The sequence below is a fragment of the Lycorma delicatula genome, chromosome 5 (genome assembly GCF_047948215.1).
Source record: "Lycorma delicatula isolate Av1 chromosome 5, ASM4794821v1, whole genome shotgun sequence".
NCBI classification, from domain to species: domain Eukaryota; kingdom Metazoa; phylum Arthropoda; class Insecta; order Hemiptera; family Fulgoridae; genus Lycorma; species Lycorma delicatula.
The window spans coordinates 100,435,641-100,708,012 of record NC_134459.1 but is presented as its reverse complement, the minus strand read 5'-3'; the positions used below and the strand labels follow the sequence as shown (position 1 = coordinate 100,708,012).

The 272,372-nt window shown below is 30.0% G+C and overlaps 3 protein-coding genes and 1 non-coding gene across 5 annotated transcripts; 2 read left to right on the top strand and 2 right to left on the bottom strand.

The window, feature by feature from the left end:
• Positions 1-8,419: 8,419 nt before the first annotated feature.
• On the top strand, positions 8,420-29,654 carry ProRS-m (prolyl-tRNA synthetase 2-like protein, mitochondrial). The gene is made up of 7 exons (XM_075366760.1): positions 8,420-8,666; positions 12,720-12,900; positions 13,010-13,083; positions 14,929-15,190; positions 17,647-17,834; positions 27,123-27,338; positions 29,274-29,654. The coding sequence occupies exons 1-7, from the start codon at positions 8,538-8,540 to the stop codon at positions 29,595-29,597; spliced, it is 1,374 nt and encodes a 457-aa protein (XP_075222875.1). The 5' UTR covers positions 8,420-8,537; the 3' UTR covers positions 29,598-29,654.
• A 31,421-nt stretch (positions 29,655-61,075) lies between these two features.
• Positions 61,076-256,964, top strand: Brf (Brf RNA polymerase III subunit). Its single transcript, XM_075366757.1, has 14 exons — positions 61,076-61,215; positions 61,573-61,786; positions 72,645-72,732; positions 75,749-75,885; positions 78,733-78,837; positions 226,025-226,174; positions 233,065-233,158; positions 236,039-236,171; positions 240,047-240,341; positions 243,304-243,528; positions 246,090-246,197; positions 251,892-252,060; positions 253,349-253,455; positions 256,552-256,964. Exons 2-14 carry the CDS (start codon positions 61,573-61,575, stop codon positions 256,740-256,742), a joined length of 2,016 nt encoding a protein of 671 aa, XP_075222872.1. The 5' UTR covers positions 61,076-61,215; the 3' UTR covers positions 256,743-256,964.
• Positions 99,657-197,855, bottom strand: lute (BTB/POZ domain containing protein 3 lute). Of its 2 annotated transcripts, none has more exons than XM_075366758.1 (6): positions 197,629-197,855; positions 117,988-118,269; positions 117,093-117,240; positions 114,542-114,758; positions 103,218-103,583; positions 99,657-102,595 (listed from the first exon to the last, which is right to left on the bottom strand). In XM_075366758.1, the coding sequence occupies exons 1-6, from the start codon at positions 197,765-197,767 to the stop codon at positions 102,119-102,121; spliced, it is 1,629 nt and encodes a 542-aa protein (XP_075222873.1). In that variant the 5' UTR covers positions 197,768-197,855; the 3' UTR covers positions 99,657-102,118. The 2 variants fall into 2 exon arrangements, with proteins under 2 accessions (XP_075222873.1, XP_075222874.1); XM_075366759.1 differs by lacking the exon at positions 197,629-197,855 and adding an exon at positions 120,900-121,190.
• Positions 121,946-122,033, bottom strand: TRNASTOP-UCA (transfer RNA opal suppressor (anticodon UCA)). The gene has a single exon. It is a non-coding gene; the product is annotated as a tRNA-Sec (tRNA).
• Positions 256,965-272,372: the final 15,408 nt, after the last annotated feature.

The window sequence follows — 272,372 nt, the reverse complement described above, 5'->3', positions numbered from 1 at the left end:
TGTTGAATAATCGGGAGATTAAGCAAAATCATTCAGGGAATATAATTCTCCTAGATTCCAATCAAAAAATTTAGTTATCTTTTTTTAGAATTTTTTACTTCACTCTAGGGCCAATTAGTAGAGCTTCATTTATTAAATGTTTCTATTAAATATTGATCATTTTTCAATTAGGGTTTTAATCTAATCTATTGAGATTCTATCCACTTCCATTGCTTGTTAGACCAATTCTTCATGTAGTAAATTATCAGTTGACTATTATATTTTATCGATCAATTTGTAATGGAACTTTGTTTTCACTGGTCCAGTGAAAATTGCATACAGCCATTGCCCTGGTATAGATAGGCTATTGCTTTTGTTTAAGATGTATGATTTTTTAAGTTAAAAACTTATAGAGTCTAGATTCAATCTTTCTGTGAATGATGCACTCATCTTTCTGAAATCATAAACTTTCTTTCATTGTTCTTACAAAGACGATGTAGGTTTACAGTTTAAACGCACAATACTAGAAGTAATGAAAATAAGCAGACAGAACTACTATAATATTATGAGATAAGGTTATCATAAAAGTTCATGAGCAAATCCCAAATAAATGAAACAAAATAAGGTTGATGGTAGCACCATGAAACTTACAAAGTGAAAAATTAACTGATAATAGGTTGCTTCAAAGTGCTTTAATGGCAGACAAATTATAAGAATCCAGGTTGTTGTGTTGTTCATGCAATAAGAAGGGTTGAAGACAATACTACAAAAAAACAATATTCAAAGAAGAGTGGAAAAGGTACTCCTCCTCACATGATATACTAAAATTGAGAGAGTTGGAGAAGTACTAAAAACATGCCCAGAGTTCTGAAGGTCCTCTGCTTACGGGGCTCTAACTTGGGAGAAATAGAATATAAATATGTATTTGTTTATTCAGTACAGTGCATTAAAAATTGGATTCCCTGCAATATAGAAAATGTGTTTATTAAAACCTGCAGTCTACTTCTGTTTTTATTTTGCTATAATACAATTTTATTATAGCATTTATTGTAGCCGTTTACCTGTCCCCTCACAATAGAATTGCTGTTATAAACTGAGGAGAGGTATGATCAAAGGAGATTATTTTGAAAACTGTTATCAAATCCCTTATTAATTTAATTATAATATTTCATTATAAAATTACAGTAATATAACAAACATTACATCATGTGCATAGTTTTATTTTACTGACACAGTATATTGTTAATGTTTAATGTTTTTATTTATGCGCAATTTAAGAAAATGAATTCATCATGACTGAGGATACAGGATCCCATTAAAGTACTATCATAATAAAATTAAGATAAGAAATACCTTATTTCAATATTCTGTAATAGGTGATTTATGTTTGTAGGATTTAAAATATAATTTAACAGTACAGACGAATAAAATGAATCATAAAAATATTAATTTCAATAAAATATATACATGTAACAGTAATATGCCAAATGAACAAAATAACTCTTAACTAATATGCTTTTTAACCACATTCTAAATACATGTCTTTCTAACCCAAAAAGCCTCCAGTAACAAACAACTAAACTGACACCAAAGTATCAGTTCAGTTGTGACATCAAAGTGGTAATACAGCAGGATATTACCTATCATATTACCACAAAGTGGTAAACAGCAGGACCAGTTACTGAAGATGGCCATGAAAATGACTGAAAGACTGAAAATTAAATTAAAAAAGGCATTCTAAAAATAAATTCAGTATGATATTTAATTTAAAATGAATAGTTTTTGTATAGCAAAGTTCCCATTAGATCTTTAGAGTGTCTATATCAAGATTGCTGCATTGTAATGTACACATGCTGGTATCAGTTTTATTCAAGAAACTGCACTTAACAAAAAAAAATGCTTATGTTCATTCTATCTACTATTTTAAAGACCATGCAACATCCTTCTAATAGGCATCTACAATAAATGAAAATTAAAGAATATCAAAATTATGTAGTATACATTTTTCTTTTTTAACTGGAAAGCCATTTATTTGATAAAAAAAAATTTATCAGGATGTAAGATATACAATATAGTCTCTATAAAATGTTCTTTGAATCTATTGCAGATTCCTCTGCAAGAAATAGTAACTCATAATACTTATAGTTTTCAGACAATTATATCATTTGCTGCATTATATCATAGTTAAGCAAAGATTTAGAAATCAACTCTTTGACTGCAAAGCATACCCAGGCATTGATAGGGACCACAATTTAGTGTTAATGAAATGTACATTGGGGTTTAATAATCTGAAGAAAATGTGCCAGATGAATTGGTGGAATTTAGAGAAGTTTTAGGAAGAGGAGGTAAAGAAGATTTTTGAGAACATCACAAGAGGTCTGAGTAAAAAAGATAAGGTAGAAAATATAGAAGAATGGGAGAATGTTAAAAAGGAAATTCTTAAATCAGCAGAAGCAGACTTAAGCAGAACAAAGAGAACTGGTAGACAACCTTGGATATCAGAGGATATATTGCAACTGATGGATAAACTTAGTAAGTATAAGAATGCTAGTGATGAAGATGGTAAAAGAAACTATTGATAATTAAGAAATACTATAAACAGGAAATGCAAATTAGTGAAAGAAGAGAGGATTAAAGAAAAGTGTTCAGAAGTGGAAAGAGAAATGGTCATTGGTAAAATAGGCAGAGCATACAGGAAAGTTAAGAATTGTGTGGTAAATAAGTTCATATCTAAAATGTGTTAAATAAAGATAGTACATTGATTTATAATACAAAAGAAAAGTCAATAGGTGGGTGGAATGTATTGAGGAGTTATACAGAAGAAATGAATTGGGAACTGGTGTTATAGAGGAAGAAGAGGAAGTCGAAGAGGATAAAAAGGGAGAAACAATACTGAGATCTGAATTTAATAGACCATTAATCGATCTGAATGACAGTAAGGCACCTGGGATAGACAGGATACCTGCAAAATTACTGCACAGTGCAGATGAGGAAGCAATAGATAGATTATATAAACTGGTATGTAATATTTATGAAAAAGGGGAAGTTCTGTCAGACTTCAAAAAGAGTGTTATTTTAATGATAACAAAGAAAGCAGGAGCAGATAAATGTGAAGAATACAGAACAATTAGCTTAACTATTCATGCATTAAAAATCTTAACTAGAATTTTGTACAGAAGAATTGAAAGGAGAGTGGAAGAAGTGTTAGTAGATCAATTTGATTTCAGGTAAAGTGGTCAAGGGAAGCAATATTAGTGCTCAGATTAATAGTAGAAGGAAGTTTAAAGAAAAACAAACCAATATACATGACATTTATACACTTAGAAAAGACACTTGATAATGTAGACTGGAATATAATGTTCAGCATTTTAAAAAATTGAGGTTTCAAGTTTCTCAAAAGAGAAATGGTCATTGGTAAAATAGGCAGAGCATACAGGAAAGTTAAGAATTGTGTGGTAAATAAGTTCATATCTAAAATGTGTTAAATAAAGATAGTACATTGATTTATAATACAAAAGAAAAGTCAATAGGTGGGTGGAATGTATTGAGGAGTTATACAGAAGAAATGAATTGGGAACTGGTGTTATAGAGGAAGAAGAGGAAGTCGAAGAGGATAAAAAGGGAGAAACAATACTGAGATCTGAATTTAATAGACCATTAATCGATCTGAATGACAGTAAGGCACCTGGGATAGACAGGATACCTGCAAAATTACTGCACAGTGCAGATGAGGAAGCAATAGATAGATTATATAAACTGGTATGTAATATTCATGAAAAAGGGGAAGTTCTGTCAGACTTCAAAAAGAGTGTTTGTACAGAAGAATTGAAAGGAGAGTGGAGGAAGTGTTAGTAGATCAATTTGATTTCAGGTAAAGTGGTCAAGGGAAGCAATATTAGTGCTCAGATTAATAGTAGAAGGAAGTTTAAAGAAAAACAAACCAATATACATGACATTTATACACTTAGAAAAGACACTTGATAATGTAGACTGGAATATAATGTTCAGCATTTTAAAAAATTGAGGTTTCAAGTATAGAGATAGAAGAACAATTGCTAACATTTCAGAAACCAAATAATTTAAGAGCATAAGAAAGAAGCCATAATTAAAAAGGGAGTCGTACAAGGATTTCCCTATCACAGTTACTTTTTAATCTTTACGTAGAACTAGCAGTTAATAATGGTAAAGAACAATTTAGATCCAAAGTAACAGTGCAAAGTGAAAAGATAAAGATGCTATGATTTGCTGATGATATAGTAATTCTGGCTGAGAGTAAAAAAGATTTAAAAAAAACAATGAGTGACATGGATGAAGTCCTATGCAAGAACTACAGCATGAAAATAAACAAGAACAAAACGAAAGTAATGAAATTTAGTAAAAATAATGTAGATGGACCAGTGAATATAAAAATAGGAAGAGAAAAATTTATGGAGGTAGAAAAATTTTTTTATTTAGGAAGCAGAGTTACTAAAGATGGATGAAGCAGGAGCAATATAAAATGCTGAAGAGCACAGACGAAATGAGCTTTCAGTCATAAATATAATTTGCTTATATCAAAAATTAATTTAAATGTCAGGAAAGTATATATTTAAGTATATACATTTTTGAAAGTATATAGACTCAGGTTTCATTTCTTCCTTTTTTATTTGTAAAAATATTTTTTTTTTCTTTTTTCTTACTCTATAAATTTTCACTTTCTTTTACTCTTTATAAATTCTCACCTTTTTTGTTACTCTTATTAAAAGAATTTGTATAATGCTGTCTTGTTAGTCAGTCTTGTTCCATCCTTCAAAAACTCAACATCTGTTTATTACAAATGTTTAATTAATTAATTCAATAATGTTATATATATGAATTACAAGTTCAAAGATTATAATAAAAATAATTTATATTACAAACAAAATAAAGACTTGAATGAACCAGCAAATAATAAATATTTAGAATAATTAAGCCTAACCAAGGTATTGAACCAAAGCGACATATTATTCAACAATGTTTGGAGCATAGCTTTTTATGGAAGTGCAACTTAGATGATCGGAGTATCTGAGAAGAAAAGATTAGCAGCTTTTGAAATGTGGTGCTATAGGAGAATTTAAAAATCAGATGGGTGGAAAAAGTGACAAATGAAGAGATGTTGTGGAAAATTGATGAAGAAAGAAGCATTTGGAAAAATATAGCTAAAAGAAGAGACAGACTTATAGGCCACATATTAAGGCATCCTGGAATAGTCGCTTTTATATTAGAGGGTCAGGTAGAAGGAAAAGATTGTGTAGACAGGCAACATTTGAAATATGTAAAACAAATTGTTAGGGATGTAGGATATATAGGGTATACCTTTTTCTTTTTCTGTTTAGCCTCTGGAACCACCGTAAGGTATTACTTCAGAGGATGAATGAGGATGATATGTATGAATGTAAATGAAGTGTAGTCTTGTACAATCTCAGATCAACCATTACTGAGATGTGTGGATAATTGAAATCCAACCACCAAGGAACAGCGAGCGGTGTCCATGATTTAGTATTCAAATCTGAATAAAAGTAACTGCCTTTACTAGGATTTGAACCTTAGAACTATACTGAAATGAAGCATAGTTCTAGATAGGGAATTTTAGAGCTGCATCAAACCAGTCAAATGACTGAAGACAAAAAAAGTTTTCAGAGTGAATATAATACATGCTATTATAAGTATGACATAGATGACTGTATTAAAATGTTAATTTTATATTTTTTCAGGACAACTGCACATTTTTCTGATTATTTTTTTTAATACTAAACTTGCAATCCGTTATTTTTATCACACCCTCAGCAATCTTGGCCACTAAGTTCCAATTGCTTTTAAAAATAATGAAAATATTTTAATAAATCATTTTCAGTCTCTAAGATCACTTTTAGTTTTTAAATCAAATTTTTTAGTGACATTTAATTAAAGATTGAAATATTGTGAAAAAAATATGTTGATTTAAAATATTGCTGCACACTCAATGACCCAAATTTCAAGCAAAGAATTAAACATAACTATATATAAAATTATTTATAATGACTATCATAGAGTAAGTGACTGCCATGAACAACTTGCATAATGAGCTAACTTCTACTTCAAGGGTAGACCTAGATTACCTTATCCAGTTAACTATTAGAGTAAATCTCAGATATTAACCTCTTTCCTGGCTTGTTATAAATAAATCAAACTTCTGAAAAAAAAAAAACTCTTGTGCAAACATAGTCTATTGTACAAACATTTAATAGTAATGAGAAATAAATTAATTCAAAACATGTTTAAATATTTGCATAACATTACTTATCCATTCAAGGTTGTCTAAAACTTAACTAATGACATAAAAAAATGTTGTGGTGTGTACGCCTATTAAATTACATTTACACAATTTTTTACAGAGGTTAATAATAATTACACTGGTCAACATGATTTTTTTCTCACAAGTACCAATAGATGTACTAAATGCAGTTTTTTATCCTGTTTTCAGATATGTATTCAGAATTTCTCCATCACCCAAAGTTTTTTTGTTATTTTAATTTTTTTAAATAATTTAAAACATCTTTTCATCTATTTGTCCATTGTCAATATGATGGAACCAAATGAGCTAACTCAAAGGGTAGGGTTGCTACTGTTGTGTAGGTTCAGATGTGCATAGACATGTGCAAACATGATCTAGTGTAGCATGCACTCATCAGAATGATGCCAGTTGTGAGATAATAGTGAACCAGTAAACATGCCATTGTGAGTGCTTTGTGCTTCTGAATTATTGTATATTACTTATTTACAACTTTATTTCTTTTAATTAGTCGTTAGTTACAAAATGCCTAGTTTGTTTAAATCATCCTAACAATTTTTGTTATGTATGTGGTGAAGTGACGCTCAAGTCCCAAAGGACTTAATGGAGTAAGTACCTTACTCCATTAGTAAAAAAGCATTGTGAACTTTATTTTGGGTGTAAGGTCGGGTACCAAACAAGGGCCTGGGCCCCACATATCTGTTGTTTATCATGTTCTAGGCTTCTCATTGCAAATAAAAATGGCACACACCACATGCCATTTGCTACCCCCATGATTTGGAGGGAATCCTAAGATCAATCTTCTGATTGTTATTTCTGCTTAACAAACATTAAAATGATTACATCAAAATCAAAATATAAAATATGTACCCTAACTTGCAATCTGCAATGAGACCAATTCCACACCGCGAAGAATTGCCAATATCAAAGCCTCCAGAACATGTGACATTAGATGAAGAGCGCTCAGCGTCTGATGGAAGTAAGGAAGAAAAAGAAACAAATTCTGATATACAACTTTTAAACAAAGCAGTTCTTCTGAGCCTCATTTACTGACAAAAATATAGCAGAAAATTGTCATTTCTTACTTTCTAGGTGAGACAAATGTTTGAATATTGCAGAAAGTATTAAAATATTTGAAATTATAAATGCCTGTCTCTTGGAAACTTTGATGATTGGGAAAAACCGATATCATATTTGAATTCAGGAAAAAAAATACTGTCAGAATCACATATTTTTCTTACTGAGACAAAAAAAATTCTTTTTTGTTCCCCAGGGATTATTAATAAATCATTATATTTAAATTAAAAAAAGTTAAAAAAAAAGATAAATTAATTAAAGAAGTTAAAAAAATTTGTTTACAATCACAGGTTAATAATTATTAATAAATCAATATATTTAAATTAAAAGAAAAAAGTAAATGAAATCGGATTCGAACCAATGTGCCTTCCCCTTGTAAGACCAGATATTTCATTAATTAGAATTTTATTTGGCTATAACTCTGGAACTAATGAAAATAAATACCACTTATGATATATTATTGTAAAGCTCTCAATGAGGGCTTATTACTGCAGTTAAGAAAAAAATCTAAAACCCATTTGTTTTTGGATTTTGGGCTTTTTGGACCCTTTTGGTCAGTCAATTGCAATCAAAATGGGAGGTGCACAACTAGATGTTACAACAGTCCAAAATCCAAAATTTCAGCATCCTACGGCTAATGTCCTACGTTTTATATCCAACATCCTACGTTTTTGAGTTACGCGATATATACGTACTTACAGAGTCACGCCGAAACTAGTCAAAATGGATTCAGGTATGATCAAAATGGATATTTCCGTTGAAATCTGAAATTTTTCGTGATTACAATAATTCCTTAACTTCGTACAAGGAAGTAAAAATCTGAGATATATATTACGAATCACTACACGAAGTTTACTATGTTAATTATTTGAATTGCCCGCCACATTTATTATTACACATACAGTATGGGAAACATTGATTTAAACTTTATCCAATATTAGCTGATATTCTGAGCAATAAATTACAGTTAACCAATTAAAATAATAATCTTATGTAGATTATTATTATTATTATATAAGTAATCAGTTAATTAAGCAATAGTGTCCTATAGTTTTATGTCGGTTAGCTTGAATTAGCAGCTGATATCCATACTGTGAACACACCGGCTCTTAGGTTATAAGTTCGAGGTTTGTTTGAATAGAAGTTAGTGAACTTGTATTATATTTTATACGTTGAAATTAATTTCGTTGCAATGAGGTTGACAGCAGTTTTAAAGTCTAAAGATATTCATACAGTTAGCAAACTGTTTCAACCATTTATCAACTCTCCAGCGAAATTAAAGTCGAGTACACCTACTAAAGCTTCTTCTCGTAGTCAGAAGGTTGGTACCGTATTGCTGTTCTTTTTGTTTTCGTAACGACCGGTTTAGTACTGTTTGCGTATGGAATAGTTTACTTAAAAATAATGTAATTTGATCTTGAAATTACGTCGGTTGGAACTGAGTAATAATCATTTATTTTCATAAAATTAATCATTTTGTTCCATGTCCAGTTCACAATCAAATTTTTAATGGGATTAATTAAAAGTAATGGTATTAGAGAAATATTGTTAGTTAATAAACTAATAATTGTGATTATCTTGTATAAGTTTAAACTAAATAAATTTTCTTGATAAAGCACTTCTAATCTACCTGGACATATAGTTGTATATTATATTGTTTGATTCAAAAGGGAAAAACTAACTGACATTTGCCGTTTTCGGAGAAAATTATGATAAAAAGGTTTATAGAATGTTTGCATTATTTAAATTTACCAAAATATATTTAATAAATTTTAAAATGCAGCAGAGAGATGTGATTCTTTTTAAACTAAATTATCATTGGTACTGCAGTTTGAACCACAGGCATGAAAAATTATGCCTGTGTAGTATGCTATATTTACATATTTGGATAAGTCAGTTACTTTTATTGCTTTCTCAAGTACATAGTATATTGAAATGTCTAAATATAGTTTTTCTTATAATCCTTCAAAATTATGTGAAAATTTGTAAATAAATTTATGCTAAAGCTATTCACAGTGCTAAAAGATTTTATTATGACAATGTAATATCTAATGCAAGCAGTAAATCTAAACTGTCTATTATAATTCAATAAAATAAATTTATGATGTTTACTATGTCACCAGTTATCAGAAGTGAAAGTGGATTTCAAAGTGAATTAATTTCATCAAAAATATGAAAGGACTTTGCTTTTATCTCATTTCCTATTCATTTAAATAGGGATTTAATAACTTTTTCCCGGCATTTCAAATAATAATAATATTGATAACATTTTGAACAAAACCATATGTTAATGAATCAGTATCTTTTCCACCGAAATAAAAATTTCAAATTTGATTTTACATATAAAAAGTACAAATTCCATAATATGATAAAATCCTATCAGTGTTTTAAAAGAAGTCAGATTATTGACCCTCTTATTAAAAAATCTTTTTTAATAAGAGAGTATTTCTTAATTGCATTAAGGCTTTTGTTGTTTTTTCTCTCCCTAAAGGTTCACCACTTAATGTACACAATTATAGGCCAGTGTCATATCTGCATCTGAAAAAAGTATGAAAAATAGGCATTTAATCTCTTGAAAAGTGTATAATTTGCATAATGTATTGTGAAACCTTCATCATGATTTTAGGAAAAAATTGTCTATTAATAGCCATTTCCAAGTTTTTTGAAAATATTTTACTCTGATAGGCTAACAAAAGATTTCATTTCAATCTTTTGCAATCTCAGTAAAGTTTTTAATTTGGTTCCTCATTTTTTATTGATAAAAAAACTTAATTGCCAGTCTGTCAGTGTGGGCTGCTTACAATTGGATAAAATTATACCTTACTAATCATAAACAGGTATTTGAAATTTAATCTTTTGTTAAGAATACACATGTAAAATATAGGTCCTCAGTTCAAGTTGGGGAATGCTGAACGCCTTGGTAAGTATTCTCAGCCCCTTGCTTTACTTTTGTTTATTAATGTTCTGCCTCAAAATTGTGAATTATTCATTTACCTTCTTTGAAGACGAAGAGCTGTATCTCTGCCTCAAGATAATTATTTTAAAGGTCTTGAAAATTCACCATTAGCATTTCAAAAAATGATTCACGAGCTGAATTGTAACCATCAGCTTTATGGATAAAGTCTTGTGCTTTCAGTTAGACATAACATTGCTAATAATATATATAGAATTCCCATTAGGATCTATCCATTTGAAGTGACCCAAGGTGGTTGCTTGACCAATTCAAAAAAAATTTAAACTTACCCACTTGTTTCCTACATGTCTAAGGATGTTAAGACTATATTTTTTATTTATTTTTTACTTAAGCAGCTTACTGTGGTGGCCATTTTTGTTACACTGCGCCCACCTATTTTTATGATTGTAAGGGTTTACGGAAAAAATCATACTAAAAAACTATTGGTCCTGGAAGGATAAAACAAAAAGCAATTTAATTATATTTTCTCGGTAAAGAATTGATCCAGTGGCTTATTTACCTAGCTATTCTTTCTATGAGAAAATTACCAATAAAGTTGGAACATGAAAAATGGTGAAATTTCACTTTTGGTAATTTTTTTTAAATAGGCAGGGATGGCATACACAGTTACAATTATTTTTTTTATATGTAGGTAAGATTAGTACTTATCCCTAAATTTTTATGAATCTTTGAAAACTAATTTTCTAAAAAAATTAAAATTTTGGCTTCAAATAACTCTATGGGGCTGGTGATAAAAATCTCAAATTTGCACAACTTACAGTGTTTTTGTAGATGTTTATGGAAAATAATAATGTTTCTTGTGTATTGTACTAATAAAAAATTTATAATCTCTCAAAAATCATGAAAAACCTGTTAAAGACGATACATTTTGACTTACTAAATCAGTGCTACAAGGGAGTTTGTTTTCTTCTTGGCACTTTAATATTTTTATACTTATTACTGTAGTTGAAATAGACTTGTTTGAACCTTTCAACTGCAATGTTCATGTTTAACAGGCGCTTGAAGTCATCTCCAATCGTCAGGAAAATTCATGTTGCAACATGCTCATTTATGCTTGTTGCATCATTGAGCTTTGTAATTACAAACTGGTCAGTGTGACATTAGTCAGTGACCTGTTCACATCTGTACTGAGTGTCTAAAACTTCATCCTGTGTTTGGAAGTGTTTATTAAATAAATAAATAAGCTTTACTATCATATTTTATATCGTAAGTTTTAATATCTTATTTGAACATTTTTAAATTAGTTAAATTTTTACATTACTTTCAAGTAATTTCACATAAAAGAATGGTGTATGCCATCCTTGCCTTTTGAAAAAAATTACCAAAAATGAAATTTCACTGTTTTTCATGTTCAACTTTATTGGTAATTTTCTCATAGAAAGAAGAGAGATAAGTAAAGAAACTACTGGACGAATCTTTTACAGTCAGAAAATGTAATTAAATTGCGTTTTGTTCCAGGACCAATAGTTTTTTAGTTATGATATTTTTCCGTAAACAAATATTACAAACTTTTTACAAAAATAGGTGTGCGCACTGTAACAAAAATGGCCACCACAGTAAACTGCTTAAGTAAAAAATAAAAAAATAAATACTTTTAAGGTCTGTAAACATATAGGACAAGTGGGTAAGTTTCAGTTTTTTTTTAATTGGTCAAGCAACCAGCTTGTATTTTTTGGATCACTTCAAATGGTTTGGATTGACCCTATTACAATTTAAAATTTTAATTTTATTGACCAATAATTTTGCATTTCTTTTGACATTTTATTACATAAAATAGAATCTTAACTAATCAAACTGTGCTTAATATTTGTTTTAAAGTAATTTTAAAGTTAGTATTATATAATTTGTAATTCTTATAAAGCAATTATTTGATTGTATTTGTTACACTAAAAATGAAAATATTAAACAAATATACACTTTTACATAATACAACATAAAATTATTTATTAAATTATGTATATTACTTATAGCAGCTGTTTACTGGTAATTTGTTACAGGAACTTAAGTTAAATGAAACATTACTTATTACATGATGTAATTTTCCCTGGAAATATTTCATTATTGTATTTGATAAAGCTACTAGAGTATTATAAGTCATGTGCAAATTTATTTCTGTACACACTGATCCAGTTGTTAGGCAAATATAGAACAGGTAGAACTAATGCTATGATTTAAATTCACTAAAAGGGATATATTCACAAGCCTTGTTAGCTGACACTTGACATAATTTCTAATTACTACCGACTAATAAACCTAGTGATTAAAAAACAGCTTACCTAAACACAAACACATCCTCATAAGCTGAAAAATTCTGTACAGTTGCATTGGCTACTTAAGCAATAACATTTTTACAAGTTTCGTGCATAGCTCTAATTTTCTATTTATTTATTATTTTTGTAGCTTATGCTCACAGCAGGGATTATTCATCAAGCACATAATGGACTTCATCATCTTTTACCACTTGGAATGAGAGCACTTAGAAAATTAATTTCAGTGGTTGAAAAATGTATGGATAACGATTTGAATGCTCAGAATATTTTAGTCCCTTCAGTGACATCTAGTGATTTATGGAACCTTACAGGTTGGGCTCTTTATTTATTCAATCTTTAAATTATTTTAAAATATTTAATTATATTTTATCCCATCCTTTATTTTGGTATTTATTTTGTACGTTTTTTTTTATATTTTAGGTCGAATAGAATTAGCTGGGCCTGAATTGTTTAAATTTAATGACAGACATAACAAGGAGTTCATTTTGGCACCAGTAAGTCTGCTATGTTTATTAATGTCATGCTTTGTTATTTATTGTTGTTGTACATTATTCATATTCAGATCTTTAATGAATACTAACTATGGTAATTGCTTACAGGAGTAAAAAAATTTACCTTACATTTTTATCGTGTGAAGGTTTTTTTTTGTTAGTCAAAATTCTAGTGAAGTTTTTAATAGACTTAAGTTTTTATTAGACCATCAGTTTTTAAAAGATGAACAAAATTGAGATTCTTAATTTTTCATTTATATGTTTGGTATTGTTGATTTGACTGGATTGAACAATCAACTAATTTACTGTAAGTAAATAATATATCCAAAATATGTTACTAGTTATACTTTCCAGTGGATCTACTTTGTACATATATGAGGACTGTAAATAAAATAATGAGACTAGTATTTTTTGGCAGCCAAAGTGACAACACTATAAAATTACTTGTAAACATTGGGTATATGAACAGCTGATTTATATTAGGTATTAATTTTTTTGGTCAGTCTATTTTTCCCACGTGAGACGTGAACAAACTTCGTGAAACAAGTTTTTGTTGTGCGTTACAAAAATGAGTGATACTGATTATGAGCAATGTTGTGCAATTAAGTTTTGTGTTAAACTCTGTGAGAATGCTACAGAAACTCTTTAAAAATTGAAAAGGGTGTGTGGAGATGACGCTCCGTCATGACCCAAACTTTTAGGTGGTTTAAAGCATATTCAGGTGGCCAAGAATAAGTTGCGAACGATCCATTCTCTGGAAGAGTTAAAGTCAAAAAGTGATGAAAATTTTGAGTGAATCAGAGACTTAATATGGTACGACTGGCGATTAACAGTATGATTGCAGAACAATTGAATTTCAACCATACCCCAGTTCATCAAATTTTTACAAACTAATTGGACATGAAAAAAGTTTGTGCAAAATTGGTCCCAAAAAACCTCATTGTTGAACAGAAAAACAACAAGGTGGAAGTGTGTCAATCTTCTAGGGCGAATTGAAACTGATCCTGATTTTCTAATAATTGTTATTACTGGTAATAAATCTTGGATATTTGAGTACGACCTAGAAACAAAATGCCAGAGCAAGGAGTGGCACACTTCAAACTCACCACATCCCAAAAACACAAAAATGAACAAATCGAAACCATGCTAATTTGTTTCTTCAGTAGTAATGGCATTGTCCATTAGGAGTTTTTGCCTACAGGACAGACTGTAAATTAATATATTTACGGAGAAGTTCTTCAAAGACTAGAAAAGAGTTGCCCGTGTGAGACCAATCATCAAAGACAACTGGATGCTGCATCATGACAATGCACCTTGTCCCACTGCACTCTCACTCTTAATGAGTTTTTGGCAAAGAAAAACATTCCTGTAATTCCTCAACCATCTTATTCACCTGATTGAGTCTCTGCAGCTTTGTCCTGATACCGACTTAAAAAAAATTTAACTGACCATCTGAAGGATATTCTGGTTTCTGAGTTCCAACACTGCTATGAAGAGTGGGAAAACCGTTTGAAGTGTTGTGTGGCTTCCCTAGGGAATTATTTTGAAGGTGATAATTACATGGATTACAGGTAATCCATGTATAATTGGATTGTAAATAAAAAGTTTTTTGTCAGTCTCATTACTTTATTTGCAGACTTCGTATGTCAGACACTACAGAATTGATTTTATGACATCTTTAATCCATATATCTTATTGATCGATTTATAATATTCATTTGTTTTCCATCATTATGAAAGGACATTTAAATTTTTTTGCATGAAAGTGAGGAGCAGGCTTTGTTAGACCATAACTTTACTCTTGGCATAAATAATTATTTTTATCTTTTTTTTTTTTAACTTGTTTTAGACGCATGAAGAATCAGTTGCTAACTTAATTGCTACAATTCCATTAGTGTCGCATCGTAATTTGCCATTACTACTTTATCAGATATCAAATAAATATAGAGATGAAATGAGACCTAGATTTGGGTTGATAAGAAGTAAGGAATTTTTAATGAAAGATTTATATTCTTTTGACAAAAATAATCAGTCTGCTATTGAAACTTATAGTAAAGTATCTAAAACATATGAAAACATTTTAAATCAAATAGGAGTCAGTTACTGTAAAGGCAAGTACATGCTCAACTACTTTTGTTCTTTAGATTAAGTTTTTAGATACTATTGAAATCATTAACCTTTCTTAACTTATGAGATTTTTGATGATTCTCTTAAAAAAGAAGTTGAGATTGTCATTTTCCAGACAAGAGTCTGGAAATCAGAAGTCGTAGGATTGTTCTGGAATTTCCATTGGTTGTGATCAATACAATTTCTGTTACTTGGGTATACCTGTATCTTTTGTTTAGTTCTGATTCTAACTTGGGAAAGAAATCCCTTCAAAGTGATGATTTCACCGTTAAGTTAAAAGTCTACTAAATAGTACTGGCCAAATTTCTGAATAAATTTGGCCAGTAGTATTCACTATCAGTTGGTGACACATTATTAGGTAATTGATATAATGAGATCAGTAGACTACTGTTTGCATTTCGTGAGTGAACTTTCTCTGAATTCTACTTCTGACAATTAGTTGAATTAATGGCTCTAATGCCATGGTAGGTTACCAGCACAGCTTTCTCATCTAATCAAAACGTTACATGCTGGTTAAGTATGTAAGTCTTTGAAGTAATTAAAAGAAAGTGAACAGTTAGTTATATAAGAAATATATTTGTTAAAAGACTCATTGTGTTCTGGGTCTGAATGTGACTTGAATGCAGTCTTTAGAGATTGTCTATTTACATTAAATTTGTCTGTCTTTTTTTTTTGTTTTAGAAATTCTTCCTAAATTCTGTCCCTATACATGATGTCTATTCTCAGAATGATCATAATTTTTTTAATATGTCAGGTCCTGAATCCTCTGGTCTAAAAATAATTGGTATGTTATGTTAAGAATTTCTACCTAAAAATATTGTTTCTCAATAATAAAACTGAAGAAGTTGAATGTTGTTTTTTGCTAAATATAATGATTTTCCTTTTTTTTTGAGACTGGCTAACCAATAATTACAGTTTCATAGATATGGGGAATTTAATGCTTACTGAATCTTTTTGTAGAACTGTTAAAAAAAACAGTGTACTTTCAATTTTTGTCACTTCTTTAGAGTGCTCCACAGAGAGTAGTCAAGCACATTCAGATTTGGAAACTATGTGAGGACCAATTGATTTCTGTTCACTGCTAAGTGTTTCAAACTTCATGAAAAAATGCAAATGTGTTCCATCATATTGAGAAAATATTTACAGCCTTTTTTTTTTAAGAATTATGACTTCAGAATTGCCATTAAAAATCCATCAGGATGAACTTGAAAAATAACAAAGGGTCCAATTAATAGGTTCCTGTTATAACAACATATCGTTACAAAAAATAAATTTGGAAATGTTACCTTCTATGGATTTTCATAAAAAAAAAGTATGATTGTTCCTTATATTATTTTCTCCATATTAGTAAAAATAGGTTACTGAATTTATAATACTTTGCTTTCATGGAACCAATTGCAAAAATCTAACCTTATCTGACAATCACTTAGTTCAATATGTACAATTTGCAAATGGAAAAGAATAGATTCAGTTTCCTTATTCTAATACTCCATTATCCTAATTCTAATTATTCATTCTTATTCTAATACTTTGTATACCTGTGCAAGGTAAAGGTTATGTGCAGCTGAATTAATTGAGCTGCACAAAACTATTCAAATAAAGCATTGCTTTATTTGAATATTTTCTTGTTCAGAAATAAGTTCTAAAAGGTATCAGCTTAAGCACCTATTGAAAGTTGGATTATGAAAGATGTAATACAAAAGATGTATTACAGAATTCAGTCAATTATGAAAAATTTATATGCTACTCTGTGTATTGCAAATTAAATTATTTGTTGAACGGCTATTTATTAACATTTAATTTTGGTATTACAGGTACTATTAACTGTATTCTATTATTAATTATACTGAATTATTACCATCTGTAAATTAGTATTATTATTGTTATAGGTTTAAAAGACATTAATGCTTTCTTTGTTTTAATAACAAATTCACTATATTTGTTAATGTTAAAAAATGTTTAGCATTGATTGTTAACAATTAACATTTGTTTAAAATCACTGTTGTTAATATTTCAATGTTTACTTTTTAGTAAACATTGTATTTCATAATTCTATTTATATTAGTTTTCTCAAAATTGAATGCTCTATATTTTTACTGATAATTTTCTAATGTTTTTTTAATTGTTATATAACAAAGTTAATTTACTCCAAACAAAAAAAAAAAAATGTTTTTGACCAGTGGTTTTTTGATAGTTGTTTATTGAGTTTTATAAAAAAATATGTATTCAACTCGTAATGTATATTCAGCTTCAAGATCCAGGGTTCGAAGTCAGATTGCCAGATTGCATTTAAAACTACAAAATTTTTCCTATAATTAATATTCACTAAAATGCAGTATGGCATTAATTTACATTTATAGAAATTTGAGAAAAATATTTTGGCAACCATAATAGGAAAAAAATCTGTCTGTATTATTTGTAATAATATTCTTATTTTCAGTTGCTGGTGATCTCGGTTTAATGGGTGGTACATTCTCACATGAATATCACTATCTTGCTGATATTGGTGATGATACATTGCTTGTATGCAATAGTTGTAATTCTAGTTGGAATAGCAAGCTTCATAGTGAAAATAATATTTGCCATAATTGTGGTTCTTCTGATTTAAAACTGTATAAAGGAATTGAGGTAACAGTAATGTAATAGTTTTTTTCTTCATTGTTTATGTATTTGTATTCATATTTGTCTACAAGAATATACATATATACATTTTATTATTAACAAATAAACCTTTTAAATAAGATGAATTATGTTCCCTAAGCTCTCTTCACAGTTGTCGTCAGTTTTGATATTATTAATACTTCCATTAAAACAATAATTCTATTTAAAAAAAAGATAGAATGGCAAAGAAACAATTGCAACTGATTGGTCACTGAATGGATTTTGTAAAATGAACCCACTTTTCTCATCAATGAGAATTCACAAAAATTTGATGTATGGCTCATTTTAAACCTTTCCCTTTATTTAATTACTTAACTATTGTATAATGTGTAATATCCATAATAAAAATGATCAAGCTACTTTCCAGCTGACTGATTTGTACTACATTTTTCATGTCAGTTGATTTTGAGACTGTTAAATCAAGCAAATTGTGACAAAAAAATTTCCTTTAGGGGAGACATTCTCAATTATTTTTATTAGCAAAATTTCTGCCTTGTTTTATAAAGAGTTAAAGAGGTGTTTAAAAAAAAGGTTGTTGTTTTGTTTTCCAAAGCACTACCAAAAAGTTTAAACATACAAACTGGGAGGAATCCTACAAAAATGTTTTCTCATTTCGTATCATTTCACTGTTTCACCCTTTAATATACTGAGTAAGACCTCTTTAGTATACTGAGAAGAAAAAAGTTCCATAAAAGATCTGACAGATGGAATCAAAAATTTGATGAGTGATCAGACATAGCAAAAATGTAGTACATTTTGTCTTAAATTATTCTGGCTTATCTTTTTCCATGAGTTGTTTAGTCATTGCAAGTAGGAAAATAACATGCCAAACTATTTCAGTGATGACAAGATGGTACCAGATTTTGGTTAACCACTAATTTATTGCTAGGAGTTACATATGCCAGTTTGAAAATACCACTTTCAAATTGTTTAGTGGAGACTATGATAGGAAAGTAACTTTTTCATCTGCTTTTTTTTGTGGGTTAACTTTATTTTATGGGAGAAATCTCAATTCAGACTGGCTAATTTTTGGTATGGTTATAATTTATACGTTGAAAAATAGAAGACTTTACTGCCCAAAACTAGCATTAAAATGTGGTGGAAATACGATGACTATAAGTAAACGCAAAGTGGACATATTTTTATGTAGCAAAAATTAATTGTTGATGAGTGAATTGTTAATATGTTTTTATGATGAAAACATAAATGAAATAATAATTAGATGGAGTTTATGGATACGATATTGTTAATTTACTTATACGCTTTTTGGTGGGCAGATAGAACAAGATTACTGATAGTCAAGGAAATGAAAGGCAGACTGGCACAACATCTCATATCAGTTCAGTTTCAGGTTAAAAGTTACAACATTTCATTAAATTTTTAATATTAACACACATATAGACTATCATGTTATAAGATCTCCTTTATTTTAAAATAATGGTTTTACTAATTTTTACTTGTGTAATATGCAACAGCAATTAAAACAAGGTAAAATTGAAATGAAGATCACACCATATATGATTTTTCTCTGTCAAAAATGTTATCAGGTAAATGTATAGCTGTTCACGATGTTGCTGCTTACATCGTGGTCTACCAGTTTAGTGAAAACTAATGTGATTGAAGTATGCTCAAGATTCACATAGAAATTATAATAAATCATCATAAAGATAGATTTTTCTGGATATACAGTCAAATAAAAAGAAGGTAATAACAGACATTAAATTAGTGAGGATATTCTGTAAAAAAATATTGATCTATAAAAAAAAAACAATTGATCTGTATATTATTGAAACAGAACCCAAGAATTTGATATGATGAAATTTCTGATGAAAGAGATCCTTGTAAGAAGTATTAAGTCTTAGATGGACTTAATTTCAAAAGCTTGATATGCAAATACACGCATGTAAGATGTAATTACAAGAATTTATTTTTGTAATGTATTGTGAATATGAAAAATGTTACTTGAAAAATTTTGCTGAATTTTTAAGCTAACATAATAATAAACTTTTAGGATAAATAAAAAATTAAAATTTTTAGTATTGATACTAAAAAACAATGCAGATGATAAATGTCATGAGACAGATTGATAAAGATTAATTATAAAGGAACGTTAACATAGAGCCAAGCAGAGAAGCAAAGAGTGTAAGAAGGAGAATGGAGAGCCAGTGAACAAAATAATGAAATCAGAGAGCTGAAGAATGCAAACAATGCATACCTGTTTAATAGAGAACAGCATGAAAAGATTGAGACAGGATATTGCTCCTAATATTATTCCATTACCAAATAACTTGTGGAAAATGTAGGTAATTCTAAACAGAATTATAATTATTATCAAATAAAATTACATAATTAACTATATATTATTATTACTAATATTAATTAAATATTGTTAATTATATAATTATTGTCACAGGGAAGAATGAATGACATCAAACATCAGTTATTTAATAGAGGTATGCAAATACTTCATTGCTGGGTTGATGATATTCCTCATCCAGTTAATATTGGTAATGAGTTGTAACAAAGGTGCTGAAAACATCATCAGCATTGTATGCTAGAAGAAGTTCTATACGACTGTTAAAAACACTATGGAATTACTGTGAATGACAGTTATTTTATACAAATGATAGACACAATTTTAAATGAGAAAAATGATCCTTACAGACTGGTGATGGAAAATTGTATCACACTGAGTGGTTTGAGTATGTTACACTGCTGCTATTAATTTATACAGAGAAATAAAAATAAAAAAAAAACATTTACCATAAAATTTGTTATATTTCATCAAGTTTTATTGCAGTTATATTTATCAAGTATTAATTAATGTTGTTACTAATAACTTCAATTTGTCAATTACAGCAAATACCAGTGAAAGGACTTCATAGGAATTTGTTTTTAATTCTGCTCTTTTACATTTTTTAATCCCTGTATACAAGCACTTAAATATGTAAGGTAGAAAAGTAAAATGTGATCAGTTAGACCTTTATGAATTTTATATATATATATATATTTCTTCTGTGCGTGTGTATGTCACTGAACTCCTCCTAAACGGCTGGACTGATTTTGATGAAATTTTGTGTGTGTGATTAAGTTGATTCGAGAATGGTTTAGATTCACAATTTGATCCGATAGAAAATGTTTTTTTAATTTATTTATTTATTTATGTGTTGTTGATCTTGCGATGGTTAAGGTTCACAATTAAATCCGGTAGGCAGCGCTGCGATCACGTTAAGGAATTTTGTTTAATTTTAGGCATATCAGTCAGAACCGGTAGTTGGTGGTGCGATTGGATTCTAGGAAATTTTTTTATTTTGTTGCTTTTTCCCATATCAGTTACTTGCGTCGTAGCTTAATGTTGTTATTACATTAAAATTCGTATTTTTAACAGTCTACTGTGTTTAGAGAGTAGTTTGAATTAAATCCGATAGGTAGTGCTGTTGTTTTGGCATTTGGATTTATTTACCTTCTGACTTTTATAAAGTGAAAGGTTAAATTTTGTGAAGTTCCTAATGTTCATTGTTTTTAAGGTTTTATGAAACTTTCAATTGTGTTCATTTAATTTGTATGTATACTCAAATCTAGCAATAGCGAAGCATTGCTGAGTTTGTAGAATTGCGCACTTATTGAGAATATTATTTATTTAAATAACGTTTTAAAGTGTAATTAAAAAATATACATTGTGCAAATTTGTAAGATGCAGTATTGACGTGAGTATTTTACATGATTTTTCATGAATTTTAATGATGTATATACCTGCATTCAATAACAATCAACTTAACCTACAAATTTAAATTGTCAGTTCTCATTTGATTCTATGCAACTTATGAAGTATTGAACGGCTCTTTGAAAATAAAAATGTCAGTTTGTAAAATAAATTATAACATTTATAAAATTAAAATACAATTTACGTATAATAATTATAGTTTAAAGTATATTTAAAAAATTGAAGTTATAATTTTTGTAGCTGATTAATTTTATAAAAAATTTTCTAAAATTGTTTTTAGTTTACAATTATCTAAAATTTGGTTAAATAGATGTTAAAATAAAGAATGATAAAAATTTCGACTAAAATTTTAACAACTTTTTTTACAGTGTTTTAATTGATTGATTAAGCTATCACAAAATTATTAAATTAAAAAAAAAATGCAGGAGGTACTTTTTTAAAATGATCTTAAGTGAAAATTAGAAGTAACGTGGTTGAAAATTTAGGCACTTAGGTATTAACGCCACCGCAGCAGCTTTATTTAAAAACAAAGTAGTCAATCGGATTTCGGTGGAAAATGAACAGTCTCTTTATTAATTTTAATAAATGGTTATTTATATCTATTTATTTTATAAATATAATTTAACCAAACTTAACCTACGCTCCTACCTTGACTAATTAATACCGTAATTTTTTGAGTATTTATTTAATAAATTCAGTAATTACTGCAATTATTTATTATTTAAATAATCAAAACACATCTGTTAATTAGTCAAGGTTAGCGAGCGTAGGTTAAGTTTGGTTAAATTATATTTATAAAATAAATAATTATAAATAACCATTATTAAAATTAATAAAGAGACTGTTTTGAATCTATGTTAAACTCTATATTGGCTCATTTTCCACTGAAATCCGATTGACTACTTTGTTTTTAAATAAAGCTGTAGCTGTGGTGGTGTTAATACATAAGTACCAAAATTTATTAATTACACTAATTATTAATTTTACGACGTTTCAATTTTCGTCAGATATCTCAATATTTAGTGAAAATAAATATTAACCTACTACACATAATTAATGAAATTTCGTCCACATTCCTGCTAATTTTAACTTAAATAACTTACTTATATTTATGTGTTGTGCATTTATTACAGAACAATGCCACGTCAGGACAACATCTGTCGGGTCTGCTAGTATATATATATATAATTTCACAAATTAATGTCAGCAGATGTCTCTTTATTTCTTCAGATTCTCTCTATCTTTCCTCTGTCAGTTTTTTGTTTGGCAAAACACAAAATAATGTGTTTTGTTAATACATCAGATTAATATGTATTTTGCAAATCTAAAAGTTGTGTTTTTTTATACATATAAATTAAAATGAAAATGAAACTTTTTCTGTGAAACACAAAAAAAGATACTATATCCTAAAAAGGAATTAATTGATTTGTTTATCTAATATAAGAAAGAAAAATAAATTTGGGTAGTCTTCGCCATTTTGTGTAGTGGTTGTAGAAGATTAAGCTTTGAAAGTACTTAATAAGTTATTTAAAATTACAGTGTTAAGCCATTCACTTTTCAAAATTATTTCTAAATAGTTTTTGGTTATCTCAAAAACATGTTGACTAAAAGGTTGAAATTTAATTTAAAATTTAACACAAATGTTTAGGTGTGTCCTGTGTATATATACATAGTATATATATATATATATATATCTGTTTTCCCTTAATCTTTTTAGGCAAATATTGATATAATTCTATTTTTGTTATCCTTGATATAGTCTATGTCCATTCCTGGTGCAGCTGGGTCACCATTGATTTAAATGATTGTGATTCACCTTTTGTTGGATTCGACCTCATTTCTGAGAAAGGGAAAAAATAAGAGAAATAAAGTTTTTAATGTATTAAAATTGGTCTGTGATTTGTTGCTTATGGTTTTTTTAGATCAGTTCTCAAGAGGGTGAGGTTGAAGTGATCACAGTTTTTTGATGACACTGTGTTGAATTGTGTTTAATAATTGTAATGTCAAAGTAGGTCTCAAGACATGCCTAACAATTTTGAAAGTAATTTTCAGTCTGTAGTAAAATTATTGTACATTTTAATTGTCAAGGTTTTAAGGTTAAATTTAGTGATAATAAGGAGTTTTGCTTGGATTACAAGCCTGATGTGTTGTGTTTAAATGAACACTTTATAAGCTATGCCAAAAAAGTGTTATATATTCCACAACTATATGTATTTACTAGATCCTTCTGTCAGAAGGAATATGTAAAGGATGGCTGTTCTATTCTGCTTAAGGCTCAATTGAAGTTTAATATTATTGACTTGCTGATGATATAGTAATTCTAGCTGAGAGTAAAAAGAATTTAGAAGAAACAATGAACGGCATGGATGAAGTCCTACGCAAGAAATTCCGCATGAAAATAAACAAGAACAAAATGAAAGTAATGAAATGTAGTAGAAATAATGAAGATGGACCACTGAATGTGAAAATAGAAGAGAAAAGATTATGGAGGAGAAGAATTTTGTTATTTGGGAAGTAGAATTACTAAAGATGGACAAAGCAGGAGTGACATAAAATGCCGAATAGCATAGGCAAAACAAGCTTTCAGTCAGAAATATAATTTGTTTACATAAAAAATTAATTTAAATGTCAGGAAAAGATTTTTGAAAGTGTATGTTTGGAGCGTCACTTTTTATAGAAGTGAAACTTGGACGATCGGAGTACCTGAGAAGAAAAGATTAGAAGCTTTTGAAATGTGGTGCTATAGGAGAATATTAAAAATCAGGTGGGTGGATAAAGTGACAAATGAAGAGGTGTTGCGGCAAATTGATGAAGAAAGAAGCATTTGAAAAAATGTAGTTAAAAGAAGAGACAGACTTATAGGCCACATATTAAGGCATCCTGGAATAGTCGTTTTTATATTAGAGGGTCAGGTAGAAGGAAAAGATTGTGTAGACAGGCAACATTTGGAATATGTAAAACAAATTGTTAGGGATGTGGGATATAGGGGGTATACTGAAATGAAACGACAAGCACTAGATAGAGAATCATGGAGTGCTGCATCAAACCAGTCAAATGACTGAAGACAAAAAAAAATTATTGTCGGGTGATTTATGCATTGATAAAGATTTTGAAATATGTGGAATTTATCTTTTGTGTGAAAATATCATTGGAATTCCAATTTATTGTTCTCCTGCCGGAGGTCTTGATGTTTTTCATTTTCAGCTCAAGTTGTGTTTGGATGATCTTTTAAAAAATAGGCCTTATGCTGATGTTGTCTTATGTACAGGTCATAATATTAATTTCAATGACTCTACCTGGGATACTAGACTTATGTGCAACTTGCTCAGGTCCTTTTAACTTATTTTATACGAACCTTGCTCCCTTTAGAGGGAAGTCTTGCCTTCATTACATTATTACTATATCCCTTAAATCTAGTTAAGTGTACTGTAACTGTAATCACTTGCTTTTTCTGATCAGGATATCATATTTTTCCATCTTATCACAAATTGTAGTTAAAAAATGTTTTGAGCTGTCGGCGCCTAGTCATATATCTGGTGGTTCAGCATTCTGTTATTTATATTCAGAGAGTAAGGTCGCTTATTCCTGCTAACTATGAGCCAGGTAAACTGAACTTCTTTTCTGCCACTGGATGCTGAAATGACTTGCATGTCTTTTCTCAGTTTTTTCTGGAGCAGAGTAATTCTTTTTTTTTCAAAAAAAAAATGTTTTGGCTAATAAAAAGAAGACTGTTTAATGGCAAGTTAAGGGTAATCAAGGACAAAATTATGTTTTATTTTAATCTCTATAAAAGTATGCAGTCTGTTTGTTTTAAAAATAATTCTTTGCGATTGAAAAACCTGCAAAGCAAACCAAAAAATATCCAAGAAAATTGCATATGAAATTTTATATCTCTGTAACAAATGTAGTTATTACATAACAAATATAAAACTGCACGGCAAATGATAAAGAATGAATGTAATTCTGCTAAAGTTAATAAAATTGAGATTAGTACTGAAGAGTTCAATCACTATTGCATTGGTCACATTAACATGATTGCTTCTGAGTATGAAGGTTATGTTAATGGTAATGATAATATATTGGCTATTCAGTGGTTGAGGTTGGGTAGAGGGAGGTAATTCATGAGTATGACTGGGAGCCTGTAAGTGAAGCTGATGTACATCAAGTCTACATGAGCTTCACTTATGAGGTTTACAAACTCCAGGTCCTCCAATTATTATAATAATCACTTCATTATGACAATAATTTTTTTCTATTGTTATTCCTCTGACTATGGTAATTAACTTACGTTTCACTTTAGGTGTTTTCCCAAGTCCATTAAAATTAAGTAAAGTTATTATATCTATACATAAGGGTGGATTAGAACTGAACCAGGCATCACCATAGTAGTCTTATTCCTGTTTTTTGTGGTCATTGAAAGCTTGATGAATGAACAGCTGCGTAGGTGCTTTTTTTGAATATGAGCTTTTATCGCCTAATTAGTTTGGTTTCTCCTAAGTGTACAACTCAAGCTCTGAAATATATTGCACAATTGCAATATGTATTTGAAAATAAAAATATGGAATTCCTTACATGTTGTGATCTGTTAAAAGCATTTGACATTATTTCCCATAAACTGCTTCTTGAAAAGTTATCTGCTTGTGGTATATCCAAACAAACATGTATTATGGTTTCTTCAGTCATATTTAACAAAAAGAAAACAAGTCTTATATATTAATGAGAATTTATCTGAAGCTGTGGAAATTATGCATGGTGTCTCACATTGCTAAATTTTCAGCCCCCTTTCTGTTTTTTATCATGATAATGATCTTCCTCTGTATTTCAAATCACATGTTTAATTTGTGTGCAATAAGCTCCCCAGAGTTTTGTTTGTTTTAAGGAAGTTGAGATTTTGTATTTCAAGAGACTGTTTGCGTATGATATATTTTTTGGAGCCACTTGACATATGGTTTTCTTGTCTGGGGGGTCAGTTAAGTCATGTTTCTGATATGTTAATGTATCAGTATAAGACAATGAGAATTAACCACCTAATGGACACTTTAAGCCACTGTTTGTAAAACTATCAATTTTAACTGTTTATAATCTTCATATTTTGTTGGAGGTTAAATGTAATTTGAGCAATTTTGATCAGAGATTAAATGTATATGAGTGTAACGAAAATTAAACATGATATTAATGTTATAGCTATACTAATTTAAAGAATAGCTGATCTATAAGGGATATTAGATTTTTAATATGCTTTTTAAGCATGCGAAGGAACCTTCTTTGAAAAGATTTAAATTAAAGTTATTTGACTGGTTTGTAATGAACCCTTTTTATTCCTTTAATAAGTGCCTTGAGGGTGGATTTGATGTTGACTTAAGTTGATGTGGATTTTTTTGACTAGATACTTTTCTGTTGTAACTAAATGGTGTATCAGTCATTGAATAAATAATTATTATTTCTCACTCTTGATGTGATCTGAATAAAGTATATATTAATTTATTCAATGAATTTTTTTTACAACAATTGATAGATTTTTGTTTTGTTAGGTTGGTCACACATTCCTTTTGGGTACCAGATATTCCAGTATTCTGAAAGCAAAATATAGTAGTGATTCTCAAAAACATGAAGACTTAGTTATGGGAAGTTATGGATTAGGTTTAACACGAATTTTGGCTGCTGCAGTTGAAGTGCTCTCAACAGAAAATGAAATACGATGGCCAACTGAGTTAGCTCCATACTCTGTGCTCATCATTACACCTAAGGTATTTTAAATTTTGTTGTAGGTTTTTTATATAATTTAATATATTATTATTAGAAAGGTTTGGTGGTATTTTTGGAGGTTAAAAGCAGATAACACCAACTTGTAAGCTTTTTTAGATGATGATTTCTATTTTTCATTAACCTGTTTTCTCACTATCATGGTGTTCTGATTCTGGTTTAATTCTTCCATATAATTGAAATGTGTTGAATTTTTCAGTATTATTTTGTCATTTTTTTTTTTTTGTTATCCACGTTATTTTTTTCTCTCTTTTCTACATATTTACTTATAGCATAACTTTAAAAAAAATATATGTGTCAATTTTTCTAAAAGTTTTTTTATGTTCCTTTTTTAACCTCTATTTAGGAATATTAAGCAATAATCCCTTTCACACCATGGAAGATCTAATAGAATTTAAGGTACATTCAAGAACAGAATTTGTTAAAAAGAGCGTTAAGAAAAGGGATGGCCTTAAGTAAGAACAAGCTACTTACGATGGTATAGCATGATAGTGGATGATATACCATCTTGTCCGCGGCAATACATGTTTCTTATTCTTTTTATTGTTTAGTTATATCTAATAAATAAAACCTTGGATGTTGCTGGAAATAAAACAAACATCCTTTCTTAAATTGTTATATTTCATATAATTTATATTTACATTAACATTACAGTTTATTTCCTATGACTTAAATTTAATTTTTCCTTCATCCTTTTACCAAAACTAAGTCTACTTGAAACCCAACCATTACTTTAAGGATACTCTGTACATTCTGTAAATACATCATTATTGTATTTGGTAACTGTTATAATTTGTTATTGAAATGGAAAAATATTTTATTTAACTTCCTTCAGTGAAATACATGGAAATATCTGTGACAACCTTGCATTTTGCCAACAGTTTTTCCACATTAATTAAAATTTATATTTCATTGACTTTTCATAACTTAAAAAATACAAAAATACTTTTCCTACTAATAATTAAACTCCAATATTTTAATGTTGTTTGTTTATTACTGTCATTTTTATCATTATTATTACTGTTGATAATCCTCTGTAAGATTCCCCCTACTTCTGTTGTTAATATTTTAACACATTACTATACTTTGAATTCACATTCGTATAATGAAATTAGATAAAAGAAATGTTTTAATATTTATATTGTTTTGGTGTATTCTATTGATTCAGTTTATTAATAATTAATTTTATGTTATATAAGTCAATTTATTAATATATTTTGATTATTTATTTATCTTATGTACAAATTTTATACATCTTGGAAAGTTGTTGTTTTCAAGGTTTTGATTCCTATCATCTGAAAATCTCTTGTAATTATGGTTTCTCCTTTATTGGTATTGCTGCTGGTACTACTATAATATATATTTTATATATATATATTGTATATATAATATAAAATAAAAATTGAAGTTGCTTCATCCATCACACCAGATTTTCTTTACTGTGTATGGCGAGAGGTTGAATAACTGCTGGGCAACTAAAGGAGTGCTTACAGAAATCTACTGAACAGGTTACATTTTTGGAAACTTTCTTCTCATTTACATTTACATCTCAAACTTGCATTTGACTTACATTTCATCTCTCAATCATGCTTTATTCAAAAACTAAGTCTATCTGAAACCTGACCATTACTTTAAGGACGTACTGTATGTTCTGTAACGACATCATTAATGGATTTGATGACTTATATTGTGTTATTACAATCTAAAATGTTTTCATAGACTTTTAAATTTAACTTCCTTCAGTGAAGTATATGGAAATATCTGTGACAACTTTAAATTTTGCAAACAATCTTTTCCATATCCAACTGAAAGAGTGGATACTTTATGTTTTGAATTCATACATATATATATATCTTATGAATTGATAATGTATAACAGCACTAGACTTTTATTGTTAATTTTCTTTTTTGGTTTTTTAGGAAGGCAGCAATGAGGCATTAGTGACAAATGATTTATTTAAATATTTACTTAATTCTCTCCAGTCGATTGACAGTCTTGCAAATGATATCTTGTGGGATGATAGAAATCATTTAACTATCGGTAGACGTCTTAATGAAGCAAGACTTACAGGTTATCCTAATATAGTTGTTATTGGTAAATCAGCACTTGAACAGCTACCATTGCTTGAGTATCATGATTTACAAAAGAACCTAAAGGTTAATATCACAACAGATGAACTGTTAGATAGGCTTAGAAATAAAAACTATAATATATGTGATAAAAAAATGGTCAGTGTTTCATAAGATTTTTATTTTTATTATAATATTGTAAAAAACTAAAAATAAAATTGTTTTTTTATATTTATGGTTTACTTTTTTTAAGTAAATAGTGCAACCAAATCCAGATTCTTAATCACAATGATGTAAATATCTTCTTTATTATTAAAAACTACATTGGCATTCCATATTTTTTATTGAAGATAGAGAGAGATCTTTTACTTAATGAATCATCAGATGTATCATCAAATTGAAGTGTTCTATAAAGCAGAAATTCTTAAAGGAAATGTGGTTTTGGTAAGACACAGTAAATTACGTCAGTTTTTGAGAATGTAGTATGTTAATTGATAAAGTTATAACATAGAAGCAAAAAGAGTTGGTTGACATTGATGGAAATTGTGAATAACAAAGAATGGAATTTGTTTTTGATGGAAATATATACACGTTACCAGATGAGGTTTGGTAACAGATTATCTCTGTAACTGAAACAAATCCAACAATGTTTGTTTTAGGTTAAACAAATGTAATAAAACAGTGAGAGAGATTATGTAAAAAAAGATTACACAATGTACTGAAACAATCGAAAACGTCACATTTGAAAGAAGTTAAGCAATCAATAATATGTGAAACCAATTTTTGGGCCCACAATTTTAAATTTTTTTCATTTAAAAATTGTGTGCCTCAAAATTGAGTTCATATATTTTAAATGTCTATAAAAGATCAGTGTAATATATAATACTTTTGTTTTTAAATTTGCTATTTTTTTTATTTCCGATTTTCCTGATGTTGAAGTACATCAGGAAAATGATGTACTTATTATGTACATTAAAACTTATTCTTATGTTTTTAATTTTATAGTATTAAAGAAAACCAAGTGATTGAATAGTAACTATAATAAACAGCCTTTTATATATATATATATACATACATACTTTTTTTTGTCTTCATTCATTTGTCTGGTTTGATGCAGCTTTCCAAGACTTCCTATCTAGTGCCAGTTGTTGTATCATGTCTGTATACCCCCTACATCTTATATCCGCAAAAATTTCTTTTACATATTCCAAACATTGCCTGCCTGCACAATTTTTTCATTCTAGCTGTCCCTCCAATATCAAAGTGATTATTCCAGGGTGCCTTAAGATGTGGCCTACAAGTCTTTTCTTCTTTTAACTATATTTTTCCAAATGCTTCTTTATTCATCAATTTGCCGCAACACCTCTTCATTTGTCACGTTATCCACCCATCTGATTTTTAACATTCTTCTATAGCACCACATTTCAAAAGCTTCTAATCTTTACTTCTCAGGTATCTGATGTCCAAGTTTCACTTCCATATAAAGCTACACTCCAAACATTGTCGAATAATATGCCGCGCCTTGGTTCAATACCTCGGGATAGGTTTAATTATTCTAAATATTCATTATTCGCTAGTTCATTCAAATAAATACTTTCTGTCTCCCCTCTGTCACTCTTTCTGTCTTTATCTCTCTCCCTCTCCCTCTCCCTCTCCCTCTCCCTCTCACTCTCCCTCTCCCTCTCTCCCCTTTATTTTTTAACTCATCGCAATCCTGCCAGAATCATCGCCGCGCCTCCGTTTGTTCTAGAGGAGCTTGTGCGACTACAGCCAATTGTAAAGCACGAAATCACCGATCTATCTGCACATGCCCTGCTGTGAGTCGACAAATATTATTGAAATTATTTCATAAAGGATTCTAAATACGTCAGTGTCTTATACTAACGGCATATTGTCGCACATCTTGCCTTCTTTAGCTTGATATACAACACTACAGTACTACTATATTAAACGGTTAGCAAATAGCCGAGTTAGGGAGAAAATCGATGTTGTAATTTTACGTCTGTTTTCATGTCCTCCACTTTACGCTCAGTTCAATTAATTGTTTTTATTTACAGTCGATTCTAGTACGTATCAAATTAAGTAATAATTTACTCGCGTAATAATTACGACATAAAATTACAACCTCGATTTTCTCCCGTAACTAGACTATTTGTTACCAGATTTAAAAAAATGCAATGTCATTTTGTTCAAAATAAAAGACGTAATATCTTAGCAAAGATAAAACTAACGTTTACGGAGATATAACGGATTGAAAAATAAACATGGCCGCTGTTTTGTAATTTACGAAGTTATTTAATTCCTGATTTTAAAACTTTATTACCGAGACGCTTACCAAATATTAATCTGATTCCTATATCCGAACTCGAGATATACATTTTTATATAAAAATAACAAAATGGCGGACAGGGGCAGAACGAAGAAGAAATTGCCATTCGTAAGGATATCTTTTGTTTAGTTTTACAAGTAGAATCCGAAAAAGTATTGCCAGTCTAGTATTTTAGAAACACTCTGTCTACACATACGTAATCATGCCTGTTAAAAATTAAAGATATCTTAAAGTTGATTTTTTGGTTAATCGTATTAAAGAATTTTTTAAATATTTTCGTTGAAGGACTTTTAATTTTTAAATACCTGCTATTTCTACATCTCATAATACATTTAAAAATTAAAGCTCTCTGGAAGTTGATTTAATATTTAAATACCGCGTAACTATGTTTTCTTCTTTATTTAAATACCTTGATTTCGTTTTTTTATTTATTAATTTTTTTAGTTCAATTCTTTTAAAAAGATTTTTTAATTTTTATAATTGTTTTTATTATTATAAACATCTATAGTTTAATCTGTGCTGTCGTAGTAAACAGCATTTGTATGTGGGTCTGTGCGTCCCGCTTATCTTACCCGAAAACACCGATCGCTAGCGGAAAATCCCGATTCGTTAGTACATGTCTCGTGGTGCCAGCTGTATACTTGTTATATTATTATATATATCGATAAATATGCAGTATATCGATATATATGTACATATATATATACCGGACTCTTGGAAAAATTTAGTACTGTTTTACCGGACTCTTGGAAAAATTTAGTACTGTTTTACCAGATCCGAATTTTCGAAAGATTATTGCAAATATCTCGAAAATGGTCGGTCCTAGCGCCGTGAAAAATTTTCTCAACCCAACTCGACGCAATCCCATCTGCTCCCAGCGGTTTCCGTCAGATGATAATATTTTCAAGTGCCCCCGGGGTGCCGTTCGGAAATTGGGGAGGGGGTGCCACCGTAATATCTCGGCAACCGCTGGTCTGATTTTTACGATTCAAACGGCGTTATTATCAGCAGGTCGAGCGCTAACTGTTTAATTCATCGGGTACACTCTTGATCGACCGGATCTTGGTCATCCGTAAATTCATTTGTTTAGCCCTATGTTTTGATCGCACTCATCCGACGTAATACGTACAGATCCGATGTTTCACTAAATACCCTCAAATCTGTGCGCTAGCGATTACCGGTCCGCAGGGCCTACCTGCGGAGGGCGTGCCACAGGCACGCCTCTGCAGCTAGTATATTCGTTAAATTGGGGCGATGGGAGCGAAGAAGAAATATAATCACCGAATCCTTCGTAAAATTAAAAACGTGTAAATATAATTCGAAAAAAAGCGTGTACGGGCGCAGAAAGAAATGGGGTTCACCAAAGTTAAAAAAATCTGCATTACGGTGGGTTTTTAATTTTTTCCGCCGTATTGAATTAAACTTAATTTTTTAAATAGGAAGGTTGACGTATGTTACATGATTTCAGTTTAAAATTTTACGAGAAAAACAACGGTGAAAGCCGTTTTTCTGTTAACGCCTTCGTTATCGAGTTTTAAGCGTTTATACATAGCTAATCTGATATGCTCTGAAACAGTTCAGGGTGTATTATTTTAGTTTTTTGTTCAACGTGTGGAAAATCTGATATGCTCTGATACAGTTCAGGGTGTATTATTTTAGATTTTTGATCAGCACATAACAAATCTGATATGCTCTGAAACAGTTCAGGGTGTATTATTTTAAATTTTTGCTTAACAGATAGCAAATCTGATATGCTCTGAAACAGTTCAGGGTATATTATTTTAGATTTTTGATCAGCACTTAACAAATCTTATATGCTCTGAAACAATTCAGTGTGTATTATTTTAGATTTTTGTTCAACATGTGCCAAATCTGATATGCTCTTACACAGTTCAGGGTATATTATTTCAAATTTTACCTTAACGGATAGGAAATTCGATGTGCTCTTGCACAGATCAGGGTGTATTATTCACATCTTAGCTTATCAGGTACCAAGTATGTTACACAATTATTTTTAATTATAGTTCTTGACTACTTATTGAAATTGTAAATATCTATGTTGTATGCAATGAATAGTATTCGCGAGTGCCAGGTACATAAATCTATCGTACCGCGTCAACCGCGTCGCGAACGTATTTCATCATCCCGATATCGTTCATCGGGTTTCGGTTGGGGGGTGCTATGCATATAAATGTATCTATATATTGGGGTGTGATATATAATGTTAGAATATTTTATTCATAATATTTATAATTATTCTATGTTTATTATGTTTCTTTGTCTTTTCAGTTCTTCACTTCGCTACCAATGGCTGAAGTCCTCCTTATAATTCAATTTAAATTCATAAAAAATTAAATTTTATTATTTAAATTTATATTTTAATTTTAATTTTAATCACATAAAAATTCCTTTGTGTAGTTAAATTGCTTTATAAAATTTTATTTGAAATATTAATGAGTGGGTGTTTTAAATTTCCTTTTTCATAAATTATTTAAATTTTATTCATTTCATTGACAAAATTAATCATTTAATAAAGTTCAAGAAATTTAAAAAATAAGTAAATAGAGGCATTTTTTTAATTAAATCTGGTTCACGTAGGATACAATATATATTTATTGGTATATTTTTTTTATATTTATTATATAGGCTTTTTCTTAAATTTTTTTGGTAGTTGTTAATCAAATCGAAGGTTAGAGCATATTTATATCTAATTACAGTTATAAAAATTTTCTTTTTTTCTTTTATTTGAAATATTTTAAATTTTGAATACCACTTTGCATCCCCCAATCAGCGTTCAGCCACCTGCTTCAAAGAAGATGCCTGCTTGCATGTTAGTTTAATTTTTTCAAACCAGGGTCAGCTGATTTTAGAGGTGCCATAATAAATTATTTCACTTTATTTGCTTATTTTTTTATTAAAAAAATTAACTTAGTTGCAAAATTTACCATTTTTTTGTGGTAAACACCTTAGTAGAATGATTATTTGAAAAAAATCCATCTAGTATAACAGTAATCCAAATTACTTCAAAATTTAATAATTTTTATATGTAATATATTTGCCTTGCATATTAAAAAGGCGTGTACTGATTCTGGTTTTTAGTGTGTAATTATTTTATTTCTCATATTTTGAAATTGTGGGGGGAAATAAGTGATTTGTGTAAATAAAGTGCAAAGTGTAAAGTGTAAATCAAGATCAAAGTGTGAAATTCACGTTATCTTCCTCACTACAAAAATTTACAAACTATAAATAAAAATGAGACTAGAAATAATACAGATTACCTGATTACATTCCACATTTCATCAACTCTTCACTTCATGCTGCATCCTATTTCTTCAGACTACCAGATCGGCCGATTCTTTCAGCTGCTTGATGGATTTGATCTTAGGATTAGCCGTGGCGATAAATGTATAGCTGTGTTGCCAAATGGTAAAATATTAAGGTACTACTTATTCTTTACTACACCATATAATTTCATGATAATACTAGTATTTATTAAGACTCCATCCGTTTATGTAATGTTTAGCTTCAGTTAGAGCAACCAAGTAATGGAGATACTCACTCAGTGAATTCAACCAGCCATTATCACTTGCCTTGTAACAGGGGCCAAGGTCAGGGCATTAGCCCACTGTGGCTAGTCTAGTGGTTAACTCGTCATTGCAAGTCAAATGATTTCAAAGTCGAGAGTTCTAAGGTTCAAATCCTAGTAAAGACTTTTAAATGGATTTGAATACTAGATTGTGCATATTAGTGTTCTTTCATGGTAGGGTTTCAATTAACCACACATTTCAGGAATAGTCAATGTGAGACTGAACTAAACTACACTTAATTTGCATTCACACATTTCATCTTCTGAAGTAATACCTTATGGTGGTTCCAGAGGCTAAACAGAAAAAGAGAGGGTTAGGCCATTAGTTTAGACTCCAGTTAACATCATTGATACGTAACTTTCTCTTTTGATACTGCAGTTACTTTTATTTCTAAATTTTTTTTAAATTTTAGATAGACCTGGCATTAAATGTCATGCGAAACACAGAAATTTTGTGTGGCAAATTACAACATAAATGCAATAAAGGAAACAACAGTATAATAAAGAAAAGAAACTTAATTGCGATACATATCAAGAAATGCCAGTATCTGGTCAATGCCTAATTTGTCTCTGATAAATATTTTATTTGAAATATAAACCACCAAAACATAGTAATTAGATATGTTAAACTTGCCATATTAATTTCCACAGACTATTTTTTGCAGTACCTTGCATTTCCAGTATATACTAAATTCAATTTTTAGTACATTAAAAGTTATTCGTTTTAATGATATCTCTTTTTTATGATAAATTATAATGTTATCTATTGTGAAATTTTAAATGATATTATGAACATAAATAGGGAATACAATGTACCCTATTCTACAAGTACAACGTATACCAAAATGGAACGACTAGCACTAGATGGGAATCTTGGAGAGCTCCATCAAAAACCAGTCAAATGACTGAAGACAAAAAAAAAATGAACATAAATGTACTTGTGAAAATATTTATAATTTACATAAAAATAATACAAATAAATTAAAAAGAATAAGGTAGAATTTAATAGCAAGTGAAGGTGTAAGATACTGCACAAACCGGTTATTGGAAATAAATAAGGTAAGTATAAATAATCTAATTACTGTGTTTAGGTGGTTTATATTTCATATAATGTTAAATTTTATATATATATATTTATATTTATATATATATATTTATATAAATTTTTATGAATTTTGTTAGTTACAGCAATGAAACTTCATAAGCTTATTATGTACATTTCTTGGCTTACGATATTTCAAGACTGTTATTCATATTTTTAACTTTTCTAAAAGTAATTTGAGTATTTAAGTATATCAGTTAACAGTACATCATTTGATTTTTTTTCATCATTGTTAATAAAATTGAAATGCAATATATAATTTTACTAAGTTATTCTTTTTGTAGACGACAATTATTCTTTTATAATGTAAAGAATAGCCATGAAAAGCAACTGATTTTGTTTGATTTCATAAAATCATAAAATGTAAAATAAATGAAATAAGAATCAAATTATTGTCGTGACAGTCATCTTTTCACTTAGATACCCCCAAACTTTTAATTATAATAAAAATGAATTTTATGTATGTTTACAGATAGAGAATGGGTTTTGATAGATGAAACAAAGCAATATCTTCATTTAATGTATTATTTTAATAGAAAATATACTGTGTAAAAATTTAGAAGTGGGTTCACAAGTTTTTCTTTTTTGACAATGGAAATTCTGTTTAGTCCTTTATTGTTTTGCTTGCTTTGGCAATGAATCTCTTGCCTGAAGGTGGTTTGAAAATTTAATGAAACCATGCTTGCACTTCTTTGTCAAAATATGTACAAATCTACTTTATAAGTATATTCTACAAATTAATTATTAAACTATTAATTTCAAATAAAAAAAGGATATATATGTATACATACATGTAATGGTGTTTTTATATTGATATTGCTTTAACCGGTTACAATTACTTTGACATCTTATGATAATATTGAACAGGCTTTCTTTAAGTTATTATAATAAGCAGAACGTAATTACCTATAACAGCGAATATGATACGTTTCTTATAATTTTCTATTGTAATGTACAAAATTTATAAGTAATTGTTACGTTTATTTTTAACTACGAATTGATATCGTGGCAGTTGATCATCGATACGGTGCAGGCACCTTGGAATGGTTGGATAGATAGATAAAATAGAACTAATTGATACGTATTAATATTTATTTTATCGCATTATGAAGTGAAGTGCATTATGACAAAAGTTGTTTGTCGTTCATGGAGATTGAAATGTATATTTGTAACTAAAATATAACAAAATTACTGTTTTTTGTTGGTTTTATTGTATATTTTTGTATGGTATTTTAATACATTAAAAGCGTTAATCAAATTTAAATTTAAAAAAATATATTAAAAAATTGCCATTTGTACATAAATAATAAAAAGTTTGTATTAAATAAATATGATTATGAATGTAAAATGTATAATATCACAATTATTTAACGTGGTAAACAATTAAGTTATGTAATACTCTGTATTACGGAAAAGCATTATGGAAAAGTTAAAATAATATTTTGATATGCGTTTTTTAAATAAAAATAAGTAATGTAATTTTAAATGTAGTTGTAAATGTAAAAATGTGTATTAATACATTTCACATTAATTTGTATTATATTTATTATTGTATACGTTTAGTATTTTGAAAGACATTTCTCTCTCCATACTTAGTCCCTATTCTCTTTTGTGTGAACGATTAGATATTCTTCATGATTTTCGTTTTTATAAATGATATCTTTGGGTCTCCTTTTTGGAGTCCTGTAACCTTTACTATTTGCGCTACTGTGTCTTCCTTCAATTCAGCTTAAAGAGAGGTGGTCAGCAAAATTTAGGCATCTTTTTTGACGTTTCGGTTCTTGTATCTCATTTTCGCACTCAAATCATCCATCTCACAAAAGATTTTCTTTATTTTGTTCAAATCAATTTAAATAGGATCGGTGATAGTTCATCATCATGCCTCAACCCTTTTTTGACTAGGAAAGTTTTCCGTAAATTTAAATTTAGAGAATGCGTTTGCGGAAGCGAGTTTAATGAGTTTCAAATTTTTCTAGTTAACCTGTATTCTCTCAAAATTTGAAAAACGTCTCTCCGTCTACAAAATCATACGCTTTTTGAAATTTTGTGAAAGATATTAAGATAGGTTTGTTTCTGGATACGTAATATTTTAGAATCGATTTCATACTCTGTATTTGTTCTGAATATGATCGTCCTTTTTTTAAATCCTCCTTGACCCTATATATGATCTATTTAGGGTTCTAATCTATTCTATAACATTTTCACAGTAATTTATAAGTCACCGGCAACAATGAAATACTTCGATAGTTGTCGACAGCCGTCTCGCAGGTAGAAATTATAAATTATATAGCTTATTTTTATTATAATGAAATACTTTTACAAATTGAAGTCACGGTTATAAGTTACTAACTTACTCTATAATTTTATGTAATTTTAATTCATAATAATGTCAGTTTTAATGTGATTAACACGTAATATCTGTAAAAAAATTCTATTATGTAAAAAAAAAATTAAAATTTTCACAGCTTTTGTTTAATTAAATATTGTGATTGTATTGTGATATTAAATTGTATTTTAAGCTAGACAGAACAATTTTAATTAGTAGTGTTTATGCAACAAAATTATTTTTTCTAATATTTTATTCGTTATATTTTCTGTTACTCACTTAATTGACATGTTTAATTATTTTTAAATTTGCCGTTACATTCACTATTCTTTTTTAAATGTATCGTGCAGTTTAAACCTTATTATTTTAATTATGAAATTATACCCGTTTTATGTTTATTATTAAATTGTAAAATATTATTAATGTAACCTTTTGTAAAGGATATTATTTTTTTTTTTTATAAATGAAAAAGAACGGCTTCACAATATCAAAATTTCCTTTTTTCTCCCTTATTCTATTTAAGCATCCCCGGGACAAGCAGAACTGCCGTTAAGCAGTACATCTAGGATGCCCTGGCAGTTGACTGCCCCTCTATAAATTGTGCTGTAGGACTTAACCCATCGGGGTCTCCCCGCGACATAGGAAAACTTTGAATAAAAAAATTATTAAAAATTTTAATTAATTTAATTAATTTCTGTTGTTTAAAATTATTAGTAGAATTTCTGTCGCGAAATGAATTTTATTTTGTACTTGGGAGTGATGTTAAGACACTCTAGCGGATTTTCGATCGATTATCGGGTTGGTCTAGTGGTTAACGCGTCTTCCCAAATCAGCTGATTTAGAAGTCGAGAGTTACAGCGTTCAAGTCCTAGTAAAACCAGTTATTTTTACACGGATTTGAATACTACTAGATCGTGGATACCGGTGTTCTTTGGTGGGGTTGGGTTTCAATTAACTACACATCTCAAGAATGGTCGAACTGAGAATGAACAAGACTACACTTCATTAGTGTACTCATACATATCATCCTCTGAAGAATTATCTAAACGGTAGTTACCGGAGGCTAAACAGGAAAAAGGAAAAAGAAAGAGGATTTTCGATCGTAAACTGGCGCACAATATAAACATATTGTATGTAAGATGGTAGGCTGGTATACGTTACGGATTCTACGTGTAAAAGTGAACAGAAAGTATGCTATGGAAAAATTTTGATCTCCTCTTTGTTTTTCCTTCTCTTCGACATTTTATATATATTAATGACAATTTATATACGAAAATCGGATTTAGAAGTCAGCAATAATATTTTTTATACAAATTTTTAACAACATTGTTTAATAAATAAAATATTTCATCGTATTAATTATTTATTTAATGGCGGATTATTTTATTTATTTTAGTATTTCACTGTATTAATGTTAAAGACTACCACGTCAATTTTTATCATATTCCGTGTTTTTCACAAAATGTTAAGCATTTTATTAGAACAAAATGACACCTTAGTTTTGGAAAATCGGTTGACAAATAACCAACTTATCACAGAAAATGTATGCCTATTTTCTGCCAGATATCATCTCCTTCTGTATTAAATCGGGTTCTTTATTATTGTGTATGCTGTTTATTGATTTAATTATTTTAATTTATTACTAAATAAATATTCTACCAGTTGTACGCTCCAGTTTCAATGAGTTATAAGGTTACAGTTCAATATTAAATTAAACCAGTAACTGGTATAGAGCTGTTCAACATACATTACAGTGTATCAACATTGCATGTTCTCTGTTCTGCAGGGTCATATTCTCAGCTATGTATGGAAAAAATCTACGGGCAAGACACATCTCTGTCATGCAGGAAATATTGAGTATGAACTATCGCAGGTGTGTTCACTCAGCAGGGTACATGGTGAAATCAAAATATTCGAGACAGCATCTCAGAAGCAGGCACAAAAATATCTGAAGGTTGTCCGCAGGGTAGTGTTTTAGGACCCCCGATCTGGATTGTTGAATTCGATTCTTTGATGCAGTTGAGGTTACCCGGTGGATGCCGTGTCATCGCGTACACTGATGATGGGCGTTTGCCGGTTAAAGAGGAATGAGATCAAATTCAGGGCCGCCCAGGCTTGCAAGATACTCCATTTATGGTGTTTGCAACAAAAGATGGTGTTTACCCCAGAGAAAACAACGATAATGTTGCTCAAGAGCAGACTAGCTGCTTCATGACGACGTCATGTATAAATGACAGGTTATCGCATTAGGTATGTCCTGCTGCAGAAGTATCTACGTATTATCCTTGATGAGAATCTTCGATTCAAGGAGCACTTTGAATATGCTGCCAAAAAGGTTTATTCTGCCTTCTTCGGTGTTCGGAGAGTTGTTACCCTGAACGGGTGCTTAAATTCAGAACCATGTGCGCTCTATATAATGCTGTTGTATAAGAAGCTGTAATGATGTATGCTGCACCTGTCTGGGCTCATCGAATGAGGTGCATTTATTTTCTGAGTCGTTTACATAATGTTAATGTAATATATTTTTTGTTTTTATTTTTATTTATTTTGTGTAGGGGTGTGATGATAATGAGTATGCCATGTTTTGTTATACTGTGATGTCTTCAGGTAACATTACTGTATTATTTGGTCTGTGGATCAAACTTCTAAAAGCTGACAGTTTATGTTTTGGTTGTACGGTTTGAATAGTTGAAGAGTACCTACCATCATCTTATATTTTGAAAGTGTCTTTTTCTGGTTAATTTTTTTTATTTTGTTCTATGCAGTAAAGTTTAATTTGTGCCAATTTTTTGTGCGTGACTTTTCAGACTATAAGATTTGATCTGTGCAGGTACACGAACTTTGCATCTGTTCTTGGTATAATTCAAGAATTAAACATTTTTGAACATCGTGAATCCCACCAATCTACCTATATTAATATCTTAAAGGGAGATGTTTCTTTACATTGTTTCATTCTTTTCAAAGTGAAGGGCACGGGACTAATTCGGTTCCTGTTTACATCTAAATCTAACTACATGGTCATCAAACCAACAAGTTTAATAATAACCTTTAAGTTGTTAACCTGTTCTATGATGCTGCAGGACTCAGGTTCAACAACTACTTTTAATCGGTTCTGAATATAAAAAGAGCAGTTGGTTTCCAGCACTGAAAATGTTAAAAGACTATCTATCAGCCCAAGACTGAGTAAGAGCAGCTGTAAAACTACAGTATCAAGTCTACAGATTGTTGAGGGATTATGAGATTTCACAAAAACAAAATTTGGCTTGGCTTCTGAAATAAAGGATTTCATGTATTTTGTGAATTCTATACATTCGAGGCCCTAAGGAAAAAATCATTCTTCATTAGTAGTTTAGAAAGACCCAAACGCCAGTAAATCTGAATTTTTTTTTAAATAGGAAACTAAACTGTAAGAAAACTAAGAGATGAAAGTGTGTAAATTTTTTGTCATTCTTACCAGTAATAAAATAATAAAAAAAAAAATGTAATAATGGTAGGTACAATTTAATGAATAACAGTAAACTAAAAAATTGAATAGTAATGTTCATAAAAATATTTAACACCCGTGTAACTTGAACGGGTCTGGCCATTTGGACCTTTGTTTACTTAAAGGTGCCCAAATACTTAAGATTCTTTGTTTACTTAAAAAAAACTACTTTAATCAAACAAATTTTTAGAAATATAAAAAGTTCATCTAATTTGATCCTAATATCACCTTTTAAAAATCATTTCACCGTTTATGTTTTAAAGTAAATCTGTAGTACACTGCTGCACAATGCAAACCTCCGTGGCTTAGGGTTATCATCGATAGTTTTTATTTAAACGGTTCTAGGTTTGAATCCTGGTTTAACCAGACCGTTCCAAAGTTTTTAGATGTCCAGTGGTGCTGCAGGTGCGGTCACAGGGCTAAGTTCTGTAGTTATCCTGCTGTCTGTGCTCATTGTGGTGACGAGGGTCAGCAAAAGCCAGAGGGTCCGACTTGTGCTAATTGCAAGCGTGTTCGGAAGGAGTCCAAGCGCTCTGTGAATAGTAAAGAATGTGTTTTTTATCAGAGGACTGTTACTAGGTACTTGAATTCTTTAGCGTTGACTGGTTAAATTCGGCCAGTTAAATGCACAGGATGCTTACAATGTTCAGATTGAGCTCAATAAAGATGCTCTTTGTAGAGGGTTGGATGTTGTTTTATTGCAGTTGTCTCCGGAGAACTGCCAGGTTTCTCCGCTTCGAAGTGATTCTACTGCGGTTCCGATATTTAGAATTTAAAAGGTGAAGGTATTATAATAAAAAGAAACGATGTAAAATAAAACATTTAAGTTTTAAAAATCTAAAAATCATCTACAATAAAATCAGTTATTAATTTACATATCTTTTTCCTTTTTTTGTTGAATTGTAACATCAAATTGCAATACGAGTATGAGACTTGTACTACCTAAAAATAAAATTAAAAACAATTTTACTATTATTATTAAAACTATTTAATTAGCTTATAACTTTGTCATTATTTTATTCTCTTATTCATTATTGTCATTATTTTATGCTTTTGTCTCTTCTTCGACTATTGAATTTCTACTCTTGCTACTTGTAATAAACATTGGTATCTTTGCAATCAAATTAAAGTGAAAAACCCGGCAGAAAGGGAGAGAGTATAAATAAAACTATAGAGTGCGTGCGTAAAGTAATTAGGACAAATCAATTGTTTTTTTTAATTTTCATTTTTACTGCCAGTGGTTGACTTGAAACCGGCTTTAAATGCTTTAAGACGAGCAAAATGCTAGTCTGTTTAAATTTAAAAGTATTAATAAAGCATTTATAAGCATTAAATGCTTTAACCTTAAATGCTTCTGACGAGTTTTAACCGCTTTATACGAGTAATTTTATGATTTTTGCGAATTTTTACTGCTTTTTGTTTTAAATTGTTTGTGACCGGTCAAAATGGAAATATCCGGTTTTTACCGAATCTTGACGAATTGACCGCTAAGGACCCCAGAAAACCGATAAATGGCATCGAAATTTCCACCAAAAAATGTGCGTACGTGTATGTACGCATGTATGTTGGCGTGTAAATCGCCTTCTATCTCCAGAACAACTTGACCGATTTTCAATAAACGTTACGATTTTATTTCTATAGTAGCGACATTGATGCTATTAAATTTTTCAATTCAAAAGGTCTGAGTTGGGATACAGGGAGAAAAACAAAATCGTCTCCAGGTTTTGCATAATGAAGGTTTATATATATATCTTGATAATTGTGTGAATATTAATAAAGTAAATAACCTTTTAATTAACAATTATTTTCTAAATTTCACCCCACCCGTAAAAATTATTTTAATTTTGAAGAATTACAGAAGGCAGTACAAGGGGTGATTTTCGTTGCATCTTTTATTTTTTTGTGAACAATTCTTTGCTAAATAGTACCCCTACTCCAAAAAATAGTAATAATTTTGAAACGTTGTAGAATGCAGTACAGCGAGTCTTTTTCGTTGCAATTCTTTCTATTAGCGTCTCGTTGAATCCATAAATTTTTTCCCCATCAAAGTGGGGTCTTAAACCAGCCCCCCCCCCCAACCACTACAAACCCGACATTCCACTTACTGGCCGGACTACTGCTCAGTCGACGCTATGTTGTGACGTCACAGGTTACGGCTAGTATTAAATATAATAATATTTGTAAATATTATTAAGTGTAAAAATTTATTTAAAGTGGTCGCTAGTACCGCCACACCCGCGCGAATGAAATACGGTATGTGCGCGCGCTTTGGTTAGAATCATTGAATGAAATAAACGAAAAAATATTATATTTAAATAAAATGATAAATATTTTTAATTAAGTTGTTGTGTAAGCCGTGCATCAGAAAAAAACCGCGTGACGGGAAAGTCCTAAAACTGTGTTGTCGGTTTTTTTCTATCAGACTACCGTTTATTTAATCCACCTCAGATCAAGAACTGAAGAACCCAATTATGTGGATCTCAATATTAAGCCAAATTTTGTTTTTTCTCTAGGCGTAAAGAAGCTTGTACGATGATAGAACAACCGTATTGAAAAGCAAAGGGATCGTGTCGTAAAATTATTTTATTTACTCGAATTCTATTTATATTTATTTCAAATCTAATTTTGAAAAATCATTTCCTTATCCTCATTTCACTTTCAAACGAATAGATCTAATTCTGCTACAAGTGAAAATTAATTTGTTAATATTTAAGTACAAGTTACCTTCAGTAAAAAATTGAAATCCAATACATATAAACCGGTCGGCTGTAATTTCAATGGTTCTTGCGCACCAACTAATAACATTTTGATGCCGTATTTAAACCGATACGATCTTGGGTTTGGAAGCTAGTGCATTCCGTAGATTTTCACTTAGAAAAAAAAATAATTTTACACATAAAAAGTGCTAAGTACTACGCGTTCACATTCAATAATATGTCTAGAATTATTTTACCTTTTTTACTAGATATTGTCCCATAATGAAAATCGCTCCATAACAGCCAACTGATGTTACATATGCGATCACATATTTTCCTTTGCCAGACATTTCATTGTCCTGAAAAAGAATATATTTTAAAATATAAATATTAAAAAATAAATCTTCATATATTTATCAAATGTTAAAATAAACGCGTTTAAATTTTTATTTAAAATTCTGATCGCTGTCCCTTAGCGATCTCATATCGGAAATAGATGAACGTACAAAATTATCAACTTGCAGTTCGCCTACGCATCTGCACGCGCGCTTCTCCCCACCAACCCGGCCGACCGCGGAACCCTTCCGTCATTTGCAGGCGGCTGTTTATGTAATTCATCGGTGCTGAAAAATCTATTCTATCGCGAACCTCTACCAGGAACGACCGAGAAGAAGAAGATGGTAAAAAATCTCACTATATACATTCTTCTTTGAAGAATGAAGTATTAGCTAACGTTAAAAGATATGCCGATTTTATTATTGCTCTAGAATTATAAAACGTACGATCTGATAATTTCATTTTAAAATGCCGACCGCGGTTTAAGATGAGATTCTATGAAAAAAGATTCCGTAGATACTTTATCCAAATTTACGCAAATGTGAATTCGCTTGAAGCGATGCAACTTCTTGCAAACAAGTATGAATTTATCGTCGTCCAATTTCTAACATCAAAATTGGATTACAATACTTCAAGATTACGGAAGGCGAAATTGCCAAATGAAAGATTTCCCACCTTCAAAGATTTTATCGAATTTCTTAATTAGAGATGACAACTTCTCGAAAGTATTAATGCGTTCACTTCAAACAGGCAAGTGAATACAGGTGACGAAACCAAGGACAGCGTTATAATAATTCAACCAAACGCTTTACTGTAAATCCTAATAATGAATAAAATGCCAGTGTTGTTTATTCAACATTTAATTCCAAGCGATGTTTTTTGTAAGTCAAAGCATCATTTACAACAATGTAAAAAATTCTTAGATTTGTCCATCGATGAACGCAAAAACGTTTTAGGGCATTTTTTTTTTTTTTAAATAAAGGCCATTGTACCAAAAAAGTAACACTCGTTCACATGGAAAAAATTAATGATTCTAATTTACATATCAATAAGCTTGAAAGTAATACGTATTGTTCGTTTAATAACCAGGCAAACGAAAACACATTTTTATTAAGAACCACAGGTAACACCGATGACGAATTTAGTAATCGTCATTTTGGTAGCCAGGTAAATTTTTGCGCATATAAATTTTCCCGAAATTTAGAAATTAAACTCGTTAAAAATAATCTCCCCGTTTCAGGCATAAATAACTCATTACCTCAATCCAAATACAGTGTTGCACTTATATTACGGTCTCGATATAAGAGCAATGTGCTGTTTTATCTGATATATCAGGTAGCCTTCCATCAACTACGTTTGACATCTAATCTTAATCTTCCTCGTAATATATTTCTAGCAGATCCCATATTCAACATAATAAAAACGTTAAAATACTGATTGCAGCTCAAGTCTATTTGAGTCTTATCTTACCAGGGAAATTCTTTCGAAATTCCAGATATCTATTCTCAGCTTCCTGAGAATATTCAGGAAACTAAATTAGGATATATACTTAGCAGTCGCTTTCCTAATAACGTTAAGGACAACAATACTGTCGCATCTTTTCCTGTTCGTAACGCTAGTAAAGATATCTCGACTATACTCGAGAATTTCTGGAAAATTGAAGAAGTCAATAGTGATTCTTCAGTTAATGAAACCTCTACATGTGAAAAACATTTTCAATCCAGCACTGCTCGAAATAATCAAGGCAAATATGTAGGTCGTTAACCACGCAAAGATTTAACTAGGTCATTCTTTTTTTAACGCTAAAATGTCAAGTCGTGAATTGAATAAGTCAGAACAGTTAATGTAATTAATAATATAAATAAAGATATATATTGGGAGTTAAGGATTTACTTAAAGAAAATTAATGTTAATAACTTGTGAAAACGATTTTTAGCGAAAAATCAGAAGAAATTTTGTTATATAGTAAAAATGAAAAGAAGTCCATTCTTTAAAAAGCAATGAGAATAACCGTAGTATTAATATAAAATTGTAATAAAAAATATTTTCTAATGATAACTCAGTAAAAAGGATCGATAGTAACTGTAAATTAAATGAACTGCAAAATCCAAATCCGTCGTGTAGTAGTGTAAAAATTTTGCCATTTCACACAGTAAAAATAATAATATATTACCAACGTACGAGGTCTACAAATAAAGTAATGAGACTAGGTTTTTTGGCACCCAAAGTGGTAACACTGTAAAGTTACTAGTAAACATATGGTTATATGAACAGCTGACTTATATTAGGTATTAATATTTTTAGTATTGTTGCCACGTGAGACGTAAACAAACTTTTCGTGAAACGAGTTTTTGTTGTGCGTTACAAAAATGAGCGATACTAATTATGAAAAACGTTGTACGATCAAGTTTTGTGTTAAACTCGGCGAGAATGCTACTGAAATTTTTTCAAAATTGAAACGGGCGTATGGAGATGATGGTCTTTTACAAGCCCAAGTTTTTAAGTGGTTTAAATTATTTTCAGGTGGCCGGGAACAAATGCGGACGATCCACGCTCTGGAAGACCATAACGTCAAAAAGTGATGACAGTGTTGAGGAAATCAGATATTTGATACTGAAAACCGGCGATTAACTGTCAGAATGATTGCAGAACAATTGAATTTCAACTTTACCACAGTCCATCAGATTTTGACAAACAAATTGAACGTGAAAAAAGTTTGTGCAAAATTGGTCCCAAAAAACCTTACTGTCGAACAAAAACACAACAGGGTGGAAGTGTGCCGCGATGTTCTAGGGCGAATTGAAACCGATCCTGATTTTCAAAAAACATGTTATTCTTAATGATTAATCTTGGATATTTGAGTACAACCCAGTAAAATAAAACGCCTGAGCAAGGAGTGGCACACTTCCAACTTACCACGTCCCAAAAAAGCAAAAAATTAGCAAATGAAAACCGTGCTAATCTGTTTCTTCGATAGTAATGACGTTGTCCGTAAGGAGTTTTTGCCTACAGAACAGACAGTAAATCACTATATGTTTACCGAGAAATTTTTGAAAGACTGCGGAAAAGAGTTGCCCGCATGAGATTAGCCATCAGACAACTGGATGCTGCGTCATGACAACACCTTGTCACACTGTACTCTCAATTGATGAGTTTTTGGCAAAGAAAAAAATTCCTGTAGTTTCTCAACCGCTTTATTCACCTGACTTGAGTCCCTGCGACCTTTTCCTATTCCCGACTTTAAAAAAACACCTCAAAGGACACCATTTTGGAACGGTAGAAAACATTTTTAAAAATGTAACCGACCGTCTGAAGGATATTCCGGTTTCTGAGTTCCAGCACTGTTACGAAGAGCGGGAAACCCGTTTGAAGCGTTGCGTGGCTTCCCAAGGGAACTATTTCGAAGGTGATGGAGTCCATGAATAATTGGATCGTAAATAAAAAGTTTTTTTGGAAGCGGTCTCATTAATTTATTTACAGACCTACCGAAGTCTTTCATGGATATCGATTTAATGGAAATAATGATTATAACAAAATAAAACAAACAAAATTGGATTCGTTAACACCATCTTCTTGTCAGAGTAGTACCCGTACGGATTCTGATTTAGATACGGATACAAATATATCTACCGAAACTAGCTCAAGTAGTTCAGTTAAGATTTAGATACTACGAGGACATACAAAAAGTAGGATGATTATGTTAGACACAAAGAGTATAAAAACACAGAAAGAGGATAAAAAAGGATACAGATGTATGCATTGTAAAAAAGTATTTGATAATAGAAATAGATTAAGTCAGCGCATTACAGTACGTCGTGCTACATATACCTATCGTTTGCAAATTCTGTACAAAGAAATTTCTTTTAGGAAAAGAATTACGTAACCATTACTGTTTTTAGAGAAGCTCTATGAACCATTTTATTTATAAATTTAAAAATCCTTGTTCAAAAATTATGTACGCTTACAATACGCGTATTTGTAATAGTAATACCACATTTGAATTAGAAATGAATTAGATATTAGTAGAGTAATTTAAACCCAACCGAGGTATTAAAGCTAATATTCGACATTTTTGGTCCTTCGGCCGCGGATATCATTTGAAAATTTTGAAGAATCATCATTTGGCCTTTCAGAACCGTGGATATAATCTAAAATTTCAAGAATATTAATACTCGACAAATTACTGCAATAAAGGGATCGCAACAATTAAATCTACATTGTCATTTACGTAATATTTTAAAAATTTTATTATTATATGTAATTTACATATCGATATCATCGATTAGTTTCACATTTAATTTAGTTTGTTAATATTTCACATTGTTAATTTAAATTATTTAATACTATTATGGAATCGGAACAATAATAAGACAAAGAGGGTCAGTAAAGGCCTCTATAGCGAGAATTCTCATTTTTACTGACAGATTTGATAGTTCACAAGATGATAGAATTGACTTACAGATTAAGTTAAGGAATCTTCTTAATTTGTAAGGCAAATATGACATCATTCGATCAAAACTTTAAATGGAATTTTATGATGATGATGATTTATCTTTTGATCGTAAATAAGTCGATACTAATAATGATAAAAAATCATCTAATAAAGAAATCAATTCAAACACAATATTACGCGTACTATTCGACATTTAATATTATTATTATTGTTATTCGACATTTTTGGTAATCCGGCCCGGGGACCAAAAATGTCGAATAATTTATACCACCTTGGTTTAATACCTCGTTTGGGTTTAAATTATTCGCTGGTTCACTGAAATTTAAAAGTCTTTGTTTTGATTATATCCGAAGTTATACTTATTCTAATATTCTAACTTCACATACGTAACGTTGTTATAAATGAATTATACATGACTGTTAAATACGTGTTGAGTCTCTGATGGCTGATGCTAGATACTGCTACTATTTGTCTCATTTACGCAATTCTTCGATCTGAGGGAGTTATTATACGAGTTTAGTAAAATACTGAGGTTTAAAAATTATTTAAAATTCAGTTAGAAGTACTTTATCGAATAATTTTTAAATAATAGTAATATTTACAACCTTAAAAAAAAGAAATGTAAAATATAAATACGTGTACTTGTTCAAATAATTTTCAATAACCTGTTGAGAATTGCGAAGTAGTTGTTATGTTTAGTATTTTATCGTGGTTTCCCTTAATCCATCCATGTAAATGCTGAGATAGTATGTGGTTTTTTCCATGGAGTGCATATTTATCCATTCCTAATGTGATCTACGTCATTTATTACTGTTTAATGAACAGAATATTAATTTTACGTGTAGAAGAAACGTAAAGATATGTTACTACAAAAATATATAATTAAAATGACTGAATTCAGTGATTTTTTTTTACAAAATTGCTGTTATTTGTAAAAAAAATGAGGTGATCTCTTTTCGTAATCGTAATGCTATTGTCATGTGTTTAAACACACTTGTACATAAAAAATTAACTAAAAATTTATTGCGACTTTATCAAAATGTTATACTTGAATTTTTATTTTACTAATAAGTTTTTTTTTTAATTACTATAATTACCTGAAACGTACAAAATAGTACGACACTGAAATGGAAGCATGCCGGTTAATTATATAACAACAAGGTAACTTTCATTGAATTATGTACATCTTTAACTTTGCTGAAAAAAATAAAATTAAAATAAAATTTTCCAATTAAAGATACACCCACGATGAAGTTGTAAAATCTCTGCCTTCGTCTATAGATCCGACCGGCGAGCCAACTTGTCATGTCGCAATGTCAATGGAAAGACTTACTAATGCCGCAGTCATATATTTATATTTTTTATACGCAGAACGTTTCGTTAAACCGATTACTGTTTTACAATTATTTGGCATAAAAATGAAATCGTGCGACAATAATGAATTCATGGAAAGTGTTACCGTGTCTTCAAATATTGCTTGCCTGTATTTTGAATCGTTCCGATATACATAAATACTGACAATACTACAAAATAATGAATTTTTTTGTCTTCAGTCATTTGACTGGTTTGATGCAGCTCTCTGGTTTGATGCAGTACTAGTCGTTTCATTTCGGTATACCCCCTACATCCTACATCCCTAACAATTTGTTTTACATATTCCAAACGTTGCCCGCCTGCACAATTTTTTCCTTCTACTTGTCCCTGCAATATTATAGCGACTATTCCAGGATGCCTTAATATGTAGCCTATAAGTCTGTCTCTTTTTTTGACTATATTTTTCCAAATGCTTCTTTCTTCTTCAATTTGCCGCATCACCTCTTCGTTTGTCACTTTATGCACCCACCTGATTTTTAACATTCTCCTATAGCACCGCATTTCAAAAGTTTCTAATCTTTTCTTCTCAGATACTCCGATCGTCCAAGTTTCACTTCCGTATAAAGCGACGCTCCAAACATATACTTTCTTGATCTATTTTCGAAAAAATTTTGTGGCTCTTTAAAAACATTGAAATAAAACTTTGTGGTTCTTTAAAATCTTTGAAATTTTGTAAATTGTAATTTTTGACTCTTCCGACTCAAAAGGTTGCCGACCCCTGATCTAGACCAAACAAAAATATGTACGAGGTGCAACAATAAAGTAATGAGACAAATGTGAAAAAAAAAGTTGTATACCGTTTTAGTCATGTTTAGTGTTGTCTCCTTCAAAGTAGTCCCCCTCTGATTGCACAGACTTATTCCAGCGCTTCTGCCATTGATGGTAACATTTCTAGAACTCATCTTCTGTAATATCCTCCATGATCCTCGTCACAGCTTTTTGGACATTTTGTGTTGTTTGAAAATGGTGTCCCTTGACCGTCATTTTGACTCTTGGAAATAGAAAAAAGTCGCACGGAGCGATATCTGGTGAATAAGGAGGCTGTGGTAGTACTGAAATTTGTTTTGAGGTTAAAAATTGCTGTACTGACAGAGCAGTATGGGATGGCGCATTATCGTGATGCAGAATCCAATTATCAGCAATGTTGGCACGGACACGAACAACTCGTTTACGAAGTCTTTCTAAAATTTCTTTGTAGAAATATTGGTTAACTGTTTGTCCAGGAGGCACCCACTCTTTTAGAACAATTCCCTTGGAATCGAAGAACCACACAAGCATGCATTTCACTTTTGACTTTGACATGCGACCTTTTTTTGGTCTGGGTGATCCCTTTGAGCACCATTGCGAACTTTGGCGTTTTGTCTCTGGATCGTATTGAAAAAGCCAACCTTCATCACCAGTGATAACACGGCTCAACAAATCTGGATTGATTTCCGTTTGCTCTAACAGATCGGCTGCCAAATTTTTCCGTGTTTCTCGCTATTGTTGTGTGAGATTTTTGGGGACCATTTTTGCACAAATCTTTCTCGTACCAAGATCTTCAGTTAATATTAGACGAACCATTTCTCGACTGATGTTGAGTTCTTCTGCAATCTTTTTCACGGATAATCTTCGATCAGATCATACGATTTCACGCACCCTGGTCAAGTTGACATCTGTCCGTGAGGTTGATGATCGTCCACTGCGGTCTTCATCTTCAACATTCGTTCTGCCTTCACTAAAAATGTTATGCCACCGAAAAACTTGAGCTCTAGACATAATCTCCTCTCCGAAAGCCTTCTGAAGCTTACCATAAGTTGTCGCGTTTTCATCCGATTTAACGCAAAAAGAAATGGCATACCGTTGCGCAATATTTTGCGGTTTCATTTCTGTGACGAGAGACACAAACACGTGTTCACTTATTACAGCACAACTTACGACTGAGCAGTTACATCAGTGTGCCGCTTGGACTAGAAGAGTAGTTTATAGACCAAGGTAAAAGATGGTGTGCCTACGCAAGCTGCAGGATTGCCACATCTTGCAAAGTAAAATCAGTCTCATTACTTTATTGTCGCACCTCGTATATACACATATATAATTGTGCGTTTATATAAGTTTGTGTGTTGCACTGTTTTTGTTCTTATATTTCAGAAAGACTTTGTTAAAATTTGGCTAAAATATTTCTATATACGAGGCACTTATCTTTTTTCAAAATTTGTTGAGGTGGGATATCGTGAAAACCCCGATTTACATTTTTCATAAAGGTATTTTACAGAAAACTTTATTAAAGCAACTTTGTTAACTTCAATGCGTATATGAATAATATCAACAATATTTTTTCAAAAAAACGAACTCCCATCTCTTAAAAATGAAATGTATATTTTGTATTATTTCGTTCTATTTCGATTCAAATAGTTTTCAGATTTTTCTTGAAAGTTTATTCTTCATATAAGCAATCTGTCGAGAATTTTTTTAAAATTATTGATCCTGGACTTAAAATGCTGAAAATCTTTTTGAAAATTTTCTTTTTCTTATTTTAACCTTTATTGAAGGGGATGTTAGAGTTATCTTGAGTAGAGAAATCTCTACTCAAGAAAATTTGTTAAACTTAACCAATATGTGAACATTATTAGAAAAAATGTGATGTGGACACCACATGACTTCCTTGTACGCCCATTAAATCTATATATATAAAAATGTTAAGTTCGTTTGTGTACGCTTCAAAAACTCAAAATGTTTGTACAGTTTTTTAATAAATAAGAGGCTAATAAATCAGATGCAAATGTAAACAAAGGAAAACCAATCAGATCAATGCAAGATGGCCGCTGTCAAACACTACGACCAATCACAAAGAGCCCGTATGGCCGTTGCCAATGTAAACAAAGACACAACTAATTAAGTAACAAATTTCTTTGAATTATATTTACCAGCTAAAACATCTGTATTTTATTAAAAAAAAAACAAAAAAAACACCAAAACAAAAAGAAAAGCCACCAAGAAGGATGACTACAGTAAATAAATTAAAACACCCAACTTTCATATAGCCCAGATAGACTTAAGACTATGCAAACAAAAAAAGTCGAAATAACCAAATACACAGAAAATAATATCTCTACATAATGATCAAAAAATCCTTTGTTAGGTTATTTTTTTACATATATATGACCAAACAATCGTTTTTTGGTCATTTAGCGTTCTTTGCTAGGTAAAAGCAAAGAACAAAATTCATAAATAGTAGCACTGAAACCATACAACTAAGTATTTGTTTTTTCTAACCTCCAAAACCACCGTTATGCATTGCTTCAGATGATGGTATGAATGATTTATAGCGTATGAAAATGCCATGCCTGACCGGGATTCCAACTCGGAACCACCGAATTAAAGTCCGTGACGTTACCACTCGCGGCAAACATATTCGTTTGAAGCCGAATAAAAACACGACTTACCAATGTGGCGTTGTGTGTCAAACCAATTTTAAACGGACTATAATTACTTTTAATACGCGAAACCCTTTGCAATGATTGAACATTAACTTAAACCTCTTCAAAAATGATTCCTTTTGAACTAAGCCACATTTTGATATCATTGTTTTTCTATAACACGGCTGGAATTCTTTTTGTTTAATGATAAGAAGCGTTGTCGAAGACAATAACAGAATTCTCTTCCAAAGGATATAATACACCGCTAAACTATTTCTAAATAATTCAAATTCGTGTAATTTTTTTACGAATCGCGTTTTTATCAAAATCTCACCTTTTTCTCAATTGACCTGCGGGGTTTTGTTTTCTTTGGAGACCGTAATTCATTAGTAGATTCATACTCGAGAATCACGTTGTACATTGAAGCAGCACAATTTCTACTTACGTTAGCAGTTTATTAACATCTGAAATCAACGCCGTTTGATTATCCTGTAATTTGTAAGCATTACTCTGCTTTTGTAAGCATTTAAAATGATGTGTTTTTTTCGCAGCCCACAAATCTTTATATATAAAAATGTTAAGTTTGTTTGTGTACGCTTCAAAAACTCAAAATGTTCTGCACCGATTGAGCTCAAATTTTAGCACGATATATAACCCGCATCAAAGATTGTTTTTATCTATTTTCGCATCAGTCACATATCCGCGACCGCGAGAAAACAGTTTTTTTAACGGTCAGCTGTGTACCAGTGACCGCGCCCACTGCCGGAAGCGAGGGGAACACTCGCCATACTAGCTAACGACAACCGCAGTCACATGTGAAACAATACCTGTTCCCAATTACATTGTTTATTAACAAAAAAAAAAAACGTATCCAATTGCATCTGATTCAGATTATTATACAATCTGAATTAAATATTCACTTTAATCTAGGTACTTTTGTGTGATTGAGCTGCGCCTTTCACCAAGCTCTGAATTTATTAGAAAACGACCAACAGTGGTCGTTATAACAGCGGTTATGTATTAATCACGCGTGCAACACTGCACATCCAAACCAAATTAGCGCATTATTCGCAATTATATTGACCGCTTGCTTCCCTTCATCTACCACAGAGTTATGGGAAAGATATCGATCGCATATGACTGAGGATATTTTGCATAGAGTACGCCTAGAAAGTACCAATATGACCATGGAATTTACAGAAGGCATTTACAACAAAGCATTGATAAATATTGAAGATATTTATCAAGTGCTTAGCTATTGCAAATAAAGTTCTTAGTCAATTGGGAATGCCAGCACCCACCCGAGCTGCGATTGCTTCATTTGATGTGGATTTACGCCGTGAACAGAGTTACAACATTGGTGATCTTCAGTCATATGTCCAATCAAACATTCCCAAATTAACGCGTGAACAGAAAGGCATTTATGATCGCATAATGCAAATGATAAATGACGGAGTTGGGGGGACCTTCTTCTTGGATGCGCCAGGAGGAACTGGGAAAACATTTCTCATTAGATTGATTCTATCAACGATTCGATAAAAAAATGACAATTATTCTGTTGCGGAATATTAATTAGCCAAAACTCTACAACGGCAAGCGACTTGCAGTGAAGAAATTGATGAATAACGTAGTGGAAGCAATTATTTTAACGGGGCCTTTCAAAGGTGAAGATGTCCTCATTCCTCGAATAGCCGTGATCCCGACCGATACACCAATTTAATTTAAAAGATTGCAATTCCCAATTCGATTGGCATTTGCAATCACAATCAATAAAGCTCAAGGTCAATCTTTAGAATTGTGTGGTTTAAATTTAGATGCGGATTGCTTCTCACATGGACAACTGTATGTTGCGTGTTCCCGAGTCGGCAAACCAGATAGCCTTTATATCTACGCAGCCAGTGGAAAAATAAAAAATATTGTATATCCACAAGTATTGCAGAATTAAACTTCTATGAAACGTATGCTTTGTTTTGTTTCTCATTTCTCATCCATGCAACCACAATGTGCCACATTGAAGCGTGGCGGGTAGAGCTAGTTACATATATTTTTAATTTGTATTAAATTTTTTTTTGTATTGAATTATGTATTGTAATTTTTTTATAATCGGACGTTAATAATTGTTAATAAATCAATATATTTAAATTTAAAAAAAAAAGTTCAAAAGAAAGGAAATGAAGTCGGATTCGAACCGATGTGCCTTCCCCTTGTAAGAACCAAATATTTCATTATTCATTAATTCATTATTCAACGAATTTTTATTATTAACATTTTATCGGGTTATAACTCTGGAACCGATGGAAATAAGTACCACTTATGATATATTGTTGAAAAGCTCTCAATGAGGGCTTATTACTCCAGTTAGAGAAAGAGAAAGAGAAAGTCCAAAATCCAAATATTTTGGATTCTGGGCTTTTTAGGAGACTTTTTCCAGCCGATAGCAATCAAAAGGGGAGGTGCACAACTATATGTTACAACAGTCCTAAATCCAAAATTTCATCATCCAAGGGCTAATCGTTTTTAGTTATGCGGGATATACGCATAACGTCTGTACGCGTGACGTCTGTACGTACGTTCAGACGTCACGCTGAAACTAGTCAAAATGGATTCAAGGATGGACAAAATGGATATTTCCGTTGAAATTTGCAAACCGAAATTTTTCGGGATTACAATAGTACGAAGTAAATATATTTCTTAAAATTTACTACTGTCTGGTCGAATACAGCTAGAATAATTGCATTAAAAGGAAAGTACGCTGATCATGTAGAAAATCCAATAACGGGGTTTTTTTGCAAATATTTACGTTTTAGGACCAAATTTGGTCTTTGGTCATGTAGACAACATTCAATATATATATATATATATATATATATTTGTTGCTTTTGGCCTTGCACCTTGTAATTGACTAAGCCGACTTTCCTTAAATTATTTCTTCAAATATTTCTAAACAACGGTCAATCGAGCGAAATCGACTCGTGTGACATTCGCGATGAGAAGAGGTGACTAGATGAAGGTCACCTAATTTGTAAAAATTGACAAACAATCCAATTATTGCAGAAAATTAACTCAGCAGTAGGCTTGTGCACTGTGATGCAAGCTGATAATTTTTATTACTTTACTATTATTATTTATTATTAATAATTTTTATTACATTCAGTGGAGGAAACAAAAATAGGCAAAAAATAATCAGCCTTCATACCAATGTGCAAACATACTGCTGGGTTAATTGTCTGCAATAACTCAATAGTTTGTCAACAGATCTTTACAAATTAGGTGTCATTTTGCTCAAAATAAAATACTTAATAAATTGTACACTTAATAAGGTAAAATTTCATCAAACAAGTAATTACAAAGATATTAAATAATTAAGTTGGCCGCCATTTTGACACTTTTGAGGGTGACATTTTCAAAATTTTTTATTTTGTAGAATAAGACACTAGTCTTAGGTTTACTAAATTTAATTAAAGTAGGTGTATCCATTCCGAAGAAATAATTTTTTTGTTGAAAATCACAAAATGGCATCCAGAAGGCAATCACAGCAAAGTAGGACTTATGTCGATATGAACTTTTCTAATCATTTTCTTATCCTAAATCAGTACCTGAAGTTTGAGCAATACATCCTGGAACACTCTCTATAGTAGTCGCCTTCAGCAGCATTGTAATTATTCAACTCAGATGTAGAATACTCTCCAGTTTTATTTCATAGGCATTCAACCATTAACTATTTCTATACATTAAAAAGGGTACTGGCTTTTTGTGATATATTTGCCTGATATGATTAAAATTGAATGGTACAGACCACTCAAAAGTCTTCCACATGAAGTAAACAGATCAAACCCCAGCTAGACTAGTATTTTAATGGACGGTTACTCAGTACTATCTCTTGTTTGGTTCTAATTAGCATCCATCTTGGTCTTTTAATCTAGAGTTGCAAACTACCTCCACAGGTACCCTCAGTACATGAAGGATACAGCTGCTTACAGGCCACAAATTAAGATAGCGGCATTTTATACTTGGAGATGCCAAGAATATCATATGAATCAGTCAGTGTGATAAATTATTATTTAGAATATCTAAATATTGATTTTTTTTTCTCGTGAAGCATCATCAGCTTGTGAGTTCATAAATCAATGACTATAAATTCTAACAAACTGTAGCTGTAGATGAACTTTTGAAATCAACCTTTCTTGTTTTATTTTTACAGTCATGGGACCAGTTTGCAGCTTTTGGTTGGAGGTAATTTAAGCTTATACCATCAGCAATGGTGTCTGTTTTACTGTGAAATAAATTTCATATTTTGACATGTTCTTAGATTTATTTTTCATATCTTCTCATCAAACAAAACACAGAATAATAATCACACTTTTTTGGAAAAGTTAAGAAAGGATTATTATCCAGCCTCTGATATTTCAATATATTAATTAATATAGAAAGTATTGTTTTTTATTTGATTGTAAGCTTCTAAAAAAAAAACAAGGATCTCATATAAAGAAAATTTCAGATAAAGAATTCAGATAAAGAAAATTTCTGTAAGTATTATAATATATAAGATTAGTTACAACTGATGTTTTAGTAAAAAAAAATTAGTTAAGATTAAACTGAACCAAACAATGGGGAATATTCAAAGTTTAAAAAGAAAATTGCTTTTATTTTTCAATACTCTTTCTTGTTTGTGTACCACTCAAATAAACAAGTGGTTCATGAATCAGAAACATGTGAATAGTAATGTAAATTAACTCTATACGTCTTCAATCCATTTTTGCCAACCAAGAAATAAAAAAAGAAATATAAAATATGGCAACTTTGATTTTTGTTTTCAAAATTATTAATTTAATTTAAGTTGAGCAGCAATTATTACTGAACCTTCCAAATAGCAAGTATATATAAATTGATTTGTAAGAATAATAATTAAAAGTTACGAAAATTTATTAACAGTGGAAAAAGTTCATTGTTAAATAGTGCTATTGGTCCAATATCTAATAGCTTTTTAGTTGTAAATTTATTAAAATATTTTTTATATTGCATTTCTTCTGTGTGTATCATGTTTCAGTACCAAAAGTATCATTTAGTTTTGGATATCTTTTGTAAATGCTTTTTCAGCATTTTCGATTTATGAATTTCAACAACCATTAGGTATAGCTTTCATTATATGATTTATAATAATAACTCATTCATAGCAATTAAACATTTTACAATTTTTTTCATTACAGACAGGTTCTGGTGATTGTTCATAATTCTAATACAGTTTAAAGATTATAAATACATTGGCCTAAATTTTGTATTTGATAAAAATATGAATTAAGTTTTTGTTGTTAATTTCATAGTAACTGCTTGAAAACAATTATTAAAATCTAAATTTTGTAGTAATCTATTAAAAAAAAAAAAAAACAACAAATAAAAATTAAAAATATATACTTTTTTTACACATATAATGCTTTTATAGTAAATTATTAAAAGAAAGAATTAAATAAAATGTGAGTTCAAATGACTAAAAAAAAAAAAATATTTAAAGAAAAAATTGTTGGTGCTAAGTGTTTAGGCCACAAGAGTGTGCCTTAAACATCTATCACATTTCTACAGTTTTTTCTGAAGTTATTGCATCACTTTCAAAAGACATCAAGATTAAAATTGAGTGGTACAGACAATTAGTTTTACCATATGAAGTAAACAGATCAAAGAGTGGAAGTAGATAGCACAAGCATGTTGTTAACTTCCAGCCTTGTTTAATATGTTTGTTAAAAGATATAATTAAAAATAATCAAGACGTAGCAGCGGAGGAGAGCCGATTAAAACAATGCTAGCAGGATCAGGGAAAAAGTAAAGATAACCTAAAAGAAACTGGGAGCTATTACAAATTCAAAAGTTTGGGAATGGAGATGGACATGACACAAGCGACCTACCACAAAGCAAATAATTACTAGCTCATTAGATATAGTTCATCAAAGCGAAAATTCTATAATAAAAGTCGTGCAGTCACTAACTGAGATGAATTGAGTGTGTAACCACACAAGTAAAATTAAATTTTTGCGGTCCCCCCTCCCCAAAGATTAATTTCAATAATAAATTGAAGAGGACGTTATTCATAAATCAGTTAAATTATTTCCACCATTAATATCTGATGGTCGTTTGAAAGTGAAAAACAAATACTTCTTGTTTGAGTTGTCATGAAGTCGTAGGTGTTCTATGAAATCACTATTTGGATGAAATTTTAATTTAAAAAGACTATATATTTTCTTTACAACTACGAGAATGGGACAAGGAATTTATACATATCTGACTAAAATTAATTTTTGTAATAAAATATTTAACATGACAGATGTATTAGGTTTTGATATCGATCCATGATGCGATTTATATACACTACTTTTGTGAAGTGACAGAATTTAGCGTAGGTCATATGCAAATCTGTTTCGTATTTAAGTACGGTAAAACTATTTAAAAAAGTATTTAAACGTATAGCAGTCGGTAATAAAAGATAAGAGAGTAAAATAAACATAAATATCTAATAATTTTAATTGTACAGGCCCAGTACTTACATTATTCATGTTTATTTGGTATCACTGAGCCATCCAGGCGATCAACCTGTTTAAATGATTCCTTAACCTCTTTGACAGTGAAGCAGAAACTATGTGTCGGGAGGGAGTACTCATAAAAGAATCAATTAGATGTTAATTTGAACTTATTAACGATTGAAACCATTCCATATTTAAAGTAAATATATAATTTATTTTTTAGCTGTGCGACTGAGATTGATTGTGAATGTTAACGAGTGCGTGATTGATTACATTCCTTAACCTATAATATTGTTTTTTTGCCGTTCAATTAAATTAAAATTTGTTGATTTCCTAAATTATATTTTTTTAGTAATAATTTTTCCAGTAATATTTTGGATCATAGTTGTTTTCTTCTCCGATACCTTTTTTAGTGTTTTATACAATCCTCTTTATGGCATTTAATGATCGTAAAAAGTAACATGCACCGAATATGGTTCGTATTTATCATTTGAAATGTGATCTACAACGGTTATTATTTAAAAAAATGTGTATAATTTATTAATTTTTTGTTTAGATGACTGGAAACAAATGTAAAAGCTGTGGTTCAGCAGAACTTGAAGTAGATCCAGCAAGAGGTGATACCGTCTGTACAAATTGTGGTACTGTACTGGAAGATAGTGTTATTGTATCAGAAGTACAGTTTGAAGAAAATGCTCATGGAGGTAGTACTGCATTAGGACAGTTTGTTTCTTCAGATTCAAAAGGAGGTTGTCGAGGATTTGGTAGTAGTAAGTAACTGTGTTTTTTCTTGACACATAGGCTATTGTATAATTATATTTAAAAGTAAGCGATTGCATGTATTTGAGGGCCAAGTATACAAGTCAGTAAGTTCATTAATTGATTAATATATCTAATATGTCAGTATTCTACTTAAAAAATTAAACATTTTTATAACTTTCAAAAGTATATGGCAAGTTAAAAACTGTAATTATTCTATAACAGTGTTTTTTAACAAATTGCTGTCATAATTTAACGCAGTTCTGCAGTTTTTATTATTATGATCATATTATATCGTCATTTATGTGTAAGTTTACACGGAAAGTTATACGCACTTAACTTGCAGTTTAATAATATTACAAAATTTAATAGAATACTATCTAAATTTATTGTTTAATATTAATTAATTGTAACAGATTTTTTAAGGAAAGCCTATAAAGGATGTTGAAATGACTTCCTACAGTTATACAGTTATGAAAACATTTCGATTTGTTTTGAGTATTCCGTTTTAATTCAAAACATTTTCAAAAATGTTATTGTGTCACTATTTTTGATTTTGATGATATTTGGTATATAACTGTCCACGTTGTAGTGGTCAGAAAATCTTTTTTATAAAAAAAATAATTTTCTTGAGTAAGAAAATAGACTATTTCCTAACTCTCTAACAGGTAAAAACAACCATTTTCATCACTTTTTCCATGAGCTGTAGCATTCACATTTAAAATTGTACAGAGAGTCAAAAAGAGCTTTTTGGAAAGTGTAAAGGTAGAACTTTATTTTAGTGTACCCAAAATTCATTTTGTTACATAACAAAATCTTGTAATGTTTATTGAAGTTAACGTTTACAAAATTTTTTTTCAAATTTTGGGCCCTAAATAAATGAAGGGCTGCTTAGGGTAACAAGCCTTTTTTTGTACCTTTTAACTCTTAGGTATTAGTAGTACTTATAAAAAAAAATTGAACTGTTACTGTGTCCTTCATTAAAAAAATGGCCACCAAATCATAAGATTTCTAAAGTGTCTCATTTTTGGGGCCCCAAAACCACAAGTGGGACAGGTGATAAGAATCTGAAATGTTTACAGCAGTAAGTACTTTTTATGTACTAAAACCATATAAAATTTATTTTGTTACTCAAAGGGGTTGACAAGTAATGAAGCCATCAAAACTGCTAAAATACTGTTCCTTTTAACCATAAACAATCCAAAAAATTCACAGCATGTATTTTTTCAGATAATAATGCTGGCTTACTATACATTATATTTTGATATGACTATAATGAGATATCTTATATTCTAGATATTTTGTTACTTAAAGTAGTTACTTACAAAGTACAACTTAAAGTTGTTACTTTAAGTACGAGTCATACTTTAAGTATGACTCGTATTTTTAACACAAAAGTGAATAGACATGCATGGACATGAAGTTTTGCCTAATCCTGAATGTTAACATTGTAGAAGGCTCAGTTACTGTTTTGATTTCAATGTGATATGTTGTATTGTTAATACTGTGGTTAGGTAATGTACACTTGTTTATAAAGTAATTTTATTAGCAGTGAACTTTGTTTTATGCGATATCTTATTTTTAATTTTATTAATTAGAGAAATTTCTATTTTAGCTGTAAAGAAACTGGAATAAGACAAAATGAGGTGCAATTGGTAGTTTTATAATTTACACTAACTATATTGTTATTGTAACAACCCTTGCATTTTATAAAAACGTATTATGGAGTGTTCAGTTAGCATTCAGACTGAAACATGAAACAGTATGTCACAAATTGACTTACAATAGATCTTCAGTATTGCACAATATTTTAGAGTTTACCAAACAGCAAATAACATTGATGGTATCTTTAAGAAGTGAATGTATTGAAACAAAAGAAATCTATACTTTTTATAAAACTGAATATTTAGATAAATATTTTCATATTAATGGGAAAAGTTGCTCTGACCCATTTAGCTGTCACACTAAACCGATTAAGAAATCTCTTTGAAAACTATCTTTGACACTTTCGACAAGCAATCCAAATTTAAAATTAATTTCAGGCAGAGCACTGTGTACAAAATGCTTAAACAATATACAAAAGCCACAAGATGATACAGAAAGTGAACTGGAATGTTAAGATTCCACCTCAATGTGTTATTTAATCAGTTAGTCAGTGAATAAAGCTTGTTCAGCACTTGGCATTTTCCCCGTTAAGGTTCAAAAATTGTTGAGCAGTGCAAGGGAACCAATTTAAAAAAATAAAGTTACAGAAATAGCTGAGTCTGTTACCAGTAAATTAAACGATTCCTTTGATTTAAATATTTGTACAGAAGAAACCAGTTTAGTACCACAAAATTATGCTGATTTATTTAGGGAATATGAAGAATTAATCATTAAAATAAAGGATATGTGAAAACAGTTACATCAACTTACGAAAAAACGAATATTTTAAGTTTCTTACCAAGCAGCTGAAGCATTCAAAAAATTCAAAATGAGTTTAGTGTTAGTCTGTATTTAGCCTGTCAATCCAAACAGTTAGTTAAAACAAGTGGAATTTTGCCATAAATCGGCAAAAAAGAAACCCAGTCTTGTAATGATGAAAATGTTATTAAATGTGTCCAAGATTTTTACCAGAATGATGAGCACAGCTGAATGATGCCAGACAAGAAGCATTGTGTCTGTAAGACCAGCTGACTGGAAGAAAATGAATATTCAAAAAATGCTTATCTTATGTAACTTAAAAGAATTGTACACAGGCTTCAAAGAAAAACATAATTTAAATGTTCTGGCAGGTACTCACTCTGTGTGTGTGTGTGTGTGTGTGTGTGTGTGTTGCCCACCAAAATGTAAAACTCATGTTATCTGTTCTAAAAATTAAATTTGATTATAAAATTCTCCTTTCAACCACAATATGTTTTATAGAAAATTTAAACGTGCATGCTGTCACAGTGTGAAAAATGCCCAGGCATTAATGAAGTGCTCAGCTTACTGCAAGAGATTTGGGATGATTTTTATTCTAAAATTATCTTCAAACAGCGGGTTTCTGTTGGCCATTGTGAACTAACTACTTAAATTCTTCCATTTCAAGAGTACTTAGATAAACTTACAGAAAATTTAAATAATCTAAAAGGAATCATTTTGTTGCAAAGAAACAAGCTAATTTCCTCAACATTAAGAAGGAAAACTTGTTGGAGGATGAATGTATTGTAATAGGAGACTTCTCTCAAAATGTTCTTTTGTGATATAGGATAAAGTCCAGTCATTTCATTGATCAAAAACATATGCCACAGTACACCCATTTCTCATACATTTTAAAAGAGAAGGGAAATTACAAAGCCAAGGCTTTGTAGGCTTTGATTAGTGAGTACTTGAAGCACAATACTGCATCCTTCTTCTGCTTCCCAAAGCAAGTTATAAATAAAGTAAAAAAACACTGTTACCACAAGTTAAACAATTTTTTTATTTTTCTGATGGCTCATCAGCCCAGTATAAAAACAGAAAAAATTCATAAATTTATGCTATCAAGAAGATTTTGAATCGAGCTGAATGGCATTTTTTTGCCTCATACCATGGAAAAGGACCATATGATGGTATTGGTGGAACTGTAAAAAAGAATGTGACTAAAGCAAGCCTTCAAAGGATAGTTAACAATCAAATTGTTACACCTTCTGAAATGTACAATTATTGCAAAAACAATATTAAAAATATACTTTTCTGGTCTAAAAAAGATGTTCAAGAGATTGAAGAACACCTCAGTTCTCATTATCAGGTAATCATAACAGTTCCAGAAACAAGAACCGTTCAGTTATGTTCTAACAAGTGAGAAATGTATTCTGAAAGTCTGAGCGATCTCTGACTCAGAAACATATACATTAGTATCGGTACACAAGGACATTAGTGTTTCTGATTGCTTTATAGGTTTACCAAAGCCAAATTGTAAAAATTATGTCTGCTGTTTATACTATGGCAAGTGGTGGCTAGGCAAAGTTAAAGAGAGTAAAATAAGGTAAAAGTGAATTGAGCAACTTGTTAATGTATTTTGAATTGTTTATCATTTTGTAATTAGTATTTATCGTTCTGTAATTGATCATTTTGTAACTGACTCTTAATTATCAACTTATTCATTCTAATGAGTTTAGTAGTAATTTTTATAATCAGAAAAAATGCATAACATCAGTATTTTTAGACAGATTGTTTACGGTTAGAAGAAACAGTGTTTTTAGCAGTTTTGTTGGCTTCGTTACTCATCAACCCCTTTGAATAACAAAATTTTATATGGTTTTTCCACATGTGATTTTTGGGCCCCAAAAATGAGACATTTCAAAAATCTTCGGATTTGGCAGCCACTTTTTTTTAATGAAGGACACTCAGTAACAGTCCAGTTTTTTTTTTATAAGTACTATTAATACCTAAGAGTTAAAAGGTAAAAAACGTGCCTGTTACCCTTAGCCCTTCATTATTTATTTAGGGTCCAAAATTTGAAAAAAACGAAAATATGTAAACGTAACTTCAATAAACATTACAAGATTCGGTTATGTAACAAAATGAATTTTGAGTACACTAAGATAAAGTTCCTTCTTGACGCTTTCCAAAAAGCTCTTTTTGACCTTCAGTACAATGTAAATAAGAATGCTACAGCTTATGAAAAAAGTGGTGAAAATGGTTGTTTTTCCTGTTGGCGAGTTAGAAAACAGTTTATTATTCAAGAAAAGTATTTTTTTTAAATAAAAAAAAAAAAATTTTTGACCACTACAAGGTGGGTAGTTATGATAAAATCAAAAATAGTTATGCTCTGGTCATTTGTTGAATTAAAATGCAATACCCCTTGAGACATTTAACTAGCTATAAATATGAAATGCTATATATGAATTATAGTTATATTTTAATTCTTTAAGCTCTGTTATATTTTAATGTGACACACACTTTATTTGCTGCTTTCTACCAGAACTAATCCAGTTAATTCAGTCAAATTTATTGATTGAGAAAACATTAAGCATCTGAGATGATCTGTTCTCAAAACATATCACACATTAGCGTCATTACCTTATAATTTATGTGTTGTATAACAACTTTTTGAAGCCAAGAAGGTTAAGAGATATGCATTTGTGAGAGTTGACCGATGAATTTTGTTAATATCTCAGAATAATGATGGTCATTCTTAAACAACCCCTTTCTTTAAAGAATAATGGATTGAAAGTAATATTATTTCTGAAAAGTCACATCACAGAAGTTTGCCCTAGGACGGCTTATGAAAGGAATTCTGAAGATTTCCTGATGGCGACTCCAGAATCAGTAGCATATATTAGTTTGTTAAATCTTTGTAATTTTGACTGTAATTGGTGTTATGTTTTGGTGCTAAATAAACAAATAAATCTGAAAAGTCCAATCCAAATTTTCAGTAGAGTTTAATATATAGACTGTCAGGATTCTTTTATAACCACAGTTTTATGTGATATTAGAATTTGTAAACCCATCTAAGTAATACATTTTTATGGAGTTTAGTTTTGATTTTTGTACTGACATATTTTTTTTTAAAGGAACGCTTACATTTTGTCAGACTGCTTTACACTAAGAAGAACCTTAACATTCAATTGAACTTTCCGTGCTTCTTTTGAGCTTGATTCTTCAGGAAGCTTCAATTGGGATGATTAGATTTTTTTTCGATATCATAACCACCCATGTTTCATTAACTGGTATATGTTTGAGTTTTTCTTAGTTAACAGTGATGTTGGCTAACAATTTTTCTTCAATATTGCTTTTGTTGACCATTCAGCAGTTTTGAAACGAATTTTGGTGTTACTCAATTAGTATTAGATTATTGTTCACAAAGTCGTTTATTTTGTCATTATTTTCATTGGTTGTTGATGTATTAGGAAATCCAACATTTTTGCTGTCTTCATGGCCTTATATGTACCAAAAATCCTTGATATTGATATCATCCTTCTCTACACATCTTTACAACTTCACTGCACTATTACTTTAATTAATATGTAATATATTTAATTATTCAACTGCAAAATTTGATCTATGCATCTAATTGGCTGAAAATATTGATACATTATAGACAGTGGGTCATGATGTGGAAAAAAGATGAACTTCATCAACTGTGCATAAAATTAAAATATTCTCTGTATTTTTTGATCAGAATTCATGTTATGAAGTTTATTTACCTGATCTATATCTCACTTTGAACTAATGTGCTAGTTGTAAAAAAATATAAATTTACCATTCTTAATGATTTGCAATGTGTTTAATGTTTGTAACTTCATAAATATTTGTTTCACTGTGACTAGTTGATCAAATCTGCTTTTCAAAATCTACACCTTGCTTCATGACCTTCATTATTTCTATTATAACTGAGTTTGATTTAATGCTTGTATAGTATCGTAGTCCATCATTTAAGAGTTAGTTGTCAAGTGTACAACACAAAAAAGAAAAATATTTTATCAAAATGCATCCTGGCAGCAAAAAATTAGTTAATAAATTTAAAAACTCTTACCCTGTTACTGTTTTAGCAATAACAAATCGTAATACACACAATCAACTGTAAGCAGCACAGGAGAGAAATAACTAAGTTTGGTCAAATAGGCTAGGTGAGGAAGGTTTGACCTTCAACTACTGATCAAAGATTTACAAAAGTACTGTAGTAATTTTTTTCATCCGGTAGTTATTATTTTTCAAGTTTATGAAGTATGAAGTTATTAATTTCTAAAATTTACATGTGGGCTTCTTTTGTGTGAAATTTTTAGTGCGATTTGAATAACGATTTCTATTTTTATCATTTGTAAGCTTAAATGTGTTCTTGGAAATATTTTTTTAATTACTTCCTGTCAAATTTCTACATAGATTTTTTTTGCTGTTTTTCCAACACATTTTATTCTATATACATGTACTTATAAATGTTACTGTCATTAGATTTATTTTTATTAATCGTTTTATTTTATTTTCATGTGTAGTTTTACTTAGTATGTAAGTGTGCAAACTATTTCATTAATGTTGCAAATATATTGAACTTTAGACACTTGTGAGTGTACAGAAATTATTATACTGATTTCCAAAGTTGTATTAATGTAATAATTGTAAAATTTATTTCATATTTGTAAAGTTAATGAAACTAGGGTCATTGTGTCAGTATTAGAGTTTTTATTTTAACTTTATTATACTTTAAGTGATATTAATTGTTATTATCATTTACCATTAATAAATGTCAACAGGACTGGGGAAATACATTCACCATTGTATAATTTTGGATCTATAGGAATCACTTTATTTAACACAGCATTAGCTATTACTATTTTATCTTTCTTTACAATTTAATTTCCAGAATGCTATTCCCAGAGACATTCCACCTATTGTGGAACTGTAGGTTGTAATAATTTTTTTATTGTTTTTATTTTATATTCTACTACCTTTCTGGAACTCTCCAGCAGCCTACAATATGTCAGACTGGTGCAGATAGTGGTTTTTTTCTAGATGGTTGCTTTCTCATATAGGAGGTTGATTGCTTAAGCTCTGGCCAAACTAATTATATTTTAATGTTAATGATGTTTTGATACTGTCCTTGCCTGTGTACCTTATTGTTATTGAATTCTAATTAACACTATATCCCAGTCTGGTGATCTGTAGGTGTATTAAGCAAGATAAAGGATACAACTGCCTAGAGGCCCAAAACAAATGCTACACTGGAGATTTTCTGAACATTATGTGAATTGTTGAATAAATAAATTATTTTTTTAGAATGTACAGAATATTATATATGTAAAAATCTAATGGTGTCTTTAAATCTTTTATTATTTCACACAAGAAATATTGTATCAATTGGCCTGAAATTTTGCATGAATATAGTTTTTATACCTTGAAGGACTATAGGGCTATTGTTGTTATGAAGTATTGTACAGTTTCAAGATAGTGGTCATTTAATGGCTTGCAGTAACAACCACATTATATTCCTTCCCTTCCTTTTTCCTGTTTAGCCTGCAGGAATTAACGTCTGGTATTATTCAGAGGATGAATGAGGATGATATGTATGAGTGTAAGTGAAGTGTAGTCTTGTACAGTCTCAGGTCAACCATTCCTGAGATGTTGAGATGTGTGGTTAATTGAAACCCAATCACCAAAGAACACCGGTATCCACGATCTAGTATTCAAATCCGTGTAAAAATAACTGGCTTTACTAGGACTTGAACACTGTAACTCTCGACTTCCAAATCAGCTGATTTGGGAAGACGCGTTAACCACTAGACCAATTCGGTGGGTCGGATTATATTCCTTGCCGATATTCAACCTTCCAAACCGTTGGTCAAATCAAATTCAAAGGCTGTTTGCAGGATTTTAAATTAAAATAACTACAAAAAAGTTTTTTTGTCTTTTTCAATATCTCCTTCAGTTATCAAAAAAAGTAGTTTTAAAGGTGCGAATGTGTAAGTTATATATTCCTTTAGACTTCTTTTTCCTTTTCATGTGCCTACAGTTTCCACTTAAAGTTGCTTTTTCGATGTCAGTAAGTTACAAGGGTAGATGCTTCAAGTGCATGGTGAAGTCGGTGCTTCTTCGATGAACAGCTGTATGTGGCTTTCTCTAGTCTCCTGTAGGAACCATCTGTATATATACACTCAATAGAGAAATGTAAATGTTGTACACAATTCCATTCTTAAGATTATATTCATAAACATAATATATATGTTCATAAACTATTCTACAAGAAAAGTTAAACACATAAAATAAAAAAATGAGAAACGAAGTACAGTCACCTCCTCGTGGTGTTTGTCAGTTAATGCTAAGAATTGTGAAAAAATGTTTTTACCCTTATAAAGTATGGGTAACTATGGGTACTATTTTATTTTTAAGATGGGGGCTAACTATTCTGAATCCTGCATACTTCATTCAACAAACTTTTTTCTGAAGAAATTATATTGATAGTTTTTATAAATTGGAGAGACTTTAATTGTTATTAGTAATATTCTCACAAGCTTGAGAATAATAAATACTGGGTTCAAGGGGTTCTGCCCCTAGTTTGACAGAAAGGGTGAGCAAAGTGATTCCTGACTGACTAGTTTAAAATATAAATACAAAAAGCAATATTAAATTAATATTTGAATATACTGCATATATAGAATATGAGAGAATCAGTTCTCAGCCTGATGTTGAAAACACAGGATTTTTCAGAAACCTTTTTTTAATATTTCAACATACCTTGCAATTACCTTGCAGTTTGATACATATAGACCAACTTTCCAGCTTTTTAATACCCTCAACTTTTTAATAAAGTATTGGTTCAAACATTGCAAATTAAGCTGTTGTCTCAGTTCTGACCTCATCGTTTAAAGTGAATTTTCTTCCATAGAGTCATTCTTCTGGTTGGGATGATGAGAATAATAGCTGGGAACCAAATCTTTTCGCACTTCAAAGAGTAGATCTAGATTCCAGAGTTTTGTAGCAACAACCCGAGATGTGGGCAGGCATATTATCATGGTGAATGAGCACTTTTTGGCCAGATGTGGACATTTAGCTTGAATAGGTCAAGTCACATGAAAACAGTTCTGTTGTCTGGTTTAATTAGAGTTGGTTGGCATTGTTATTTTTTAAGAATAAGGATATTGTTAATAAAAGATTGCAAATTCATGAAAATAAACACAAGATAAGCACTATTACTAAAGTATTTTATATACATTAGATACCATTTTATTTCCTGAATTTACTCTTTATCTAAAATAAATTTTTTTTTCAAAAAGATGAAGCTATGAGCAACATGATGTATTTCTTCTTAAGGCAGTTTTGTAGAACTTTTCACTAACCAAGTTATTTGTTAATGTACATAGATACATCATGTAACCAGCCAGGTTGAATGACCAACCTTACATCATTTATTTTTTTTCTTTGGTGGAATATTTGAAGACCCATTTATTCAGTGCAACAGCAGCAATATGTTATTCAAAAGTTGAATCCAGCTAAAAGTTAACAAAATTTCTATGAAATTATGCAGAGCATGGTGGGTAAATTATGTAACAAAGTTACTGAGCATTTGTAAAAGAATGGTGGTCATCTGATGGATCATATTTAAAAATATATATTATATTTAAATAATTTGTTCATATATTTAAAAGTTAAATACGTGGAAGAAATTTACATAATTTTTCAAATCATCTGTTTTTTCATTGAAATGTTCTGTTTTACTAGAATTTAGTATAAATAAAAAAATGAATAATTTTGAAAATGTTATTAAAAAAAATAATTTGGGTTTAATACTTTGTTTAAGTAATCTAAAAGGCATCATTTTGGTGCAAAGAAACAAGCTAATTTTTTAAAGAAAATTGTTACTTAATTTGATAGTAATTTACAATACTAGAATTAAAAATAAATAAAAACAATATTTAATCGAATTGCACGTAAAGTGGAAGACATGAAAACAGACACAAAATTACATCAATTTTCTGCCATAACTCGGCTATTTGTTCACCAATTTTAAAATGTAAATGTCATTTTATTCAAAATAAAGGGCTTAATATTTTAGCAAATAACATAAATTTTGATAAAACTAATATTTATGGAGATATAACAGATTGAGAAATAAACGTAGCTGCCACTTTGTAATTTATAAAGGTATTTAATTCCTGATTGTTTTCTAATTTTAAAACTTTATTACCAAGACGCTTACCAAATATTAATGTGATTCCTCTATCCAAACTTGAGATATAAATTTTTATATAAAAATAACAAAATGGCTGACAGGGGGAGAACAAAGGAGAAATCGCCATTTTCCCTAAGGATATTTTGTGTGTATGTGTGTGATAAAAATGATGTTGCCTTATTAATATGTTGTTTATCTGCTCTATTAAGATTTTTTCCAAATTATCCGTGTTATAATTTTGTAAATTTTATTTATTTCAGATTTTCACTCAGGACTTACCAGAGAATCAAGGGAAATAACATTACTGAATGCTAAACGTGGGATTTCAAATTTGTGCCAGCAACTTAGGTAAATAATAATAATAGTAGTAATTTTATAATATACAAGATTATAATATAAGATTTAGAAACAGATATTATTTGATATTTTTACTACTCATCTGATTAAACATATTACTCATATGATTTCAAATATATATGAATATACTTGTTCATTGCAATCACATTTTTATATTAGTTTCTGCTGAATTCCAGACAATGTATGAACTGAGAAGAGATAGTAGTGGTGGAAAAGAGAAAATCTTGGGAGGAATTTATGCAGAGATTTGAAATGGAAGTGAATGGAAATAAAAAGATGTCTGGCATACAAACCTGTCGATTGTTGAGGGATAATAATTAAACTGTGTTTCGTACTATTAAAACATTTAATATAACAAATTAAAGATCAATTTTTGCAATTTATAGTGAATTACTTACATAGATTTTTTTTTATTTGAATATTATGTCGTCCAAATGTTTTCCATTACTCCTCACATTCTAAAATTTGACATTGCTCGTTCAATCATTCTTGTGGAACTGCTTCAGTTTCTCATTGAATGGCCTCCTTGAGTTCTGCAATTGACTGTGGTTGACTACTGAAGACATTTATGTTTGAGATACCCCCACAGAAAACAATCACAAACAGCCAGATCAGGTTAACGCGCTGGCCAAGGAATGTCGCCAAATCGGGAAATCAAACGTCCAGGAAAGGTTTCTCACAGAACATCCATTGCGATTCTTGCTGTATGGGCGGTGGCACCATCCTTTTGAAACCAAATTTCATGTCCTTGAAAGTCATTCAGTTTCGGTCGCAGAAATTCATTCAAGATGTTTATGTATCAATAAGATGTTACTGTTACTCTGCGATTTAACTCCTCAAAAAAATATAGGCCAATTATGCCGAACTTTGAAACCGCACACCACACTGTAACATATTGACTGTGAAGTGGTTTTTCAAGAATTTGCCGTGGATTATGCGAAGCCCAATAACGGTAATTTTGTTTATTCACAAATCCTAATAGATGAAAAAGTGCATCGTCACTTAAAAGAATAATGGCATCCTGATGGATATTTTCGAGGATGACCTCGCAAGCTGCTTTGCGAGACGCCCAATCATTTGCATTAAGTTACTGCACTAACATCATCTTATACGGATGGAATTTCAGGTCGGCATGAAGAATTCATCATGCACTTCAATCAGCAATGGCTAGCGTAGCAGCATGTCTCGCTGCTGAACGTTGTGGAGACCGCGTAACAGCTAACCTTACAGCGCTAATGTTTTCAGGCGTTCTCACAGTCCATTTTCGTCCTGTTGGTTTAATTTTTAAAGCAGATGATGTGTTCCTAAAATTCTTCACCCACAACAATATCGTATTCCTGCTAGGAACAGATGCGTGTCGATTTAAATTGAAATGACTGTGAAATAAACGCTGTGGTATAATAAGTCATTATTTTTAAAATAGGCTTCAATCACAAATGCTCATTGTTCACCTGACCACGACATACTGGTTACTGAAATAGCATGAATAGACCTGTCGATGTACAACACTCCCACCTTGTCATTGACAGTGGTGCCAACATAACAATTACTACAAAATCGTCAGATTTGTATGCAGGACCCTGTATGATGGTTTGGGCACTTCAGGAGAATGACTGAAGTCAGAATCCCAAAACAAATGGAAGAGATGCAAGGTATAAGAAAATGTCCAAGAGGAAGACCACATGGAAGATAGAGAGGTGGTAGGTAATTGGGAGGAAATAGAGAGAGAATGGTAACCCTGACAAGACGGAGAGTGCTAGCAAGGCTTAATCAATACCCAAACCCATAAACTGAACAGGAATCAGATATATATATATATATATATATATATATATATTTATAAAATTGCGCACGCACATGAAGTGAATTAAACTCAGCTGACCTTTGTTGTAAGTACTTTGTAAGATCGTTTGAAAACTGCAGCTGAATGAGTGGTTGGAAATTTTCAAAAGTAACACTTCAAAGAAATTGTCAGTCCATCACTTTGATAAAGTCAACTAACTCATGAATTTCTAATTCTGTTTGATGTAGTGGTGTTCCAACATAAACACTAACTGGTTTGTAATAGTCCATGTTTTCTATCAGAGTATACATGATAGAGAATAATGGCAGTATTCTCTGCAATGATGTGGCTAAATAGATAAGTCTTTTTATGATAATATGGTAAATTCATTTCTGAATTACAGTGAATCTCTGTCTATTTCTTATTGTTTCTAATCTTAACGTTTTACTAAACAAGTCCTTTATATTCCTCTTTTGGACGAATTAGTTTGGTTGAATGTAATTTTTTCCAGTAATTATTGTATTCCATTTGATGACTGATAGTAATAAACACTTTTGTTGTTCACCATTTAAGATTAAAAATATTTTTATACATGTAAGTGTTTGTGGCTTGTTTTATAAACATCTCCAATTTCTGTGAAGTTATTATGACTGATTATGTTTTGCATACTGTTTGCATGTGTCTCCTATATTTGTGGTTTAAACTGTATCTAGTCTGCTTGCATTCAATAATGCAGTCATTCATTATAGTTCAGTTGTAAACTCTTAGAAACTGTGTTTATAGTGTGGATTTAGTTATGTAATTTTAGTATTTTGTTTGTAGTTTTGTAAGCAACCTTCTCTTCTGAAAATGTTAGCAATTTAAATTCACAAAAAATTGCTAACATTTTCAGAGAGAGAGAGAGAGAGAGAGATTCTGTGTTGTTTTCCAAACTATAAATCTAATAAATGATTTAAAAATTGCATTCTAGCTGCCACTAAGAAAATCTTTGTAAGAATAAAATAATTTTATTAAAATTAATATGCTTGTGCACACACACACACACACATACACACTACATGTGAATGTGAAGAAATATCAATAAAAATTTTTGTAGATTAATTATCTATTAAATTAAATTTTTATTAAAATTGTATAATGAATCAGTTAATTGATCTTGTATTTCCTTTTCTGATTTTGTTATTTAAAGCAGATATATTTACTTTGTAATGATTTTTTTCCCAGGTTGAACCAGCATTGTATAGACACTGCGTATAATTTCTACAAACTGGCTTTAACCCGTCAGTTAACTAGAGGGAGAAAGAATCCACATGTTTTAGCAGCGTGTGTATATATTACATGTAGGATTGAAGGGACACCTCGTATCCTTTTGTACAAAAAATTGTCATTATTGATTTACTTTAATGTTAATTAATTAATTTTATCTATTTATTCATTTTATCTAATTATTTATTGTAAATATATATACTCTCTCTCTCTCTCTCTCTTTCTCTATGTATGTAGATATATATACATGAGGTCTGTTCAGAAAATAAGCGAACTTTGTTTTTTCAATCTTTATTATTAATTTTACAGATTTATTGGTCCATTCCCCTTCAAAGTACGCCCCTCTCCTTTGTTCACCCACTTTTCCCAGCGGTGTTTCCACTTCACGAAGCAGTTCTGGATAGCTTCATTTGAAATGACCTTTAAGGTCCATGATGAATTTGCTTTAATGTCAGCAGTAGTCTTAAAATGTTCCTTTCATCACTGATTTTAATTTCGGAAAGAAGGAAAAATTGCAAGAAGCCAGGTCTGGTGAGTAGGAAGGCTGAGGGAGGACAGTCATCTGATTTTTGGTACAAAACTGACAAATTGACAAAGCTAAGTGTGTGGGCGTATTGTGGTGAAGGAATCATGTATTATCTTACCAAAACTTTGTCTCTTTTTGTGGATTTTTTCACATAACTGTTGTAAAATGCCTTGATAGTATACATGGTTCACTGTTTCACCTTGAGGCAAGAATTCAAAATGCGCAATTCCATTAAAATCGAAAAAAAAAAAACACAGAGTTTCACTTTGATATTGGTTCGAGACTGACATGCTTTCTTGGGGCATGAGATCCTTTGCCAATCTATTGTGATGATTGAACTTTTGTCTCAGAGTCGTAGCCATGAACCCAGCTTTCATCTCCCATTATGATCTTTTGCATGAATGTTTTATCATCATTGGCTTGTTCCAGAAGTTGCTGACAAATGTTCACTTGATGTTCTTTTTGCTGTTCAGTCATCAAATGAGGAACGAACTTAGCTGCAACTCGCTGTATATTCAATTTTTCAGTCAAAATGACATGACATGATCCAGTTGAGATGCTAACTTCTTCTGTAAGTTTTCTGACAGTCAATTGGTGATTTGCATCAGATTGTTGATTTTCTGAATGTGGTTGTCATCTTCAGTTGACTTGCAACAACTTTTAAATTGTGAAAACCTTTCATAACATTGCATACGAGTCAGAGCATCATCTCCATAAGCTTTTGTCAAAAGATGAAACGTTTCTGTGAAAGTTTTTCCCAGTTTCATGTAAAATTTTACATTGTTCGTTGACTCTTGAAAATCGCACATTAGAAAAATCACTACTAACACTTAAACACATTGCATTCAAGTAACAATAATGTGAAAACTAAACAAGATATCAACAATCCAAGAATATGAGGACATGATATGGTTACAGAGGAATTTATATGGAATACATTGCTGCCAACCACACATCACTAAATTTTTCCATTGGTGTATAATTAAAAATGTTCAGTTATTTTCTGAATAAACCTTGCATATGTATATATATATATATATATATATATATATATATATATATATGCGTATTTATATATCACATATAGGTTACACATTAATGAGACTTACTAATATACAGTAAAATATATCTATTTGTAATTTTTTTAAATAATTTGTATATGCATGTTAGTTGTCATATAAAAAAGGTTGTTGGCAACCTGATACGAAATAAAAGTTACTTGCTTCTGAAACTGCCATAACCATTCCCAAGAAAACAAGGATAGTCACGAGTGAAGTAATTTCCCTTACTTAATCAAACATATATTGGTATGTTAAGTCCAAGGAAATCCCAGAGAGTTTAGCTATATAAGTGATGCCCTCACTTTGTATGATCAGTCTCCACAAGGGTATGATTAGTGAACATCGCTATTCTTAGGGAAAGCAACTCACTTTAGTGTCACTTATATATGTAGGCATCCATAGCCAAACTTGTACAGGTTGTATAAAGTAAGAAATAAAAAAATCCCTTCCATCAAGAAACGATGTATAATATTTATTTATTCACTCTAATCAACAAGAAAATAATTCATAAAATTTATAGCTTAATTTATGATAAATGCATCAGTAAGATTTATAGAAGAAAAGTTGACGATTTTATTGAATGAGTTGTAATTTCAATAGCTTAACAATTTTTTCAACTGCAGTTATGTTGTTAAAATATTCACTACATATTTAAATCTGTTTATTGTATGATAAATTATTGTAAAATGTTCTCTTTTGTTCAGTTAAACATATTAAGCGTAAAATAGGGAGAAATATACATTACACTACTAGGAGAAATATACACTACTAGGGTAGTAGGGAGAAATAGAAATTACATGATATTGCACTAAATCCGGCTTAGATAACTATTATAATAAGGGATGGTTGTAGTTTATAGTCTATGTTAAATCAGATTGCACAGACTGAAGTGTTGTAAATTGAGGTTTTTCCATTATTTTTACAAGTGTTGGCACGCAATGTCTGTTTTCTGAAAGAAAGGTTGTATTTTATGATTTTGCAGTGTAAATTATATTTTTTGAAAATATCTTGTTATCAGTTCCATTGTCTACTGTTACATAATTTATTTGACTAATTTTTTAAAATGTCAAAAACCTTAAATGTATATATATAACTTCTAGCAAATAACTTCTTATAGAAAAATAATGAAAAAACTCGCCACTTAAATCTCAAATTTTTCTGTTTGTTTTCTTGTCTACTTTTTTTAATAATATTCATACTTTACTTATGTAAAACAGCTTTTATAAAAACATACAATTACTGTTGTCTCTTAACTGTTGCTGCCTCACAGTTTTAGTTTAGTATATTACATACTTTTTTTTTTAATTATGTATTATTTATTACATTGCTGATTTCCTTTAACATAAAAAATTCAGATTTGCTTATTGACTTCAGTGAAGTACTTCAGATCAATGCATTTGAATTGGGGAAAACATATTTAAGACTGTCACAGGCTCTCTGTATTAAAATACCTTCAATGGGTAAGTTTTTATATGTATATTTTCTATTTAAATTGAACAGATAATAATTTTCTATTTAATTACTATATACAGGAAAGTATGTTAATTGGATCAAATTTGAATGTTGGAGTTTTTGTAAATTTTGATATTACATGTCCTTCCTCTAATAAAAAAAAAACACAATTTTAGCATTGAAAAATTCAGGAAGCATGAAAATATGTTGGCCTATTTTTTGCTAGATATCTGAAAATAGGATGGATCAATGTGGATGAAATTTGGTATGATTATTTCTGTATTTAGGACACTGATGCAATTTAATTTTGGTCACATGCATCAAGGGAACGAGGAAATACAGACCTTAGTATCCTATAACTCAAAACTTTTACTGAAAGGGTAGGTAAATTTTTTTTTGTACTAATTAGATGATACCTTAGTACATCAGCTTGGTTATTTCAGCTTTGGTTTATTTTAATAAATTAATTTGTTTTGCTTTTTTTTTTGTCAGCTATTATTTTGATTGTTAATCTTCAGACAGGATTAACTGATCTTTATGAAAGTTTGTATGATAATTTATGAATATGCATCATAAGTACCATTTAATTTTGATTACGATTAGTCAAAGCGATGAGAAATATGGTCATCATGTGTGCCATGTCAGAAAGTTTTAGTCATAAAATAATTTCTTTACATAATTCTTTATTTGCACACTTATATACTTTAATATTTTCCACCTCCTAATTACAAGTCTGCTAAGGGTAAAGCCCTCAGTAGCCAGTTTACATAATTTAATTGGCCAAGCCTGGAAAGTTAATGCAGTTATTTTCAGGGTTTTAAGATTTCTTTTGAAACTTTTATTATAGAACGCATCTTCTTTTATGGTATTTTTTTTTTTAATTTTTGTCAATATTAGAATTTTTTATAAATATAAAAGTTTAATAATTTTAGCTATAATAATTTTGATTAGTTTGGTCCTTATTAAATTTGTTTTTAAAATTTAATTTTTAGGTATTAGTATTACCTAGTAGTAGAGTAGAATTTTTTATGTTTTTTTTAGGTAATAGTAATTAATTTATTAATAGTAATTTTTTAGGTAATATTTTAGGTAAATTAAAAATTTAGCAGTAAAACAAAAGAATTAATATCCATTTTGCCAATGAATTGTGTGGTTTTATAGGTACCTCCATCATTAATTCTTTTGCAAAGCTATTGTGTTATGTAAAAAATTAAAAGTTACTAAATCTGTACTACTTTGTAAAATTCTTCCATGCGATTGAATTATATTTATTGGTATATAAAAGAACAACGTAACCAATGTAGTAAGCTTTATTAGACCTCCATTAATTTAAAATTCTATAATCTCTTTCTAACATAAAATAAAGGGATATTTTTTAATGGTTATCATATTGGCACACTGTTTATAGTTTATAACAAGAACTGATAAATATAATTCAATTGCATAGAAGAATTTAACAAACTGTTACAGCTATTTTAACTTAAAATTTTTATTTTTGACATATGTGTAATTTTAATTTAAATTGAAGTGGGTTTTTCCCCAAAATAATCATAATAGAGGGGGTGGAGTTACTATTAAAAATGTATTGTTTATTGTTTGAAAAATATATAACCAGTAAACTAATAATATCTAATATATACCTTTTACTTTACTGGTTTGGTGTTTTCATTAATTTGAATATTATATGTTTGTTTTATAATAAACCCTTTCCAAGCTTACAAGGAGGTGGTTATGGCTCACCGAGCAGCACCTTGGTACCACTTGGTGTAGCTTATACTGTAAATAATTAAAATAAATATTATATCACTTTACTGACCAGAGTTGGTTAGAGAATATATATCATTTTTATTATTGATGAATTTTTGAAAACTTTTCTTTATAAAATATATTGATGTAGTTAAAATCTGTTATCATATTAAATGATTAATATTATATATATATATATATATATATATATATATATATATATATATATATATATATATATATATACTTATCAACATTTGTTAATCTGTTTAACTACTTTGATGAATTTAATTTACAATAAATGTCGATGAAATTTTTTTTCACAATATTTTATATTCGCTAGGATTGTTATAATTGATTTTAGTGCTATATTATGCCCTTCCTCACATTGTCACTCTAACATTCCCAGTTGTTTCATTTCAGAGTACCTCCATTCTCACTCTTTTTTAGAATGCTAAAAGTAGTTTTGAGAATGGAGGTACTCCAAAATGCAACAGCTACAAATATTAGTGTCAATGCTAAGAAGGGCAGAAAAACCACTCAAATCAAATACCTATGAACTTTCAGTAGTTAAAAAGTTTTATTTCACTTGACCAAAGTCATCAAGTTTTCCTTTGATGATTTGATCTTATGATGATACTTTTCTTATGCATAGTTTAGATAGATTGGAATTTGGAATTTCTTTATTTTATTTTTCCAAGGCTTGTCACCAGAGATCCCATATTGATAGGAAACTAACATTTTTATCATACTCATCTAGAATTGCCAGTAGTTTTAGTTGAAACATACTTGATTTTTATCACTTTCAACAAAAAGAAATTATACCATTATTATATTTGGTTAAATTGTTTTAAAACAGTTTTATAACTTATTAGTTTTCATCTGTTAATAATCCTGATCCCCATAGGAGAAGACACCTGCCTTGTGATGAGCCCAATTCCCATACCTCCCCCTCTGTTCCTAGCCCTTTTAGATTCTGTTTTGGTTGTTTTTTAGACCCTCTGAACCTGATAATTTATTACAATCATCAGTTTGGCCTATGTCAGGAGCCACTGATGCATACCCATCTGGTTGGTCTAGTGGTTACGCGTCTTCCCAAATCAGCTGATTTGGGAAGTCGAGAGTTACAGCGTTCAAGTCCTAGTAAAGCCAGTTATTTTTACACGGATTTGAATACTAGATCGTGGATACTGGTGTTCTTTGGTGGTTGGGTTTCAATTAACCATACATCTCAGGAATGGTCTAACTGAGAATGTACAAGACTACACTTCATTTACACTCATACATATCATCCTCATTCATCCTCTGAAGAATTATCTAAATGGTAGTTACCGGAGGCTAAACAGGAAAAAAGAGAGGAGCCACTGATGCAAATGCCTTGGGAGACATTTCCAATACTGTATTTACACAATTTACTGTTGCCTTTGTATGGCTTTTTACAACCTCAACATCTACTATAACTTACATCCCTCAACTGTCAAATTAACCAATTTCATGGAAGTGCAATCCCCTGTGCCTTCCTGTTAACATCAAAGGTTTCACACAAAAATTCCCATAACTAAACATTCCATATCTAACTTCAGTTAGACTATGCACTGAAATTATTATTTGATTGGGTTTTTAAACATCAGAAATACTATTCTCATTCTAAGTGTTGATCAGAACAATGAAAATTTTGTCCTACAATTCAACTCTCAAATTCTCAATTTATTAAAAAAAATTTGTACGTACGATAAACTTCTAATGAAAACATACCCTATCTCTCGCTGCTGATCTGCTTTTGACAGCGAGGTCAATGCCTACATGCTCCCACACTGCAATTCCACCTCAGAGTTCTCAACACATCCATTCTCATCATAACAGCGAATATCTCGGCTAACTGGGCCTTGAGGCCAAAACACCTATCTTGGCGAAGTAAGCATCCAGGTGGGCCCCTAGCCATCTGGGTTCCTACTCTATCTATACATCCATAACAACATCAACAAACCCCCTCAGCCATCCTCTGCAGGACTAAGAATCTCAGGAAGCCAGCAACTATGTTCAATTCCATTTCGGCTTAAAGGGAAGCCAATTAACTTGCAGAGCAAAACCAGAATTGATCCTCGCAAGATCTCTTAACTACTTTGGTACATAGTTTGCATCTGTTAATATCGGCTAATTAATACCTCTTTACATATTAGAGAGAATACCATTTAAAAGTAAATTATAAAAATATTTAATTAAATGCTATGATAAAATGTACATCATTGTAAATATATAGAAATTAAAAAGTGATTAAAATTGTAAAAATAATAGTAGTAATTTTTTTTTAACATTCAGCCAACTGAATGGATTCTCTCCATTACTGACTTGTTTTGTGCTAATCTTTTAATCTAATATGTTTTTTATATCCTTAATTAATGTTTCTTATGTTTCAATCTTTGGCTTTTCTGCAGTTTTTACCATCTACATATTTCTCCATCACCAGATTAACTGAACTTGATTAATGTAATGAACATGGCCCAGAACCCAGTTCATCTGCAAGTTCATTCTGGAACAAACTTGTCATTTCTCCTATTTTTCTTAACGCTTCTTCATTTCAAATTTTACCAACCCCCTAATTTTTCTCTTAACTCACATTTCGAAGTCCTATTTTCTTTTCCTTTATATTTTTCTTATTGTCCCTAAAGTACCATAAAGCTCCTCATATATGTGTTCAAGGATCTCTTTCCAATTCTTAGATGTATATTTGATACCTTATCTTTGCAACTTGCCATTGGTGTTTGTATTTCCTTTTTCCATCTTCTCATTTTACTGTTTAATTTTGAAAATTCTCTCATTTTTGGCTTATGGTGCTATCTTAACATTTCATTATTGATTACCTTCGTTTCTGCCCATTCCATTACATGAAATCATAAGATAATTTAAAATAAAAAGTGGGTTGGTTAAAGCTAAGCACAGTAGATATTAGTGATGTGAAATGGAAAGACAAATGATTTCTGGTTAGAGAGTTGTATTATATTTAACACAAAGTCAAAAAATGGTATGTGGGAGTGAGCAAAAAAAAAAGAATAAATAGGGAAAAGAATATGTTAACTGTAAGCAACATAGCAAAAGAATTATTTTAGGGTAGATTCCATGTTCAACCCTATTATGGTATTGCAAGTACATAGGCAACCTCTAACAAAAAATGAAAAGATAAAACAAAAAAATGAAAAACATATGAACAAATCAATGATGTAATCAAATTTGTAAAAGGAGATGATAATTCAATAGCATTGGGAGTCCCTGATACTTCCTTTGTATTTTTAGGAGAAAGATAGGAAGGAAAAGCAGTTTGAGACTATAATCTTAGTTGAAAAAAATAATAACAAGCCTTAGAATTATCCACTAAATGATTGCAATTAAATTGAACTTAAAAATTTTACTGTAGCAGTTCAAAAAAATCTGGATGGATTTTTAACAACCTAACGTTAAATATGGATAAAACCATTACATCTGGTTAGATGTAACATTGCTAATCATGTAGATAGAATTCCCATTGGTTATAAAAATAGTATTCCTGTTGTACATAAATATAAATTTCCGGGTGTTTTATTAGATAAAAATTCTTACTATATAAATGTTGAGACATTCACATTGTTGTTACCTTGTAGCTATGGGTTATAACAATAATACTATTTCCTGCATTAATAATTTATTATTATAATTTTCCATTTTTATGTTTTACTGGTTATCATTACTGCCAATTAACTGTTCTATGATTCTGCAGAATCTTATTTAAATCTAGTTGGAGCTATAATTACTTTTAACTGAATTTCAATGCCCTTGTAGTTAATGTATTTGAGTTACAGTGAACAGCACTGTACTGTAAGAGTTACAGTTAACAGTCTCAGTTGTACTAAGACTGAATACAATGAACAATCATCCTGTAATTCAGTTTAATTTAACTGAGTAATTGGATTCTGAAAAGTACAATACCAAAATGAAATAACAAAATAAAATAAATAATAATGTATTAATAAAATATTACTAATAAAGATATTCTTCTAAACTTTTTTATATTAAATTATTATTTTTAAATATCAATTAAAAAAAGTAAATAAAACTTTAAAAATAAGGCTAATGACAATGATCTTAACCTTTTTTCTTTATTTATTATTATCTCGTATAAACAGATTTATTATTGGTTGTTTTTTTTTTAATTACTAATTATGTAGTATTCCAATGATATGCTTACTAATAGCTATATCATTATTTTATTTTTATCACTGTTAGACAAAAATATATATGGTAATTTAATTTTATAGCTAAAAAACTTATCTTTTAAACAGATTTTTTATTATGTTTGCTTCTATATACTCGTACAAATATTTGTTCAGTAATAAAAATGTCCCTTATTAGAATTTAATCCTTTTAATATTAATTTTATTGCCATTTATATTTTCGAATGCTTAGACTGTATAAAAGTTTTTTAATAGTTTTATTTATAGAGATGAATTATCACACTATTATTAGGTGGAATAATGCATTAAATATTTAATAATTAAATAAAATCTGTTAGTCTCTACAATGGTTTAACTAAATGTTTTTCAATTTTTTTTTTTTTTTGAACTGGTAATAGTAAAATATTAATCTATGTCTTATCTTGGATTATGCTGAAATAATTATCCAGTTAAGTTTAAATATTGTTTAAAGATACTTATTATATTCATTAAGCGTAATCTCTTTTTTTAATTATTTATGTGTGGGTGTAGTATGATGTCCATACGCAGCCATTCACTTATTAATAACATTTTTATTTTTAGTTCATGTTTATCACAGTAAATAGTTTTATGACAACAATATAATGTTCTTTCCAGACATGAAATAATTTAAAAAACAAAGGAGTTTATACATTATACAGGCTGTAATTTTATAATTGAATCAGAAATATTTTGTTTTTACTATCTTGCACATAGTTTATTGAAAGATTTCTTTTATTTATGTCTTCAGTCATTTGACTGGTTTGATGCAGCTCTCCAAGATACCCTATCTAGTGATAGTTGTTTCATTTCAGTATACCCCCTACATCCCACATCCCTAACAATTTGTTTTACATATTCCAAAGGTTGCCTGCCTGCGCAATTTTTTCCTTCTACCTGTCCCTCCAGTATTAAAGCAACTATTCCAGGATATTTCTTCTTTTAACTATATTTTTCCAAATGCTTCTTTCTTCATTGATTTGCCACAGCACCTCATAATTTGTCACTTTATCCACCCATTTGATTTTTAACATTCTCCTGTAGCACCACATTTCAAAAGCTTCTAATCTTTTCTTTTCAGGTACTTTAATCGTCCAAGTTTCACTTCCATATAAAGCTACGCTCCAAACATATATTTTAAAACATGTTTTCCTGATGTTTAAATTAATTTTTGATGTAAGCAATTTATATTTCTGACTGAAAGCTCGTTTTGCTGCGCTATTCGGCATTTTATATCGCTCCTGCTTCATCCATCTTTAGTAATTCTACTTCCCAAATAATAAAATTCTTCTACTTCCATAAACTTTTCTTTTCCTATTTTTACATTTACTGGTCCATCTTCATAATTTCTACTACATTTCATCATTTTTTTTTTTGTTTTTGTTTATTTCCATGTGGTAACCCGTGTGTAGGACTTCATCCATGCCATTCATTGTTCCTTCTAAATCCTTTTTAGTCTCAGCTAGAATTACTATATCAGCAGCAAATCATACAATCTTTATCTTTTCACCTTGTACTATTACTCAGGATCTAAATTGTTCTTTAATATCATTAACTGCTAATTCTATGTAAAGATCCTGATGTGAAGTAATATCCTTGTCGGACTCCCTTTCTTACACGGCTTCTTTCTTATGTTCTTCAATTATTACTGTTGCTGTTTGGTTCCTGTAAATGTTAGCAATTGTTCTTCTATCTCTGTATTTGAACCCTAATTTTTTTAAAATGCTGAACATTTTATTCCAGTTTATGTTATCAAATGCCTTTTCTAGGTCTATAAATGCCAAGTATGTTGGTTTGTTTTTCTTTAATCTTCCTTCTACTATTAATCTGAGGCCTAAAATTGCTTCCGTTGTCCCTATACTTTTCTTGAAACCAAATTGGTCTTCTCCTAACACTTCTTCCACTCTCCTCTCAATTCTTCTGTATAGAATTCTAGTTAAGATTTTTGATGCATGACTAGTTAAACTAATTGTTCTGTATTCTTCACATTTATCTGCTCCTGCTTTCTTTGGTATCATGACTATAACACTTTTTTTGAAGTCTGATGGAACTTCCCCTTTTTCATAAATATTACACACCAGTTTGTATAATCTATCAATCACTTCTTCACCTACACTGCGTAGTAATTCTAAGAAATTCCGTCTATTCCAGGAGCCTTTCTGCCATTCAAATCTTTTAATGCTCTCTTAAATTCAGATCTCAGTATTTTTTCTCTCATTTTATCCTCTCCAACTTCCTCTTCTTCCTCTATAACACTATTTTCTAATTCATTTCCTCCGTATAATTCTTCAATATATTCCACCCACCTATCGAATTTACCTTTTGTATTATAAATCGGTGTACCATCTTTGTTTAACACATTATTAGATTTTAATTTATGTACCCCAAAATTTTCCTTAACTTTCCTGTATGGTCTGTCTAGTTTACCAATAATCATTTCTCTTTCCACTTCTGAACACTTTTCTTTTATCCACTCTTCTTGCTACTTTGCACTTCCTGTTTATAGCATTTCTTAATTTTTGATAGTTCCTTTTACTTTCTTCATCACTAGCGTTCTTATATTTTCTACGTTCATCCATCAGCTGCAATATATCGTCTGAAATCCAAGGTTTTGCACCAGTTTTCTTTGTTCCACCTAAGTTCGCTTCTGCTGATTTACAAATTTCCTTTTTAACATTCTCCCATTCTCCTTCTACATTTTCTGCCTTGTCTTTTTTACTCAGACCTCTTGCGATATCCTCCTCAAAAATCTTCTTTATCTCCTCTTCCTCAAGCATCTCTAAATTCCACTGATTCATCTGACACCTTTTCTTCAGGTTTTTAAACCCCAATCTACATTTCATTATCACTAAATTATGGTCGCTATCAATGTCTGCTCCACGGTAAGTTTTGCAGTTGACAAGTTGATTTCTAAATCTTTGCTTAACCATGATATAATCTATCTGATACCTTGCAGTATCACCTGGCTTTTCCATGTGTATATTCTTCTATTATGATTTTTAAACTGGGTGTTAGCAATTACTAAATTATACTTTATGCAAAACTCTATAAATCGGTCCCCTCTTTCGTTTTTTTTCCCAGCCCATATTCACCCACTATATTTCCTTCCTTGCCTTTTCCAATGCTTGCATTCCAATCTCCAACTATTATTAAATTTTCATCTCCTTTTACGTGTTTAATTGCTTCATCAATCTCTTCGTATACACACTCTACCTCATCATCATCATGGGCGCTTGTAGGCATATAGACGTTAACAATCGTCGGTTTAGGTTTTGATTTTATCCTTATTACAATGATTTTATCACTATGCATTTTGAAATACTCTACTCTCTTCCCTATCTTCTTGTTCATTACGATACCTATTCCTGCCTGCCCATTATTTGAAACTGAGTTAATTATTCTAAAATCACCTGACCAAAAGTCGTTTTCCTCTTCCCACTAAACCTCACTAATTCCTACTACTACATCTACATTTATCCTATCCATTTCCCTTTTTAAATTTGCTGATATACCAACATTTTTAGACTTCTAACATTCCACACTCTGACTCATAGGATGTTATTATTTAATTTTCTGGTGACCCCTTCCTTAGTAGTCCCTACCTGGAGTTCCGTTCGGGGAACTAGTTTACCTTCAAAATATTTTACCAAGGAAGGCGCCTCCATCATTGTTATATGAAAATGCAGAGAACTACTTTTTTTTTTAAAAAAAGCAGCTGTAGTTTTCCATTGCTTTCAGCTGCGCTCTACCAGAGGATTGAGTGATGTTGATATGTCATTTAAATCGTCCTGACCTATGCCCTTAATAACTACTGAAAGAGCAGCTGCCCTCTTTCAGGAATCAAATTAAAAAGTAATCAAATTAAGAAATAAAAACCTTCTAAGTAACAAAATAAATCATTCAATTGAAAAAAAATTATATTTTTAATAACGTTATACAAAATTTTTATTAATTAAATTTAAAAAGTGTATGTAGACTACAGTACCAAGAAGAATTAACACTTTTTTGATATTTATAATAATAATAAAGTTTCTTTACAAGCAAGCAAGATTTGTTACTATTATTTATTAGACTATACTTTTACTTCTGAGTGAGATATTTATAAAATGTTATTTTAAATGGTAATATACATTTATCCTTGGGCAGCTATCAGCTTGGCCATACTTTCTGTTTTCAGCTACTGCTAAAATTCATATTACTACAGGCAATGAGTTGTGGAAGTGTTACTTAATTATTTTACTTCTATATTGGCATAGAGATATTTTATTTATTTAATTGAGAGTTATTTGTCCAAGAGTTAGTTCCATTTACATTTTACAATTTTCATGTATTCTCATGTAATCCATCAAGAAAAATTCATTTTTTAATTTTTTATTAAGTACAGACGTGAAGTATCAAAGTATTATAATGTTATATACACTATTGTACTGTAATGTTATAGATCCTGTTGTCAATGTCATAAGATTAGCAATTTATTTAGTATATCTGCGTAGTCATATACTAAGCAGAGAGGATTGGGCCATATAACAAATTTCAAAATATTATTGATTACATATATAGTAATATATGAATTTATTATGTGATAAATTCATATATTACATTACAGAGCCTCTCTCTTATTAACTATACAAAAAAATTGTAATAAGGCCACATAAGTCCTCTCTAATAAATGAAATTGAATATTTAATACAATTTTTAATAGTGACCAATTGATAATTTACAAAAATTGAAGCAACACAGTACAAGACTTCTCTAATAAAGTAAAATGAAAATTAGTATAGTAAATACTGAAATTTAAAAAAAAAATAATTTTACAAAATAAAATGAAATACCATGTGGCTTAGAAAGATTATCTTTGTTATGTTAAAATTATCTACTTTTCCGATCAGTTGTGATAATTGATCAGGATCATAGTTCACATAAAAATCACATTGGTGACTTGACTCAAAATATATCCTGTATGCAAAAGTTTAAAGTAAAATGATTTCAAATTACCTCTTTACAGAAAATGTGTGATGCAATAAAAAAAGATAGGTTTTAAAACAAAAATGTACCCTATTATCCTTTTAAAGTAGTTTCGTTGGGCAGCAGTATATACTTGTACTTATCTTACTCATAGAATGTTCTAAGGACGTCTTGTTGCTTAGGCATTAAACATTTTCTACAATAAACTGGAATTCCTATATGACCCCAGATCTTCCATCTTTGAGAAATCGAAGTGTTAGAAGGGGCCAAATCTCATGAGCACAGCACTTAGAGTATGGAGCATGGATCAAGTTGTCGCAGTCAAAATACTTGTGAATTTTGTGAGCTATTGAGACAATTGTGACAAAATATTCAATTGCCTTTGCACCACTATTCAGATTATTTGTACTGAATTTCCTTCCTAAGACATCTCAGAATATTACAGTAGATTTCTAGATACTACAGTATATTTCAGTATTAACAATCTAACTCTCAAGGATGAACACCTGTGAATTGAAGGAAACACTGATCATGCTCTTGATTTGTCTTTTCTTATTAGGTCATAAGTACCCCTCAAAATATGTTGTTCAGCTCATTATTTCATTACTACAGATCTACTGGACCATTTCAAAGGTTATCATGGACTTCTTGAGTTTCATGTTATCTCTTTATTCTCCCTTGAAATCCATAGTGACAAATGCAGATGTACCCATGAATGTGATCATAAAAAAATACGTTAACATTACCTAATGTGTACAGAATGATGCCGTGTGTCATGGTGACAGTTAATATACATACATAGCCATGCCGCGGTCTGAAAATTTTTTTAGGACTAGTCTTGGGATTTTTATTACTGCTTAATAATTAGTTGTGCAATAGCATATCAATCCTACCAAAATATAGATAACATTCAGTCATAAAAGTGACATTTCACTTTGTTCACCATAGAGAATGAGTGTATAGTGAATAAAATTATTCTCTGAAAAAAAAAAAATCACCGTCTTAATGCATGTTGTTCCCCAGATTTTGACACACAGAGGTTACTCTGTGTGTCGAAATGGTGGTACCTAGCCAAAGTCAGTCTCAAAATTATTATGATAATAATAATAATATTATTATTTTTATCATAAAAAGTCAGTCTGTTAACTACATAAGACATTTTGATACCAAATTATAAAAATCAGTTTTATTTGCTTAGGTTTCTTATGGAAACAATCTAATTCAGATGTCAACACACACATATTATAAAATAAAATTATTTTTTTGTGTGATGAAATTAAATGAAAACTAAAGGACATGCACTCTGTTAACAATACAAGTAGGGTATATATATATTTTTTTTTCTGTATTATTTACTGTTATAAGGAAAAATTTCAAATTTTCACTTAACATAATATATTATAAATGAGTTAAACATTTTTTTTAGAAATTTTGTAATTTTTTTTTAGAATTCTAAAATTGATTAGTACATATGTTTTGAATTTTACGAAGTAGCACGTAAGTACACAAAATAATCTCATTAACACTGATCTTGTATTCATGTTTTTTGACACAACTAAGGATTATTGAGTCAAATTTACATATGTTCAGTGAACTGTTTTCTGAACCTATTCTATTACATTCTTGAGATGTTTGTTAACCAAACGATAAGTACCTACTGCGTGAAGTTTATAAATGCAGTATACTTCCTTCTCCTTTTTTAAAATCTGTTTAAAAATAAGTAGAAAAAGAACCTCATCTTATAAATTAAATTATTAAATACCAATAAACATTTACATCTCATTAATTCTTTATATTTATCTTTAGGAGATCCTATCAATTAAAAAATCTTATAACCATTTTTGACTAGAGAATATTGCCTGATAAATTACGTAGTTTTCTTCTTTTTAATTTTTATTTTGTGTCAATGTTCATTTGATGGTGTTATACTGCTTTCCAATCATTTAAGTTATGTTAGTCTTTTAATGTAGCCTGTTTTTCATCTTATTCAGTTTTTATATCTACCCTCCCTCTCTCTGTTAATAAATTAATTGAATCTGGATGTTGTAAATATGTGGCCATCTGACTAATTTGTCTTCTTACAAAATTCCACCACAAATTCTTCTTCTCTTATTAAGAAATCAGAAGGTGAATGAATACTTTCTGATTTCTTTATCTCATACTTAATCAACCTGTCTAATTTTCAACATCTTCCAACAACATCAGATTTCAAAATTCGTTCCATTCAGTATTTCTTATTATTCATATTTTGTTGCTAAAAGACACTATGTTATGATAAATAAATAAAAAATGTTCCAATTCTTTAATCCATACTTGATATTAGCAAACGTTTTTTCTGTTCTTGTACTAGTCTGTGTTTGATGCCACTTTCTCCATTTTTTGTAATTTTACGATCTAATTATGTTATGGATCCCTATTTTATTTAATTCTTCAATTACTAACACATAAATTTAATCTTTATAAGACTAACAAAAAATCTTTTTAATATTTCTTCTTAATAATTTTTTTAAATAATATTTTTGGGCTTATCAATACAAATAGAGTTATGTAGAATAAATTAAAATGGTATGTGCTGAATAGGTTCAATGCATGGTAGTATAAAACCGTCACAAAAGCAGTAGAAATAAATTATAATCTCACTAATTGAACTTTTTTATTTTAAATCTTTTTATAATAAACTATTTTCTACATTAGTTAATATTTAATTATAAAAATTATATATTTTAATTAGTATCTATTGAATACTATATAACAATAGATATTATAAAAGAAACATCAATTTTTTTAAAATGTGATCTCTGTAATAATTTTAATCTTTTTAATTATTAATGTTATTAAAATATATATTTACAGATGTTAAAAGAAAAAATGGTTCTGACATTAAAAAAAGTAATAATTCAATATCAGGTTTTATATTTTATAATTACTTTTCTACTTTTTGAAAATGTGTGTAAATGAAGTTTCGTAAAACTTATTAATGTTTGTTTTACTGGAATCTATTATTATTTAATTTAAACATTTTTCTGCACATATTAATACAAGGGTGGATCAAATATAAATGAGACTTTTCATTTTGAGCACGTAAGTTTGGAGAGAGCGGGTAGCCGCATCTAGAATGCATTATTGAGGATATCATGAGTGGGGAGATCAGGCGGTGTCCAGTTCAGACCAGTTTGGCAGTAGTGCTCGCGATGTCAGAACAGCAGGTGCATCCTTCCACTGCATAACGCATTATCATTAAATTTCTTGTTCATGAAGGCATAAAACAAGTGGAAATTCTCCAAAAATTGATTATACAGTTTGGATATTAAACACTGTCAAGGGCTTGCCTGGCATAAGGAGTTCAATAAAGAACACTAACAAGTTGAAAGTGAGGAACATGATCGCCATCCTCAGACTAGCATTACAGAGGAGAACATTCACACGATTCCTTATTGAATGTGATCAATTTCCGACAATTTCTGAAATTGCATCACAGATTGAAATAAGTTATGTAAGCTGTCAGTCATGATAAAAACCAGGGGTTCTGTAAAGTGTGTGCGGTGTGTCCTTTTAGACACACAAAAAAGGTGTGACCCTTTTTACAGCAGAACACAAGTTGAGACATTTGCAGGTTTGTCAGGAGCTTTCAACACAGTTTTCAGAAGAAGAAAATGCATTTTTGAATTAAATCATCACCTGCAATGGAACTTGAGTTTATCATTACACGCCTAAACCCACCAAAATGGCGTGGCAGAGAAAGGGGGAGGAGGCAGCCCCTGTGAATTCCAAGACTAGGCTGTCAGCAGGCAAGGTGCTTGCAACTGCTTTTTTTGACAGGTGAGACATTTTTCACATTGATTTCTTACACAAGTGTCGCACAATAAATGCTACTTATTACTGTGAGCTTTTGAATGAGGTTGCTTATCATTCCAAAAGACCTGACCAACTGATTCGAGATGTTATTCTCCTCGATGAGTACACTCAGCCCCATACTGCAGCTCTAACTTGCAGATAATTGGAGGCAATGAGATGTACTCCACTTGACCATCCTCCTTATAGCCCTGCCCAAACGCCCTGCAATTTTCATCTCTTTAGCCTGGTTAAAGAAGCACTAGGAGGACGATTCCAAGATGATGCAACAATGGTGAGCCTTTGTGCACAATTGGCTCATGACAGAACTCTCTTCATTTTACGATGCATGGATCAAAAACCTCTCAAGCCGCTGAGGAAAATGCATTTGCAGAGCAGGAGATTACGTTGAAAAATGATGTATGCATATGGATATTTGATTACTTCATAAAACTTTTTAAAAAAATAGTCTCATTTATACTTAATACGCCTTCGTAAAAGAATATTATTTTTTTACAATCAACTTTTATTACCATCTGTACATGTTAAAAGTATAGGCTGTATAAGGAAACTTAAAAAAAAAACTAAAAAAAATTATGTAATGCAATATCTGTTTTTTTTAATGTAAATGTGATTCTGAATTGTGGGATCACTGAAACAAAATTATTTGTACATTGTCCTATAGTTGCTTGAATAAAATAATTTACAACTCTCACAGTGCATAACATAGCTCTCATGGGTAATAAATAAAAAAAAGAAGAAAATAATTAATTTGAATCTTTCAATCTGGATTTATCTATTAAAAGCTGCAATATTTTTTAAAAAATGTCTGTTAATACACTATTTACTAATAAAAATATTCTCAGTTAGCTTGTTCATACCCAAACCATTCATTGCAAAATTTCACTTATAAAATAATGTTTAATCATGAAAATGATTTTTTTTTTTTTTTTTATTAAATTTACTATTTTTTTATTGATACAGCCTGTTTAAAAAACAAACTGAATTTGGATTATTTATGAAAAATTACTGTTTAGTGTTTTATTCATTAATTAAAAAATTTATCATATTTTTTTAAGATAATTTATTGGAATTTATTCATTTATTTTTAATGAATATTTTCAGAAAGATTTTTTGCATTAGAATATTTTTAGAAAAAATATTTAACTGCATTTTGTTTATCTTTTTTTTCTTTTAGTAAAATAAGTAGTTTTTTTAGGGGGATTCCCTACTGAAAATCATGAAAATATCAAAATTTTTGATTTTTTTTGTATAATTATTTGTTACTACTCTCTTATACACTGAATAGAAACCAAGAGAAATGTTTTAGAATAATTATTAAAGGTTATAATAATACAGGTAACCCGTACTGATTTTTTCATCAATTTATTTTTTTTAATTTTATACAAAAATTAAAAAAAAATGGTTATCATTCTTGTTATATTTACTTTTTGTCTTTTTCAACATCTTTATTATGATGTATTTTACAAAAAGATAAAATTTTTTTCTTTCCTAATTTGTATATGTTGCAGACTGTTCAACTAGTCAACAATAAGCTATCCAATTAGATAGCAATTGTGATATCACTGCAGCCCAATTAGATGAGGATTATATTTATGATAAGTCTAAATGAGAATCAGGATGTAGACCAAAGACCTTTTGTAGAAGGTATATAATACTCCCAACTGAATTTGCTTTGTATGACAGTTATTGCCCACAAGTAAACATTGATTCTGATCCACCAGTATATACTTTAGTGGATTTGAATCAAATGTCCAAATTTACTTCTACATTTTCATGTAAGGAATGTTGGTAGGGAATCAACTTTTAACATGTCAGGTTATATAACTTAAAATGAATTGACTAGAAAAGCTTTTGGAGTAAACCAAATTGTGGTGCAGATTTTTACATCAATGGGAAAGGGGCACAGAACATTAGAAACTCACATACATGGAAAAATAAAACAGAATTCACTGATTCAAAACCATAGTATGGTATGAAACCCACAAATATAAATGTGATAGTAACAGTGGCTTCTCTCCTGCCATGGAGATAGTGGTGGCTGAAAGAATCTGGTCACGATCGGAAGAGTTTGAGTTTCATTATACAAGAGTGTCGGATGGTGATGATAAAATACACTTACATTTGAACTCTCCAAAAATATGGTGATACTGAAATACAGAAAGTTGAATGCCTGAATCATATAGAAAAAAGACTGGGAACATGCCAAAGGAAAATTGAAAAAGATAGTGCAGGAACCAATGCTCCGATGGGAAGAAGATTGCATGGAAATTTGACAGAAACAGTCATAAAAAAGTAACTGCCTACTATCGCAACATATTCAAAAAAAAAAAAACATTGGCAATGTTGATGACGTGAAAAAGGCAGTATTGTCACTCTTATGTCATGGTCATCTACTGATGAACGACCAAATCATGGAAAATATCCTACAGGAGAAGATTCTTGGTGTTTCTTCAAAAATAATATTGAGAAATGAAAACCCTTAATCACATAAAGATTAAAAACTCCTCTAACAGAGAAAGTTGTAATTAGAATTCTATCTTTTCATCAAAGACTAGCATCAGATTCTATACTAAAGAGATGCATGACTGATAAAACGCAAAACGCCAATAAAGCATAATGTCATCTGGACCAAGCGTCAAAAAAACTGTATTCACTTCAAAGTAAGGTTAGAAACTGGTTTACATGAAGCTGTATGTGAATACAATACTGGATTTAAAAAAAAAACACTTTTCATAAAGCTGCTGGCATGAGTCCTGGGGTGAGTTCAGCCAAAATAGCACAACAATTTGATAAAATATTATGATTATTAAAGTTCATAAGTGTTCAAAATGTGAAACCTACCGAAAAAAACCAAAAGTTGCTCAGCTGCAAGAGTAAGAAAGAAGAAAAGAACAAGAAGAAAGGCTGTTATATGGAGCAGGAACATTTTAAAAACATACACTAAAATTGGATTATATATATGAATAAAGTTCAGAATTTATGAAAAATTTAATTAGGATTTCCATATAAGACATATTCATATAACATGTAACATAGTAATTTATAAAACAATGTTTTATCACGTGTAGATGCAAGTCAGGAAGTGGAAGTATAAGTTGTTAGCAATAAATAAAAAAATAAGTGATTTAGTATTGACCAACAATAAAAAAGTGAAACTTTGATATCATTTTCCGAAGATTGAATTTTTTACTTTTTCAAAGGTAAAATTTGATATCTCAGAGATTTATGATATGCTTTGAAACTTTGCACACATGTTTATAACATTATAATGAATGTTTTCTGGTATAATGGAGGTTCTGCTCCTTTTTAGACATGAGGAGTCATTGTTTATATTAGAATTATTTAGTTGATTTTTTTTATTTATTGTATTACTTGATGAAGGAGAAAGTTATAATGTTAGACATCCCAATTTTTTAGTACTTTTAATGGCTTTAAAATTAGCCCAAATTCATAAAATTCTGTTCGGTAGTTTTTAAGATATATCCATTATTCGATTTTTATGAGATTTTCCCCTCAAAAAAATAAGAAAGCAAAAAGAATAAAAACAGAGTTAAAATTTAGGGAGTTCCCATATCTTAAAAGGCATTAAAAAAGAAATTGGAGAGAAATAAAAAAGTAAGGATTTCAGTCAGGGAATCCCCTTAACAGAGAAAAAAAATGTTCATAAAAATTCTTTGAAAAATTAGTCTTGAGATGGTACCAACAAAAATATATATTGATAAAAGCATTATTATTTAAAGGTGTGAGGACAAATTATTAATCTTTTGCTTTGTGAATATTAAAAATAAATAAAATATATATAATATCTATTTAAATTGACTAAAGTTTTAAGCACACTTTAATCCAATAACTCCCTCCCTCTATCAAACAGATTCCAAGTTTCTTACTTTATCTGTTATTATTACCAGTACGTTTAAGGACATTTATAAATATTTGAATAATTTTAGTTTTTAAAAAATTCTTAGGTTATTCTTTTATATTTTATTTTCGTTAATTAGCATCATAAAAAACCTCAAAATAATTTACAGTGAAACTTCCTTATTTGTACATATACTAGTCATGATAATATTTTTTATGGTTTACTTGTATCAGCAAACTATGTTTTCCAGATTTTTAGATATAATTTATTGCAACAATAAAATTTATAATTTGCTAATATGATATGAGTTGAATATTCATAGGAGGCAATATTTTTATTACGATTAGGATTATAAATATCTTAAAACAGACATTTAAAAAATTAAAATTTTAACTATTTGATTATTAACATGTTAATTATGTTTTAATTTTATAGTATTTACAGATTTTGTTTTATATTACAACCATGAAATGTAATATTAGTGTTTTATTAACCTTTAGAAGGTGTCTTTTTATATTTAAACAATTTTCTTGAATGTGCTCGTTTTGATTATAAAACACTTTGTGTTTCTCTTCAGTCATCAGTCATTTCTGTTGTTGACCGGATTAGAATTCCTGGTAACTTACACATGCTCATAATCATTTTTGCAGAATGCTGTTGTTATTTCATTGTTAAAACCTGTACATTATCATCCAATTTACTGAAATCAATCTGCACTTTAAAAGTTTTGTCGTACTTTTATGTTGCATCCTACCCATATCACATTTAATTATAACTCTGATGCAGGTAAATTATTATCTTTTTAAATCTGGGTTATTCCTTTTAATTTAGTAGGTTGATGATAAAAGCTATATCATACATTTCATTTTAAATCAACAAAATTTAAAAATTTCTAATTAAGTAATTTCTATAAATATTAAATTTCTCATGATGCATGCAATACATAAAAACAAAAACAAAAGAATATGTTTTTTTCATAAACATACTTATTAAAAATTAATCATAATAATGTGTAATGATTATTTTCAAAAAATCTAAGTTGTCAGCTAAAGTTGTCATTGTAATTTAGAAATAAATAAAAAATTGTTATCACAATCCATACAACAACTTTCTTATAAAGACAAAAATCAAATCAAAACAAAGATCATAACAATTTGAAAGCAGTATTATGTTGACAGCCAATATTACTAATAATAGCATTTATTCAATTTATATTCAGAATTGTTTATTTCTATTGAGAAGTAAATACTGAAAGTATTTTTCGTTTGTAAAACAGTTATTACTTTGCAATTTTACCTAAAAAGCAATAAGTAGACTACTGTAGAGGCAGTAAATCTAGATAATACAACTTCTAATTCTGTGAGATAGCTATTATAATAATAATAATAATTAGTATGCTAAAAAAAAAAAATAATTGCAAAATTGTAATAAATTACAATTAAACAATTTTTATTGACACTACAGAAATGGCCAAGTGAGGTGGTTATTGTTTGACTACCTTTTAATTAATTTTTTGTGTAAACATTTATTTCCTTCTTCAATTATTTTTGTTATAATAATTAAAAAGTAGATACTGTAAGTGATATAAGCTATGTGTAATCTTCAGTGTACAGTTGTTCATGAGAAAATCATTTTTAGCAACCAATCTGAACAATGAAGATGAAATAACGATAAAATTTCATACAATTCCCATTTATCTTTCTCTTTAGTCACATAACAGGCAATATGATCTGAACTTGATATTATAAATATGAATGGAGGATCACATTCTTCTCTAAATGCAGTGCATGTGCAGATGTAGATGTTTTTATAAGGCAATCTACCATAACATTACAATAACATTTATTATATACATGTATAACAATATATTAATACTATAATTTTTAGTATAATTTAGGACATTGTAGCAATTTTGATTATGTTCAACATTTTAGAAATAAACTATTATTGTTTAATAGAAATAAACTATTATTGTTTAATTATATAAATATTGTGATCAATACTTCAGTGATTATTGGTGTACAATATTTCATATAAAAGCTTATGCTTTTGCATAAATATAACCTGTCTGATCAAAAATCTGAAGTTGAATTTCATAAATAATGGAATAAAAATATACGTACATGTAATAAAAAGTCAACCTGAATTTAGAATAAAAATTAATAAATAACTACATGTGTTTCTTTTTATAAATAAATTTATTACTTGACTATCGACAATAATTTTTATAGCTGCCTTTTTATTAAAAAAAAATTATTCTTTTAATTTTGCTATTAAAAAAAAAATAATCGTAAACCTTAAGGTAAGCTACTTATTTTAAATATTAAAATAACTTATGTACTTATTTTTAATATTACAATTAAATCTAACAATACTTCTTCACAAACCATTAATGACTTTTAAGAGGAACTTTACTTTTTCCAGAAATGTAAATTATATTATATTCACACAATGAAACCTCTTTTTAAGACTACAACCCATCTTTTATGCAATTAATAATGGTACTATTATTATTAACTTTCAAAATTACCATCTTCTGGATGAAAACATTTGTAAATGATTTAGTTAGGAAGACAAACGTATACTTCTTAAGTATTCACTTAAAAATGTTTATCTAGTGCATTTTTCTGTTTATTAATAAAGTAAACCTTGTTTTATATCAAAATTTGTTCTTGAATAGCAAACCGTACAAAAAAATATTACCAGTGTGATAACAGATTGAAGAAAAATTTTAGATTTCATAACTGTAATTCTCATTTTTAAGTTATCAATACTAAACTTAGATAACTGAATGAAATAAATAATGAATAAATAATAAATAATGAATCTCTCAGCACTTATTCAAAGATTGTTTTCAAAATAAAAATGAATGTTAAATATACCACAATAAAAATTAATTACAACTACCATTTAAATTGGTAATATTTATATAAAATTATTTAGTTGTTACAAAATATGGAAGATATGAAAAACAAGACTAGCTCAGTAGTAAAGGAAGTGTCTTACAGAAAACAAACCTGGTTATTTAAAAACATAAGATTCTGTAATTGGAAGTTGTTTATAAAAATAACTAAAGGAAATATAGCAACAAAATATAACAGTAAAAGAGCTAAAAAGAAAATGAAGATTTTGTTTTATAAAATGCATTACAAAAAGCAAGAATTACATGGGCCATATTTTCAGCCTTTGGAAAAGGAGTGTTGAGGGTAAAAAACATGTAGGGAAGTCAGAGAAGTATATGGAAGGTAAAGTAGTTATGAGCAAGAATTACATGGGCCATATTTTCAGCCTATGGAAAAGGAGTGTTGAGGGTAAAAAACATGTAGGGAAGTCAGAGAAGTATATGGAAGGTAAACTAGTTATGGATGAACTCCAGTTGCATAAAATATATATGTATTTTGAGTGAATTTCTGATTTATTGATAACCATATTTAGAGACTGGCATCTAAATGACCACTTTTTCTAGAACCGCAAGTGATCTTTATAAAGAGATTTCACAGAATGTAAATTGATATTGTATAATGAAATATTTAAAAATTAATTTCTTGTAATCAATTTTTAAAATAAAACTTAAACCTAATGCTACAGAGTATACAATAACAAACTGATGTAAAAATTGAACTACATATTTAAATAATTATACAGCTACACTATTGTATCAAGTTTTTTTTTTATAATTTCAGCTGCTAGCTAAAATCTAAAAAATTAAAAACATTAGATTAGTCTATCTTTAATTTTTTCTATCTAAAAATAATTGCAAATAAAAAAATATTTATTTACATACAAAACTTGTGCTTAGTCATATATAAATACAATATCTGTAATGATACATGCAACAAAAATAATTTTTTTGATAACAACAAAACAATCTGTCCATATTCAGTAAGTTAAAAAACAAAATAATTAAAATATAAAAAATTACATTTTTTTTTTTAATTTAACATAATTTGTATATAAACTATTCAATATACAATCAAATTAATAATACAATGTAAAAAAAATTAATTAATGGAAAAGAAATAACAATCATTTACAGCTGCCCGTAACTTACTAGTATATAAAAGAAATCTACCATAGAAGTGCCTATTATATTATTAATCTATTAAATAGGAATATTGAGCATTTTATTAACTTTTTTTAAATAAAATGCTACTTATTTATCATTGATCAGAAATTAAAAAAAATATATATTGAAAATTTTAAAGAACTGAATTTAAAAGTAATCTAAAAACAGAAATTGAGTAGCATAAATTTGCAATAGTATATTTTTTAAATAGAATGTTATAAGTATAATAATATAATATTGAGTCCTAAATATGCTACTACTAATTTTTTTAAAAATTACATTATAATATACCCTGACTGGTTAAAAACTAAATTTTTTTTATATTTTATAAGCAGTATTGAATCTACAAAATAAATAACATTATTTATTGTAATATAATGTCATACAGTATGCATATAATGTTTTAATAAAATAGTTTTCAACTATCTCTAATTATTATAACAATAAATGTCTTTATGTTCAAGCATAAAATATAACGAAATAAAAATATATGTGTTCTAGAATAAAATTCTTAACTCTGCTTTCTTTCTTTAGTAATCTTTAATAATAATACTTTTCTTATTGACAAAAAAAAATTAATGTTCTTCAACTGCAGGTGTAGTAGGACCATAGAATATTAATTCTGGTATTTGTCCGCCTTGAACACCAGTACCATTTGTGCTTTCTGTTGAACATTGGAACTGGAATGTGACACAGCCGACAGTGACTTCACTCATACCTTCCTGTCCAAAATAACTTAATTCTACTCCATCAAGTATAGCAGAAGCGGTATAGAATGACTCTGGTTCAATTTGTATAGGATGTTCAAAATAAACATGGAATGTGTTACTGGATCCGTCGGAAAAGAATTTTGTATTATTTTCAGCCAGAACACGACCTTGACGTTTAAGCTCTATTTTAACGGTATAATCAGCAGCACCATTTGAAGAACCGTATAAACCGAAACCGACCATAAATATACGTTTATCCACGCTGAATTGTATACTGTCACATCTTCCACGATACCTCCATTGATTACTTCTATATGCACATGACTGAAAACGATGGCACACCTGTAATGAAAAAGATATAGATAACTCCTGTCAAATTACATTACCTTTAACACATTTGAGCTCCAAGATATAAAAATGTGTATGTGTTAGGAAACATGAGATGACATACTACTGGAACTTCATTAACACAAGTACACATTTGTTGAGATCAATAACTTTCTTAGTTTCTCTTCTCTGTTCCTTCCACTACAAATTTTAATTAAATTGTAAATTATCAAAGTTTGTTTATATAGTTTAATCTTACGTTATCCTTTACTATTCAATCAATCAAAAATTTAACTTGAATATATATATTAATACGTTTTTTCTTAACTCTTTATAATTACACTCAAATTTAATAATATTTTATAAGAAATAAATTAAAATTGTACTCTCATCAATGTTAAAAATGTTAAATTCATTAGATCTAAGGTAATTCATGCACATGACAGGAAAAGAAAAACTACATATTACAAATAAATATTTAATGATAAAACTTGTTAATATTTTAATTTATTACACCAAAATATATTAAAATTTGTATTCATTAGATAGATTTGTAAATAAAAGGGATAAAACCCCTAGTTTTGATAACAAAGTAAATTAATATGAGTATAAAAAAAATAAATTATTTTCAACATACCTGTGGCTTTAAACCTGCACGAGCTTTGACAGGGTAACTTAAAATTGGTTTTTTATGTGCAGTAAAGTGTAAAAATATATTAATAGTCTCTTCTTGAGTTAGTATTCCAAGTTGGGCAGCACCATTCGCAAATTCATCTAAGCTCATCGTAGGTATTCTAACAAGATATAATGCTGATCCCAATACTTGTCTTTTATTTTGCGGTGTCGGTTCTATATCTCTGCGTGTACATTCAGCTGCTGCCCAGTTTAATGCTGCTTCAAATAAGTGCATCTCTTTACAGTTTAATGTCTCTCTACCTAACACACTTTCCAGTGTATTTAAATCTATATCAACAAATCCTTCTGAATGAAGTGCCATTTCAGCCTGTTAACAAAGAGAAAAGTAAATGTTTTTACATCACATAAATTTTAATGCAGCCAATCTAGATTAGAAAAAGTAATTATTTAATAGCAGGCACTGTATCTGTATTAATGTACTGTTTGATTCAATGTGATTTATCAAATATATGACTGCCAAAAAAGTGCTTAAAATTTGAATAAATTTAAAAAAGTACACATTTTTAATTATAGCAAAAAAATTGTTGAAATACTATCAGATAAAACACTAAAATATTAGTTGATGTATGATAGTCATACATATGTGTATATATATATATACACACACACACAAACAAAATATTGGGTAAAAATATATAACAAAGTATTGTATACACATATAATATATGTAAATTATGCATATATGTGTTGATAAATTATTTAAATTTTTCAAAAAGATATATTATAAACAAAGAATTCTTTTTTCATAATTTCTGAGATAATTTTTTACAATTACAGCTAATCACATTTTATTTATTCTGCATTTTCACATTCACTATTGTCGCACTGAAAAAACTTTCTTCCACTTTTATTTATTGTATTTTCCCTAACGTACGTTAAACGGTTTTAGTAGATTTTTAAGGACAGATTCTCTTTGGACAAATCCACTACATAACTAACACAGAAGTTTATTTCTGTGAATTGTAGCTAGTCTACCAAGTTTTTTTTTGTTTTTGAATCAAATTACATAAAATAAATAAAAAAACTGGCATTTGAGAAATAAAAAAAAAACCAGTATTGATTAAAAATCTTCTAACCCTCAGGATTATAGTGGTTTTTTCTAGTTGTGAGAAAAATACCAGAGCCCACCCAATAGTGATAGTGGAATTTTTTTGTGAACCAATTTTTCTCTTTTATCAATATCCTAACAACTTAAGATGTGTAATTTTCATTGCATATTCTTACATAAGTATAACATGCTTTAAATAAAACTATTTTGTAATTATTAGATTATTTTAAGTAGGAAAACTGTTAAAAACAGTAAAAATTAATATATTTGTTTACACTTGGACCGTTATTAATGAATTATACTTCTTGTATTTATTGATTTTTGCAACTTTACATGTCCCTAGGGCTGCAGTGTCCTTGAGGTTTGTACAGGAGGTGTTACCACCTACTGCATAAAAAATTCATATTTTACCCTGTTAGTGTTGTTCCGAGGATTTTCTATATTAAATTTCATTTTCATGTGCTATTTAATAACCTCATATTAGTCTGAAAACAATATGTGCTGTCTACAGATTTATCCACATCAGAAAATAACTTGACAACTGAACTCTCATTTTGAGTACTCTGTTGAAACTCATAAAGTACAATGAACTTCTGTGATATAATATCAGCCTTGAATTTTTTCAATAGCTTTATTAATGTCAATCCTGTTAGAATGTTCAATATTTTAATTCTGTTAAGACTCCATCTGATATCACTTTGTAGCTTAGATCCAGCCTCCTTCAAAATCTCCAGCATCTATGTTCCTCACTTTTCAATATTTACAGAAAGAAAATTTACGGTATACTTTACAGATATTTTGGTAACCAAATAAACTCTTACAAACCAATCTTAATTTTATAACACCAGCAGTAAAATAACTTTTTAAATTAAAATAAAAATAGTTCTAATCATAAATACATCCAAAGCAATCCAGTTAACATCAAACTACATGAAATTAAGTAATATTTGATTTTTTTTAATGTGACATTACAAATTTTCAACTTCAACTACATTACATTCAGTTAAGAATTTCATGCAATATATTATAAATAAAAGTTATTTTACAAGAATAAATAAACATTTACTGTTATATTCATTGAATAGAAATTTTAACGCACAGAAAATATTTATAAATATATTATTAATGCATAAATAACTTCTTTTCTTTAATTTTGAAAATAAAATTAAAACTTAATTACCACAAACATTTTTTAAAGATAAAGATGTAGTTTTAATATCATCAGAGTTAACCTATTAATGATTGCTTTTAATAATTGATTATTTAGATTTTTTAAATCGGAATATTAAGTTATGATCGAATGAAATTTAAAGTACAAGTAAAATGAAAACCCAATCAGTATTGCATAGTGAATATTTATGAAATCCTTATTCATAAAATTATGCTAATTTGAGCACTTTTAGCATTTATCTTTATACAAATTAAATTTGTTTATTAATCCTTTGAATTATTTTTATTTACTTTTTGTTAATAGACTATTGTGATCGAGTTCACAGATTAATTGTATTGATAAATTTGTTAATATAAATGAGTTATTCAAATTTAAAAAATGGGCTTGATTAATATGATTATAAAATTCAGTGTAAGAAAAGTTGAACAAAGTTGAAGGTTAATATAAAAACAACGATTTTTCCTCTATGCAGATAACTCTGTTATCGTAGGTTATTATTGTTCAAATAAAACTAATAACTAAATTAAGAAATTATTTGAGAAAATTACATAAAATTTGCCAAATTATTGATGATTAATTATTTTATAAAGAAACATGGACTTGGGGGAATGAAATAAGAAAAATATTAGTTATAATAAATAAGTAAAAATATTAGTTTGATTGTGGTAAATGTAAAGACAGAAAATGGTCAACAGAAAAAATAATTTAGAAATGTTTTTAATAAAATTAAAGAAAGATATTACATTCCAAAATGGAAAGAAAAGCCAGTTGGATAGGGACACATGCATAGAAAAAATTAAAAAATGCTAGGAAGAGTAGAAGAAATGGTAACTAATTTGAATTCAGGAAATGTTAAGAGGATGTGAAGACAGAAAGTTATAAAATAGAAAAGTTATAAAATAAGTTCCAATTAGGCCTCTCCTAAGAAAAATTTGCCATTGATGATAATGATGACTTATAGAGAAGCATGAAAAATGTATATTGAAATGGCAAATAAATTTAAAATATTTTTTTAAAAATAATAATTTTAAGGAATTAAGAAAATTAATATTCTTTTTGCATTTAAAATGGTTTTAGTGGCATTCAATTTAAACTAGTAGGTATTTTAAAATAATTTTTAGATGTTTATAGAGATTTATAATCGTCATTGAGAAGATTGTTGTGAATTTAATGGATAAAAAAAATTTATTTTTGTGATCAGAGATATTTTAATTAGACTCAGATTAACTAACATACATAAATTATATAACTGCAGGTAACACTCAAAGCACTACCGAAGTATAAAAATATGTATATATACATATATTAACTACGAAAACACAAAAGAAGTAAGGGAAAGTGATTGAAACCGACCCACCTCTTTTGAACACTAGATGTGTAGGTAGATAGATAGATAGATAGAGATAGAGAGCATTTTGAGCTACACGGATCCAGACAATGCGAGCAAGAGATGAAAGAGTACAAGAATCATCTCACTGGATCTAAAGTCTTCTCACTTTCCCTTAATTCTTATAATGTGCTTCTTTTCATCCTGTTTTTCTATACAAAATAAATTTACAAAAAAGGTTCCTTTTTTTGGTAGAATTTAAGATTACCAAGAAGTTTTGATACATTCTTATAACATGTAACCGATCAATTTAATTACAGTATGAAATAATTTTAATAGAATGTTAAAAAGTAGTACACATTTTAAAAAGTTTTTATTAAAATCCATTGCTTCATGTTAACAAAGCATGAAGCAATGGATTTGTTATGTTATTTCTTTACATTCATCAAGCATACAAAGCTGTTTTTATTGAGACATAATTTAACTTATTTTTTTAAATGTTGAGTGTTCTTTATTATCTTTTTAACATTAAAGGAGGAATAAAGATTATCCTGGAAGGTGACAGAATTACATAAAACTGAGTGTTGAAATTTTCTTAATTAGATATAAATTTATAGTAACTGTTCTCAACTACAGTAACAGCAACAAGCTCAAAAGAGTTAGTTGTCTAGATAGTAGAAAAAATAAATGAGCATTTTCTATAATATAAAATTTATTGACAAACTTTAAATTCATGAGCTGGTAATTGAGAACAGAATAAACAATTCACTCAATCCTCAGAAATTACTATTGCAACAAGTCTCTAGTCAAAATATTAAGATTTTCTTTGTTAAAAAAATGTATAGATTTATATTAACTAAAATAAATTCTTCATACTCAGGTATACCACTATAGAACCATAAATCAAAACAAAAGCTTACATTTTTTAAAAAATTCTTCAAGCACACTTTTTCAATGGTAAAAAAAAAATTCATTTGTAAATGCTTCAGAAGCCAACAAAAATGTCTACAAATGCTGCAGTTTGCTTCATCACAATTTTACTACTTTTTTAAAGCAGTTATTTTGATAAATTCTTATATACTATTAAGTTAATTTGAATGTTAAATATTTAAAATACAATCAAAGTATTTCTGAACATTCACTTTAATATACAGATAAGATATTTTCAAAAATACACATCAAAGTATGATTTTTTTTGTTATTTTCAAGATTTATTGTCTCTGATTTACTTTATATTTCAATACGTGCCTATCTTATACCAGACTACCACTTTATCAAGTGAAATTCTTTTTCTTGTTTCTTTTTTTGAATTTCTTTAATTTTATATTCCTTGAAACACTTTCATTTCTTTTCTAATATTTTAAAATATTTGCAGTTTGATTTGTATTTTGTCTTATACTTTTTTTAACTGCCCCACTTCCACAGTGAATTAAAAATGAAGCTTTTTTCAAATAAAAAGTATTTATAAACTGGATGATTTATATATATATATATATTATATATATAAAATAAAATATATATATAAAAATATATATTATATTATATATTATATATATATATAAAGATGATATATATATTATATATATAAAGTTTTCTAGTAAGTAAAATATATTGATTTTAAGTTTATATTATGCTGGTTATTTGAAAGTTTAAAATCTTCAAAATGATTACCATCAGCACTAATGCATTGATAAGCACAACAGTAGAGCAAAATGCATTGTATTAAAACTTATGTTTTTACCAGAGTAGCAGCACAAGCCCTTTTATGGTCTTCATTGTTATTTGTTGGTCTATTATGTGTTCTTTAGAGTACTCCATAATTAAAGTTTGTTTCTGTCAAGTTGGAACATGAAGGTGGATACTCTATACTGCTTTGGCCTATTATCCCCCCAGGGAAGATGAAATAGAGAAAATTTCTGAACCTGATTTGGAAACATGGTGATGAAAATAATATTCTTTAAGTCAAAAACCATAATTAATGGTGGTTTATTATTATGTCCTTGCAACATTGTTCAGTACAAAGATGCTGTGATATTTTCTTTAAAGACAAATAACTATCATTCCTCTGGAAAGTAATCCTTGCCATAAATATTCTACATGGATTTTGCTTATCTTTCACACATGCATTTTTGTTGGCCCAGTATGCAGTTATGTTGATTAATAGTACCATTAACTTTAAAATGGTATAATCCGACTAAATAATTTTGTCATAAACATTCCTTCACAATGTAACAAACCATTCTCAGTATCGCAGCCACCTGTTTGGATTATGATATTTAATGCATGGATCTATTTGAGAACATAGAGTTTCCATTTTTCATGTCACAAAATGTAATGAAGACTAGATTTAGTCATCTCATGAAAAAACTGTTTTATAATATTCAAAGATTGTGTTCATGTCAGTGAACATCCCACTGACTATCCCAACACTTTCATGGTTTGTTTGATGCTATTAGTCTTCCACTATGCTCCTTATTTATATTTTGTAAATTTCTATTTGCCTCAAACTTATTACATATTATTGAAAGATGATACTGGGTTTCTAAATTCAGTTGTTTAATGTCCATCTAATTATAATTCACTTTCTCTATTTTCTAGTAATACTTATGGAAACCATTTATTTTGCTCCAATGATAAACACGACTCCACTATTTTTTTATTTATATTTGTGTTGTATTGCTTTCTGGTACAAAAACAAAACAATCAAATGAATAGGTTACAATTATTTATTAATTCATAATTTATAATTATTTTATTAAGATGCTCTGTGTATATAAAGAAATAGTTATTAATAACATGTAATCATTTCTCAACTTAACATTTGATAGCAGAAACATTAATCTACAAATAACAGCTTAATTTGATTGCTAGTGATTCAGTTGGTAATTGGTATAGAATATTACTGTTTTCTTTATGAAATGTTATTACAGATATAGAATACATTCCAATTATACTGTAGTACTGAATATGGAAATTATAGATTCTTATTTACTTAGAATCTGCCATTTCTTCCTGAATATTTATTTCTTCAAGCCATCTAGTAATCTTCGAACAGTTTACAGTCAGATATTGCAATCTTTAATAAGCAGCTACCTACCTATTTTCTTATTTTTAAGAATTCCCAAAACAAGGTTTCTCTTTTCCTGATTCAGTCATTTACTTCATTTCCAACTACATTAACTTTTAACACTTCCTGGGTGACATATCCATTTTAACATTTTCGTGAAAATATTCTTCTAATTGTATAATGAACTAAATAAACCTGTGATGAAGAACAACTTTGATGTCAGTAGAGATTTTATCTGTAGGCAAAGGAAATCCTACAGATTTTGTCAGTACTATACATCATTCATTATAAATTAAGTTATTTTTTTGTTATAAAATAAATCTTATACACTAAAAGGATTATGTTAAAAACCTTTAAATGAAAAGAATTGACTACAAAACATCCATTATATATATTTAAAATACAATTTTAAAATGTATACAAAATGAAATTAGAAAAAATTAAACATTTAATTGATTATTTACATATCATACTCGTTAAATATAATTTTAATTACTATGTAAAACCTAATTTTAAAATAAATTCAGTCTTTTATACTTAAATTTAATTAAAATATTGATACAGTATTAAAAATTAATTACGTAAAATTTATTTACTTTTTTTTTTTATGAAAAGAATTTGTATAAAGTAAACAATCTGATAATCAAAATTCAAGTTAATATCTACTCTCATCAAAATATGTAGCCTTGTCAAATTTTATGAAAATAAAAATTCTTTAATAATTGTACGATAGAAAAAAATTAATAAAATAAAAATATACTATGAAAAAATATTTACATAAACTAACATTTGAACACAAATGCATACACATGTATGTAGCTCACATTAAATTTTAAGTAAACAACGACTGATTTTTTTTTAACTATCTATAATTATTAACACATAATGAACATTGATGTATTTTTGCAGACAACATTCAACACAATATATATTATTCCACATATAGATCAATACTTTATTTTTAAACATTCAAAAGCGGCAGTGTTTTAATTAAATACATATAGGCTATAAGCTATATAATACTGAGCAATAAAAAATTATACTTTGTACAACATTAACAAATTAATTAATGTTTCATGAGCAATTGTACACAAAACCATAGAAAATTCATTGATAAATTTTAAATCCACAAGCCGTTAATTCAAATAATCCTTAAAAGTAAATGTAGCAGTCTGGTTAACAACTTTCCACTATTAAAGAACTGTCTTTTGTTCGTCATTTTTTAGAGCGCAGTTTAAAATGAATCCAGTTTCTTTTTTAATAATAAAAAAATACACTATAAATGAAGTATCTAATAACAATTTTCTGGTGATTAGATATGTCATTTGTTTATATCATCTGCTGAATTCTTTTTTCCAATTAGAGGATTGACCGACTGCTACAGTCAATCTTCTAATGTATGGATGGGAAGAGCGTGCGGGGAAATTCAAACCAGTTTTGATTAAATTTGGTGTTTACAGAAACAATTTTATTGAACGTGGCTTTACTACTGAAACTTTAAACTTCACCCCCTTGTTCTAGGAATCATCAGATTGTAAGGCAAGGCTGTTTATTTCTTATACAGAATCCAGATTAGAATTAATGAACAACTTTATTTCACAATAAAGTTTATAGGTCACAAATTTATTCTTAAAAATATTTTTAAATTCAAAATTATTGATGTATTAAAAATTTACAGATAATAAAAATAAATTTTTCTAATGACAAGAGTTCTCAAATCTATATATTCTATTCAACATTTATGTTCTGCTTACTCACATCGATCAAGAATGAAATGTACATAATATTCTTAATAAATTTTATATTAAATAATGTTTGTTTTCCAAACAATTTTTTTAGGAAACTGTAGGAAAAAAATTGTAGAAACCATAACTGGAAGAAAGTAGTTTTTGAGATTATTAAGCCATTGCAATCTTTTTTTTTTAATTTCAAGCAAGACCTAATGCAATAAACTCCTTTCATTCTAACTAAATACAGTAAGTAATATTACAACACTAAGATAAATATTACGTCTTTACCTTACCGGCTTTAGGGTTAAAAACTTAATTTTTTTTTCAGAGGATAATTTATTTTATTAAGGAGAATATTTTTTAAATATTTATTTTATACACCACTTGCTAAACTATCAAGGTATAAAATTATTTTGAAAGAAGTGTTGATGAATTTTGGGGCAGTTTGACTGCAAGCTTCTATAAGAACTAAACTACAAGAATAACATTTCCAATCATTTTATTTTCAAAATCTCAACAAAAAAAAAGTTTATAATAAATTAAAAAACTGCTTTTTAAAAAAAAATCAAAAAATACATGGAACTATGCTTATAGAATATCGTTTCAGATCTATTGTGCAGTTATTTATTAGTACCGACAATGAAAAGATTTTCTGAAAACACAATTCCACACAGATAAATAAATATATACATATATATATTAGTTTTTAAAATGAATGTTGTCATATTAATCAATTTTTTTCGCCAAACACAAAATCGCCTAAGTAAAGCTAAACTTCAATAATTCTTTTCTAAATTATAAACTCTATTATACTCCGCAAAATATTGAAAGACTAAAACATAATATGGCACCAAAACACTAAAAGTTACATTATCTAATTATTTATAAAATCTAAAAAGCAAACTAAACTAAAAATAGCTTTATAAAAATAGATTAATATAATTTACTTGTTAATTAACTAAGAAGAAGAAAAATAGTAATAAACAAATTTTAATTTGCATTATTTAGCAAATTATAATTTCCTATTAAGTTGTGAAAAATAATTACAGAAAAATATGACCTTAATTTAATTTAAGTACTACACTACTAATTACCAAAAAAATCAGGAAAAACAAAAACATTCTGATACCACAACATTTAAATAAAAGTAATTAAGCCAATATGAAAAAAATTATATACACACACTCACTCACTCTCTCTCTCACTCACTCACTCGAAAAAAATGATGTACACTCTCTCTCTCTCTCTCTCTCTCTCACTCTCTCTCTCTCACTCACTCACTCACTAATAACACAAAAGAACCCTTCTGCTGTGAACATATTTTCCCTATTCTCCTAGTATACTTCAGTTAAATAATATAACTAACCTATGAATATCCCTGAAATAAACTAATTAATATAAAATATGAATACATAGAATGGCACTGATATGAGAATTATAAAAAAAACTTTTAATATAAAAGCTACCCTTTTTCATTCTATTTTCAACGATAATATAACAGTATAGGAATTTTTATAAAATTATATAGTACACAAGATTACAAAAAAAATAACATTATAAATAAAAATATTTTAATATAATAATTGTTTAAGCTGAAGATTAGTAACTGATCACATAGATACAACAAATAATATTAGATATTGTCAACAGAACATTACTAAATTACACAGCAAAAGGGTTATTAAGTATTTAAATATTTTTGTTAGTATACATAATAATAAAGCTATTAGCAAATTGGTACTTAACAGCCTTCAAAATTGTGCTTGCATAAGTTATATTATATTTCATGCAGTTATGATATTTCAAGTACATAAAAAATACGATATGTATTGTAATAAAAACATTATCTGTACATAAAAATAAAATTAAGAATTAGCAATTAATGAGAATATACATTTTTTCTAATTATCCACATCTTAATAAATTAAACTGATGATTTGATATGCAAGTTGAATAACAACAATATATTTTATACTATCAGCTGAAAACAAAATTTTAAGTAAAAATTAATGCTAAGTATCTTTTTAGTAATTTTAAGTAAATAATTATCTTACTAATTTAAATGATCAAAAATAATATGTATTTATTTTAATTGGAAAGATTAAGTGATTTAGTCATAGATTAAATAATGCCACTCCTACTCATTTTAGGAATTAATGTTACCTAGCAAATCATTTTTTAAACTAGATTTAAATAATTCATATTTTTTCATCACAAAAGTAATATCACTCGCTAATTTTTTTCATAATACTGATAATACATAGATAAATTAACTTAATACCAAAATGTACTATTTACAATAGACAAAAATGTTATTTTAATTTTGGGATTATACTGCCTAACAACTGGCTGTGAGCTAAATTACAGGAGTCAATTTTATTTTCTAGTTATTTTTAAAACAGTATCATTAACATAAACACCTTAGTCAAAAGTGAATCTTAATAAGGATAATGCAGCATTACACAACATGTAACATCAGCTGATCATGATACTAACTATTCTGTCAATAACAAAAAGAAAGATAAAATTATTGTATAGAGCAATATAAAGAAAAAAAAAATGATTGATTGATTGATAGCAGAAAAACTACCATGCAGTCATATAAAAAAATTCAAGCAACAGCTTATAGACACACTTTTATGCATACATTTTTCACTTGGGTATATAATTTTTAATACTGGTTACAAAAGAATTTTTACCAAATATTTAAAAAAAAAAATATTGAAAGTTAAATGCAATGATTGTGCGTTTCAGTTTCAATTTACTATAACAGCCTTTTACAAGCTTATTCAACAATAATTTATAAAATTATGGGAGGAGTTGATGTAATGACTGATGTGTGATGGTCGATTTTTTACACTGCAACCGTAATGGAATTAAATCCATACTCGCTAAAGTAACTCTTCGTTGAGATAGACATACCTGAGCATCAATAACTTCCCAACACCGTTGCATTAAATTTGGTTCTTCAAATAGTCTCGACTGGCTTAGAAGTAGGCATGCATTTTTTGCTGTTAAACTTGTCTCTAAATAGTTAACACATGCTCTTGCTAAATGAGGTACTATATATTTTTTTGCCACATATAATGTAGCTAAAACTGTATCTGCCTCTAGCTGTATTTCATCACAGTAAAGATACCTAGAATAGAAAAAAAATCTTTCAAAATTTCTTTGTAATAATGTATTAATAAAGAAAATTAACCTAAAACATTTAATATGCACTATTAAGTATTATTTCAGTAATGAAGTCACTCCATTTCACTAATAAAGCTACATTTATGGAGTAATTTGTATTTAATAACTAAGCCTGAAAAATAATATTTGTGTTTTTATATTGCATACAATATATTTTTAATATGGAAGGTTGAATCAATATTCAACCTTCCATATTAAAAATGTTTTTCATTTGTCTGGGAATTAATTATTTTTTGTTATAGTCTCTCATTTATGCTGCTTGGTAATATAATTATTTTCTATTGAATTGATCTTATAGAATAGATGAATTCACAATTTAGATGACAATCTCGCACCTATATTATCATGAACGTTCTTTTGCCTTAGTTTTATTATGTTTTTAATGAATATTTCTGAGGAAATCATTCGGCAAATAATTCAATAAATTAAGAATAAAATAATTCTTGATTTATTTTCTATTACTGAAGTATTAAACAGAGTTTCCTTTGGACAACAAACATTAAAAAAGTTTTATTTCATAAAAGAAAGAAATTTTTCATTCATCTAAAAATGTACTCCAAGCGTGACTTCACATAAGTGATATATTCTACACTACTGGTTCAAACAATACTCACTACTCTTTTTGGCTGAATAAACAGTTCTTTATGTGCATCTGGTAGAGAATCATTCTCTTAATCCCATCACATTCAACTACTTTTAGTTTATATATTGATTTAAACATAAGAAGTTGTTTATTATGGCTCTCAAGTATTATTTTCTGTGCTACAGTTTATAGATTATATTTTGTTGAACTAATTTTTTTTTTAATTTTAATAAAAAATTAAGTTTGTTTAATGAGATAAGTTATGACTGCTGTTTTGTTTATCTGAAATTTTTTATAGCTTTTATTAGCAGGTGGAATATTAAAATTAGGTGGTTACCTCAATTTTAAAATCAACCAATGAATTGTGTAACAATGTAAATATTAAAGTGTCAGTATTTTAGCAAAAATAACAACCAGCAGAGTAAATACATGCATGAAAACATGACCATACTGAAGGGTTAAGGTGCAATGAATTATATCTTGTGGGAATTAATATCTTAATACAAATAACTAGTAGTTATAATCTATATTGCTAAATTGCCACATAAAAATATTTGTACACCCAAGCCCCTCATACAAATTTGGCTTAGCTAAATTTGTTCTTAATACAAAACATATATCCACACAATACACTTTAAGAAATGTTTTCCACCAAGAAATGTTTTAACCAACATTTCTTGGTAATTTTAGTGAAAAAAATGTAATATTCATAATTTGGTTAAAAAATGGAGTTAATTCTACAACTTTTTTTTTGTCTTATACATAAAGCATTAGTATGAAGTTTTACTTCTGAGAGGAAATGGAATAATTGTGTACCCTGAATGATTGCATTGTGTATTCCTGCACAATTTCATCTTTGTAATTCTAGCTAGGTATTATGTAGCTGTTGTTTGTTATTATTGGAAACATGTAACTAACTCTCTTGTGGTTTGATGACCATCAACTTAAATTTATTTTTTTGGCCTGTAATTATTTAAAATAGAAAAATAAAATATAAAGTGAATAAAAATAGATAATTTTGTAAGAAATAAATTTATTACTAGATTTATAAACAACTTGAAGTATTTAAGACGATAAACCAGAACATACCAGCCATAATTGTACACAATTATAATTTTCAAGAATCGTTTTTTAATCAATTTTTCCATAAATAAAATCATATAAATTAGTGGTTATTTGAATAGTGAACATTCTTCCAAATATACATTCCACAGAATATATATATTGTGTAATTTATGTGATGTATATATATATTGTATAAGATGCACTAGAGTAAGTAAAAGTTGTTCCTATTTCTGTAACTCTTCAACCAATTATTTCATATAACAAAGATCTTATCATGTGCACAAATGTCATTCGTAATTTTTTTTTAAATGCCAGTTATCTAAAATTTTGATAAACCATTTATTGTACAAAATTAATATTAAATACTTACATTCATTCAGTGCTTTAAAATCTGTATCAGAATATTTTCAAAGTAATTCAACAAGTAGTTTAACAAAGTTAAACTAATCTGTTTAATCATTTGGAATTTATCATTAAACAAACACAATTACATTAAATGATGAGATTATAAAATACAAATGTACTCTTTTAGCCAAGTCAACTATGATTTACAGTGAAGAAAACCTTAAAAGCATGCGATAAATATAAATTATAATTCTAATGTTTTAAATTTGAGAAATGCACACTTACTTAAGTAAAGTAAGAAAAGCTGATGGTTCAACATCAGGCACTTCTATCTCTTCTTTATTTTCAGCTAATCCACCATAAAACATCGCATAAAATACTGAACTACCAGTTGCAAGCACATATTTGTGTGCAGGAATTGTTTGGGTATGACCTGCAATAATAAAAAAAGATTAGAATTTGTACAAGAAAAATGTCATTTACTATATATGACTGTATGATAGTTAACTATTTGTTATATTATTACACTACGTATAAAATTTCTGTGTAGACAAGTTTTAAGTTTTTCTCAATAATTTAATATCACTAATTTGAATTCATAGACGTTTCCAATAATACAAAATGTCTATGTACATACTAACATGAGTATGCATCATACACTGACCTAACATATAAATATTTTAACCAGCTCTCCTTTTTACGTTTAAGTTAAAGCAAGGCAAAACAAACTGGTTAACACTGTGTATGAATTTAAGTATTAATTATTTACAGGGAAGTTTAAAATGAAAATAAGTACAAATAAAATCAATGAGGTTAAGAGAAGAGAGTAATGATGAGTTAAATAAAGGAATATATTTCAGAACTTTCGGCATATTTAGGTAATACAATTATGAAAGATAGATGACATGAAAATATCAAAAGCGGGAACAAACTAGTACAACTTTTATTAGAAAAGATCTCCTTATATAAAACATTTAAAGGTCTTTAGAATGATTTTTCTTGTAATATTACAATAAGCACACCTCAGTTGTAAGGCAATGTGTTACAATAACTAGGTCTGGTCAGTTGATACTAGAACTATAAGAAAAGATTAGAATATCTGTAACAAATAATTTATGTCATTAACACTATTACATAACAAAAAGGATTATACTAACAACTACTAATGATGATTCTGTACCTGGACTTCCTACAACAAATCTTACATCAGCCATTAGTTCATTATTAAACATAGCTGCATTTCGTTCTCTGACTGTAGATTTTGTTGCTTGCCAATTTGGATCTAACGTAATCTGACTTGAACATGTTAAATTAAAACTAGTGGTGGTACTATTTATCAAGTTGGGGGACGCAAGCGGTGAACTTGGTGCACTTGCTGGTTGTGTAATTTGCATGCTTTCTCGTTGAGATACACTATGTGGTGGTGACGTTGACAGACCTCCACCATTGTTTATAGTCTCCACTGAAATCATAGAAATAAAAAATTTTAATATTGAAATAATTAAGCATTAAATAGCTTGTACATAAACTTACAACAGACATATTTATAATTATATTAAAAAATTAATTTCTGAACATTTATGAGAGAATAAAAACAGCATTAATCGCATTATATTATTAAAACTATATAATTGTAAACTAAGTAATGTAAAGTTTTACAAATTTATATAAAGATTAAGGACTGTTCTTCAAATTATTTTTTTCATTAATATGAAAAAAACCAATAGATAAAAATTACTTATATATTAATCTACCTATCAATCCATAAATACAAAGTTTATTCATCATCACCATAGTTTTATGCTTCCAGTCCTCATTTATTCTGTATAATGCAGAAAAGAAAAATGTTACAATTTATTTCACTTAGCACATCAAAAAACTGAATTCAGAAAGATATGTAATAAATGGAATAAAAAAATTTAAACAAATGAATTTCCTAAAATCCAATTTCTCTCTATTTTCAATTATTCACAAAGGTGGTATTATTACAGACAGCACTTAATTTCCTGTTCATAATCTCTCACAATATTAAAAATTACTAGCAATTTATATTACGAAACTAAAATACTGATTAAGATTACTTATCACATTCTAGGAATGTTTAGCTAGAAATGTGAAACGGTAACAAGATCAATAACTCCATTATTTCTCCTTAACAAAACAATAATTGGTCTAATGTTAATTTCTTGGAGTTCTCACATTAATATTCCCACTCACCCATGACTATATAAAGAGCATAGACCGGATGAGAGGGAGTCAGTCTATTTTAAAAGTGTAATAATAATGCAATATATTTAACAAAGATGTGTATTTACATAAAATACTAACAGAGAAATAATCAGGCATGAGGCATAAAATAAATTATGCATGGACATTATTTATATATGACATCTAGTCTTCAGTAGTTTATATTAACAATTTATTGGCTTTAAATGATTTTAGTTTGTTCAACATTACCATTATTGCAAGATTCCATGAGCAACTTGTATTTTTTTAGTATTAAATTAAGAGAAAGAGAATAATAATCATTTTACCAAAAAGTGGCCAGGAGCAAAAACAATCATATGTATATCAAACTAATGTTTTATATATGCATAGTTTCCTTGATAAAATGGAAATCTGCTCCAGTTCAATATTTTATTAAAAGTTTATTACTAAAAATTTAGGTAATGGTTAGTAAAGCAATTTAAGGAAATAAAACTTTTCCCCTATCAGCAAAAATTATCTAATAATTAGTTAATAAAAATTTTATTAGATTTGTATTGAAAAACACATGTTATGAAAATGCATATACTGCATTTTATTTGTAACTTCAAAAATTGCCTTTCATTTACTAATTATGTTACGAATACATGAGAATTTCTATTTAAAATTATAATTACCTATATGAGAACATTAAACATTTTAATTTTGCAAAATCTGTAACTGGGATTTGACTTTTTATAGAGCAAACATGATTTGTGATATTTTTTTACAAGATTTCATTGAAATTTTAAGGTATGGATTAGTTTTGATTAAGCCAAACTAAACTAGTTACAAGTAGGCTGTGCTAGATCTAAATGGTGATTATGATAATTACATTCAATCATAACTATTATGTTTTATTAACCGTTAGTTACCACAACTACTAGATTTATTGTCAACTGATCAGTCTTTTTATTATGATTTTCATAAATTATCATCTAGTGTTATTTGTCAGGATTTTTAATTAATATCAAATGTACTTTATTCGATAAATATTTATCACTTTGTTGACCAATTTTCAATAATAATGCTAATAAATTTTGCAAATAAAGAATAACTTATAAATTGATTATAAAATGAAATTAAAGATTAGAAAACAATTACCATGTTAGCACAATAAAAATTATTTATTTTGCGCCAAAACTGAAATAGTAAAATATTAACTCAATTTATGGAACACATATTTCTTGTGAGATATAACAACAAAAAAATTAATATAACAACTGTTTACCTGAAAATTATGCATCATTAATTTAGTCAGTGTAATTTTTGCATTTGAACACAAAAAAGACATAACTTAAATTTTTCACGTACTTCATATTTCAAAATGATTATTAAATAGGCCTGCTGCAAACTGGTTGATATAGATAAAGAAGTGTATATGTGTCTTTTTGTTTATTTAGATCAATTATAATTAGTATAATTAAATGTAAATTCTCAGAAAAATAAACTTCTTTAATTTTATCTCATTATATTAAAAATATTTTCTGCAAATGTATTCTCCCGAAGTTCAAAACATTTAGGTTATGTCATAACATTGTAAACATTTAGTCAATACTTAATTTTAAAATATGAATTGTTAATATATCAGTTGTTATGTTATATTAAATTGTCAGTTACAGCTGCTTAAATATTTAAACTATTGAATGAGAAGACTAAAATGTTTTTGCTTAATAAGCAACACATTAGCAGTTTACTTTTGTATTTATACTATATAACTTTCCTGTTATTAAAATCTTCTGGAGATTGTTTAAACATTATATTTTAGTCAGCAGCTATTAAATATTGATATGTTTTAAAGAACAGATATAAAATTGTGTACAGCTAATTCTGTTTGTAACTTCTTACCATTGACCCACTGATTGGTCTGCGAAACCGATAAATCCGCTATCCTTTTAGTAGGTTTTTGTGAAATTTTAGAATAAAGATTTGACATTGCCATTTTAAAAAAGTTAACTATGAAAATATATTTACATCAATAAGATAAATCACTGTACAATTAAATTAGTATAATCTTAATTTACAAATCGTTCGGACGCCATTGCGCACAAATACAACACCGAGCTTCTGCTACTATACAAGCTTTCTGTTGGCACTGTTTACGATATATGTTGCCAACCTTGTAACTAAAAACTGTTTAACTGGAATTATTTTTTCCCATAACAGTTCATTTCTTTGTTTTGACGTTCCTGTAGCGTTTTGTTTACTTTATTATAAGAAATTATTTGTATTTTACTCCTTAGGATCGTTACATGTTGTAATTGTATAATAATTTAGGCCTTTGAAAGCGTACTAATGTTTTCTTCTTATACATTTAACAAATCGCAATAGTTTTTTTTTTTTTTTTATACAAGTTGTTTACTGATTATTATATTAATATTATAATATTCTGAATAATATTTTTGTTTCAGTCTTTTATTATAAGTTTCTTTTTTATAGGTTTATTAATTAAGATATGTTGTGTTAGGCGTATTTTTATTCAAACTTCTTTTAGTGTACATTTAGTTGTTTTTTTTTTAAATACGAAATCTTTTTATCCATTAAGTAAAATTCATAAAGGTGAGTCAACAGCGAAGAAACAAAATCTCAATTCGCTAGTAATGTGCGAGGGGGAAACTTAGTTATTTTTATTTCATTAAGAAAAAAGTAGGCCGCTGCATCGAAAACAGGAAAAATAGATGTTTTATTATTACTATGTTTTGCTTAATTAAAAAAAAACTTCATTCGTCTGTACAACATTTTGATGAACATTTTTAATTTATATGTCAATAATTGTTGATAAATAATTTATTTATTTAATAAATAACGTTTATTTTTAAATTCTGTTAATATGAAACATAATTTATTTTTAAAAAAAAATTTTTTTGTTAACTTTTAACGTGAAAAAAAATTATCGCCCAGCAGATGGAATCGAACCATTCTGCCGCGAGGCAGCTACAGGTTTGAAGCCTGCACCACGGAACCACCGCAGATCAGCCGGGCAAGCATTGCTAGATTGTGAACGCTATTTAAGCTCGCCGTATTGGTACTGTTATTTTGCTTGCGCTCATAACTACAGTTCGTTTTTTTTTTTAGTAAATTTAATGTAATAAAGGATGTTATTTTTAAGTAATATTTTTACTTAATTATTTATTTTATTGTTGAAAGACAAACTTCTCACTAAGACTAATTAAACTTTAAGAAAACTGCCAGTTAGGTAATAGTAGTATTATTTTTTTTAATTTTGCCAAAAATTAATTCGTTATTTATGATTAAAATTAATTAATAATTATGTGCTTTTGTTTATAATTTTTATTTATTTTATATTACTTTATTGCTTTATATTTACTCTATATCTATATTATTCATCTAAATGCCTCTTTCCTCTTTGTATTATCCGTCCTCAGGTGTAATATCCTTCTTACATCATGGGATATTAATACCTGTGACCCTACTAGGACGAAACGATCGTACGATCGTTTCTGATACTGTTGAATTATTCACAATTCAATTTAAGAAAGTTTATAAGTACAGTTTAATATTCGTTTTACGTCGAATCTTATCTTTAATGTTAATTGGTTTATAATTTTCTTTATTCTTTGTATTCCTATAATTATATCATTTTCTTACTTAAAAAAGTGTGGTAGTACTGATGGGGAGTAATTTATAGTTTTCTTTAAATATATTTTAAGTATCATAATAAAAATAATTTTAGATGTTTTCCATAATTTTCTTTAGTTTTGAAAAATCAGAAAAAAGTCTTTCTTTTATTCAGAAAAATTATTGTATGTTAAAAAGTTATATTAGAAGAATTTATTTTTATAACATATAGCAATAAATTTAAATCAATTTAATCTTTTGTTATACCTCGAAATTCATTGCAGATTATTATTATTTTTTTTTTTTTTTGTGTAGTCAGTAATCAACTATGTTACAATTTTGAAGGAAAAAATGGAAATCCTACATATTTGTCTTTTGGCATTCAAGTTCGCCTACGAATTGAAAATCAAATTACATTGTAAAAAGTATATTTATTTATTTTAATACTCATTCCCCAAAAAACAGAGGATGTTTGAAGCAGTTATTTTTTCATTTCTACTTATTTCAAATTTTGGATAGTGTAATTAAACTATAAAAAAAAATCCTTGATCCTTTTTGGGAATCTAACTCAAGACCAGATGAATAAGAATTCAACGCGCCGATTATCACTACATAAATTCATCTACTTTTATGTGGGATGGTTGAATTATATGGTATCTCTTCGGATATTAATAACGCGGAAGATTAACATTCAGTCAAAATTGATAAAAACGTTTAATTTCATTCAGAATTGCTTAAAAATTTTTATTTGTTGTTATTCTTGTTTCCTGAAAGATTTCGTTCTTAAACGCTTTCTTTGAAATAAAATTGCAAAAAATTCAGTTAAAAGAGATCAGAGTTCCTTTTATATTTAAAATATATATAAATATTTTATAAATTTTGTTTAAAATGTATTTTCTTTGGCTTTTATTCCTTGAAATTTTTCTATAAAATAAATCTATGAATTAAAAATAGTTTTACCCAATTGGAGGATTCAAATGACTGACTTATAAACATTTTTTTTTAATGTTTGTAATTAACGTTGTTTCCAGTTAAATAAATGTTGCTTCATTTTTTCAGATGATTTTTTATTTTTTTGTAAATTTCATCTTTAACTTGTAGGAAAAAATAAAATTTTATTTTGGAGAGGGAGATAAATGTTTGAAATTTACAGAAAAGATTTCTTTCAAAAGTTATTGGAAATTTTGTTTTCTTAATTTTTTTTTATTAAAAATTTTGTTTTCGGTTATATCCTCAAAGTGTAAACTACAAAAAGCAGTTTGTTGTAAGGCAAATCCCCGATGAAAATGTCAAAACCTTTTTTCTACCAATATGTTTGCAAATCTTTATTTTGTCTCGTTAGCTTTTGTTTTTGTTAATGCATCATCTGTGAATAAATCCCAAAATCATTTTGCTTGTTAAAAGAGGGCAAACCCCTTTTTTTAATGGAAGCAAACATTTCTCTCAGTCTTTCATTGAGGTATGGGAAAACGGTTTACAGCTTTGTTATGTACTTCCAAAAAATGTAGGGGATAGGTGTGAGGCTTAAGGAATGCTCTTCTTGTTTCAGGTTGCTCTTAAGTACTTCGAGGAAAAACAGTTTGTTGCAGCATAATATACTTGTACTGGATAATGTAAAATCTTTATCCGGTAATGTGATGCACTAGGATAAATTGCTATAAATGCTGAAATATTATTGACGGGAAGGATTGTCCATAGAGGGGGATCTTAAAACACTTTTTTCGGGTTGGACTTTGCCTAGTTTCACAGTCGTTCTTTTTGCATATCATCATCCCCTTTTACACTAATATGCCCTCATATATCCTCTTCCTTTATTTTTTCCTGGTGGTATACTATGGATTTTGAATGGGTGTCCACTGGATTCATGCTAACTATGTAGGATCTTATAAGGTTGATCACTTGCGTTTTTTCTTTAGTATTTCTATAAAAACCAATTTGCCTGTTGTTATGTAATGTTTGGAAAGACGGTCAAGTCAAAATTTGACGTTACTTGTTTCAGTTTTTTATGAGATGCCAAATATTAGTAAAAATAAAAAAAAAATGTGATCTGGATACCACATGACTTCCTTGTACGCCTATTAAATTACATATACCCATTTTTTTTTTTTTAATGAAGAGTACGTAGAATTTTATTTCATTGATAACTTCTGAAATTTTTTCGTAACATTTTTATTGTTATTATTGAATTATTATTTATCATAATTTTTTTTTTTACAGTCGGAGGTTAATAATATATTTAAATTAAAAAAAAAGTTAAAAAAAAGGAGATGAAATCGGATTCGAACCGGTGTGCCATTCCCTTGTAAGATCCAAATAATTTTCATTAATTCATTAATTAAAATTTCATTCGGCTATAACTCTGAAACCAATGAAACTAAGTACCACGTATGATATATTGTTGAAAAGCTTTCAATGAGGGCTTATTACTTCAGTTAAGAAAAAGTCCAAAATCCAATTTTTTTTTAATTTTGTGCTTTTTTGGACACTTTTGGTTCAGTCGATTGCAATCAAAAGGGGAGGTGCACACCTAGATGTTACAACAGTTCCAAATCCAATATTTTAACATACTACGGTTAATCGTTTTTGAGTTATGCACACGTACAGACGTCACGCCAAAACTAGTCAAAATGGATTCAGGGATGGTCAAACTGGATATTTCCGTTGAAATCTAAAAACATAAATTTATCGCGATCACAATACTACCTTTACTTCGTACAAGGAAGTAAAAAATAACGAATTCCAATATTATTAGTAGGATAACATACAAACCAAATTTAATTTTTATAATTATATATTTATATTTAATGATTTGTTTTCAGTATGAACTATTTCATTTTCATATTTTTTTCTTCTTGTTTTCCATCCCTAAAATTTTACCATGATGATATCTTGTCCATCCAAAAATTGAGTCAATTATTTTTTGAAAATTTTTATTAGTCACGTCGTTTAATACTACAATTTTTTTAATGTTTTACACATGTTATTATTTTTGTTTCCATCGTATTTTTCCTATCTTAAATTATTCCTTTGTTATGAATATGTAGACATAATATTTTGTTAGTTTATTCTTATATCTAAACATATTCAATTACGCTGTATTTTTTATTTATTTTCTTCACTGTTAGAAATGTAAACAAAACTTCTCAAAATATGCAAATTATGATTGGTAATAAAGTCGATGTTTTATTATATATATTTTACTTACGGAAAAAAAGGTCATTTGTAATATTGTTACAATGTTATCATTAAATCAAACTTTTTTTTTTAAAAAGGATTTTTTTTTTAATGGATTATATTGACTTGAAAATTACTCTCGTAAACTGCATGTTGGTGCGATGGTGGATGTTTGTTTCGGTGGGATTTTGCTTTGTTGACGTCGTCGGGGGCGGATACTCACTTCTCTGCTGATGTTAAATATTGGAGATGGAGGGTCAGTCTCCTGTCTTCCTTTCTCTCTCTTTCTGGCGCACACAATAACACAAGTACATAGACAAAACACACACATACATTCTCTGAACCGCACTACCCTTCTTTTCCCATCTCTCCTGTCGTTGTTACGCGTATATTCTGTGAAATGAAATCAATAAACTCCTCCTGCGCATTGTACGATATACACGACACGCGGAGTTAACAGTCGGCGCGCTTATTACTGATATTTTTCGTTGGATGCATAAAAACATAGCTGTTGGTGTATTATAATCTGACCTACTTAATTTCATAAAATAAAACTGTAAAATTTTATGTATATTTAACAATTTTAGAATCGAAATATAATTTAAAAAACTGAATTTAATTTTGGTTTCCAGCTGGATTACTTTATTAAAATACATACAGTTATAATAAAATTATTGTAAAATATATTTAATTCATAACTGAAAGGATTATATTAATTTGTTGTTTTAAACTAACTGTCCCAGTCCTTGTTAGAGCTGCAACACGTGTGAAGCACTTGAGGTGTAAAATGCACCAGTCGGAATTGTTTCCCTGAGAGTAATGATGATAACTGTACAGTAAATTTGAGAGTAGAGTGAATGTGCCACTTGTGAAGTCTGAATATCACCTGCATTTTAACAGCCCTTGCCTTCCTGTTGTGTAGCAATCCAGGTTTCAGGTACAAGTTTTATTGGAAATGACTATGTTAAGATCGACTTGATACTTATATAGGGTCGCCTACAGCTGTTACGGTTATGGGAGTTGTTAAAATATTGTAATATTAATTAATATTCTGTTAAAATTGAGTGTAAGTGAATATGAATATTTTTTTAATAACTATTTTTAGTATTATTATTTATTTGTCAATTTCTTCATTTTAAGTTTTCTGAATAATGAAGATTACCTCTTGTAACTTTCGGTCATTTTCATATGTCCATTTTGATACGTATTTCTGTAATTCAGGTCAGCTCTTTGTTTTTTAGCTCACTGCATTTGGTACGAGGCATTTTTTAAAAATGTCTTTTCGCTTATCATGAATAAGTTTTTCTCTGTGCTTAACGGTTTTGTTTCGTTATTGTATGTGTTAGTTTTTAAAATTTTTAACTCTAATAATTTTACTTAAAATCTTATCGTACCGTTTATTACATCGTTATTCAAAATATTAACAGAAAAAGATGAAATTTAATGTTAAATAGATTAAATTTTATTTTCATACCAAACTTATCGGTTTGCAAAGTTGGACTTAAATTTTATTATACTACTTGAAAAAACAGTATTTTTCCAACACCTGCTGACAAACCTACTGCCATTTGGCTCGAACTAAATTTATGTAAATTTGACAACGCTGTAATCCCATCACGAAAAAACTTATCCTTTTTTATAGATAAATCTGACGAATCGCTTGATATTTTTTCTACGCTATTCTTTGGAATTTCACTTTATTTGAAGAAAACGTATTGGAATTAAAGCAACTTACTCATAACTTATCCCGATTTTCCTTTACTTTTTTTGATCTTGCAATTTCAACGACCCACAATTTTCATTAATAAATAATATAAGGAAATTTAAGAAAGATTTTTATTTATTGTTAAATTTTTTCCATCATCTGTTTCAAAATAGTTATTTTCTTAAAGATTTGTTATTTCGACTGTCTTTACTAACATTTCATCTGACGAATCATTACGCAGGAGACCGCAATTTTATTTAGTTTATTTTATTAAATATTCTTTGAATTATTTTCACAGCTGAATTCTATGTTACACAGTCGGAAGCAAAAATATATATAAATCATTAAAAACGGACCTTTAATTCATATATTCAACCTTTTAGGAGCATTTTAATGCGAAAACTTGTTACGTTTTAATAAAATGGTGGCTTAACATCTGTATTTAATTACATTTTCTATCAAAACAAGTTCATAAGATACATAATTTTAATACCGTTTAAATTTATTTTAGGGATGGTATTATGGGAAATTTTTAATGTTGCATCTCATCTACTGCTGAAGTACGTTGGTTTTCAGTATTTTTTACCCTCTGCCATCGCCGAAAAGGGATTTCCCTAGCTAAAAGGGACAGTCCTTCCTGGTTTCAAATTACCATCTGTTCAGATCTTGGCGTCTTTTGTCAATTCGTTTTTAATTTAACCCCTTGGAAATTATTAATTATTTTTGATTAACTTTTCTAAGGACATTATTTGGAATCCAACAGTTACGCATCTCGGTTTTCTATTTTTTTTATAAATGAAAAATTATCGATGAATGTGTCGGTAAAGATTTTTCTGAGTATGTGTGTGTGCTTGCATGCAAGAAAAAGAAAGAGTGTGTGAGATTATGTCCTAGAGAGCGTGCAGCTTTATAATTGAACTCTCTTAATCAAACTTTTACTGTTGTTATCAAAAGTGCCACATGATATAAATCTCAGATTTTAGGATTTGACCGTTAAAAAATTTTAATGTATAGATTTGAGTGGTTAAATATCTCTTTTAACCTCTAAAATTCTTAATTGAGAAATCCATTTCAAGGCAGGCCCTTTTTAAAAAGATTTTTTTAACGCAATACTATTTATTGTTAGTGTCTTTAAGTTTTGTTACAATAAGTTAAATTTATAGGCCTGTATTCAACTTTTCCCTGCTGTGAAAGCATTTTGTGAGTTAATGTCAGTTGGTTACTTTTATGCTGAATACTTACGAGGTTTATACTTCAATTGTTTATTTACATTTATTTAAAGTAGTGTAAATGTTAAAAAAAAGGAGTCGATGAAGATTATAAAAGTACTAATGATGAAGACTCAGATGGAAGAGTAAGAAACAGTTTCCTTGTTGAAGGAAATGATATTGAAGTCAAATTCAGGGCAATCATGTAAAATAGCGTTTTAAAGTAAATAAATTCCACGTAAATCATTTGATTTCTTGAGATCTGGTGTTCCAAAAAGAGCTTTAAGTAGTTTATTAAAAATGAACAGTAAGAGGTACATATTTTTGGATATATATATATATTTTTTTTTACCTGGATTATAACTAAAAGAAGATTTAATGCTAGTGTAATCTATGCAGGGGTCACTCGTATGACCATTACACCGCAGCTTTGTTCCACAGGCAAAATAATTGCAGAAAATCGAAACAGTAACTGCTCTGAATAACTGTATATTATTTTTTTAATAGTGTTTTGTCAATTCATCATCAAAAATATATACGTAAATGGATTGAAGGACCTTGAATCAAAAAAGTTTAAAAACAAAAGAACAAGTATTCAAAATACAATCACACCCGTACGTCTCATTTACCCCGTGACAACAGGAGTGCTTACTTGAGGAACGTATCATTCGGTTATTTTTTTTAAGAAAGGTAAGTCGGACATGCGTTTCACTTCATCGAGTATTCCAGTCAAACTAAATTCAGCCAGAGTCGTCAATCGTACTTATCGCGAGATGTTGTCAGTGATTCATTATTTTAAAAACATAAAGTATTTTTTCAGTCGAAATTTATTTTCCAGTCGAATTGTACGGAGAAGTTGCGATGCACGAAGTAAATGTGAGGAAATGGTATGCGGGGAACAAACGTCCGTGATGAAATAAGACATGGACGTCTTTCACCATTACCGACATATTTAAACGTGGAAAGACATTCTTTCGATCGATTATTTACCTCGAGGATAAACGAACGACGCAGAAAAGTACTGCGAAATCTTAAAAAATTATTGCCGCCGTACAAAACCGGTCAGTTGTGGCCAGCTTACTAAAGGAATGTGTCTGTCGTACGCGCGTTCTCGCGTTATTCAAAACATAAAAAAAGTTTTGTTGAAAAGAATTGGATAGTATTCTTTACAGATTTTTTTTTATTTTTCTGTTTAGCCTCCGGAACCACCGTCAGGATTACTAAAGAGGATGATTGAGGTGATATGTATGAATGTAAAGGAAGCGTAGTCTTATACAGCCTCAGGTAGACTATTTCTGAGGCGTGTGGTTAATTGAAACCCGACCACTAAAGAACACCGGTATCCACGATCTGGTATTCAAATCCGTATAAAAATAATTGCCTTTACTAGGATTAGAACCTTAGAACTCTCGACTTCGAAATCAGCCGATTTGCGAAGATGCGTTCACCACTAGACCAATCCGGTGGGTTAAATAAGTACAAACGGATTTGGCATCGTCTGACTTTCATTTTTAATTTAAATTAAAGGAATTTTTGAGCGGATACCAGCGACAAACCTATGACGAAACCCACCAGACTGTCACCGAGCCGTTAAGGAACGGCGGCAAAGTTTTTCAGTGACGGGATCGTCAAGCTGATCTCCGATTTCATATATATATATATATATATATATATATATATATATATATATATATATATTTGTATTTTCATATTTTTTACTTACTTAAAACTATTAAAACTGTCAAAATACAAAATTACGTTTACGGAGAAAGGGTTCTTGAATCCATAATTTCTCTAAATTTATATTAAATAATATCCTTGAAAAAAAAGTTAAGAGATTTAATATATTTATTAAACTCTTTGCTAATTTACAGTAACACGTTAGCAAATTACGGAGTATGTTCAAATAAGTTTTTCTCGAATCATATATCTTTGAGATAGACCGTAATTTATTCATGACAGAACAGATACAGTATATGCGTTTGGGGTAAGAGTTTGTGTGTATGTGTGTACCTGTTACCATTTTATTACAAAACTACTGGACCGATTTCTATCCGATTTTTTGCATTACATATGTATCACTTCAACCCACCGGCTAGTGGGTGAACGCGTCTTCCCGAATCAGCTGATTTGGAAGTCGAGAGTTCCAGCATTTAAGTCCTAGTAAAGTCAGTTATTTTTACACGGATTTGAATACTAGATCGTGGATACCGGTGTTCTTTGGTGGTTGGGTTTCAATTAACCACACATCTCAGGAATGTTCGTACTGAGACTGTACAATACTACACTTCATTTATACTCATACATATCATCCTGTGATGTATTGTCTGAAAGGTATAACCGGAGGCTAAACAAGAAAAGGAAGGCATCACTTCAGTGCAGATTCTTAGACATGTTTTATACGGTTATAGGCCGCCAGTGGGCGCTGAACAAAGACGGTATATGCGTTTGAGGTAAGAGGTTGTGCGCGCGTGTGTATATGTCTATTACCATTTTTCTCAACTACTACTGGACGGATTTTTATGCAAATTTTTTTTTTTTTTGCATTACATCGATATCACTTCAGAGCAGGTTCTTAGATTAGTTTTACGATTATAAGCCGCCAGGGTGCACTAGATATGTTTCTTCAAAACGGCTTCGTGGGTTTTTTAACATTTTTAATTTTATCACTTGTTTCATAGAATTTTTAATTTAAAAATTCTACCTATAATGAGAGAAGCTAATGTGTAAATGCACGATTTCTATTTTCTGGTTATCCAAAAAATTGGATAATTAACGTTAATCGGTTGTATAGTTTTTTACCCTTCAGGAGTTAAATTTTTTGTTTTAAGATTTTTGTGTGGGTGTGTAAGACCTAAATAAAACCCTCCAGAATTTCTTAGGACTATATTTTAGGAAATCCTGTCGTCAATGTTTATTCTTTTTTTGTTTTATATTTCCGTAACTGTTTTATCAGTGATTATGAAATAATGGAGTATGAGAGGGTAAATATAAAATAAAATGTTTGAAGCTAGTTTGTTTGTGCGTGTGGATGTGTGTGTGTGTGCGCGCGCGCTCGCGCGTGTGTTAAGCTATATAAAACCCTTAATTTTACAGTTATTGAACATAACACGTGTCATTTTTGTTATTATTACTATTCGAATTCTTTCGTTATATTAAAGAACCTCCATTATTGTTGGGGTTAACTCTGATCGGCCTAAAAAAATAATAAATAACTAAAGAAATATATATATATATATTTTTTTTTTCTAAATTATAACATTTACGTAAGATTGACGTCAGCTGGTTCATTGTGATATACGTAACATAATTACTATGTATCATGTAAATAAAGGCTTTTAAAAAGTTGACCATTTGAGAAGTACTAGTTTGTGACCTTGTTAATCAGCATTATTTCTTTCTTATATATTTACTAGCGATCTTTGCCGTGCTCGATTCCCGTGTTTTTATTTTATTTTATTTTTTGTCTATAAATAAATGAATATACTATGTAATACTTATAGCCAGTATAAATTATATTTATCGGTTAGACTTTTTTGTTTGCTTATTTGATAATTTTTATGGTTTATTGGTAATTGATATTTACTTGCGTCTACGTTTATTTAATTATTGTGGTTTTTTTTTTTAATGGATAAGAAATGTTGTGTAACTCCGGTTTTTTATTTTTATTTCCTCCTCTATCTTAGTAATTAAACTTACAGTCTATTGTGTTTTTAAAATTAATCCTAATATTTAATTATTAATTACCCTACTGTTACAAATAGATAATAGACAGTATTGTTATGAGTAAAAATGTGATCCATACGAAGATACTTTGCATATTTGTCTTCGTTTTGAGATCTACGAATAAGCGGTCACCATTCTACTTTATGTTGGAAATGATTTAAGTTTCAATCATGTGTTAGGGTTTAGGATTCTAAGATGTTTTAGCGTCTTTATGAGATATCAAAATATTATATAGAAAAATACCATTAGATAAGATGAAAATAAAAAATGTTTTTAGAAAATTGCCAAAAAAAATTCACCCGCCCACCAGCCCCTAAAAAATGTATTTTAATTTTCTTTTTAACATTGGTTTATCTCCCCCTACAACTTGAATTATTTATTTTTTTGAATTTTAATCAATCAAATTGAATTTTTTTATTCTTTTTCTAGTTGAGGGCAAAGTTATTTGTAATGCTTGTTTTTTAAAATAATTTTTATCGATTTGAACAAAAAAAATTCTACAACATATTATTTTACGTTGGATAAAATAAATTGAAAAATAAAAGATCAAATAACAGATTTTGTCAAAATTAAAAACTGTGTTTAAATAATGAAATTGTCTTTTTTTTACTTTTAATCTGTCTCGTAAATTGAAAAATATTTTCACTGCAATTCATCATTTAGAAATAAAGTTAAATGAATAATAATAAAATCTAAATAAAGAGGTTGGTTCAGATAATGTTTAATAAAATTCCAATTTTTAAAGAGTAGGGCTTGTTTTTAACCTTTGATAAAATTTGAAAAGTTGTCCTACCCTGATAACAACTCATTTAGAAGAAAATTTGTTGTTTTTTTTCTTCAAGTTTGTGATTAAAAACTTTATAAATTAATAAGATGTGTTAAAAAAGAATTCTAGAAGTAAAAAATGTTTCTGTTTCAAAGATCTTTCAATTAAGTTATTTCCAATGACAATTCTATAGAATTTTTTTTATATATAACATGAAAGAGACGCATGAGAAAAAATGTTATGATCTCCAACCAACCATCTTCTCTAGAGAGCAATCCTTCTTCAACATCTTTTCATCCATCTTCCAATTTTTTTTTTTTTTTTTTTTATTATTAGAATCATTTACCCAGAAATTCATTTAGATTCCCGATTAAACTAATCTTGATATGTAAAGCCAGAGGCAAATTTAAAACATAACATTCAAAAAAAAAGATGAATAAAAAAGAAAATTTTACTTAGAAAGTAGTATTCTTTTTATTTCATTTTGTTTTTGTTCTTTTACACGGGAGCCCCAAAACGTAAAACTACAAAAATCTGGGCGATCATTTTTTTCCTATACCAAATGTTATATTGTTTCTGTTTTACATTACGACAGCAAAGGTGGAAGAGCGATAAATTAAAATCTTAATAAATCTGAAGGGATTGAGCTTTAAGATATGTAATTACCACTTAAAAATTCGAGATGTGCTTCAAATATTTAAATTTGTTCGAAGTTCGGTGGTCTGAACACTACATTGAAGTAAATAGGAGTCGGGATACATCTGCTGTGATTATTTTACGCAATATAATTATTTTATTGTTAATAATAATAGTACGGTAATAGTTAATCTTTATTAGTAAAAGTTTAAAATGTTGATATTTAATTTTGTCGTTTGACGTGGAAGGTTCATGTGAAGGAGAAGAGAAAGTAACATAACATGAAGTTCAAGGAGATGTACTGGTTGCGGGATAAGAGGTCTGTGTTATCTTTGTCTAATAAGCTACTTTTATACTGAGTAATTTAGAAACCAATATGGACATATGGCGTCCAGCTATAGGGTATGAAAGCAAGACAAACGTTGACATCATACAGCGGTTTCATAATAAACTAGCGAGGTGTACAGCTGAGGCGCCATGGTTTGCTAAAAAAAATGAAATCCGCGAATATTTGGGTCTGCGGTACGTCAAGGAAGAAATACAGCGTATCAGTTTGAAATATGAACTTCGACTTAATCACCACATTTGGCCGTAAACCTTCTAGACAAGGATGAGGATGTTAGAAGACTTAAGCGGCTACACTTTCTGGACCTTAGTACTCTTACATTAACGCCCGCTGAGTGTTGGCATTAATTAATCAATTTTTTTCATTCCCTTCTCTCTGTTTCTGTTTGCACATTCATTTTAATTTTTTGTTTATTTTTTCTATTCTAAATGTAATTTTTTGATTCTTGTTGTTGTTATTTCTTTTCTCTTATACTTTTGAAATTACATTCTACAGAATTACATTGTGTACGTTCTACATAGCATTAGTGTGTAATTTTTTTGAAGAATCTCAATGGCGATTCCTTTTTAATGTGGATTTCTCTGATATAATTTATTTAAGGTTACAATAAAAATGTAACCGATTGTAAATAAAGATTTGAAACAAAATTAGATTTGTATTTAATCAGGTAATTTTTTTTTAAATGGCAGTTAATTTTTGCCAAAAATCGCTGGTTTGTTTAATTTTATAAAAAAAACTGACTTTTCATTTAGTTTAAAATGAAATTCTTTGGTAAATAATAACTACTGATAAAATTAATATCCAATAAATGATAAAATAATTTTTTTCGTGGTGTCGTTGACGGAATAGGCTCTGATAATTCTTGCTGTGATTCATTGTTTGTGATTGTATTGTAAATATTTGTATGCCATTTTTTTTACAATAACCGTATTACAAAACTTGATATATTTTTAGTTAAAACTCGATTTTTTAAAAATAATAGTTTCTATAATATTTTTCTTTTATTTGTTTATTTTTTCTTTGCGAAAGAATATACACATATATATTATTGATTTATAACAGGATTAGACCCTGTTATAAGACCCTTGTTATTAGACAACAATAAAATTTATAATTTTCAGTTTATAAAGCAGTTCAGGGTTGCCAACTGGCACAACCCTAAAATATATAGCACTATCATGTGATGATACTGCATATCAATCTTATCTATTATATTGCGTTGACTTCACATTACTAGAATACTTTTTCTTTCATGACTATTTTACGTTTCATACAAAACTAAAAAAATAAATAATAATAATAATATACCAGTAAATTTACTCTGTTAACGAAAAATATAAAATCAAATTAGTAATTATATACTTAATTTATTTCTTTATAAAAATAATTAAGTTACCTTCTCAGAATTATCCGTTTTGGAGTTTTCAGAAAAACCTCAATAAAACAGTTAAACAGTATACAAAAAGCAACTAATATAAAGGCATGTTTGTATGAAATAACAGAAATAATTACACTAGTTTCGTTTTACGTTTGCCGATAAGTATGAAGCCGAACAACTCGCCTCGTAAGTAACTTAAAATATCAGCGATGATATTTTATATACCGATCAAATTTTTATTATTTTATGGGATTGCATTTCACTACTGAAATTTATGTTTAAAAATACAGTAGAAAAGTAAATAAAAGTAGGTTATTCTCACTTTTTAAACTACTTTTACTTCCCTGTATTATCGCTCTAGAGCTATGCTGCAAGAAGGAAAGTGTGGTAATCAGTAAAAAATAGAGATGCATTTTTTCATTTCTCAACATTTTATGACCAAGGAATTCCAAAAAAAGGGTGTTAATGTTCGTACGTAAGAACGTAATACGTTTGTTGGCGTGTTTGTAGCTTAATAGCATTTGACTGGATAAATCGATTTTGATGAAATTTGGCAGAGACTCGTGTATATGGAGTAATTTGTTGGTAAAATTTGGGAGTCAATATTTCAAGAGGGGGGTTGTGGGTTCAATTTTCTCAAACTTTTACAAACTCCACTTTATATTAAACTCAGTATATGCGTTTATGCTTATCTTAACATCTTTAAAAACATTTTACCCCGTTCCCAAAAATCGATAAACCTTTTTATTTATGGCATATTTTTTAACCGAATTTTTTTTAATCTCTTCTTAATCTTCCTAGACATTACTACTACTAGTTAGTAGTCCAAGCGACCTAAGAAAATATTTTAGGGGCAATCTTGGGAGTGAGGGAGCCGATCAAAGTTTAAAAATATCAATTTTTTTTTTTTTTACTTTCTCAAACCTTTTTTTGGTTTATTTAAACTTTTAATTTATTAAAAGTGTAAATAATAAACTTTAATAATTATTACAATAAAATTTCATCAAAATTCGCCCTCCACCATCAAAAAATAAATCTTAATTTTTTGGTTAATTTTTTATTGGTTGTACATATTTGTTTTTTCCATTTAACTTAGTAAACTTAGAAAAAAAAAAGAAGTTCTTGGAAGGTAATTTTAGAGGTGGGAAAACAGAAAATAATATCGATTTTTTTTTAAAATCTTTTTTTAGTTTATTTAAACATATATGATAATTTTACAATAAAACTACATTATAAATTACCCTCCCCCCTCCAGCTCAAAAAAATAAATCTTAGGTAATTTTTTTCTTGTACAATTATTTTCCCACTATATACGCATAAATAATCAATGCCGGGAAAGTATTACAACTTTGTCAGCTTTTTTAAATTAATTCTTATTTATGCAATATTGAACGAAAAAATCTTAAAGTATTATTTTCTTAATTATTTTTTAACTATATATTAATTAACCCTTCTCATTGTACTCATCCAATTTTCCTGTTTTTGAACCAACGGTTTTCCGTTATTGCCCGGTTTTCAAATAATTACCGTTTCATCAAAGGAAATGATTTGTCTGCGCTTTGCTTATGAGTAGTGTAGTCCACAGTATTGCAATATTTGTTACGCGATCGTTGTACTTTTTCCTTTTCACAACAGCTAATCTATAAGTTATTTTAACAGATTTTTTTTTCAAAACCCCAGTTCATTCTAGTAATAAACTATCAGATTATTGTAGGCTATTGCCTAAAATTATTGGTCTAGGCTGTTGCTAGATTTGAGTATGTTATATTAAATAAACATAATTGAAAGTTTGATAAAACATTAAAAAACTGAACATTACGGAACTTCACAAAATTTAACCTTTCACTTTATAAAAGTCAGAATGTAAATAAATCCAATTCTCAAAACAGCACTACCTACCGGATTTAATTCAAACTACTTTCTAAGCACAGTAGTCGGTTCAAAATATCCCTAACTTTCTTTCTATCGGTCAAATCGATGATTTCAATAGCTTTAAACCTTCTCCGGACAATGCGGACCATTGTGAAAAAAACCGCGCGTAAATCGGTCCAGACGTTTTTTAGTCTATAGTGGACACACATACAAACATTACTTTTTATATATGTAGAAGCAGAAAGTCTGTTTGTATATTTGTGTGTTTCGTTAAATATCTCGACACCGGCTCCACCTAGCAAGTATATATTTTGCAAAAATATTTCTTTTCACGTAACTAATATATATTCTGAATATGAGCCAAATCGGACCATAAATACAATTTTTCGAAATATCTCGGTTCCATTGCCATCTAGCGCGTCCAAACTAATTCAAAACCTTCGTGGGCGTGCGCACAACTGCTCACCAAAGTTTCATCGCAATCGAATGAATGGTATAGGATTGCATACGGGACAAACAAACATTTATTTTTATATATACAGATAATGGTTACTTGAAATTACTGCTACATTTTTTTATAAAACTCTTCAAAACGAAAATTTACAGTATCTTTAAATTTTCAAAATATTCATTCTTTTTAAAAGATGATCAGTTGCTATTTTCATTTCATATATAATGTATAATTTTTATCGTAAATAATATATTTTCGTAGGTACCTCTGTCTTACGTTATTCATATTCTTTACATTATAGGAAATAAAAAAATCCGGCACTGAACCGCATAACTTTCCCGGTTACGCCGGTCAATTGTGCAATTCATTTCTAACGTAGCCAGAAAGGTTTTTCGATTCAATCATTTTAAGCTCTGTTTGTATGTTTAAGATAAAATAATTAGTTTTTATTGAAAAACAATAACCAAAATTATAAATTCCGTTTACATATTTATTTAAATATTTCTAATTTTAAGATACATGGTTAAATAAATAAATATTAAAAAATTGATTATTTCTATACTTGTGGAGGATTTAATCAAAGCTGAGCGGTAGAACTACTAATTTTTGTTCTTGAAAAATGAACAGAATTTTTTTTTCATTTTCCCCATGAGTAAAAACGTTAGCACGAAGGTTTTTGATGGTAAAATCAATGATAAATGAGGGTTTTTGAGTACGATTAGGTCCTTGATGTTTTCAAATTTAGTAATAATTATCGTTCTAAATTTGATATAAATGCTCGGTCAAGTCTTGGAAAGACACTAATCTATTAACTTCAAAGCACACTGCTTGATTGGTTAGGCTGAAGATGTTTGAGAAGGATACAATTGTTACGCGGTCCAGTTTAATGGTGGGGATTTAATATACCTAATTGATAGGTTGCATGTCGAATCAAGATGCATATGGTCACAGAACACTCTTTTCTACGATTAGATGACTTCGCTGTACATCTTTACATTAAGATAACAAACAAAAAGACAAGTTGTTCTATTTTTTCGTCATTGGACTTTAACCATTATTTGCCATAAACGGGCAACTTAATACTTCTTCAATTCTATTTCTTGATAAAGTAAGTTTAATGTCAGTAGATCCATGGGTTTTTTTTTTAAGTATTCGCTATTATTACCAGACTAATATTTGGCATAAATACTCTCGATAAGGTCTGAGAAAGACGTTAATTTAATTTCATAATAGGCTAGTTGATTCGGTTTGAACATGAACATCAGATTGTGTTTTAGTAGCGACATAGTCAATTCGATTATCTTCTCTTCAAGAGGTAAAACAGTTCGTAACCCGGCCGTACCAGTTATATTTTAATGTTGATGGCTCCTAAATACCGTCTCCCGGCCTTCATTCTATTGTTGATTTCTGTTTAACAACACATCCTAGCCTAGTGTATCAATCTTGAAAGTTACAAGAAAAAGGAGAGTATGAGGCCTAAAATCAACTAATTTTTTGGAAGTAATACAAGCCATGATTGAAGTGCCTGGGAGCATTGTCCTTATTCTGTTTCATAATAATAATAGCAATAAATAATTATTTATCAGTTTTTAGTTTAATCGCAGCACATGATATCTTTAAATTGCCTAAAAGACTGAAGAAAGTTAGCCTGTTTCTGTTTGTTCGATAAAGGAAACATGTAATAACAATCTACCAATTTTAACGTACTTGAAAGATGAAATTTACTACAGCTTAGTATATTTTGCCGTAAAATACTCGCCACATCAACAAAATGACCCCAATAAAATGGTCTCGGTCTTGATATAAAAAAGATTTTATTAGGAATTATTTACTCAGCATTCACTTAAAACAATTTTTAAAAAACTATAATTTTCAATAAAAAGAATTTTTGAAAGATGAATTTGATACTTTCTTGACAGAACAGATCTTCTTTGTAATTTACTAATTCAAGGTGTGTTTTAACGGAATATTTCAAAAGATAAAAACGAAGCAGATACTTTTTTTTTAAATTTCAAATGGTGGCTTTGTCAACTTTTAATAGAACTTTTTTTTAATTTACTGGCTCAGGATGTTATTTAGAAAAAAAATTTTCGGGTGGAAATTAAAACACATGAAATATACAATAAGTTTTATTGGTAGTGTAAAAAGTGTTTTTAAATAATTTTTTTTTTGAATACTTTAATAAATAATATTAGCAATGTGGTAATAATGATACTGAAAATTGCGTTATTTTATAATTGGAATAGTTATAAAATTTAATTTGTAATTTATCATTAGGTTATTAGAACAAATTCATATAAAATTCAGTCGATTAAATATAAGAATAAACCCATTAAATTATATCTGTAATAATTATAGTTATAATATTACGTATATTATTTATCTTTTATAGATATTAATTGTTGGCATTAACGTGAATGTTCTACTTTTAATGCACCATTAATAATATTATTTGGATTCAAGTTCAAGGCCACGGGATATCATCGGTCCCGCAATGGTCAACTGTTATGTTGTCGTACGTAACTCATTTACGTAATATTTTATCATTATTGAAATATATATAATTTTATCTGTTTATTTACTTTTATTTATTACATAACATAACCTGTGTTCCAACGGTTAAAAGTTATTTTATACTTTCCCTGACCGTCGATGAAAATTATATACTTCCTATGCAAGCCGTTTCAAATTTGAAGCTTTTCCCCGCAATTTATCTCTTTTCCCTATAGTCCATATTTCTTTTCTTTCATATGGATAAACCTAAGAGACCACGCGAATTGTTCAACATTTCCGTTCAGTTATTTCTGTTCAGGACCTTTTCGTTCCAATTTTCCATTTGCAGAACTTCTAAGTCGGAACTAGTCCGACCCACCCGTTTTGATCTTAGATCATTATTTGAATGGATTAGCAGAGAAAATGCTCTTAGTCGGACCGTTTGAAATTACTAATTATCCTTTCTTTTATGCCAAATTCTCGGTTTTTTCTTTATCTTCATTCACCCGTTACAGTAACTTTTATCGATCCAAAATTTTTCTCAACATTCGGTTCCAGTTGTTTTTAGTCTTTTTGCTGGCCGTTTCCGGAATATCCGTGTTTCACAGTAGTACAGTAATATTCACAGGACTATTATTGTCTTATTCAATTAAAGCAAAGCTTGTTCTATTTACTGCCAAGATTCTGACTTTTATTTCTGGTTCCAAAACTCCTGTTTTTGTAAAAGCAGATCCCAAATATGTGAGATCGTTTACGCTTTTGAATTTTCCAGCCTTCGAAGTTAAAAGAAGTTCCTTTAATTTTCTTTAGTACGTTTGATGAATACTAAATCGTGGATACCGGTGTTCTTTGGCAGTTGGGTTTCAATTACCACACATCTCAGGAATGGTCGAACTGAGACTGTACAAGACTACACTTCATTTACATCCATACTATCATCCTCATTCATCCTCTGAAGTAATACCGGAATGGTAATTCCCGAAGGCTAAACAGGAAAAAGAAAGTCCAAGGTTCGATGCTGTAAAATATTTCATTAAATAAAAATGTTTTTCTTTCTAATTCCGAAATTTATTTTTGTTACAACCGGTTTTATTTTTTTTGAAAGGGTGAAAAAAGAACCGTTTAAATATATATAAAACGCAAAAACGAAAAATAAAGCAAAATTCCCGTTTATAAATTATTCTTCAAAGCTTAATATATTAATTAATTTTTTTTGCGTATCAATGATAAATGCTAAATTGTAGTAACATGTTACTGAGTAGAGTAATAATATTCGTATGTAGTAAAACTATAAATATAAATGAAAGCAGATTACAGTATTACGGTAATTAAAATTAATGTTTCTATAGTTGTAGTGGCTATTTCATTCTTAGCTAGATCGGTCACTAGAAATTAGTATTAAATACACGCAGCTGGAGAGTCTAACTCTCAGAGGTCACTAAATACGTCATCGAAGTTCAAATGCATGGAAAAAACACAGCATAACCTACAAGAACACATACATGAATATAATCAGGTTTAACAGTAGTATTCATACAGTACACAGACTAAATATATATATTTTTTTTGTCTTCAGTCATTTGACTGGTTTGATGCAGCTCTCCAAGATTCCCTATCTAGTGCTACTCGTTTCATTTCAAAAAATGAAATACCCTCTACCTAAAAATGAAATACATCTACATCCCTCTACATCCTACATCCCTAACAATTTGTTATACATATTCCAAATATATATATAGTCTAAATATATATAGACGTAAGTAAATATACACATCACTACATAACGAAACAACCTATGTAACCCCAACAAACTAAATACAAGTTATAAATTCTTTAAAAATAATCAATCTAATTCAAATTTCCCAACTAATACAACATAAAAAAGAAAAAACAAATTTTTCGTACATTTTTATATTTTTCAACATTTAGAGGTTCCATGATTTAAAATATATTACTTTTTCTTATTCCTGTATCAGTTATAACACAGAAAAGACGAAAATTATTTGACGATAGTTCGTATAAGTGAAAAAAAAAACTAAAATTTATACATACTTAAGTCCGGAAACGCTTTGTTCTCGACAGGAAAAAATCTCAACCTGAATCAATGATATTTCTGCTTCTACGATAAAATTAGACTAAAAATGTATTGAAATTTTTGAGGATTTTATATGTTTTTGACTAAAACAAAACGATTCGTAGTAGAATTATATCCAAATAAATCCAAACGTTTTTGGATTTTGAGCTTTTTTGGACACTTTTGGTTCTGTCGATTACATGAAAAGGGGTGATGCACAACTAGATGTTACAAAAGTCCCAAATCCAACATTTCAACATTCTACGGCTAATCCTTTTTGAGTTATACGAGATACGTACGTAGAGACGTCATGCCAAAATTAATCAAAATGGATGATTCCGTTGAAATCTGAAAACCGAAATTTTTCGCATTACAATATTTCCTTGTACTAAAAATGAACTGGTAAAGTATACTTTTTTTAAATATGTAAATTTAATTAAGTAAATTTAAACAAGATTTCAAAGTAAAACGTGTTTTTCGAGTCAAATGATTTTTTTAGACTTTACAACAATTTGTTTTTTGTAATTACTGGAAATACGGTTCTGGGAATCAATTTTTATTTTTTTAATTTCTCGTATCAAAAAAATAAATAATTTTTGCCCCGTAATTTGCATTCTAAGAGTTTCAGTATAGTCTTATTTTACGTTGTAATATAAATCAAGACAAATTTTTTGCTAGACAATTCGAAAAATGTTTACGGAAATATTTTTGTTATATATATATAATTTATAAACTTTTCGGTTATCTTTCGATATTTTTACGAGTAAAACATATTTTATAATTATTCCATTTTTTTCGCAACTCACTTGTGTGTTTTATGTGTGTGCGCGTGCGCGTATTTGAATGTATTTACAATATACATACGAGTATATGTTTGGGTGTATGCTGGCATTTATTTTTCATTTATTTCAGGACTATTATTAATTTTCTTATAATATGCGTGATCAGAGTAAGTTATTCGATTATTATTTTTTTTTAATTAGGATGTGTGATACGAAGATGATGAAATGTCTAGAGTAACTTTCACGAAGAGTAGGGATAAAATCACTTTCTTAGTTTAACTATTTTTATAGTTAAAACTAACATGATATTTATATTTAGGAATGTTAAACTAAACTTTAACAGAATGCCTCATTGCAAATTCGAATATGTGTAAATATTATTATAACTTATGCTATTTGCAAAACATCTCAGAAGATCTTTAAAACACTTTTTTTCAGATAACAAAATAGCTTAATAAATAAGAAGATACAGTTGTAAAAATAAAAATGATTTACAACTTTATACCTGTGATAAGGTTAAATTGAAAGCTCTGTGTTAGTGCTGTGAATGTTAAACAACATTTTTCCAGCTTTTTTATTATTAATTTCTTCATAATGTCCTTTAAACATTATATTTTTGCGTGAAATATTTAATTTTTAAAAACTGCTCGATTAACTTATTTTGATGTGAATATTGCAATCTATTTTGGCTGAAAAATCAAGCAAATAATGCTGAACAGATTAAAAAAACAAAATACAGATTTAAAAAACGTTGAACGAACTATATGGTTTATCTCCCTCGATGGAAAAAATCAATAATATGTTCTGTCACTTATCAGAATAATAGATTTTTATTTGTTCGCCCAAGATTTGCTTCATTTTAAGATGTAGTGTTATAGGACGATGTTGAAAAACGAATGGTTTTATTTATTGGTACAAAATGAAGAGGTTTTTAGAGAAATTTTAAAGAGGAAGTTTTGATGCAAATTTCAGTGCTACTGGATTTTTATTTAAATAATTTGTTTTTTTTTAGACCAATACGTCCAATAAATGACTAGAAAATTATTTAATATCAGGACAGATCTAAAACCGTAACAGTAACGTAACTTCTACGTCGATTATAAAATACAAACCAGTATTTCTCTGATTTTATTAATCTTTTACCAACATTTTCTTTTTAATCAATTTTTTATTTAAAAATACCGGCTTACTATGAAGTATTAAAATTTGCCATCTCGTTTGCCAGGATTCAATATTTCCGCGAAGTCCCCAAAAAAATATGTTTCCGAGAAAACTAATATTTCTTTTAAATTTATATAGTACGTTTATAAATTGTATTTTATTCTTTATAAAAATGTTATTTAATTTCGATTCTCATATTAAAAAAATAGAATCTTCATTTATAAATAAAATTATTTTTCTTTACATGATTATATTTTTTTACCCGTTCTCTCTCCTTTCAGTTAACTGCACACACATATTAATAATCGGCATAAAGAGTAAGATTTCGCTCATTGTATACCAATTTAAGCTCTACAACGAAATTGAATTAAAATGGAAATTATAAGAAAATACAAACCGAAATTATCGAACATAATTGATCGTAAAAGGTTTTTTTACCCCTCCTCACAGGGCCGGACCCGCAATTAAGCATTATCACGGCCCTGGCAGGTGCCATCGCGTCCAACTACCAGGATGGACCAGTGCCAGGCCCGGCTATCCCGTTTCCTGCCGCCCCACCCTAGTAGCCGGGACTTGGTCCTTTATTGTTATTGCCTATAACAGGGGCAACCCGGAGAGGGCGCCCCTGCCGGGTCTCGATCTTTTCAGCTCGGGGATCAGGAGTCCGTCAGGGGATCAGGATCGTGAAAAGTTTAGCGTACGTTGGCTTAAATAACAGTTTGGTGTTTAAAACTAAAAACAATGGTGCCTTGTCAATTACGGTGCGAGAACTACCCATAGAAGGTTGCACGATGTCCAGGATCGTAGCAGAAGAGGAAAAGAAAACCACGTGTTCAGATTTTGTGGAGCGCTGGATTGGAAATTTTCTTCCAACGCTTCCCCCTCTCATATAAAAAATTAAGATATGGTGTTATAAGGAAATATTTTATTAACAAAATTTGTTAACCACACGTCGTTTTTCTTAACAGCAAGAATTTTTTTGTAGTATTTCATTAAAATCGGAAAATAGTTTTGGCCGCTATCTGCGTGAAAAGTGCTCAAGCTGACGAAATGCCGAAAAATCAAGTTAAAATGAAAACCTCACTTCGGTCGATAAATTGATCTAAAGATATTTTATTTTCGACCCCCATGAAATCGAATATGTGGACTTTACATGTTGATGTTGACTCACGTAATGGTGAATGAATTGCTACAGTATGAGAGTGTTTGAAATTTTGCTTGTCACTTTTATTGTATCTACAGTTGTTATTAAGGTACATTAATCCGGTTATTGTTATAAATAAAAAATTATTGGTGGAGTACATTATAAATATTTTAATTTTTAATTAACATACAATGCAGTATTACTGTTGAATTTATTTTAATTTAATTCTTATAATGGTAATAATAGTTTTCTTATTATTTGTTTAATAGAATACGTAATATTACAAAATGAATGCGGTGTTTTGACGTATATTGTTCTTTTGACATTGTTGTCTCCTATCTCGCTTATAATAGTTCTCTATAGTCATTCTGCTGTTCATAACTTATCATTAGGAGGTGTAAATAACTTTCATGTTTGTCAAAGTAACTGTAGATATTTTCTGCTTTATTCTAGTCTATTAGATCGCGATAAAAATAACAAATGTCTGGAATTTTAATATTTGTATTTAATGTTAATTCGCTTAAAAGATATTTCAAAAACTGATTAAAATTTATCATCCGAAATATCTGTACGAATTTTTTTAATTGCAAATTAATTTTTCTAAGTATATCTTCATAAGTTGAATAAGGATTAATACATACAGTTTGAATTATAACTAGAAAATATCGTTTGTGATCTGATATGAGACATAGATCTCTCCCGAACTGACTACAATCATTATTGAGACTTTTTTCCTGGTATTCATCTTATTTACTGAGTCAAATGTACTATCATATATAAAAAAAATCTGATGTGGCCAACACATAACTATGTATTGTCCACATGTGTAATAGGCGTACAAGGAAGCTTCCTTGTACGCCTATTAAATTAATTTACACATTTTTTTTAATGAAAAGAACATGAAATTTTATTTCATTAAAAACTTGATTTTTTTTGATTTTTTTTTGCTATTGAATTATTAAATTAAAAAAAAAAAATTAAATAAAATGGAGATGAAGTCTGATTCGAACCGATGTGCCTTCCCCTAAGATTCAAATATTTCATTAATTAAAATTTTATTTGGCTATAACTCTGGAACCAACGAAAATAAGTAATTATGATATATCGTTATGGTATATCGTATATTATTATATATCTTGAAAAGCTCTCAACGAGGGCTTATTCCTGCAGTTAAGAAAAAGTCTGATTCCAATTTTTTTTGGATTTCGGGCTTTTTTGGACACTTTTAGTTCAGTCGATTGCAATCAAAAGGTAACTTAATGCAACTTACAGCATCACAACAAACCACATTTGCCCCGCTCAAATTCTTTCGATCTTTAATTGAGCGTAACTCAAGAACTCAACCTATGGTAATCAAATTTTCACTTCTCTAACTTCAGATACACTATTACTGTATATATAAATTTAAATGAAATTGATCTAATAATTTTGTAGATTTTCGAACCACAAAAGATTTATACATAGCAATATAGATAAATATATAAGGAAACCACAATTTAATTGAATGGTATTTTTGTACTCCTCATAACTAAAAACGTAAAGAATATTCATTTTCATCCCGAATTCCCAATATGCGACCGAAATACCGTACTTTTCTTTGAAAAATCGGTAAAAAAAAATTACGTATTGTAAGATTGTAGCACTGAATAACAATGTAAGATGGATGATAATAAATCCAAAAAAGTGCCTTTGAGCCTCTGCTGGGAAAACATGACGGGGAAAATTGAAATTTGTAGATAATCGAGTAGATATATGTTAGGTGCCGTAATCTAACGATTGTAAGCGATTTGAAATTAGATTGGTCACGATAAAAAGAAAATTACACAGCCCTTATAAAGAACTTCCTACGCCTGGCTTACGAAGAAATGTGAACCGTTAAGTGACTTCCTGTTGTTTTTTTTTCACTAAGCCTAGCGTATCGTAAAACCCAAGCTCACCGAAATACAGGCGATATTCAGCCGTACAAATGACACCTGCACTCTGTTCCCCTTCAGAAACTGGCCGTATATAGAATATCATTAGCTCTACACTAGCTGGCGACTATTAAACCTAAGATACTTTTAATGCGCATCAGCTGTAATAAAGGTTATACAAATAGTATAAAATAAATGAATACACCCTTTTTGTTGTAAAACAATGCATTACATATACTCGTACTATTCAAGGAAGTAGCAGATTTGTTCATCGGGTCATTCGTTAAGGCGTTTACTTGATTTAATTGTAAATAGAAGTTTACAAATGAAATTATTATATAAAGACAAAAATTACAGTATCTGTATAACAAAGTAATTAATTGAGGATGTATGGTATAATTTAAATGTCGTTAAAAATTCAGCATTAAATAGAAAAAATGAATAATTGCATAAAACCGAGTACACAAATGACAAAAATGATTTTTATTTAGTAAAAAATAAATAAATAAAAATAAAATAAAATACTTTTTTACTTTAAAAATAATTTTACATTTGAATGTCGAATCAAAATAAATTCCAGACATTTAAGATTAAGAAACTATTATTTACTGAAATATTAACCGAAATATGGTCAAAAGTAATATCTGTTAACGTTATCCTTGAATAATATCACTAATAAAAAAAATTTCCATTATTAAATTGTAAATAAATATTTTATACGCGTAGCCTACAGTATTTTTATATTTGTCAACATTTAAAAAATATATATTTGCTTTTGAAGTTAAAATATGTAATTAAATGATTGACGAATTTGTATGATTATTGACGAATTAAATATGATGAATTTTTAAGAAAAATATTTTAATGACGTAATCAAAATTTTTATAAAAATATTTTTAAATGTTTAAAAACATTATACTTTAATCTCTCTTTTCACATTAAATTAAAGTAATAATTACTGTATTATAATCACTATCAACAAAAGTTTTTACATTATTTTTCTTACTAGTCTTATAAGCCAGTTGTTATTCTTTGGTAGCTTTAATAAATATTTAATACCAAAGTGTTGGATCATTGGCTTAATAATTATGACTTTTTTTCTATCTAATATCCTTTATAGTTTTTTGTAAATCTTTTTAATTATAATTCATGTTGATAAATTTGTTTACATCGTCTTCATTATACAGACATTTTCCATTTATAATTTACGGTAATAACAGTAGAAGTTTTTTGACTGAAGTTTTATACGGGATTTTTCCTCTATTCTTATGAAGATTGCGTGTGTAAACAAAGTTTATTTCTGAGCTATTTTTAACAATTATATCATATCATTCATTTCAATTAAAATTATAAATATAGATTGCTTTTTGTTTTATATTTATAAGCAGTCGTAACCGCCTGTCCTTTGCTTTGTTAATTGTAACTAGATTGAAGATCTCAGGAACTATTAATGCTGCAGGCTTAAAATTTTTATGGATACTTGGTATTCTAAGTAGATTATATGTATCTAAAATTATTACTATAAACCACTTCCTTAATGAAATATAAATACGAGGGCTGTTCACAAAGTAAAGGAACTTTATTTTTTTAATCTTTATTATTAATTTTACAGATTATTGGTCCTTCTCCCCTTCAAAGTAATCCCTTTCCCTATTCACGCACTTTTCCCAGCGGTATTTCCACTTCGCGAAGCAGTCTGAAAGTGAAACTGAATAGTTTCATTTGAAATGGCCTTTAAGGACCGTGAAGAATTTGCTTTAATGTTATCAATAGTCTCAAAACGGCGTCCTTTCATCACGGATTTTAATTTAGAAAATAAGAAAAAAATCGCTAGGAACCAGGTCTGGCGAGTAGGGAGGACATTCATCTGATTTTTGGCACAAAACTGACAAAGCTGAGTGTGCGGCCGCATCGTTGTGGTGATGGAACTATGAATTGTCTCGCTACAACTCTGGTCTCTTTTTGCGGATTTTTTCACGTAACCGTTATAATACGCGTTGATAATACGCACCGTTCACTGTTTCGCCTTGAGACAAGAATTCAAAATGCGCAATTCCATTAAAATCGAAAAAACAGAGGGCATCAGTTTGACACTGGATCGAGACTGACTTGCTTTCTTGGGGCGTGGAGATCTTTTTCCAACCCATTATGATGATTGAACCTTTATCTCAGTGTCGTAGCCGTAAACCCAGCTATCATCTCCCGTTTTCAACCTTTGCAATGTTTCATCGTCATCGGCTTATTCAAGAAGTTGCCGACAAACGTCCACTCGATGTTTTTTTTACTGTTCGGTCATCAAATGAGAACAAACTTTGCTGCAACTCGATGCACGTTCAGTTTTTCTATCAAAATGTAATAGCACAATCCAATCGAGATGCTAACGTTTTCTGCAAGTTCTCTGACAATCAGTTGGCGATTTGCACACACCAGATCGTTGAGTTTCTAAACGTGGGTATCATCAGTTGAAGTCGAAGGCCTTCCTGGTCAAGGATCATCTTCAATCGACTGACGACCACTTTTAAATCGTGAAAACCATTCGTAACATTGCGTACAACCCAGAGCATCATCTCCGTAAGTTTGTTTCAAAATTTAAAACGTTTCTGTGAAAGTTTTCTCAGATTTCACGCAAAATTTTACGTTGTATCGTTGCTCCCGAAAATCGCACGTAAACAAAATTCCACTAACACTTAAACACGTTGAACTCAATTAACAATAACATGAAAACTAAATGAGATATCAACAAGCCAAGAACATGTGGTTACCGAGGAGGTTATGCGGAACTCAATGCTGCCAACCGCATATCATTTATATCTCCGCTGGCGCGAAATTAAAAATGTTCGGTTAGTTTCTGAACAAACCTCGTAAATAATAATGATAATCATTTTTTCAATCTTTTTTGAAATTATTTTTTTTAACGGATAAATGTTCACATATTTTCATAATTCTAGATGTATTGAAAGATATATATATATATATATATATAGAATAATGACAAAAAAATTCAAGTTGTTATCGTCAGTTGTTCCTAAGAAAAATATGATTTTTGGAAAACGGGATTTAAAAATTACATAAACGATTTATTTTACCCGGCTTCATAATCTGGGTCATCAGTGTTAGCTTCTTGATCTTCTAACTTTAGCTTTTTATTTCTGCTTGTCCGTCTTGCCTTTTTTCTGCATTTCTTGAACTGTTTTTCCGCGTCAATCTTTTTTAAAATATTTTACGATATTAGGAACCGGATTGATTCCAAGATGTTGCAGAACTTCACAATCGCTAATGTTTTCATTATTAAATGTTAGCACTGCATCATGTACTTCAAACTTGTGTTTCCTTTTCCACAAAAATATTTTTTGTCAACCGGTTCCAAATTATGTGGTTGAGAGACTCATTGGAGTTCTGCTTCTGTCTATGGAGACATTTTTTCAACAAATTTTTATCACATAAAATTTGAATTATTGGCTTTTTAGCTTGAAGAACAGACTGAGAGAGAAGTTTTGTATGAGTTAAGAAAAGTTTTTACTGGAAAATTCGAGCGTCGCTGTATGCACATCTGTGACGTAATTTTTTTAAAAAAATCATAAATAAATGTATATCTACTTCCTTTACGAAGAAAAGGAAGTATTGTGATCGCGAAAAATTTCGGTCTTCAGATTTCATCTCTTTTTTCTTTTTCTATTTTTTTTTTTACTTCTTTGTAAGAAATAAAGGAAGTATCGCGAAACATTTCGGTTTTCATATTTCAACGGAAATATTCATCTTGACCATTCTTAAACCCATTTTGACTAGTTTCGGTGTAATGTCTGTACGTAGGTATGTATATGTATCTCGCATAACTCAAAAATGATTAGTCGTAGGATGTTGAAATTTTGGATTTAGCTTTGTACCATCTAGTTGTGCAGCTACCTTTTTGATTGCAATCGAAATTAAAATTAAAATTTTAATTAATGAAATATTTGGATCTTACAGATCAGGCACATCGGTTCAAATCGGACTTCATCTCCTTTTGCTTTTTTTAACTTTTTTTTTATTTATTTTTTTATTTTTATTTTTTTTAATTTAAATATATTGATTTAATAATTATTAGATCATGGTTGTAAAAAAAATTACAATTACAATAAATAATAGTTCAATGATAATAAAAAAAAATTATTAGTAAAATAAAATTTGATGTACTTTTAAAAATGTGTAAATGTAATTTAATAGGCATTACATATGTGTATATGTAATAAATTTGGTAAAACATCTGATTATTTAATATTAATTGAAAATTATAATGTAGAATCGTATTATTTTTGGATTTTCTTAGCAAATTATTATAAAAATTGTATATTTATTATTTTTTTAAAAATAATTTTATTAATTATCTGAAGGAAAAATAAAACATTTTTGAATTGTATTCAATTTAAAGTGATTGTTGAAATTTTTTTCACTTGTGCGTAATATTCACAAGATTTCTGGTGTATGGTATAAATAAAAGTTAATAATAATGAAACTATTCCGTTTAATGAACTCCTGTGTACTGAATACAAATGTTACTTTTGACCTTACGGTGTAGAATAATCAATTTTTATTGTTGGATTATTTGGTAAACGATTTATTTAAAGCATAATCAAGGGACTTTTACTCTAACCTAATATTTCAGGTAAGATTGTTGAATTAAAAATTGTATAAATATTTGATGTTAATAAAAACTAATATTTTAGCAATTGTGTAACTATCTACTTTTATTAAAGAATTGGAGGATCGTATCTCACTTTCAGATGAAATAAGTTTAAATGAAATGCAGCAAAAATGTGTATATGTAATTCAATGGACGTGCAAGGAAGTTATATGGTGTATACATCAGATTTTTTAATATACACTTACGAATGTTACATCAGATGACTTAGAAAGTATTGAAAAAGAAACAGAAGAAATTCTAAAAAAAAAACGATTTTTTTTTTACTCATCGGTTACGACTGTAACCGATGAGCAAGGGCAGTCCCGTATGTAAAATTCCGAATTTCAAAAATGGCTTCATCAAATTCCATAAATAAAGTATCAAAAACTTTTTTGTCCTAATTCTGTCATATTACAGAATAAATGTCAATTTGATATTTATGAAATAAAGTCTTTAAATCAGACTTTTTTTCTAAATAAAAAAACCATAATTGTTTACAATTCGTTTGGTTGGATATTACATAAAACAAATTGAAAAGAGGATCTCAGATTATTTTATGCTTATGTGCGTTCGCACTCACACACATATATGAAAGTTATCATCTTATAATTTCTCTTTGTTGGCTTATATAATAAAACATAATACCACACAATAATGTTATTAATATTATTATCTACCTATAATTATCCGTAATGTAACCAACTATACATGTACTAAATCATATTACATAACGCAATGTATAAAGTTTCACTTACAATCCTAAGATTTTTCAACAGTCAAAACACGCAACAACATTCACGTAACTTTCTTTTTTTATTTCTTTACTTGTCTAAAGGGTTAAGAGATGGTTTTTTTTTTAAACGTTAACTTCAATATGAAAAACGTGCCACTTTATGTTATTGTCATGCTGTTTTGTCATTTTACATTGTGATTTTATGCATTATTCTTGGCGCAGGTATACATATTAAATAATTTTTTAATCCTTGAACTTTAGGTAGCTCGAAAAGTACAGTTATTGTTTAACTAATCAATTTTTCCATATAATATATTATAGAATATTTTATGATAGGAAGAATTTTAATGATTCGAAGTTCTAAGTACGTTTATTCTTTTATCTACGCTTTGAGAACCCCTAAAAAGGTTACACTTAAGAGTTTGTTTTTATTTTTCAGTAAAAAAATTAAAAATAAAAGTATGGTGCAAATTTTGTGTATATATCAATGTTTACATGTATATGTGTTGACTTATATTTCGCTTTTTATTTCTGTAACAGTTGAACATATATTCACGGAATCTGATATAACCACTTATATATATTGCCTGGACTTTAGTGCTATTACCTTTTCATGAAAATCGGACAAGCGAGTTGGTTATACATTAATGTTAATAATGTATATGTTACTAAAATGTAACAAAATAAATGTGAAATTATCGTTTTAATTCATGTCAATTATTTGAAGATATGTGCATTTTGATGAAAATGTTTGAAAAGTAGAAATACATATGTAATTTGAAATATTATAATGTGGTGGTATAGAAGTCAGAGAGGCTACAGCCTCACATCTTTGGTTGGATGATGGGATAATATATGTTGTTTTCTAATTGTTATAACTATTTACTTGGTTAACTTATTATTCTAGGTTTTTTCTTAGTTGATTTAATTAGTGTAAATAAACAAATTAATTTCAAAGGATAATAATAATTTTTAACTTTATTATGGGAGAGAGGCTACATTTTTAGCTCTACAAAAATGTCGTAATATTCAGCAGCAGCTTCGTCAAATAATTTTTATTCACTTTTACTTTCTAGTGTTTTAGAGTTTATAAAAACGATAAGCATTTTTTCCGAATTTTTTGTGTTTCTCAACGTTTAAGGTTCCTTTTAACATGAATTTTTTTTCGAACAGTTTAATTTGTAATCTTGAAATTATAATGTTAGTTTTTGTATTAGGGGTTCCTAATCTGTGGTACGCGTACCTCTGGGAGTACGCGAAAATAATATCGATAATGGCGGAAAACACCAAAAAAGAAGTTAAAATAAAACCACAATTGTCGAGTTTTGGTTTACAAAGAGGACCTATGTGCAAGTTGTCACTGGACCCGCCCACCACTAATCATCGTGCGATTGTGTATGTATCCTTCCCTGCTTGGCTAAAATTGTCATTGTAATTTGAAGCGATTCATCATCATTTTAATGTTCGATTGTGCGTCAAGTGGGTAAAGTGGATAATTGACCTAATAAGTATCTTTCCTTTTTACAAGCGCTTAATTTGAAATATTTAGCTATTATTTATTGGCTTGAGTTTCAATTGATGTTTTGTGCCTCAACATGGATAGTCGTTAAAAACTTGAAATTGTAAGAGTGCTGCAGTTATTATTGAAATTCAACCTGGTGAATAGATAGCTGTAAATACTTCGAAGCAATCTGATGGTTTACAAGCGCAAGAGGGATTCAGGATGCAGCGAACAATAGTCCTACTGTTGCAAGAGATAAGTTAATAATATATTATAAAAAATCAAAACATCAATGCTCCACTAAAACAGAGAAAATGTTCTGTTGAATATTTGAGATATGGATTTTCATTCACAGAAGATGAAGACTGTCTGCAACCAGTATGCGTTGTTTGTGGAGAAATAATATCTAATACTATGAAACCTTCTTTCTTGAGCGGAATTTAGAAACAAAACATTGAATTTATAAACAAAAAGATATTGGTTTTCTCCGACGACTAAGTTATTATATTGGTAAAAACGGTAAAATTAGTACAATTGCTAAAAATTTGGTATCTTCTTGTATCAAAGATGTTGTCCAATATATATGTTCGATGAAGACTAGGTCTGAAAACTTAATTTTCCCTTCTCAGACAATACAGTTTCTTAGAGAATTAAAGACAAGTCGAACGACATTGAATCTACAGTAATTGAAAGAATAAGAAAGAGTTTCTTATTTTTAATAAAGCACTGACGTATCCATGTTTGCTTGCTATTGTAAGGTATTTAAAGACAACATGCCTGAAGTAAATCTTTTGCTTTTGCTATCCTGTCACCGAAAAATGTACTGATGAGGATATACTTATTCTCATTCATTGTAAAAGAAATCGATCGAGCCGTGGTGTTTGCACGGATGGTGGAAAATCTAGTCTTGACTGTTATACAGGTTGTCGCATCAAAGAAGTCGCTCCCCACGTAGCTTTTTGTCATTGCTGTGTTCACAGACAAAGCCTAACCAGACTCATTGAAGAAAGTGCTCATTCAATCTGTCAAAATTATTAATTTTTATTAAAGCCACTTCAAAAAACTATTCAAATAATTGTCTGAAGAGATGGGCAGAATCTATACTACATTACTTTTACACACAGAAGTGAGGTAGCTTTCACGTGGAAAATTCCTTACAACATTGTTTAAATTGAGGTATAAAGTTCAGGTTTTATTTTAGAGACCAATCTTTTGAGTTGAGTTTTAAGTTTAATGAAAGTGAATGGCTAGAACACCCTGCATATTTCTCTGATATTCTTTCAAAAATAAACAAACTTAGGATCACAGAATATTTCCATAACCATCTTTTAGGTAGCCTAGAAAAGACCACGATGATGCTCCTCAAAGGCCGTTTGGCAATGAGTCGGCGAGTCCGTGTTTCGATGGCAGGCCAGCGAATACAGCATGTTCAGATTCAAAAGTACCTCGAGGTGTTTATTGATGAGAAACTGTAATTTAAGAAGTACCTTCAATACATCGCGGAGATGGCCTGCAATGCCATCTTCGGTATTTGACGTGTGATCAGTCCTGATTGGGGTCTTAATTTTAAGACTATAAAAGCGTGTGCGAGTCTATTATGCCATACGCGTCGCCTATTTGGGTGGATAGGCTAAAATATAAAAGTTATCGGGATATATTATTACAGGCTTAACGCCTAATATTGTTAATGGTAACGGATAGTTACCGTACCATTTCTCGGGAGACGGTGATATTCAATGTCAGGCGTGAAACCGATAGACTTGACTGCGTCTGAGAAGCAGCAACGGTATTTTGCTAAGAAGTCCGGTGAGTTGACTTCGGATAAAGCTCAAGAAATTGAACAACATGGCAATGCCTTGTGGCAGGCCAGATGAGATGGGGCAGAGGATGGGCGTTTTACACTTGATCTCTTTCCAAATGTTGTTGATTTGCGAGACGCCTCTTGAGTACACCCTAATAAATATGTGACGCAGTTTCTTTCCGGCCATTGTGCTTTTGGGAACAGGCTGCAGAAATTCGGCCTGGTAGATTCTGGGATGTGTCCTCAGTGTGGACAATTGGATGACACCTACCATGGTTTTTATAAGTGCTCGAAGTACGAGTTAATGCGCACGGAGATCTCTGTCGGCTTCATCTTATCGGGTCGACGTTGGATCTCCGTGTAAATTGGAGGAGCCAGGCCGAATCTGCGATAGTGGAGAGTTTTAATAGTGTACTTAGCGAAGGAAAGGATTGCTGAGGGGATATAGAGCTCTGTTTGGATTTTCTTGTATTCTGTATTTGTTGATGCTTTGTTTTATAAATTATGCTTTTGTTGTTTTTTCCTTTGTTTTGTTCAACGTTAATGTGTTGTTATTTTTACGTGTAATATTTTTATGTTTCGTGTTATGTGTTGAACTCACTTTTACCTTCTGTGGGTAGATAGTTCAGTTTCTTTGTTTAGTTAAGTCCTTACAGTCTTACTTAAGACTCGGTAAGATGTGTTTAGTTTTGAGTTGATTAAATAGTATTACACAATAGGAATGTCACTCGTGGTATTCGCATCGGTGACATTCTGGCGAGGTTTCGAAGATGACCTCCGGTAAAGCTCATAAGGGCTAGGAACGAAGGGGGTGCCGGAGGGTCAGAATGTCTGACAAAGTCGACTCAAGAAAGAGCAAGAAATATGCTTTGAGAATCATATATGAAAAGAGTCCAATGTGAAATTTTTTAGACACTTTTTATCTGAGAATGAACTAAAATGGTCAAAACCAGTGTAATAGCGCACTTTTAAGGAATTTAGGTGTCGTTCAGATGGTATTTTCCGAAACAAAATAGTGAATATAATTTTATTTTAAGTCTAGTCAACGAATTGTTTTTTTTCAACAAGCCGAAAAATCATCTGTTTCTAAAAAAAGAAAAATCGATTGAACTTTCGACTGGTTCTTAAAAAAATCTGATTTCAACAAAAAAAATGTCAGCGTCTGGGCATCAGTAAAATAAAAGTACCAAAAACTCGTAAAATAGTCGATAATGTTTAAAAATGTTTCTTTCTAACTGAATTAGTTTTCAACTAGTATTAGAAGATTACGAATCGTTATTAAATTTTCTTAAAAAATGAATTGTTCAAATAATACTAAGCATATCACATACGCATTTTTAGCTGTATTTATGCTGTTTTAGAACGGTATAATTTGTAAAAATTTTATTTACACGACGGTTATAACTGATCAACTGCTGCTGCATCTCTTTACCGTTTTTACATTGCTCTTATTTTCAGTCCCATAATCCCAAAAAATGCAATAAGTCTATTAATTTATTAAAATTTATTTTCTAAATTTATTAATAGCAAACAAATCTCTGAAAATATATAGGATTATTCTTGTGTATTTGTGTAATGTTACTTATAAATTTTGGAACTAATCAGAGCAGTGGTTGAGAGTTACGGGAAATACATCTCCAAGAGCATTGTTTTATAAAACGTGTACGTATGAATGGTTTAATGATTTCTTTAATCAGGGTAAAAAAATGAATAAGTTAAAAAGGGAGGAATTTAATAGTAAATTTTAGTTCGGGAAACTTTGAGAGGACTTGAAAAAATTATATTTAATCCTGATCTCTTGTCCTAAAAAAAGGGCAAAAGAATTCGACTTTTTTTTTAAATATACTTTTTTGAAATCGGTTATAAGGCTTTGATTTTTATAAAATCGTTCGTTAATTGAACGATTTTTTTTGTTAGTCAATAGTTACTTCTACAAATGTTCTTTTAACCTTTGCGTATTGTTGTACATTTTTTTAATGAATCGAAAAGACATTTTGTAGTTATTGACTGTAAATATTGATTCCAGCTGTAGAAAGTTACATCGTACATATGTTTTAATATACTGATAATCGCTCTATACACTTGTTTCTTTATTTTATCTTTCTTTCACGGCTTAAAAATTGTATTATCTAATTAAATAAAATTACTTATCATCTTTAATTCAATACATCAAAAATTGATAAATATACATATATATATATTATATTACTGTATTATATTGTAAAAGTGATCGTAATCATATATACGTCCGGTTTTTGTTAACAAGGCCGTTAACCAATTTCGTTTGATATCACAGTATGGCCCTGTCCCTATTTTCTTATTAATTTTCTTTATCTGTAAGTATAGCATTGTAAAATATATCTTTAAACGGGTTAAGGATACAGCCAAATACCTTTATTAAATTTTGATGTCAGCTTATTCATTTGTAGAGAGGTGTGCATGACTGGCGCTACCTCAATACGGATCCAAATGTAACTTTTTTTAATGTCTTTATCTCTTGATTTTATTTTGATTTTATTCTTAAAATTCTTAAAGATCGCTATTGAAAAGTTTTATGTTAATTAATTTATCCATCTTGTTAGTTCTTTTACTTGTAAAATGACAGCGCGTTTCAAAATCGAAACTTCATCATCAGGAAGAAAAAATCAGATTTATCACTCGCGACGAGCTCGTAAAAATTTTAAATAATTTTTATGTTATATAAAATCCCAAAAAAGACTCCGTGTAGCGGTGTTGTTGGTACAGCATCGTCGTATTTTTTGTGTCGTGTTATATACTATCGTTGTTTTTTTTTTCTTTTAATTAGTTTTCCTGTAAATCAGGATCTTATTTATACGATATGTATTGGTTCTGAGTCAGTGACAGTTTTGAGTTCCCTTAATCCTTGATCGGTATTCATAATTTAAAATTGTTTCATCGTAGTTGTACAAGAAAACAAAATTCCTTACGCAGTTCTACGTAAGAAGACCGACTTTTCGTTTCCGACATGAAGTGTGATCATGCACAGTCTCAGGTCGACCACTCAGAAGTATGGGTAATTGAAACCTAAGCACCAAAGACTACCGGTATCCACGATCTAGTATTCAAATCCATATAAAAGTAGCCCTTACTAGGATTTGAACCTTAGAACTCTCGACTTCGAAATCAGTTGATTTGCGATGATGAGTTAACCCTTAGACATACTTCGACATAACCTCAAATTTAGGTTATGTAACAGACAGCATAACCTCAAATTGTGGTTATGTTAACTCAAGGTCGACTCAATCAATCTTTATCAAATTTTAACATGCACAACTTCAGATACAGTACTACAGCATATATTAATTTCAATGAAATTTATGCATTATATTTGCTGATCTTCGAGCCATAAATTTTCATATGTATATATTTATAAGAGAATTTTAAGTGAATGATATTTTCGTACTTCTCGTACCTCAAAATGTAAAGAAAACTCAATTTCACCCCCCCCCCACAATCACACTGTGCAACCGAAAGTAAAACCGAAACCGAAAGTAAAAGTACTTTTCTTCGAAAAGTCGGTAATATGATTAAATCACACTACGCAGTTTGTTTTAATAAAAGTATCTTTAATTATTTTTAATATCGATGCTTTTGTGTTTTTTTTACTAACGATACAATTGCTTCTCGTAAGGAACTTTTAATGTCTTATTGACATAACATTCTTTCTTTCTTTTTCCCGTTTAGCCTCCGGTAATTACCGTTCAGATAATACTTCAGAGGTTGAAGGAGGATGATATGTATGAATGTAAATGAAGTGTAGCCTTGTAAAGTCTCAGTTCGACCATTCCTGAGATGTGTGGTTAATTGAAACCCAACCACCAAAGAACACCGGTATCCACGATTAGTATGACGTAACATCCTGGTTTTTATATACTTTTTGCTTTATATGCAGTTGAATTGCTTTTTAATGGAAAAATAAAACCAAACATTGTAATAAATAGTTTTATTAATTATATCTTCTTATATTGATGTAATTAGATAAGTTATGACTGTAATTAGATATCGTATTATTGTCACGTTTATTATTACATAATTTTTTTTAAATGTTATTTTGTTTAAATATCAAATTGAATTATTTTTATCAGATAAATAGATTACGATGTTTTATATAGCTAAATTATTGTTGTACCAATAATTATTTATAATTAGCAATTAAATTGTAAATTGTTTGTCTGTCTGATTCTTTGTCATGTCTTCTTTAAAGACATCGCCATTTGTCTTTAGGTCCGCTAAATTACGAGATCTGATTCTCCGAATTCAAAAATGAAATTATTACGTCGTTTTGTGAGTCCTTTGCTCTTAAATTCCTCCACCAAAGTTCTCGTCAATTATTATGAGATAATATTGAAATATTAAAATATTCTAACCGTTGATTTACAAAAATTGTTCTATTATTAGCTATGAATAAAAAACAATGGAAGTTTATATGTAGCTAAAAATGTTAAAAAATTAATATTAATTAAAAAGTTAAAATATTTTTGAAAGAAAAATCATTTTAAAATCTCTAAATGTGGTTTCGAAATATTATGTAGCCACGTAGTCCCAGCTTTTAATTACAGTAACTAAACTTACGGCGGTATATATTGAAAGAGTATATATCTTATATATATGAGCCCGTTTTTGTTATAATTTAATGCGATTTTCTTTAAACTTTGTAATAATTTTTTCTGTAAGAATATATTCCAGATAAAAAAATTACCCGGAGAATAGTGTAAATTAAAAAAAAATTATGCACAATTAATTGGAAATTAAGATTGCGTATAAGTTTCTGTGGAGATGCAGCTAAAAGTTTTAAAGTTCAATTTGATATTTCTGGACACATCATGAGTAAGAGTCTTCCTTAATGAAAAATTATTTTCAGAGAGCTCTTTAATATCTGAACAAAACATTTTTTTTGCAACATTTGTAAAAGCTGGTACGTACAAAAGATTGTTGATAGGAATGTACTGTCCCTATTCTGGTTCGGCTTAAAACATTTTTTTTGCAGCATGTGTATAAGCTGGACGGTACAAAAAAATTGTTGATAGGAATGTACTGTTTCTATTCTGGTTCGCTTTAACTCCTGAGGTATTGTGGAAGGGATGGATTCACAGTATCTGAAAGAGGCTTTGCAGCTCTCTCCTTTGCATACGTGTTGCGTTCTGTGGTTAGATCGTTCCTTTATTTTATAATTCTACTCGTGTCTACAGAGTGTTCTTAAAATATAGCAATCCTCTAAACAACTTTTCAACCGTTAAAAATAGATAAATGAAATTTAGTATAGTACTCCTTAAAACTCTACCTCAAAACGATTTATTTTTCGTATGAGAAAATCACACACCAACCACGAGACACATGGGGCGTACTAAAAAAATTTAAATGAAAAAGGTAGTAGGGTAGGTAGGGGTGTGATATACAACCCTATCCTTTAAAAAGGAAATTGAAAAAAATTTGACATAAAACTGTTTAGACTAAGACAACCCTATCAAAATATCACTTTGGTAGCCATTTAATAATTATCACAATTAGATTAAATAATGGTCTACGGTGCACTACCGGAAAATTATCGAAATTTTTCGGTAGTGATCTCGTACCGGAAAATGGTCGTTTTGAGGTAGGAGCATTTGCTAAATTTTATTCTCCTATATTTAACGGTCGAAAAAATATTTAAGGATTGCCGTAATTTATAAGTACTCTCTCTCTCTCTCTCTCTGCGCGCACATGTGTGTAAATCCCGTATGTACTGGCATATAATTAATTCGGTTACCTATCTCGTGCATAAATATATAAGATATTTAGACGTACTGTGATTGAGAAATGAAAAAAAGATTTTCTGATGAAGGGAGTAGAGTCTTTAGATAACATATTTAACGTTAACGTGTTTTAATTAACATCATTTAACTTAACATGTTCTACAAGTTACGTATAAAAAAGTTCTGTTTTTGTTTTATAATTTTTGACAGTCAATTAAAATAACAAGTAGACAAAAAATCCTATTAACAATAACCTTAAAATTCGGGATTGATAATTAAAAAATCATGACCCCCGCTTATTACTACTAAACTTACTACTCATATGATTGTACGTATAAATATTTAAGTGACACTGATTGTTATTGCCATTAGCCACTAAAAAAATCATAATAGGATGTGGTAAAACTTGTTGCAGCCAACGTTGTTTTACTTTTGTGATCTGTGAGAACCTGTTTATTTCTTTTTTTAAATTTTTATTCTGTTTAGCCTCCGGGAATTACCGTTCAGGTTCTTCAGAGGATGAATGAGGATGATTATGTACGATTGTAAATGAAGTGTAGTCTTGCACAGTCTCAGTTCGACTATTCCTGAGGTATGTGGTTAATTGAAACCCAACCAACCAAAGAACACCGATATCCACGATCCACGATCTAGTATTCAAATCCGTATAAAAGTAACTGCCTTTACTAGGATTTGAACGCTGGAATTCTCGACTTCCAAATCAACTGATTTGAGAAGATGCGTTCACCACTAGACCAACCCGTTGGGTTAACCCGTTTATTTAATGCGGCTTTGATATTTGTATGTTACTTCGTATCAAAACAATTCCGTAAAATTCATTTTTTTAGCCTAGCTAAAGTTACTTGCCAGCCAGCCAATTTTTGTATTATTTTTATTTTTTAATCAATATTTAACAGGAGCTTTGTTTATTTACATTATTTTTATATAGATAACATTTACATAATAATACTCGTATTACGTTTTTTATTGTTTATAATATTAAATGATAAAAGAAAGCCAGATTTCTCTCATGTCTCTGTATGATCATACCGAATGTGTGCGGAGTTTCACTCGCAACCGTCGCATGCCATTATTACTTATTACATTACTTATTAGTCTTCAGTTTCCATTAACAGTACTCCCGGAGAAGCTCCATGTGTTCAAAACCATTAAATTGTAAACGTCTGCAATTTGTCGTCTTTCCACTTCCTTGCCGAATTATTTTAGTTAAATTTACTCATATTTTTTAGTCTCTATTATTTTATTAATACTTCATAATCTGTTGATGTAAATCGAACGTAAATAAAAATATATAGTTCTACCTAATGTTATGTTTGATTATTGGACGAAAGCCGATAAAACCCCTGATTAATATCAATATTTGTGCATTTTTCGTATATATAGGGCACTATTTTTCTAAAATTCCTCCCTTAAAAAAAAAAAGAAGTGAATTACGTCATACAATCAAATCAAACAGTTGTTAATATACATTTAAACTGAAATGAAACAAAGTAAATGGAAAATGATAGGGTACAGGAACTGTTCGCACTTCGAGTAATGATATTGCTGCAAGTTCACTGGCCTTGAGCTTTTGATTTCAGTCGGTTCTCGATTTTCGTAAATAGACAACAAAAAAATTAAATCTGATAAGGCAGGATGCACTGGCTATGCTGGTGTTAGTAGACAGTAATTTTTAAAAGATTTGTCTTGACGTCGTCTAATAGACACAGCTGACCGATTACATCCAAAAAAATACGTCAAGTTTTTTTATTATTATTATTCCTGTTTAAGTTGTTTTACACTTCTGCTTGTTTAGTTTTAAATCTTATTCTTTTTTTATTATTTGTCTACGGTTAAGTTTTGTTTTGAACGAAGCTGTTCAGCATGCGAATATTTGAATAAAGAAATTTGCAAAGAAAAAGCGTTGAACCTTCAAAATGCTTTTCGAAGAACAGTATGGTATTAGTTTTGGTCGCACGGTGGGATTGAGGAGTGAAAATAATTTTTTTACATTTTGAGGTATCAGGAATACGAAAATACCATTCATTTAAAATTCTCTTATATATATATATGTTATGACTTATGTTAAAATTTTGTGGCTCGAAAATCTCAAAAATGACTTTTAAAATCAATTTTATTGAGATTTAGATATGTTATAGTACTGTATATGAAGTTGTGGATGTGAAAATTTTATGAAGACTGGTTAAGTTTTGATTGAGTTACGCTCAATTTAAGGTCGACAACGGACAACATAACCTGAGTTTTAAGTTAACTTGACTTTGCATCTGCGTATTTTTCATACGCGCTTATGCAATGAACCACAGTGATGAGTGTGAGTTGAGATTTTATGCTTGAGTGTAGAATCTACTCGTTAATCTAACGTATGTAGTGCGTTGTACTCTGAAAATCAGTCCGTTTCTGACTGCGAAATAGTAAGGCGTCATAAACGAAAAGTCGTCTTAACTGCGCAGGAGTTTTTTTTTTTTATGTGACCGCTTGCAGTGTCATCACATCCCAATTCTCAGAAGTGGAGCTTACATCTGTATACCTTATTTGAGTAGATTTAATTCCCGTACTTTTTTTTATTCAACGCTAACCTTTATTCCGTTGAAAAAAACAGACTCGTTATGATTTTTTAGAATTTAGGGTTTTTAAAATGTTTTGTATTAGTTAATTTTTGAAGTAAAATAGGTTACATAAACATACAACTTTAAAAAAAAAATAGATGAGGCTCTTTTTAATATTCGGGATCAGTGTGAAGTTTTTTCAGTTTTTATATTATTCTTTTCTGTTAACTATTGATTTTTTTTTAATGTAAGTACGAAATTTTGTTCTTTTTAGAACTAAAGTTCGAAAATTAGTAATGAAATGTAATGTAATATAAAGTTTTAATACATTTTTATTTATTTTTTATTATGAACAAAACATATTTTTAAACAACATCTTTAATACTTACTTCACAGAAATATTTTTAAATAAATAAGCTGCATATTTTGGTTTTTGTACTTTTTGTCTACGCAAATGTAAAATTGCAAAATTTATCTACGCAAATTTTTTCCTTTCATAATCAAGAAAATATGGTAGTATTCTCCTGGATGGCTTAACGTAAAAAGCGACGGAGTATTTATTATTTTTATTTATATTAAACTGTACGGTTAATTAGTTTATATTTATTTATATTACTATCGAAAACTCGTTTTAATTTTTCGTTATTTTAGTAATAATTTTTTATATAGAACGTGCCCTGTGTGCTTTTTCATGTTTATCTTTTGTTATTCTCCATATGATAATATAAATATGGTATTGAATGAATCATGTATTTCAGTTTACTATATATTATATAATACTACTGGCCTTGTTTTGTGTTGTCATATTTCATCACGAGTTACTTGAAGTTATAGCTTGGATATATACCAGCATTAAATATTCATCACGCAAATTTCCTAAATGTAAATTTCTGTTTTCTTTCCGTGATCACGTGTTAGATAAGGTTAAATAACAATGTAATACACTAATAACAAAGGTGATAATAATACGTTCGATTTCTATTTAAATCGTATTTACGTTGAATTAAATATATGTTTGCAATATTAATTTGATTAAATTAATTTCATTATATGTTTTAGCGTAGATTATATATGATTAAAAAGCGTATGTGTAACAGATATGATTACAGTTTTAAAACAAATTTGCTACATATTTTTAATTTTACCCGATTCTTTTTCGTTTTTGGGTAGATGTCCTAAGATACCTATTATATGGGTACCATGATTCGACTTCGGGAAAATTTCGACATATCTTCGCGTTTCACATCCCCCAGATCCCAAAACCACAGTCAGCTCAAAAGTTTATATATATACATATATTTCACTTTCTTGTGGATACTATAACTGCCGTAATTTTGCGCCAATCTCTATCAAATTTTTCCTTAAAAATAATTCGTCACACAATCTCGGTCGAGTTGGTTAACGGCCGAAATCGAACCATGGGGGTGGAAATGGGGAGGGGGCCTTTTTCTAAAAAAACAAAATATCGCTATAACTTTCTTATTAATTAAAATATCGAATTCGTGCAAAAAAGTTCCTGCTATTCTTTGGATAAGGGCCTAAAACTTATCTAAGTAAAGTTTTTTGATATCACCAACCATTGGCCCAGGGGTTGGCAAAAATGGGGTTTTGAAGACAATTAACTCGTACCTTTCTTAATAGGCACAGTATCGAATCGGTTTAAAGTGGTAGTTAGTCATCTAAACATTACCTAAAACCTTTGTCTGAAACAATTTTTGATATGACCAATCCTTACGGCAAGGGATGACCAAAATATTACTAGAATTGTAAGAAGATGGGGCTTGTCGTATGCTAAACATGTGAAACTTTTTTCACATGCAACCATTGTCGTATTGAGTAAATTTGAAATTTTTCTTAACTTTAAGTTGGAAATTTTTTTTATCCTTACTTGGCACCGGTGAATCTACCTCCGCTTTCCGGCGTGCGGAAAGGGATTTTTTTTTTGTGGTGTCGTACATAAATTTTGAATTTAAAACAAAAAATAATTAAATGTATTAAAAATTGTTTTTTCAACGCTGCTATCATCAGGTAAAATTACAAAAAATTGGGAAATTTTACATTGATGGCTGAACCAGTGTTCTTTACATGGATGAACCAGTGAACCGGTTTATCAAAATTAGAAGTAAAGTTACCTTAATTCTAATTACGACTTTCGTGTTTAACGTTAAACATACAGGGTAGATCATACTCCAATTAAAGAAAAATTTTTTTCCCGGCATTTATTGCATTACGTAATAAAATAGTTGGTAAAAAAGTATATATTCTACAATCTTGGTTTGGCAGAAAGAAAAGAATTTTTTTAAATTTTAAAATGTGTTCCGAACGCTTATGGCCGAAATCATAAGGGTTAGGAACGCATTTTATGGTAGATATATGCTCAAATGTTTAGTTAGATATTTCAAGAGACAAAAAACTGAGCTTTTAACTATTATAAATTTAAAAGAGGAAAGAACTCTTCTTTTTTTTTTAATTCAAGATTTCTGCTAAGTCATAAATTAAAAAACGAAAAAGAAACAGCTAAAATTAAAAGTATGTAGCATATTTGTTTGAAAATTGTTATCATATCTTTTTCAAAGCTTTTTAATAAAATTAATATTACAAAGAAATATTTAATTCAGTGTATTGATTTAATTATATTTTATAAATTTACTTATTCATTTTATACATAAATCATTCTTTTTCACCGACCACCTTAATAGCGTGTTTGCAGACTTCGGTAGCGTCTTCTCTGGGGAGAGAACCCAGAACAGGGTCTGGGTTTCAAAACTGACCAGACTAGAAATTTTTTTGCTCGCTACCAGAATTTATTTTTCATCATTAACTAAAACAAAAAGAAAAGAAAGTGGCGGTAGCTGTAATTGGATGTCACCTGTATGGTTGCCGAATTGAATAAATATCTATATTTTAATTGTACTTTTGAATAGTTACAAAAACTAAACGATAAATAAAAGTAATTTTAGAATTCATTTCGAAAATAACTGCACTAAAAAATAAAATAATAAGTTTTTTTTTAAATTTCGACTTTTTAAAGCCGACGCCAAATTAAAAACAAAAAATTGTCAACGACTTACTAACCGTTAATTTGGCATTGACTTTAGTCGAATTTTACGAGTGATATTTCAGTTTTTTCGTGCAGTTATCTAGTTTTTTATTAATTAAATATTACCTATTAAGGCGTTTCATTATTTTTTTTTTAGATTTTGTAGTTTTTATTATTTAACTTTTTATTAGATCTACAAAAAATTATGCCCATTCAAAAATAAGCCTTTCGCAAAGGACGCTAAGATAAGAATAAGAATCCAGAGCCCCGTCATAGACTCCATTCGATAAAAGAGAAATAAGGCTTTTTGGTATATAGAAAAGTGGATTTTTTCTACTTTTTCAAATTTTTAAAAAACTTTAATGCAGAGAAATGAAATAGATTATTATTGAGCGTAAGCTAAAGTTCCATGGAATACGAGAAAATTTATTATGTTTTTTATCCTATGTTCTCCAACTAATATTCGTAGGAAAATACATCAGAATAACATTATGCGTGTACGTATTACGCTAAAATATTTCAATTTAAGCGATGGTAGCTGCAAAAAAAAATTAATTAAAATTTCTCCAATATAGACATTTTTATTTTTCGTTTAATTACTCTTCCACCTACTTTAGTTGGAATAGCTTCCAACAGAGGAATCTTTAAAAAAACGATTAAAGGTTAAATTGAGGTCTTTCTTTTATTGAAATCTGTTAAAAAAGTAGGATTTACAAAGTAATATTATTTCCCTAAATAGTTCGTTCATTTGTGTATGTGTGCTTCTGTAATATTAGATTGACCGCATCGGTTTTTTTTTCAAAAATTCTTGTTAAACATTTTTTTTTATACACGTGAATGTTACACCGGTCATAAAACAATGTGAATATATGGGTATATGTAAAATAAAAGTCTTTGAAAATCGGATTTCAACTATTTTATGCTATACATGATACGGTTCCGTAACAATGTATTTTTTCCTAACTGTACGTTGCAATCTGTTCAAATAGTGAAAAATAAGCAACACTCTCCCTCCCCACGGTGAAATGATATGAGAATTATGACATGTAAATAAAGTGTAGTCTTGTACAGAATCAGGCTGACGATTCCTAAGAGGTGTGGTTAATTGAACTACAACCATCAAAGTTCCACCGGTATCCACTGTCTAGTATTCAAATCCGTATAAAACAACTAACGTTTACTAGGATTTCAACCTCAGAATCTTCGACTTTGAAAATCGGCCGTTAAGCAACTGATTTGCGACGACGAGTTAAACACTAGATCAGCCTGGTGGGCTATATAACAATATTATGCATGAAAAATGTTAATGAAAGTTAAAAAAAAAAAGTGTATGAGTAATGTAAATAAGAAAAATAATTAAAATGCATTTTATAATCGTTTAAAAATCAATATACAGTACATTGAAAATGTTAATGAGTAGAGAATCTTAATTAAATCATTGTTACTTTTTATGATACGTTCGAAATTGATACTGAAAAGAAAGTTCTGTTAATGTTATAAAAAATGTTTAATTTTCATGAATGTGGTAATAAACATTTGCATATTTCCTATGGGAGATATTGGGTACATTCAATATCCATGCAATCATTTTTGGGTTTAAGGATAATACAGTTTGAATCATATTTTTCTTCTTTTATTTTTAAATTTTTTTCTTTACTCTTTCAATATTTAATAGAAAGAGTGGTGAACTTGTTGGACTAAAAGGGTTTGTTTTGTTAATTTTTATCATTTTCTTTGTTAAAATTTCGTATTTCTTCAGATATATATAACACAAGCTAATTTTTTGGTTGCATGTTTTATTTACATTTTTACTATGCCACTATTTTTTTATTAAAAAAAAAACAGAATCACTTAGCAAAGTTGATTTCCTTCTGCATTCGACTATTTACTTAACGAAATACGTTTCCTTATAATCTATATAAAGTATCTTAAATTATTTTTAACTCATTTTTAACTATAAAAAATGCCGACAATTTGGTCTAGTTTTCTTAATTCATGTTAAAAACAAGTTTTGTATAATTTAAGGAATTTTATAATTAATCTTTTTTTACAAAGGAAGCGCTAACAGTGTTTTTCCCTAATATAAAATACAAGGAAATCAAATTTCTTCGTAATTATTTATTATTTTTTTTTATTATTATACATGGTTATTCTAATTAATTTGTTTATAAATAGGTTATTATTGTATATATAAAATATACCCTAATATTGATAAATAATTTTTAATTATTTACTTCCTTCAAGATTGTTTGGATTACCTAGTCAGAAATTTAATTAATTTTTAAACGTTATAAAAGTATCAAGAAAAATGAAATAAAAATACTACATACATACCTCATCATCTTTTTAATAGCTATGTATTTACAACTTAAATTTCTATACGTCTATTGCAACAAAAAGGTTGTCAAAATTTTTAACGTATCTTTAATCGGTACCCCTTCGGTCCTCTGTAATAAACTTTCTGAGATGTAAAGGATTAAATGTAGCTATCGGTCAAAAAATTATTAATTCGCGATTTTTTGATTTTGTATTTATTAAAATTTTAAAAAAAATTAAGAAATCTTGAATCCAAATCAACTAAAATCTCTCCGTTTCCTTTCGTATGGACCCGGAGGCTAAACAGGAAGAATGAGAGACGTATGTCTTTGTGTTTTTTCTTCTATCTCGAAAATTTTAGTCTATCATAATTTTTGATATCATACCGCACACCTATACTGTATTACATTATATTAGGAAATATAATATTTTATAAGAAAAAGAAAAGACAAATAAAAAACCTACCTCTTGAAAAGCTGTTATTTCGAGGGATTGGATTTGAAATTTTACTCTGACTTCTTTAAGCGTATCAGAAATCTATTTAAGAATAATATGATTGGATTTTTAATTGTTGTTTAAAAAAATCTGTAACGCAAAAATAGGAATTTATAAATTTTTCGAAGTTTTTACCGTTCCTATTTGAATACGTACTGTTATTATTTTTTTCTTAATAGAGTATTACCACATTAATAATTATTTCTAATCTATAATTATTATTTTTTTATAAGTATTATTTCTCATTTCCTTAGTATTAGCCTTTATTTTAGGGGTTAGTAAAAGTTGAAGTTTTATTTTAAATTAAATTCGGAAGCGATTCGCCTACGTAATGTTTGACACCTAATATATGTGGTCCGTAATATTTCATATTGATGCTATTACAATGTGGAATTATTACTTCAAATATCCATTAAAAACTAAACAATTAAGTAATTACACTCATAATACAGATTATCCAAAGAAAGATCTAATCATCCGAAACTTTTATCTTTTATTGACCATTTTCAAGAAAAAAGTATTATGTTTAGTGATTGTCATAATAAAAAAAATAATTATATTATTGTGTCTAAAAATATCTAAAATTTATTTAGTTAATATTATTTCTTTTTTATAAATATAAAAACTACTCCCGATCAATTAAATGAATTATTTCGTTGTTGTTTATTACTTAATACAATTCTTTAATATACTTTAGTAGCTTTGTTAATTTTGTTTTCAATTTCAGCATTAGTATAACAAGAATCTCCAGTTTATTTCGTATTGTAAAACTTTTTATATCTTAAATATCCATGTATTTTTTCTTGAAATATTTAAAATTGGAACAAGAAATTTATGAGAACTTAACAGCCACAGGGAGTTGTTTTAAATTCTTTCAAAAATATACAGTGGTAATGGGTAGCAATTTTTAGTTTTTATAATTGTCGAAAGAAATTTTACTTTACTTTTTTGAAAAATTGTTTTTTTTTTTTATGTAGTAATTGTTATTCGTACAACTGGATATCTGGTATTTATGATCAATAATAATAATAATGGTAAATAATTATATATAGACCGGTTACGTTATATTATTATACATCCTTGTTTATCTAATATTACTTATATATTAACTTTTTATTGGTCTAGACGTTAGACTAGATCTATTCATCACGTCTAATATGTAAAACGAGCAAGTTCAGTTACATTGTTACCTACCAAGGTTAAATAATTACGAGTTGCGTTGCTACTGACGTGAATTTATCAGATATATAATAAATTGCTAATATTATTTTAACATACCAGTTTGTATAACCTGGAAAATGTAATAGTATTACATGTTAATATCTACGGTATTACGTTACTAATTAAATAATTATTACGTAATTGTAATGGTTATTCTGACATAGTTGAATTTTTTCATTGAAAATTTTTCAACCGATTTGTTCTTTATATATACGTAGATAGATGTATACGAGAAGCGGCTGAAATTTAATACACACTGCAACGTGATGGGAGAAGAAAATGTAAAAAGCGGCAGGTGCTGCCATTTTATAATTTAATTCTCCTACCAGCATTCCAAAACTCATTGACCCGCGTCCTCATTATCTGTCAAGTCACCGTTGTTTTGGAGTCGAGAACGCCTCCTACATCATTTTTAACTGAGGAAATAGTGAAGAATCAGAAGCTGGTAAAGTGAATACGTAGACTGAGCCTCGTCTGAAAAGGAGGTGGATAAATTAATTCATAATGATCATCGTGTCACGCAACAAAGAATCGCCATTCAGATAGGAATATTGAAAGAAAGTTTGGAAAACATTATTGCACAACTGGGCAGTCTAAAATCAGTTTGCGGTGGGTACCACTCGAAATAACAAAAAAGAACAAACAACGAAAAAATGTTGTGAATAGCATATGAAACGTTATCGTGATCTGGGAGATGACATCCTTTTCAATTTTGTGGTGGGAGATAAACTCGGATGCCTTATTACGACCCATAAAAAAAACGGCAGAGAATACTGTCACTATAATTATCTATAATAAAAAGAATTCGAAACACAACCCTCTGCAATAGAAATTCTCTTGCCATTTGTTCTGGGATTCTAAGCACGTATATGTGACTGAGTATTTCGAAGCCAAGTGACTGTAAATTCTTTTCGGGGAATCGTATGGGCTATGTACGTCAATCCACCGAGCCGATAATTCTGCAATACGATATAATGCTCGGCCGCACGTATCGCGTGCAATCGCCGAGGCATATATGAAGTTAAAATTTGGTCCTATTTCACAACCTCACCAGATTTGGCGCCCTGCGATTTTCACTTCTTTTCGCAATTAAAGAGGGATACTAAGGGTGTTCATTTTATCGTAGATGATGAACTGAAGAACATAGAACGTCGTGGATCAAGGAAAGACAACCAGCATTCTTCACATTGATTGACTGACCTCACATTGATTGATTTTTCGCATTCATTGATGGAATGAGCAAACTGATTCACCGTTAATAGAAAAACACGTAGGTGACAAAAGTTGATAGAAATGTTAGAATTGGCAGTATAGAGAACACCATTACTCAGAAAGAACACTCGGCTGGTGTTGCTTGTAACTTAGATTATTTAAATACGTCTCAGCTTTAGAAAAATTGGGACAGACTAGAATAAAATAATGTAAAACCTCTTAACGTTGTAATACCGTTCATATATACTTTATGTCTAAACTCGATAAAAAAATGGTTACTAATTATTATCTATGATTAAAAATGTTTCCAGGATATTTGATTCGACTGAACTATTTTTTCATCCCCTGTATTCTGTGAATCCAATAAGACCATCAATAAAAATAGAATTTTTCATTGATTGTAAGCTACACATTTTTAAGAAAGTATGCTGAATTTTGAAACTGTGGCAGATATTATTTTATCAATTTTATTATGAATATTTTAATGGTTACTCTTCCATCTTTTATAGTACATATATATATATTGAAGGGAAAAAATACTGCGATTGATTAAAAAATTACTCGGATTTTGTATTGCTTGATTTTTGATAACCCTAAATCCAAAAATGTTAAAACTTGGTTACAAAATTTGTGTATGGGAATATTGACTTTTTTTTGTATATAATGCAGAGGAGGAACGAAAAAATGAAATTTTGTTTGCCTGCTAACGTGTTCGGGATTGATTCTGTAATTTTTTTAAGTTGAATAAGGATCCCAACCCTTGTTCAAGATATTGATGATATACTATACCGGGAGGGAGGTTGAACTTAACAAAATGTTGGTAATTCATGTTTCTTAAACTTAGCAAATTTTAGCTCTTTGTATGTTGTAGTAACGGAAAAGGCTAATGGTTTCCTTCTCATGTGGGAAGTGAACAGTTTGATAATCGATCGAATATGTCATATCGTAATGCTCTGGTATGGGTACGGATATAATCACCCAGTAGGGATCTGGTGAACTGTTAGTTGAGTACTTCCGTACTTGTCATATAATTTTGGAATGGCTTTAAAGAAACCTTAGTGTTGCTTCGGATAACTCTTTTGTGGCGGAAAAGCTATTTTTGAAGCATATATGCGTATGCTAGTCTGCGTAAAATCGTTTATTGTTAATGTGGTGTTGCCATGTTATGTAAAGTAACCCAATTATCCAAGATAGTCAACGGGATGGATATCTACTGAAGAGGAATTGTAAGACTTGAATCGGGTTACATATTTGTTTTACCTACCTTCAATGATCTTTGATCTTTTCATTCCTGAAGGTATTCTATGGTTTTTTGGTAGACACCCTTTAGAATCTGTAATAAGAATGCGAGGTTCTTTTTGAATTACTTTAACCTGTGCAAAGGTTATTTTATAATAAATGTTTAGTTAATATTAACTAAACGCAACTATCCTCTATAAAAGAACAAATAATTTAACTATTCGTATTTCAAGGAAAAAGTACTGCACTTCCAGGATTTTATGTTAATAGTTTCATACATTTTGTGTTAAAAAAATAATAAATATGGACGTGATTAAAACAGACGTATGCTGTGTAATTACATACTGGTAATTACATTCAGATATGATAAAAACTTGTTTGATTGGTCTACTTTTATTTATATTTCTTAACATTCTACTTAGAAACTTTGTTGTTTTATCTACAAATATTATTATAATTTAAAAAAAATTATTATTCTTATTTTTATTTTCTTGTAATTTTTGTTTTGTTTATATCATTTATCTTTATTACACTATTTGTTAAATTTCTTATCCGGTATAAAATTATCAGTGATAATAATTATTACGTCACAAATATTGACGTAAACATTAAAAAAATTGTTTTCATTATTCATAAGATAAACAAAACTTGCTTATACATAGAAAAAACCCCCAAAAATTAAATGTATTCATTCAAAGTACAAAGAAATAAATTTTGAAGCATAAATTGGAAAGTTTCATGACGACCAGTTTTTAGAATACTTCAAGACGTTTTTAGAATACTTCAAGTAGTTTATATATTCATTTCTTCAAAATTCTGTAGTAAAGTTGATGTCAAAAATACATAATGATCTGAAAGCTGAACAACCTGTAAAATCAATCGCGAGATGATTTTAAAGCGTTTGGATTTATTTCGTTCTCTGAAGTAGGTTTTCTGAAGGTAGTACTCGGCAATATAAAATCCCACTGAAATTTATGAGCGGCTTTTTAATAGTTAAAAAGTTGTTACACTTTATTATTTTATTTTCTTGCGTAATTAAACCTTATTTATTTGAAAATAGTAATGGAAAAATAATGAAAATGAATGCATGCTTAACGTTATAAAACATGTTAATTAATTTCTACATGCCAAAAATTGAGTCTTATGAAGGGAACTTATGGTTTGACCAAGATGGGTTGTATGTTTACGAGTGTAGCCAGGTATATTATGTTTGAAGAATACGTAATTTCATATTTTAGAAATTTAAACTGACAATTCTACTCTCCTGACATTTTAATAGATTTTTTTTGCATTTACTTAAAAGGTTTGTATCAATATAAAACCAACCGCATGGAACTAACAATACTAATACAAGAAATTTAATAAATTCGATATCGGATGCTATTGAACTTCAATATAAGAAAAATAAATTTCTTAAACATGGTTACCGCTGATGTATTTAATAAATTATTAAAAAAAGTGAAAATCCACTTTACCGGCAAATTAAATGCGACTGTCTAGATATTTCAGTCCTTAGAGTCCTTAAGAATATGTCTACTGAATAGAAATAAATTAATTTTCTATGTTAATAGATTATCTCTATTTAATTCATAAAATCATCAGAGACTTTACTCAAATTTGAAGTATGTTATAGAATAACATTATATATTTTATTATTATTACACTGACACCATTAATATAATTATTTTATGTTAGAAATTTATTAAAATATTAGTCAGATATAAAAATTATTTGAATCAATTGTAGAGACATGAATAAATAATTTTTTACAAAATAGGTCTGCCGAATCTAAATTATGTAGTATCCAATGAATATTAATTGCACATTATGTCTTTGTTATGTTATCTACTTAAATATTAAATAAATACATACGTACAAGAAGTGTATGCAATGTACGAGTGTGTTAGTAAATGTAAATGTATATTCGTCGTGTTATATTTCCGATTAGTTAGAACATTAATAATTTTCTTTAAAATATCAATGAAATATTTAAGGTGTTATTAATCTATTCTAAATTTGCACTTTCATTACGTTACCAAATTTGTCTTAAGATACTTAAAGAAAATTAAAAAGTACTCTTTTTGACTATTTTTTTTATCTTTACTCGATTCTACGCCCTTGTGAAATACGTAAAACAATTTATAAAAACATTCGTCGCATTAATTTCCGGATAAGTAAGTAACCTTTTTGGATTGTTTCTGCTAAATTTATACATTTTTTGATACTAGTTATTGGCCGATTTTCCAAGTAATAGATATTTCGGTCAAAAAATATTATTTTTTTTTAAATTAAACAAAAAAATTTGTATGTTCGTTCTGGTAAACGTGTATAGTAATTAAAAACAATCATTATTACTAAACGGTTTTTTTAGTAAAAATTAAAAAAAAAGATCTTGAAGAATAAAATAACGGCATAAATTGTTTTGTGTACAAAATCATGTGTCCTAATCATTTTAAATGATTTGGATTGATTTTAGCCAAAAATAGGTTATTCCAAGGAATAGAAATAAAATTTGTAACAATTATTCTAGGGAATTTATACCCTTATTGAAATTTTCAACTGTACTTTGAAAACATTTATTTTTGTAGTTTATCCTCTAAGGATGTAATTTATTAAAAGAAGTAGCAAAAATTAATGCAACAGAATTTCGTACAACCTTTTCTAACAAAGACTTTGGAATTTTGGCCAAAATTAATTTTTTTCTTGTGCTAAATAAATTGTAAACAGAGAGAATGCTAAGGAGAACAAGAGATTATTCAGGTTTTAGCTATACATGGTAAATAAGTTACTAGGATATTTTAATACGTTAGTGAAATCTGACGCACAGTAGCTGTCCTTTCACGTAATATTCTCTATTAATTTGTGTGCATGCGTAACGAGATCACGTTTCATTGTATTTTCTGGTTTCACTTTCAGTATTTTTTTACACTACAATTAATTTTTAAAGCAGATGTAAGATATGTTGCAGTTAATTTTTAATTTTACATCATAAACGATAATTTTATCATTTTTAATCTCACTGTCAATAAAAAAATTACCCTCCTCCTGATTTTGGGTTTTCTGGACATTTTGAGGTTTCCTACAATAAAAACCACAACAAACTGAGAGTAATAAAATGTTATACGCGAGTGTGTGTGTGAGAGAGAGAGAGAGAGAGAGAGAAAGGGGGCCTCTTATTCGTTTCATATCTTAGGAATTGTTTGACTTTTGAAATTGCATAGTTTTCAGTTTGTCAAAAATTAATATCACCAGTCTGCTACTGACATGTATTTAAACAATTTTTTATTGGAAGTTTCATTAACTCTTCCTATCTTAAATTTTTATTTCTAATAATGTTTGACATTTTTAATCTATCAACTGTTTTTTTTTCTAATCTTGTCGAAATTGTTGCCAGAATGGGAACAATTTTCAATATATTATAGGAAATCGGGGATTAATTCAACACGTACACTTAAATGTAAGAGTTTTAATAATTTTTTACTGTTTCAGCTTACGGATTTGAAATTTATTGGAATTATTTTTATTTAAATTAACCCTTATTCAGGGTAGGGACTTTTTTAAAGGTTAGCAGAATGTTAGGGTTCAGAATCTTCGCTCTCTTAAAATGTTGATTCTGTTTATATGTATTTCAGAGGAATCTGCAATACTTTACAGGCGTATTCCACTTATCAAAACAATAATCATATCTCAGCTCCCTGAGCTGAAATGAGGTTGTACAGAAATTTTTTGGACGTTTATGTAGAGGCGAAATTCTTCTATGGTTTTTAACCGAAAAATTCAATAGATCCCACAACTGTTTCTTCTTTAGTTTTTAAGATATCTGACTTAAAACTCAAAATTAGGGATCCAAAAAGTTTAGCTTAAATTACTTTCTTAAGTAAGTAATAAATGCATAAACGTTTTCTACAAAACTTGTAGAGAATTTTATTCTTAAAAACATAGTGTTATCAGCGTCAATGAATACTAACACAATGTTTTCAAATTCGTTTTTATTGAAAACCAAACACAACTAAACATAACTATCTGGTATAAGCATTTCAAGAAACTATCATATATGAAGTGACACCAATCTGCACGCCACCTTAGAATCAACGATTAAGGACCTTACGTCCTTACTCGTCAACTGTGTGGGGAGGCCTATCTAAACTTTCTTAAAAATGAACATCCTATACTTTTAGAGGATGTTCCACTAGTAACACGAGAAGTTATATATTTCCAACATGACGGATCCTCAGCACATTTTGATCGCCGTGTAACTCAGCATCTTAATGAAACATTCCCAAGTAGGTGGACTGGCCGAGGAGGAGCAATAGCGTGGCCAGTCAGATCCCCTAATTTGAACCCGTTAGATTTCTTTGTATGGGGACACATGAAGTCATTAGTGTATGCTCAAAAATCCAAAAGTGAACGTGAACTTTTACAAAGAATCATAGTTGCCGCCCAAGAAATAAAAAACAGCCCACCAATGTTGGAGGAGGCAGCGGCGTTCTTAAATAGTCGCGTTGAAGTGTGTATTGCCAATGGAGGTAGACATTTTGAGCAGCTAATGTAATACTCATGTAAGTTTATCAAATTAATTAATTTCAATGAGACATATTATGGAATATTTAAATGAACATTTGGTTAAAATTACGTATTTTGAGAGAAATAGGCCTATAATTTAAATTTTCGTTTGTAGTCTTTAGTTTTTTGCGAGCTGTTTAGTTGTGTTTGGTTTTCAATAAAAACGAATTTGAAAACATTGTGTTAGTATTCATTGACGCTGATAACGCTATGTTTTTAAGAATTAAATTCTCTACAAGTTTTGTGGAAAACGTTTATGCATTTTTTATTTATTTAAGAATGTTAAGCTGAACATTGAAAAGTAGTTTTTCGGACCCCTAATTTTGGGTTTAAAGTCAAGATTTCTTAAAAGCTGAAGGAGATATAGTTGTGGGACCTATTTTATTGCATCTTTTTATGTCAAAAACCATTAATTTCGCCTCTACATAAGCGCCCAAAAAATTTCTGTACGACCTCTTTCACTGGGGGAGCTGAGATCCAGGCGAAATCTTTCGCTAGCTGTAACTCGCTAACGACGCGTATCTAGATCTATGTTTATATGAACTTTTTTAATTGGTTTGATAAGCGGAGTAGGCATGTAAAGTATTGCAGATTCCTCGTGAAGTACTTCGTGTATAAATACTCGTATATATTTATGTAATTATAATAATGTTTTTTTTTTAAATACTGTATATAAATTTATTTTGTTTAATTTTTTGACGGAAGGACCTTTAAAAGAAAAAGAAAATAGTTTAATTCTTCTTCTTTGTTCTTAATAGGTATAATTTATAATTTTTAAACTTTCTTTTAAATACGTAGTTAAAAGAATACAAACTGTAAAATGCCTTATATAATAACCGAAAGTAGCCTTATAATTACCGAAAGTAGTGAATTATTTATGTATCGTAATTGGATAGTTAATTAGATAAGTTCTAATTTTTAACATTGTTATTAAAACGTTTATAATTTTGACAATATATTAAGATAATTAGCATGTTAATGTAATTCTGAAAAACTATGAAAAACGTCGTTTTTTTATTTAAAAAAAAAGTTGTTTTAACTACTTTTTGATCTTTATTTGATATATTTTAATGTATATTTTTAAATTTTAATAATAGCCTCCTCTCATTGTTCTTGACTTTGAATTGTTTACTTCGTTGTTTTCAATAATTGATTCCTACAGGTTGAAAATGAAAAATCACAATGTTCTGAATATGGACTAAATAAGAGAAATTTTGATTTTAAACTAGTTTCCGTTAATCGATATATTTTTATGTCCTTAAAATTTAACGATGGGGATGGTTCGCGTTCTGTCATACATTACATTAACAAGAAAACGATTCCCTCCGTATTTTCACAACCATGTTATGGATAAGTATGTGCTTTATTAATTAAATAAATATTTTTACATCATTTATATTATCTATTCTATAATATTATTATTAGACTGTGGTATGATATAAAGAAAAAAAAATCGTATACACATACATCTGACTTTAAAAAACGCCCATAAAAATTAAAAATAATAAAAATTTTGTTAAAATTTTCTTTAAATTTTGGATTTTTAAAATCAGTGCCAAATTAAAAACTTTTACTGAACTATTTTTTTTGTGATTCTTGAAAATGTAGAATTTTAAAGTATTATTATTTACTTTTAAAGTTAGTTTTTAAAGCCGGTTTTATTTAAAGTATGAGCATTCCAAAAAAAAAGTTGCTGTATGAAAGAAAGCTGCTCTCAAGAAAGGTAACAAAGAGAAAAAAAAGTATTACTTTTCTGTTAGTAAGTCAAGCTATCCGGTTGGCTACGCAATACTCCTTGAACATTTATCTATTTTCTTGACTTTTCATCAATGTTTTTGTGACAATTCCGCGCCACAGTTTTGAACATTCGCAAAAAAATATTAAATATATTTAAGAAGTTAGATAATAAAGATGTTAAAGATTATTAAGAAGCGTTCTATTATCAGGGAGAGTGTTGGTTTTGTGTTAACAGTAATGAACCCGCAGCTACCTAAATTATATTCTTATTAAATTACTTAAAGAAAATCATCCTCTTAGACTAGTAGTTTCATATGTTAATGCTCCTGCAGCTAAATTGTCTAGAAGGATGATTAATATTATCCAGTTTCATTGTAAATTTCAACCAAAATTTAGTATTAAAAACTCGACTGTGCTTGTTGAAAATATTAAGGATTTAAATAATCCGGATAATTCTATTCTGCATTTTGTTGATGTAAAAAATTTGATTTCCTAGTACATTCCACCACAAGAGGTTATCAATATTGTTAATAAGTTACTGATTACCTAGAAAACTAATGAAGTTACAAGAATTGATTTAGTTGAAACATTGAATGTTTGTTTTAATCAAAATTATTTTTAGTTTAACAATAACATTTACACGCTGAAGAAGATTTAATTATGAATAATCCACTTAATCAATTAGCTGCTGAGATTTTTATGAATGATTTAGAAAATAACATTTGTCCTCGTCCTTTCTTCTTCAAATATTTCAAATTTTGGTATGGATAAATGGATGATAATATTTTTATTTTTTTTTATGGGTAGCGTGAGACAACTAGGAATATTCTTGAATTTTATTTAACACATTTCATAAAAATGTAATTTTTACTTTGGAGGAGGAACAAAATAATTTTATAGTTTTTTTTTTAAATTTGAATATTACAAAAATGAATAACAAACTGGATTTTAACATACATCATAAATCTTCGCATATTATACTGTCATTCATAGTACAACACTACATCCATTTGCACTTAAATTAGCAGCTTTTAATAGTTAATTGATTGTTAAGTGTTTCGATGTCAGATGCTAACTTCGGAGAGAACTTAATATTATAAGACAGATAGCTGTGCATAATGGTTACAAAACGAATTTAATCGATCAACTGCTTCAGAATATATTTTACAAAATTTCAATTAGCAAAGTTTTCTTTTATCAAGTAATCCATTCCAACAAAATAAATTTTACCCGCTCAAAATAAATAAACCCAAAAAGAAAATTAGAATTTTTTTTAGAAACAGAGATGATGATTTTCTTTCAAATCTGAGAATTCTCTAAGTAAATTTATTAAAAATAACAAAAGTAAAACTGATAAACTTAAAAAATCAAGAGTTATCAGACTTGTATGCGGTTTTTGTATTAAACTTTATATTGGACAGACTGGTAGATCTTTTGAAAAATGTATAATGGACCACAAATTTTGTTTTTCAAGAAGAGGGTTTCTAATTATGCCTGTCATTTAACTGAAGAAATTCATTTTTATTTTTACGGTAATTTCAAATTACTTCATGTTGAGAACAAAGGTTTGAAACAGCCTTTTAGGGTCATTGAAAATCAATGAACTTAAATTTCTATTTTTAATGATCAATTAGACTTGAATAGTTCGCCATAATTGAACGTATGAATGCGAGATGGACCTCGTATCTTATTGTAAGTACCGTCCCCTTTTACTATATTAACCAATATTAAAAAAAAAACAAAAAAAAAAAACAGTTTATATCACGTAGGTAAAAAGCAGTTTAATAAACTGTTAAAGTTGTGTGTTACTAATACATATGTGCACTCCCGATTGTTGTTCTTTATGTATTTTGTCTTTTTGGTTTCTGTATTTACCTTTTTCTTTGCAATGTACTTCTATCTTCAGTTTTATGTTCGTAACATCTGAGGAAGGTACTGTATACCGAAACAGCTGTCGTGGTTTTTTTAAATAGTTTTTTGAAAATAAATAATATTTTGTTTATTTTCTTATTGTTAAAGATATTAATATTGTTCTATCATTTAAATTCGCGTATTGTGTAAATAAAATTTATTTAAAAAATGATTATGTAAATATAACTCTAAAAACTAAAAAAATCAACCTGTAAATAATATTATGTAAGCTTTATTTTAAAGAATATTAGGCAACTACGCTGTGCGGAATTATCACGATAAATTTTAATACGTTGATCCATTCTCTTTCTTTTTTTGTTTTGCATCCGGAACCACCGTAAGGTATTACTTCAGAGGATGATATGTATGAATGTAAATGAAGTGTAGTCTTGTACAGTCTCAGGTCGACTATTCCTGAGATGTGTATTTAATTGAAAACCAACAGCAAAAAACCACCGGTATCCACGATCTATTATTCAAATCCGTGTAAAACTGCCTTTGCTAGCATTTGAATCTTAGAACTCTCGACTTCGAAATCAGCTGATTTGCGATGACGATCCACCACTAGACCAGCATGGTGAATAACGTATATTGGTCCTGAATAATAATAATAATAATTTATTGGTCTTGCTTGAATACGGTCCGAATTAAGCAGAAATCTCATTAATTCCTTGGTTTCAGAAAGGATTATCTTAATTAGATATAAGAATACAATCAAGCATAATACATTATAACAGCAAGGTTTTTTGGTTTATTGTTTTGTATTGACGTTAGTTTCAGATTCTGTTCGGGCGATCAGAGTTTGTTTCTGCTATCATTTACGTAGATAAAACTATCAAAGGAATAATTTTGTAATTGTAGTTTTTGATAATTAAATTAATGTAATCTATCTACCCTTATCTAATTTACTCCATCTGATATCATGGAAACTTTGGAATTTGTCAGACTACCTCGCTCACTCATCCGCTGCCTATCCTACTCTTCCATTATCAAGAGATTAGATTACAATCGTTACCACGGTTCCATTCTACAATAAACACATTGCCATTTTGTTAATTAACGTTTCGGTTTGTATGAAACTCACATTACAAATATTAACAAAGTAATATAAGTTATTTTTTAATTAAATTAAACTCTTTAAGGAAAATTATCTGATCAAATTAATTATTTTTATTTATTTAAAACATAAATATTTTACATCAAACTTCATTGTTTTTCAGTGTAATGAGTATACTAGTCGTGTTATTTATTTTCCAATGGGTTTGAAAAATTCGCTTCATAAAACGGTAAAAACCGTTTTAAACCGACTACCTAGGTAGTCTTGTTTTATTCTTCGATCAGCTTTTCTGTTAATGTATGAAATATACTTTCATTTGCTGAAATTTGTTTTTAAACTACTGAAAAAGAACTTAAGAAAATTACGCTTCTTAACTATTTTTAATCTAACATGAATTTACGCACTTTCAAAACACTTAAAAAATATTCTGTTATTATATTATATAAACTTTCTAATAGCTTTTTTTTTCATTGTCCTAGCGTAAATTTAGCCACCTCGAATAATAGTTACAGTTATCGCCTATTTTCAAAGTAATAGCTACTTAATCAGGAATGATTATAAACTATTTTTTTTTTTTTTTTAATTATGTTCGTTTTGATTAACTGTTTAAGAAAATGTACTACGCAGTTAAAATTAACATATATTGTGCCGGAGGTGGAGAGTTATTTTTAGGGAATGATTTTAAAATAACTTCTGCCGAAGGGAGAAATTGCTCTAAAATCTCGTAACAGGTTACATAACTACACTATGAACCGCTATTCATCATGCCGCCAATCAATCATTTTCTTGTCATATTTAATCTACATCACCCGTTCTCTCGCTAAATATCGGGTGAGCTAAAAGTCAGTTTCTCTAATGATTAAATTTTGTCTTGTTTTTTAAAATTAACTGAATTTTCACCCAACAATTTGAGACGGTGCAGATTATTTGGATTTCAAAAAAATATAGCGTATTTGATGATTTCCCAGAACGAAAAATCGCAAGTGCCAAATCAAATGAATGTAATGTCGGCCTTCTTCAATGTAGTCCAATCCAATCTGTTTTAGGTAAAGTTTAAAAAGCATGCTGAGAACAACCTCACCTTGCTGCCAAATATAAGGACAACCTATATTCAAACACAGGGTTGTTTAATAGATTTTGAATAAAAGCATCTAAATGTACGAAACTCTTGTTAAATTTTCATCGAAGAAATTAGATCCCAAAAAAATTTTTTTTTATGTTATAGTTCTCCAAAAAAAAAATCTTCCTTCATTATTACGAGCGAATTTTCATTAGATCAGTAATCAAGATTTTTTATCATTCAATTTTTTATAGGTTCAGTGGAGCTGGCTTCAAATTGAATGAATGAATCACTGTGCCAGAGAAATGAGGATCTATTTTACAACGGTTAATAAATTCCTTATAAAATTCAATCTCCTTGTCAAAATCATGTTGAAAATGTTCTTGATATTTCCAACGTATCAGAAACTTTCCTGGTTGACGTTTAAGGGCTCTTTACAACAATATGTTGAGGGCTCTTTAACGTCTCCACAAGTTATTTATTTTGTAAAATATATCTTTTATAGGCTTATTTGATAAGTCTATTTTGATATTTTATTTTGTGGAACATCTCCAAAGCCTTCACTATTTTCAAATTTTATATTTAGCTTGAGAAAATGCTGACGGGTCGGTAGGAGAATTAAGAAATTAGCAAATTCACTATGAACAGCAGCAATATCCCTATTATTTTTTCCACAGTCATTGAAGCATAAAAATTAGTTGTTCTGTGCACTTGGACGTAGATATTAGAACAAGCCGAACCACAATTGAATAGTAATTATATCAGCTGATTAATACAGACTGCAAAATCAAGATTTGATACCCGTGTACAGAATATAAATCTATTTATTTATTTTTTTATTCACCTTACTGGACCGGATCCACACCAAAGCAAAGCACAGCCCAGGGGGTTGTCTACTCAAACGGGTCTCTCCGTCCGCCGGTTAAATCTAGTCCGATAGGTCACTCTGCCGGTTAGATCTTTTCTTTAAATCTGTTTATTGGGGAAACTGGTTTTACCCACCGATTATTTAATTGGATTATTATTTGCAAATGTCAATTCATCCGCAACTTAATAACTTTTTTTTAAATTATTTATTTCGTTTTTCCCTGAAGATTGTGAGAAAAGATTAGTTTTACACAATTCATAGATAATATTTTGATCGTTAAGTCGGAAAATTTTAAATAAAAAGGGTATTTCTCTTTATATTTTCTTCCTTTTTTTTTTAAAGAATGTAATTGCCAATCTCCGTGGCGCAGTAGTAGCATCTCGGCATTTCATCCGGGGTTGAATCCCGATCAGGCATGACATTTTTCATGCTTTACAAATTTCCATTTTCATATTCCCAGTTCACGCTTTTCTGTACGCTTCTGTAGTAAAGTAATTTATTAAGCAAAAAAAAAAAAGTTGTGTTAAGCGACAGGGAAAAGTGCTATAAAATAAGATAACCCTTAATTTTTTCCCGTTTATAAAATTTGTTTCAAACTCAGCGTTCGATTTATCGCTACTAGTATAAATAACCTCTATTGTAGTTTATAAAAAGTGAAATAAAAGAATGTGAAATTGTTTTATTATTTATTTTGTGATGATGCTGTAATGAGAGTTTCATTACTGTTTCCTCATGATTAATCTAGCAAATAATGGGAGAAATTTCTTTATTACTGTAATAATGTAATCTATCATGTGTACTCTTTTGTTACTTGATCTTCAACTTGTAATACATGCCTATAATTATGTATCGATCTGATGAAAATATTTTTATTTATTAATTTTGTTAAAATTAAAATTACCCAGCGATAATTATACTATATAAATATAAAATTAATATTAAAATATATATATAAATATATATATATATTTGGGCCAAATTAACTTTTTTAAAAATAATATATTTTAATGCTGATCTCTGAAGCGTTCACAAATCTACACGCTTTTTAACAAATTTACCATAGTTAAAACCAATGTTCCTGCCGCTATTTCGGCTTGAATGTTGTTTTTTTAGCTCTTCTAAATTCTGTGGCGTATTTATATAAACCTTTTCTTTCAAATAACTCGAAAGAAGAGTATCAGGAGCCGTCAAATCCGGTATCCTTGGAGGCCAATGAAAATCTAAATTTCTCGAAATTATTCGATTTCCAAATTTTGACCTAAGGAACTCCATTGTGGCTCTGCTGTTGTAAGCCGCAGCTCCAAATTGCTGGAACCAGCCTCTTCAATATCATCTCCAAGATCCGGAATGAAAAATATTTCAAGAATTTGCTGATATCTATCGCCATTCAATGTCACCAAAATACAATTTTCTTAAGAAAAAAAATACGCCCCGAAGATTCATTGTTGAGAAAGAACACACCTCACCGTAACTTTTTGTGGTTGTATTGGACGTTCATGTATAACTTGGGAATTGAAGTATTCTAAAAACGAGCATTTTGTTTGTTGATATAACCGCTAAGGTGAAAATGAGCTTTGTCACTCATTCACAAATTAGGCAAATAGTAATCGTCAGTGTTGATAAATCGCCGGCAGTATTCCAGGCGTAATGCGTATTCGTTCGAGTCATTTTAAGGGCTAATTGTTTTTTGTAAGGAAATATTTTTAAATCCTTGTTCAATAATCTGCACAATGATGTTCAATTAATACCCAACTGAGTAAAACGTTTTCGTGTTGACATTGCGGCATCCTCCGATACACGGCTCCTTCCAGACTTAATGTTTTCATTATTTCTAGATCTTGGTCTTGCTGATTTTCTGGCGTCTTCTACTGATCTGGTATGTTCAAACTTCAAAACTGTTGTGCGAATGGTTGCGCTGGAAGGTGATTTTCTAGTTTTTAAAAATTTTAATTGTTTCAGAAATACTCCTCTGACTTTCCAAACAAAATGTGACTACTTTTTATTCTTTCTTGGAGGGTGTATTTTTACAAAATGAATATTGTTTTTATTTAAATTTAATCTGAAAAAAAGAAAGTTATAATATTTTAATAATAAAAAAAATTAAATTTTTTCTGATTTTTGTCCCACCCGGTAAATTTCTTCTCTTTTTTTTATTAGTGATAATGAAATGGATCTCTGTGAAAATGTACAGTGATTTAGTTTTAAGTTCATATCAGTGTTTTTACAGGAGCTCGAGATTCCTGACTGTTTTTATGAATTTTTTTCTCTTTCATTGACCTTTTTCTATTTATTTTTTAATTGAAATTATACTACGTATTATACTTATTAAATTGTGTTGTTGAAATAGAATTCTTTGAAAAACAAACAACAGTTTTTAATAAGAACCGAAATATTAATATTTTTCAAGTACTTATTAAACGATTGAAAAATCCTTTTCTTAAAACGTAGTTAATTATTAGAAGCAAATTTTTATAAGATCGATAAGCTAATGTTTATTAAGATATTATGAAACATTGAAATGGGGAAACAACGAAAAACAGAATATGCGTAATTTGTCGTAATTTATCGATTTTTTTCCCAAAACCATTTTTCGTAAAATATAAGATAATTTTTTAATGACAAGTATTTTATTTTTTCAACGCATACTATAGATTCATTTTAAACTCGTAGCCATTTTAAATAAATCTTTCGAGCTATGATCCATGTTGCTGTTATCTTTATAGGGGATGTGAGCTTGTTACATATTAAATGTCACTAACATTACCATATGTGTGTCTATTTTAGGATTGTCAAATTTCTAGTTGCTTTAGGTAATATCAATTTATAAAGGATATTACTGACGTCCTACAGAAACTCGTTTATGCACGTACGCATACTCCCTCACAAATATGTATAACGGTTTATTGAAATACTAGCTGCAGGGCATGCCTACCACACGCCTTCGCAGCTAGGCCCTCAGGACGGGTGACGCCCCGAAATGGGTTTATTAAGTGTCCAAAATTGATTACCTCTTGTGTAAAAATAATTTCTTTTGAATAATTAAAATAGATGTAACGTCAGTTAAAAATGTGATATTTTTGCCAAGTTTTTCTTATGCGTGTTTTTGCACTTCACTCTTTAGGCCATTCATCACGCATAAGAAAAATTGGCAAAAACACCAAATGTTTAATTTGAAGCTATGATTTTCCCATAATCTTACACATCACCATCAAAGCTTGTTGTCAAATTCATTCTGAGATACAGTCCTAAAATTATTTTTTATATTTAGTGCGTTTAATTTAAGAGTAGTGTTTTATAAAGTTTTTTACATATTTTTTTTATTTTCTACTTTTTAGTGCATTTAATATGAGTGCTTTCTAAAATGTCTTTATATATTTTTTATTTTCTAATTTTTAGTCTTCATAAGTTTACACTTTACAGCTGCGCAAGCGCACAGGTTTGAGCGTATTTAGCGAAAGATCGGATGGGTACGTTTTACGGTGGGTGAGTGCAATCAAAACATCGGGCTAAACAATTTAATTTCCGGATAACGAAGATCCAGTCGATCAAGAGTGTATCCGATACGTTAAACAGTTATCGCTCGACCTGCTGATATATATACGCCGTTTGAATCGTGAAAATAGGAATAGCTGTTGCCGAGATATTACTCCATCCCACCCCTTCCGTAATTTACGAACGGCGCCACAGGAGCACTTAAAAAAATTGTCATCCGACTGGTGCCACTGGGAGCGGATGGCGTATAGTCGTGGGAGATCTAAAAAATTTCTCAGAGCACTAGGACCGACCGTTTTCGATATATTTGTAATTTTCGTCCGAAAATTCGGATCCAGTTAAAAAGTACTAAATTTTTCCAAGATTTCGATATATATATATAATATATATATATATATATATACACACAGTATATCGATGTATAATAATATAACAAGTATACCTGACCACCACGAGACATGTACTAACACATCGGGATTTTCCGTTTAGTGATCGGTACATTCCGGTGCTAAGCTAAGGGGAACGCATACACAGACACACATACAAATGCCGTTAAGTAGGGTAGGATGTTTATCGTTTACAAAAATAAAATTTGTACGGTAACATTATCACAATGTAAAATATTGACATAACACGGTTAATTGCTTCCAGTAAATATATAAATAACAATAAAAATGTATTTTTATTTTGTAAATAATAAGTTGTACTAAATAATTATTTTAAATAAAATAACAGAGAAAAAGCTCAAGAACCGATTACATAAAATAAAACATCTCTATAATTTGCAAAAAAAAATGTTATAACAACGCATTTGGATTGTTAAATAGTCATCAACAGTAGCTAAAAATAAATTTTAAATTTTAGAAATAACATAACGAAACAAAAAAACGTAAAAATAAAACAAAAATTGAAAAGTTAAATGACCAGTCCAAACGGAAAGAAAAACTCTTGCAATATAGTTTATATCAGTTAGATTCTACGCTTAGACTGGACCCTTTTCTTTTTATATAAAATAGGATATTTTTATTTAAAAACAAATATGAGCACAAGTAAAAAAATATGCAAAACGTTTATTAAGATAATTTAGAAAACCATCTACTCGAAAAAACGTTTCCAAAAATTTTCTTAAAATTTAAAATTAGATGACCATTACGTGTTTACATGTTTTGATCTGAATTTACGCTTTCTATGATACTCCTCTCTATATATTTATACTTTCTACTAAAATTTACTCTTACTATAAAAATACTGGTCTTCAGTAATGTTTCGAAAGGAGAAATTATTTGTCATTTAATGTTTTTTTTATTATTATTGTTTGGTATTTCTTCTGTTTCTCAGTGCCTGTTTGATGATTGCTTAACATACGAAATTATCATTATTAATTTTAAACTAAAAGTATTCTTTTCACAAAATATATTAAATAATTTTTTAATTTAAAAAGTTATTGTAAAATCTTGGTTCCGAATTTATTTATGAATTTTCTCTATTGTTAATAATAAAGTTTCTTATCTAACTGGTGTTATGAAAATTTTAAGAAATTTCAGTTGTAAATAAATATATTTTATGATCAATTTCTAGAAATGTTTGGTCACGAATAATCTCTGTAATCTTTTGAATTTATAACTTTGAAATGATCCTCTACTACAATTTTTTTTTTTTTTTAGTCTGTTCTACATAACCTAAATTTTTTATTGTCTTTAAAAAAAATATTAATTTATAAAGGCTGGTCTATCTGAGAGGTAGTTAGTTCTTCGTTTGGTCTTTACAACGACCAAGGAAAATTTGATGTAGGTATGGTAACAATAAATTTAAGCTTTTTTAAAAAGACTTGTATTTCCTTTCTGCCAGACGGATGTCAATATACAATTTTTGTTATACTTTCTTACTATTACTGTGAAGTAAACTTGCGATTTGCATTTTTTTAAATTCTCTTCTGTTTTTGAAAATGGTGTTTCTGGTAAAATCATTTAAGTAATCTTTTCTTTGATCAGTTTTTATTTTTGTAATATATTCCATTTTATATTATTTTTTAAATAATATAAGATAAAATCATTACAAGCAAATATATATATTTCGGGTGTTTCACTTTAATCCGCAAGGGCAATTTTCTTGTAAACTACACACAATATAAAAAAAAATCCCTTTCAGCACGCCGGAAGGCGGAGGTAAATTTTACCGGTGCCAAGTAGGGGATAAAAAAGATTTCCACCTTAAAATTAAGATAAACTTCAATTTTCTCAATACGACAATGCTTGCATGTGAAAAAACGATTCACATGTTTAGCATGCGACAAGCCCCCCCCCCCCATCATCTTACAATTCCAGCCACATTTTGGTTATCCCTTGCCGTAAGGGTTGGTCATATCAAAAACTGTTTCAAACAAAAGTTTTAGAAGACTAACGAACACTTTAAACCGATTCGATTCTGTGTCTATTAAGGGAGGTATGATATTTTTTGTCTTCAAAATCACATTTTTCCATCCCCTGGGCCGGTGGTTGGTGATATCAAAAAGTTTACTAAGATAATTTTTAGACCCTTATCCAAAGAATAGTAGGAACATAAACGAATTCGATATTTTACCTAATATGAAAGTTATAGCGTTTTTCGAAAAAGCCATCCCATTTCCACTCCTATGGTCTGATTTTGCCCATTAACGAATTCGACCGATTTTAGGTGGATTTATTTTTAAGGAACAATTTGAAAGTGTTTGGCGCAAAATTACGGCAGTTATCGTGTCCACAAAAAAGTGAAATATATATATATATATATATATATATAAATGTTTGAGCTGACGATGGGTTTGGGTGTGGGGGATATGTAACGCAAAGATATGTCGAAATTTTACGGAAGTCGAATCATGGTATCCATTACAATAGGTAGGTAGCTTTCTTATGAAATCTACCTAAAATGACTAACAAATGTTACTTGGACTGCAGGGACACACCTGATGGTGACTCTGAACTTGACCTTGACCGTTATATCAATGTTAACACAATTTTTAAAATGGAATTACTTATTTTGACCCCACTAATGAAAAGAGCGGAAAATTTTACATTATCACACGTATGATCTTGGAACATTTTTGAAGGTCATACGACCAACCATATATATATACTTTCTGAAGCAACCTATATGAGTGCTTCAGAAAGTCTTGCCATATTTTGTAGGCGTATTCCTCCCATCAGAGTAATGAAAATGTTAAATAAACTTAGTCTGAGAACGCTTTGTTTTCGCGTTACTTCCAGCGATAAATTTCGTCTAAATATATCCTCTAAAGATCAAGTAATGTTATACTAATATTCTACACAAAATTAGTAATTTTATATGTATTCTTACTTGAAAAACTGAAGAAAAAATGGATCTGAACACTGCCTCCAGTAGTTCCGAGAAAATTGTTGTAAAACCTAAAAAAGTGAAGTCGAAAAGCACCCTTTTTCAGATTTTACATAAATTTACTTTGTTAAGTTGCTAATAATCAAATAAAATTTCAACACAAAATTTGTAGAAAGTTTAATTCGAAAATTGACTAATTAGACTCAAAAAACCGAATAACATTTTCTTAAATCCATTTTTATTGAAAATCAAACGCAACAAAAAGTTTTGAAAATAACAAATGATGTGTTAGGCTTAATACTCTGAAAATAATTTTGTAACAAGACCAAATTATTTAATTAAATTGTAGTGATAGTATTGCATTAGCTGTTTAAAATGTCCATTTGAGGGTTGCCGTTAATCCTTTGGTTTGTTTCTTGGATTACATTGGAATAAATCTACGGAATCATCCTTGACTTCGCTATATCACAGGCAATATCTGTTGATGACTTTGAATTTTAAATTTATTTCGAGTGGCCGTCTTTAGTCTACGAGTATCTGAAAATACCTGTCTATTGAGAATAATTTAGTTAGGAAATTATCGACGATATTCCTTAACAGCTTCTCTATCTAGCGTTACCTTTACAGTGTGAGCAGATCCGATTACTTTTCGTTTGTAAATTAATACGGCATTTTTTTGTATTACTGTTCCAAATCACTAATAATTATTTTAAGAAAATAAAAAATAATATTGTACAAACGATAAGTTGTACATCAAAATCGCAAATCGAAGTTTGTACTCTTACGTTTGTTTTACATTGAACTTGAACTCGAGCAGTTAGGTTAAACTTCACGAGTACAGTTACAATATCAAAACCGTTTACTTACAGTATATTGTGAAATGGAAAATCGATTACTAGTATTACGTAAATCTATCCTCGTTACTGCTAAACAATGCAAAGACAAATGAAAATCAAATACAGTACAGTAGAAAGAATCTTTTACGTATTTTATTATAATCCAAGATTTTCGAAAACGTTTTGTTGTGTTTGATTTTCAGAAAAGTTTATTCACTTTTTATATTGACTTTAACGTAAGGTTACATGATGCTTTTAATTTTTTATTAACTTGTAGATCTTTGCTCATTTTAACCAAAACACAGCATCTAATTAAAATACAAAGTAAAGGATTAAATATAAAGCAGAGGATATCTAATTAAAAACAGAACTAGATGTAGTATTCGTTTTCAGTAAATTTATTTTTCATTGCTGTATTTAAAAATGATAATAAGATTGAATTTAAAATGACATGCTATGGTATCAAGCTTTTCTCGTTTTTATTTTTTTTTCAAATTTTAAAACGTATATAAATCTGTTTTTAAAACTTAATGATATGTTGTTTTATAAACTTTACGCACAAGAATTGCAAGATCTATTTCAGAGTAGCATTGTATTAAACCATATAATTATCAATTAAAGTAACACCGTGCCAAATTACGGCACATTTAATAATATATTCTATTTTATATTAATTTTTAATTGAACATTAATTAACGGTTAAAAGATTTAATTATTCAACCGCTTAAGAAATTTTTGTGTCTGAAGTAAAAAAAAAAATATATATATATATTATATCACTTAGATCGACCTCTGTAAGTTGATAATGTTTTACGGGAAATGTTTTGCTCGTTCAGGAAGTTATGAATCCACACTGCGTTGCCCTAATAGAGTTAAAGATTAAGAAACTGTAAATGTACGTTGACTGTGGTCAATATAACTTTTCACCTGCTTCACCACCGTGGTGTCTGTGGTTATTGGAAGTTACATTAAATTTTTGGCTTTATAAATAAACTACTTCCAACAAAATGTGTAATTTTAATTACTTTATTTATAGTTTATGTAAGATTACATATATATAAGTTTTGTTTCTTGGTTTTTCAATATAACTCGCTTATCATAATGTATTTATTTTTGTATAATATTAAAGTAGATAACATTTTATATCTATTTAAGTCTTTTTGTTCACGAATCTTTTAAAAGTATATTTTTCGGAATCCGTTCTTCCCATGCGAAATAAAATATATAATATTTCCAAAAAATATTGAAATCGTTGCTGTGCCTGCCCGGTCATGTTTATATACATATGTATGTGTGTATAAAACATTTCGTCCAATGAACCGGACGTAAATCTCAACCGATTTTGAAGAAATTTGGTGGGGTGATATAATCCTACTGACCGACCCCTACTGATTTTCAAGCGAATTGGTTTGCAAGTACCAGAGTTAGAGCCTAAAAACGGAGGATTTTGGTACATTTTCAGCTTTTCTATTCTACTATTGTGCACTATTAAATCGTGCACTTAAACTAATGCTTTCATGCTTTTGATAAGTGCATGAAACTAATGCTTTCATGAAAATAGCTGCATTTAAGTAACATCAAGTACTAAGCTAATTATTTTAAAATGTAATGTATATAATAAACATTATTTTTAAAATCACAACAACAATAATACATACAAAAACCGAAAAATAATTAGCTTAATATTTAATATTAGAAATAAAGCAATAAAAAATATTTTATAAAAAGCTTTGGTAAAATGTACTTTCAATAAAACTGTATGTGGTGCGATCTAGCATATTTGATTTATACTTAAATGGAACTGTAGTTTTTATGATAGCATTAATGCACGATTCTATCTTAAATTAATCGTAACTCAAGAACGACTCGACTAATCTTCATCGAAGTTTCACATGCATAACTTCAGATTCACTATTACAGCATATCTAAATTTCAGTGAAATTTATAGTTTAGTTTTGGAGATTTTCGAGCCACAAAATTTGTTGCATAGACTTATATATAAGGAAACCCCGATTTAAGTGAATGGTATTTTCGTACTCTTCATATCTTATAACGTAAAGAAAATCTATTTTCATCCCTCTCACTCAAACCATGCGACCGAAAGAAATACCGTATACTTTTCTTCGAAAAGTAAAAAAAAAAAAAAAATTACATTTAAAAAAAGCTAATTCGCTATAGTACTTTAGTTTTTTAATAAATCAAGATGTAATCTGGTATGAAGGAAACTAGTTGGAAAAAAATCAGTGTTGCAGTTTTAATCGTTTTGAATACATGGTACTAACATAATATGAAATACAATAAAAACACCGAAAATAATATTATTTTTAAAAATCATTTCAGTAAAGCAACAATCTTTCTTTCTAAACTAAAACCTGAAATCCGCCTTTCTGACGCACTTACTGCGACAGAGTTTTTGCACTTTTACCCGTTTAGGATGTATTTACAAAAAAAAAAACTGAATAGAAACCCCATCTATTTCGAATATAAAACAACCATTACGTGATCGTACCACTGTAACTTTGAAAATTGTTTCCTTTATTTAGCTCGTTGGCCACTATGATAAATACTTTTGATGTTAGCGAAAATTATGTTATTTAGTTAAGTTTAAAAAACAGTTTAATTGTATCATTTTCGTATTAAGTATTTTTATAAGTAAAAGTAATTTTTATTTTTAAGGTTACTCTTGTAATTAGAATATCTCGAGCTTATGGTAGCAAAATATGGATAATAGGATATCAGAATGGCAAACAATAAAAACTTTTGAATTGTTATAAAAGAATGTTGTAAATCAGATATTTTTATAAAGTTAAAAATGTACTTTTTAAAACTAATATGTACAGAAAGAAGTAAAAAAAAGTAAAATAGATTCGTAGTCTAATTAAAAATAGATCGGAGAAGTATATATGTAGATACGTTAATCAATCAATAATTAAAAACTGTAAAAGGTAAAAGTGTTAGGGGGAAATGAAAATAAGACTTTTTATAGCAAATCATGTTTATCAAGATGTCAATATTAGAAATAAATAGAAATTAATCGATCGAGGCAGAATAAAAGAAAATGAAGATATGCATCAAACTCTTGAAATATCTGTCGACCAAAAATATTAACCTATTCCTTAAAAAAACAAAATTTCAGAACTTAACATTTTCAATGCTTCACACGATTTTTATTAAATCATAACAGGTATGATGATTACATCAGTAATCATTCTATTCTACTAGTATTCTGTTAGTATTTACAGACGTGCGCCCAGTTATAAGTACACTTTTTTATGTTTTATGTAGAAGATTAGACAACATTATATGTAAAAAATTGCAAGTCTGAGACTGACGTTCAAATCCAGAACTTTCCGGTTGAAAGGCAGAGACGCTACTTCTAACTTTCACGATTTTAAAACTACATGTTACAACGCTACAACAATCCATTAATACTTATTATTGACTAAAATATTATTTAAATTTCTTGAAATCATCTGTATGGCCGTACAATTTTTTATATTAGAGCTGTCCGTTTAAATTAATTAGAAAAAGCTTATTTTGGGACTATCAGAGGAACTTTCTGTTATAAAAAAGAAAACATCAAAATCGGTGCATTTGATTAAAACAAAAACATAAACAAATAAAAGTAATAATGCATGAGTGGAATTCGAAACCTATTTTTCTTTTTTTTATAAGTCGATTAAAATAGTAGCAAAAAAAAACAGATAATGTTTTTAATAGTTTTTTTGGCTTAAAATATCGTGGTGGTAGTAGTAATTAATTCTATTTCACTGAAATAAAATAATTTTAAATGCAATAATAAAAAATATTTTTAAAAAACCGCCCTTAAAAGTAATATTGTTTCAATTCTACATTAATTTTGACTTTATGAAGTTTGTGCCAAATTATCTATATATTTGATTAGTGTGTAAGTAGAATTAATTTGGCGCGGACTTAAAAGTTCCTAAATTTATGAATTAAAACGTATATGAACAACCTTTGAAGTGTAACTTTCATTTTATTTCAACTTATTTTATGTTACACTTTTTACTTTTATTTATATTATAATAACGGGATTATAAAAATTCTACCATTACAAAGAGATTCCTTTCGTTAAAAACATAAAGACGAGATTTCTGCATCATGAAAAAATAAGCAAATAATTCATAGAAACGAAGCAAACAAGATTACTATTGCTGTGAGCAATATAAATATAATGTTCACGTAATGGAGAATATATATTAAATCTATATTATTAGTTAATCTATGTTTTACAAAGTTTTTCTACTATTTTTCTTTATTTCTTCGTGAAAATACTTTGTATATCAGTCTTTTATCCATAGCAAGAAAATGCTAAACGATGATGTCAAAAAATCAAAAAGTTTTCATACAAACAATACAATTTTTATTTCAATCTTTTATTTAAATGGAAAAAATGTTACAACAGGACCATCTCTACAAAATAAAAGAATCATTGAAATCGGTCATTTAGTAAGCAAGCCTTAAACGTATATAAAAAGTAAAACATGATTTGATTTGAAAACCTTCTACTGTCATATTAGTTTGTTAAATTAACATTAATCTGTTCCCGTATCTACCCCGGGAATAATAATTTTTATGCTTTACTTTATTCATCTGAGCTACAAATGGCATTTGATAAAATATTACGGAACTAATTAAATGTTTATAGACAAAACAGTTCTAATATTTTATAAATATATAAATAAACGTATTTTTATACATTTTATTCTGCGTTATGTTTTCTTTGGTTTGTGTTTTTCACATCTGTACTTACGTGGTAAGTCTTCGTCTATATGTGGTAATAAGCTATCCAGGACTGCAACCGATCTTTCTACCGGTTCGTGAACGGCTAAAGCACACTTACTAAGAGCCGAGACCAGGTAGTGGCCTAGTCGCGGCGGCTCTAACTGCATCACTAAACTGACTTGACACAAACTCTAGCTTACTCGGTTGTCTACACCGGTTGCTAGCTGTAGATATCTAGCTTGTAGTGATGGCGACATACTATATTGTAATCGACGTAGGTATATAGTTTATAACCGCCGCACAGTCCGCTGCCTCTCGCTGAACAGGTTACGTGTGTATGTATTTACGTATTTTAATACATAACAGACTTTTTCTGTTATTATTTTTGTTCCTCAAGGTCGTTCGTTCTTTGTCGCTGATAAAAACAAAGTGTCCCTCTACTTTTTATTTATCTCTTTGTGACTTTCTTTTGTTTTAGTTAATTCTGTTATCATTTCTAGGCACGAATATCATAATAAAAATTTCAATTACTAATTTTGAAATGTAAATTGTTTTGTATAAATTCGTTCATAATCTCAAATGACCCGTATAATAATAGATGTTTTTCATCTTACGTTCCTAAAATTTTTCTCCCGATGTATTTAGCGTAACCTGTGCTGTGGTTATTATGGAAATATCAGTTGCAGTACTTTGACCAGAAGACTTCAACCGTTTTCTACTGAATTAACAGATTGAACTCTACTACTAAATTTAATCAATATACGGTGAAAATTAGAGTAAAATACCAACTAGAATTTTTTATTACAATTGATAGTGAATGTTTAAATTTTGGCAGATGTTTATAGAACGTTAGAAATATTGTAAAGATAATTTCAAATGACACGGAGACATCATGGATTATGACTATCAAGGAGATACTGCCATAATAATCTCACTTTTTATGTTGTTTTATCCAAATTATTTTGTATATAAAGTGTTCGAGAAGAAAATAATAAAAAATAAGCTATCGAAAACCTATATAAGATTAAATATTAAATTGTTTACAAAAAAAGCGCAGAATGTTCCTCCACAGCTAGAATGATATCGGAGACAAATTTTAGGGTTAAAGGTGGAGTAAAATATAAAATTTCTAATGTTTAACCGTTAAAAGATAGACTGAAAATGGCGTATAATCTCAGGAGTGGAAGGAAATCCCCAAATTGGTGGTTTGAAGATGGAAACTTCCACTTCACAAGTTTTTCTATACTTTTGTTCATAAATTATAAGATGCTGTTGTTTTGAAACTGAAAAAATTATTTAAAAGATCGTTGCACAACGTACTCCTTTCTAATACTAAGGATTCCTTCCTAATATCAAAATTTCATTAAAATCATGTTATACATTTGTTTGTAACTACGTCACAAATAGACAAGCAGCCAAATATATAACGAAAAACAATTTTGAAAGATTAAAACAGGACCTCCCTTGGCTCAATCAATGAAAGTGTTTATACACGTATATTTCAAATCGTTCTTGTTTGTAAATAAATCTTTATTAGTTAGGCTTTAAGACTTCATAATCGTGCAATGGTAATATAACATATAGATAAAGGTATATAATTTAATCGATGTTATAGGTAATGTAATTAATGAAAAGCTAGTAATCATAGTGTAATATCGTTATTGGTTGTTATGAGATCAAGGTTGCGATTGAGTTGTATTAATTAGTGAAGAGTATCACATCATAAACGATTCAGTACGAATATGACTGAATAATTTATAGTTCAGTTACATATACCACATATACAGTTTTGGGGGTGGTTTAAAAAAGGCTGATTATGTTTTCAGGTATCTCATTAATATATTTAGGAGAATTACCCTGTTCATCGTATATTTGTGATGATCAACGCAAAATCATTAACAGAATTATCTTGGATATATGCATCCAGAAAATGTAAGAAAGATATGTGGTCTTTGTCTGGATTCGCGGATCCTCTGTGAATTATCGTTCCTTTTCCAGTGGCCACTGGTTTCCCTTACTTATACTACATTTTTCTATGGAATAATATTTTGGCTAGATAACTACCGGATACTTGCTTACTCCTAGGATTACTGCATCCTTAGTATTTTTGTAATCGGTAGTGGCGACTCACCTTATGGAAGTTCCTGAGAATTCTTTGTCCTATTTAGTGGTTATATAAAAAGGCTAACGTGAGCTTTCATCGTGTGACGTTGGTATTTTATGGAGTTAAACCGAGCTTTTTTTTCATTATTATCTACTTATTTTAATTGTATGTTTACTACTTTGGATTCTTTTGAACATATTTTAACGAAGAAATGAATAGATTAAATTGAAGAAAAAATACCCAAATTCTTGTAATTCGAGACTTGAAATTTTTAATCCGGATGAGCTAAGCCTTTTAATTTTCAATTAAGGAAAATTCCGAAGTAGGTGGATATATTTTTGTAAGGTGTCATAATCAAAAATATTGCTGGCGACCTGAGATACAAGTCACATACAGATACAACTCACAGGTACAAGTAAGGAAATCGATATATCCATTCTTCTCAAGGTGATAATCACACCGTGCCAGGGTTACTTAGAAAAGGAAGGAATAAAGTGATTTTTCATTGAGCCAAACATATTGGTACGATCGGCATTCCGAACCCTCCGAAAAGTAGGAGGTATTTAACTCTGTAAGCTCCGTCAACTTCATGAACTGGCTGTCACAGTGACAGTCAATATCATGCTTTCACAGAAAGCAGTCGTGAATTAATGTTTTCCTTATAATTAAGGCGAAAGAATTTTATATGAAAATTCACCTATTCAAATAGACGATTTGAAGATATTTTTCTTTTTTATTTATTATTGGATTGTTATAGGGCTAATAAAAGAGAGAGACAGAGAAAACCCGGTTATTTTCGGCCGAAAATTGAAGAAATCTATATAAATAAAAATGTAAATGTTCCTTTGTTCAAAATCTTAAATCTCCAAAAGTTCTTCACCGTTTGGTTTGAAATTTTGACAACGTTGCATTCGAATATGCACGTGTTTTTATGTACCTGCGACAGGTAAAAACATGTTGTTTTTTTTTTAAATAGCGCTGTATGTTGGACGTAAAAGCAACACACGCTATATTAAATATTTTACGATTCCATTTCAGTGTTTCTGTTACGTGTGTCTGCTGTAGACTAAAACCCTACTGGATCGATTTCCGCGCGGGGGAAAAAGAGAGAAAGGGAAGAAGGTAAACAGAGAAGAAGGGGAAAATGGAAAAAGGGAAAATAAAAGGGAAATGGAAAGGGGGAAAAGAAATGGGGAAAAGGGAATTAAGAGAAAGATAAATGGGGGAGGGGAGGAATTGGATGAAAGGGAAAGGGGAATGGAGGAAGGGAATATGGTAAAATTAAAATGGGAAAAGGGGAAAGAGAGAAACGGTAAAAGGGAAAGGTTAAATTTTTGAAGTTTCGTAATGTTCATTTTGTTAATGTTTTATTTGTTATGTTTTTATGTGTATTTATATGTTCATTTAATCAATATATATATATATATATATTCAAATCTACCAATAGCGAAGGAATACCGAGTCTGCTAGTTTAGAATAAAAACTTAGTAAAAAACATAATGCAATATATATTTTATTACACTCGTGCTTAAAGTAAAAATATTTTGTATTTTAGAAAATTTTAATACGTTCTTAGCAGCAGACTTATTACATCTTTTATCTTCATTCTTTTTCTATTATGAAGACTCAAGTTTCTCGCCCTTTCGGTACTTGTGAACATCATTTTTTTCACATCATTAATCATTTTTTGTGAACATCATTAATAAAATAATTTTTTTTAATGAAAAAAGACTGAAAAGTTTTTTTTTAATCCCTTTTTAAATTATCAACTTTATTTTCGATTGGCAGCAAATTAGGATCTGTTAATTAGTTAAGGGTTCCATTAACTACTTTTTGTTTATCGATTTCAAAAAGTCGAAATTTAACGCCAAATTTAGTTTTCTTTTAATTTTAAAAGAAAAAAATGAATTAAATTACTTTTTATTGCTGTTTTTTTCCGTTTATTTTGTAAACTTTAACACCTATTCTTTTAGTAAAATTTTGAGAATATGTTCAAAAAGATACATATTCTTATATGTATCAATATACCACAATCAATATGTGCCAATAAACATGCTCATATATTATACAGAATTTTGAGTAAATTACACAACCTTGATCACAAAAAGTTGTTTTCGCATCATTATTATTATTATTTTTTTTTAATTTATGACAAAGTTTTGTTATTATTTTTAATGATTGCCTACTTTTTTAATACTAGTTTTTTGGCTGAAATAGAATTTCATGACAGAATATTGATCAGCCTTCAGTCATTTTGTAATACTCATGGAGCAGTTGCACCACTCCAGACTAGTCATTTCTTCACTCCATCAAAATAGGAATCGAAGCACTGTTCAGAACAAAAGACGGATTCCTTAGAATACTCCCCCTCTAAATTGATTTTTTTGCCACAGTTTTTTCCTCTTTGTTATTTCCATAACGTGTACGGCTTGAAGTACTGTTTGCACTGAAGTTATTGTAATATATATACTTATAAAGGAAATGTACTGGTCATTACAATAGTAAGTAAATAAATGTATAAATATTTTTAAAATTACCAATATTATAAATAATAATAAAAATCGTGTTGTAAATAAAAAAAAATAAAAATCGAACCTTGTGTTGTATAACGAATAATTTACTAATTTTTTTACCAATATTTTATTAGTTTTTGATTCTGGAGTTCTGAAAAGTTGAAAAATTCTAAGAGCTTATTTTTTAAAGCTAAAAAAAATAAATAAATGGTACTAATAGTAAATTGATCACTATAGAATATTTTTTTTTAATTAAGAAGTTAAGTTATTTAAAAAATCAGAAAAACGTTTTTGATGTTACGAGGTAATAATAAAGGAAAAATGTAATTGTGAAAATATTTACAAGTAGATATTTTAGGTAGATTTCATAAAACTACCTATTGTAATGGGTACAATAATTCGACTTCCGGAAAATTTCGACATATCTTCGCGTTTCACGTTACTCAGACCCCCAAAACCACCGTCAGCTCAAAAAAAAAAAAAAAATATATATATATATATATATTAATATGTACATATATATATATATATATATTTCACTTTGTTGTGGACACGATTACTTCCGTAATTTTGTGCCAATCGCTTTCAAATTGTTCCTTAAAAATAGCTCGACCCAAAATCTCGGTCAAGTTCGTTAACAGCCAAAATCGGACCATGGGGAGCTTTTCCGAAAAAAAAACAAAATTTCGCTATAACTTTCTTATTAAGTAAAAAATCAAATTCGTTTAAAGTTCCTACTACTCTTTGGATAAGCGCCTAAAACTTATCTAAGTAAAGTTTTTTGATATCACCAACCATTAGCCCAGGGGGTGGAAAAAATTGGGTTTACAAGACAAAAAGTCATACCTCCCTTAATAGGCATAGTATCGAATCGATTTAAAGCGGTCGTAAGTGCAATAAACATTACCTAAAACTTTTGTCTTAAACAATTTTTGATACGCCAATCCTTACGGCAAGGGATGACAAAAACAAAAAAAAATGATAACTTTCTTATTAAGTAAAATATCGAATTCGTTTAAAGTTCCTACTGTTCTTTCGATAAGGGCCAAGGGGTGGAAAAAATGGAGTTTCAAGAACAAAAAAATTATAGCTCCCTTAATATGCAGAGAATCAAGTTCGCCTACCCCTATTTTGCCCCGGTGAAATCTACCTCTGCCTTCTGGCGTGTCGAAATTTATTTGTTTTAGAGTAGGCAATTCATTCTTCTTTGAATGAAATTCATTAAAAAATTTTTTTTTTACTACACCTAAATCAAAACTGTTCAGTCCACTGACAGGTTTCGAACGTCATTTATACTTTTTCGGTGTGCTGAAAGAACATGACTGGGATGTTGATTGGAAGAATCATATATCTTTTTTTCTCTTTTGAGTTTTTGAACGTGTGTTCTTGATATCCCACAAGCAGCGGCAGTTCTTTCTTTACATTTTTGAATGCCAAATATATATTTTTCGTCAGTTAATTTACCTACTTTTAGAGCTTCTCTTTTCATAAAATCATACGCATTATTAATAATTTCACGCGGTTGACTCCGAAGTATTTTTTCTTAACTATGGGTTTAAATTCTGTCATAACAAACAGCACTAATAACACATGAACAAAAATGAAACAAAAAATAATATATTATAAAAAATTTACGAAAAACAATGAGTAATTATGAATTAATATGTCCACACAAAAACACTATCCAAATATCTTCACTGAACACGATATAAACTGGACTAAATTTTATTTCTTTATACATACATTGTGTACTACGAATGATGTCTCTAAATACAATCGTAATGAAAGACATCATTTCTAACTGCATGTATACATTTTTATAGGGGCCTGTATATAATACCAATCAGAGCATTAGTCATTGGTTAAGGAGTTATTATTGTTTGCTAGATTGCCATTAAGCATTTTTATACATGTAATCAACTCAAGTGGAAAGAATTGAACACACAACATAAATTTATTGTTTAGGCACCCGCATTGTTTGTAAGCCTAAGTAAAGTTTTATTTTATATCACCAACCATTGGCCCAGAAGGTTAAATAATGGGGTTTCGAAGACAAATAAGAATCATACCTCCCAACCTTAATAGGCACAGTATCGAATCGGTTTAAAGTGGTCGTTAGTCCTCTAAACATTACCTAAAACCTTTGTCTGAAACAATTTTTGGTATCACCAATTCTTACGTCAAGGGATGACCAAAATGTTGCTGGAATTGTAAGATGGGGCTTGTCGTATGCTAAACATGTGAAACTTTTTTCACGTGAAACCATTGTATTGATTAAATTTGAAGTTTTTCTTAACTTTAAGGTGAAAATCGTTTTTATCCCGTACTCATCACCGGTGAAATCTATCTCCGCCTTCCGGCGTACCGAAAGGGATTTTTTATAACTTCAGTTTCCATGATTTTTTGTTTTGTCTGTAGTAATTTTTTTTTAAGAATTTGCCAGGCTATTTAATATTTCATTTATATAAGTTCATTTATATTAGGTAATCGTATTACGTTACAATTAGTTACATTATCTGCTGTTTTTTAAATTAAAAAAACACATTCTGTTTTTTATTTCTCTTTAATTTTATTTTGCATAGTTGCTTGCTTGTGTGCGTGTGAAAGATAATAAGGCTATTGACGTAGGAGTATTTCTGGTTTAAGTGTGTCGTGCATCATCTGTTCGTTGCATAGTGCCCTTGACCGATCTGGGCAGCGAGTGAATGATTTAAGTACTCTGCTGTAGGTAATGCGAGATGTCTGTTGTTGTTAACCTACAGTTAGATTTTCGCAAGAGATTATTTTCAATGAAAATGGTATTTATTAGCCTTCTTTTAGATTTTAAGCTCGTCATTATTAGTTATATTTTTGCGCATTGCAATAAAGAAGCATATGTATTCATATTGTACATAATTGTAAAATTTGTTACAATATCTAATAAGAGCTTTTTTACTGTATTCATCTATGTATTAGAAAATATGAGACTTGGATTTATCCGTTAAGCACCTCAGCCCTAGGTTGAGCTTTTTTTATTTTACCATCGCGCATAAGAACTTACCTGGAAATAAATTGTCATTTTGTTTTATATTCCCTGTTTACTGTTTAAATTTAATTTAATTGTGATAAAATTAAATTTAAACAGTAAATTTAAGATGTGTCTTACAAGCTGATATCTTCGAAAAAGTATATCGAGTGAATTTAAAAACACGATTCTATGCAGAAATCCCACGTCTTAGTATTTTTAAAAAGACCAGATGGGTCCATAGTCAGAGCCATCTTTCTCAAATTACAGAAATATCAATACACATTAATTCGACGTCCCACATCTTTTCATAGACTGAGTAAGCCTATAAAAAATTCGCTAGGATGAATAATAAGTAAGAAACAATCTGTTCATAGAGGAGCCGCGAAACGAGATAAACCTATTTAAAGATGGAATGGAATGCAAAGTTGGCGGGAGTTTATTTCTCCCTACAAATCGCAGAACCTGGACAGAGTCCCTTGCTGCTGGATGATTCTAATCGGGCGTGCATTTTTAAAAGGTTTATCTTAATTGGCGGGTCTAATTTTTCAAGTTTTGTTTATTATTTAGTATTTTAAGGACGGATTTAAAGAAGTTTTTCAAACCTTTTTCGATAAGGATATTTCCATCCTACGTACGGGAGTCGGGTTATATTTTCCCAACATCACTAATGTACGTTAGATACGGGTAACCTTAACATCTGTAGACGAACTAGCATGATTTATAAATCGCTCCCAAAACCGGCTTATATTATCAAGAAGGTAAGGATTATTAAGAACAATAAATCTTATTAAGGAAAGTAAGGAGTGAATTGGTTTCCACTCCAGTATGGTCTCCGTTGACCCGAATGTACTGCTTAGTATCATCATAATTCATCGCAGCGCAGTTGATATTCATCCTTAAAGTATTCCTTTACGCTCACTCGCTTTATAATGAACATGATTACTTAAAAACATAAAGCATTTCTGAGCATTTCAGACACTTAACCTTTGTTACAATTCTAGAAAGACTGGGGCAGATTGTGTGAAGCGGTAAACGTGTTTCTGTAGTGAAATAATGCAATGTATCTCTTCTTCAACCTCTCAACGATGTTTTTGCATGATAACAGAGGATTTATTTTAGATAGCAGAGAACAAATGTAGGTTTCTTGTTGAGAATACCTCTCTCGTCCTCAAAGTGGTGTGACGTGCGGAATTATCGATCTGAATTATAAACCGGCCAGATCCCCAGTCTGCCTGAAAGAAGGGGAATACTTACAACTTTCATTTTTTAATGAATTTTCTAGAATTCAGAATCTGATAACGTACATAATTCAGTAACTGGCCCGAAACTGTAGACCTAGTGTAAAGAGCTTGTAAGGTTGAGGAAAAGTCTCTTCTAACTTTAACGCAAAAGTAAAACAAAGTTTTTTTGTATTTGAAATGAGGTTTGTTACACCAAATATGAGCCGGTTTGATTGATCACATTTTACCATTTTTGAGATAAAACCGTAATCCCGTTGTTGTAGAACTTCTGTAATCTGGACGAAAAACTGTGTTGTCATTTTCATACCCCTCTTTTGAAGTTAATGTTATACCATTAAGAATGTTCTTCAAAGACTGAAACAAATATAGCCGGACATTGCAACGTCTGGACTAAACTGTGGATGCATCTAAACGTCTCAGCCAAGTTGTACATTTTCGAGGGTCACTAAAAACGTGTGGGGCGTGGCATTGTCGTGATGGAAGAAGTTCTTATTAATCAGTTCTGATCGTTTATTATCGATTCCTTGGCAAAATCTTTACAGTTGTTGACAGTAGAGGTTAAAAGCAATCGTTTGACTGATCGGCAGCAGTTCATAGTAGGCAACTCCTTTCCCATAGTATCACTTATTTTGTGTCAATTCGGGTTTGCCACCGTTAGCAGAACTTCATCTTCCTTCTACCACGATCTCTTTCCCACGTTATTTTACGTAATGAACCAATTGCGTAACGGTAACGGTTGTATTTTGTTCATTGTTTGATTCGCAGATAGAAATTCGATCCATTAAGTTTTTCAATATTAAATCATATTTTTCAATATGGCACACAAACCGTCGAGTGCTTTCTATCCAATCTCCTTCTAACGGATTAAAATTGTTTTATAGATGATGTTTAGTTCGTTACTGAAATCACGACTGCTAATGTGCCAGTATTGCTGAATTTTTTCTATGATTTCATCGATTTTTCTGTCACTGGCCGACCAGAGCGAGGTGCATTGTTGACATCAGACTTTCTATATCGAAAACGTTTGAACCGACTTTGTGCCACTGTATCTTGTCAATAAGCATCACAATTTTTTTTTCAGCGGCTTGAGTCGCATTTTTCCCTTTTTATAATAAAATTTCAAAATGTATCGAATATTTTATTTATTTTCATTCATTTTCAACTCGTATTAAGTTGAAATAAATAAAATAATGCGATCATAAACTTTCCAAAAATACACATTGATATGTCACCTTTCAAAAAAACGCAAATGTTGCAAGATATGATTAATTTTTCTACCATCTATCGGGAGAATATGAAGAATTTTTCCCCCAATCCTAACTTACATTCTTTATTTTCGGTATAAAACAAGAATATCATTTAGACAACTGTCTTATAATATTTCGTTAAAAAAAGGACTTTAATGAATTAAAAACACTGTCTAAATGAGAAATACAATTAACCAGTCATAAATAATACAAAGTTAAAGAATTGTACGTTTCAGCGTCAACCAATAAAAATTGATGCCGACAAGTTAATGGAAAAAGGAAGCTTTCAACATATTACATACAGTTCAAAGGTAAGCTCCTAAAGAAAGTTGTTACAATACTGTAACAACTCTTTTTAAAAAAATTAAAAGTTTTTACATTATACACTTTAGATGAAAAAGCAAACCAAATCGGAATTGAAGTCATGAGATTTATACAAGTATGTATCGTATTTATACGATACATGTATGTACTTGTATTTATACAAGTATCGTATGTCGTCAATTCCAAAAAGTCGATTTGGGCTTAGTTAAATAATATATGGGGAAATAATTCGTTTAAAAATAGTTACCTAAAGGAAATATTTATAATGACACCATTTAGCCGTGTTATACCCGTGTATAACACGTTATAACCGTGTTATATACTCACGGCTTAACACAAAAAGCTTAGCCGTAAAAAATGTTTACAGTAACAAACAGTTAACTCGAATGATTTGTTTTTAATTAAAATTAAATATTAATCGCTTAAAAAATTTATAAAGTCTATCACGATAAAAAATTAAGTGGAATCCGCGGTAAATTATTGTACGCTTGTGAAACTAAAAAAAAAAAACCGATTTTGTAATGACGTAACCTGCGTTGTTATGTATGATAACCATGTTTACTCAACACTGCAAAAATAAGTTCGAACCGGTCTACAGTACTACACCTTATTCTACTCATCAATAAATTATTGCTTACTCTTATCAAATATCATTCACTCCCTAATAGCTTTCTCTCCCTCCATTCCAAGTAAATACTTTTTGATTACCCTTACCCTGTCGTGTAATAGATTAAATCCATTAATGAGTGATCCGCACAAATAAACGATAAGCTTGGGTAATATATCATTAGTAACCCTTATCGCTGTTGTTAATCAATTGGTGCTATAAAGTAGCACCTACAGTGGTAACTATATGTGAATCTAAAATATTACAAACTTAGTAACTAATAAAAAGTAAATTTTGTTCTTTGTGTATTTCAATAAAATGAAATGAGTTTAGCATATTAGTTACAACTACTAAAAATAGACCCAGATTTTTAAAACGGGAAGAATATAATGTCATTCTTTCAAATCTTGACTGATCTGCTAGATGATGCCCGCGGCATATGATATAATAATCAGTTGTCAATCCGTGCTCTACACATGCCCGACGTTATTTAACTATGGTTTTATTTTTTTATTTGTTTTTTTTTTTCTATAAAATTCGTTTGTTAACAACGGCTAAGGACGCTGTTTGTATTTTAGGATACTTTGTAACATGTGCAGAAGAAATAACTTAGTGTTAAATAAATTGAGATAATTATTAGTTCGTAACTACGTACAAAAAAAAGAATAGAAATTGCTACAGAATTCTTTTAATTAAGCAATAAAATGCGATAACAAAATTAATTAACGTTTATGTTAAAAGTTAATTTTTTTTACTTCACAAGATCTATAAATAGTTTCTTGTTATCGATATTCAATTAAATGATTAGGTCACGTTTAGAAATATCATTATAATCAAGAAACGAGTTTCATATTCATTACACAAGATATTTATAAGATGCAAGAATGAAATAAAATTCAAAAATAATAAAACTACGTCAGATAATTAACTAGAAGATTAAAATACTGCTTTTTACTTCATTGTATTAAGTAAAGGAAGTACTATGTTCGCGTAAAATTTCGGTTTTCAGATTTCAACGGAAATATCCATTTTGACCATTCCTGAATCCATCCATTTTGACTAGTTTCGGCGTGATGTCTGTACGTACGTATCTGACATAATTCAAAAACGATTAGCTGTAGAATGTTAAAATTTTGGATTTAGGACTGTTGTAATATCTAGTTGTGCATCTCTCCTTTTGATTGCAATCGACTGAATCAAAAGTGTCCAAAAAAGTACAAAATTCAAAAGAATCTGGTTTTTGGACGTTTTCTTAACTGCAGTAATAAGCCCTCATTGAAAGCTTTTTAACGATATATCGTAAGTGGTACTTATTTTCATTGGTTCCAGAGTTACAGCCAAATAAAATTTTAATTAATAAAATATTTGGATCTTACAAGGGAATGGTGGCACATCGGTTTGAATCCGAATTCATCTCCTTTTTTTAACTTTTTTTTTTAATTTTAATATATTGATTTATTAATAATTAAATTGTAAAAAAAAATATACGATAAATAATAATTCAGTAATAATTTTTAAAAAATGAAATAATATCAGAGGCCTTCCTTGGGATAATACGAATGTATACTGCAAATTTAAAAGCAATCGGTCGGTTGGTTTTGCATGGTGCCGGAACAGACAGACAATTCGAAAGTTTGTTTGCAGTAGCATCACGCGAGAACCAACCGACCGATTGCTATAAAATTATCAGGATACATTCGTTATCCCAGGGAAGAAGGTTTAAGCTACAGATCGTGGACCTAGCCCACTTGAAGGTAGAATTGTAAATTAAAGATATTTATTAAAGAAAAAAAATTAATTCTTACTCCTTTATATTTCTCCCCTAACCAAGGCAACAGAAAAATAATAAAGTAAAATTACTAATTATTTTTTTATTTAATGAATATCTGTAAGTTTGTATTATTCACACTGTTATAGTTATTACTACTCTTTTGTAATTTAGTTTTTTATTCAAGTATTTGTAAAGTTTGTATACTTTCTTCTTCGCTGTTTCTTCTTTTTTTGTACATAACGTTCCGTTTACTATTCATTTTTCTTCTTCCTTCCATGTAGTTTTTTCAATCTTTTTCGTTATACCCTCTAAGGAGAGATCGAATCTAGGACGATCGTAAGCGTAGCCGGGTTTCACGAGAAGGCAAGAAACCCGAAAAGAGATCAGCGCCTGGAGGTTGAACGAGCATATAAATGCGAAAGTTTCTCACAACCATGAAGATAACGAACAAGTCGGAGGTCCAGGCCTGACTGACTAGTTTATTTTTGTGTTAGTAGTTCAAATGCAGCACAAAATGATGTATTCTATAGATTTACAAATCATAACCATATTTTAAGGCAAAATTTATTTAGGCATTTTTTCTGGATATACTGTATGTATAAATACATAAGAAATCCACAGGCCAGTCAGAATTTGTTTCCAAGTTTTTATTTTTATAAAAACCTATTTAATAGTAAATATAATTACAACATTGAAAGCCAAATGATTCCTTTTAAAGGATTTTTTTTTTCATTTTTGTGAAACATTTTAAAATAAATTACACTGTATTAAACTACAAAATCTCTTTAACAAAATTATAAATTTTATAGTTTCCTGCTGCATTTCATTCTTTATGAAAAACTTTTATAAAGTAAAAGTTACATTTTATTGAAAATCTTTATTTCCTTTTTTCCAAAATAACTCAGAAAAATCTTTTATAATAAAAAATTAAATTTAGGTCATCATGAAAAATCTAAATTCACAGTTGTTTTCCGATTTTGAATGTAGTTTTTTTTTTACATTTTAGGGGTATCGACTACCCACCGGGTTGGTCTACTGATGAACGCGTCTTTCCAAATCAGGTGATTTGGAAGTCGAGAGTTCCAGCATTCAAGTCCTAGTAAAGGTAGTTTCTTTTATACGGATTTGAATACTCGATCGTGGATACCGGTGTTCTTTGGTGGTTGGGTTTCAATTAACTGCACATTTAAGGAATGATCGAACTGAGATTGTACAAGACTATACTTCATTTACACTCATACTTATCATCCTCATTCATCCTCTGAAGTAATATCTGAACGGTAATTACCGGAGGCTAAACAGGAAATAGGAAAAAAAGGGATATCGACTACGTTTTTCATTAGCCCTTTCCACTTCAAAAAAAAAAAAAGAAGAAAATAAGACTTAATTCTTTCACACTTCCAATGAAACTGAGACTGTTAATTTATTCTTGATAACAAAGACAAGCAAATACAAAAATACTAAGAATCTTGATTCTTGAACATATCACATTTATTTACCGCCTAGGCTTTCCTTTCGGCCATCTATTCTTACATCTTTTTTCCATCCTCGTTACGGCTTCTACTTCTAATGACAATGTGTATGAGGCCTCGGACATGGCATCTTCGTCACTTTCAGATATCAACGATGCTCTGCAGCTAACATCAGGTGATGATAACTTAGATGGAGCGGTCAGCATGGCTGTTACTGAACCCAAATTCGATCTCATCTCCAGTGGTATATTTGGGGCGGCTGAAGTACTCACCCTCTCCTTAGAAACCCTTTAGGCTTTTGGAGGATCCACAGGTGTATTGCGCCTGTATTCGGTTCTTTCTCTTATGTTACTTGCACCTGCATCGATCTCAGACTTTTTCTGCACCATTTCCACATCCTTCTTCGACTTATGACTGGTCGAAGGAATGATGTTTTTGGTTTTTTTAGATGTCTCCATATCCTTACGCACAACATCGATTACTTATGGTTGCCTCATTGCGGGTTTTGCTGCTTCTTTTCTTTGAGAAGATTCGATCCTAGTGTCAAGGATGTCCATCATTGGACATCAAATCTTTGGGTGTAATTGGTTGCTTTTGCTGACTAGATTCGGTCTTAGTGTCAATGATTTTCTCTATCATAGTAGCAACTACTCCACGTTAACTTTGGATGACGATGGGACAGTAGCTGCTTCTGCATAAGTCGTTGTCATTCGAGGTGTTCTACTACTAACAGTTTTCATCGCTTCAGGTAACTTATCTTTTGCAGCGTTTTAGTTTCCTGAATGGCCGTTTTCAGTTTATACACCGGGCAGTTTCTTGAACAGTAGTTGTGGTTTCCTTTGCAGTTAATGCAAACTGGAGGATCTTTACTCGGATCGCCTTCATAAGTTTTTATTCCACAGACGCAGATTTCTTGCTTTTCACATCTGACCGCAGTGTGTCCGAAGCGTTGGCACTTAAAACATCGCATAAGTTGCGGCATCTAGACAATTTATGCCAACACATACGTTTTCAGGCAGATTAGGTCTATTGAAGGTCAACACATGCGACGCTGAAGGAAGAACCTCACCGTTTCTCCTGAAGGTTAACCTGTGGCATCGAATCACTCCTTGACTCAACATTTCCTCCACTGTTTCTTCTTCGGTGTAATTAAGAAGATCACCGCAAATCCTTTCTATGAGTTAAGCGTACTATGAGACTGTACAGACACTAGGAACTCACCGTTATTCTTCTAAGATTTAACATTTTGACTTTGACTGTCGTTTATAGTTTCAATGTACAAATCATTAAAAGTCTTGCGAATCTCCTTGACAGGACCACCAGCACAGTTTGTAATTTTTCAAGCGATTAACAATGAGCTGGCTTTCTGGAAGTTTCCATTGTCTCTCGTAATCACTAGATGTCTCGGTCTGGGCGCATTGCTACTCAACAAAGCTTTCCGAAAATCTTTCCTAATTCTGTCAGTCTCTTTATTACATTTCCTCTTCGCTTCTGGCGAACGAGGGTGTTTTCGTGCACCCTCTGCCACGTTGACTTCTTCAAGATGTTGCATTAAAGCTGATCACTTTTGCAGCAAGGCTAGCCGCCGGGGTACACCTTCACCTCCAGAGCTACTAACCTTGGAGGTCCGATCCGGTACTCCGGTGGAACCGGCATATGTCCTTACAGAAAGCGGATGCGCAATCTCTACACTGACTTCAGGCCCCTACTCACTGAAGCTTTCTGGGCTCCCATGTACCGATATACATAGGCACCTTCGCTAATGCTTGCCATCGCGGGGAGCATGTGGACAACAGAAGGGTCTCCGTTATACCTGCAATAACATCGACCCTGACCGTCACATCGCCATCTCTAAATGTGGTATGAGTCCATTTCCGAATCATTTTGAATGTAATGATCTGCAGGTGGCTGAGAAAATCTAATCCAACTTAATATATTTCGTGCATTCTATTACACCTCATACCAAAAAAAAAATACATATATATATAAATTTTCATGTAAATTTAGCTAGGGAATAAAATATAAAGAAAATTAAATAAGAGATCTAGTCTGTCGATTCAAAATGCTGTTAGCTAGCCGGTTAGTTAAAATAAGTAGCATTCACATCAAAGTTACGAAACGTAATTACTAAAAATTCATATGATTTGTTGATTTTTTACAAAACCTATTATTTTTTAACAATAGTTATTTTATTTTTTCAACTGCAACCGACCTCAACCTTTCTCATGTGAAGTTGCGGATTCAAATTCATGTTTTTCATAAAATATTTTATTTTTCCATTTAAGAAAGGAAATCCAAATCGAGATTATCTTGTATAGAATTTTGAACGCCATTTTGTATTTCGATTCCAAAAGCAGGCTGGTTGGTCGGTTAGTAAATACCTGTATCCAAATTATGTATGTAATTACATTAAATTCAATTTTGTAGGTTAATCATAACCTGTCATTTACTAAAAATTTGTATGAAAACGCTTTCGCTTTTGGAAATGCATTTAAGGAATAACCCAGTTGCATAAATAGTCGCAAGGTAGGAAATTTATATATCGTAATGTAGTTTGATTTCTTTTTTTTTTCATGTAAATTAATGAATAGAGGCGTGTTCGCAAAACGTTATCTAATCTTTATTTAATGATTTTCCGTCCTAACGTAACGTTAGGACGCGCAAAATTTTATCTAACTATAAAATAAAAAAATCTAATTCAAGTGTACTACTGGTTTCTCGAGTTTAAACCCCGCTTTAGTGGTTAATATACTTTTATAATTTGTATTTTTAATAGTTAAAGGTTTTACTAATTTGTTTTCTGTATTCAAGCGTTACTCACCAAATGTAAAAATTTCAGTGAATATTATGTTTATAAATCTCCTCTCTTAATGTCCTGTAATTATGATTGTTGCTCATGAAATCAGCGGAATTTTTTTTTACTAAAATTACTATCTAGGCGATTTTTTTTCTTGACGTTATTATTACTTACCAACGTTATCATACTGCTGGGCTGTTTTAACATAATGATATATACAGCTTCACGGGAAACTTCAAGAAAACTATTTGTAAAATTTAGAGTAAAGAAGTATTATTTATTATCTTATTTCAGATTGCCTTATCTCATGCTTTTTCTATAGAGAGGAGCAGTACCATTTACGTACAATGTGTCGGACTCGCTAACAGGTTCCGCAAGATGTTATTGAGTACGTGCTATGTGTGCCTGCGCCCTACTGACTAAACCCCTCCACCTCTGATAGTCCTTCCCCTTTCTGGAAACTGTTATGTGGCATTACTTAAAGGAGCTTACCTTCTGTACCGGGCATCAGAGTGACCACGGGTTCATTGCATCCAGGCGATCCCCATAGGTTCGGGAGGCCCCCTGGACACACCCTCAGCCCTGTCTTCCGCATCAGAGCTCTCAGGCGCCCGTCTGCTTTCTTGCTTCTTCTTCTGTCCGGAGCATCTCCATATGGACTAAGCCATATTAACCACAGTAAGCCAGAGCTCTTTTTTGGTTCGCCTGGAATCTATAAGTCCCCCGGGCGGGAACATAACCTTCGTACCCAGGAGTACTTCAAGTTTTTTTTTTTTTTTAATTAGCTCTAGAAAGCGGAGCTTACCTTCCTGCTCTGAGCATCGGAGTGGCCGCGGGTTCACCGCATCCAGGCGACCCCCACATGATCGGGAGCCCCCCTAAACACTCATATTCTCATGCTGGTTAAACAGTTAAACTCTTTTTTTAATCAGGAGGTTGGTTTTTCTTTTGAATATTTCCAATGGCTTTATCTCATACAGGTGGGGTGTTTTGTAGGCGTACAAATATTTCTATATTTTAAATAGAAATAAAATTAAAATGTTTAAATTAAGTGTTTTTTTTTTTTTTTTTTTTTTTAATATGATAGACTTCAAATCTGTAAATTTTAACTTTTAAAAATGACCCAAATTAAGAGTTAATAATTAATTTAGAGTTAGTGAATTTATTTGGTTGCAGTTTCAGGAGTTGAAACTGAAAGACATTGAGTTATATTATTTTTCGATTTTTTTTTTTTTTTTTAACCTCCGGAATCATCGTTAGATATTGCTTCAGAGGATGAGATGAATGACTTAACAGCTTGTTAAAATGCCACGTCTGACCGGAATTCGAACCCGGGACCTCCGGATGAAAGGCCGAGACGCTACCACTCGCGCCACAGAACGCGGCTTTCTTTCGATTGGACCACCTACGGATCACGGTTCACAGGTTTAGACTTCTTTCTCCTTTTCCAAAATCGTTTCATTCTTTACCTGTGTTTTTCTCTTCTCTCTTTACTCTATTTTATATTTTTATTTTTATTTTTTGGCTTTTCTGGAAATTTAGACTCATCTATTTCTTTTCTAAATGTATTTCTATTTTCAGTTATTTCTTCTGAGGTATTCAATATTTTTAAATCCTTGTCAACTTCTTTAAACCATGCAATTTTTGTTTCTCTGTTTTTAAAGTACGTAAATAACCGCTTAGTTAGTCTGTTTCATCCATTCTTCATAGATGTCCTTCAAATTTAAGTCTTCTGTTTCTTATTATAGTTTCTATTATTTCCAAATTTCTTCTGAGCTTTTTAATCCTATATTCTCCGATGACGATTTTAAGGCCGTGAATTTTTCTTAATATTTTCTTCTCAATTTTAATTACGTTAATTTTTGAAAAACTTTGTAAACATTCTGCTCTGTTTAGAGTTTCTAGTAAAATGACTGTTCTGTAATGTTTAATATTAGAATTTTTTGAAAAGATTTTTTTCTTATAAAAGTCTTTGTTGAATGAAAAGCCTTTTGCATTTTTCTTACTCTAGTTTTAATTCCTTCTTTTTCCAAGACATTTGGTGTTATTACTTCTCTCAGATATATAAATTTATTTGTTCTTTTAATTATTTTATTTTCTGAGACTGATTATTTTGTTTCTATTACTTTTACTGTTGGAAACCTATTCTGTCTTTTCAAAGGAGATCTGTAAACCTATTTTATTCGCACATTTTTCTAATTCTTTGATTTTTATTCTTGCTTCTTCTTCATTTTTAGCCAAAATTACTAAATGTTTTACAAACCCAAAAATGTTTACGGGGATAAATTTTCCTTTAGTTACTACCTTTACATTCCTATGATTTTGTAGTTCTTCTAACCTTTTGTTCCATTCTCTGATTGATTTTTCTAACGCACAATTAAAGAGGATTAGAGACAATTATTTTATTTATTTATTTTTTTTGTATGTTTTTGAAGTCGGATTTATTTGTTTAATACAGTTTATTTAATGTTGGTAATATTTTCTATATCTTCCCGATGAAATGGTATTAACCTTTTTTATGAAAAAACAAAACAATCGCATTTGACAAATAAGTTTTAGTACATTTTATCAGTATCTTCTTCGATCTCGACCATTTTTTATTTTTTTATTTATAAAATCAATTCGCCTGCTTTTATGCAAGCTATTAAATCAAATTTCTTAATTGTAAGTTAAACCATTACTTAGATAAAAGTCAAATAGGCGCCAACTCGTATACATACAAAACTTTTTTAGCCCAAGATTTTAGAATTTTTAGATTTTCAGACCTCAAAATCTATAGAGAAATAAAAAAACCAGTTAAAGCTGATAAAATTATCTACCTATAATTTTTGTTTATATCATTGTAATTTCAAGGCGTATGTATACATTTTTGTTACCGGCAATAACATAATGTTGCTTGTAATTTCTAGTTTTTTTAACGCATTAGTTTGACGTTTTTTTAACAGTTTGATAATATTAAAATTTAATTTGAAACTTACTTAATATTAATTATTTAAAAAAATTTTCTAAATTCATTTGTAAAAATAACACATAAATGTTACAGTCTTTATTCATTTACTTTTCAAGTAAAGTAAAGTTTTGATCTCATCGTTACGGATGATTTATTTCTCAAATAACGATACGCCAGCGGGTGGTTTTACTCGTCAGCCCTATTTCAGCCCTATTTCCTTTTAATTTATGTATGGTCGAATGTGAGCGAAGAAATCCGTTTACAGTCGGATGTTCTTTCTTTATAGTCTTTTCCTTCTCTGTCTGTTATCGAATTAGCCAAATCGAGATGTTTTATTGTATGGCCTACCCATCTAGTTTCTTTTTAAGATTCTTTCTCAAATTTCTCTCCTCTTATATTTGTCTTAAGGCGACTTCATTTCAAACTTCTTTTATTATTTTTTTCTTTCTTTCTGCTGTCCATAAAGCCACTATATTCCATGTAAATATTTTATAAATATCTTCCTAATTTGTAGATTTATTTGATACTAATAAATTTATTTTTTACTTATGAAAGTTCATCTTGTTTGCGCCAGCCTGCATTTATTATTTACCTTACTTTGTGCATCCTTTGTAATTTTACTACCTAATTAAAAAAAAAAAAAAAAATACTGTAACGTTTGGTGTATATTATGTTTCCTTGTCTTGTGATTGTCGACTAAATTTTTTTAAGGATACTGTTCGGGAGTGGGAGGAACCGGTTAACGCGAATTTTACATATATACTTTATTGTTCAACATAATGGAAATATTGCTGATATTTTATGTTGTCTTAGATAATAATTAAATACCGCTCCATTTTTTAGATGTCCCTTAACGGTAGTAGAGTGTTTCAGTTAGCTGGCCGGTTATTATTTAACTTAAGTGGTGATCAAAGAAATGTACTTATAATTCAAGTTCCTTGTACTCATAATTCAATAATATTAGCAAATTTAAAGCTCGTGATTGTTTTGTATATTGGTTTTTTGTCGTCCCTATTGTGTTTTAATGAAGTCACAACGCCGCGCTGAGTTAAGATTGGAACGTGTTGAATGAATGTAAAGTTGTATGTTGTACGTCTGCCTTTCTGTATTGCATTAGTGTTGATTGTTACTAAGTCATATTGGCCCATAACCCTATTGAGCAATACACAAACCAGACATTTAACTATTCTTAGTCACTTTCTCTCTCTCTCTCTCTCTCTCTCTCTCATTTTTTTCCTCTCCCACTCCCTCCAACCATCTATATGTGTTTTGTACAAGACCGTAGTAGTAGAATTCTCTTGTGGTCTAGAAATGAGGACACTGACTGTTTCAGAACAGTTCATTGCAACACGTACGATTGATATTGTTGCCATATGATTTACTTCTTATTATCACTATAATTCATTGCCAATAATCACAACCTTTTTTATTTGTTAATGAATTTTAAGTTTCCTCGCTGATTTAAAACGTTGAATAAAACATATTTTTTCAATACAGGAAGAGGTTCATTAGTTTACATACCTGTCCCTGTCTATTATAGATGTAATTCATGAAAATCAACCAAGATATAAGAGGCACTAGTTATAATTGCTTTCTCCGAGAGTAATGATGTTTTCAACACAACCAATTTCTATGTGAATGTCACTTTCCGGGCAAAGTATCACTTACATTTCAGTGGGATGTATTGACATGTCAGTGTACATTTGGGTAAGTGAAAAAGACAACAGGGAACCATTTCACTACTCACAACCGCCCTCCCCCCCCCCCTCCCCCATCCAATAAGTTTAGCATGTTGTGCTTGTTATGTTTGCGATTTTCTGTGTAATTTCTTGGGATGATTAATGATTAATCTTCGGTCGCCTACAATCATTACAGTGCAGGCACTTGTTTAGGATGTGGATACATATTTTAAGTAAATTTTATTGTATATACTTTGACGTTTGACTGACTATGCACAAATTATTATCTTTCTTATGAGGAAATAACTGGTTACGCATAACTCTTGATTTAGTTAAATATACCTCTCTAGTGCTGTCTTGGCTTTATGTAGCTACTGTTTATGGCATTAAAGATATTTAATACTGTTTATACTCTTAAATATTAATGGAGAAAAAAAAATTTAAAACTATTAAAATTAATTTTAAAAAATTCCTTAAAAAGTTTAAATAAGTAAAAATCAATTTAAATTATGATATTGAAGTAGGTGCCAAATTGCAATATATTAATAATAAACTTCATATTAATTTAGAACCATTTTTAAAATTACATTTAAAGAATTGAAAAAGTATTATTTATTTTTTCATTTTTTGGTGGCTTTTAAAAAAGTCTGTTTTTTAAGTTTGTTATTTTTTATTATTTCTGTTTAAAATATGAGTAGGGGAAAAAACCAGAAAGCCCAGAAATTATACAAAAAAGATTTCAAATATCAAAATTGTTTTGTCCATTATTAATAATTGTTTATATCAAAATATTAACAATATATTATATGATATATTATATCAAAATTAACAATTGTCCATTATATCAAAATTGTTTATATGAATCATTATGATATCAAAATCTAAGCATTGATAATAAAAATAAAATTAAAAATATTTTCAGTTTGTAGACAGTTTAATTTTTTATTTTAGAACATCTGTGATACAATTTAATGACAAAAAACTTATAATTTAGCTGATTATGCAAAATAATAAAAAAAACAACTAAGAGTTCCATAACTTTCTCTGTTTGAGCCGGAAAAGTTATGTACTGTCAACAGTGTCAAAAATGATAAATGTTGAACATAATAAATTTCTTAGCAGAATATTGGAATCAGAAATTGAAGAAGATTTAGTTACTGTGGAACAGGAGGAGGCAATAACTGAATATTTCTTAATAAGAAAAGAGAACTCTACTGTACATGCATCTGGTCAAAAAAAAATCACCAAGGACTGTTGAAAAAATGTATACAAGTTATGAATCTTTCCTTACATGTATGGTGTAGTACGTACCCTTTTGATTATGAAAAATGTAAAATTTCAAAGTGTTTCTAAAGTGTTTAGCTTTCTAAGAGGTACATAAAAAAATTATTCTTTGAATAAAATGTTGAGAAAGTTAAATAAACATGGTTTCATTTTGGTTACAATTAACAACCAAAATTAAATGGTATTAGTGATCAAAAATAATCAATCATACATTTTTTTTTAAATCGGTTAAGCCGTTCAGAAGATATCAAGCAAAATGATAACTGATAAAAAAAAATATAGTCTTGATATCTTCTTTCTAATGAAATTGTCTGAATAAATAACTGAAATGACATAAAATGTAACTGAATAATCTAATTAGTACAAGAATGTGACAGGCTAGAAATAAAAACATCATATTTTTGCTCCCACCCTACTTATGGAGATTTGAATAATTCATCAGAGAATATCTTAGCAGACAGACAAAATACATATATATGTACATACATCCTTTGGAATTTTTCAATTCTAAAATTGTGTTTTTTGGTTAGAGTGGGTAATGAAACGACAAGATCAGAAAAAAGGTGACATGTAAAATTTGATTCATTTAGCATACCTTTTCATGTGTATTATACTGTGCAGCGTAAAATACAATTGTATGCCAGGAAATAAAATAATAATCAAAATTAATCCCTTTTAATAAAAATACTATAAGAATTGAACTTAGAATAAAAGTAAGAAAAAGTACATCCAGTTAAAATTGAGAGCCTCCTTTATGTACAAAGTTGATAAAAAAAAATATTTTAAAATATTTACTTTTTTTATTTAAATAAAGTAATATATGTCAATCTTCATGGTGGAGGAGTAGCATCTCGGCCTTTCATCTAGAGGTGTCGGATTCAAATCCCAGTCAGAAATGGCATTTTTCATATGCTACAAAATACCATGTACAAGCTTCAAAGCTTCTGTATAATTTCATCAATCAAAAAATAAATAAGTAATATAATGTTACTCGTATTTTAGTATCATGTTTAGTTCATTTAACAAGTTTTTAATTAAATTTTTGATCAAATGTTTGGAAAAATTTAATTAAAAATATTAATAATGATCATTCTCTATTCACTTAAGAAAAAATCTTTTTCATAATTCAGAAGAACAGATTAGAAATACTATATTACAGGTAAGAATGTATCTGGGTCTATATCAGAAAGAGCACTTGAAGTTTATTTCTGATTGCATTCATTAAAAAAAAAAATGAAATAAAATACCCCAGTAAGCTGTAAGGAAAAAATATGTAACCAATTTCTAAACTGTATAATAGTAATTCTATGAAAGTTGAAATTTTATCTAGCGTAAAATTATTTTTCTGTGATGGAGACAATTTCAACACCACCCCAAACATCAGTGGACTGAGACCTGTTGCATCACATTAGAATGAATGCTGTATATTTTATTTTTTTTATAACATATGGTTAGATTTGAACTATCCATCAAGAGAATACCACGAACACAAAAAAAATATATATCTGGGCAAGAATATTATCTTATCAAGGAAACCAAAATGGCAAAAAACCTAATTTGAAAAACTAAACAGTAGCCTTTCAACATTTTCTCTTCTCAAATTTCTAGGCTAAGGTCTGGGTATATTACAATATAGTGTAAATTTCATTACTGCTTAAAAGTGTGTACCATTTTTAATCAGTTAAAATTAACATTTTTATTCAATATTTTTGTCTATATTAATCATTTTAGGCCTAATTTATGATAATTCAAGGTAAAATTACAACAACAAAAATATGAATACTGATTTTTTCTTGTTTGTTTTTTTTTTTAATTTCATATGCATAAATCTACATAATGTATTTTACCTCAGTTATCTTTTCATTTGATGTGAAATTACATTAAATGAAACATGAAGATGCTGATCATCTAATTGCATCTGAATAAATTTATGTGGTGGCACGGGGGTTCTTGAAAGATGTTAATCATTTAACTAAATATTAAGAGTGGTGGCTAGTAACACAAAGTTATTTACATTTAGAAAATTTAAATGTTATTATAAAAATATGAAATAATAAATATGTCTTTTTTTTTTTTACTTGCTTCGCTATATAATCCAATAACTACTTTCAACCAAATCCATTTGAATTGACAACCTCTCTAAAAATAATTGAAGGCTTTTCTGGGGAGTTGTATTATTTTTGTAGGCCTAATTTTTTTTACAACTTTAATAATTTAGTTTTAATTGCTTATATCTTCATGAAAATGATCTATTTCTGATTAATTATATTTTCTTCTTCCCTTTTTTGGGTGGGTAGAATTTAAAAACTAAAAACTATAAATTTTTATCTGTAGAGTTGTATTTAGTATTTTAAATTTTATGAAATTAAAAGCCTCAAGTTTATTTGATAGACATTTCAGCCATAAGTGGCTGAAATTATTACGTGGCTACCAATTAGAAAATAAGAGTCCCTGGACAATTACAAAGCCAGAAACATCTTATTAGATTGTAATAAGGATTCATCTTCAAAAGAAGGTTTGCAGACTAAAATAGCCTCATGATAAACTTAAAGAGGGCTTGGCCCATACTTGTAGAATTGAACTTGAAGAATAATAAATTATGCATAAGGAAAAGGGGTCAGTGAGGTATGACAATCTACCCACTGAAAACTGTAGCAAAGGACTAACAACATAAACCAAAGGAAAATGTCAGTCTTCCTCCAGGTGGCAGGTTTCCATTTCATACCATAATCTGTCAACTATACTGTGGTAATTTTACCAGGAGGAAACACCACTTAGTGATTAATCGTTCTACATTGATCTGCATCCCTGTATCCTGGAAAAACGACTTTCATTGAGAAACTAAAAAAACCACTTGTGAACAGGTTCAGAATTCCTAAAGGAACATCCTCACTTGTCCTCCAACCATTCTAAATCAATAGAACTACTAACCATTCTTAAAGTGAACTAGAACTTCTTGAAATGAAGTAGAACCGTACCCTTCTTGAGGGTTTCATATCACTTTTTAGCCTCTTAGCTAAGGTAATTATTAAAACTCATATGGAAGTACTGATGTTTTAAACTTGTACTGCAAACTATAAAATATTCATCTTTTGTGAAAGAAAAAAGGACTGATAGCTTCATTTTAGTTACAAATTATCTGTAAATAGTATTTCATTTGTGAACATTTTCATTGAAACTTTCATTGACTGTAGTTGAATTATTGACTTTTGGATGATGTTTACATCTCACTCTCCAAATTTTTTTTCGCATTGTTGACTAATATTCAATTGTAATGTTTACTTTTCATTTCCAATAAACTGATTTTGTTCAATTCTTGCCATGCCCTTGCTACAAATGGTATAATTGTTTGCTTCTCTAATGTGTAGCATGTTAGTTAATGTTTTGTGTGCATTAATGAATTCGTGTGTTGTGTTGTTTACATTTTTTGTTAATGAACTTTTCTTTGCAATGGCAGAATTTAAAAGCATAGTTAAAAATAAAAAGAGCTCTGTAATCATGCTTGTGAAATAGTTAATAGTATATGATTTCATGAAGAAAGAAGCTTTCTTCATAAAAAAGGAAAATTAGGAGATGACAAACATTTAATATGCATTTAAAAATATGAAGAAAGAACCGCTGCAGCTTGTGAAATTTCAAGATTACAAGTTCAAAAACTCCAAAAAGAAAAGAAGAATCTTTTTAAATTTAAATTGCATTCATGCTCATTAAACACTCCGATAAAGTATAAACAACCTTCAAAACAGTTTGTGGATTAGACAGTTTTGATCAGGGTGTTGCAAGAAGAAAAGTTAACGAATTTCATAATTTGGTAACTTCACTTTAAAACTTGTTAAAACTTAATGAACTGCCTATATTAAATAAATTACATAAAAAATTCAAAAGATTATTCAAATTAAAGGTTCTAGAACTACACTAGCAGTTTTCCTGGAAGTATTAGAAAAATTGTTGCAGAAAAGAAAATTCTTTAATTGCTTATTTGGATGAATCGTAAATTTTAACGTCCCATTCAAGGACAAAATTGTGGTCGGATGACAGCGGTGCAGAAGTAAAAGTGCTGATTAATAAAGGTGATCAGTTAATCATAATCCACACTGGAGGAGAAATGTGGTTCATTCTGTATGTGATGTTAACTTGAAAAACAAGTTCAGAAAGCAGTTATTATCAGAACAATAATTTCATGAAGTGTGCATCTGAAAAATTAATTCCTGGTCTCCCCCCCTCCCCTCCACTTAGTAGTTGTTATCAATAATGCACCATACCACAATTCATTTGTAGAAAAGTTTCTGAATTCAAATGATAGGAAAAGTGGCATGATTAATTGGTTAGAAAAGAGCAATATTCTGTTTATATAAAAATAAGATGAGAAAAGACTATGATGTAGAAGAATTTTGTTATATGGTAAGTAGAATTACTGAAAATGGATGCAGCAGGAGCAATACAAAATGTTGAGTAGCACAGACAAAACAAGGTTTCAATCAGAAATATTATTTTCTTACATTAAAAATTAATTTAAACATCAGGAAAGCATTTTTGAAAGTGTATGTTTGGAGTGTAGCTCACATGTAAGTGAAACTTGGACAATTGGAGTTCCTGAGAAGAAAAGATTAGAAGCTTTCGAAATGTGGTGCTGTAGGAGAATGCTAAAAATCAGGTGGGTGGATAAAGTGACAACTAAAGAGGTGTTGCGGCAAATTGATGAAGAAAGAAGCATTTGGAAAAATATAGCTAAAAGAAGAGACAGAATTATTGGCCACATCTTAAGGCATCATGTAATAGTCGCTTTGATATTGGAGGTACAGGTAGATGGGAAAAATTGTGCTGGCAAGCAACATCTGGAATGTTCCAGATGTTGCTAACAATAAAACAAATTGTTAGGAATGCAGGATGTGGGGGTTATTGAAATGAAATGACTGGCACTAGATAGGGAATCTTGGAGAGCTGTATCAAATCAGTCAAATGACTGAAAACAAAAAAAATCTATAAAAATGAAATTGAAGATAATGTTATTTATTATATTTAAATATTATTAAAATTATGTTGTTAGTTCATTAGAGTTTCATTTTTAATGAAATTTCAGTGATTCAGCAAACTAGACCTAACTTGAATATACTCATACCAAAAAGTAAGGGATAGGATGATAATTTTTTTAAACTTTCGTTATAAAACTATTTTAGTGATATCTTATTCTCGCTAAATTAGATTTTTAGGTTGTAATTTTTTTTTATAGACTAATTCTTTAACTTTGCTTGTTCAATTTTTATTATATGTGCTAAATTATTTTGAATTATCAAAGTGTTAGAAATTTGTTATTTAGAATAAATAATAACCTCTGTCCATTTTGTATGTCATATTTGTATATATGTAGATCATTGTATCTCAATAATGTTTGTATTGTATCATGTTTGTATGTTTTTTTATGTTGTAGATCCATGTTTGTATGTACTGAGATATGCAAATAAATTGGAATTTGGAGATAAAACTCATGAAGTTGCTATGACTGCTCTTCGATTGGTACAAAGAATGAAAAAAGATTCACTTCACTCTGGTCGTCATCCTTCAGGACTATGTGGTGCAGGTGAGATAACATAACTAATTACAGTTTGCTATTTAATTAATGTCTAAATAATTTCTAAATGTAATTTATGTTTAAAAATAAAGAGAGTTTAATATTGGATAAACTGTCTGCCTCTGTTGGTGCAACTGAATGTTTGTAAGTAATCTAGAATTAGATACAAGCCATTCCTATAATTAGCACAACTTTTTTTCTAGAATAACAAGCATCCCATGCCAGGATTAATAGACATTGTGAAAAATTAAGAAGTAGTTTTCTATGGGTAAGTTCACTGATCTGAATATTTTTTTACAATAAGCTATACTGAGCCCACCAGTATGCGAGTAGTATTCAGCTCTTCAAGTGACAACTTCACTCTCCATTGCATCAGGGACTGATTATTTAAGAAACATCATTACTGTCAAGAAAGCATATTTAATATTTATATTTTATATCTGAAGTGCTTAACATGCAACAAAACCACAAGAAAAATACAGGTAGTGTGAAATCTTTCTTTTCTGTCATTACTTAGAAAAAAATATTTCAATGACCTTTAATTTTGTTTAATCCGTACATCGTTCACTACATCTTTGTATTACATATATTTTCTATTTTATGCAAAAAAACTGAAACAGGTTAGTCCATTATCTTGATTTGTGATTCCATCTGTCCGCAAATCTTACATCAAAACTAATTTTATTTAGATATGTTTGTAGAATTGTAACAATATTCAGAACTATGCTATATCTTAACTTAAAAATGTTTGCAGGTAGTAGTAACCTACCCATTGTTTAAGAAGGTATTTTCATCTGGTGACTCAAGATGTTAAGCTTGGAAACAATTTCTATGATAAAGGTTCAGTCATATAAGATTTATAATTATTTATTCAAGGGATTACTTTTTATAATAAATAATATTTCCAAACAAAAGATTTCTAGGATTTATCCAGTCATGAAAACTCATAGAAAAGTTTCAAGGATAAAATTAATATCTGAAACAACTTTTGTTGGAGAGTTTTTTTTTTAAATGGAAACTCTAATCTCCTCCCTTCAAGTAAGGTTTTCTTTTTACATTTACTCAGCGAGATATATTTTAGCTAAAAATTTTAAGGAGCAAATATAAAATAAAGTTTAAGAAAGGTTTTGTAAAATAAATTTGAATTTTGTTTATAGATTTGTTCTACCAACCAAAAAAGTGTTTGGTGATTTTTATCCATTAAATTTAAATATTCCAACCAATTTAAGTGTAATTTTTATTTGAATTTTAGTCCTTTTTCATAATATGTTTACTCAATAGATATGGGTTCTCCTGGCTGCAGGATAAATTGTGACCAGATTTTTCTTTATTGATTTCTTGATAAATTTGATTATCTTTCAAAAGCAAATAAAACAGCACCTTTAAAATATATTTCCAGTAGATGTTTTTGGAGATTTAATGTAATCTGTGTGGTAGATGGCACAGTTGTTAGTTTTGCCCATTTTGAAGTGGTTGGACGCCCATTTAAGAAGTAAATAACTTTTATTTCTTAAAGGTACTGATTATTTTTGTGTATTAATTTACAATTTAACAACCTATATGTATATAAATTAAGTAATATAACTATAATAGTTTTAGGCAACCTGACATAAGTCACAAACCACTCCCAAGAATAACAAACAACCTATACCAGGCTTGCTAAGGAAAATGAGAAATAAAGTGATTTCCTGTTGTCTTCACCAAGCTAAATGTACAGTTGCATATCAGTATGGCCTACTGATATGTAGGCCATACTGATGCTTATCACTTGCATTTTGGTGGGGTGGCCAACCCCACTAAAATGCAAGTGATAATCTGCCCCTGTAATTGACAGTATCACTCTGTTCATCTCTGGGACTGACTGTATAGTGATCATCTTTACTCTCAGAAAAATAAATTCTTGACTAGTTTCTTTATACTTCAGATGGGTGTATTACAAGTGTAGAAGCCATAAGGAAGACAGGTAGTATAAAATAACAAATTAAGAGTACCATTTTCTGTAGTAAAGCAATAGATTTTATATACTCTGCTCCAACTAGTAGAAAAAAATATATATGTATTTCTTACTGTGATTAATTATGTATTTTGTAATGCTATTCTTATCAAGGTTCTTCCATAATTTCCCTTGCTCCATCATAATGCATAGGCTGCATTACAGACTAATTTATCTAATATGATGTTATTTTCTAAATACAGCCTTAGTTTATTATCATAATCTAAGACTTAATTTAAGAGAATAGCAAGGATTTCTTCGCATTCTTCCTCCATCATATTATTTTTATCAAATACTACGATTCAAATCCTAAACAGTATGTAACAAAATACGAATGAAATCTGTTAGAATGGTAAGAATATGTTAATATTCATAAGTAGACACCACAATCTACACTAAAGGAGTTTAAAATGATAGTTTTAAAGTGAATATTTAAAATAGATGTAAAGGGTTAATGTAAGTTATTAACATGATGCTCGTTTTATAATGCTTTATACTATTGGATTACAAGCCATAGTCCAGAACTTCAAGGTTCTATAGTGTATTTATGAAATAGACACGAGCCTAAAGAGAGTAGACCTTTTGTTGGTATAACTGCTTCCCTAGAAATCACTGCTTCCTTGTTATATTATCAGGAAGAATAAGCAAGGGTAAGGAAAGAAGCAGAGGAAATAGGGAGAGCATAGACCCTCCGAGAAGCAAGACACAAAACAGGAGCACAACCCTAAGAAGAATATAATAGTGCCTCTTGGGACTCATGATCTTTCCCCCACCAGTTTTACCACAAGATAATTAGAAACTAATCTACTAAAGCCCTGTTGGATCTCCCAAATGAAAAGGGGGTAGCATAGAATTATTATTAACAAATTAACCAGCTCCTAAATTTATAAAATTAAATGATAAAAAGGGTAAGAGTGATATTAAGAAGTTTAAAATACATCACATTTTTTATGCATGCATTGTATATCACCAAACATTTCATTACTTTTATGTTTAATTCAAATACAGTTGACAGATGATTAACCGTACCCAGCAGGACTGTTCTCAATCCAGAATTAACTTTAATATGGTATTAAAATTCAAACAATTACACTGATAGACAAAAAACATTTTTTTAATGTTTCTCTAAGTGTGATACCATTTCTTGAATTGCTTTTTTGCGTACATTAAAGATGTGTAAATACAATTTTTCATCACCCTTAGTTTTAAATAAATTACGCTTCAAAAAAAAATGAAGGGACAATATAAATAAAATCTGTAAAATTTATAATTTTCCATGGCCATTCCTGTGTTTGAATGATTTTGCTGATGCTTTTCTTTTATAAATAGCCTCAGGCACATCTTGAATTATTGTCCAACAGTAATCAGCTAGCATATTAGTATTCCATTTCCCTTTATAGCGGCTTTCCATCACCGAAATGTCTTGCTGGAAACATTGAAACTGCTGCTGGTTTCAACATGGTGTGCTGGAAACCGTGTTCGTCACTTACAGCTCCGAGGTTGTCTGGGAAACAATCCAGATATGAGTGGAGGAAATGTATTTTCAAAGACATATTACATCCAATAGCTCTGTATGAAATAAGAAGTTGATTAACAATATCGTGGTAATTGTCCGATTTTTCTTTGCCAAGAAAGTTTTTGCTAACGTCTTTATTAAATGAAGCCTAAATTGCACTTTCTACATTAATTAACATTGAGTTAAATATATCATCTTTGACCAACTCTCTTATTTGAGGACCAACAAATACTTCTTTAATTTTTCCTTTATTTAAATTCAGAAATTTCTACCTGATGTACAAAAATCCGGGACTATCCTTCATTGCTTTAACAAAAATTTTTCATTAGTCCTAGCTTGATATGGAGAGGGGGTGAATATTTTTTTGGGTTCAACTAAGAGCTTATGAATAATATTTTTCCCATTTGGAGTTAAGTTGTCTCATTTCTTCCACTCTTTGGTAACATAATGTTTATCCCTAGCTCGACTGTCCCATTCGCAAAGAAAGCACATGTACTTAGTATAGCCTAACTGCATTCCTAACAAAATAACTATAACTTTGAAATCACCAGCTATGTTTTTTGTCATTTATTTTTTCAAGAACATCTTTCATCACATTGTATGTCTCTTTCAAATTAATACCATAAGCGATTGATATCGAAGAATATTTGTTATCGTTGTGTAGTAGTACCTTTAAACTATACCTGGACGAATCTATGAAAAGGCGCCAGTTCTCAGGTTTATGAACTTGTCCTAAGTGCAACATAAGCTCATCATTATTTGTGCAATAAACCAAATTATTTTCATCAATAAAGTACTGAGAGAGTTCTTTTTGTCGGCTTCGAAAGCCCAAAATTTTTTAATTTTTTAAAAGTAAATTCCAACTTTTCAGTCTTGATCCTAACAGTTCAGCTTGATTTTTTGATCAATTTAAATCCCTAACCAATTCATTTAATTCATCTTGTGATATAAGATGTGACTTATTGGAAGAATATTCAAAATCAAAGTCTTCTTCAGTACTGCCTGATTCTTCATTGCTGCTTTCGAAACATACATTTGCAGATGGCTCAGGAACTGGAATAATTTCACTGTGAGGTACAGACCTCAGATTGCAATGAAGAATATTTTACAGTATGTTTAGATTTTTTAGAAATTTCATACACACTTGTTAAACAAAAGTAACATTCGGTTACATGATTCTTTGGTTCACGCCAAACCATAAGTACACCAAGTGGCAAAGCCTTCTGTGTACTTTTCAGCCATCCTCTTAAATATACAGAACAACAATCAGTGCATGCTATACAAGGAACCCATATCTTATCCTGATCACCAATTTTACACTGAAAGTACAAATGATATGACCAGAATAAATAATGTTTTATTTACTTTATTTTACATTAAGAAAAATAAACAATCACTTTCATTGTAGAAATAACATAATAATTAATAAAAACAATTAAACATAGCTATTCTGAATTCAGAATTTTAAGGAGTAATAATTAAACAAGAAATAAATATTGAAAATTAAAAAACATGACTGCTGAAAAAACATTCCTAAGCAATATCGCTCTTTAATATAGGATAATTGAAGATCGTGCAGACGATAATTTTTTATATATTTTTTTAAATTATTTAAATATAAATATATATATATATATATATATATATATATATATATATATATATATATATGTACATACACACACACACATTCTTACGTAGCCTGTGACACTCCCGGTAATGTAAGGATTCCAATGCGTGATCATTTATCAAAATCAGTTCAGCCATTGAGCTGCTACGGTGAAAAAAACGTACATATATAAACAATAACAATTACACTCGTTTTTGGGCAGTCGTATAAAAACACTAGTTACAAGAATAAAACTGATCATTTGATCTATCAAGTAATAGATTTGAAAAATCTCTCGGATGAATGAGTCTTTGAATAACTCACATCTCAACGCTTCGGAAACCTCGTATCTCATACGTAAGATGTGAATTATTCAAAAACAACTCATTCATCATGTGATAGATTTTTTCAGTTTTTTCAAATTTATTTAAACATATATATGTATATACATACTTATGCAGCCTATGATACTCCCGGTTACATAAGGATTCCAACGCAGAATCATTCATCTAAATTGGTTCCTGCTAGAAGCAGTCCGTTGTCAGTTAATTTACAAATTAATTAATTTAATTTCTAAGCATAGATTATTTTTATTTATATTTTATATTTGTATTTTTATATATTTATTAATTTTATTAATAAAAGAAAGGGATTATTAGTTAATACTCTTATTTAGCAGTAAAAAGAACATTCTTACATGATCAACCATGCATACTACCTGTCAAAAAATCATATGATTTTTTTTTTCCTTTACTGTCTATAAACAGTAAGTAAGAAGAAGCAACACCAACAAATAAGAGCAAGAAGAAAGCATGCTTACGTGATCGAACATAATGCCCGTCAAAAAATCATAAGATTTTTTCTTAAGTGTTTATAAATAAATAATTCATTCAGTGTCATAGCAGATCTTAAAACACAACTATTTTTGATAGAAATAAATCGATACTGAAAATAATATTGATTATCCATTTCTAATTGTATATATGATTTTTTTCTGCCTTGTAGTTGCAATTAAACATACATATTTATATAGCCTATAACACTCCCCATAACAAGCATTTCAACGGAGGGTCATACATCTAAATCGGTTTGCCCATTGAGCTGCTACGGTGTAACAAATATACATTCACTCATTCATAAATTCATACATACGTACATACATACACCATAAAAACATTACACTCCTTTTTGGGCAACCTTATAACAAGATTTTTCTGGAAATACAAGCTTGCACTTTCTTAACTGATTTTAATTAGTATTATTTAAAAACTAATCCAAAAAAATTAAAACCTAATTTTAAATGTATAATTTACTTAATTTAAAAACTAAATCTAATCTAAATTAATAGTGTAGTATTATTTCTTTAATAATGTTAATTTTAAACAGATTCGTGGGAAGATTTTTTAATGGCAACAGAAGCATGCAAAATTAGGTCCTTTCTTATATTCCCTTGTATTTTGTCATGTTAGATAACAATAATTGTATTGTTTGGTTTCATAGAGGTTTATTTTTTTTGGAGTTACTTTACCTAAATATTTAATTTTCTAATTATCAGTCTACTTTGTAATATATGGTTAGTTATATTTTTTTCATGTGTTATGATTGTTTACGTTATTGAAGTATATGCTATTTCATGACAACTTGCTAATTTTTATAAAACAAAAAAATGTGTAAGAGGATATTGTAAATGTTTATGTACATATATGTGTGCATACATACATACTTCTATGTCTTCAATAGTGATCAGAAAATGATAATTTCTATCTAATCTCTGTTTTCAGCCCTCCTCATGGCAGCACGATTACATGACTTTAGCAGAAGTGTTGGAAACATTATACAAATAGTTAATGTTCACGAGAGTACATTAAAAAAACGGTAAATTACTTTTGGTTAATTTAAAATATTATTAAGTAGTCGTAGTTGTTTTTTTAGTAATTAACTTGTTCACTATTGCAGATTGTTGGATTGTGTGTTGTGAAAAAGTGTATAATGTTATTCATGACTATTAAGAGCTGAATAATTTCACAGATACAGGTTTAGGTGTTGTTTAATTTGAATTGTGAAATGTTTATTTTATTCACAGAAGAAAGGCACATAATTAATAATAATAATACATAAATAATCTCTATTGTACTAATTGTAATCATACAAAACATAAAAACTCTGCTAAGGCATACAATCATCAACTATGATGAGTCAAAATGTTACTAATGCTGTATTTCAGCCTTTCAGTTATTATAATCAAAAAATAAAAAGAGGATCACTTTTCTTAATGCTATTATTTCATATCTTCATATATTGAACCCTACTAACTATACTTAAACAAAATTCTTCACCATTTAAATAACCATACTTGTAATATATATATATATTTTTCTAAAATCTATCCTTTCAGGAATCATATTCCTTTGCACTATACAAATTATATTAATCCGATCAACCCAATTACGACAAAATAAAATAAAGTAGGATGACCTTATTCCATAATCCAAGCAAGAGCGCTTTTGCGAGTACCTCGCATCATCAGAGTTGCAATATATAATTTGTCAAATCGTTAGTTGCAAATTACACATTAAAATTAAAAACGCTATACTATACATGAGATTTAAAATTGTTAAAAGATCTTTTTCAATTAAATCAATACAGAAATAAAACTAATTTTTTTTTAAATTCATAAATTTTAAATTGTAAATTAAAATTAAATTGCATATATATATGAAATATGAAGTCATAATAAAATAAAATTAAAATCAATAATAAAAATAAAATAGAAATCCATGAAGACTAGTTGGATAATTCATAATATTTCAACTCTGTACAGTTACATAACTTTGACTAGCTTCATACATGGATTTCTATTTTATTTTTATTATTGATTTTAATTTAATTTTATTAATGACTTCATATTTTACATATATGCAATTTTTAATTTTAATTTACAATTTAAAATTTTTGAATTTAAAAAAAATTTAGTTTTATTTCTGTTTTGATTTAATTGAAAAAGATCTTTTAACAATTTTAAATGTATATTACATGTATAGTATAGTGTTTCTAATTTTATGTGTACTTTACTACGAACGATTTGACAAATTATATAGAGCAACAATGATGATGCGAGGTACTTGCAAAAGTGCTCTTGCTTGGATTATGGAATAAGGTAGGTGTTATCCTATTTTATTTTATTAATTCTGTAATTGGGTTGATCAGATTAATATATATTTTTTTTAAAAAACCATTAACATTTTTATCTCTTTTAATATATGAAAAAAGTCTGAAGACCCTCATACATAAAAATCTTTTGAAATTTTTTAACCAATTTAACAGTATAATTTTTCTTTGTATGAAGAATAGTTTTATCATTTCATTCTCAGTCATAAGAAATTCACTTAAAAAAGGTATATTCATGCCATCTGGTCTAACCAGAAGAATATTTAATTCCTATAATGAATGAAAAACACTATTCATGCACTTTTTATTTTGCATATTAATCTAATAATAGATATTTAGTAATTGTTAAGGGCAGTATTTTACTTTAATAAGTGTCCCCTCTCCTCAGCATGCTACCCTTTATGCATTTTTGACACTATAAGGGTATGATAAATTATTATTAAAACATTTTTTGTTTCATTATACCACTCTGCTTTAATTTTTAGCTTTGAGATTTTTATCTTTAGATTTACAAAAGAATAGATAATTATTTTTAGATCAGATCACAATATTAGACTTTTGTCAGCTAGGTTTATACTTAAAAAACACTTTTATGAGTTTACATATTTTCTTTAATATATTGTGAGAATGGAACATACATTATGCAACAAGCCAATAATGTTAGATTAATGCAAGAGTGCAAAGTAAGTTATGACACGAGCCTTGAGGATGTTGTAATTTCGCAACAGTACATTTAATGATCATTATAGAGTTGCACACTGTACTTTCTGTACAGCTGAGAAAATATTGGCATTGATTTAAATCAATGATAGATTACATTGTTTACAGAATTTCTATTTTTTTTTCAAAAAAATACATTAAACCATATATTCCTGTTGCAATAAGCTATTAATCATAAGTTCTATCTTTTCTTTAATATCAGTCAGTGTTAAAACATTTCTTCCTTAGAATTTGACATCATTAACAAAAGGATAAACAGTAAATATAGAACTTAGTTACTTATTGGAATCCTTTCAAATTAATCTCTACTTGCTAACTACCAAACTGAATTAAAACAAGAGTAAAAAAACAGCTGATACATTAAACAATATCCACTTCAGATTGACCGATGGTTACAAAGAATAGACTTTTGATTGGTTGAACACCTGTATCATAATGAAAATCTGTTTCATAATGACTCTCATTATGATACAGGTTCCGCCGCATAATTTAAACTTTATAAAACAGTCATAGTAAAAGTAGCTTTAAATTAAATATATTTTATTATAATGTCTTAAATTAACAAATTTAACACGTTTTTTTTTAGGTAAAAGTGCACTATACCAAATTATGTGCGTTACGTGAATTCTCATCACCTTAAAAAAAGTTTTGAGTGGAAAGGTTTCAGTTTTATTTTCATTTCTTTTACATCAGTTTTTAGAGTTTTAATTATATACCATATTTGCTATAATAATATGTTGCTGTAGTGTGTGCTACTACTAGATTTATGTTACCACTAAATTATATGGATTCTCTTGGGATACGGTGACATTGTATTTTTACTTTTATGCTACTCAAAGTACATTTTTCTTTTGGTTTTTTATTTAGATTATTTGAATTTGGTGAAACTTTGTCAAGTTCACTAACACCTGAAGAGTTCCTCAGTGTTGATTTAGAAGAAGAACAAGATCCACCTTCTTATAAGGCAGCTAGACTGAAAGATAGAGAACGACTTCATAAGGTTGTATGAATATAATTAATTTATAATTTTTTGTTCTCTCCATTTGTATTTTTCAACCTCCAGAGGGGATGAACAGTTTACAGCACAGTTGGCTACCTCCTCATCCTACAAATTCTATATTTGGGGAAGGTTGTTGTTCCTTTAGGATCCTATATCTGCTCTTAGATATGTCTTTAATTTCTGGAGGAAAGGTAGTTCTTGTTGCAATGCACATTTAGGCTGGTTAATTTAAACTTGATCAGTAATATGTTATGCAAGGTTAAAGTGCTATGGGATATATTTGCCAAAATCTCCTGATGGATTGTGGGTGTAATGCATCTCATTGCTAGGACCTTGAGCATTTTGTTGGTGGGTTAGTTAACTCACCGATGGAATTAATATTATTAGTTTATTAATATTAATAACCAACCAAATATTGTTAATATTAATAACCGGAATTAATATTATTAGAAACAGACGGAACTAATGTTATTAGTTTATTTCCCCCTTTATTTGACATTTACTCATCATTATTTGCTTTGCTTCAATCACTTTCTCTTCCATTAATGTAACCATTTCTTAAGTATTCTGTTTGTATATTCAACAAACGTACAGTTTGTAATTGAATTCAATATGTATTGTGTGTATGTGTGTGAACATTTTTTGATTCTGGTTTTGAATTAGGATTAAACATAGTTAGAAGATTGCAAATATACATGAATGGTCGTGATCAACTGTCAGATTCACCTCAAAATGGCTACCAAAATTAAAATTTTTTAATCATTGCACAATAACAGCGTAAGCTATCAAATGTAAGTGTATGCTATCACTGTAAGTTGGTTCAAACGCACAAAAGTTAGATTTACTAAAATGCGTAAGATATATAAATATCAATTTTGTAAATCAAGACCCTGAAATGGTGGAAAAACTAACTTTTTAATAATTGAAAAAAAAAATGCCATAAAACCACCAAAACATGGGTAAATAAATTATATTAACTTACATAATATTAAATTATAATTTTAATATACTGTTTATTAAAACCATAACAAACTTATTAGCACCACCTGCAAACTTAAACAAAAAATTAATTTAAAATTAAAAAATGTATAACTTTTTAATTATAACAGATACTGAAAAGGAACCGACGTCATATAAAACTATTAATTAGTTAACATAATATGTGAATACTGATTTGATCAGCTACCAAGTAATGGTCGCGTGATCTAAGGCAACTTTAAAATATAAAAATAATCCCATAAAGACATTATATTATAATGACATATATTAATATTATAACTTCATATATGAATATTATATATATATATATATATATATATAGAGAGAGAGAGAGAGAGAGATAGGCTTATATATGTATAAGAAAATAGGAAGTAAAATAAATAATAATAATAATAGTAATACCAGCCACAGTAATAATAATAGATTACATACAAAATAGTATTTCAAATAAGGACAGCAGTTGTTTAAAGGTAGTTAAATCATAAAAACCAGAACACAGTCCCATTGACTAAAGACATTATAATGACCACTAACAAGCCTAAAGTTCATTCAATTCCATTCTCTGCACGTACATTTACCGTTTACAAGTAAAACTACCTTATAGTTCATGAATGAATTTAATACTGTCACTTTTCATTATTGTCTACCAATAACTTACCGAACAACTTCCTCCATTCACCCATTGTCCACTCTGGAATGCTTGTGATGTACACTTCAGTTGTTACTATACACTGACTGATAACGCCATCTCACAATCACATCGAGCAGACCTCACAGCTTCATAGTGACCCTTAACTTGCTGGTTCTGGAGTAGTTATATTCTCTTGACCTACAGAATCTGTTTTTCTCATGAATTCCTATTCTGATCTGGTAACCCTTCTCGTTGAACGACAGCTGTTGAAGGTGTGCCACTGACAGTATTACAAAGAATGATTGTTAAATGGACCTGTTAGCCTGAGAAAAGGATCCCTTTTACTACCCTTCTGGATTTCTTTCATTAATATTTTCTCATTCTTTTTCTTAATTGGAGGGAATCCATTACCCAGGTCCCTTATTCGGGTCTTGTTACAATATATATATATATATATATATATATATATATATATATATATATATATATTCAGATATGCTATACATACATATACAATTAATAAATCAAACAATAATACTCAAATATACTAATATGTAATAATATAACTTAAATAGAAGTTCGAGATAGTAATTTGATTAAAAATCAATAATTGAGAGAACAGTAACAATAATAATATTTTCGCCGGCCTCTGTGGCATGAGTGGTAGCATCTCGCCTTTCACCCAAAGTCCTGGGTTCAAATTCCAATCAGGTATGGCATTTTTCATACATTTCAAATTTCCATTCGGGCTAAATGATGACAGCTGTCAATGCCTGCATATCTCATAAAAAAAATATTTTTTCAAAAAGTCTGTGACGTTTTGTGATAATTGGTTTTAATTTACATCTATTAAGATATGATCATTTTATTAAATAATGTAAATAATGCTTAGATAAAAGCACTATTAACATTATTTATTATCAATTGCTTTTTCAATTGTTAAAATGATAAAACCCTTAATATCAATTCAGACACTACTTAGTTTATGTTTGACAGTCTTCTAAGAAGATACTCTCAGTGATTTTAATGAAATGAAGAAATTTTAGTTTATACAGTAACAAAAATCTGTTTTTTGAAAAGGAGAAAATGACTGACTTTATTGAATAAAAAGTATGTTAGATGCAGTTCTTGATAAGTTTGCATCATCATTTAAAAACTGTCCACATATGAGTTCAGTTTAATCATGGCTGAACAAGTCGTGAAGACAAACTGCAGACTTCCCAGTGAGCTGACAACCCAAGAAATGATCACAACAGTCAATAATATCATTTTGGTGTTTGTAGATTAAAACCAGAGAAATAGCTGAAGCATCCCAACTAAATGTGTGTACACCACCCTATATGAACATTTGAATGTAAAGAAGCTTTGCATGTGATATTTGCTATGTTTACTTGCATTTTACTAAAACGTTGTTAGAACAGATCCTTCATCACAGAAATTAGAGCATTTTAACCCTGATTGAAACCTTGATGACGTTTTGCTCTGATTCGTAACATGAATGAAACCTGGATTCATCGCTATACACCTGAGACAATGGAAGTCAAATCAATGGACACAAACGGGTAAACTGATAATAAGGCAAATTAAGTGTCATCTGCTGGAAAGAATATGGTCACTGGTATTTTTGGGTGTGGCATAATTTTCAACTCATCATACAAAAGGAAAAACAATCGACAACGGCAAGTATTAGCCTAGCCATTGCAAAATCAACGGATTTTGCAGTGGAATAAATATTTTTCTACTTTATTGCAAATCTTTTCAACGAAATCAAGAAAATGATATTAGCCAAGAAATAAGTGATGTTTCATACAATTAGTAGTGTTTGCAGTTCATGCTTCAGCAATGGCCAAATTAGCTGAATTAAGATTTGAATTGCTACTGCATTTGCCCTGTGCCTAGTGATTCCATCTATTCCCAAACGTAAAGAATGTTTTAGAGAAAAAAATATTTCTGATAACAATTAAGTTATCACTATGAATATCTCAAACACAACTGGTTTATTGTTTCAGGCTAGTTAAAAAAATTAGGTATGTTGAAAAATAAATATTTTTCACATTTTTTTATAAATCTGTTTTTATCGATTAAAAATAAATATAGTCAAGCCATATTGAAAGAAAAATTCAATTCAGTTAGAATAATTATTATTCTGTTTTTATCTATACTTACTTATGAAACTGTCCTCACATTATTTATGATAAATGAAATTTTTTTTTTATAAAAAAAATTATTAATGTATTTTTTTTAGTTAATGGAAGACGAACAAAGTGGCATTCAGTTATCAGAATTGCAGCAAGAAATAGAAAGACAATTGGATATGAGACAACAAAGGAAAAAAACTAAAAAACCAGAGGCAAAGAAAAAGCATAAAAAACATGAATTATCAGATAGTGTGTGCAGTAGTGATGACATTAATGGAGAAAAAATTGAAGATCAAGTAACAAATCAGTTAGTTGTTGAATCTACTTTTGGTGTAATTGAAAAGTGTTTAGATAATGATAGCAATGAAGATAGTAACTTACTGAGCAATTCTACTGGTTTAGGTAAGTAAAGCTTTTCATTAAAAATATAATATGACAGTAATAAACTTTGTCATTTGTCTTTATATTCATAAATTTCATCCATGATAAGAATTTCCAAACTCACGAATGAATATTTTATTTACTAGTATACTTGTACATTTATCCATTCCTTTAACATTCTGATCTGAAATTAATATGTGTGAATATTGTTCTAAATTGATAGTAGGTGTTGGGTAAAGGTAACAAAAAACACACAGCTAGTATTTGCCAAAAGAAATTGGACTTTATTGAAAGTGTAACAAATGAACTTATGTTATAATTATAATCTTAAAACATAACTAGAAATTATGAAATTAGCATAACTTAATAATACTTAACATATCAGCTGAATCAACAAATGAATAATGCTGTTAAATACCAAAATACATGAATAAACCTTTTTTAAATACACAATGTAACAGAGCCGGAAAATAAGAGAAAATAAAACACCTTAATTTTAAATTAGATGCTTAAGACATAACATCAATAGAAAGTGGAACTGGAAAACAGTTGCACTACTAACATACGCTGTACTATGAAGATTAGCAATGAACAGATTTCATTAGCTTAGAAAACATTAATTACAATATAATCACATTAAAATAAATAATAATATAAATAGAATTTATTCTAATAGTAAGCTTTCTTGAAAATATTAAGTTACAAAGAAGTACAAAAACATAACTTTATATCAGGAGTAATTTTCTTTAGATTAATTTAAGAGAATATGAATTCAGTGCATGAATAGATAAGAATTAATCTCGGCAATTAACAAGTTAAATTAGATTAAATGATAGAGTTGATTGCAATAAACCTTTCAAGTAAAGGTAATTTGCTCTGAGTAACTGACGTTTGAACACGAACTTTTGATGAACAACACGAAATATAATAATAGTTATCAATAATAATATATGAAATATATCGCACATAAGTTTTATAATTCTGAAGTAGTGTTTAAATTAAAAGTAGCTTTGATAAGAACGATAGTTTGCATTTAATAACCCATAAAATGGGCTACACATGAACAAGGATAACATAAACGTTTAATATGAATAATAATGAATAATTTGCACTTGCCTGTATCACACACAAATATTAGCAAGAGATGAACTCGTAAAACCAAATACAAATGAATACATATGTAATCCTGGGCGTAGTCCGCACTGGTGTATCAGGAATACAGAGGTGTGATGTGGTTTAGTGGTAGAATGATGCGTAGAATCTCAGATGTGTAGTGACGAGTTTTGAGATTCTGCTTGAATGAGAATATTACCACAAAGTTTGCAGGAGAGTATGGCCATAGGCGACTGCACTGGTGAGATGTTGGATCTACTCTGCCGAAAAGATGGCGTGAAAGAAAAAAGGGGGAAACCAGATCCAGGTAGTGGACAGGAGAGAGTATGTGTAAAAAACAAGAGATGTGTGCATGTATTAGTAAGGGAACGAAAGAATAATGGGTGTATGAAAAGGGTAGTCAAAAATAATTCGATAGAAGAATGGACGCGGTCACTAAGGATGACGGAGGGAGTGTCAAACACGAGAACAAATAATGAAACAGGTATAAAAGACAAGCCCAAAAATACGAAACAAAGTGAAATTTAACATTCCTGTAACAAAACAACGGGACCCACCCTAGCTTGGAATTCATTGAAAATAACGGAAACTTTACGCTAAAACGGCGTAAACAGTAGGGGTGGATGAAAAGTGGTAAAACCTTGCTGTGAATTCAACATGGAATCAGCCAGAATCTTTACCAGCTGAGAAATTAACAGAGAGATTTATGAAAAACTTTATTTTATGTTACATGCCATGCTCCCGTTTATGTTGTTTAGTGTGACGATTATTTATTAAATGAATTTAATTGAAATAATTATTTTTTTAATGAACTCTTAAGAATGTTCTATAAATTTTATCTCATTTCCTTTCGAAATGAACGATCGAATTTTTATTTTAATGTTAATTATTCTAACATCTTCTTTTTCTGCTTATCCTCTGAAACCACCATAAGGTATTACTTCAAAGGATGAATGAAGTGTAGTCTTTTACAGCGGCAAGTCGACTACTCCTGAGACGTGTGGTTAATTGAAACCCAACCCACCAATTAATTATTCTAATATCTGTTAAAATTATTAGAATAATATTATTATTTATACATGTATTAAGTTTTTTTTTAATAAACAAGTGGATCAGTAAAAAAATTACTTAGCATTTTATTATAAGAACAATTTTTCACTATTTCAGTACATTAGGATATAAGAAAAATATAAAATAAAATAAAATAGGTAATTAGATCAGTCTAATGTTAATTTCTAGAAACATTTTATTAAATGATATGTTATCTCAGCACTTAATTTTATATGTAAATTAATAACTTTGTAAATGATGCAAAAGTATTCCTTGAATAAAATTGTAAGTAATTTGATAGTTATTTAAATTAGTTTATTATAAATTACTCATTGAACAGTATAAGAAAATGCGATGACAGTTCAAAATTATTAAAAAATATAATTATTAAAACTTTTTTCAAAGTAACTTAGGAATTCTTCTTCCAGAAAAGCTATCGGAGATAATTATTCAGGCTCTTTTTCCATGTGGTTACCAGTGCACTGTTGTTAACAACACTTAGCCTAAAAAGGCTAGAAAACCTGTTTAGTATGCAATTTTTATAAATGATTTTTAACAATTTAATATCATTAAGCAGTTTCCATTAAGCAGTTGTTAATAGATAAACTGGTATTAGCTGCAGGGTAATGTCTGTATTAAGTTGGTTTTATTACATTATGTTGCATATTAATCATGTTAGCACGGTTCATAAAAAAAAGAATTTCTTAATTTTTTTCTTTAAATTGAAATTGAATGCCTAAATTATTTCCTGCATAATTTATTTCACTTAAAATTATTTGACTGTATATACCACTAACATAGAATATAATTTTTTAATTAGGTCCAAGTATGGAAAGTCTGGGTTTGGAACCATCCAGCAATCAACAGTCCTCCACAGATCCACCGAAAACAGACATTGATCCTCTAAATGTAGATGGTGATGAATTTGATTTAGAGGGTTTGGATGATGATGAAATCAATTCATATATAATGACTCCAACAGAAGCTAGCAAAAAACATAATGTTTGGCTTTCTGTCAATGCAAATTATCTTAAAGAACAGCAAGGTGAGTAAACAGTGAAGTAATTTTTGATTATTATACACATGAAATTTAGTTACTGTTATTATTAATTACCAATATAAAATTTAATAATAGTTATTAGTGTTGTTAAATTTAACAGAGATTTAAATAATAAAAGAGTGTTTGATTAGAAAACATATAAGGTTGGTTTTAGATAGCTCTAGATGAATTTTCAATTTTTTTGTCATGTGAGATTTATTTAGTTATTTTAATTGGTAAGAATTAATAATTATAATTTCGTATATATTTCAAAATGCTTATCATTACTTTATTATATCATCAGTATTTTATGATGATGTGACTGCAAGTTGAAACTGCTTACTTGTGCATATCAGTTCAAATTAATTGTTACTTTTTTGCTTGTTAAGTTTTAATTAAATTTGGAATTACAATGATATCTGTATTTATTATCATTAATCATTATTCCATTGGATCAAAAGCAGTGTCTGCATAATGAGCCTTTAGCACGTAAATAATCAAAGAAGATTTGTACCTGTTACCTCTGGATCAACTAGAAGTTCATTAGTGTATTCCAAAGTTAACCGTAGCCATTTGTAACAGTAACCTTTGAATTATAAGACCATTGCTCTACAACTGAATTATCTGTTAGCAGATAATATTATGTAGCTAGTTAATAGTTAAGTTTTATCATTGATATCAGTTGTACTTTGATTTATTCATAGCATTTCATTGAAATAAATATTTACTAAGTTAAATTAGAACTCAGCAACTGGGTGAAATGTAGTATGTAAATTTTAATCACAGTTAAATAATAAAATGTAGAATTAAATTACTTTTATGAGTCATGATTTTAAAGTAAATTGAATTTTGAATTTGTTGCCTATATACACGTTGTAATCAGATGTCGTTTGTGTAGCTCAGTTATTTCAATCAATACTCAGCTCTTAGTAATAATAGTTTAGTAATTTTGTTGTTTATATTCATCCATTTATAATGAGTGCTACAATTCATAATCCCATCAAGTGTGAAATGTGAGGAATAATTTGATGGCAAAAAGTAATTCTGCAGCTGAAATTCTCAGGCAGATCTGTGACGTTTAACGACCAAATATTATTAGTGATGCTAAGGTAAGACAATGGGGCTGTTCATTTTAAAAAGGGCAAACAAAGGGCTGTTCATTTTAAAAAGAGCAAACAAAGGTTCATGATGATCATAGTGGCTGGCCATCAGTTATAATTTGATTGAAAAAATTGACAAAAACGTTTGAGAAAACTGGCACTTCACCATGTCACAATTTTCTATGATGTTTCACGATCTTTGATTTAGAAGTTTTGATTGAAAAATTGGGTTATAAATCATTGTGTGCCAGATAGGTGCCAAAAATGTTAACCGAAATACACAGGAAAAATATCTTGCTGTAGCACATGAATTTTTGTATATTATGAAAATTGTGGTTATGAATTATAAAGAAAATTATTCACACTTTGTATTTAAAAAGTAGCTAATTTATTTGCTAGTTATATATCAAAAATTGTTTTCTAATTCAAGGTTTTTAATAATATGGCAATTTTATATCAAGTTAGACCTTTATTTAAAAAATTGGGCCAAAGTATTTTTTTAATTTGCAGTTTATTTACAGTAGTTTAATTTAAAGTGTTTTAAATGTCTTAACCAACTTGATGTCATAAAAAAACTTCCACTAATAATTTCAACCTAAACCATAGTGCAAAATAGTGAAGCTTGTGTCACCAATTATAGCTGTAAGTGAACTTTTGACACTTAAAATGATTTATATTAATAAAGAGCATCTGTTAAGTTTAAACTTTGTTAGGTTTATCATTAAAAAGATTCCTTTTTTCCCGATTTTGCGTCAAAAAGTTACTGGGATTGGAGGGTGAAATAGAATTTTCTTTACATTTTGAGGTATGAAGAAAATGAAAATACCATTTACTTAAAATGTAATTTCCTTGTATGTATAAATTTTTAAATTACAAATTTTACGAAGACCTATATGTATATTTTTATAGGCCTTTATATAAAATTTATAGCTCTAAAATCCCCAAAACTAATTGATGATCAATTTCATTGAAATTTAGATATACTGTAGTAGTATACCTGAAGTTGTGCATGTGAAAATTTGATGAAAATTGGTTAAGGTTTTCTTGAGTTATGCTCAATTTAAGGTTGACAATAGCAATGTACCACAATTTGAAGTTATGTTGACTGTGCAGTGGTGTATTTATGCAGTGAATCACAGTCATGAATGAGTTGAAACTTGATGCTTGTGTTAAGTTCTACTCGTTAATTGAACATATATAGTGTGTTGTACTGTGAAAATCAGTGCGTTTTACTGACTGCAAAATAGTGAGGGCATCTGAAACAAAAATTCAGTCTTTTTGTGCAGAACTGCACAAGAGTTTTTACATCTTTAATATCAATCCATATAGAATTGTAGTTTGTATAATATTACACTTAAAAAATAAGTCACTTTGCATGTTAGTGTAGAAATAAATTACAATTGAAATGCAGATAAGACTTATTTTCATGTAGGAAAAATTAATTGTACATGTACTTTGTTTTCTTAGAAAAGGAAGAAAAATTAGCCAAAGCCAGAGAAGAAGGTAAACCTGAAAAGAAAAGAAGAAAGTATAGTACAAAGAAGAATAAAAATATTGGACCGTCAAATACAGCAGGTGCTTAGACAAATTTGTACTTAATAGTTATATATATTTTGTAAGGAATAAAATGGATATGTAAATTTAAACAGATTTAAGCAATAATAATAATAAATATATTTTCAAGGTACTCCAAACATTATTTGAAAACTAAAAACATTACTTAAAAATCTGATGTGGACAACACATGACTTCCTTGTACGCCTATTAAATTACATTTACACATTTTTTTAAAGTGTAAAGTACATAAAATGTTATTTTATTAAAAACTTTTGATATCTTTTCATTTTTTTTTGTTATTGAATTTTTATTAATTGTAATTTTTTTTACAATGAGAGGTTAATAATTATTAATAAATCAATATATTTAAAATAAAAAAAAAAAAGGAGATGAAGTCTGATTCGAACCGACTTCTTTTCCTGTTTAGCCTCTGGTAAGTACCATTCAGACAATACTTCAGAGAATGAATGAGGATGATATGTATGAGTAGTGTAAATGAAGTGTAGTCTTGTACATTCTCAGTTCAACCATTCCTGAGATGTGTGGTTAATTGAAACCCAACCACCAAAGAACACCGGTATCCACGATCTAGTATTCAAATCCATGTAAAAATAACTAGCTTTTCTAGGACTTGAATGCTGGAACTCTCGACTTCCAAATCGAACAGACTTGCCTTCAGGTTTATATTTTACTCAACTTCTTTAAAATGTTAAAAAAAGATATAATTTCAAATAAATACACTGTTTACCAGTTGTTGAGATCAGAATACATAAATTTTAATAGTTTTGATTTAAGTAAATGTAAATTTATTGGGTTGGTACTACTCAGTGTTTAACTGTATGGATTCAGTTTTGGTTAAATGGATTTTAATTTTGCCAAACTCATGAATATTGGGTGGTTAATCAAAAAAATTATGTTTGGAATAATATGTTTAATTATAATAAACCTGTATTAAAAAAATAAATTGAAAAGTATATATGAAAGTTATGAAATATATAGGCCTAAGCAAGAAATGTATATTGTTGTAATGGGAATCTAAGTTGGGAATTGATTAGTTTTCATTGGAGTTGTGTATTTTTATTAATTTTTAGTTTTATTAATTATTACATCAACATGATGACATGGGTGCTGAGTCAACCTAGATAGCTGAAGTCATACAAGGATGAACCAAGAATATGTGCTCACCGATACGCCACCAAACACGGGCATGGATATCAGATGAATGTCTCAACTTAGTCAATCAGCGTAAACTAGCAAAACTAGTTGACTATGAACAGTATCGAAAGGGCTTGAACCGGAAGGTCAGAAGGAAGCTGCAGGCCAAGCGTGCAGCATATTGGAATGTTATGGCCACCAAAAATGGAAGAAGCTGCACAAAATATGAATAATGAATACCGAACCCTCTACACAACACTTGAACACCTAAGTGGAAGATTTAAGATGTTTAATGGGAATATACGGAAAGCTGATGGAAGTTTGTTCGATCTCCTATGGAACAGAACAACTACACAGATTGAAAGAATTTTTCCAAGACCTATACAACCATGAACCGCCACCTGTCCCACTAGCAAGCCTCCAACCTTGGAACTGCTGTAAGACCAAGCCAGAGATGTTATGCCAACAGTATGTGAGGTGACAGCAGTGGTAAAATAACTCAAAAACAACTAAGTGTCTGTGATTGATGGAGGACCAGCTGAAGCGCTAAATCAGGCGGCGATATCCTTGTCATTGGCATGCAGTCACAACTACACCTAATATAGCTTACAGAGAAAATTCCTACTGCATGGAAACAAGCAATTGTTATACCGAAACTAAAGAAGGGTGGCAGTCACGAATGCAAAAACTGCTGTGGCATAAGCCTCCTATCGATAACTGGAAAAGTTTTTGAGAATCATCCAAACCTGACTATAGTCATTAAGTTACTAATAGTCGACAGTTGTTACTAATAACTGATAGTCAACTAACGACTATCAGACATTAGTTGTCAGTACTAACGACTGATGGCTTATCATCTGCTGTTTACCTGGCCAGAATACAAACTGACAGGTTGACAATTTCAAATACCTTGGGTCATTAATCCAAGAAAAGAAATTTTCATCATTGTTCATTAGGCACTCATATTACTAGTCTTGCTACGCAGATCAGAAACATGACAGTGCTGAGAGAAGACTGAAACAAATTAGTGTTCCAAATTCAATGCCTACGGTGAATACTAGGTGTATCATTATGTGATTGTCTGCAAAATCACACACTCAGGCTCAGATATAATGAACAACCTACAATTGAACTTGAAATACAAAAGCACAGACTGCGGTGGTTTGGGTACATATGTTGACTCCATGAATACCGACTTCCATACTGTCTCCTATGAAGACAGTGACCTTCACAGTGGAAGTTCCAATTAACTGCACCAAAGAAAACATGGGTCAAGCAAATTAAGGACGACCTAAGACACCAGCAACTAAATGTAGCTGATGCAAAACTAGCAGCTACCGTCCAGAAAGAATGGAAAAATATTGTACATAATGCTTGTTTTCCAGCAGCACCCACAAAGTGTACTGGATCCAGGCCTGGTCCACCCTCACCCATACGTTTGTTAAGCGATCAAAGAAGAAGAAGAATTATTATTATATCATGTCATTTTTTCTTTAATTTTATTTTTTTATTATTAATCCATCACATAAAATATGAAGCCTGTGTTATGGGAATATCAAATGGAAGTACTAATGAAAAATATTGCCATGTCTAATGAGGATTCAAACCTTTAATTAAGTATCGGTGCCCTTTAAACTAATTCCTCAGTATAAACTGATGATAGTGTTTAATAACCAGAACTGCCTGTTAGTTTTAGATTTTAATTAAAATTCTATAAATGATTTTTGAATGTTTTCGATTTTTAAATTTACTTAAATCTTTAAAAGCTTTCACTGTTGCTCTTTCTTTATATTATTTCAATTGTTCAGCTAAGGATGCAGTAGAAGGCTGCAGAAATTTTTTTATTAAAATAATGTATTATATTTATGCACTCTTCTGTCTGTATTTTATTTGTTTAAAAATATATAGAGATTATTCCTAATAATTAATATGTAATAAAGAAATTGCATATATGTATAATTAATAAAAATCACCTATCAGTATACCAAAATAGCGAGCATAATATGGAATTACTAATTTATTCAATAAGCATTTCAAATATATAGATTCATTAACAGTTATAAAATTCAGGCAATACTAAATGATGTACTCAATTTATTAACTCTATATTTCCTGAACTATGTATTATATCTGACTGATCCACATAGTAGTTGAGAGAGTTGGTCTGAAATTTTCAAATAACATTACAAGAGAACATGTAGTTGCGTAAACAACCACTAGAGTGCTTGCACTGCCATTACGTATCAGTTGTAAGTAAGATGGCTTTGTGTTGGCTACAGTGCAACACAAAGTTTTCTGTGTTCTTGACTACGACAAATCTCAGTCAGCAACTCGAGTGCAGGGTGCATTTCATCTCCAGTTTAACCCTGACCCTCCCACAAGGAAAAGCATATGTTGTTGGTTTCACCAATTTAAACAAACAGGATGTCTCTGTAAAGGCAAGAGCAGGGACCGACTGTGTGTGACAGAAGAGAATGTAAGAGGAATTGAAGAAAGTTTTATATGAAGCCCAAGAAAGTCAACCCATAGAGCAAGCAGAAAACTTGGAATACCTCGACAAACTGTCTGTGGCATGTTTTGAGGCATTATTTACTTTTCAAGCCATACTGCCTACAAGTTTTACAGTCTCATCGCGGAAGTGACAAACTAAAGCATGTTGAATTTTATGATCAAATGCTTGAAGACATGGAGGATGACACTTTTCTTCCGTGTTTAATGTTTAGCGATGAAGCAATATATCATCTCAGTGGAAAAGTGAATAGACACAATGTTTACATATGAGTCTATAAAATCTCAATGTCCAACTCAACATGAGAGAGATCCCTTAAGCAAGAAGTGTTTTGCGCTCTATCGCAAAGGTGCCAGTGCACCTAGGTGCACTGGTAAACTTTATCTCACACCTAGCACCTATATCTGGCATCTAGGTAAACTTTATCTCACAATAAAGGTTACAGATACGTAAAATAATATAAGTATAATGTAATTTACTTTACATTTGTCATTAGTTCTTAATTTCAAATACAGTGTTACAAAATTGAATTATCTTTTTAAATTACTCTATACTATAGTAGTTGGTGGTGCAATTGTTACATGTACAGTCGACAGTGATCATAATGAACTAAATTAAAAATTGGTTTTGTGTGTGTGTATATATATTAATTAATTAATTAATTAAATTGTATAAATACCATTGTTATTAATCTTATGATTTAGGTTATTTTGTTTTAACATTTTGTTAAATTATTTTTTGATTTAAAAACTTAGTATAATTTTCACTTATGCATATTTACTATATTTTATCTCTACTTATTAGTAGAGTTATAAGTAAAATTAATTCTAAACAGTTATATTAATAAATCAACTAATAGCTCTTTTAAACAATGCTTTTTAAGACATTCAGGAACATACAAAAGAAAGTAAAGAATCTTTCATATGTACCTGATAACCTCTTTGCACATACAAAAAACTATATTTGTTTTGTAGCTGTCAGATTTTTTATCTAACAATTATTTGCATTAAGACCTTGTAATATATAGTGAAATAATGGATTTGAGAAGTTTATTAATTGGTTTTGTGTTAAGCTTACTCTTTTGATTTATATTAATTGTATATTTGGAACAGCAAATTCTTTCAAAAGTAGAAACCACTGGGATATTAAAAAGATTTCTGCTTTAAAGAGAAATTATTTTATATATATGAAATTTTATTAAATTTAATTACAGCATAACAGTGTTACCAAAGAGTATTCGTTTAACACAAAAATGTGTATATTATATCAAATAATATAATGCAACCCTCTCCCACAGACATAAAGATTTCCTTCATTCAGATCGCTTTAATTCTGTAGTAAAATATTTTCCTTCATTTCCATGTTAAAATGGTAAACATTCTTACAAAGAAAAATAAAAAGTCTTACTGCTTCCATGTTGTTTCCTGTTTATTAAGAAGGACTAATACTTTTTAAAATGATTAGAACTGAGAATTTTTTTCCATTTTATAGAGTTCATTTTTATAAAGGTTTTGTGTATTTCTTGTGTGTATGTGAGCATACACTTGAATAAAGATTTTTCTGTTTTTCCCAATATTGAACTATCAAAACCCCCTCATTTTTCTGAATTTTTATTTCTGACTAGTCTTAAGAATGTGTACTAAAGTTTAATAAAAATTTGCATTTTAATTTGCCCTAAGAGTAAAAACTTGCATATATAGTAACAAAAATTTCTAATTATTTGGTGGAACTTTATTTATTTAAGATTCTTTTAAATCTTAATCTCCTCTCTGTACAAACTTAAAAAAGTAGTACATGAAGTTATATTAAAGTAGGTTTGCTGTGGTATAAGAATTGCATGAGAGATATATTAATTAAAATACATGCTCAGGAAACAGAAATTAGAAACCAACACTGATAAAATGTATTTATTTATTAATTATTTTTTCATAGAGACCTTATTATAATTATAAGTTATATGATTAGTTGTACAGTATAAGTTTTATTATTAAAAAAATAATAATATATATAAATATTTTATAGTATTTTTTATAATATATTTTTGTCAGGCGAGGCCATTAAAAAAATGCTTCAAGAAAAGAAAATTTCTAGTAAAATAAATTATGATGTTCTAAAAAGCTTAAATGTATCTGTTGATAATGAAGATAAGAGTACACCTTCTGAACCTACAAAATCTTCAACTCCAGATGAACCTTCTACTCCGAACTCATTGCAAATGTATGTACATATTTAATTTTTATATGATTACCAAATTTATTTTAAGTTTCGCATTATTTTTTATCTTCGACAGTAATATTTATTTAAAATAATTATAGTATTTCACTGAACATGGTTTTATCGTACTCAATGATTATGAGGAATGCATTAACTAAGATCATTATGGTACAGTTTTACATAATTACACCTTTCTCATTTCTACTGAAATTATAAAAAAAAAGTTGAAATATTTAGCCATAAGAATGAATATCAGTCAGGTATGTTGATTTTCTTCATATTTATGATGATTATTAACACCTGGCAACTATTTAAAACAGACAATCAAATTATTTTTTTTCCATCAAATTATTATTTTTTTTAAATTTTAAACAGAGGCTGTTCTTAAATTGTTGGCAAAGAATTTTCTACAGATTAACACAAAGGAAGTTTAGATGATTATTGGAAGGTTTTTGATGTTATTTCAGAAATAAAAGAGACTTAGAGGGGAAGGAATTTGAATTAATGGAAAATATGAATTAATTGTTTAAGTTAGTGAAATTTTAATCTATCTATAATAATTTATGTCCATGTATGCTAAATAATATGTCAAGTTATTCATTTAAATCAAATAATTTTTATATGATGACTGTCATGGTTCTGCTAACAATAAGTATTTTGATTATTTGATCAAAATCTTTCAACTCTTAACCTCCTTATTTTTTTAATTAGTATTTTATTGCCAAAAAGGTTTTATTAAATACAACTTAAAGAAATTATTTTTGGGTTTAAACTTTGCTTAAAAATTCTTTAATTCTTTTATAATAGTTAGTTTTACTGGTTTGATGTTTGGAAGAGAACTTCCTGGTGAACAATTTGTTTGAGAATCAGTTAATAATGTTTATTATTATTTAAAGGAAATTGAATTATTTTAATTTTTGTCTGTATTTTCATAAAAGAGTGGTTTTTTATTTATTACAGTATGAAAGTAATTTATAATCCTTCATATTTTGCTCTTTATTAAACACAGACAATTTGAGAAATGATTATTTCCATTCAATTTTGTTATTTTATTTTTTGTTTTTATTTACTGGAAAATAGTTATAGATTTTTTTTCATTAAAAAAAAATTAATTATATAAAATTTATCAAGTGAAATTAATTTGGTTTCTTACTAATATAAAAGTGGTTGGAAACACTCCCAATAAATTATAAATATTATAAGACTATGAATGTACTTAACATAAATGTATAATTTTATAAATATGTTAAAAGAAAATTAATAAATGGCAGTTTTATTTATTTGCTTACAGGAAAACACCAGCTAAACCAAAAATATCGGACTCGATTACAACTGTGAAAAGTTCAAAAGCAGCCTCTACTGCATCATTAAAACTTAGCCCAACTAAAGAAACATTAGGTAATTTCATTTTTTCCAGCTATTACTGTTGTTTATTTGTGTTTAAAATCTACTACTGGCTGCCATGGCAGAGTGGCAGTGTCTTTCCCCTTCTCAAGAGATTCTTGTTTCAAAACACAGTCATTGCATTTTTTCACTTGCTATAAAATTAATTTTATAAAAAGAAGTAACTGTAATTTGACATTAGCCTGTAACAATAAATAAACAAATTTTAAATTTCATGGAACTCTTATTACAATTAGTATGCTTACTTTTTATCTGATTATTGAATGCTGTGCAGAAAACATGCTTGACAATCTACACAAACATACTAATTTGTTTTTACATAAAATTGTTAATTCTTAATAACTAATTGAACCAATTTTTTTCAAACTAACGTGATACTTTATTTTTTTGTTACATTGTTTTGTTAAAAATAACATTAATTTTTTAAGTGAGTGGTTAGATTAGATGGGAAATTGGATTGATAAGCACTATTCTTGGAAAATGTAAGTAAGAGAAGATTATATTGCTTCAGGCATGTTCAAAGGATAGGATTTAGGTTATTACAGTGTGGGTAGAAGGATATATAGTTGACTATCCTGAGACTGGATAACTGATGTGACAGAAACTGTGGATAGACAAGGCTTAAGCATTAATACTACAGGTGATCATGAGGATTGGAAATTAGGATCAAGAGGTGATGTATAGCTACAAAAAATGTTCTCCCAAAAAAAAAAAAGGTAATAACTCTTGTGAGTTATTGTAGACATTTTTATTGACATCAATGCTGTTGATTTCACTGTGACATTAGCCTTGTTTAAAACTTAGCTAAGTTTCACAAGAAAAATTTAATTAAGATGTCAAATTTATAAAAGTATTACTTTTATAAATCAAAACATTCATATTTTTATAAAAGATTTGGCCAGAAACTAAAATTGTGTTGGGAACTACAGATTTTGGGAATGCCTGTATATAAAAAATTAAAAAAATATTTTAAAAGATTTAAATGGTTTATCCCTTTCTGCCCATTAGCTTCAGTCAATCTCAGAAACTAAGGTTTTGGATAGACGTGTAAAATTTTTCCTATAGAATTTTTTCATGTCATGTGAAAAAATACCACATGTCATAGGGTTGGTGATATTGAGTCGATGGAGGAACAACTTCCACCGACTCAATGTTGTTCCTTTAAGAACAACTTCTTGTTTACAAGTAGCCTTTAACATTATATGCTGCTACTATTCTTAGTAAAGATGTCATAACTTCATAAGGGATGTGAGAGAAATGCATTCTATTTTGTGCATTCTTGAACTGAGTAGAGACTTTTTTTTTCTCTTTAGTCTCCAGAACCCCGTACGGTATTACTTCAGAGGATGATATGTGTAAATGTAAATAAAGTGTATCTAATCTTGTACCGTGTCAGGTTGATCATTCCTGAGATGTGTGATTAATTGAAACCCAACCACCAAAGAACACCGGTATACGCAATCTAGTATTTATATCCATACAAAAGTTTTACTAGGACCTTTACTAGGATTTGAACCTTAGAACTCTCAACTTTGAAATCAGCTGATTTGCAATGACGAGTTTACCACTAGACCAACCTGGTTGGTTACTGAGTAGAGACTATGTTTCTGTGTATAAATGATGATTGTATATTATTTTTTAAATTTATTTTGTTACTCTTCCACTTAGTATTCTTTGTAAGTGTCCACTAAATCCTTTATAAGTCTGCTTCATCCATGTAGCGCTCTGCATCCTAAGTCTTCTCTAATTGCAACATTTCCTACTCTATCTGTTCTGTCTTTCTTTTTGTACTTCTGAAAACCTTCATTTTAATTACCTGTATTTTACTATCTTTATACATTTTGTTGCCACATACATGCCGAGCTTCATATAAACGAGTGTGATGCTAGCTATTCAGATGTCAGCAGGAGTACAATATACCTAAATGTCTGCACAAGCAACCAACACTCTCCACCAAGCTGGCTGACCTCACAACACATCTCACCAAAGAAGCACTGTGGCCCCACCTTTCTTAGGTACCTATAAATGCTTAGGTACCAGCAGAATGAAAGATTATTTGTCACTGACGTCTGCCTGGAGAAGATGAAAATGATGGAAGAAAAAAGAAGTTTCCTGGCTGGGCCAATGTGGGACCTCCTGGCAGATGCCAACATCCCTGCTGGAGCAGCAGGCCTGGCCAACCTGCTGGGCGCAGATGCTACCTTCACCCCAGCTTGTCAGGCTTCAAGTGCCCTGGGCAGTGGGCCCATCAGCAAGAGCCATGGGATTGCTCAGGACACTGCAAAGCTGTGGAGACTACTACTGCCATTCTGTGGGAATCCAACTACCACTGAGGGGAAGCTCAATCGGATTCCTACAGACGGACTGCAACCCCCCCAAATACAGTCGAGCCGACACTGCCGAAGACCAGTTACCGAACCCAACAGTCCTTCTAAGTCCTACCTTGCAAAACACACAAACAGCCCTTTTCAGGGCAACCATAATGTTCTAAGGTACCATGTGCTGTCTAAGCTATTCAGTGACAATACACACACACACACACACAGAGAGAGAGAGAGAGAGAGAGAGACATACACACATATCAGTAAGGGATACATTAATTTGTTATTTTATACTAGACCAAATTTTTTGTTCAATGTAAATCATCTAAAAATTAAGAGGTACCATTACAGTTAGTTTCTCTCTTAGAGTAATGATTTTAACTTACAGCAAGTATTGTGTACTTGAGTACATAGTATTAATCTGTAGAGCTGATTTTAACCTATTTTTTAAAGGGCGTAGCGTATTAAAGTACTTAATATATCTAGCTCAGTGAAGAAGGCACCAGGAAACCATTTTACTCCTCATTGTCCTTGTAGCAGTTGTTAAACTTGAGTGAGTGTGGCAACTAATAGACAGTGCATTCTATAATGGATAAATTTTTTCCTTTGATACTTGTAAAAGATATGTATAATTGCATGTTAGATTAGTTTATGTTTTATGATTCTTCCACTGTCTTTTTTTAGTCATTTTTGATTTAAAAAAAAATTTTAATCAGTCGTTTTGTCAGACTTTTTTCAGTTGAGGTATAAGTGTTTTTTTTTATTTTAGTTGAGACAACAAGGGTTGAAGAAGAGACTGAAGCCGCTGCTGAATTGGAAGAATATGAAGACATTGATGAAGATGTTGATATTGAGACTGAAGGACAAATGTCATTATCACAAATGTTAAATAAGCATCGTGTTGGCGTATATGATGAAGACGGTGACAATGATTACGGTTATGATGATGATGATTATTAATCATTAATATCTATTTATATATTTTTTTCTTTAATAAGTTAAGGAGGTGTTTTTTTTTACATTTATCTTTATTCTGTTTGTGTACTCGTAACTTATTGGTCGGCTGTGTATATTGACTTTTATATTAATAATTATAATTGTAAGGTGTACTGTTATTTGTTTCAAGCTTCAATGTATTTTGAATTAATATTTAGAAATAAACATCACAAAGTATGAAATTCATTTGAGTTCTTTGATTACTTCATTTATCATATTCTTATATTAAAGAAAAAACAGATGTTCATTGCCATGATATTATTAATATTATTTTTTTTTTACAACTGGTCCCTATTTACGTTGTATATTTCACTGAATTTTTCAATTAATTCTTTTCATTCAATCCCTTTATCATGTGAAAACTTAACTAACATACATATAATAGTCTTACATATAAGGGAGAACAGCAACATTGCCTACATAGGAGACGACTTGTTAATGTGTGCACAAAAAAAAAAACTAGAACACATTTAAATTTTTTTTAAAATAAAACAGTTATCAATAAAAACATTTTTTTTTAAATTTAGTTTACAATTAATACATATAAAATCTTTTAAATCATATATTACTTAAATTTATGCATTTAAAATTAATTAAATAATTTTTATCTAGAATAACTTGGCTGAGTTTTTCATTCAGCTGCTTTTTATATTCTAGAGCAGCCTGTTTTTTGTACAAAGGGAAATTGTACATATATTGGATGACACATCATCAACAGATAAAATGGGTATTTTTGTTGATTGAGTTTAGCTGCAGTGAAATTTTTATTCTTATCTTTCTTAGATTATCCACTTCTTTATAATATATATATATACTAGCAGACCCGGCAATGTTTCGCTATTGCTAGATTTGAGTATATATATAGATTAAATGAACACAATTGAAAGTTTGATAAAACATTAACAAAATGAAAATTACGGAACTTCACAAAATGTAACTTTTCCTTTTCCCATTTTCATTTTTACCATATTCCCTTTCCTGTTTTCACCTTTCCCCCCACTTTCCCTTTCATTCACCATTTATCTTTCCCTTTTCCCTTCCTCTTATTTTTTCTCCCTTCCCCTTTCCATTTCCTTTTCTCCATTTTCCCCTTTTTTATCATTTTCCACTTCTTCCCTTTTATCTTTTTTGATTTTTCTCTTTTCTGATTTTTCCCTTCTCCCAATTGGCCCAATAGTTTTTTAGTCTACAGCAGATACACATATCGGAAACATTGAAATGGAATCATAAAATATTTTTTATATTGTATGTTGCTTTTACATCCAACAGATAGCGATCATTTTAAAAAAGCATGTTTTTACCTGTCACAAGGGTGACATCTTACGTATATTAAAACACGCGTATTCGAATGCAATGTTGTGTCAAAATTTCAAAGCAATCGGTGAAGAACTTGAGAAGATTTAAGATTTTGGACAAATGAAGATTTACATTTTTATTTATGTTGATAGATGCGTGGTCGCGGCTCAATCAGGATATTGAGAGATTGACAGTTGAAAATGCTTCTGTAATTACAATTTATTAGTTTAAGAACATAAGTAAAAACAAGACAAATCAATAATAATGATAATAAACGACAATAATAAACAATTTACAATAATAATTAGAATGACAATAATGGCAACAGCAAACAATAATAAACAAATAATAATCGTAGTAATAACAATCACAACAATAATAATAACAGACAGTGATTACATACAAAACAGAATCTAAAGTAATCATCAAGATTTATTTACAGGTGGATAAATAATGAAAACCAGAATTCAGTCCCATTTTACCTTTTAACCACTAGTCTTGTATTAACAACAGTAGATAAGACAAGTATAAAGTTCTTTCACTGCAATACCTTTGCTGTTCACAAATAAAACTAACAATTTATGAATGAAATTTAGTACTTTATCTCTTTTACTTATAGTCTGACAGTAACTCACTGAACTACTTCTTGTTTCCATGCACTGGAATTACTTGTGATGTCACCTTAATTGCGTTGAACCAGTACGCAGTAGAAATTCGCTCCTTCATTGGCTTCTTTGCAGAATACTCTCACTTCAAACTCGCATAATAACCTCTCACTTAGAACTCTCTGACAGAACTCATTGTAGCAATCTCTCGTCAACTCTCCTCGCAAACTGATCGTCAACTGGTCTTCTTTGGAGTATTAATACTCCTAACCTCTTTACCTGCAGAACTGGACCCAACTTGAATGTTCCATTTAGTCCCTTTCTGGATTCCTCCCATTATTATTTTTTCTACTACTTTCCTCTTAATTAGCAGGAATCTGTTACAATATATATATATATATATCAAAAGAAAAGGTTATTTGTTCATTAAAAACAAGCAAGCCTTAAAAAAAAAGGTTTGTTATGTTAGATTAAAAATGTTGAGGAAAAGACATCTATCTGTATTGAAAAGCAAGAGTTCTTCAGCAGAAACACAAAAGTTTTTTTTTTGTATATGCACAAGTGTGCGCACCCTAACTTCAGGCTATTAGCCCTGATATTTTTCATTCCTCATCCTCCTCAAATTGTTCCAAACAACATAATCATTTACTTGCTGATTGTTTTTGTTCTTCAGTGAATTTTAATGATGCTATGCCAGGTTATTTTTTAACTTGACATAGATTTTTTTTAAATTTGTTTAATCATCACCCATCATATTAGAAAAACTTTTTCCCTCTACTATAGCAAAACAAAATGTGCTATTCTTGATTCTTGTACAAATCATCAACATTTTTGTGATCTATTTAGCATAGAGTTTATGATAGCATGTTTATGATATATAGAACTGATGCAGGAACAAAACTAACTGGTGTTAAAAGCATCCCTGGGATGCCGCTATGCTGCAGCACGGATCGGACCTCTTTATCTTCTAATTGAAGTGAAAAAAAATCTGATGTGGACACCACATGACTTCCTTGTATGCCTATTAAATTACATATACACATTTTTTTGCTGCACTTCATTTAAACTTATTTCATTTGAAAGTGAGATACGACCCTCCAGTTCTTAAATAAAGTGGACAGTTACACAATTGCATTGTGATGGACACCACAAAAATTTTAATGGGCTATAACTCTGGAACCAATGAAAATAAGTACCACTTATGATATATTGTTTAAAAGCTCGCAATGAGCTTATTGGTATAGTTGAGAAAAAGCCCAAAATCCAATTTTTTTGGAAATTGCAATCAAAAGGGAAGGTGCACAACTAGGTGTTACAACAGTCCTAAATTCAAAATTTCAACATACTACAGCTAATCGTTTTTGACCTATGTGAGATACATATATACTTACAGACATCACGCTGAAACTAATTAAAATGGATTCAGGAATAGTCAAAATGGATATTTCTGTTGAAATCTAAAAACAAAGATTTTTCACGATTACAATACTTCCTTTACTTCGTAGAAGGAAGTAAAAATGGTGTTCAGAATCACCCCTTGCATATTTAAGTACATATGGAACGGATGCAGAAAAATCAGGGTTTTTTTTACAAAAAATTTGTTAATTTTATTTAAAACTAGTTGCAGGACTTGCCTACAGCTAGGCCCTCCTGGTGGGTGGCATCTTGGAATGGGATTATTAGATGTCCAAGATTGATTACCTCTTGTGTAAAAATATTTTTTTTTGAAAGATTTAAATTGATGTAAACAAAGTTAAATTAGAAATTGATTCTAACGAATCGGGATTCTCCGCTAGTGATCGGTGCATTCCGGTTTCTCCTTTTTTGTTATAGTTCATTATTTTATGAAGAAAAACAATCATATAAATAAATAAAGATTATGTAAAAAATGTTTAAAACATCACTCTTAAATTAAATGCACTAAAAGGAAAAAATAATTTTAGGACGGTATCTCAGAATGGATTTGACAAGCTTTCATGGTGATACGTAAGATTATGTGAAAATCATAGCTTCAGATTTTAAATTTGAAGCTATGACTTTCAAAAACTGAAATTTTAAACTAAGAAGCTTCTAAACCTAAAATTATTTTTTACATTTTTAGTGTGTTTAAGTTATTAGCGGTGTTCAGATTTTTAATTTGAAGCTATGACGACTTTCACATAATCTTACATATCACCATCAAAGCTTGTTGTCAAATCCATTCTGAGATACCGCCCTAAAATTATTTTTTAAATTTTAGTGCGTTTAATTTATGAGTGGTGTATAAAAAAATATTAAAACACATTTTTTTATTTTCTTCATTTTAGTGCATTTAATATAAGAATGGTTTTTAAAAAGTTTTTTTATAAATTTTTTATTTTCTAATTTTTAGTCTTCATAAGTTTATACGTTTCAGCCGCACTGGTGCACAGGTTTGAGCGTATTTAGCGAAAGATCGGATCGGTACGTTTTACGGTGGGTGAGTGCAATCAAAACATAGGGCTAAACATTTTAATTTCCGGATAACAAAGGTCCGGTCGATCAAGAATTAGCGCTCGACCTGCTACACATACGCCGTTTCAATCGTGAAATTTGGACAGCGGCGCCCTGGGAACACTTGAAAATATTAACTTCCGACGATTAACACTGGGAGCTGGTGGAGTATATAGGAGAGATCGAACAAATTTTTCAGAGCGCTAGGACCGACCGTTTTCGAGATATTTACGATTTTCGTCCGAAAATTCGGATCCCATTAAAAAGTACTAAATTTTTCCAAAACTTCGATATTTATACGGTATATCGATTTGTAATATTATAACAAGATACATCCCATCATCTCTATATAAATGTATAGTGAACCCATACATTGGAATTTGTAAAATTTGAAGCATGAACTTGCGCCACTAATTGAATGATAGAATTAAAATGAAATGGTGCATGCGTAGAGGTAAGAGTAGCACTGATCTCTACAGAGTGTTTAACCAAGAAATTTAAAGAATTTCAGAATGAGTTCTACCTGGGAAAATAGTAAAAAACGTACACATGGGTCCGGAAACACCTCGTCAGTGAGTTACGGCTGGCGAAAGATTTCGCAATGATTCTTGAGCAAAGTGTAAAATAAATCCATACTGAAATTCTAGGACCCAAATTAAGGGATAAGTTTGATGGTTTTTGACCTAAATTTGAATAAAACAAGTTTCAGAACTCTATCTGCGTGGTTTGTGAGAAAACTGGGCTAGAACGCAAAACACTGTGGTGAAAACCACGTTTTGTTATGTTTTACGTGCAATAACTTTGTTACATGGATAATAAATAAGTAAAAATTAAAAAAAACTCGTAGAGAATTTAATTCTGGACAAAATGATGTAAGTAAACTCAGCTAAAAAACAAAACCAAGTTACAAAAAATTAATTTTATTAACACCAAAATACTCAAAACGTAGCTGAAAAAAGACATTAATTTTAAACCGAAAGAATAATGCTTTTAACATCCGAATACTTTGAAATAAAAAAATAATTCAACAAAAGTAAAATAGTAAAAACACATTAAGAAATTACTATTACAACTGATCAAAATGTCCTCCTTTTCTACTTACACAGTAGTGTCAGCTTGTTTTAAAATTTCTTCGGTAGCTTTTTCACCGAATCTGGATTATTTCGTAGAATTTCAAATGCACTGAAAATACTTGCAATCAGTTCTTTTGTAGTTACTTATCTTTTCAGCGTATACTATCGATCTCATGTACCCACACAATAGGCTATTGGCGTCAGATCTGGTGATCTAGGAGACCAATTAGTTTGACCTTCTCGTCCGATCCAGTTGCTAAATGTTACATTCAAATTTCTAATACTTCACAAAAATGTATAGGAGTCCCATCGTGATGAAAAATCATTTCTTGCCTCGTTATTAGTGGAATGTCTTTTAAAAGGGAAGATTATTTTATACGAAAAATAATCGTTTTCCCTAAGGCGACTATCGAAAATAAATGGTCTAATTATATGCTTATCACTAATGGCACACCAAACATCAGAAAACCGGTATTGAAAACTGCTTTCTACTGTGGCATGTGGATTTTCAAAATCCCAGAGATGTTTATTTCGCAAATTATTAACGCCATCTCTTATAAATGTTGCCTCATCAGCGAATAGAATAGAACTTAGTTTATGACTGTTTTCTTGAAGCCAGTGACAAAACTAGACGCAATGCAAAGTCGCCAGGCAGTAAATTTTGAATCTTCGATAGCGGTACAGGTAGAGATTTTCTTTGTTAAGTATTCGCCGTACTGTACTCTGCGGCAAACCAGTAAGATTTTAAATTCGTCTAGATCTAAACCCCGGGCTACTTTGAACTTGCTGTATCACGTTCTCCTCGTAAGCGACACGACATTGTTCTTGTCTTTCAACAGAATAAGAACGTGTAGGTAAAGAACCAATTGAGCGTAAACAGTGGAAAACTGAAACTGAAGGTTTTGATTTGAAATCCTTCTATTAGGAAATCTTTCTTGGTATTGCATTTTCGAACCCAAGGAATTACTATTGTAATAACCATAAATAAAAATTATGTCAGTGTATTCCTCATTTGAAAACTGAAATGAAATTGTGAGAACGCGGAGCACAAACTACACAATTGACTACAACTTTTAAAAATTGTAAAAAATTATTCACATTCTGCAGACAAATTGTGATTATTGATCAGCTGTTAAAACTACCAAATTATGAAATAAAAAATAAAAAAACATTTATATCATTAAATTTTTTTTCTTTTCAACAATTGTGTATAAAGTTATTAACTGGTGTTTTACCTTACTTCTTCCCTGTTGATCTTATTTTTGTTAAATCATTCTATTTCTAGATATTCTTGGATGTTAAAAGTATTATTCTTTCTGTTTAAAAATTAATGTATTTTTTCAGCCACGTTTTGAGTATTTTGGCGTTAATAAAATTAATTATTTGTAACTTGGTTTTGTTTTCTAGTTGAGTTTACTTAAAACATTTTTTCCAGAATTAAATTCTCTACGAGTTTTTTTTTTAATTTTTACTTATTTATTACCCATGTAACAAAGTTATTGCACGTAAAACATAACAAAACGTGGTTTTCACCACAGTGTTTTGCGTTCTAGCCCAGTTTTCTCACAAACCACGCAGATAGAGTTCTGAAACTTGTTTTATTCAATTTGTTAGATCAAAAACCATAAGAAACCATCAAGCTTACCCCTTAATTTCGGTTCCTAGAATTTCAGTATTGGCTTTATTTTACTTCTTGCCCAGGAATCGTGGCGAAATCTTTCGCCAGTCGTAACTTACTGACGAAGCGTTTCCGGACCCATGTATATTATCGGTGAAACATTTTGTATAACGGGATAGGGGATCTTATGGCGTAAAACACAACTAAGTGTTCAATATTGAAGCATACTCCAGCGCTGCAGAATGAACGGCTGGGAACTAAATAAAACCATTGTACGCTTGCGCGACTATAATCGCGATGGTAGGGATGTTTATTTTACTAAAGTCAGATAAAAAAAAGATTAATTTACTGGGTTGGTCTACTGGTGAATGCGTCTTCCTACATCAGCTGATTTGGAAGTCGAGAGTTCCAGCGTTCAAGTTCTGGTTAAGGCAGTCATTTTTTATACGGATTTGAATACTAGATCGTGAATACCGGTGTTTTTCGTGATTGGGTTTCAATTAACCACACATCTCAGGAACGGTTAAACTGACTGTACAAGACTATACTTCGTGTACACTCATACATATCCTATGAAGTAATACCTGAATGGCAATTCCCGGAGGCTAAACAGGACAAAGAAAGAAATAAATGATAACCAAAAGATTAACCACACATCTCACAAATGGTCGACCTGAGAATGTAGAAGACTATATTTACACTCATACATATCAATCTCTATAGTAATATCTGACGGTGACTCCCGTAGCATAAACAGGAAAAAAAGATAACCAAAAGAACTGCTATTTTGGCAACAAGCAGAAATTTACGGACAGTTGTAGAAAATTTATATTGAGATCAAATTCATAGTTGTATAGAAATCAGTGTTCCAAATATAAAATACGAACACTTTTATGCTTCGGTTTAAAACGTGTATTATTCCTACTCTTACACTTCTGCGCATGCGCCATTTCTTTTTTTAGATCTATCAATCATTTAGTTGCGCCAGTTTATGCATCAAATTTTATCAATTACGATACGTGGTTATACCATGTGGAATGGAATGCAAAGTTGGCAGGAGTCTATTACTCCCTACTTTATCGCAGAACCTGGACAGAGTCCCTTGCTGCTGGATCATTCTAATCGGGCTTGTTTTTTAAAAGGGTTATTTTTTAATCTCGGATCTAATTTTTCAAGTTTTGTCTATTATTATTTTAGTGAATTTAAGACGGATTTAATTGCATTCCAATCCGTTGTTAAACCAGCGTTATCGAACCCATTTCATGGGCCGACCGCGGAAGGCTAGGCTTATAAAGCCTGTCCTCCCGACGTAATTCCCCTTCAGACCGTCCACTGAAGTCCTTTCGGTGCTAACTCTTTAATAGGCTAGCAGGAATACGCCACAACGGGGCACTAGCTATAAGGAGGGAGCAATGCGTCCCCTTTTCCGGAGGAGTCGCAATTGCTGGGATATTTTGTCTTACTGTAAGTTTTTTTTTTTTTTTTAAATTTAGACCGCGTTTTTGTTTTATGCGCGACTTACCGTGTTTGACGTCTTCAAACTATATAACTCGCGAACACTTTTCACTCGCGACCCCGGAAACGCGTCTGACGCACTATTCCGTTTATGGCTCATGCGATATGGAGGCCCCTAAGCCTGGTTTGTCGATTTTCGGCTACCGCACCGCACCATCACGGTGGTTCGTCCAGTACGGCGTGAGGCCGCTTCCTTACAACTGTCGGAGTTGGGTCCTCTCGGCAGATGTCCCGAAGATGACTGTGTTCGGACACAGCCGCTCTCCCGAACAGTCTGCGCGCCTGCGCCACCCCCACCTCGGACACGGATTGAAATCTCGCATCAGATCGGAGAGTGGCGTTCCTGACGAACCACGGAGCTCCAAAGATCGTCCGCAACGCGATGTTTTGGACGGCCTCGATCTTCTTTTGAAGCGAGGAGCTCAACACTGCCCCCCATGCCGGGTAAGCATATGTTAGAATCGGCAGTACGTACAGCCGAAAAATGAGGAGCTTAGTTGCCAGTGGGTACGGGCTGGCACTGTTCAGCACTGGGTATAGCGAGGCTCTGGCGGCCTTAGCCCTCCGGGTCGCATAATTTACATGTTCGCCGAAGGTAAGCCGCCTGTCCAACACCACCCCCAGGTACTTAACTGTTTTCTCAAAAGGGATTTTCTCCCCTGAGATTTCCAGCTCTCTGGTCGGTTTTCGTGTCTTGCATGTGAACATCACGGCCACCGATTTTTCATCGTTGACCCTGATTCTCCACATGTCGAGCCACGGTTCCACTAAGTCCAGCTGCCTTTGGAGCCTCCGGACCGCGTAATCCACATTTGCGGATTCGTAGAAATATGCCGTGTCGTCTGCATAAAGGGCCGTTTTGACCCCTTCCGACAGCGGCATATCGTTCACGTACAAAGTGTACAAGAACGGGGAAAGTACTGCTCCTTGGGGAACCCCAGCGGCTATTTCTCTGGTGGAGGAAATCGTTTCCCCTACGCGCACGACAAAATGTCGGTCTAGCAGATATGACCGCATCAGTCTGACATAGCGGTAGGGGATCGCCGATCGCGCTAGCTTATAAAGCAGCCCGCTATGCCAAACTTTGTCAAAGGCCTTGGCCACATCCAGAAAAACGGCTGCAGTCACCCGTTTCCTGTTCAGGCCTCCGACAAGGTCGTCTATTATTTTTACCAGTTGGAGGGTGGTTGAGTGACCCTCCCTGAACCCAAATTGCTCGGGCCGCACTTCTCCCTCCATGTATCGCCTCAGTTTTTCGAGAAAAATCCTCTCGAACAACTTAGACAATACCGGTAACAGGGAGATTGGCCTATAATTCCGTGGGAAAAGTAAACTTTTCCCCGGTTTGAGTAAACATACGACTTTGGCCGTTTTCCAACAATTCGGGAAATATCCAACGTACAAAATGGACGTGAATATCACCGAAATTGCTGTAATCACGGAGGCCGGTATGTTCCGGAATGTACGGGCGCTGATCCCGTCGACACCCGGGGCCTTGTCGGGGCTTGTGGCCTTAATGGCTGCGGAAACTTCCGCTTCAGTGACTTGGTCAATCTCTAGAGGGGCGTCCTCCACCTGTGAGAAATAATCTACAAGAAAGGATTCCACCTCGGTTGTGTGCTCGTCGTTCGGGGAGGGAGGGGGGTTTGGAGTGAACTGCTCCTCCAAGGTATCGGCGAATACCTCGGCCCTCTCCGCCTCCGAGTATGCAAGAAAACCTCGCTGCCCCACAACCGGATGGCGAGGCTTCTTCCCTTCTCGCAGTCTCCTGTTCAACCTGAACACCGAGGAGATGTCGTCAGAGACCGAGGCGAGGTATTCGTTCCACGAATCCTCTCGATGGCTTGTCAGCAGTTGTTTTACCCTGTCCGTTTGATTATAAAAGGCCCGCTTATCAGCGGGGGACAGGGTGATTCGATATCTCCTCCTCAGTCGTCGTTTCTCCGTTATGGCTTCGGAGATATGAGGAGGGAGGTCGTTTCGAACAACTGCTCGAGTTTTGGCCGATGAGCTGCCTGCCAGGGCCTCGGTCATTGACGACGTGACGCGCCCGACAGTGTCGTCGATTTCCTCCGGGGTGTTCAGGAGCTCAGGATTTACCGGCCTGTACTCCCGCTGGAGGGTCTCGTAGAACCTTTTCCAGTTGACTGACCTTCGGGATATAGGCGGGGGATCTCGGCCACCCCCTGCCTGACCTAGTTCCAACAGGACAGGGGAATGGTCCGAGCTGAGGTCTTCTATCGTTTCAATCATGAATGGGAGAGTACCCCCCTTCATGACTGCGATATCCAGCACGTCAGGCCTAGATCTGCCTGAGCGATGCACGACGTGGGCACCTCAGGGCCTACGACGACCAAGCGGCGGGCTCTCGCCCTTTCGTACAGCAATCTGCCATTCGGATTTGTCAGAATGCTGTTCCATGACACGTGTTTGGCATTGAGGTCGCCCATGAGTATCACGGGCCCATCCCAATTTTCCAGCACGGCATCCAGATCTGCGCCGGTTACCGCGTCGTTCGGCTTGCTATAAGCCGAAACCAGCCGATACACCGTGCCCAGATGCTCCACATGCACACACGTTTGCTCCATCACGTTTGTATGAAGAACAACGCGCGTATGCATGTGGCGTCTGTGGACTAAAACCGCAGTTCCACCAGAGGTGCGAGATCCGGGTCGAACTGGCCTATCCGTCCTATATGTAAAATAGTTCCGAAGGGTCAGTTGCTTGTTTGGGTTCAAGCACGTCTCAGACAACAGTATCACGTCTATCAGTAGATCCTCGGCCAGACGGCATAGTTCCTCCGTCCGGCCTACTACTGAGTTGGCGTTCCACTGCAAGAGTCTGAGGGTGGGCCTAACCATACCTGGACAGTACAGCCATGAGGCACTCTATTAAGGACTGAATACAGTCCTTGAGAGATTTTGCCTGGAGCAGGCGTGGCAAAACCATCATGATATCTGGCAGGATATCCTTCACTGTCATCTGCGACAGGAAGTCCATGCCAGTGGTCTCCAACGGGGTAGCCGGTTTCGGATTGCCGCTGGGGGTGCCTTTTGGCGCGGCCGCCCTTTTGGCGGGGCGCGGGGCCGCGGTGTTTTTAACAGCCTGCTTGGCCTTCCCAGCCGGAGCAGGCTTTGCCTTTCCCGTCGAGGAAGGCTTGGCCTTCTTCGCCGGGGCCGGCTTTGCCTTTCCCGTCGAGGAAGGCTTGGCCTTCTTCGCCGGGGCCTTTGTCGCCGCCTTTTGTTTCACCACCTTCTTGGTGGTTGCCGCCGGTTTTGGCTTGGCGGGTGTTGGGGAGGGTACCTCCCCTTTTTTCACGACCGCTTTGGCCACGGGTGCCGGCACCTCCGGTTTGGGGACTGTTTTTCCCCCACCGGCAACACGGGCCCAGCTGCGGCCGTCCAAAGTCGCGGGCTTTTTAAGTCCCTTGACTTTGTTTGTCTGCTCCTTATAATAGGGGCAGCCCCTGTAATTGGCCGGATGTGGCCCCTTACAGTTGACGCATGAGGCTGGTTCCTCACGCGGCTTGACGCAGGCAGAAGTGTCGTGGTTTCCACCACACTTTACGCATTGCTGGGCCCTCTGGCAGTAATTGGACGAGTGTCCAAATTTCTGGCATCTGTGGCACTGGGGTGGCCCCCCTCGTGACACAAATGCAGTCACTGCGACCTTGCAGTAAAAAATACTGCCAAGGTCATAAATGGCCCGGGCCAAAGGGGTCCTCTTAAGGGCCACTAGGCAGGTCGGGGTTTCCCGACCGTCCCTTGTGAGGAGCTTCTTAACCGAAACCACCTCATAGCCAAGGGAGGTCAGTTCCTCCCTTACTTCCTCCGGGGCAGCCCCATAGGGGATCCCCCGTATAACCACCTTCAACTCCCTGTCCTTCGGGAGCTGAAAGGAGTGAAAGGCGATTCCCTTCGAGTGCAGAAAACTCTGCACCGCCCGGTAATCCGCCTCGCTGCCCAGCTGCAGCCTTATCGAGAGCCCGGTGCTTTTAGCCACCAGGCGCCCCCCAATCCTCGACTTTATGTCCCTCGCCAATGCTGGCCACTCTTTCGGGCAGTCCAGCATTATCGGCGGGATTTTCTCCCGCCTGACGGTAGCAGGCTGTGATGGGGCCCCATCATCAGCCTGCGAGTTGGCGGCTGCTGCAGCCTTGCTGCAGCCCGCTACGGGCTCCGCCTCCATAGGAGGCGCGGAGTCCCGGCGTTTCTGGCGCTTCCTAGCGCCAGACCCGCTTTCCTCTCCACCGACGGACAGTTCCGTGGTGGGAGAACGGGGTGGAGGAGGCCTTATTTTTCCTTCCATTGAGGAAAATAAGGAAGAAAAATTTTAAAATTAAAATTAAACTTAATTTACACTTGCTGTAAAATAAAATCACTGACAAGAAAATCAATTAAAAAATAAAATTATTTTAAAAGTAGCACAATAGTCCTATAATAATAGGCTATTTACTTAATGTATTCACAATGACTACAAGAGTTCACTTTACATTATTAGAAATATTGAATAGATAAAAGTAAAATTAAGAAAAGGATTATCCTTTTCTTAATGTGACTGGCCTGTAATCCAGGTAGCTGGCCGCCCGGCTGATGTCCTAGCAGACCCCTCTCACATTGTCTGGCGACGCAGGTAGAAGAACTGTTGAACACCTGGCAGGACTGGTTACAACTCACAATCACAGAGCACAATAAGACACAACCTTTCACTACAAGAGCCAAGGATGGAATTTATACCATGTATAAATATCAATTGTACAAAAATACCAATTCCTATCCAGTTACATAAAGATTAGTGCTATTAAGTACACCTAGATGCCGCCCTCTGTGGCGCGAGTGGTAGCGTCTCTCGGCTACTCTCACGGAATTTTTGCGCTAGAAGCTCCAAAGAGATTCTGAAATTGAATGAATTTTAAATAAAACTGTTCACTTAATTTTTTTTTTAATTTTATTTACTACCGTTTGTTTGCTGCTTTACAGTGTTGCCATTACAAAGTAATGTTATATATTTTTTTTAAATCGGCTAAAAACCTATTTCATTTACAACGTGTTTCACCCCAATCCCCTTTTATTCTCTTTCCTTTCCTACCACAGGTAAAATACGTGCTCAAAACTTATTTCCAATCTGTCCAGTTGTTCTACTGGCCTGATTGGGCTGTTTTTTTATTCTGCTCAGAACAGCCAACAGATATATCATCAAGCATCAACAGACCTTCAAAGTGATTTTCCTGTGAGTATTAACCTCAGAAATTTTCTCAATTGAGTAATGAATGAGGATTTTTTGAATAATTCTTAGAGGAGACTCAGGTTTGGGGTTCAATGACTCTTGATGGCATATCTGTGGGCCATTCCAAGCAGAATAAAAAAAATAAGCTTGATCCATCCAGTAGAATGCCCACACGGACTAGAAATAGGTTTTCAGTCAAATTTGTTTAATATATAGAATTAAAACTATTTTCTTATACACACTATTTCCTCAGTGGTAATTGATGATGATTGTTTACAATCAAATGGCTGGTTGTAAATTTTAAAATAAATTATTGTGCACTGTTTATGACTATATTCATATTTTCCAATTTATTTCAATAAATCTTTAGCATATTTGCATTTCATAACAGATTAACAAAATGTCCCGCAATTTAAACTTTAGTCTGAATTCAAATATGATAAATAAATTTTCTTCATTGTAAAAAGTTATCAAAAATACACAGCAAACCAAGATACACAGATACTCTCATTCTAAACACTACAAACCACCTAACCTTCTATTTTCTTTTAGAAGTGTGATCACCAGTTATCTCAGAGATACAGCTCACCTGAAGACTGTTGAAGAACTCAACAGTATAAAATACTGAACATACACATACTGATGCTACAGCACAATCATTGACACAACACAATATAAAATAAATAAATATATAAAAAAAGGGAAAAAAATTGATCATATACAGAAAGAAATACTAATTTCTAAAAAATCTGAATCTTTTTGTCTTAATACATGTCTAACCAACTCAAATTGTCCATCAGCAATGACACCAGAGTGAGAATAGCAGACCAGTTACTGACGATAGGGCAGAAGAGGGATTAAGAAGTTGATTTGAGTTTTGAAAACTTTGGAAAATTTAGTTTGGGTTCTTATCTAAATGTTTATAGGTGTAAATACATTCCTAGTAGTCATAGACTTATCTGTTAAAACATCTTTATTGTACACTCTATATCTGTAGTTCAAATCCACTTTCTGATGACTGTTATCACCTTTATTGTTATTATTATTTTTAATAACATCTGAAAACTGTGGCCTTGCAAGCAACAATTTTGCCAGTAGTAGACTAATGCCATGCTTCTACAAAAGAAACTTGTGGTTGATTTTCTTTGTTCTGCTAGAATGTTATATATTTTGGTGTTTTTTTGTTTTTTTTGCAGAATGTGTAACAGATATAGGATGATGATTAGAATGCATTCAAGAGCCTGTATTAATTTATTTTGTTAAGTGGATTTCTTCTAGCTTTTGATTTTTTATGCCAAGTTTATATCATGTTTTATGGTTAATGTAATTTTGGTTATTTTTTTAATCAAGATTACATTTAAAATTTCAATTTCTTTTTGTAACATTTATAGTGTAAAATAAGCTTGAAAATATTCATCTTTCTCCTTAATCCAAAAAATGAATTATCTGTAATTATTCTCTTCTACTTTTCTCCCCATTTGATTTATCTCTTCATTTGAAGAGAATGAAGAATATACTATTCGATTCTTACAATAAAAATGTACTCTTACATTCTCCTTAATCTGTATTATGCCCTTGTTCTACCTCTTCTTCTCTTACCTCCCATCTTTCCTTACAGTATACTACACTATGAAATTATACTTTCTTTGTAGATGACCAATAAATTTTCCTATCTTTATTGTTTTAATAAATTTTTTTCTTTCATTTATTCTTCTAAGAACTTTCTTGTTTGTCATTGTAATAGACCTTGGGATTTTTATATTCTTCGGACCATATTTCAAAGTGCTTC

What these genes read in the sequence shown, in the direction of transcription:
- ProRS-m (XM_075366760.1), top strand. Translation starts at nt 8,538, where the DNA reads ATGAGGTTGACAGCAGTTTTAAAGTCTAAAGATATTCATACAGTTAGC. An exon ending in CTTCTTCTCGTAGTCAGAAG is followed by an intron (nt 8,667 to 12,719) that starts GTTGGTACCGTA and finishes TTATTTTTGTAG; the next exon opens with CTTATGCTCACAGCAGGGAT. An exon ending in TGCTCATCATTACACCTAAG is followed by an intron (nt 27,339 to 29,273) that starts GTATTTTAAATT and finishes TTGGTTTTTTAG; the next exon opens with GAAGGCAGCAATGAGGCATT.
- lute (XM_075366758.1), bottom strand. Translation starts at nt 197,767, where the DNA reads ATGCAGTTAGAGCCGCCGCGACTAGGCCACTACCTGGTCTCGGCTCTT. An exon ending in GCTTTTCTTACTTTACTTAA is followed by an intron (nt 114,759 to 117,092) that starts GTAAGTGTGCAT and finishes TTTCTATTCTAG; the next exon opens with GTATCTTTACTGTGATGAAA. An exon ending in GGGAAGTTATTGATGCTCAG is followed by an intron (nt 103,584 to 114,541) that starts GTATGTCTATCT and finishes CTTTGTTAACAG; the next exon opens with GCTGAAATGGCACTTCATTC.
- Brf (XM_075366757.1), top strand. Translation starts at nt 61,573, where the DNA reads ATGACTGGAAACAAATGTAAAAGCTGTGGTTCAGCAGAACTTGAAGTA. An exon ending in TTGTCGAGGATTTGGTAGTA is followed by an intron (nt 61,787 to 72,644) that starts GTAAGTAACTGT and finishes TATTTATTTCAG; the next exon opens with ATTTTCACTCAGGACTTACC. An exon ending in TATTAAAATACCTTCAATGG is followed by an intron (nt 78,838 to 226,024) that starts GTAAGTTTTTAT and finishes TTTATGTTGTAG; the next exon opens with ATCCATGTTTGTATGTACTG.